Source organism: Falco peregrinus, chromosome 12 (assembly GCF_023634155.1).
Source record: "Falco peregrinus isolate bFalPer1 chromosome 12, bFalPer1.pri, whole genome shotgun sequence".
NCBI lineage: Eukaryota > Metazoa > Chordata > Aves > Falconiformes > Falconidae > Falco > Falco peregrinus.
Window position 1 is genome coordinate 27,421,573 of NC_073732.1, and position 288,358 is coordinate 27,709,930.

General features: G+C 43.6%; 8 protein-coding genes and 2 long non-coding RNA genes across 22 annotated transcripts in view; 3 read left to right on the forward strand and 7 right to left on the reverse strand.

Moving 5' to 3' along the window:
- Nucleotides 1–47,218: 47,218 nt before the first annotated feature.
- Nucleotides 47,219–101,165, reverse strand: IQCJ (IQ motif containing J). Its single transcript, XM_027778111.2, is given in 5 exon segments — nt 47,219–47,242; nt 47,244–47,535; nt 50,594–50,674; nt 51,555–51,619; nt 101,063–101,165. Coding segments are annotated over 5 exon segments (471 nt in total). The 5' UTR covers nt 101,072–101,165.
- Nucleotides 101,166–103,567: 2,402 nt separating this feature from the next.
- Nucleotides 103,568–122,095, reverse strand: LOC106112079 (uncharacterized). The gene is made up of 7 exons (XR_008749323.1): nt 120,016–122,095; nt 118,923–119,617; nt 112,420–112,497; nt 111,582–111,877; nt 111,139–111,335; nt 109,423–109,483; nt 103,568–108,543 (listed from the first exon to the last, which is right to left on the reverse strand). It is a non-coding gene; the product is annotated as an uncharacterized LOC106112079 (long non-coding RNA).
- A 473-nt stretch (nt 122,096–122,568) lies between these two features.
- Nucleotides 122,569–171,818, reverse strand: MFSD1 (major facilitator superfamily domain containing 1). Of its 9 annotated transcripts, XR_008749321.1 has the most exons (26): nt 171,630–171,818; nt 171,501–171,553; nt 170,741–170,853; nt 170,325–170,367; nt 169,724–169,791; nt 168,786–168,894; nt 167,554–167,656; nt 166,496–166,594; nt 165,526–165,637; nt 164,491–164,547; nt 163,637–163,793; nt 162,226–162,323; nt 161,793–161,905; nt 161,272–161,319; nt 160,472–160,532; nt 156,847–156,961; nt 156,407–156,585; nt 149,017–149,105; nt 148,810–148,928; nt 143,315–143,449; nt 137,675–137,900; nt 134,383–134,571; nt 130,795–130,933; nt 129,056–130,045; nt 123,755–127,297; nt 122,569–123,639 (listed from the first exon to the last, which is right to left on the reverse strand). XR_008749321.1 is itself a non-coding variant. In XM_055816766.1 (17 exons), exons 1-17 carry the CDS (start codon nt 171,784–171,786, stop codon nt 156,526–156,528), a joined length of 1,566 nt encoding a protein of 521 aa, XP_055672741.1. In that variant the 5' UTR covers nt 171,787–171,818; the 3' UTR covers nt 155,105–156,525. The 9 variants fall into 9 exon arrangements, 3 of the variants coding, with proteins under 3 accessions (XP_055672741.1, XP_055672743.1, XP_055672744.1); XR_008749320.1 differs by having other exon boundaries at nt 122,569–127,297; XR_008749318.1 differs by lacking the exons at nt 122,569–123,639; nt 123,755–127,297; nt 148,810–148,928 and having other exon boundaries at nt 129,295–130,045.
- LOC101915124 (P2Y purinoceptor 3-like) lies at nt 149,584–154,027 on the forward strand. The gene has a single exon (XM_055816770.1). The coding sequence runs from the start codon at nt 149,946–149,948 to the stop codon at nt 150,969–150,971; it is 1,026 nt and encodes a 341-aa protein (XP_055672745.1). The 5' UTR covers nt 149,584–149,945; the 3' UTR covers nt 150,972–154,027.
- A 13,451-nt stretch (nt 171,819–185,269) lies between the features above and the next one.
- On the reverse strand, nt 185,270–197,857 carry LOC114010457 (uncharacterized). 2 transcript variants are annotated; one of them, XR_008749335.1, is made up of 3 exons: nt 195,459–197,857; nt 186,280–186,526; nt 185,270–186,155 (listed from the first exon to the last, which is right to left on the reverse strand). It is a non-coding gene; the product is annotated as an uncharacterized LOC114010457 (long non-coding RNA). The 2 variants fall into 2 exon arrangements; XR_008749334.1 differs by having other exon boundaries at nt 185,270–186,526.
- A 125-nt stretch (nt 197,858–197,982) lies between these two features.
- LOC101914954 (ovocalyxin-32-like) lies at nt 197,983–209,776 on the forward strand. Its single transcript, XM_027778310.2, has 6 exons — nt 197,983–198,290; nt 205,273–205,335; nt 206,230–206,404; nt 207,096–207,232; nt 208,067–208,129; nt 208,219–209,776. The coding sequence occupies exons 1-6, from the start codon at nt 198,057–198,059 to the stop codon at nt 208,375–208,377; spliced, it is 831 nt and encodes a 276-aa protein (XP_027634111.2). The 5' UTR covers nt 197,983–198,056; the 3' UTR covers nt 208,378–209,776.
- A 2,031-nt stretch (nt 209,777–211,807) lies between these two features.
- On the reverse strand, nt 211,808–235,738 carry GFM1 (G elongation factor mitochondrial 1). Its single transcript, XM_055816846.1, has 18 exons — nt 235,634–235,738; nt 234,890–235,030; nt 234,095–234,227; nt 233,671–233,875; nt 232,833–232,949; nt 232,098–232,248; nt 227,793–227,947; nt 226,780–226,864; nt 225,922–226,059; nt 225,137–225,238; nt 224,411–224,467; nt 223,867–224,004; nt 222,820–222,902; nt 215,820–215,982; nt 214,591–214,735; nt 213,926–214,086; nt 213,033–213,086; nt 211,808–212,222 (listed from the first exon to the last, which is right to left on the reverse strand). Exons 1-18 carry the CDS (start codon nt 235,694–235,696, stop codon nt 212,091–212,093), a joined length of 2,223 nt encoding a protein of 740 aa, XP_055672821.1. The 5' UTR covers nt 235,697–235,738; the 3' UTR covers nt 211,808–212,090.
- LXN (latexin) lies at nt 215,989–223,299 on the forward strand. 2 transcript variants are annotated; one of them, XM_005228904.4, is made up of 6 exons: nt 215,989–216,722; nt 217,669–217,731; nt 218,336–218,510; nt 219,101–219,237; nt 221,286–221,348; nt 222,478–223,299. In XM_005228904.4, the coding sequence occupies exons 1-6, from the start codon at nt 216,357–216,359 to the stop codon at nt 222,571–222,573; spliced, it is 900 nt and encodes a 299-aa protein (XP_005228961.3). In that variant the 5' UTR covers nt 215,989–216,356; the 3' UTR covers nt 222,574–223,299. The 2 variants fall into 2 exon arrangements, with proteins under 2 accessions (XP_005228961.3, XP_055672822.1); XM_055816847.1 differs by lacking the exons at nt 221,286–221,348; nt 222,478–223,299 and adding an exon at nt 219,607–220,032.
- Nucleotides 235,739–236,572: 834 nt separating the features above from the next.
- MLF1 (myeloid leukemia factor 1) lies at nt 236,573–253,497 on the reverse strand. 3 transcript variants are annotated; one of them, XM_055817355.1, is made up of 7 exons: nt 253,369–253,497; nt 247,989–248,151; nt 242,615–242,704; nt 241,596–241,724; nt 240,360–240,519; nt 239,634–239,766; nt 236,573–238,685 (listed from the first exon to the last, which is right to left on the reverse strand). In XM_055817355.1, the coding sequence occupies exons 1-7, from the start codon at nt 253,413–253,415 to the stop codon at nt 238,583–238,585; spliced, it is 825 nt and encodes a 274-aa protein (XP_055673330.1). In that variant the 5' UTR covers nt 253,416–253,497; the 3' UTR covers nt 236,573–238,582. The 3 variants fall into 3 exon arrangements, with proteins under 3 accessions (XP_055673330.1, XP_055673331.1, XP_013161209.1); XM_055817356.1 differs by lacking the exon at nt 253,369–253,497 and adding an exon at nt 252,650–252,674; XM_013305755.3 differs by lacking the exon at nt 253,369–253,497 and having other exon boundaries at nt 242,615–242,701.
- Nucleotides 253,498–265,489: 11,992 nt separating this feature from the next.
- The window catches only part of RSRC1 (arginine and serine rich coiled-coil 1), a 167,609-nt gene continuing 144,740 nt past the window's right edge, over nt 265,490–288,358 (reverse strand). Inside the window, exons 8-10 of the mRNA XM_055817206.1 lie at nt 267,636–267,742; nt 266,560–266,706; nt 265,490–265,741 (exon numbers count right to left, since the gene is read on the reverse strand). Coding sequence (XP_055673181.1) covers nt 265,649–265,741; nt 266,560–266,706; nt 267,636–267,742 — 347 coding nt within the window. The 3' untranslated portion in view covers nt 265,490–265,648. The remainder of the gene's footprint in view (nt 265,742–266,559; nt 266,707–267,635; nt 267,743–288,358) is intronic.

The window sequence follows — 288,358 nt, forward strand, 5'->3', positions numbered from 1 at the left end:
TGGAGCCACCACTGAACTGGCTGTCCTTCTTGGTTTCTCATTCCCAGTCCTACAACAGTATTTTGTCCTCTCCATGTGCTATCCCCCACAATACACCCGAGAGCAAGCTAATTGCCTCTGGTTTGCTTTCCCTGTTACTTTGGAATAATTACCCGAGGCAAATTTTGAGATGCAAGTGAGAAAATGCCAGTGTCGGAGAAGCTGCAGACAGAGCTAATTGCTTGATCTGCTTATGTAGATCTAATTTAAAACAAGTTGAACTTCTGGAACCATTCTTTTTTTTCCTTTAAAGGCATATCCATCAGTGTGATGTCAGCAATTTCAACATGTAGAGACATTTTTACCCCTCTCTGCAGGCATAATTCTGTTAGTGCAGGTGAGCGGGCACTTCTGGGCATGCAGGAGAGACTGCAGCCATCCCCACCTGAATGGTGAATAAGCAAACCTGTAGCATGCCCTTCCCCTGCTGCAAAAATGCTTTAGCAGGATTTTTCAGAGATATTAAAAATCCTGTTGAAACTGTTGTGTGACAGCCCCAGAGCTGGGGCTTATAGCTCCCCCACCTTGCTGATCCTCATAGCAGAGCATCACTTCACACAGCTATAGCTGTGTTTTAAACAAAAAGAGGAAAATGGTTAAAAATGTGCTTTTCAAGTAGGTTCCTTAATTGCTATGGGTTCTGCAAACCTGATGTGCAGACACCTAACTCCTCAGCTTGGGGTTTCTCATCCGAGGGAGCTATGCCTGCTCCCAGCCAGTGCCCCAAATCCTCAAAGGCTTGAGCTGATCCTGGTGCTGCTCAGAAGCAAGATGCAAGGAGCTGGCCACATCCCATGGCACGCAGCTCGCCTCAGTGCACACTACCCAATGCCCATGGTATGAATTATAACACATATTCTTTGGTGAACTATCAGTAATGACAATCTTATGACACTTTTGACTTTCAGCTACATCTCTACACCATCACCTCCTTTTTAAGCCTCTTTAATCACAAATATGAAGCCTCAAAAGCCATTCTCTTGTTGGATTTTTACTGAAATCCTACTGCAAGGTCCAAAGGAATGTATGTAAATATATGTGCAGCATGATTAAAATAAAAATGTTGCATTTTCACAGTTTAATCAAACTGTAAAATTAATCAGTGGTATGGCTTATTCTACACTCCTTACAGAGAAGTGAATGCAATTAAAATGTTGCCCAAATTCATAATTGTTGAGCTAGTGTAATAAGCATGTACAAAAAGGCACCCTTGAGACACACAGTTGAGCCCCAAATTGCTTTTTTATTCAAGATGAGCCCTAGCATCGTGGGAGCACCGAGAACAGCAGCGGAGCCTATCACAGGCATGCTAATTACTTCAGCAAGACCTGCTCTATTATTTTTTTTTTATTTTAAAGAAAGCCAAAAAAAAGCAGGTACTAAGATCAGACCTTGTGGCAATGTTTATCCTTGTCCTGGCAGTCCCTCACCAAGAGCTGTGCAGAGGACTGCTGTGTTACATGGCCCCGTGAAAGGTGCAGGGACAGGGCTTTGCCCTAATAAAATCTCAGTGCAACTGAGGTATAAAAATTATAATTTGCTGCAATCATTATTTTTCTTCTAGAGGTATTAGTAATAAAGAACGGCAAAAATAAGCCAAGTGTGCCATTGATAAGACTGAACAGCTATAGAGAGATTTCAGCTCTGGGTTGAGTTACCAGCTGTGGGCAGCACGGGTACCTGGTGGCACTGAGTGCAACCCTCCCTTGTGCATACTTCCCCTAAACACGGAGGGCTCTGAAGAATGGCAATAAGCAAGCTTTAATCCCTGGGAGGTACCTAAAACTCCCACGTTCAAGGGGAAAGAAAAAAAAATAACAGTACAAAAAGCTAGGTGAGCTAATACCGAGTACGTGCAGACTTCAAGAACTGGAATCCTGCAGCCATCAAAGGGTATAAAGTACGTTTTCTAGGCTCAATCCATAATACACATGTGCAAGTTATGGATCAGACTTCCCAAAGAATCCATGAAAGCTCCCAAATCCAAATTGCTGTGTTGAAAGGGCAGATGTAGCCCAGTGTGGCTAAAGTTTCTTTTATTCAATTTCCACCTTTCAACAGCCTTTTACTGCAGGGAAATGTAGCCTCCAAATCACATGCTCACTGTGTAATTACACCCCACAATAAGAGCACAGGGAGGGAAAGGCCAGTTTTCCCAGTGTCTTCTGCCAAGTGTGCTTTGGCCGGCACTGCCCATGGCTGGTGATCCAGCCCAGCCTGTGGTGCCAGGTGTGATGCCAGCGGTTCCCTGCCACACTCTCGGGCAGGGACAGACATAGACCTGGCAGAAAAGCATTTTAGCAGGTTTATAGCTTGCATGAGCCCCACTGCCCACATTACACGTGAAATCTCTTTGTTAAAACTACCTGAAATAAGTGGTTATTTCAATGATCTAAGCCAGGTACTTTCCCCAACTTTCCCTCCCCAGCAGATATTTTAGACACGATACACTTGGATGTCTTCCTCCAGACTGCAGGGGTGACCCCAAATGAGGCCAGGGTTCAACCTAAGCAGGGTTTTTCCTACAAGGATCACCCACAACAGGTCAGACCTCACTGCCTGATGCTCTCCCGGCTTTTCCAACTGGCTTGCCAGGCTCTGGCATTTGCCCAATGCCCCTGCATCCTGACCCCAAGATGAAGGGCAGGAGCAACATAACTGCCTGCTCAACAGGATCCCACAAGACCTCCTCACCCTGCGGAGATGGGCAGAAGTTACTAAAACATCTGATGGAGAATTTATCCTGTCTGACCTCCATTTACTTGCTCCAGAACCTTTTGCATGGCAAGCTACTTGCACCTATGGCCACTAACTCTCTCCTAGCATCAGAAAAGTCTTTTTGGGGAGGGAGAACTTGCCCAGCACTGAGCAGAGGCTGTGGTCCCCCATGGTGGTTTGAATCCAGAGTAATCTAGACCCAAGAAACCCAGGTTGGTGCCCCTGAAAGTCAAATGGCGTTCGATACTTTGGAGGAAAAAGCATCATGGTGCATTTAAAAGAAGAGACCCCACACTGTTACAGACCTGTCCAGCTTCCCCAGACAGGCTAACACAATCTGGGTCCCCTGATGAGGTCCCTAACCCCATCAACGCAACATTAACAACAGACTTCAGTGGAACAGATACTGTGAATAAATACTGGGCAGCTGCAAAGTGGCAGAAGGCCACAGCTAGCTCTCCGAGTTTGATTGCTTTGCATGATGGTTGTGGGCTGGAGGTCACCAGATGCTCTTTCTGCTTTTAGAGGGACCCGATTTCATTTCCTCCCTTGCAGAGATGCCAGACACTTACACCAAATCTGAGTTTATATTATGACCAGAGATACATACTACTAGCTTTTCAAGGATATAAAAAAAATACCCCAATCAAACAACCAAGCCCCATATAATAAATACATCTGTATCGAAGGGGAGCTGAACCAAGTAATTACAGAAATACCACCTCACGGGAGAGGAGTTTGGTCTGGTTTGGTAGCCATGGTTCAAGTGCTCCTTATCAGACACACAAACCGCACAGCCAGCCAGAGGGCTCCCACTTGCCCTGACGTGCACAGACAGCTCTTCACGGCCCCAGATGACACCAGGTTCAGCATCATCCCTGCTCCCCTGTAAAGCAGCTTTCAAATGAGGTGGGAGAGCAACTGCCTGCACACCAGGGAGCTCCTGGACTATGCACATCATCTCCCCAAAAAAGGGTCCAACACCCTGTACTGGAGAAGCTGTCCTGCGTTTCCTGAGGGACATCGCAGCACCCAGAAAGTCACTTTGCTCTACAACAGAGGGCCAGTCCTGGTCTCAAAGTGCTTCTGCCCAAGGACAGATGCAACCCAGCTGAAAGAAAACAATACCCTCCTTTGACAATGGTGGGTTTGGTCAGGTTTTTTTTTTTGTTTTTTTTTTTTTTTTAAGCAACAATAACTGCTTTGTGATTGGGTTATTGCCTGCATTTCAGGTCACCAAGCTGAAGTGCTGAGCAAGGTGGTGGAGACCAGGGCTGCAGAGCACACAGCTTTGGTGCCAGCCACATCAGACTAACCCGCAGCATGAAGAGATCCAAACCGAACCCTCAAGTTCTTAATTGGGGTAACCCTGATTATTTTTTACTTTCTTTTTTTAAGAAGAACCCAAACAAACTCTATGGGCTTTTATTTTCCATCACATATACATTGCTAGTACCTGGTCACAGTAGCAAGCCTATAGCATGGACACCTTGAACATGTGCTAGTCCCATACCTGGCCACAGAGTAAACAGATGGGCTTGGATAAATGAAAGTCAATGGGCTAGCGAAGGCTGCTCTCATTTGATTGATCCAAGCCCCTGGGCAGCAGGCAGAATGGTGTTAACGTAGCACAAGTATAAATTTCACTCACAGGAAACACTAACAAAAACTAATAGCAGCACAAATGCAGTTCAGAATACAATTGATCCCAAAACATTAGATGACAGCATCGGATAATTTAATGAACAGTAAAGATCTTTTAAGAGCAGCAGCAGACTGTTTAGCATCGCTTATTTCATCTCTGTACCGTTCCAAGCTGCACAATGCTGTACATCTTGTTCAGTGTGTACGTAACAACCATTGTTTAAACACTGATCTTCAAACTATAAGAATTTATAAGCCCGAATATGGTATTTTACTAGTAAAGTTTTTACATTATTTCCCCCACTAGATATATTGCTGGGACTTCTTTACAGCAGACACTTCCTGCACAGTCACATCTACATATGTTGTCATTGAGAATTCTCTTAAATAACATCTGTTGTGGTCTAAAACTGATGATCCGTAGGTAAGAGTGCATATGCTTTTCTCCAGTTCGAGAGGCCTGGGGCACTGGGGGTGTCAGGACAGGGCACAGCGTGTGTTGATTCTTCAGGTTCAGACACAGGTAATTAGGCTGTGCTTAATGAACCTCCACATACCTGCCCACAGTTGCCATGTGTGGGTAAATAACTATTCAAGGTTTCTTTCATATGTATATAAAATATTAGACATCTACTATAACACAGAAATAAGGAGATTTCCCCCCCAGAATGTCTGCTTTTCTAGGGACTGTATCTTTCACCACTGCAACCAACAGGTCATTTTTCATCAACTTCAATAAGAGCAACACGCTTAGATACGCCGGTGCATTAGTATTGTAAGGAACATCCATGCCATCACACAGCGATACATCAAAGACACCAGATTTCAAAATAACATTGACCTGCTCCAGAGATTTACAGTCATTGTTAAAATACATCTTCAAGGTATACACAGTAAAAGCACTAACAACTTAATGCATTAGAAAATTTATAGAAGTGTCATAGCCAACAACAAGGTTTTCAAAAGTTTTCTGAAGTTTTCATTTGCATCCCCGCGAGAAATGGCTGGTACAGAGGACCATGAACTTGAAGCCGTGATAAAGTCAGGCAAAGAAAGGTACAGACAAGCTCCTTGCAGTTCTGCTTGAGGCCAAATGCTGACAATAGGTTAAAAAAATATCCCTGCAGTCAGTTTTTCCAAAGTCTGTTAAGTCACAGAAGAACCTGCTCAACAGCCACTTGCAGATGGACCCCTTTGCCCATCAAAGTGCATAGCCACCAGCTTTGCCACCATGGGCCGGGGGAGCAGAGTCACATGGACCCCCAGGGAAGGCACAGGGATGGTGTTCAGCCTGGTGGGACACAGCGCTAGGTCAGATGGGAAGGTCTGACTGCAGATCTCCATCTTTAGCCCCCAAACCCCACATATGCTTTTCTCTGCCCCATCTTTCCCCATGCATCACCACCCATCTCCACCCACCATGCTATGCTGTTTGCCTGTTTTAAGTCCCCAGCTAATGGTGGTAATTAACTCACTGAGCTCTAATACAAGCATCATAAAGCCCTTGATGCACGTTAGAGACTCAACATGCAGGGCAGCCGCATTGCTACACAGCTGCGAGTTTTAAGATGTTGTAAAGAATGTCAAGGAACAATAAACATGATTGAAGAGCTTGTTTGCAGGAGCCGCTCAAATGCTCTCACCACACTGTGAGCAACAACAACAACAACAAAAAAAGGAGAAAACAGGCTTAATTGTCTTCATTACGCCTATCAGAAAGACAAGCTACTCAAGAAAGCAACATGCAGGTTCGCATCACACAAGACTTCACTAAAATACTGAAGCTCGTTCTGCCTTAGCTTCCAGTTGTCACTGTGAGAAAAGACATTTTGAGAGTATAGACAAAGAGGGAGTTTGGTATAACTGTTGTTTTGTGCCTCTTTGAGGCACAAATATAGTCCTTGTGTTATCAGTTCCACTTGTGCTAGTATAATCTCTTCCCCAAGGACTTAATCTTTCAGGTTAAAGACAGGTTTGGCACTTGTCACTACTTCTTTTACCCCCAAATTGCAGGACTTGTGCTGTTACATTTGAAGTTTTAAAGCCTTTGAGAGAGATCTTCTTAAAAAAAAAAAAAAGCAATACAGATATGAACTGCTGTGCCAGAGGGAACTTTTAGGGCTTCCTCAGAAGGCTTCCATATCGTTACCGGGAGAGTATTTGCTTAACATCAGAGTGTTGTACACATGAAAATAGAAAAATTCAGTAGAGTTACCATTTCTCCCCCTACTCCCAGTGCATCAGATCCCAAGAGCCCACACCGGGGCTGGAGGGTAATCACATGGTTCGGCCCCATTGCATGCCAGTTACTAGCACAGATTTCAAAGGCACTTTCACATTTAATCTCTCACGAGATGCGCTGCCTGTGAAGTTACAAACTGTTTCAACTAAGCACTTCAGGCAAGGCTGGACAGGCAGGATCCTGCCCACACACGGGCACATGGCAGAGCCATGACCCCCAGCAGGGTGGTCCTGTGGGTGCCCTGCACATCTCTCCTGCCAGGAGCCCCAGGGAAAGCCAGTTCCACAGCTCCTGGCAGGGTCTTTTCTTTACCAAGGGGGAAGGGCGCAAGCAAGGTGGTATTTTTTCTAAAGCCTTTTCTGGGGCTTCTTCACAAGGGGAGCTCTGTAGGGGTTACAGATACTCCACCACTTCCTTCCCCAGCATCCCGTCTCCGACCACACAACATGGTGTGTCCGCTGCTATCAGTACCTTCTGGACCGTTCAGTATTTGTCTTCCTAGGCGAGATCCCATTCCCAGAGGCTGGGGGATTTCCTCAGCTGCTGCACTATCAAAAGCTCCCACCCGCTGCTACAGAGGCGGGGACCTTCCTCCCTTTGCCTTGATTCCTTCTCACTGGGCACAAAAGGCAGAGCCCTGCAGAGGAAGGATAATTTACACACAGAAACATAAAGCCATACCTGAGATTTCCCGAGGCACGCTCTTATTCTGCAAGCTGAAGCCTGCAATCGTCCCCAGCCATGCCAGCGCTCGGCGGCAGCCTCTCCCCCCCGAACTGCTGAATCACAGCCCCCCGTGAGGAGCACTTTTCATCAAGCCTGCAGGCTCCTGCTGCAGCACTTGTACCATCACAGCACCAATCAGCACCTGCACCTCCATCACCCACACCGCTAAGCAGGTGGAGATGCCTCTGCTCCAGCTGAGGAGCAGCTCATTAAACCCCCACCCCTACCCTGCCAGAAAACAATTGCTTTTAAATGCCTTATAAATCCAGCAGGCATCCCTATTAAAGCTGGTGCTCCACTAAATCATTTCACCACTTAATAGCTCAAGGTTCAATCTGCACTTGACTTCTCTATTTACTGTTTTCATGCTTTCTATTACTGAAGGCAGTGGTCTTAATTAAATGCAGTTACACATCTCCTGATTAAAACCTGCATGTATCACCATGTATCGCATAAAAGACCAGCATCTGAGTAGCAGAAACCAGCCCCGCAGGGGGACTGCAGCCAGGGCATGGTGTCTCCTCTCCCTCCACACCTTGCGTGCCCTGTTGTGCCCTCACCGTAACCAGGACACGTGCATCTGATGATCTGAACAGTCTTTCTTCAACATCTCAGAAAGATCTGATGTTTGCTCCTCGGATGTAGGCACAACAGAGCTTCTCCTCCACCGATCCTGCACCCCAAGAATCCAGCTAGCATCTCCATCCACCGCTTTTATCTCCAGTTTCTGTGAGAGTAGTGCTTCATCCAAGCAGCTAGAAACATCGGCTGCAAATCTCGAATGAGTTAATCTTGTCCAGGAAAAAACATATCCCATGAAATATGTACTCAAAAGGAAGGTTTCTGAAGGCATTGCAATCAGTAAAGCAAAAATCTGTGCAAAATTCAACTGTCAGCTCCCAGGCAGGGTCTCCGGGTCCTGTGGCTCTGTGACGCAGCAGCCTGGAAACTCAGCAGCTGCTTCATTTAATTTGAAATTGGAGAGTTTTGAGGAGTAAGGAAAGGAGCAGCTTCAAAGTAGCTGTGCGCTGTTTTGACATGCAGTTCTTCCCCGGGGAAGGCTGGCAGGGATGCACGTATTGCCTCTCTGAGGCTGCTAAAATGATCAACAGGAAAGCAGCAGCTCTAAGAAAAGTGGTATTTCTAGTCTAGAAGGGACTCTGATGGGAAAGGAAACCTCCAAGAAATACCAGTGAAAAGTTAAACCTACCAGCCACCATGCCGAAGTGAAAATATGGTATTGATTTGCTTTTTCAGTGACTAATACCATAGGAATGGAGCAGTCTAATTTTATTTAATCTACATTACAGTAAAGCAGTCTATAACTTTTTAATTGACCCACTGGTTCAGTCAAATGTAAAATGGCTGAGTAAATACCAACAGAGTGACATGCAGTCGCATGGAGGTGGCAGAGAGGAGTAGCACCACAGGGTGAACACGTCAGCCCTTCATCCACCTCCCCCTTCCCCCGCCCAGCCTGGGAGGTACTCGTGAGCATGTCCTACCTGCCACTGGCTACATGCCACCTCCCCACTCGTGGGGGCCTGGAAGCTTAATATAATAAATATTTTTTATTAATCAGGAGCCTTTTTTATTCCAGACACGACACACGGCTCATTAATGGTGTGCATATGTGCAGAGTATGTAAATTTATAGCTTATTCCATTAAGGAGAGTTAGTATTGCACTCAGAGTGCCTCCAGCTCTTGTTTAGGTTGTGGGGAACATCTCACATGAATGGTATTGATACACCCCAGCATCAGCATGAGCTGACTGCAGGAGGAATTCCCTGGAAAAATTCTTAACGGCCAATTTTATGGTCAACCATTAAAAGCATTGACCAAAAACATTGTCCTGGGCCATGGTAATCTAATAATACATGGTAAACACAAAAGTTGTGGCTTGAAAATACCTTTAATTTAATTTTATTTTTTTAAATTAAGATCTCTTTTTAACAGCTTAAGCACAAGTCTTGAAAATAAATAAGTAACACTATCTGCTGAAACTACGCAATGCAATTTACAGTTTTTGAGCTACTTCACAGCTATTCAGCCGACAGGACTCGGGCTTTGGAGGCGTTTGGTAATATCGTCATATTTCCATGTCCTCTCTGCAGAAACCCTGCTGACCACTGTCCCTCCGCAGGGACCAAGAGGAAATTAAATTTCAGTCACTTCTGTGCCTTCTCTGTCAGAACAGAGGTAGATTTGGAGATTTGGAGAAGAGGTAGATTTGGAGAAGTTGCAAAAGCCACTGCAAACTTGCTTATGGCCAGGATAAGGAAGATTCACTGTCTTTACAATTTGCAATGCTTATGCTTGCGTGCTCTACTCAAAATACATCTTAATGCACTTGAGCAACTAAAAAGAAGTAATATGGAGATGGCCCAATGTTTTTTAAATTTTCCCAGGAAGGCTACACTCCATCAAAATCTTCTCTTAGCACTCCTTTCCACACATCAAGTTATTTTTCTTAGTGAACTGCAGCCATAGCCCTTGCCCAGGTATTTTAGTGCAGCTGCATATGGGCAACACATCTGTGTTAATAAATATTCCTTTGGCAGATACTAGAAATCACTTGCATGATACAATGGATGAAGTGTTAAGAGGAGAAAAAGGAAAGCAATTCACTGATACCATGTAAAAACCTAATTACACGGACTCTGCAGCATCCCTCACCTAGCTGTGTTGGGCCACCTTGCCAGAACAGGCTTTGGGGACAGGCTGTTTAGTAGGGCCTGTAGTGACAGGACAAGGGGTAATGGTTTTAAATGAAAAGAGGGTAGATTTAGAGTAGATATTAGGAACAGATTTTTCACTTGGGGGTGGGAGGCGCTGGCCCAGGCCGCCCAGAGCAGCTGTGGGTGCCCCGTCCCTGGCAGGGCTCAAGGCCAGGCTGGACGGGGCTCTGGGCAACCTGGGCTGGGGGGAGGTGGCCCTGCCCGGGGCAGGGGGCTGGAGCTAGGTGGGCTTTAAGGGCCCTGCCGACACAAACCAGTCTATGGTTCTATGATTAATTCCATGAGTCCGTGAACATATGAATAAGTCTGGGCTCAGGGACCGGTATCTGTGCTCCCTGGAGCTTGTGCTTATAGCTAACACACATTCCTTGCACTACAGCATCTAAAAAGATGTCCAAGATCACTGCTAGATCACTTTAGGGTGCCCAGAAACACCAGGTGGTATCTTCAGAATAATGGTGGACCTGATCAGCAACTTACTTGACTTACCGTCTTTTTCGCATCCACAGGATTACTTTTTTCCTTTTTTTTTTTTTCTCTCTTTGTTTTTCTTAATGCTAACAACACCAAGCCTTAGTTGCCTCACTGAAAATAAGCATCTTCCTCAGGGAAGCTTCTAGTGCTCCATCAGACTCTACTATCAGAGTTATGCAATTCACAGGGCAAATGCAAAATGCAAGGGGATCTGGCCAAACAACACATAATATCTGTTTTTCTCTCCTGGCGAGTTGGAGCACAGCATCTCTGGTGGGCAGCATCCTCCCAGCTGCCCACAGCAGGCAGGACTGGCACACAAACTGGCAATTTAATGGCGATTTTACAGCTTTTCTGTGTGGTACCCTGTCATTAAAATAAGGAGAAGTCAGCTGGATGAGTGGGATGCTCCAGTGTCACTTTATTATTCAAGCTTTCCATAGAGGAAACCCATTTCAGGTCTGCGCTGAATGGCTTCAGTAAAATGATTGCTATCATCTAAGCGATAAATAAAACCAGACAGCAGTGTATCTGAAGGCATCTCTGAGTGCCACAGCCTTACCTGGGAAACCTCTGTGAAAAGAAACACAACAAACAACACCATATCTGTTCAGGAAGATAAGTCGCCTTCATGGTAATGGCTTTTTCATCACCGGGGTGGGGGCGAAGAACAATTTACTTGGCTGGTTTCTATTTCTCCATCTACTGTCAGACAAAAGAGCAGGTGGACACAGAACCTTTTCAAATAAGAGCTGGCAGGTTCACGGGAAAATACATATCTTTGAGTTCAACACTTTCTACTTGATATTATCCATGGTAAGCATGATTTGCAGCTCCTTGCAATGTCAATTTTTTCTATTAATTGTTAATGAAACAGCCAGCTCTCCTGGGGGCAGAGGGAGGTGTTGTTTTCTAATTTCTCAAATCAAGAATATTGTAATAATACCTCATTAATGCAATCATCTTTCTGTCAGATAACTGCCGTATAATTTAAGGGGTAAGGTTTTAAATAAAGATCCTGGCAAAACCATTAGATTGTTTTAATACATATCCCCCATCTAAGTGAAACTCATAACCCTTGGAAACAAATTAGTTAAGGAAACAAATTAATCCAAAAAGTAAAGGTAGATGGCAATGGAAACGTCATAAATCTTCATATATGCCTTCTTTCCTCTCCCTGCACCCTTTTTTTTTTCTTTTTTCTCAATCTTTTTTTCTGTTTTTATTTTTTACCATTTGGAAAAACACACTGATCATGCCGCACGTCTGCTTGCACAGTCCCTCGGGCTCCCTGGGAGCCACCTCTTCCATCCTTGATGTTCTCAAGGGGAAGCAGCAGCACCTGTCCGATTTCAGCCCTGGGCGGCTCCCCAGCCCTCACTCCTGCCTGAGGAGCAGGCTGGCAGAGACAGCACCAAATTCTGCTCCATCCTTGGCAAAATACCGTATCAACAGGGCTGACTGAATGCTTGTCTCCTCTTCACCGGCTCTTCCCAGTGTTACTTGCTGAGTTGCACAAGTGTTTATTGGTCCAAACGTTGAAAAAATTGAATGGCACTGAAATGCAGTAAATGTCCAGATTGCCTGTTTTGGGGGGACACATCCTAAGCCATGTCAGTACCGAACACAGTGCTAACATTGCTAACCTCTCTAAAAACATTACCTCATTTCTTGAAATGAGTGCAACACCTAGTTCCCTCGTTTTCCTGACTGTCAGGTTTTATCACTTACGGAACACACTTAGGAACCCTTATGCAAACGGGAGCCATCTGCTTTGCCTGACTGGCTGGCCACGTCCTGCCGAAGCCAAAACGCGAGAGGGTGCTACCCGACAGGTTTTGTTGAGGTATCTTTGAGTCAAGGTGAGCAAGGACGTTTGCACTGTCTGTTTTTAAATGGTGCCATGGTAAACCAAAGCATCCCTCTATAAACTGTTATTGAGGAAGTTCCTCAAGCCCAAGAGAGAATTTCTGGTCAGAGCACACCACAGCAAATGCTGCGCTGACGTCTGTGCATCGTGCGCCCCACAAGCCTGTCCCCAGCCCCCAGCTGCACCTGCCTCCTGACGGCGCTCAGTCTCTCACCCGCTTCTTACTTGTGGAAGGTTTTGAATGGTCCCATTTCCATGCTGGTGCAGACCGACAGCAACACTTCTGAAACTAGACAGTTTATGCTGATCAGTTCCTGTTTTCAAATCATCCCAAATTATTGCCATGTGACCAAATTTCTAGCTTGTCTGTATCATCCCTGACAAACAAGACCACATCTTACTTTGCAGATTAACCAATCAACCCATAATCAAAGCTGTCCTGCCTTAATCCTTCTTATTCAAAGGTCAGCACATCTCCTTGCACCACATCTCAAAAGAGCATGCCTTTCTAAAAAAAAAAATTTAAAAAAAAAAAAATCATTCAGTGCTTTAGGCTGATGTTGGACCAGGTTAAATCACGGGGAAAACATCCACAGTGAAATGTGCTCTATTTGCCATGAAGACGTTCATTGGGAGAATGCAGAGGTTGCCACCACATGTCTCACAGCGATGGAAATGATCACTTATTGCAATTCTACATCTGTTTTTCCTAAAACTGCTGCAGGTGGTAAGACAGAGCTCTTGGCTGTTTGAACCTTGCAATTCACTCACCAGGATGATCATTGTAACTTGCCTCATCAAATCATGATTCATAATTAGAACCACAAGTCAAGAGATCTACTTAAAATAAATAAATATGTTAAAATAAAATAAGTTTACTTTCCAAATAGCTTCTTAGGTAGAAAGAGAAAATTAGGATAATTTGAAAAGTAATAATGCTAATAGGCTACAGTGGAAACCAGGAAAGATGAATGTTATGTTTAAAACAGGTGGAGACAAAAAGAAGAGAGCAGGACACCTTTGCTGGGACAGCCTGTCACCTAACGCCAGTCAGAACAGCTGGCCATGGTCAGAAGAGCCAGATATTTGACCTGTTGGTCAAAATACTCTAAATTAATTCAGCTAGGTGAGCAGCAGTGGAGGCCAGGAGAAGTGCCAGCCCTCTCCTCCAGCTCCTGGTGAAGGACCTCCACCCATGCCCCACACCTTACCTAGGAAATGCTGCTTTGCTTCAACTTCTACAAACAGCAGCTCTCCAAAAAACCCTCTGTTGAATCTGGGAGGAACCCCCCGGGAAGCACCACAAGCAGCGGCACGCGGGTTCACCTTCACTTGGCTTCAAGACAAGCTGTCCCAAGCACAAAGTGCAGCGATTGTAACAAGATACCTGTCTGAAAGCTAATGTTACCAGGCACGGAGGGAAAATGAGCTTCGAAATGGGACTTACAATTAGATCATTTTCTGGATGCACAATAATTAGCATTCCCTGAGTTGCCAGGGCCCCAAAGTCTAACGAATCGGGCACTCTTTCCCTTGGCTTTGCAGAAATACGCTTCCTCATGGCATGGATACTTTCCAACACCTAGTTTTTAACACACTTCTGGCTGATCCAGCACAAACTCCTCCATGTGCATTGAGAGTTTTAAAGGACTTTAAAATTTCCCTGAAAACTGAGAGGTAAAAGAAATTGTTAGGGAGATTGGGGGGGGTGTGAGTGTGTATATACATGCCTGTGCACACGGGTACATGTGTCCTGAAGCTGCCACCGTGTTATACATGACGTTGGGTTGGACAAGTGAGCTCCCAACCACCCGTTACCATTTGAGCTAAATTCCAATGAAAAGAACATAACGAAAAACAGTATTTGCCCCTATTTTACTAAATCTGACTTTAATATCTTCCTTAATTTTGAAGTTTACCCATGGAGTTTTACATTAGCGATTTATTTTTGAGATGTCATCAGGCTTTGTACACTGCTTTCACACTAATCGTCGTCAGCAACATAAAGGCAACGCAGTGGTAACATCAAAGCCTGGGAAGGGCTCCTGGATTCTGGGGTGTTCTATATGATTCACCCAACTGACTTGAACTATTCTGTCAGTCTCTTGCCATCGTTGAACAAATGCTATTTATGCAGGTTTGAGGGTTTTTTTTGAATGCTGGATTCTGTCAGCAACTGCTTTAATCTGTTTTCACATCTTAATAAGTGGTAATTTAAAATATCAACTGTTTTTCTCTCTCAGTCTTTTCTATTGAAATAAGTGTTGCAATGGTGGGTTCAAAGAGGCTCCATAGCTATTTCCCAGCTGTCATTTAATAAGCAATCTTCCAGATTTTAGGTCCTCTGGAGAACATGGTGAATATGGTCAGTCTCTGGCATCAGCCATGCTTCAAAGTCCTACATGTTTTATCTCGTCATGCATCTTGCTTTAGAATTTCTTAGAGATATTTTTCAGGTATTCATATTTTTGGGGATCATATAACTTAGCGTAAGAGGTTTTTAATGTTTCAACTTATACTTAAATTGCTCTTAAATCCTTTAGAAGCAGAAGCAGGACTGAATACTACCAGCATTACACATCCTGCCTTTTCCTGTTTCAGCTTTTGTTATTATCATATGCGGACAAAAGCCACGGCAGAAAAATGTTGCGTACCCCACCTCTGTTTTTCAATGCTCACAACAGTTACTTGGCCCCTTGTGACGGCTGCTGGCTGGTAGAGAGCAGCGAAAGGCAGGTAATCGAGTCTGGATCCATACGGTGCCTTGAGGGCCCGATCAGGTTGCTGCTAACTCATTTATTCAGTAAATCCACAACAATAGATACCAACATCCCGGGGCATTTGCAGGAAATAAAGATATGGCTACAAAGGTTAATCTGAAGGCTGCTTTATTTGTACAAAACCATTGTTTTCATAAAATGAGCAGCCAATTAAACTTTGAAATAGGAAAAATAATTCCTTGAAGAGCCTACATTGCTCTCCTAAGACTGATCTTTATTGGTAAAGAGGAGAACATGTCCACTCTAATGGAACAATTTAAATGCATAACGGTTAAAATAAACTCCTTAAAGTCTGTCTCCACATTCCTTATGTTGACTAGCGAGACATTGCTTTTTCATAAAATGCTGTGTAACAGAGAGACATTTAAAGCAGGGGTGGGGGAGGAAATTACACCGTCTATCTTGGGGTGGTCTATAACAATTTCTACACTTAAGTACATGATTGATTGTGTGAAAGGTAAGGCTAAAATGCACTTCACATAGATTTGCAGATGTAAGCCTCCTTTCCAGTTTTTCCTGTGCATATGTAACACCCTGTGGGAATCTACTGTGGGGAAGAATAAAGCAGCAGGGAGCATGACAGAAGAGCAAAAATTATAAATACACACACACACCCCACACCACCCCAAATCCTAATCCCAAAAAATCCCCACCAAGCTACACCAAACCTCAGTACTGTACGTGCCCCCCACACAAGCCCCTGCCTTGCCCAGCCCCGGCTGGTGGAAGGAGGCTCAGGATGGTAAGCACAACCCTTCCCTTACAACTGGATGAGACCCTGGGCCCCAGAGGGCTGGCCCTGCCACTCGGCGGGTGTGCTTGTGTCACCGCTGCCCCAGCACAATGTCACCTCCCCAGGGCTCCCCGACAAGCAGAGCTTGGTGACTTGCGCTTTTCCTCCTTAGGGTTATCAGCAAGCTCAGAGTTGATGATTCATGGCAGAATAAATCAATTCTGAGTACTTTTCCTTGGATTTCATTTTAAGAAGGTTAAATAAATAAATCTACATTTAAGCAAATTTATTATCTGGCTAATGCATTGCAATTTTACTCAGATGGAAAGCCAGAGCGATGAAATCAAAGTCACAGATAGGCTGGAAACAAATCAATGAATTAGAATGATCAGATCTTCTTCATCAGCCATAAAACAGACCTAAGGATGAGTTTGCGATGACAAAGAATTACCTTCTGTCAGGAGAATTGATGGAGGCTTCACCTTTCTTCCAGTGTAGGGCCCTAACTTAAATTGGGAGGGTGTCAGGTTGAAAAAATCTCAAATACTTCAAACATAAGGCAGGGAGGCTTCCTAGGGAAGGCTGGAGATGAAAGCATGTGGCCATCGGAAGAAGGAAGAGCGAGGTCCTTGTCCATCCCGGCAGGCAGGAGAGCCAGAACCTGCCTGCGAGGAAGAGGGCCAGCTTGCTGCCAGCCCTTCCACAAAGGAAGGGACATTTCCCCACTCTGTGATGTTTTTGGTGCAGTGAGACCCCAGTAAGGGCACTGCTGTCCCTGTCACCGTGCACAGACACAGGAAAGCTGACAACAACCACGGGTTCATTTACACGCGTGACTTTTCTTTAAAAAGCCAACAACCACATCCTGAATTTTCAACAGAAAGTGGAAAATATGCATAGAAACCAGCTTGCTTGGTGGAAAACCTATTTTTGATTAAAAATCAATGCCTTCACCCCTTTTCCAAGGACAGCTAGTAAATCCTGAGCACTCAGCTTCAGCTCTCATGTGCAACCAGACGCAACCGCTCCTCCCCAGGACAGTTCTGTAAACGTGAGTAATGCCCTGAGCACAGCCATCTCCATCTCCCTTTGCATTTTGCAATGCCACCAGCTTCCCCATTACATACATCCATTGACATTATGAATAGCTAGCCATCGCTGTGCCACCGGGTGACCCAGCCTCTGCTTCTCCCCTGCACCGTGCCCTGGCAGCCTGCTGCAGTGCTGCTCTCCCATCCCTGCCGCAGTGGCATGAGCATCCTCCCATGTTTGCGTGCTCTTTCTTCTTACAGCTGCATGGGCTCAGTGCAGCAGGCAAGATCTCGCTGCTGGGAGGGCATGTACCTCCTCCTCAGCCGTTCTCACACTCGAGATCGTGCCCGGGTTAGTGCAGCACCAAGCAGTGGTGTCAGAGCCCATTGGGATCCCAGATAAAGCTTTAAATATCAGTCAGAAGAATTAAGAGTAGTTATTTCCAGTAATTACGAGTGGTATCAGTCAATTTTATGCATGGGTGGTTAAGACACCGAAGGCTATAAAGTCATATGATAATGAAAAGAACAATCCTAACAGTTTTTATTTACTGCTTTTCCTATCGCTGGAGACCACAACCACTGCTGTAAATGTGCAAACAGTACCACCAAAGGCTTTAACGCATTTTATCACCGATTTCCATTGTCTGGAGGCTGACAAGACAAGGCTTTGTGCTCCATGTATTGTGTATTTAAGATCCTTTTAATGAAAAATTTGCTTTAATGAAAAGCAAAGTTAAGACAGTTATTACACAATTTATGTAGGAGATGGGACGTATCAAGCACAAAAACACACAGCCTGGAGTAAGGCTTCTGTAGATATTAGACATCTGATTGTACCTATTAGATACTTAATTGCTCCAGGGGTGTGCAGGCAGGGCCTACCCTGGGCTGCTGCTCACACTTGTGGTCAGAGCAAATCCCCTTAAAAAACCCAGCAAAAATAATGGGGTTTGGGCTGGGTAGGTGGGAAATGCCCATAAACCACATGGCACAAATGGGGCCAGCCTCCTCCTTTTCCTCCAGCACACAATAAAATACACAGCAAAGTATTTCTGGGTGGTGCCCCATTCCCCTGGGCTTTCTTGGGGGGTGTCTGGGGCACCCTGGGAACTTGGGGGGAGGGTAGGTTGTTCTGCTCAGATTAGTCAAGTTACAAAAAGCCTTCATGCTAAAATGTTACCCAAAGAAAACACATTTCACACATTTTCTAAATAGTCAGATGCCTTCAGGCTAAACATTCTTGAATTAATTCTGTTACATCTTTCCTGGCTGAACTATAATTATTGCAGCAGTGGGGGTGAGTCATCGCTAGCTGTAGTTTATCTTCTGGAATATGGTGTGTACTGTGCCTAATACCGTCTGTGCTGGAACTAAATCAGCTACTTACTCCAATATCTTTATTATGGAAAAAAAGCCAAAGACAGGATCTATCTGTCATTCATATGCAACGCACAGCACAAGCCCTTAATTTGCACCTTTCCTACCAGAATCATAATAAGAGATTTGATCTTATGTTTAACTGTCTCTGTGCACCACGTGTACAAATAAAGAGCAACAATCTCAGGAGAAGACACTCAGAAGCCAGTGAGAAAAAGGCAGGAGTAAAGGAGGAAACCCTGAGGTGGGTATTTGCCCTTTTCCTTTGGGGTGGGTCGGTGCTGGGTGGCCTCGCACCAAGCCCTGCCCCTGGGGTGACCAACCCCACAGCCTTCTAGAGGACACCCCTGGGAACTGGACGCTTATGAGCCAGCACAGCCTCAGCAATGACAAGCGGTTTGCACGCTATCAGTTCAGATTTCCTTATTTCATCCCTAGTTGAAACACCTTAATTTAAGCTTCCCCCATCTTGCCAAATTTGCTTCCACATCCTAATTAACAGCTTCTGCATTGGAGATATGGAGCCTCCTGTTTTAAGAGTAATGACTCTTTCCTATTCTAGGTTCCCACCTAATTTGTTCTTTGCCAAAGACTTTAGAGATAGCAGCTTTTAATTACACAAAAAGGTAAGTCATCAATTTGTCTGTACCACCCCTGTTAAAAATTTCCTTCACAAAAGTTACTGCTGTGGCTTATTGCAGCAGAGCTTTCAGGGGTAACCAAGGGGCTGGGTCTACCTGTAGCTTTCATTTTCTCGCTAAAAGCATCTTTAAATCGGATCAAAAAAATATCTTTTCTTCAACAGCAGGCCTGCTAAAAAGTCCCTGTCATATGTGAACATGTCCCTCCCCCCCAAATCAAGAATATTTCTGTGACCACAGCAGCTTCCCCCAAAATAAATAGTCAGATGCCAAAAATGAAGTGACAGCTTACAAGTCAAGCACCATGACGATGGGCAAAAACGCACAGCTCGAGAGAGCATCTATGCGAGCTTAACGCTAGGAAAAGGCAGGGGGTTCCTATTTTCAGAGACAAATCCCCCAAGAACCACTCATATTTACATGGTGGTTTGAAGGGCACCCAAAAGCACACACAACGGGGGCACCCAGGCTCCCCTGAACAGCAGCTGCTGGGGCCGACTCATCAGGTTACAGGGTAGGTAACATTTGGCCGCCCTCGCCGTGGGGCTGGTGCCACCGGGAAGATGCTGCGAGGTTCATCACGGTGCTGTGAAACCACTTGATGCACACGGATTGCTGGGTGCTTTGCTTCTCCGGCGTGGTCTTGGTGGAATATATTTTAAAGGAACCATTTTTTCCTGATCAGGTTGTACAAAAAAAATAAATACCCGAGTGGTGTAATTCTCCAGTTATATCTGTCAGGTTGCTTAAGCAGTTCACCTTGTGGTCTACAGGGCTCTGGGGTTATTTTGGCTTTTTTCCTCCCTCCGCTGTCTGTGTTTAGGTAACACTTATTTTAGATAGAGAAGCACCTTCCAGTATTTGGCCACTCGCAGTTAAATTCATCTTTTCATGCTCAGATTTTGCTGCTCTTCTCCTTACAAACACGGGCAGTTAGAAAGCCAGGGCTGAAACTATCAGTTTGCTCCTCTAAAATTAAAAAGTAGGCTCTGGCTTTCAGCAGCAGCATGACTTGAGGTAAATTAACTTTCACTTTGGCTTTTGATGGATGTATAATGAACTCTGCATTGTTCAGCTGGAAATCTTGGAGCTATTTTTCATTCCAAATGTCTTCTGAGCAGCACGTTTGACAGGTTATTAAGATTTTAGTATCACTGTGGAAACATTTTTCTAGGCTTCTTGGCTGGGATCAGAAGAGGTTCACTGCACCTTCTCCATCTCCACACCACTCTGCTGATCCCCTAAACCAGCTGGTTTTCCAAATTCAGCCTTTTTAGATTTACTGTGCATGGGAAATATTTAATAAGCACTGATTTCCAATTCTGGTTTCTTTGTCCTAGCCACCAAGCTGCACTGAGCAAGGCTTTCACATCATTTAATTTAGCTACTTAAGTGTAGGAAGTTTAGCTATTAGTTGTTGGGAAGAGTCAGGTTTCTCTGAAGGATCACTGGATTATGGAGCCAGGGAGATGCTGGCTGGGGATCACCTCTGGGAGCCCATTTAGAGACCCGGACCCCACAGCATCCCCCTGCCAGGGCTGCGCGGGAGCCGGCGGGCAGCAGCGAGGGAGCAGATGGGGACTGGATGCTCCTGGCTGCTGCTGTCTGGCCTATAAGGAGATATTTTTTTATTATCTGAATTACTCAAACCTCATCTGCTTGTGTGCTATTTCCATTAATCTAACTTTTATAAAGGTTTTCATGATTTGCAATTTTCCAAGCAATTTACAGAACACATTTCAGCTTTCCACTGAAAGGGCAACACAAGCAGATGATTTGGTTTTTTCACATACTATTTTTAGTGCTTATGTACTAAAGACAATACCTTTCCACTTCAAAATAATCAATCACAATGAAAATGGAGAAATATTCTGTGGGCAGAAGCTAAAGAAAAGGTTAAAATCTTCATATAGTGAGCATATTTGAGTAGAGGAAGATTGAGCCTTCCTGAAGTCCATGCAACCATCAATTTCTGCTTCTCCTACATACTTTAATTTTGGCTACCAAACTGACCTTCTGGTAACTGAAAGTAGGTGGGGGAAGACGTACCTATGGAGAGGTGTAGGACAAGGTGAGCCCTGAGGGAGGCGGGGAGAGAGGGGCAGGTGTTGGGATGAGAAATGGGCTCCGAAGGCAGTTCCTGAGTTTCCAAAGCCTGCACCTGCCAAGCGCATTTCGGAGTTCTTCAGAAAGCACAATCTGAGGACACAGAATATCACTTTCCTGAGGAAAAATGGCAAGGCGAACGCCTCTGCCTCGCTCTGTTCAGATACAACCATTTCTTGCTTTCTGAGTCATCTCATCAGCCTGCTCAACTGCAGAGATTTCAGTGGCGTACAATGCCACTGACTCATGCCCTGTGTTTCAGAACTTTATGAAAGACAGAAAAAAGCGGTCCAGTATCTTTTATGAAAAAGCAGCGTTTGGCTTAATTACAAATTATCAGCCAGCATCAGCCACCATGCTACCATTAAATTGGTGCTGAACATAGGGCTTTCTTACCGTCTGAGCTCCAACCCCAGCCCGCCTCACCTCACAGCGGCCGCTGCTCTCTGTCCTTTCTGAAGTCAGCAGCTTGGATTTAACTGGTATGGCTGGCTGGGCTCCTAAAGCTCCGGGGGGGGACGACACGGGACAAGTATGAAGAGCCATAGATGAAGAAAGTTAACTCTTCATCTCTGTCTTGCAAAATCTTCACTATGAAAGGCCACATAGAACTTTCCATTCCAGGGTCACATTTTTTTAAAATTGCTTTTCTATAAGCACTGATAAAATGCCTTCAGAACAGAAATTATGAAGTAAGTTGAATAACTTTCAAATTTAGTGTTTGAATACCTTGGTAGTTTGAAAGTCCAAAGTTATTAAATAGAAAGTATTTCCAAACAGAGAATATTTCTAAAATTATCCCTGGTTTTTGTTAGTTTTTACCTCCTGAAATGGGAACAAGAAATACTAGTTACACAAGAACAGGAAAGGTCTTGGAGATCTGAGGGTCATTTGAAGTCATATAACTCCACATTCAAACCTTGCCAGCTACAGCAATAAATGTTAAACTATAATAGCTTTGCTTTTAACAACGCTCATTCCTCTCTCACCAGTAGATCTGTTGTTTGCACCAGGATACTTGATGGACGAATTGGATTTTCATATTTTCTGACATTTTTTTCCTCAAATGCTATAAATCCGCATTTTATGAATGAATAAATCCCATCTGCCAGCTGTTAAAGATCTGCTTCAAGGCTATATCTAGCTCATTTTATTTCACGACTCTGGTGCTACCAACAATCAATAAGGTTGTTACCGCACAACTAAGGATATTTTAGTCTTTCTCAAACGAAATGTTAAGATAAGCTGGTAACTGTTTAAAGCACTTGCGTTAAAAATGTATGCTGCCCTGACAGCAAGTGGGCAGCCTCCCTTCCCCATCAGCCTCGGCCTGCCTTTTGAGCTGTACATCATTAATTAACCCTGTGACGACCACAGCCAGCAAGCTTGGGAAACGAGCAACTGGCCAACTGAGCTAAACGATGGCATGCTTGACTGCTTGAGCCGTTACCGAAGCTCAGAGGGCAACGCTCCGTGAGCCTTGGTGTGTCCTAGAGCCTCTTGGAGCGTCAGTCACAAAACACGTGTCCAGTCATATTTGGATGAGATGAGGTCAGCTTTTATGGCTTGCTGAAGAATAATTTACACACAAGTGACAGGGTATATTTCTAGTGTACGTTTAAAAACAGAGGCACACACTGAAGTGCTTCCCCTACAACTGATGGTGAACAGCCTGTGCCAGCCTGAGAAGGGCACTTTGTTGCAAAGCTTCAGATCTAAGAGAATTAATTTTCTGAAAATGGTGCACACCAGAACACACATTTATCTCTCTGCCTAATTTACATGTACTGTTATTATTTGTGTGGGCAGCAGCAGCCACTGTGCATGTGGATGATTAATGAAATGTGTAAAAAAACCCACATTTGGTTGCGATGAATGTCGCACAATCTTAATGATTTTGTACATAATTTGTGTCCAAAGCACATTTCCCACCCCACCCCCATAGCTACACCCTTCAAAAGCCAGTTTGAGTACTGGAAATCCATTCCCGTTGCTTTTAGCCCCGTGCAATCTTGAGATCAAGATTGCAAAACAGAAAAGTACAATTTCTTACTAATAATATTCCTAATGTTCTGTTTAGGTCGGGTTCTGGCAAACAGTCACCGATTATACTACATATAATGCTGATGAAGTGTAAGATGCTGCCCGCATGCTTGTCCTGAGCTGGCACAATATCACCCCAGAGAAAAGGCAGAGGTCCTTTCCTGGTGCATATGACCCTCCAAAACTGGAAATTGTTGTCACTAAAATAATTGACGCACAACACTTCTTGATGCGTCTGTTTTTAATTAAAGCACGATTTGATTAAAAAGAGAGAACCATTTTAAAGGAATCTTTCTGCCAGATGGTGATCCCTAATTTACCTCAAACGCGTTAGATGCAGCATGAGTCATTCCTGATTAGCTGAGGTTGATCAGATGTGTAAAATAACAATTTTTCTATGAAAAATGAGTCAAAATGACCAAGTGGGTGTTTCCTTCCATTGATATCTAACCTATTTAAAAATTAATCGGAAATCTGACTTTGTTGTAAGATTGTGAGTGTGGAAAACAACCACTATGGATTTAGCAACTGTGAGTACTGTGGCTGCAGGTAGCTGTTGAGTCCCTGAACCAGCTTCCTTTCTTCTTCTCATCTGCACATTGGCAAAGAGTATGCTCATTATCTTCCATTAGAAAAAAAAATATTTTCAATGAACCAAGTTAAACGTGACTTCAGCTTTTTCCACTATTAAGAAAAATCAGATACAGAATATACTTTCTCACACAGCGTGTTTCTACCTTGAAGAAATCTGTACAAATTCTGTGCCTGGCCCGTGGAGTTCACAACTTCAGATCCAGCAAAACAATTTTCAAGACCTAGTTGGAAAACCTGTGCTGCAATACGAGTGAATATTGCAATACGAGGATGTCTCCTTGCACTTCTACACACTTTCATTTCTGCCAGCTCTTGTTTGGCACGCTCATTGATGGTGAATGAATTGACTGCGCCATGCTGAAACAGCAAATAACGCACACAATGAACATTAATATTTCCAGTGTGTAAAATACCCCTTACACATCAGTGAAATACATGTTCTATAAATTAAACCAAGAATACAGCCATGATTTGGCACTATATTGGCAGATTATGAATTGCCGTTTATTGCAGTGGCTGAATGCCAGTGCAAAAACCCCCAAGTCTTGGATCGCCTTCAGCACCCTTCAGGCTTGCATTCTGCTCTGCTGGGTGCTATGTGTAGATTTCTACTTTTTAGATTACAATAATTTTCTTTTAAACACTGGGAATTTAAGCTTATTCTAGTGCCAGGACTGGTGGCGGTGCTGCGGCAAGGAGCCAGGATGCTATGACTGCTGGAGAGGCTACAAATCCCTCAGCTGCTCTGGTAAATCTGCACCTAAAAACTGGGCAGGATTAAGGACCACTAGGCTGCATAGGAGCTCATTGCAGTCACTGCATGAACTCCTGTTAATCTGACAAGTTTTTGTGTTAGGGTGTAAAAAACTCTACAGCAGACCTGACCACATTAGTATTTTGCAAGAGGAGGAGGAGAACGGAGCAGCGTGGAAACAGGACTGAGCTGTGAGTGGATAAACTGTTGTTGCCTTTTAGCTTTCCTGCAGTTGTTATTTCCTGTTGTGGCTATCAATAAAACTTTACCTTAGCAGTAACTCACAGGAGATGTAACTGGTAGGAAATTAGATTCTCTGGAATCTTGACATTTGCCTCTGCGATATTATATGAAAGGTTAGTCGGTGTCCGAGATCCCAATCCTATCTGCTGGGTTGGTGGGAGCAGACCCGTGGAGGCAGTTTTATGATCAGGGTGTTGCTAACTACCTGACACATTAATTCCATGGTATTTACAATGACCCTTGGAGCCTTAATATTTCACCAGCCCCACTGGAAAGAGATGACTTTTTTCAAAAGCATGACTCAATGGCACTTGCCCGGCAAAGCAGAAAGTCCCTGCAGGACAGGCGGCATTTTAAGATTTCCAGTTCACGTTTTGTAATGTAAAGATCATCCTGTTACACACCAGCCACGGCAATACTTGGGCGCTAACGTAGCTAAATACCTCTTTGCATACTACTGTATTTCTCAGAGGGCAAGGTTTTCCATTTCAAAACCTTTTTTAATTTGCATTTCAAAGTAGCTATAAAATATGAATTCCAGCGCAAAGCATTAGCATAAAGCCATTCAGTATTACATATTCTGTCAAAAGTGCCAGGAAAAATTCCACAACTATTGCATTTCCATCTGGCAACATCTTCCTACCCTGAATATTTGCATAAAATATTTCCGCAATAAAGAAAAATTATGAAACATAAACTCTTTACATTATTTCCAAATAGATAACTTCTTCACAATTGTATAAGCGAAGGAACCCTGCTACTGCAAACAAACCATTTCCCTCTTTTCCCACTATTTCAGAACAGTTTCAGAAGAACACTCCCTGCTCTGTCTTTCACTTAAATACCTAGGTGGTTTTTCAAATTTATAAGATTTTTGGCTTTTAAACCGATAAGAAATTACTGAAGAGAGGCTGAATGAGGTGCTCCTGTTCACTGCTGTTTGTGCACTCAGTTCTACCTCCCTTCGCAGTTTAGGCTTGCCAAATTATTGGAGTAAGTTGGTGCACAGCATCGTTCTCTTCCCCCATGGTACTTAATCTATTGAATCAGCCCTAAATTTTCACAGGTACATCTCTGCAAGTTAACATTTAACCTGGCGTTAGCCTATTTCACAGAACTAGCCTTTAAATGCTGTATTGCCAGCGTTCCTCCAGACCTTGGGCAGCAGACCAGAAAGTTACCGTGCAGTTGCACCAAAATGTAGAGTGAAAAAAAAGAATGAAAATAGACAGGACTAACGTAGATCTTTGATCAAACAGGGAATTAAAGTTGGACACTGAGCTAAATTCTACGTCTGGACTGCACTGAGGCTCACTGGGAGCTGGCTGCCTGAGGCACTGGGCGAGGAGAGCCGCATACGTTAGATGGTGCATTTGTCACCATGGCTTTCGCATGGATTTGGGTACATCTGTGAAACCCTTCTCCACACAATAGATCAGTTTATAAAGATGCACTGCTGAAAGGAGAAGGTGCTCCAGGCATTTGAGACGTAAAACTCTTGACCCAGAATTTCACATGGAGAAGACTGTATAGCTCTGTTTGCCACCATCGTCTATTAAAATAATTTGTTAAAGATACCACCAGATTATACTCTGCAATAACTCTTTAGCTCAAAAGTGATGTGAGTATGATGTTTATAATAGTGAAGATGAAACTCACATTAAAACAAGGTAAATAACTCAGGCATGCTATTTTTCCTTTCCACTTCACTGTCTGGGAATGTTATTCACACCAGTCCTGGTGAGAGCTTATTTCAGCAAGAAGGTCACATGCATTTCAGTTGCAGAAAGAAGGAACCATAATGCAAACCATATTTTCTTTCTATAAACACACACATTTCTCTAATCCTTTTCCATGATTACATGACAGCCTCCTAAGAAAGGGAGGAGGAAACAGAAGTATGTTTGTGTTTTGCACATGTCCAAGCAGGTTATATGGAATAGGTGAGTATCTTGCCCATGTGGTTAGAAATTACTTCGCAGTTACAGATACTTCTATTAAAATACAGCTACATTTCCCAATCATTTACATCAAGGTTAATTCTCAAAGACTCATGCACTTTTCATGCTTTTACATGAAGTTCAACAGAAATTAAACTTATCTCGGGCACAAGCTGTTATTTAACCAATAACGGGTGCACTAGTTCATACCAAGCGCCTGAACTCAGAACAGCGCAGCAGCCTGCGACTGCAGGGGACAGTATACGTTTAAAACACACGTAAGGAGCAATAGAGCCAGTGCAGCAAGGGTTCACTTACAGACAGTGATCCATCCATGCTACACAGGGTCAACAGCACTGCACCAAAAAACACTGGGGGAATTGGAAACACAGCTTGTCCCCACTGGTTTTGCTGCTCAGTGACAAGGGGACACACTAAACTAGACCATATGCAGGGTAAAACACTGGCTACAACATCAAACCCAAGTTCTATCTTAATCCTAATTAAGGGGGAAAAGGAACAACACTAACTTACGCTAAAAATGACTTAACTGTATATAGTCTAGACTTACACAAAATCATATATAAAAAAAATCCCTCTATGAAGAACCACGGTTTGAGAATAAACCAATATGCACAGTCTGAAATAAACCCGCCCAGGCGTGATTCACTGTGGCATGTTTTAAGCAAGTGCTCTCTACAACCCTACCTCTCTCTTAATAGAGCTTTATGCTCAAGTTGATGTAATAAAGCATTATTTAGAGTGAGGCTCATGTGTCCAGAAAGAAATTCTACAAATTCTCAGGACCTTTTACATTGCTGGCATCAACCATTCAAGCACACAAGAGTTACACTGTACGGCAAAGGCTTACAACAAACGACAGTGACGCTGTAGAAGACCCAAATAATGCCCTTCAGTGATGCTGGAAAATACATTCATTGAAAGCCGGGGCACTGGCATTCTTTTTTCATAGTGAGAGGGATTCGGTAACAGCCTCTAATTTCTTTGGCATGCTTATACAGAATCTCATGTTGTGCATGCCCTCTAATGCATGAAATAATGCGTTTCTGTCTAAGAGCGTCAGGTCTAAAACGGGGCATGGCAGAAATAGACTCCCAAAGACAAGGACAGATGAAAGGACATCTATACCACACACAGTGTTCAGGAGAAAAGGTCTATGCTGACACAAAAGGCTCCAAGGGAAATTAAGTATGAACATTTAAAATTAAAATGTCTCTTCATTGACAAAATGTGAATATTCTTGATTTTCTGGATCATTAAACCACCTCCCAGAAAGTGAGTTAAGAAACTTGGGGATATTTTTACAGCATCAAGTTGGGTTTGGGGATGTCTAATGATGTGGTGATTCAAGCTCGCATCTGCCGGAGATCAGAGCCCTCACAAAGCCTTCTCCAGGAGGGAGCGAGAGTCTCTCCTGAAAGGTCACAATTCGTGCACAAAGCGCCAGTTGTCCAATTCCCTTTCATTTGGGTCAGGGATCAGCAAAGGGTCTGTTTCATTAGAAGAGAATGAAGGAGTTCTTGCAGATATACTTAACTAAGTATATCAGGATTAAACGTATTGGATGGAAATAGAGAAATGGAAAATACAAACTGGGATTTGTACGTGCAAAATCTAAGCTCTTCTGAGCCACACTGATTCCTACCATGCCGTCTTAGAGAAGATTTATATCTCAATCAAGTGGTTTGGTTTTTTTGCAGAGATTCAGAAAGCTCAGAAATGGGAAGGGACAGACAGATGTCCAGAGCTGCCCAACAACAACCGATGTAACTCCACCTCATGAAGTTAATTTTAAAATTATTTCAGAAGAAAATCTAGAAATATCTTACCAACAGGAAAAGAAACATCAAAATGGGGACCAACTGGGCAAGAAGCCACGCCAGGATTCCCAGGGGTGTTTTCTACAGCACGTTGCCAGTCTTTGCTAGAGAACCCACCATCATAATTTTAACTGCTTTCCATGCCAGCAAATACAGCTCTGGACTAAAGCCGCTGAACTCTCCATAGCACCTCCATGTTGCATTTCAATTTCCTTTGAGGTAGGAAGTCTGTTTCTGAAATTTGGCTTCGAGATTTAATCTTTGGATTTTCATTCCAAGTTTGCAAAATTAAACACAAGAGACAACATAAATCGCAAGCACTCCGGGCTGCTCAGGAATGTGTGCAGTAGGATTTTACAGGTTAGGGTAAACAGCACTGTGGTGTTCATAAATACCATGAATTTAGCATGTAAAATGTTATGACACACTATTTATATTTCATCATTGCACTTACTTTGCATGAAAATAAAATTACAGGGAAGGATTTTATTCCTGCATGCAAAACCTTCTCTTCCTTTCCATCCCTGAACTGCTCTTTAGAACAAGAACCTCCCTTTGTTCCTCACAAATATTTTATCCATAGGCAGTACAATATCTAAGACTTCTGGACACTACCATCATCAAATCTAATAGTAATATGGTATTCTTCTTAGCTCCTCAGAGTATCAAAATCATTTTATTATTTTGAAGGTGGTTTGAAAGCATCCTAACTAAAGCTTTATTGAAGCAACATAAATGTCTTTAAAGCTATCTCGGAGCAAATGGATCAAGAATACTCTTGAAATTCCTTGTTATACCTTGTACCTGAAAATCTATTTGAAAAATATTCTACTGTATCGAGTTCCTGTCTGAAATAGCTGATTTAGGCAGCTGATAGAGTATGGCAGGTGCCCCATTCATTGCCTTATCATTTTATACAGTCTGTCCATAAAACCCCCAAGAGAAGGATGTACTGTCTGTCCATGAAAAATAATCCACTGTCTGTGGCTTATGGGAACAGCAATAGAATTTTAAATACCTTGGAAAGACCATAGCTTGACCATTTACATTATTCTAGCAGCATTTTTCTAGCTGAATGGCCATATTCAATCTCACAATGAGAGCAGTAATGCAATTAAACCAGCATCATAATGAGGAACTGGAAACATGGGTTTTAGTTTGAAAAACAAAAGCTTCTAGATTTTGAAATAATGAAGCAACATGACTGTTGCACACGATGTGAAGAATGCATTATTAGACACAGCAGTAAAATGTCAAATATAATATAGTACAGCAGTATTCTACAGTTCACCTATGGCTCTTGTGATACCCTGTATTCGTGTATTTCTTGATGGTAACTGCTCAGGCCCCCATCATTTTTGCTCCCCCTGTCCATCAGGAGGACAAACATTTAATTAAATATCTGCTAAGAAGGGACAATTAGAGAAAGCCAGGCGTGCCCTAAGTGAGGCGTCTCACAAGCCGGTGGTCTGGAAGCCAGCACGGCTAGCTCAGAGGGCAGGAGTGCGCTCTGCCAACGGGATGGGATGCAAGTGAGACAGTATGATATTAAAAAGAATAAAACTATCCCGAATGGGCAAAAGCAAGTCTAAAATTTCAGAAGCCGCCACTGAAGAAAAGTTTAAACTGCAGCCAGGTGGCATAAGGAGCCGAGTGGTGCTTTGGCAAGGCTCTGGCCACAGCTCAGCTCCTCTGGGCGTGTGTGTGTGTGGAACCGCAGCAGTTTGGTGCCACCAGGCTGAGTGTGATTCTAGGGACCCTGGGAATGACAAACAAAATACTACCATATAAAACCATGAGATGAGAACAAAGAAATGGAAAACCCATCCAACATTTACTGCTACATGGGTAGGACATGGAAGTTTTGGAATATCAGGTGGAGGAGGCTCATAGCGGCTGGCACTTTAGAAGCAAGGGAGAAAGAGTCACAAGTGGAAAAGAAGGGATTTTTATTTCCCCCCCTCCCCATAGTATAAGCTGCTCCCACTCCACACTCAGTAAACATCTGTTTGTAGTCCTGACCATAGAAAAAGCATCAAAGGAAAATGGTCCAAAGGAATTGGTGTCAACACAAAAAATCCCAAGGGGTTTTTAAAGTTGTAAAAGAAGAGTGGTTATCCCTGCGAAGAAACAAAAAAGAACGCAGCCAGAACCTGCTCCTATTGCAGTCATGGTTCAGGCAAAACTGGATGCAATAGATAATATAATATAGCAGATAATAAATTTGCACAGCTTTAAGAAATTAGGTTCTTAGGAGGGCCAAACCCCCCTCTACATGTGAAAATATTTTCAAAGACTTTTACCCTGGGAGAAGCAGCAACCTTACCTCAGCTCTAAGCACTGACCAAATGGGTTTCACATGCAGTAGGCAACCAAGTGGGACAAACAAATCAGGGAAGTAATTCATCATATAGAATAAAACCCAAAGGACAACAGCTATCCTCAGATCTCATGCAGGCCTTTGACAAAGCAGGGTGGCCTTGCTAAAACGTGCTGTTACTGGAGACAAGTTTTGGAGAAAATATGAAGACCCGAGGAAATATAACACATGAATTGCCATCCATTAGAATAAAAGTTATTAAGACACACTCCAAAAGATTTCAACTACAAGAAAAGGTTATTCTTTACGTCCTGGGTTGTTCTTTTCTTACTGAAGTCCTGAAACAGTTGCATCAATGCAGCTAAGCGAAAAAAGTCCCAACAGCTTACTAAAATAGTAATGAGTTCTATCCATAAATAAAAAGTAAAAGTGCTGTCTCTGGATAGTGCAATGCTACTGGCTGCCACCTCACCCATATCTTAAAAGAAATCCAGTGAATTCAAACATTAATTACCTTAAATCCACCCAAGAATCCACAACTGGAAAAACACATACCCAGCCCAAACAAATGAGATCACTGGGAACAAGACCTCTTCAGCTGCCCAGGGTTAGCTCCTGTCCGTTAGTTCAAGATGCAGAATTCCCCAATCTGTTTTCCCTTCCATGCAGCCGACTTCCCTGGGGCTGCCACATCCCTCCCGGACCCCATGCGCCAGGGCTGCCCCGCTGGCTTCCACAAAGCTGCATCATATAGAGGGTATATGCATGGGGCAGGAGGCGAGGTGCAAGGCTGCGCTTTAATTTATGCTATTTAAACCAAAGTTGCCTGTGACAATGTATCCATGACAAGTGTTACCAAATGTGGGAAATTAGGTGATAATTTCCTCTCCAATATTCACAGTATCACTTCTCAAACAAAACAATGGCCAAACACATCAGAAAATAACGTCTTAATCCGTTTAAATAAAAAAATTATTACCTCAGAGAAGGATCTGCTCGCAAAAATATTACTATTAGCACCCAGTTGTGCAAGAACTCATTTTGGAAATTCTTCTCTCCTGCACATTAGTGGCACAGAGAAATAATATATGACCATTTTTAATGGAAAAAATGACAGTCAGTCTGGATCAAGCTGATTTTATAGTGTCATTTGTACTTGGAATTTGACCAAAGGAAAAATGCATAGATAACATTAAGAGATCAACCGACCAAATACTAATTTATACTTAATGAGTTCATGTTATGACTAAGATTTGATAATTCCTGTATGGAAAGTTCATGTATCACCTTAATATTAAAATTAAAACCTTTTCCAAAGTACTCAAGGCTTCTAAAATACTGTTCGTAGAAAGTCAGTTTGGGTTTAGCTCCACTGTGCTGGGGACAGCTGATCACATCAGCTCCCTCGTTCTGCTGCTCTGCGCGGTGTTTATTCTGCTTACTGGGGAGTGGTGCTGGAGGGATGCTGAGCTGCCGGGCAGCAGGCAGAGCTGCCAAACCTTCCTCTCAACAAGCAGTGCCCAGGTGCCCTGGGCTCTCCTCCGCCACGCGCAGAGCAGATGGGACATGAATCACTGCCAGCAAGGCACCTCTCTGTGCGCCAGCTTGGGGTCTTTGCTAAAATTATAACGGCTTTTTCTTCCCATGTGAAATAATTCACTACTTTGAGAGGAATTGCCTAAGAAAATAGGGGCTTTTGCCTTAAATGTATTGCTTTGGCAGAACTGTTCAGCACATTCTCCCTCCTAAAATGTCATATATGTCTCACTAATGAACTTTAGCTGACCCTAAGAAGTCATTTCATATGCGTGAGCAGTAAAGCTGGCTCAAATACTATAGTTATTGAAATAGATTTAGAATCTCCTGAAGGCCGGGACAATGTTTGCCATTTGCTTGCTTAAATTCATGGCAGTGACAGAAATACTAGAATAGTTAGTATTTATTCAGGTAAAAATATACTTTTCCAGTATATTTAATCTAAAAATTTATTTTATGAGCAGAAATAAGTACTTTCTACTTTGGGAGGATATAAACTGAATATATTTGGAAAGATACACTGTTCTGTAATAGACACCATTAAAGTGACGCTGTCACATTTCAGTGTCAATACAGCCACTAATATAATTTAATGGATCGGGCTCTGGCTATTTCAGTAGTTTTCCCTACATAATAATAAGTTTCTATTACATATATTTCATATATTTAATTCCTTCTGGACCTACTAATCATGACTGTATTGTCTGTTACTTAGATTTTTTTCATTTCCCCCCCTTTTTGGTAACATCAGAATGTAATTAATTCCAGTGAGTGAAGTTCATTACCTCAGGGAAAACCTGCAGCTGAAAATCTCCCAGTCTCAAATAATTTAGAGTTGAAGACATACCACCATGTTCTCTTCCCACACAACTGATAGATGGAAAAATTAAACAGTGACAGCAGTTGCTGGAAAGAAAAACAATTCTGCAACCTTATCTTCTCTGTAGTAATTTGTACCTGGCACTGGAAGGGTACCATAACATATCCCGTCTTGGAGCCGTGCACGAGATGAGAAAAGCAGTCGTGGCCAAGGGGGTGGTAGGGATAAGTGCACGTGTTATCTGCAAGATGCTGCCAGGTCAAAGCAAACCACAGAGAACCTCTGCTCTGCTTTTAGTTTCCCCCTCTCTTTCCCATTCAAAAGCCATTCTCATTTTCTGCACTGCTCAAGTATTTGTCTCTGAATTTACCTATCTGGCCTCTGTCTTCTGCAGCACTGTCCCCTCACATGGGGAGGGATGATGACAACAGATCTCTACATTTTGGATTTGCTGATGCCTGTTCTTCCCCAACACATCCTAGGAACAGAGATTCGTGTGCTCTGCTGCATTCTCTCTTCATCCATGCCCAGCCCCCTAACTGTCACCAACACCCAGGGTGCAAAGCTGGGATCCCAGAGTCTCATTAGTAACTCTACAAATTTCAGTGTATTTTAGCTGCACACCCTAAAGAGCAGGAAAAGACCCAGTCTTTTCAGGCCAAAAGAAAAACATCAAACCATTTTCAACTGGGGAGGGAGCACTCCCCAAAGAGGTTGCAAATACCTTCACCAAGACTCACTGGGCAGAGCATACAGCGTTTGTCAGTGCTTGTGGTGTGTCACCCCAGCTGCCAGCACACGCGCTTGCTGGCAAAGAACTGCAGAGCAATGCAGCCCCCCCACCCCCACCTCTAGCCCTGTTCTAGATGAGAAGAATAACACTGAGAAATAATAGAACAGTTGTATAGAACACCTGATAAAATAGTAAAATGTGATTTTGGGGGCTGTTCCTCAAACAAATTAAATTCTGGATTTTCAAGATGTTGCCACAGGGCTGGAGGAAAACTCTCCAAGAACTTTCTATAATGGTCTGGTTCTGCTCTGCACCCACTTGCTTGATTAACCATTAAAAGTCTTCATTACTATTATTTCCATTTATGGGGCCTGGCTTTGTAAAAAGCAGGGTGTGGAATTTCTATGCTGTAGGAATAAATGAGGTAGTGTAGATAAAATTGTCTTAGAAAAAAATTAAGAAGTATTCAGCCTAATTTTCTGAAGTGGAACACGTGAAGTTCCAAAATAAACCTACTCTATTTAAGACCTATCATCAGTACCGAGCAGGGTAATCCCACTGCGAGCCATCACACCAAAGCCAGCCCCCATCCATTCCAGAAGTACAACAAAATTGTTTTCAATTAGAATCATGTAGGTTGGAAAAGATCATCAAGGCCAATTGTTAACCCAGCACTGCCAAGGACACTAATCCATGCCCCTGCACACCAAATCTACATGTTTTTTAAAAAATCTCCAGGGGTGGTGACTCCACCATGTCCCCAGGCAGCCTGTCCCAGTGCTTGACCACCCTTTTGGTGAAGGAATTTTTCCTAATATCCCACCTAAACCTCCCCTGGAGTTCCCCAAGGAAACTTGAGGCCATTTCCTCTTGCCTAAGCAGCGTGTCCTCACTGAATATTCCTGCAGAATCATAGTTCAGAAATGTTTTGTTAGACATTTTGCCATCAACTGAGATAGTTTTTAGATTGATTTTTCTGTTACTGAACTGCAACGTATCAAATTGACTAATCATATCAATAGTCAACATTCAATATACACAACACAAAGAAATCTATTGGCATTCTGCTATGCCAGCAGAAAGGAATTGTGACGGCCCTTTTGTCACTCAACATGTAAAATCCCCGTAGGACACTACTTGTAAGAGAGTTATACATAGTCATTCCGGATTATTATGTGTATGTACACACATACACACAAACTCGCCACAAGAGCTTTTTCTACATAAAATCCCTATTCAAAAGATAAATGTCATATTAGGCCAGAAGCATTGTGTATTCTCTGCTTACACTTGGAGCTGAAACTATCTGAAGCAAATTAAAGGGACTGAAAATAACATTTGTTTCCATGTTCGCTTAATTTCAAATGTTATCTTAGAGCCCACACCAGCATTAATGCTTCTTACAAAATCATCAAATGCTTGATTTCTAATTAAGTCCTTTTCATCCCAAAGCTGGATTTGTCTTCCTCATCTTTAATTATGTTTCCATCTACATTATGCAATAACAAATGCAAAGATTTGCATTTTTACATTATATAGAAATCACATTGTAAATATTTATCAGGCAGCTCCCTCTCTCCTTTGCTGCTCACAGATCCATGAAGCCTGCCTTATGGAAAAGAGGGAGCACGCCCACACCAGCGCTCCACGTCCTTCCAGGTATAGCTCTGGAAACACAAGACTGCTTATTGGGATTGTATTGCCTTCAATAATTTGGTACCCCCTTCCCCTCAGCTTCTTCTCATCGCTCCTGCAGGCACAAAACATGCCTGAGGAAAGTCACGGATATCTGCACAAGCCCAGGTGTGGGGACCTGTAAACACACGAAAGCTGCAGATAGATTTTGTTCTACTTTTAGAAGCAAATCTTAATAGACCCCTGAGCAAAATGAGTGGAGCTTTGAAGGTATCACACGGCGGGAGGAAGGAGAGCCGAGCAACCAGGCTTTTGGTGGCAAATCTAGTTCAAGACTCGGTCTTTTCCCAACTGGATATTTCTTTCCCATCCTCCTACCTTTATATTACATAAAGTCTGCTCTTATTTCTGAATCCAAAACTAAAAGGTTTATTTTTCCTACAACTGCTCTACTAATCCATTCCAGACAATCAAAAGTAGTAGTAACAATTCTTCCTTTGACCTTCCAAAACAAAATGACATTTCTCTGGCACAGACATCAGTATTTTGCTAGAGAGAGGTTTAGTTTGCAAATATGTAACATGTTATTGTCGTTAAGAACATTAATACATTTATCACAATTAACGTCTCTGAGATTCTTTGCAACATTGAGCCACAGATTCATAAGTGGCGAATCAAGTCACGCTTTCTATTTGGCACTGAAGCTCATTCTGCCAATCATCACAAATTACATTAGCTGGTAGACTGTCCACCTAAACAAGCTACACCCTCCTGCTAATACTGCCTGCTTACTGCCAGAGGTAACAACCTATTTTATAGCCTCAGCTTGTACCGTGTACTACCTTAACACTCATCTGTTTAAAGCTGCACAGGATTACTGGTGCATGTTTGAACAACTCCTGTTAGTAGTTTAATATTTACTCTTGGTAACAAACCAGCCATAGAGAAAACCAAGGGAAGTAATATTTAGCTTGAACGAGGGCAAAACAACAGGACTTAGCATTACTAATCATTACAAAATCACGCTTACAGTTCCTATTGTACTTTTTGGAAGAATATTGTTTTTCTCAACACGTCCTTCCTGCCAGAGCTGTCCTGTGCTCAGTCTCAGACAAGGTAAGAATTCTGTTTGGAAAGTTGGACCTATTTTTGGTTACTCAAATAGGGAACCCTACTTTTACAAATGTTTTGTGGGTTGGTTTTTTTACTGCGTTAGAGTGTACTCTCATTTATTTTAAGCAGGGCATAAAGGCAGGATTGGCGTGTAGTGCTGAAGCAGATGGAACTGAGGAACAGAACAGGAAAGATTCTACAGGAAGAAAAAACACCCAGAATTAGGGGGAAAGCGTTAGATGAGGGCTATCATTTCAGCCAAGAGGGATAACTTGCAGAGGCAGGACTGTTTACTGTACCTACACTGTACTCAAAGTAAGACAGATTTGCAGTTTGACACAGCGGGAGGGTGCGAGCAGGGGCTTACCGCAAGGATGTAGAAGCAGAAGGGAAGGTAGGAAATAATAGAAAGAGAGAAAAAATAGGGGGTGGGGGAATGCACAAGTGCTGTGGTGAAGGAAAAGGAGTCGCTTTCTATCAGTGCAGAGAAATGTCCCAAGGACCAGCAACCTGGCCTCCCTCTCAGGTGCACCAGCCTCAGTCAGTTATTAGGGCTGAGCCAGGGAGTGCCCAAGGGAAGCCAGGCTCAGGGGTGGGCACCGATGCCCACTTTAGTAAGAACTAAAAAGCTCCATGTTTTGTATCATTATGCACAAGTCTGCATCAAAGCAGCAATTACAGCTCTGGATGGCACTAAGGAGCAGAGTACCACAGCCACAGTTTGACTGGATAACTGAAGGAGTCCGTGCTGGGGATGGGAGGAGAGCAAACCTTCCCTTCAGTTTGTGCACTCTCTGGCATGGGCTTTGGGCAGGAAGACATTGGTGATGGCACCTGGCTTTCCCTTCTACCCCTGCCCATTTTTATACCAGTGTTTTAACTACAGTATGTGGCAAAATCCTTTGAGACAAGATGTAGGAAGAAACACCAAATTCTCATGCAATACACAGAATTATTTCCAGCCTCCAAAATGAACGAAATGAACACTTATACAACTCACTACAAATGGGGACAATCTGCCTACAAGCCAGAGGGTCCAAGCCCCGTCAGAATGTTTAGGGTGGAGATATCACTATCACAAGTCCTCTCTATCAAATCTTGTAGGCACTATTTTGATTGAAGGCACGTTTCTTTTGGAAATGCCTTACTGAAAATTATGTCAGGCAGGATGATGTATGACTTTCCATCAGTGGGAGGAAAAAAAAAAAAGGATGAATTAACAGACTGAAAGAATCTCTTCAATCTTGCATGTTAAATTTCACATTTTTATTTTTACTTTTAAAAAAAAATTATTGATGATAATGCAAAAAATCCCAATGCTCAGCCCCCAGATACAGGCCCTGGAGGGCTGGGCTCTGTCTGCATTAAGTCAAGAGAAGGTTTAAGCTGCCCTGATGGAGCCTAGGTTTTACCCTAGGTGTTTGTCTTGCTGCTAAATAGCACTGCATTGCAGTATACAAAGCCAAGACCACTTTAGCTAAAGGTGACTAGATTTATAAATATATGATGTTAGAAAACATTCAGGACATTTTCTTCCTAAGCCATAAGGGTGACAACTCCTGGTAGAGTAAATCAAGTATGAAAACATATGACATTGCCCAAAACACTTTTTTAGAAAACTCCAAGTTTCTAAACTCTCAGGCTACACTGCAGTCCCAGATAAGCAGAGGTAACCAGCACTGAAACAACGGAATATACTTCATCCAAACAAGGCAGTCTTTAAAAATAACACCTATTAAAAAGCTGCTAATAGCTAAAAAGGAAAGCAACTGTTACCAAAGAGTTAAATACTCTTCAGCAAGCAGCATGTGGTAACAGTGTGGCTGTATTTTTTTCCTTTGTTCCATCTACAGAAGTTTGCAAGTTATGAAGAAAATGTTCTGAATTGTTGATTTTCTGGAGAGATACTCGCCCACGTGTTATGAATGCTTGCACATTGTAAATCTTATGATTTAATGAAAAATAGTCACTTAAATTCTGCCTGCAGTAAGTGCTTATGGATTTTAGTAGTAAATCTGCACAAAAAAGTTACTATTTCAAATTTGCAGTATAGAAAATTATATACACACAGGATAAGTGGTGGAAGCTAGCAAAGCCACATATGCAGCACTACTAAAGTATGTATATATAAAAAAACTTTTATAAAGAAATCAAACCCTTTGCATCTTTTTATTTTGCTACTCTACAAATAATCCTTTCCTCCCCAACAGCAAACTTCGTAAATGATGTGCTAAGTCTTACGAAGTAGAAAAGGTTTTTTTTATTGCAGCCCAAATTCCCCAAGCTACAAGATAAGGAATCCAGCCAGATAAGAGGCTTAATTATGAATAGAACAAGCTGCAAACGTTTCTTTGCAGCTGTCTGCATTATCTTTGATTCATTATTATGCTCCACATCCAACTATTTCATTCCAATTCCTACTTGTTATTTTACAGAATCACAGAATGTATGAGGTTGGAAGGCCCCTCTGGAGGTCACCCGGTCCAACACCACCCCCACCCGCCCCCCCCCCACTCAAGCAGGGCCACCTACAGCAGTTTGCCCAGGACCATGTCCAGACGGTGTTTGAATGTCCAGGGACTGAGACTCCACAGTCTCCCTGGGCAACCTGTGGCAGTACTTGGTCACTCTCTTAGCGAAAAAAGTGTTTCTCTAATGTTCAGGCAGAACCTCCTGTCTTTCAGTTTGTGCTCATTGCTTCTGTCCTGAATATTAGGGAGTGAATATCAGGTACTTACGCTGTAATTAGCTTGAAATAAATTAATTTTATTGTCAATAACATCCTTGTGAGACAAAGTAGGAATCTGGTTTTTAATGTGGATTTGGTTTATGTTGCACTTGCAGCTAATCCAGCCTGCAAAGAGAGGGGAAGACCCTGGAAATTACTTTCTGCGACAACAGCCAATGAAGAAAGGTGTCACGGTTTAACCCCAGCCAGCAGCTCCCTGCCGCCCCCAGCAGGGTGGGGAGGAGAATCGGGAAAAAAGGTATAACTGGTGGGTTGAGAGAACAATTGAATAATTGAAGTAAAATAAAATATAGTAATACTAATAGTACTATTAAGCATAAGGAGAGAGAGAGAAGAATAACCTCCAAGAAAAACACGTGATGCACAATTCCGTTGCTCACCCCGTGCTCAGCAATGCCCAGCCAGTCCCTGAGCAGCAATCAGGCACCTCCCAGCCAGCTCCCCCCGGTTTATATACTGAGCTTGATGTTCTATGGTACAGAATAGCTGTTTGACTATTTTGGGTCAGGCTCCTGGCTCTGCTCCCTCCCAGCTTCTTGTACCCCTCCTCTTTGGCAGAGCATGGGAAACCTGAAAAGTCCTTAATTTAGAATAAGTACTACTTAGCAACAACAAAACCACTGGTGTGTTATTAACATGATTCTCATCCTAAATCCAAAACACCAGCTAAGAAGAAAATTAATTGTGTCCCAGCTGAAACAAGGACAAAAGGGTAGAAAAAGAACCATATGGCCACATTCAGAAAAGCATGTTTCACATGTTTGTAGCTCTAACAGGAATTTCTTAGTAGAAAGCAGTCTGTTTAAGCACTCCACTCAAGCAAAACAAAATGATTATTCTACAGAATCAGCTATTACCATTCTCGTGAACACCAGAATGAACATTATTAGCAGAAAAAAGGACGTGCCCTGACAGTAGGCCTGGGCAGGAGCGAAAGGGCTGGACGGACAAACGCGTCCGCGGGCGGTGTGCCCAGCCCCGGCGCGGAACCGGGGCCGCTGTCCGCGGTGCTGAACGCGGCCCCGACTGAGAGCGGCCCCCGGGGCGGCGGGGGGCTCCGGCCTGTCTCCTCCGAAGCTATAGCAGGGTGGGAGCTGGCTGCTGGGGGACTACATCCTCCTGACAAGTAGTGTCAAATCACAGCGAAAGTCGCTTCTGCTCAGAGCAGAACAAATTAATTTTGTTTTCATGCCAATGTTTCAGATTTAAGTAAAAAAAGAAAATGTATATATCAGGAGCCCACAGCAATGCTTTAAGAACTCTGGATGCAGGTGTGTCTCACACCAGCTTTTGCTTGTCTGTTGAGGATTATCAGGTTTTCTGTGGCTTTCACAGATAATGTCTTTGTGACTGAACTATTTTAAAAGATACAATGATGTCATCACGAAAACAGGTCACAATCACATCTGCATGCTAGTGAGACACATCTGTATCATCTTTTTTTTCTTACTTAGACACAGTTGTTCATTTTTTGGGGAAAAAAATCCAGAAACTCAGCTACATGCCACATAGGAAGGTAAGTTTTGGCACCTTTCTACACAATAACAAGAAATAAAGTGTTTATAAGGAAGAACATTGTTCTCAAACCCTATTTTTTTGATTAAAAATTAAAATGGTAAAAGGAAACAAAAGCAGCTAAGGATGGTACAGATACTGCTTGTGTGCTGCTAATACAATAATCTGACAAGTGAATGACAACAGATCTTTTCCAACTGTTCAGAAACTAACTGTACTACACACACGCAGCTGGCAAATCCTTTCTTTGCTAGCCTACAAAGCAGTTGCCAAACAAGAGAAGCCGGTTTCCCATCTCATCTCTCAAGCTATGTCCTTTCTCTATCATTCTGCCCATTATATCAATTTTCTACTAGGAGGCAGGCCCAAGGGAACACTGTATACTATAGCACAAACATTTTGAGATAGCCTCATCACTTTTTTTCCCCCAATGTCAGGGATGATTTACCTGTTTGTAAACAGAAAGCATGACTCATTATCTGATAATCTGATCTACCTGAAAGGTTCTTGGATTAAGAAGCTTGTAAGCACTCTGGCAGGAGCCTAGTGAACTAACAGTGCTTTCACTCAGCACACGTACATGTCCTAAGACCTGGATAGTGGCAGCCTTTGAGAGTCTGTCTAGGATTGGCCAGTGTATGACAAAGAAGAAAGGCAAATGAAAAGAAAGGGGGATCATTTCCTGTTTCATGTGGGACATTACTAATATGTAACTGCTATAAATTCTGGGTGAAATCAGTAGAGTCAAATCCACATAAGAGCAGTGCAGGAGAGTAGACAGTCTGGCCTGACATTTTAAAAGAAAATCAATTTATTTAAAACATGAGATGAAATCTTGTTGTGAATGTTCACAGATCATAATACTCTTAAGTTTACCTTCAAAATACTAGAGTGAAATTCTGGACTTCATCAACTCTACAATGTATATAATACTTCAGGGTTAGCAGGTTAGCATCATTTTTTTTTTTTCTGGTTGTGAATTTCTGGTTAGTGCACTGCTTTATTCCTTCCTTCTACATATCTGATAGGGGATTTTTATTGCTTTCCATTGTGCCCTATTTTATTCTGTGCCTTCTGTTATTTCTCAGTCATGGCTGTTTTAACAGAAATATATGTTGAGCGGATGCTAATCTCAAAGAAGAATATTTTCAGTGACAAATATTCAGATCAAATTGAGTGTATTTTATTAGGCATTAAAGTATGTCTAAAAATGAGAAGAATTTTCCAAGAGATGCATATGTTACTCCCCAAGTAATTTTCCAGAACAGTAATCATTCATCTTGCCATTTCAGTCACTGCATCCCAGAAAAGGCTTACTAATCTTTCTGTTTTTCTTAAACTATATTATCTGCAAATATTTTTATTTTAAAAGTTTAGTAACAGAGCAACTGATTTCCAGCTACCTAGAACCATTCAGGTTACTTGTGATCAATCATTATGAGTTTGCATTAAATTATCCGTTTTCCTCAGTTGCCATTCTGACCAACCCTTAAACCAGAAGAAGGACGACAAAGGTGGTGCTAGTCACAAAGAAATTAATTGTGGACTTGTTTACCACCTGGTACCCTTAAGCCAGCTAATGAAAGGACATGCACAACTGTAATGAAATGCTATTGAGATGAGATGCTGAGGCTTCAAGGGCAGAAGGTATATAAATAAAGCGTGAAGAGTCTTTTCCCTTTAGTACCCACAAGGATTCAATGTCTCACATTCCAGAAGAAACTGTTCCTCTGCCATAAAATCCAGACAAAACTTCACACAGGAGAGATGCTGTAAATTATCAAGACCTGGAGGCAGCAGCAAAAATAAGGAATTGTTTCAATTGTGGGGTGCTTTTTGTCTCCTTAATCTAGTAGTTACTTCTCTACGTGACAAGTTTCTCATCAGTATTTCGTTTTGAGCGCAACAGTTTTCTGCAGTCATGAAGGCAGCTAGCTGAGGCAAAACAAGTTCAGTCAACTCAAAGGTATCCTTATTAATGATTTATCAAGCTTCTGAATGTTAGAATCACACAATCAGGTTGTCTCTCTGAACAGAAATATGGTAACCACAGCCAGCAGAGCTAAGCCACAGCTTTTTGAAGACATAGAAGACATGCGTGATCTTCAGGAAGTCGAGGAGAGCTCACATCACCCTCTATCAATGAACCAGTACTGACCAGCTGCACAGCCAGTGTGAGACACTGGCCAGAGGCAAAGCCCATTTGCCTAGCTATCCCCATCTCATGGGAACCAAATGGCTTGTAAAAAGTTGCATGCAAACTGCTAACCATGAAAGTTGTGGTACGGCTGACCAGAACACATCCCTCTGCTGTCAAGCAGAGTAACAACTGTTCCTGGTTCCTCCTCTTCTCACTTCTTTAAAGTTACTCTAAAATTGTTGCTTTGTGTTTCTGTAGTTATTTTATTGGCTAGGACAACAAGAAAATGTCCTATTTGATGAATTCACAAAGTTTTAATGATTACAAATGAGTAGGTGTCTGCATATTGGGAACACACAGCTCCCCTGCCCTACACCCAGCAGGGCTCAGGCCATCACTGCTGACTTGTCCCAGGACTAGTGCTCATGCTGGTGCCCTGCACACAAGCTGTGCACCTGCTGACAAAAGGCCCCACCTTTGTTTCAGGGCATTTTTTACTTTGTATGGGTTTTTCTACTGGATTTCAGTTTCCCATGGGTTTAATTACTTATTCTACTTCTTGTTTGCACATTTTGTCTAATTTTTTAAAAACAGGGAAGTTTCAAGGGCAAGAGAGGATAAATGCTTTTGAAACTGACTTCTCTCAGTCCTAGTAATTCCTCATCTTCTCTTACAAATGCCTCGGGAGGTTTGCAGTAATAGTGGAAACTAGCTCAAAGATCTTCTCTTTCAACTGCAAATGACCAAATGCAATTATTGACTCTCCAGCTGCAGACCTGCACACGCTGATACTCTCTGTAGTGCCTCAATAGTCTGAATAAACCTTGGCTTTAGGTATTACTCATCCAGCTCAGAGTTTCAAAATTCTACCTCACCACAGCTGCTGGTCCCATGTACTGTTATAAATAGACATTTGGTGTGCACGGTTTCAATACCCATCCTGCTGCAGTGACATGCATTTGTTAGCTCACTGGCTCTCATTTATTTCTGGGGCATGAGATCTGTTCTGTTTTTCATTATTCAAGTAGTCAACTACTTCTTTGCCTCCAGGAGTGCTTAAGATCCAGACGAGGATCCAGCAAAGCTGAACACTGGGAGGCTTGTGCTGAGAAAGGAAATTGAAAACCAGGATTAGATTTCAGCTGAATTAAGTGGCTGTGTTGTGACAGTGGTTTCTCAAAATACTTCATAAATTTCTCTCTCCCATCTGCATCAATGCTTATTGCTAACATATTTTGACACGCTGGTTGCTTTCTACCTCTTTGAAATAGAAATGGGAAAACCCCTGAAGAGTCCAAATTTCAAGCTTTCTCCCTCCTCCAAATTTTTCAGAGGAAGATTGCCAGACAGCAAGAGAAATTTGGGAGACTCCATATTGCTCAGCACAGCATACTGCTATACAAAGACTAGCAACAGGCATATTAGGGCACCAGCAGCACTGCTAATGCAAAAGAAATGGCATGATAATTAATTTGCACCATTTTGCAAAGATGTAGTTCTGGAACGTCGGCCAAACTGAGGACATTTAAGGCAAACAGACGAGATGGCGCGTTTGACTGCTTGGTTATTCCCCAACTTCCAGCTTGGGTCTTGTAAACACAAAACTTCCAGAGAGTGTAAAATTACAGAGGGGTCCAACAGTGGTTTCTCTGCTCAGGTGTTTTTTTCTCCTTCTTTACATTTACCTTATACTTGAGCAGAAAATGTGGCTCAGTCCAAATGGTGCATTTAATTCTGCCCAAGTCTCTATTTGGTTAAGACAATTACTCTCCCATTCACATGTCAACAGTTCAAGGTTAATTGTCCCTGCTTTGTTCTGGCCTTATCCCTGTCCTGCCCTGAACCTGACAGTATGAATTCCAAAATAAAAATATGTGACATTTGCCATCAGGAAAGCACATGTATATCAGACAGAAACAGCCTTGCTACTGCATTAGATCAGAGACTACCTTCAGCATAGGTGCCCAGGGAGTCGCAAGGATGAGCCAGCGCAGCTCCGCGAGGCACACGCACTGGTGGCATTTCTGCCCACACACATGCCTGCCCCCACGTGCTGCAGAAGCTGAGACCATGACCCACACAGGGCCAGCGCTGTTTTACTTCACCAGAAGCAATCAGGAAACAAAACTACCGCAAGCAGTGCTGCTGCCTTTTTGCTCTGTGGCACCAGCTGTTCTCAGACCATACCCACGTGGTGCCGTGCCACGAGATCTCACACCTTCAGCCACCTCCCTCCCTCCCAGGGCACCTGCTGAGCTCCCACACTAAAGGCTTCTCCCTCCTCACCTCCTTCATCTGCTCTCTGCTTTCGTGATGCCCCACAGAACTCTCTGATGCAAACAGAAAAACATCTGAAATTAGTAGGTCTGGGTTTAAGTAGATTGTGGGGACCTTGAAAAGTACACTGATGTTTGCCTGGAGTCCCAGTGCTTCAGCCCAGAACTGAGTACCATCCTGCACATAGGAGCGTGGGTCCACCACAGCCTCAGGTATTGCAGCAGTCAAGGACACATTAAATAGACAGGCGTTCCTTTGCCTTCAGAAATGTTCCCTGGTTTCTCAAAGGTTATTGACAGGCTTGGCACTAGAAACGTGTAAGAAAATATTCCCATCTTCTTTTGTGTGAACCAAGGAGGATGCAGAAGCGAGATGAGCAGGTGTTGCGTTAATACAAACTAAGCAGCAATTCTGGTGGCTGAGCTTCATTTTCCCACAAATACACAACTCCCAGACATACTCATTTTACCCTGAAAGACCTGAAAGCATTGAAAATGCGTCGTTTTCCAAATTAGGTTACGGCTGGAGAACCTCTGAGAGCATCCAGGAGCCTCCCTGCGCAGGGTACGAGGGGCCTCTTGTGGTGGCCGAGTGGCTGGCTCAGCACTCCGGCACAGCACCGGGCTCCAACAAATGCCAGCGGCAGATAAAAATTTATATCCAAATTTATCTCTCTCATTAGAGGAACCTAAGTCATTTCATACGTAAGACATTAGTGTATAACCCAATATTGCAACCTAGTTTACCATCCTGGTCTCCAGCTACGAGAGACAAGGCATCTAAAAATAAAACAGTGCACTCCCAGTAAGATTTTATTACATGCTGTCAAATCTAATGCAGGCTGCCTAAGTATGGTGTCACAAAAATAATAGCTGCTGGAAACAGCTCACCTAGCTTCAGTTTGAGCCTGGTTCAATGGAGGAAAGAGTCAAAGTGTCCCTGTAAAATCAAGACCAGAATTCTTAGCCCAGAAATTCTCTGTTGGATCTGTGAGCCTGCCTCGTGCTTTTCGTGAGGTGCCATCGCTCCAACTTTGCAATGAAGGCAGAGTTAAACTAACAACCACCGCTTCCTCACACAGAGGCTGCATCTACTTCAAGAACCCCACTAGCAATGATTTCTAGATTTTTGCAGTGAATTCAGAAGCCACCAAATGCTGTCCTGTGGCTGGTGACAGAGCTTGCTGTAGCTGACCAGCCTACGCGGCCAGCAAGGGTCCAAACCGCCTGCTCACACCTCGGCCGCCCCAGGGGAGACATCCCGCTTGTATTTATCAGGTCTAACACACACCGTGGCAACTTCTGTCTCCTGTATTTTCTTTAAACGACTGAATTATGTCATGCACTCTAGTCTACAGTTGCTTCAAATCTGATGCATTCTCTCACAAAGCTGAAAACAATATTTATAGGCTCTATACCTGTCTGCTGCTTTATCGACCTAAAAGATCCCACTCCAGAGACAGTCACAGAGCCACTTCTTTTCAAAAAATGGGCTCTAGATTTGGGTTTCTAGTTTAGAGTCGCTGTAAAAAGAGTACGGCCTCCAGCCTCTAGTCACCAGTCTGCAAGGTGGCATGAATATTTGTTCCAAAATCAAATTTAATTTTTAATCACTAGGTCAACTTCTCTAAGTCTCTTTTAGAAAAAAAAAAACACCTAGAAACCACATCTAGTTGTAGGAAAAGCACCACACTTTTTTGGGGGGGAAGACAAAGTACTAAACGTGAAGATCCCTGTTTTCTGCAGAACGCTCTGCCATTTGGTTTCCTTTTTCCCATCGAGAGCACTGCTAACCCCTGCTGACGTCCAGGTCTAACACTCAGAGTCACATGCTCAGCTGTACCTACAAGGGGCACATCTGCTCGCAGGTTCATTTGAGACACTTCTACTCCCCTAAAAGTCCATCTTCCATGATTAGCCCATAATTTAACTTTCATTTATCCCAAGTCCTAGAAAGGAACCCTACAAAAAGCATCACATATGAAAATGAGCCCACCGGCTCTGCTCACCGGCGTGCTGCTGTCGGAGAAGGTGTTCATGCTGATGGACCTGCTCATCTTGTCAGAGGAGAGGGATGGCGGGGAGGGGCTGCGCTTGTCCAGCTGCTCCTGGTGTGACAGATCCTGGCGCTGCAGGTACTCACGCCATGCTCGCTGGATGCTGAGGCAAACACCAAGGCACAGGGTTGGGGAGGAATGCAGCAACAGAAAGTATTTAAAATATATATTCTTGACTGAAGAGGTGGGGGTTAGTGGGTTTCTCTTTTTTTGTGCACTTTGTTTTCCAACTTGGATAATGATCACACGCAACTCTAGGTCTTATATTAGTCACTACTAGTATAACTGGAGGTGTGGTAAACTAAGGTTAAGTAGAAGCAATTCTTGATTTCAGATCCCTAAGCCTACAGAAGTGATTTAAATTTGAGACTGTTCAGAACCCTGCAATTGTCTTACATCTTGCAAACAAAATTAAGATATGCATTTATCTGCTTAAAAGAATAACAGCCTTCAACATCTTATATTTATACCAGCTTTCAGACTGGAATGCAGATATGGTTGGAAGTTCAGAGCCAGACCACTATCCTTCAAAATCTCCTCTGTCTTCAGTAGCTGGGGACTGAAAGCCTCCTCCAAAGCAACGCGTGGGGATTGCAGCAGGAGCTCTGCTGCCAAACTCTAAACTTTGACCAGGTTTCTAAAATGTGATGCAAAATTCTGTAGAGACATTCCATTTTCAGTGCTGGCCCACGGCTGGGGAGCTGGCAGCCAGGGCGGCTCTCACCAGGTGGCAGTGCCGGACCGCCTGCGCCTTGCCGAAGGTGCCCGGGAGACCAGTGAGAGATGCTGGGAATTAAAACTTGACGATAGCAATGGCATTGACACAAAGTATGTGGGTGTTTGCACACAGGATGATCTGCGAACTCTGCAGAAAGGTGGAGCTAAATTCTGACCAGAGACTCGGCAGCAGTGCTGCAGTGCAATGAGCTAGAAAGAGCTCCTTTTAGGATTTTTAACCAGTTGAGTTTATTCCCTGGGATATCAAGTCAAGTCAGTAAAACCTTCAGCACACTGTTAATCAGGTAGAGTACCCCAACCTTTGCTGAAGTTGTTCTCAGACTAGCAGGTGGTGCAAAGCTCTTGTGCTTGTGTCCTCTACCCTCCCTGCTCCCAAAGGGCCGGCAGGCTCAGCACCCAGCCTGGCCGCTGAGGGGCTCCCCAGGAGGGGTCCCATGCCCAAACCCCTCTTGGCCCTGCTCCCACTCGGGGTGCCTGTACCCCGCAGCAGTGCAGACAGCAGTTCTCCTTCCCGAAGGAACCTCACTATCTGCTTTGTAGTTCAAACCAAAGGGTACAACCTTCATGGATTTACTTTGCCCTAGGAATACCTTTTCTTTTTTTATGTCGCCTTTTTAGCAGTTAAGATGTCATTTGTGCTCCCATCTCCTTAAGCCAGAAGAACATTTAGCACGCAGACACCGCTGAAAAGGCATTTGATTGCACACTGGCATGTCCAGCCTCTTGACTTCACAGGAGGAGGACGAAGCTCAATGCCAGAACACCTACAACGTCTCACTGACAGCCTACAGCGCTGGGAACTCCAGAGAGGGGGAAGTGCCTCTTGGTGAGTAATTGTTCCTGGTCAGAGAACAACGTTCCCAACACACAGGGCATTTTTAACATCTCGAGGTTGAGGGCATCAAATATATGTATTTTGTTATTTTTTAGAAGAATAACAGATTAGAAACAAACCCACATCTATGACAGCCTCACCAGGATAGAGCACTTCAGAGCCAGTCAGGCAGGTTAAGACCTGTGGTGTTTTCACACAACAGCTTTAAAATGGTCTGAAGTATCTACCAAAGCTCCCCAATGCAAGTGCCACTGGAGGAGCTTTCAGTAAATGCATTTCAATTTAAAAATTCCCACATCTTCACACCTCAAGCATTTACACTTTGCATTGTTTCAGTTTCAAGCTTTACAGCATAATACGGACAAGTAGCATGTACGTATTTATATTTACACGTACTTTCTGTTTTTAATCTTGAGAATATACCATGGTTAAGTCATAACTACCCTTCTAGAATTCTCTCTGAAAATTTATTCTTTCATCTGGCTTATATTTGCATGACTAAAAGACACTGGCTGGATTTTAATTTGAAACGTCATGTTCTTTTAATATTTTAATATAGCATTAATATTTTAATATCCTGTATAGCGAGTTAGCTGTAGCTTTTCAACTGAAATTCAGAATGTAACGCAGCGATGCATACAGCTCTGTGTAAAGCTGTGCCTGACATTGCAAAATTTTTCCATGAAGTAATTGAAGGCTTCAGCATAAAGCTGATCATATTTTTTGATGCAAGTGGAGCCACGTTAAACTTTTGCTGTCTGCTGGGAAGTCCAGGGGCACCGTGTCAGCGCAGTTAGTGACTGCTGAAAACAGCTAATGCCTGCACCAGGGCTGGGGGAGTCCTCTGCCCCGACAGACATGCAGTAAGTTGTAAGTTACATTCCCAGTGTTACCACGTGTCCCGATACAGCACAGTCAAAAGTTTTAAAATAGCTGACCTCATGATAAACTATACAGCAGGTGGGAAATGTATTACAAAGGCTGAAAATACTGCATTTGGAAGCTGGGGAGCTCATTACCAGAACAGTGATACTTGTCTCTTCCTTCCAGGTGGTGCAGCTAGGTGTCATGCAAGTACCTTGGCTGAGGGCTGGCAACTGCCTCCCTTCCCAGTAAGAACCAGCTTTCCAAGTGCCACCCAGCTGTGCCGCACGTCCCAGCCCAGGAGCCCCGTGCCCCTCAGACTCGCACCTCCATCCTCACCCAAAGCCCCGGCTGCTCCTGCAGAGCCCCCCAGGAGCTGCACCCAGCTTCGTGTTAAATGTGAAAAATACCACTGAGTAGTTCTGCTTGCTCTGTGCTACACTTCCCCCTCCCTGTACATATGAAAAATCTAGTGGATTCTCAAATATTCTTTAGTTGCACAGAGAAAACTACAAAATTAGTGCAACACTGAAGTTTAACATTTGAAACTCAAAGAGAATCTTCACGTGCTTAAAAAAGTGTTCAGTTAACTAACTTTAAATATAAAAACCCCTCGATTTAGCAAAACAGAAATCCACAATGGATACAGTTTGGGTTCTGTGGTTCAGGAATCAGAAAAACTCAACTGTGTTTGAAGGCAGAAACGACATTCTTTGTTACTTACATTTTCACTTTTGATTCCAAAGGCTGTAAATTGATATGATATTTTTTGATATTATTTTCTTCATCCATGGCAAGCTGATGGCTATGGAAAAGAAAAGAAAATGGGTTTAATGCGTCTCAGCATGACATTTTTGCAATCATCGTGAATTAATTCTGAATTTTTGACAAGAACATACAAGAGCCGATTATTATAAGGTGGTGCTGTCTTTGGAGGAAGGCATCTGGGTCCCTGTGTCCGGCTCCATTTGACTGTTAACAAAAAGTATGAATTTAGATCTAGTTTCCAGATCAGAGCTTGCCTGAGTTCTTGCACTAAACCTTCCAGATGCCACAGCTCCACAGACAGGCACACCCAGCAAAGAAGCCGCTGCAAATAAAAAAACCACTGGCAAATATAATAGATATTCTTGCTAAATTAACTTTCATCCCTGGGGCTACGTTTGAAAAGCTGGAGAGTAAAATGAAAAGTAACAATGGTAATGCTGGTAGCAAATGAATTACATCAGCAGAAGCCATACAGGAATATGAAGAAAAAATTCTTTGTAATAAATGATGACCAAGGAATTGGTGCTGCAAACGGATTGCTTTCAGAAAGCAATTTTAAAATGTTAGAAGATAAAAATCAAACATCTTGGGACACTGCTTTGGATGGGACTAGCAGCATGAATGAAAGGTCTTCACATGAAAATTTGTAAGATTAGGCCCCAACCTGTGGAGTTATTTTGAGACTTTACTGGACACTTAATTACATCATTCAATCAGCAGCAGTTTTCAGAAATTATCCTCCTGTAACTAAAAATAAGAATTGTTTATGGGAGAGATGCAAAGTCTTGGATAGTTAGTATATTACCAAGTGAAAAACATAGTTGACAACAGAGACTGTCCCTCAGAAAGGGCTTGTTGCCTTATCAAAGCCATTTCCCTTTATCACGTGTGAGGTACTACAGAAATCACACATTTACCTTTGAAGCAAGTCTGTGCCATCGTTGACCTGTTCCAATGTGTGCTGAAGCCTTTTGAGTTCTTCCTACAAGGAGAGAAAAAACATTTCAATGTGCTAATGGGAAGCCCTTGGTTGACATTGGAGATTCCTGCTCGACCTCCAACGTTGTGAACCAACCGTGAAACAAAACGGCCCCTCAGGTAATGTCTATGGGATTGATTTCAAATTTAGATACCCAAAATAACTACAAAGAAACCAATATATTTATCAATATGTCCAGCACACACTTGAAAGAAAATATCAGGCCTACAAAAAATAACAGGTAGAGCAAAAAAGAAAAGTATTCTTTCGTGTCTTAGGTGTGTGGATGCCTTGATTCAAGAGGAGATGGTCTTGGTAAGAGGCAAGTGAGCGTCAGCTCATATTTTCAGGCACTTCTCTTTGTTCTGCAATCAAACAGTGTTCAGTCTCATAATTAAGAGAGTAACTAGTTGAGATTTGCAGCCTGAGCCTTTACTGGGGTATTTGCATTAGCTCCTCCTTCAATAGCAGAGATGTCACAAATTTAACTGTAGATGCTTAGCTGGGGTTCCCTGCATCCATGCTACTGTCCCAGGAAAAATCTACCTGTGATGTTCAGCACAGAGATTTGACTTAAAAACCTAAATTGTATCTGGGTGGCAGGGTTTTATTGTTTGGAAGGGGTGGGAGTTGAGGGGTGGAGGAGAATTCAATGAAGTGCGTGCTTCAGGGGATGCAATTAGCAGGCTGAGCTTTCCATCCCCTCACAGGGCACAGTCGCACGGAGTGCCCTGGCATTGCTGGGGCATGCATGCACAGAGCACACATGCCCATTCTCCTTAAAAGCTGGGTGATGAGCAAACACCGAACCCTCGGGAGCGCATCCCTATGATGCAATGCAAAGAGCATCACCCCGAGATGCAGGGATGCGCCTGCAGGTTTGTGTTTAAACATCAACTGTTTGATAATAAAATAATAAAATAATAAAAGCAGCACTGGAATATGAGAAGTCTGTGCAAAACACGAAGATGTTAACTCATGACTTCTTTCAGCTCATTAAGTTGGGAATCAAATGCAAAAGCTGCTGAAAGTTAGGAAGGAGGGTAATTTACTTCACACTTACCTTGTGTATAGACACAGGGTTCCTGGGAAGGCTAAGAACATTAAAAAAGCAAAACAAGGATATTTTCATCATGTATATCTTATCTGACCTGGAGATGAATCAAAGGGGTTTTTTTCCAAGAAGACTGCTGCAATCTCCAGGAGCACAACAGATCAGCCACCTCTACTTTCTGCTTTCCCAATTAAAGCTGATTATGTGAAACAGAAATTTCATGTGATGCTTTTTAATCCTAATCAAGATTCTACCCTATTCAACCCGAAATAAGATCACAGTTGGTAGCTGGTTTACTCCTAACACAGCTTTCATTTCCTCCCAGCCTTGGAAGGCCTATTACTGCAAAATGCATTTTATACACAGACTAGATTTGTCATGACGACAAGTTAGACGATTCCCCAGTCTTTGTCCCTCTAATTGTAGCACCATTTTGTGGACATGCTGCAGTTGATAAGCCACTGCACGTCATTTGGGAGGACTGGCTGCTGTCTACGGCTCATCAGCCATTGGAAACGATCCAGCCATGAAACTTTGTTTTATTTTTGCCTTCCTTTTTTTACGCTGGCTCTGAGGAACATCCTCTTCTGGCATATTAAAAGCGAGCAACTTTCAAAATTGTTTTCCTTGAAGCACAGTTCAGTTCAGAAGATAACCTTCTCTTCTCCCATATTATTCCGCTGGTCATTTTTTCAGTGTACCCCAGAGCTATGTACGGTAATTTAGAATGTGAAAACAATTTGCAATTGACTTTATATATAGCTCTGGGTGACAAAACCTGCATGACTTAAATAAATCATTTCTTGTGTTTGACATCATTTTCTATTAACCTCAGGGTGAAGACTGAACAAAAAAAAGTAAAACACAAAATTGGTTGTGACATTTTTGACTATTCAGTCTTTCAATTAAACATCACCGGACGGTCTTTATAAAAGCCATAATATAAGGGAAGTACAGAAGGGGCATAGCAATGTTTGCATAATTGGGAAGAGAAGGAGACATAAAATCTATACTAATTTCAGTTTTGCGTCATTAACCATGAAGTATTGATTATTGCTCCTTGCAACAAAATTTATGAAGCTAGCTATGCTGCTGCGCCCACAGAAAGCGATTCGGATGCTCTGGCCTCAGCCCCCGGCATGGTAACTGATGGGTGGCAGTGACAGCCAGGATGCTGCTCTTCCAACCCACAGCCTTAGGAGATGCATCTCCCAGATTACACCAGGAGTGACCCAGCTGCCAGCTCGAACTTCAGAAAATTAAATTGGAAGAGATCCATACTTCTGTTGGGATACACAATGAATTACAATGCCTCTATGGACCTGGGTATAATGTAAACATATCGTAAAATTTACTGCAGTTCTTGTTTTCCTACTTGAGTTGAATACAGACGTTAATAGCAGTTGGGTGGCTACAGACACATATAGATACCTAAGGAGCACAAAGCAATGAAAGTCAGACATGCAAGACTGGTGTTAAAAGCAAACTGAAGTGTCTTTTTCTGGACTTCAACATGTACGCTCTGTTATGCATTAATTATTTTTCGGCCTTTAGATCTGTACTTTTAGGAAATCAGGCTATCGCAACATCTTCATTATTGCCAGGAAAGCCTGTAACCCTGTGGGACAGAGAAGACCAAGGGGCTCAAGACTTGCCAGGGGGAAGCCTGTGTAAAAGAGCTGTCTGAAGCTGCACTGAGCTGGCTCCCAAAGCAGTCTGCACATCAAAAAAGCGCCTGGTTTAGCTTTGCTGTCAGTATTTAGTTAAAGCAATAAGATTCCAGGTCCCTCTGCCTTTTTCCCTGCAAATTGGCTGTGTTTGGCTCCATGCAGCCCAAGGACACGTGCACATCCAGTGTGATGATTTAGCAACCTCATTCAGCTGTCTTCAGCAGTTTTCAGGGTCTTTTTTTTAATGGAGGGACCCAGAGGTTGCTGTAGACTTTGGTCCTCGTTTGGGCTTGGACTGAAATGTCACCTCTCATTTGACCGGCCGTGGAGATGACGGCAGCTGGCAGATACAGGGGCATCGAGGCAGGCTCAGATGCAGAGGAGCAGAAACCTAAAGCAATCTAAACACACTGGTCCCTTAATTCCCTTTGAGGAAGTCCATTTTAAAGAACAGTTATTAGTACATATTCTATATGTTAAACCATACCTAAATAAATATTTACTTCCAGTAGCAGGCAATGATTCTTTTTTGTTGCTATACCCAAAAGTATCTTATTCAGGTCAGTAGAGCTATTTATACCCGTGGGTTTAGACTAACACACAGAAATCAGGGCAGAGGCCACATATTAAAAATTAATTTTCAAAACCCTTTTTGGACATGCATGCTATTGTTTGAGTATCTCTGCCTAAGAGGTCTGTCATTTCCTGCTGAATGAATATACAACAGCATTTCCCAAGAGGTCAGAGAGATGGAGATGGGAAGAGAAAGCTCCAATTTCAGTGGAACTACAGCCCAAAAATAGCAGTAAAGGCGGTGGTTTTTTCCATTTTATGAGTAAGTATAGCAGTTATTAAGATGTATCAGCTTTGGGTAGTACTCTATTTCATTGATGTTCTTCCAGATTTTAATTGAAATTTTGTTGAATGGTGATTTTGTATTATGCAGGAAAACTTCCACTGATGCACGTTTCCTCCTCTCCTTACTTGCAAGTCACTTGACGCAACACCACAGTGCCCGTTTGATATCTTCCTGACACAGAAAGGCCACAGCAACTGGAGAAACCCTGCGCTGGAGCGGGACGGTTGCTCTCACCTCGGAGTGTGAGGTGCACGCCCCTCGAGTTGGGCTGTGGGGGTGTGGGGGGCTGGGGAGCACAGGGAGGATGCTGGAAAGGGGCTGGAGGGTCAGTGCTGCCTGAGGGCACCTGGGTGAGCAGAGCCCAGCCCAGCCGCTGCCTTGAAAGAGAGCTATGTCTCATCAGCCTGGCAGTGCTATGCAGGGTGGGAGCTAGTGCCGAGAGCTTTAATTTGGAAATATCAATAAAGATCACTGGAGCTTTCACAGCCACTCCTGCCAGCAAATGCGTTATAGCCCATCTTATATTTCCAGAGCTGCTGCATTTAAGGACCCCATGAGTTCTTCTCCTTAGCACCAACACAGACATGTGCAAAATCGATCATCCCTTTCCCAGCGAAACCTCTGAAGGGGTGGCAGAGCTAGGGCAAGCACAGCTGAAGGCAGTCTGAAGCCAGAAACACTACAATGACTGCTGCTGTTAAGACCAGAAGCCGTGCAGGATCCATCTCAGATCAAAGCCACCTGATGCCACTTTCTGTTACCTATTAGGAAGCCAATTTACAGGCTTTAACATTCTCACCTCCTGCCATTTTCCAATCCTGTGGTCATCAGAGGTGGATACAAGATAATGAAGCTCTCCCTGCTGCTGCTCACCTCTCCTGGTCCATCTCATGTGTCTGGGGATAGCACACGCAGCACTAAACCACCTTTAGCACGAGCTCTGATCCATGTGTCAGTCAGGCTCCAGCACAGAAGAAGCAGCAGCCTCAGCTGCTTTTCAAACACCCCAGCTGCTTTTGGTTACTGAAAACGGTCCATTGCCAACGATGTTCTGAGCTCTTTACACCCATGTCTAATATTACCCGTTTATTTTAAGACTTTGTTTCCCTTTTAACAAAGAATTCCTCCCTTCCTATGGACACCTTTTGTGTCCATGAAGCATCTTGGGGTTTATTCATTTTATATTTTTTTCATTTTATTCATTTTCATCTATATTTTACCCTGTTTTCCCAGGGAAGACCATGCCCCCTGTATTAAAATGATGTAGAGTCCATGTTTCAGCCTGACAAGGCCTGTCAATCTGCATGTTAATTAAGCCTCTTAGCAGAATACAATGAGTCTAAAAAGGACAGAAAGATTGGGATCCTTTGCGGTGAAGGCTTTTACTCACTACTATTTTGGGCACCCATTCATGCCAGCCTGGAGATGCTGCTTCCATGGGAAACCTGCTGGGTTACACGAGCAGCCCCCTAAAGCTCCTGCTGCCTCTTGGTACACACCTGGGGGGTTGTCCCCAGGCAGTATCTCAGGTGGCACCTGTGTGCCCGGTATAGGGGCACATCAGAGGCCCAAGGAGCCCCAGTTTGGGCAGACACAAGACCATCTACATTAATTCCCAGGGATGCATAATGTTCTGCATGCCATTCTGGGGGCTGGAACATAAAAGCTAATGCTGTGCCCCAAATACACTGAGCATTCTGTAAAGTTGGTAATCAAATGTATGATGGTGGCAAATGCTTCGTATCCTGGAACAAAAAGACATGTCAGATGATAGTGGCTTTTGTATATCGGGGGTGGGAGGGGAAAGGTCCTATTTTATTTGCTCTGGCAACCCAACAGGGACCTTGAACACTTCAGCTGCGAGCGTTCAAGAAAACTACATTAACTGCACAAGATGAATAGCGCTACAGGGCCTCTGCGATCCACAGCTGTCAGAGCAATTTGCCAGATCACTTTACAGAAACTGTACCATCAACAGAGTTAGCTAAACCTACTTAAACAAGTTTCACATTCAGATTTAAAAACCAAATATGAGTTAGCCTCGTTGAAATGAGTTAGCTACTGCAGGGAAAGGCAGCATGGACACTTGGGTCAGATCCTGTACCCTAGCCTGCCACCGACCTCCCATGGCACCTTCGTCCTTCCACCTCCTTGCTTGTGTGCATCTTGCCCATTCGGGTCATGACATCTTCAAGGAGGGGAACGCCTTTTATTTTTTTCTGCTTGTGCATCAGGGCTGTGATCTTGACTAGGTAAAATAGAACACATTTTTTATCTGCTAATTAAGAGCAAATAGCTTCAGGCTCTTCCATCAAATACTGCCTGTATTTGCCCTCCATGGCGCACCTTCACTGCAGGGGGGCACAGTCCCTCTGGTACAAACGTTGCTCCTAGTGAGCACAAGGTAAGCACGTGCAGGCTCAGTCCATGCACTCATCTTTCCAAACAAGACAAATAGTCTGGTTTCAGCTGGGAGAGAGTTAATTCCTTCTCTATAGCTGGTGCAGCGCTGTGGTTTGGGTTTGGTGTGACAGCGGTGTTGACAGCGTGCTGATGTTTCTGGTTGTTGCTGGGTGATGTTTATACTGAGTCAAGGACCTTTCAGTTTCTGGGGCCCTGCCAGTGAGAGGGCTGGGGGGCACCGGGAGCTGGGGGGACCCGGCCGGGACAGCTGACCCCCCTGACCCCAGGGTACCCCAGACCCTATGGCGTCACGCTCAGCACGTACAGCTGGGGGAGAAGGAGGAAGGGGGGACGCTGGGAGCGATGGCCTTTGCCTTCCCAGCGCCCGTTACACGCAGAGCCCGGCTCTGCTGGGGCTGTACATAAAGACCTGCCCACCCGTGGGAAGCGGCGACAGAATTCCTTGGGTTGCTTTGCTTGCGCACTCGGCCTTTAGCTATTGAACTCCTGATTCTCTCCCCCATCCCACTGGGGGGGAGCGAGTAAGCGGCTGAGCTGGGCTTGGTAGCCAGCCGGGGTTGCACCACGATACCAAAGAAGGTGTCAATCAAGACCTGAGGGCTGTGCAAGGAAAGAGCATATCACACTGAACAGAAAACGAGGCCAGAAGTAGGAAACAAAGGGCAGGCATCACTGAAATGTTTCAGGCTGGAAAAAGGTTACCACTAATTAGAGTGCCACTGGGATGAGCGGTAAGTATCACGGCTGTTCAGCACAAATGAGCACGAGCCAATGCTGCAGCAAGATTTCCAAGGATTTAGCTGGTAAATGGAGCACATATGGGAACAGTAGCCATTATGCAATTAACTCCCACAGTTTATTGCTCATGTATCCATTATTCTGGATTCTTAAAAGATAGTTCACTCAATGTGCATTTTCTTAGTTTATTGAAAATCAAAGTTATGCCTGTTGAGCCCAGTTGCTACAATTTAGGTTATTCTCCAACAAGAAGGACCACAGTGCTTTCCACTGTTCTCCAGCACAGGCCAACTCGCAGGGTATTTTCAAGAAGAAGATTTCCTGTAAGTTTACTAGATAATATCTTTACAAAATATGGTCTGATTTTCCAAAGGTCCCCTTAGGTCCTCCTCACAAAGTGACTCAGTTGGCAAGCCTTTTGTGGCTTCTTACTTGCTTGGTTTGGTGTGTTTACAAATTTGTTGTACTCTTTTTTTTCTGTTGTACCATCAGGTTTTTTCCCACCCTTCACATGTAGGGCATATCTATAATGTCCACACACACAGAGCAGTGGTGCATCACCCACAGTGCTAGCACTGAGGTGTCCCTTCTGGCTCAGGGACTTCTTGTCCAAGTACTCTGAAACCTCCACACTGGTTTGGGCTGCTTTCAGATTGAATTTTGAGATTTTCCCTGGGAGTTCAGGATGGAGCTAGGCGTGCGAGTTTGGGATCATTTGGATCACACTTTCCTGTAACACTGTCCCACAGAGGGGAAAAAAAAAAAATAATTGCAACACATTCTCCAGTGCTTCTGCTAGTTTCTAGATTCCTTCTGCCTTTTGCACCCTGTGCTGTTAGCGGGCAGTTGACCCAGCACAGCTGGGACCTGAGCCCCCGTGGCCCCTGCTAAACCAGCAGCAGTACCGCCCCACTGCTGGCCCCAGTCTGCCTTGGCTTTCAGAACCTGGAACACAGTGGTGGGTTGTAGGTACGTCCCTTGGTCCTTTCACTGAAAACCTAATGAGGCAGGAAAGGAAAAGCTTTATTAGAACAGCAAGTTTACTGTTCTGCCAAAGGTAAACTCCCCACTGCATCATTTCTCAGTTTTACTCATTACCATTTAAAATTCCCAGGGGATGCATTTGCCTCTTATTTCACAGCACACTTTCATCACTTAATAGATGAATTGGTAGTATTTCCATTTTCTTCATGTAAAGCCCTTCTTCCCTTTTTATACCCTATAGACATAATATCTAATTGTTTCTCTTCCCTATCTTGTAAATCATGACATTGCTCTCTCCTTGCTCATTTAATCAAAATAGGGCTCAGCACAAAACTTCATTGACTAAGTGTAAGCCCAGCATGGAGAACAAAAGCAGAAAGTCTCGGCCTTCCTAGATCTGAACTGAGCTCGTGCCTAATCCCTTAGCTACAATCCCGGGTACGTAAGGATGCCCAGGACAGCCGATGTATTAATTCTCAGAGGTGGGCGTCAATGGCCGGAAGGGAAAGGCAGCAATGCCGGGGTTATCTCCCAGGGGATGGGAGCACTCGCAGGATGACCTGTTGAATCCCTCTCCACTTTCTGTGATATCAATACATTGTTTTCTTTTCCTTTCTTCATCTTTGCCCTCAGGAAGAGTAATCTATGGCACTATGGCTACAGAACATTATTTCACAGTTACAGCAGCTCTGGAAACCTCGCACAAGGATGAATGCCATTAAAAAGCCAAGTTAGATTCCTTTTAAAAAGCCTCTTCTTTCTGATGCTGTCACTGCGGTCAGAGCTTTCAACAGCACCACCTCTGCCTCAAAATACACAAGCTTTTAACTTTTGCCAGGGGAACCAGCTAGAAAGAATGGAGCCTCTTGACATCTTGGCTTCTCTGCCGCCAGAGTGCTTCTGAAACTACAGCCAGTCTGAACGCCGAGGAGAAGGTCTGGGACAACACAAGTGCTATGGGGACTCAGCAAAGAAAGTGTTGCGTAGGTTATAGTTCAAGTGTGTGTGGGGGGGCACGTGGGAATAAACATACACACACATATATATCTGTACATACACACATATATACACGCTGAGATTCAAGTCCATGGCAAGAAAGCCAATTTCTCACTGCAATCCAGAGTTACTATTTTTGGGGGTGGCAGGGTGGTGTCGGATATGACAGCTACCCTACAAGTGGCAGCAGGGGTTAACTGAGTCACTTACAGGAGAAGGAGATGCTATAATCAAGTCTAGGATTTTAATGCCGTTTGTACGGGACTTCATGTGACAGTGCAAAGCCTGGTGTAAATGACCACAGCTTCCCCGGAGCAGAGACTGTGCGGCAGGGTGGCCCATCCTGCCGTGCCTTTGCTGCAGCGACTGCCCACACCACACTGCAGCTGGTCAAGGCCATGGCCAGCGTGCTGTAGGAAATGCTGATTTTTTCAAAAGCAAGTTTCCCTTTTGGAACAAAAGCCAACAATTTTGACACACCAAATGCCACCACGCACACTGTTAGAGCAACCAACTTTCTTCTGAAAGCCCTGGATAGCAAAAGGCATCCCCAAAATCCCAACAGGGCATTCCCAGCGCTGGAAAAGCCATGGAGGCAATGGGGCCAAAGCCTACCAGGGCTGACCACCCGTGAACCCTGCACCACGGAGAGGGCAGCAAAGCCTGGTAGAAATAAATTTCAGAAGAAAGGAAGCTTCCAACCAAGTGTTGGTTTACAGGAGTAGTACTCTAATCTTCCAGACACAAAAGGAAATGGCAACCCTAGCGTTGTCTTTTATTTTATGGCACAAAGTCTGCACCTTGGAGAGAACAGCGCTGGCCAAATTACACGGGGAACGGTAGGTGAATGTCTTTTATGGAGAACAGACATGTCTGTCCTTAAGTGTCACCAACAGTCTAAGTTTCCTTTACCATTTACCCTTCCTCTGAAGGGCTGCAGAACTATGCCTGCTAAAAAGACACCAGTCTGTTTTGGTCTAACGGTTACTTTACAAAGAACACAAATCTGCACCCAGCCCACTCTGCTGGAAGAAACCCACATCTTCCATCTCTAAGGTTTTAATTGCAAATTACAGTTGAGTCCAGCTTAATTTTGAGAGAAACATGATGAGATTGCAACCAAGCCAGTGTGAATTTCAGCATGCCAGGACGGGGAATGCAGGGGGAAAATCTGACATGACAGATCCATCTTCTGAACTCCCAGTGGAGGTTTTTTTCCCCCCAGAAAAAGTAAGCAGCTCTTTTTATAGCTCATGAGCCTATTACTTCTAATGACAACAACAGATGACTGTTTTAAAACTGAAAAGAAATATATTAATCCAATTTTCAGCTTTTCAGCACGTGGTACTGTCTATTAATTTTCACAAAAGAGAAGACTGATGAACTAGCTTAGGAATCAGAAGGTTACAGTAAAAAAAAAATAATCACACATCTATTTTAGAAGCACTTCTCTACACTTCTCACCTTTCTGAAAGTTCCATTTAGGCCAAGCAGCACATGTTTGGGCCATAACCAAAGGAGCTGCTTTTCAGAAAGCATGCACGAATATCTATTACACTGCACTGTAGTGGTACTTAGAAAACAGTCCCCAAGCCACCAACTTCACAGCGACTGCCTTTGCTCGGACAGTGCCCCTGCAGGATTTAATGCTGGGAGACTTTGCCCTCCCGCACTGCACATATGGGAATACCCAACCCTGGGCAGGACAGGTGTCCCCGTGTCAACCGCAGCTTTGACCTTGGCCACGGCATCAGGGAGCAATGCTGGCTGCCAGGAGGTGCCACCAGCTCCCAGCCAGCCTGAACACACAGGCCACCCTGCCTTGATCCTGTTTCCAGTGGTTGGAGACACCATCACCAATGTTTCTCTTGCAAAGCACACAAGCGAGAGGTGCCAGCACAGTCAGCAGCCACATGAAATCTCTGGTTGAGGACCCTAAAGAAGAGCAGCTGCCTTTAAAGATTTTAGGTTCACAGAAGGATATGAGCATTCACAGAAACAGTTTCCTCTGTTATGATGAACTACACACTGAGCAGTTTTGATTATGGTCTTAATCTTTACGTATATTGTAATTGCCACCAAACACGCTTGTGTTTGTCTTCAACATGAGAAACAGTATCTCCATGCTGATAATAATGAAACTACTCACTCATTCTGATGCTTATATCTATGCAAGCACACCAAGAAACCAGCAATCCACTTATTAATGTGCCAGCTGAGCTGTGCTTGCCGGAGACAGTGAGCACTAGTTATGTCAGTCTCCATCCCTGCAATACCTTCCTTTCCATCCCCACCATCTCTTGATCATACAATACAATGTTTTCTAACATAAGTGGAAAATATTTTATATTAGCAGGCAGCAACTGCTCAGCCATAAAGATCATTACAGCTGCAGAAGCAGAGAAATAGTCCTCAGAGGCCAAATCCCTCCAGTGGGACAGCACGCTGCATCTAGCCTCGTCAACATCCATCATCATCCACTCCAGACATTACAACCCAGAAGTTTGGCAGTAACAAGAGACTTGCATTTTTCTGTGCAGACCTAACTTCCATAAAGCTTCCTTAGCACTCTCAAGAAATAAATCTGCATTGTGTCCATTTTAAGGATGGCACAGTTATGCTAAGAGGCACCAATAGGCCAATTAAATCAGTAAAGAGATTAGCAAAAGTGCTACCTAGGGTAAAGCAAACACCATGGTCCTTGCTTGGATCCCAACACTGTGAGCATTTTCAGGCTGAGGCAAGAGCACCCTACACCCATATATCATTACCACCTTGCCAGAGCAGAGCTGTAAGCTTTGGAGCAACATGGGCTCCCCATCAGCTACTGTTCGTGTATGAGCCAACAGCTTCAACCAATAACATCTCACAAAACTCATCAATTTAATTTCAAGGGATTTCCCCCCCCCCCCCCTTTTTTTTATTCTTTTCAGTCTCCACCTTGCTATACACAAACTGGAGAGCAAATTGCCAAGGCAGGGGCCCCATGCTGGCAGACGGTCACCACGTGTATGAAGATTCATGTACACAGAGCACCTTGCTAAGCGATTATTATTTTTTTTTTTAAACTCCTTCAAAAAGGGATTGTCTGTGACCTGGCATTTCACTCCAATTCAATTGGAAACAGCCACAGTGCAACTTAGGAGGGGGATCACAGCAGAAATTTCTCTAACTTTTGTAGTACTGCTGGGGACCACTATAAAAGGGCACTGAGTTAATTAGACAAGTCATAAAAATGTTCCCATGGCAATCTCACAGGTGAAATAATCTAATCTACACCCTGCCTTCCTAGTTAATCTCTTGATAAGAGTCATTAACACAATTGTTCAGTCTACTGTAGTCCCTTCATAAAGTGCATATAATTTACAATCCCATTAAAAAGATGGCCACAGATTAGTCTCAGAGGCAAATTACAAAACTATTCAGTTGTGTTTTTAGCACATTAGCTATAGCTATATGAATCCTGGAGAGAAAAAAAAAACAACCCACAATCACAGAACATATCAGGTTTCAGAGCAAGTGTACACATCCAAACCCACCTACTTAATTTCCTGCATAAAAATTAAATATAATTATAAATTGTGCAGTACTCTGTTCAGCAGCTGAGCAGCCATGTGGACCTTCTTGTTTTGTGAATAGCAAAACCAAAACCTAAGCACTGAAAGAGCACAAAAGGTATACAAAGTTCATTCATTTAAAAAGTTAGGATGTAGTTACTTCACAGCTTATGCTAGATTTCCGCTGCTATTCAGCATTCAAGTTATTTCTGTTATGCAATTTGAGGTGCTGGAGGATACTAAGCATTGGGTGTTCCAATAGAGCAGAAAGAGTGGAGGCCCTGGACCTTATAAAAATATAATGAAACAGATGTTTGCTGCTTTTCTTTATTTATGCTTCTTCATGTCAACTTCTAAAATCCAGCACGCAGAAGCTTCCAATACTATCTACTTCTTCCAGTGCTTCCCAGCTACCTTCAGGAGGCTCACTTTCATCCAGGAAAGCGATTAGGAGATTGTTTCAAAAAAGCAACAGAGTTTTCTGGCTTTGTCTGCACTTCCCCAAAGGCTACAGATCCTAAACGCATAAATACCACAAAACATCTCCCACAACAGAGCCTGGGATCTTGGGACAGAAACAGCTCAGATGTGATTTTTCACAGGATACAAGAAAAAGCACACAGATCCTGTAAGTTTTCAACAAAATTTAGTTATTTGAGCACTTTGGAGACTAGAAAACAGGATTTTCAGAGTTTAACATCATTGAACTTCCCCAACATAAAACACCTCTCATTCTTGCGTTGCCAGTCCCTCTTCATCCTTTACCCAAGTGTTTTTAATTTGGTTTTGTACCTTTCATAAACAATAAAACAGTCCGGGAATCTAGGACATGACAAAATCAGGCAGTAAATATTTCTAAGTTGTAAAAGCAGCTCCCTCATATTTATACTCCAGGTCTAAGGAAGCTTGAAAAAAGTACGCTAAAAATGATAACGCTTCCCAATAAACATCTTTCTGTCACTTTTAGGAGGAAACTCAAGGAGTACGTGGTGCGTAGGAAGAAAGCTTGTGTTTGCAAGCTTTTATGTGAAGGCATGCATCACAGAGTCAGAGCATGACAATCTCCCGGCCATGCTGGAGTCCTCTGGAGCAAGAGGAAAGGACCAGCTATGACCACCACGGACCAGGGTAGATGGAGCAGAGGCAGGTGATGGTGATGGGCAGGGGCAGCAAAAACCTTTCAAAATCTGGGCTTTTTGAATGTTCATCTATTTTGAATCTATTTTGAATGTTCATCTACCCAGAGCTTAAATGACAACTCTTCCAGCACTTAGATCTAAGATCTTAGTCCTAAGTTTGGAGGCAAAGGTTAAGCATTTTTAATTTCTATGCTTCCCAGGCCAGAAGTCCAAAAATCCTGAGCTCAGAGGTTGGTTCAAATCTCTCTCCCTTCTTAGAGTTGTCTGACATTCACAAGATGCCTGTAACTCTGAAAATATTTAGTGACAAGCACGTGCAGGAGTCACATCACTAACCTGGAGAGAAATAAAATCACACTCCCAAGCTTTATATTCTAGGCAAAGTGACACCGATTGCTGATGTAAAGGAAGAGGGATCTATGGCACTGTTTGCTAGGTTCAGAGGTTGCTCTTGTTTGAGCTCCTGAGGAGTTAAATCTAATTTCTCATATGCTGCAGATATCTAAGAAGATGTTTTAATTGAAGGCAGTTGCTTAGCAACTGCATCCCGTGTGGTGCAGCGATGCTTTTCACCTGGAGCAGATAAACATCAGGATGGCACTTTACAAATCTGATTAGCAGCAATGAAATAGCTGGCTACAACAAGCTGCAAGTGTTTTTCCAGAAGTTATGCTTCTAACCTGATACCCATCAGCAGGAAAACCCAATGAAACTCATTTGCAGGTTAGAAGAGCTCTCTTCTCCTCCTCTTGCCCAGCAAAAATTTCGGTCTGCTTCTAGCAACCAGAGCTTATCGAGAGGGAGATAGCATTGGCAAGATTTTTCTTTCTTGAAAGATTTCACTGCAGTTGAACACATAATGATAGAATACTAGAGCGCTTGCAACCATGCACAGATGTTTTTCTGAACAGGCCTGTGAATCTTTGAAAAGCATCAGAAAAAGCACATTTCCAGACCACAGAGAAAAAGATTTCCTCGTAACTTTTCTACCTGGACATTACCATTCAAAGACTGGTATTATACTGGCCTTTACAAGCTGTTTTAAGAGCTTGTTATTTGTTATTGGTGCTATTACTGCATTTCTAACAAAGACTGTTAAGCACTTGAGTAGGTCACTTTCAGCATCTTTGCGTTATAAAGTTAGTACAAATGTTCATATTTACACCTGACTTCTGTCATGTCAGTGATCTGCTGTGTCAGGGTCTAACACATGGTGACCAATTAAGCATTTAAGATTCAGAAAAGATTCACATGCATTTTCCTATCCATTGCAGGTCAGCTAACGTGTCCCAGCCACGACCAGAATACAATTTGCCAAGTAAAGGCTATTCTCGATGCCTTTATTATGTTCCAATATTCCCTAATACCAAATGCAGAGTAACAGGCTACAAGCTCCCAGAGAACTGGCTGCTGGAACGCGCAGAGATGTGCATGAGACTCATCCCCTGGGTCTCCAGGTACCTGCAGGGGGCTGTTCACCAGCAGCACTCCAGCTTACGCAGCAGGGAGCAGCCTGACTGGGTACCACGGGGCCAAGAGGTGGCAAGGGGGGCTGGGGGGAGTGCAAGCTCATCATCCAGATGGCTGTATTGAGGAGCAGGAGACACTTTTCATCAGCCTCGTCAAATATAAAATCAATTGCAAAAAGAGTTCCCAGGAAGGTCAGTGGTTTCTGGGAAGATACAGAAGAACTATGCCTTGAGCAAGCCCTAGAAGAGGATATACTGGAAGGGTTTTCACGGCAAATTTAACTTACCCAGCTTTGGTTTGAACACCTAATCACCACAAAGGTCCTAGTTCAAACAGACTCGTTCTGCTCCAGAGAAAACAAAGATAGGCAAAGGAAATTCTTTCCCTTCTTAAAACTAAGATCCCATAGAGCTGCCTTGGTTTTGACCGGGATATTGATAGCAAAAAACCTAGAAAAACTAGTCCTCCAACTAAGATGTGGCCCAGAAGCAAAATTTAAAGTCCTGCGTAGTCATCCAGCCCAGACAGATACATCCAAAATATGTCCTTCTAATTATAAACAACACAATCAATACCTGTACTTCAGGACCTAAGGAGCTCCAATAGGGCCAGGAAGACGTTCCCTTCCCTCTTTGCCATCTTCAGACTGGATAAGCCATGGGCAGGGGTAGGAAAGTTAAACCCCTGCACTTCCCTGTAGCATCACAAGTTTCTTGTGGGGAAGGTGAATGGCTGGTGCGATGCCCTTGTTGAGCCCACAGAAACATTACGTTAACAAGTGGTGGGATGTACAGGAGCAGATCTGCATGGCCAAACCAACAGCCTGATAAGCAATCAGGGATATCAACAACCTGGTCCTATGGGCAAACACCCACCGGTGGCTCTCAGCTTAGCTTCAGCTACGGCAAATACCGTTTCTGTAGTACGAGATGTTCTGAGTCCAAGTACAGTAAGGGAGGGCAGCGGGAACATTTGTTTCAAAGACACTCTCCTGATCCAAATGAAAATGCTAATATAGAGGCTCTAGTGTCAATCTAATATCCTGTTAGTCTTATGCAGGTTTGGGGCACTGGGATGCAGAAGATTCTCAAAATCAACACATACATTTGGAGCTAAAATAATAAATACTTTCTCCTGAGTGGTAGCACTCCAAAGTCAGAGCAGAACCACAGCATTATTTCCAAGGTTTATTAGCTCTTCAGTTATTACATTCCCTTGTTTCCTTGGCTCACCCTCCCACCAGCTGCCTTATTTGCTGTGTGAAACCCTCAGCATTAACCACAATACAGGTTCTTAATGTTTAATGTGTGGCTGATAGAATCCTGCAGCATCCAGCAGAGCCTTTGAATAACGGGCACCCTATAAAAAACTTAAATGCAAACAAAAAAGCAGCATGTGAAACCATAGGATAGAAGCTGGTCACATTCAATCTCTGAAAGCAAAGAGCTACAGTTTATATGAATAATTCAAAAACAGCCTCAGACAAATGATCCCAGGTCTATAAGGAAATGGTAAAGCCTCTGGAGTCTGCAGCTCTTTTTATTACAGCCTGGTTCATTCTGAATGCTGTTTTCTCTGGTTTTTTTACTCTTTTTGAAAAAAAAAAAAAAAGGAAAAAATATATATAAACGAACAGTCAGATAGGATGTTCAGATAACATGTACAGCAGACCCCAGAGAAATATTTCAGTTTTATATTCATTTCTGACTTGTAAATTATTCATTAACACGAATCATGCAATTAGGTAAAAATTAAAAATTGGCAAATTAGTTTTCATTTGTTTATGTTAATTATTTAGTGTTCTTCCTTTTTATAGAAAAAACGCAGAGAGAGATTAGTCTTGTTCTGATGATCTGTTTGCTCCCTAGACAACACACAAATTAGCATTGCTATGGCTACTTTCATGCAACATCTATAGAAATATGACTCCACTGCCCAGATCTGTTGCTGAGGCATTGTGGCATATGCTGGATTTCTAAACTGCAGATATGCCTTTGGATATTTTTCAACACATTTTGAAAAAAAGGCTGTTGGGTCTTTATTTACAGATTGAGTCAACAATTGTTCCATGACCCTTCCGTGAATTCCACCAAGGCTCCCCAGTCCTCGCCAGCACCCGTAGCCTCCTCCACCACCCCGAGGAATCTCCAGCCAGCGGGAGTTTTACCCCTAAATTACAATTCATTCCACTTTGATGCTAGGTTTCAAAGGTAGGGGGTCATCTCCATTTTAATATCGGTTGCTGCATTTAACTACATAGAGAAAAACCTGAGCACTAAAATGCCACCACAGCACACATAGCAAGAACCCACTGGATGAACTGCTGTGGGTTTCCTAGGCAATGCACATCAACGGAGTTTGTGTATTCAGAAACACTTATCCATTACATTTTTTAAAGTGTTTGTTATTTTTTTCCTTAAGATCTCTCTCCCTAGAAAATGAGGACTGTGTCTACCCTTTATGCAAGAGCAGTGGGACTGAAGTTTTGCAGCTCGCTATGGGTCTGACCCTGCCCAGATTCAAGTCCAGGTATCGCTGTGACAAGGGGCTTGGTTTGCTCACCTCATCCCTCCACGTCTGCACCGCTGTGGCTTGGGTTACCCATTGGGTGTATTCAGCTTACTGAGCCGCACTTGCCATCAATCCCAGATCCTGGAGGAGAGAGCCAAACATACTCTGCCCACAAAATTTTTCCACAATATGTTATCTACTCACAATATGTTCACCCTGTCCTAGGTTATTTGGCTAGACACCAACTAGAGAGAGCCCATTTCTTGGGTGCCGAGGTGCATCGTGTTCAGTCACCACCTCCTCTTGCTCAAAGGCTTGCCACCCAACCCACAGAGCTCTCTTCCACTGAACCCACTGGCGGCTGCCAACCCAACCGCCCCGCTCGGCACAGAGGGGGAGCACCAAGAAGCAGCACATCTGCTTCAAAATGCTTCTGGACACCGAGAAACACAGCCTTCTCGGTCAGTCTTCAGCTTTGCTATTTGCTACATAGTGAGATTTTAACACAATAACAGAGTCAAGCACAGAAAATATTTAAAAACTATATTGTCTGTCAAGGACAGTGAGTAACCGTGAGCATGGTGCATTTCTGGTAGCTAAAGGGTCGCCTTAAGTTACAGAAGGAATCCAAAACGTTCCCACACAAAATCCTAATTACATTGGATGTCAGAAATCAGTGCTGTAGGCTGCGTAACTGCTATAGAGGACTACAGATCAATTAATGATATCAGTAAGTTAAAAAGAAAAAACAGGAAATGGAAACCCTAACATGTTTGTAACGACAGTGTATTCTCTACCCAAATATTCATGGCTTATGCAAGATAGCTTTTCCTAAGGAATTAGGGTGAGAACAAAGAAAGAAAAGAAAATCCCAAAGCCCAAATCACAACAGAGAAAGTCATGTCAAAAAGCATTTCTACTATTTAATTTGAACATGACATGTAAGAATATAGATTAAAAACATTCTTCTGAGCCTTTAATTCCATTATTTCGAGGAATTGTCCCTGACATCTGTACAAGTTCTGTCTTAATCCAGTTACTGTGGGTGGATCCTCAAGGTAAACAGCATTGCCGCTGCTTTTCAGAAGAAATAGAGAATATTCCTTCCTCCGCCTGCATTGGCTAGGCTGGATTTGGAGAAAGGAAGAGCAGTGAGGACTACCTAAGTCATGGCAACAGCCTCTGCCACCTGCAGGCACAGGTACCCCGGAGGAGACTGCTCCGTGCGGCACGCATCATTGGAGCTGAGATCCACTCCCTCCCACAAGGTGAAAGAATTGGCCCTCTGTACAGGATACCTATGAGAAAATAAGACATTCTAATTTTGTCCATTTATCCAAGTTAGTTTTGCTGCATAACAAGTATTAATATAAATAGCCCTGCTAAACACACTGCAATTCAGAATTAAGATTTTCTGCATGGTGAAAAGCAGAAGCCCATTTTTATTAAGTGATGCGTTAAAAACAAGTTTCCTCCCTTGACCTACACCTTACAAACATACAGCAGATTTAAATTATCATCAGAAACAACACCCAAGAGTGAGTTTAAACCAATGATTTATGCGTCACTTTACGCAGAGAGTCACAGTGATTAAGTGATGCCTGTCCATGGGACTCCAGGGCCCTCCTTGCTGTGTTAAAAACCAGGGCTGCTCATGCGTGCTCTCCCAAGAAGCTGGCAGGGCTCTGCCCAGAAGTAAATCCTGAATTTCATGTTATGCTTTTTATGACAAATTGTGAATTCTCCTCTGAACCCTTAATAACGTGGAAAGAGAGAGGAAAGGAAAAAAATATATAGGCACTCTTTTTCAAGCCCGATTTTGTAGATAGTGTGTGTTTATGTACGTGGAAGTTCCATGTACTTGCAATTATGTATGAAAAGCAACTGCTGAGCAATCATTTTAGAGGAAACGTTAGCACCTCGTCCAGGTCCTTAATCCTGGTAGGATGAGAAAAGCAGTTGTTGCAGAGGAATTGGGATTTACATCAACCAGACAGTAACAGGGTCCTTCTCTGCAGCTCTGCTGTCCTGGAGCAGCGAGCTCTGCAGATCCTTGCAAATACTGCAAACCCCTGTCCCTCTCCTGCTGCAAGTACGCCATCAGGGTTTCCACCCACATGTGCTTGTCCACAGGTTGGAGGCTTTCAAACTTGTCACAGAAGGTTTTGCACCAGGATAGCTATCAACAGAGAAGCTCTCAGAGTAGCAAAGTCACTTTCATTATTCCAGTGATGTTCCTTAAAAATATATATATATATCCCACTGACTATGCTCATGCATCCATGCATCAGCCCACCCCACAGCCCCACAGCTCCTGAACACCTTGGCCAAACACTAAGTGACAGACCTGCATATCCAGCAAAGCCAGGGCAACCCAGCCACCAGCCAAAGAGCCCGCAAACACCCTTCCAGCTGGAATCTGATGGCACTTTCAGATATACCCTGTCTCTGTCCTCTGTGAAACCAACCAAGCTCCAAAACACTTCTAATGGAAAAAAGAATTTCTCACACACAGCAAAAACAAACCCAAGAACATTTACAGCCAGGACACTGTGAAGGTCTTCAGAACAGATATGAAAAACAATTTTTCCTCCCCATCTTTCCCCCACACACACCATAATGAGGAAGGTGAACTTCCATCTAACTAGAAATATCTTTATACAAATTAAGTTTTGTGCTAATTTAGATTTCTCCACCAGGAAGCAGATACATTCAGAAGACAGATGTAATTTATGAACTCTAGCAGCTGTCGTTGCAAAGTGAAAAAAATACAGATTTAAATAGTTACAAGCATCATTTTGGCTGCACATGGCTTGCTTTCATTCTGGACCTGTGTGAATACAATAGCTTAATGAAAATTAATGGGGAAAGGCTGTTTTCATGGACAAGAGTCCCAAACACAGGTAACTTTTTAACAGAACTTCACCCTTAGAGAAATTAGGTATCAAGCTCTGTTCTCTTTAATACCATGGAAAAGGGAAGATTCCCGAACTTAATTGCTTTGTGGTTCTTGGATGAGACCTTTGCAAGTAAAATTTCTATCAATTACAACAGCAATTTACCCTGCAAGAAGTGACACTTGGGCAATGCCAGCAGAAACCCTTCACTTCTTTTAGGTGGTGTAACTGGTATTTTGTAGGAAGAGACCAATATCTTTAGCATCCTAATTCTGTAGAAATTATTTACATATTTGGGCCCCCATACTCAAATTATTATAATCAAGACTAATTCCCAAAATGAATTCACAGTTTCTTGTAACTCTGGAAACTGGGTTGTCATGGTGAATATTTATGAGATTGATAAAACAACCTTATGGGGTGTGTTATTCAGACGCATACGATGCACAACAGGAATTCCTGGTTTTTCACGCAGGCTGGTCTGTTGAAAAGAAAGGTTTCCACAGGCCCAACTGTTCCTGCACAGGTCCACACCCTCTACATGTCCACAGCAACAATTCACCATAGTTTCACGTCTTCTTTCCTGGGCTTTGGCACCTTTCCCAGGAGTCAGCCCAGCTACTAGCCCAGCTGCTTCCTTTAGGCTTTTGCTGGAGGACCGCAGGCACTTTGGGGGGAAATAAAATTATTCCCAGGTAGCTGCATACCTCCCAACAGTTCAGTTCACCAATTGGGACAAGTGTCATCAGAGGTGACAGTTGCTTGCACCATGGCTTGTGAACTTGAAGGACCTTCGCTGACTTTCCTTTACGTAGCATATACCTGAGGCAGAAAGACTGCAACGAAGGAGGTTTTACTGATGCGTTTCCCCAGCACACTAGTATAACACCAAATATTAGCTCCATGTTTTTAATAGGAATTTTAATAATTTATCATTTGCATTACCAGAGCTGCCTTATCTATGCCTCCACGTTAATCAGTCTTAATGCTGAGCAAATTGACACTGAACAAGTCATCTAAACAATTTAATTCTTTATATTTACAATTATAATTGCCAATGGAAAAAGCTCGTTCTTGTTCTTGGAATGCTCTGTTGAGTGATTTAACTTATTTAAATTAAAACTTTCACATAGACCCAAAGTGTCTCACCTCTAAAAATCTGAACCTTACTCCTTGCCTACAGAAAGAGTCATGTTCTGGTTATGGAACTCACTGCCTCAGGTTTTTTTAATTTCTGTGATACTGTCCTTAAAAAAAAAAGTGATTGGCATGCATACAAATCTTGGTTGAAAACTGTTCTTTATTAATTTGGAGGAAGATTAATATACTCACCTTCATATTTTAAACATTAACCTAGCTGCATACATTATGGTTTAATAACTTTATTTCTGACACTTACTGGTTTCTCTTCGCTAAGCGAGATGCCAGACTAACAACCGGATTTCAGAACAGAAAAATACACAGTTAAAAACCTTCTGAGCTGAGGGGCGGTGGGCATGGCCTGTTCACATGATTTGAAACCCCACCAGAAGCTGCTTGAGCCCAGTTTTATCAGAACGGGAGAGGGGCAGCTACCCCTCACAATCGATAGGCAAGGGCACACCAGAGGAAGAGGCATTTCCCAGCACTCCCGCTCAGCTGGGCACCTGCCACCCACTGGGTGTGCCTTGGGTCTGCCAGCAGGAGAGGCAGCGAATAACTGACCCTGCCCACCCTTTCCCTTGTAATCACGATTATAAATCGCCTGCCAGGCCCAGCCTCAGGTTTTTCTTTTGCAGACTGAAGAGCCCCCTCGCTTATTCAGCCACATGCAGAGGCTCCCCTACAACCGATTTTGTTTGCTGCCTTCCTTCAGAGTGTTTCCAGCTCTGCTGTGTCCTGTTGGGATGCAGGGGCACCACTGCACGCAGTAACATCAGGATAACATCATGACATTCTCCTCTTATTTTCCTAATAATGACTAGGATTGTACTTCCTTTACTCCTCCCCCAAGCATTGAGTTGACATTTTCATCAGGACACCTATTACAGCACTAACGTCTCATTCCCCTTTGGTAACAATCAGCTCAGGGCCCGTCATTCTATATGTGAAGTACAGATTTTTCCCCCAATATATACCACTTTACATTCTCCATAGTGAATTTCCTCTGCAAAGGTAACACTTGGTCAGAGACCCATTTAGCTCCTCTTCACAACCATCCACCTTCGCTAACCTCAGTAACGTAGCATCCTCAGGAAACTCTCCCACTGCCCTAGTCACCCCTTTTTTCAGAAAGCCATGGAAGGACAAAGGTTTCACATCAAATAGGTAGCACATTGACCAATGGTTTGGTAGTAAATGAATCTTCAAATAACAGCAGCTATATTTTCAAAGCTTTCTTCCACTGCATCTTCCAAAGATGAAACTTTGAAGTGGTAATTAGATGTACTTATTGACCTAATCTGAAAATAAAAGTCCATTTCTCAGGATAGGTTTGCAGAAATTAGATTCTAGTAAGACACCTACATTTTTATGCACATTGTTCAAAGCAAAGTAGAATGGCTAGTTTGTCACCTAGTGCCATTTCATACACGGGTACTTTCTAATAGCAAGTTTACAACTAGATAACCAAGCTTTTCCTAATTTGGAACTCCCAAGGGAGAAAGGGTATCTTTCTTCGTTATTCATCAACCCAAGCAGAGGTACCTGTTACACTTAATATTGAAACATTTTTCTTCAATGCTAACAGAAACACAGACTTCAAACACCTGGCAAAACGTATTTCTTAATCATTCAGACATTAAATAGTAAACATATTCCAGTTTTCTATATTCCACTTCAAGCCTGATAGAAAAAAAAAAAGCAAAAAAAAAAGTAGAAAGCCTCCCACAACCTTCCCTGTTTAAGAGTGGAGAGAATTTGATTTTGCTTATGAAAATGGAAATTCTATACAGTCAGAAGACGAGAGCTATGTAAAGCAAATGGAAGTGAAAACTACATGCCAGATCCTAGAGACATAAGTCAAGATTCAAGACCAGTTTAAACATAATGGGAAAATGCAGCCTGTCATTTATTGCCAGATGTGTATCAGTCTGGTTGACCCACTCTCACAATAACGTTCCTACTGCTACTATCACGTAGTACCACAGGGTTAGTTTTCTCCCTCAGAGAGAGAAAGAGTCCAATAAGAAACATCTTGTAATTGGCTTTTGATCCTTGGACTTTATGTCCAAGCACAACAGATATTTTTACCTCATCCGTGTATGTACTATGCATCTACCCATATGTGCACACACATAGAAGCCAAAAAGCTCACCAAAAAATTCTTTGTTCAGGTCTGAATTCTCCCCTTCCTCTCCCCCCATGAATTATTCTTTTTCATGTTGCAATAAACTGTTCTAGAAATTTCAAAAGCTGTCTAAGGATGTACATTTTTTCTTCTAGTTCTACCATCAGGAAACAGATTCACACCAACAGATCAGAAAGAAAATAAAAACAAATATTTTTAAACAAATTTTAAGCTTAATCTTGCAGCTTGCTTGAGGCAGAAGTTGAAGCAGTATCTCACAGCGTGATTCTTCACTTCAGTCTTGAGCTTGTATCCTGATTTATTAGGCCAACAATGACTTTTTGTTGCACATTCTTTCTAATACCCTGCTTTATTACAGTGATTACAGAGAAAAGTGCAGTAATAATATTGTAATATCCTGAATATCCCCAGAACAGCAGGGCCCGACCTCCCTGGGACCATGCAAGCGTGGAGGTCCGGTGCGGCTCAGCTGGAGAGGGACCGGCAAGTGGCAGCACGGGGCAGTGCGGGGAGAGACCTCGGGCACGGTGGGACAGGCCGAGGTGGGCACGGGCTGAAGGCTCAGCTCCGTGGTCACATGGGGGGATAAATCCTGCCCGAAGGGGGCTGCAGGTGTACTCGTCCTTCGGGCTCAAACAAATTCAAGGCCACATGGCAATATTCAGACTTTTTTTTTTTTTTTTCTTTTTTCCTACAGATATCTTATGTTGTGCATTCCTACATGGCAGCCTGGACAAGGGTATCAAGGTTTAAATCACCTAAGGCCCTGCATCGCTAAGTCATGGTATGCTATTCATGCTAATGTACGTGTTCACGCCGTATCAAATTGCAAGGTGCTATAATAGGGCATTTTACTCACTAAAACAGACACCATTTATTTGTCAACACACACACATATTTGCAAATAACATCAGGAGAGAAAGAAGTGGCTCAAAAAAGACTATTTGTAGTGCTGTTGCTTTTCTAGCTATTCAGGTACAGAGTACCAAGAAAATCAAAGTGAAAATTTCAACGCATCTTGCATAAATCAGCATGCTTAGCAGATGAACCAGTAGCAGGAAGGAAAAAAATTAAATAATTACTTCTGTGATCTTCAAGTACACCCACCCATACAGACTGCATTCAAGGTGAGAGCAACAGGAGGGAGGGAAAAAACCCTCCAGGACAAAGCAAGCCTGCAAGCCCCCGCCTGGCTGGTGCAAGGCTTAGCACTCCTGCAGTGCTGAAATGTAGCCTGGGGCCAGAAAAGCACCTACTGAAAAGCTGCAGGTGATGGAGCTGTAGATGTTTATGGTTTTAGACAATGTCAATCAGATAGAGCCACAGGGGGGTTGTGGGTTTTGCTTTCCTTGATTAAAAAGAAGAAGAAAAAAAAGCCACCTTGCTTTCTATTGTACATTGTGCTAAGACTTTTTTGCCATTTCACTTCAGAGCTTCAAGTCTAAAAAGAGAAATAAAGAAAGGCTCACTAGGGCTGACAAGACACCAAATCCTTTCTCAGAAGCCCTGAGGTAGGACAGGGCACCAGCAGCTCCAGACACCCCCTGCCCTCCCCATTCCCTGTGTACCCCGGTGTGTTGCAGTGTTCCTCCCACAGCCTCCCTCCTTGCAGACACCTCCATCGATACTTTTTTTTTTTGGGGGGTTGTTTGGGCAGGATTCACAGAGACTTCGAAATGACAGGAGTAGATGTACTGTGGATCAACAGGGTTTGGAGAAGCCCCAGAACATCTCTCAAAGTTGCACCAGTCACGGCATTAGTGCAAAGCAGATCCCTCTCAGGGGTGCAGAGCTCTAAGTCCCAGCCACGTGCATTAAATGCTCACACCAACATACAACTGTTAATGTGCTTTCAAGTAATAAGAAAATGCACATGTGCTGATGTTTAATGGGCAGCGGAAATACGATTGTCTCCAGAGCAATTTTGTTTTGATTTTGCAGACTTGCCGCTCTAAAGAACAAGAGTCAGGATAAGATCATCACAAATGTTGGAGGCAGACTAAAACTAATCTTTTCCTCAAAAGTCTCTAGGTGTCCCCAGCCCTGCTCCCCAGCTTGCAATAATTTTATCCAGCTTCAGTGAGCTGACCCAGAGCTGGCAGGGAAGCTTGTTCAACATCTCATAAAATTCTTATTGCTTATAATTTCTGTGGCTGCCTCACCCTGAAAAGCTTGAAAAGCTCTTCTTCCTCAAAGCTTTCCTACCAAAGCACACACACAACTGCCAGCCTCAACACCTCTACAATATCGTATAAGTGAAACCTGCTGTGGGGCCATGCAGATATATACACACACACACACGTATTTGAGATGCCAGTGAAAAGTAATAAAAAAAATAAACCACCACCGTGACTTTGTGGGAGTCCCCAGTCTGATGCGAATATAACAACCTGAAGTTCTTAAACAGGTTACAGCTTTCCCTAAGAGATAAAACTTCACTTGCTAATGTTCTGCCAACAAACTAATAGCAAATAATCCCAGCTGAGACATACTAGGGAAGTTTGATTCTGCAATCACAGAGCAAAAAACCTGTCCTTCGGACCTGCTGGCTTTCTGCAGCATCCTGTCTTGGTCCACTGAATTTTCTTGCTGTGAAACCTGAAGGTGACTTCATGAACCACAGTATCTTCAGCTAATTCACTCAGATACAGCCAGTTTATAATGGTCGCATTACACAATATTGACTTGATTTGGTTTGTTAATTCTGCCCTCCTCATTTGAGATTTGTGACTGCATTGCTGCAGATTGAATGTGCAGAAGGGGCCTTTTCATAGTCCTGGTTTCCTGAAAACATACATTCTTAGGAAGCTTTAAAAGACAGATCCAACAGGACAGGAAATTAAGGCTCCCATCTCCCAAACATCACAAGATCAGATTAAAAAAAAAAAAAAAAGAAAAATAAATCAAATCACGGTGTTCACAAACAAAAGAACTACACATACTAAGCAGCCCCAGATAGTGTCAGTCATGGAAGGTAAAAACAGCCCGTTCATTTTAACACCAAGGTCTGTTGCCATTTCAAGGATGTGGTTTTGGACCCAACCCATAGGTCCCATTCAGATTTTGAGCAATGGCATGGGAGCTGGTCTGGAAATAAAACTGCCCCGATGCACCTCCTGGAGCTGCTGGCGGACGCTGAGGCCTCCCTCCTCTTTTCCCAAGACCCACCAGCACTCCAAGCAATGTTTCCCTGATGGCAAGCAGAAGACCACAGTGGATGTACTCTCTGAGCAACGGCCAGGGCAAAGACAAAAGATATGCCCAAAGTTTAATATATTCTTGTCAATACTTTCCACCTCTTTCACTACATGATGGGGATCAGCAGAAAGACACCTGAGAATCATTAGAAAATCAGGCAGGCAGAACACATAGCCCCTGTTTGCACTAATGAGCCTATTAATTTGTGCTCTAGGAGAAGCCTGGCTGGTCAAGGAGCAGAGACACAGAAGTCTTTGATACAGCATGCAAAACCAGGTAGTCTGGGGGACATTTACGTGGGCTTGCTTTGAGTTAGCCTACACAGCTGGGACTGTCATTTCATTTGCTGCACAAGATGCAATACAGCTGTGGTTTGCACAATGTGATAACAGTAATTGGATTTTTTGGACAGCTTCAGGAAAAAAAAACAAAACACACAACAACAAAGAAAAAACAAAACCACACGAACAAAACCAAACCCACACGACTTCACTCACTGAAAACCCCCAGGCATAGCATCACCAGTGCTGGCTCTTACTTAGCTCTACTAGAAAACACTAACACAGCCTTGTTCTGGAGCTCCATATCCACCCTTTCTCCAAACTGAACAAAAAATGCTGCACAACTATTCTGAGTAAAAGAAAATCCAAGTACATAGTGACAAGAAATCCCCTTTCCTCACTATCTAGTATCACCGCACATGTCCCTGCCATGAAGGACACTGTAGCCTCTACATTGGGTTCTGAAAAGCAAAACTGAGCACGGCTGAACTCACAAGTGTGAAATGCCAGAAGGAGCACAGCAAGAAACCTTCCTTTTGAATGCCTGCATCCTTCCTCTGCCTAAGTGGCAGAAAGGACAAAAGCTCAATTCACCAGAAGTTTTAAATTTTCTGTCATCAAAAAGCAAGATAGAGCCCTTAGGTTCACACATGAAAGAACCTGCCTGATTATATCTCTTCTTTTCAAGGTGCTTTTATAGTGCCTTCAGTTTTTCAAGTTGGCCCATTAGACCAAAGATCTTTCACAGCTGAGCCTACCAGTGAAACATCCCATTTTTGCCAAGTTTAATACTACAAGAAGGTAAGAAATACCACTATCATAACACAGAACCACTGCCAAGCTACAATAAGGTCACAGGAGTGAACTTTATTGACTGAAAAGCTGAAGAAAAGGTCGAACGGTCAAAGAGTCACATCCCTACAGATTCAGTTTGTGTGTGGGTATGGTGGGGTGAGGGTGGAAGCTATAGCGAAATGTTATATAAATGTTAAGTTGAAGACGCTGCCTTAATGCTATGGTTATACCTCTGGAAACTGCAGTATTAACAGGATATCTCTGTCAAAATCTGGAGATTCAGGTTTTTAAAAAAGCGAATGTTGGCACGGGGTATTCACCTGCTCCGTTTCTCATGGATTGCTGAAAGCAGTAAAGGTCAAGTCACTACTTCTGCAGAAAACCCTTTACAAGTGCATTAACTTTGGCCACGGGAAGGAAAGGTCAGATCGATAATGCCAGGTAATCTCTCAGAACCAGCCAACACTCACCATTTGAAAGATTACAAAGATAGTTTTATTACTGGGACAGATTGGGCATATCAGTGGATAGGGGCCCCACAAAGGAAAACCATCCCTTCCACCCACCGTGCTGGGCTCTCAGGTGTGAAAGGGAGGGATGGGTTAATTTTAAGCACATAGTTCTCCATCAGACTCTTTGCAAAGCTTTACAAGCTGCCAAAAACATAAGCCCTAGGCTTAGGACCTCAGCCTAGAAGCACCGAGTGGCTGTCACAGGCAAGGGGCTCCCCTGGCTCCCCGAGCACTCCCTTCTGGGCAGTCCCTTTCCACGGGCAGGGGAAGCCAGCACCGCACCCCCGGAGTACTGCCATTGCAACCCAAGTAACTTCTGCCAAGCCGCAAGCCTTGCCAGCACCTTCTCCTGCTGGAGAAGGGCCTGGGGAGATGCCTCCAGCCCAGCAGCATCGCCTGAGCAGCCAGGATCAACCAAAAAGCCAAGGTGCTCTTATGATGCTCCTTACAAGAGGACTTGTGGTTTCACCAGAGTTGAATAAGGACCACTGTGCTCCTCTACAAGCACAGCCAAGCTCATCCCTCTCCCCAAAAAAGCCAACCACAACTGGGATGAAGTATTTTTCTAAAGTTTACTCAGTGTTGAAATACAATTTTAAGAGCAAAATACCAAAAGGAAGCCTGGCTCTCATCCATCAAGGTTCCTGTCCAAATTGGTATGGATTCTTTACAATTTATTGCTTTCATAACAGAACATGAAGAGCTACACATTTGAATCTATTATAAACACTATTCCCAGAAGTATTTCCTGTTGGGTGCTTAGAGGAAAACCAAGGTATTTTTCAAGGAGGATTCCTTGCCTACTCAAGCAACCGTTTTACTCAGATGGTTTGTTTCGGACGGTCTCCATACCACAGGATAACATGACCTGTTGCTTGTTACAATGCTACTTGACACTGGGAAGCACTTGTGCTTCTGCAGAAGGACTGACCACTGGGAAAGAGCTACCGGGAGAAAGAAACACATTGTTACAAGCACAGAGAACTTAATTATCACTAAATTTAGCACAGAGGCAGTAAAAGCTATTGAAAAAGTAAATGGATTTCTATTTAAATCTTATGTTTTCCCTTTCTAATTTCACCAGGCAGAAGCAGCACAATACATTCAATCAATACTTATTGTATCTACGGTAGAGTCATTACTTTTCTTGCCATCACATGTTAGGTTGTTGCACATTTTCAAAACCTGAATATCAGTAGCGTGGGCTTTGTGAGACACCCTGGAGTGACAGCCCTGTCTGCAAGTGCAGATGGTGGAACTCTGTCCTGGGCCCAATTCTTCTCACTGGTAGAACAAGCTTTTCTACTCTTATCCCATCAGATCCTTCTATTTAAATATTATAAGGTTTGAAAAAATATCTCAAGCACATTTGAGACCATCAGCTGGCCAGAACCCACAGACTGACCCAGCCAGAAAAACAGGTTGCTCTTTCTTACACCAAAGAACCAAGCCATTCATTCACAGCAGTTTCATATAATGGATTTTTAAGGACGCAAAGCCATTTTAATTGCTTGGCCTCTTTTGCTGTTTGACACAGCACACAGAATTTCACCCATCCATTCCAGCACTGAAGAACATAAACCCTGGCTGACCAAAGACACCTCCAATAGAAACCAGACCCCTAAACCTTAATGGGAGGTGCTTAAGAAAATAGCACCCACCACACCCATAGGCAAATCTGGTCCCTGATTATTGCTACAGCTGTCATTATTTTGGCCTCATTTTCTACTTGTATTCATCTTTCTGGCAGCTGAGCTCAGGGCTGCCCCACTGAGCCTGACCTGATGCCCTGTGCAGAGGCAGTGCAGAACACAGGGGTTGGTGAGCTGGGCTCAGGCACCCTGCAAAGGGCATGTGCTGCAGCAATTCCTCCCAGGTGGAGTTTCCTAAAGGAGCCTAGTGGCATCAAGCACAGGCATAGTCATCCTTCCTCTAGGACTGTCTGCAAGGACTACAGATTTGTCTTCATGAAGAAAGTTGAATGGCTTTTTTTTTTTTTAATTAAAAAAAACCACCAACAAACACCACCACAAAACCCAATAATGGTGGAGGAAGAGGAGAGCAGAATGCATGCCCTGTGCTGCATGCAGCAGCCCTAGTTGAGAAGAGCAGCCCTAGGACAGGATCCAGTAGGAAACACCACTAAGAGCACGAGCTATGGAGGCAACTAATGAGCAGTGGAGTGCAACGCTGCTGGTCTTCCTAAAGGATCAAAGATGATGAACCAGGGATTCTAAGCTTAGTTACTGCACAGACTTTGGACTCCACTGCAAGCACAGATTTATCCCTTTAGTCCTTTCCCGCATGACTCCCACTGACCAGCTACGCTTCGCCCAGGCTCTCTGAGAAGGTGGGAGTGCCTCGCAGCATGCTGCACGCAGGGACGCGTTTCCTCACTTGTTATCCCTGCCACAACAGACTTCACCTATACACTCTTCAAAGCTTGCCACGCATAGCTTGTCTCAAAAGAAAGACTAACTTTGCCAGTCTGTTAGCTCAGCAATGAACAACCTAATCCTCAAAGAAGTGAGTGTACGCTGTGAAAACCAGCCCTGAAAACACACCAAGCTGCAGAGGCTCTCCTCTTCAGAGCCCTGTAATCTTCAATTTAACCAGCATTATTGTCTGAAGAAACGATGCTGTTTCTCCACTGTCCAGTAACCCACTCTCTAAAGCTATTAACACAGACTTTTCAGTCCAAGGTAAAAGCTCAGTGGCTCCCAATATTACTGACCCATTTCATTAAAGAGCCGTTTAATAAACAGTAATGGAAAGAGGCATGGCTCTCAGAGCTGCTTTGCAAGTTATGGGAACGGTAAGCAAAAAATAGCACTGAAGTGTTTATCCCTTCATCTCACAAATAATTAGAAATACATGAGATCATGTTATGCTTTTTAAATAGGCTGTAGTTATGGCTTGTGGGAATACAATTCAATGACAATAGTTTATCATGATAAGTCAGCTCTGTAGGGTTACAGTATGCCAAGTCTAAATGGGAACCATTTGTTTCCCTTCTGCATTGCAGCAGAAGCTGGCATACTTTTTATGGGAGCATCATTGACAGTCTCCAACTGTTATTTTTTTAAATTAAACGCCGTGCCTACCGAGTTAATAGGCGTGCAGTCAGTAAGGTTTCTCTATAAGTTCCTGTAATAGTGCACACAATACTTTGTAGTAACAGATAATAAAATTTGACAAAGCATTCTGTAATTACTGCTCTGCTTTATAGAATATTACTAATACACGTACTGTGCTGCTCTTGTAATGAATGACACATCGCCGAGAGCCTGCTGCTTCCTTAAACTGAAGGCACACAAAAGTAGCTGAGTTGAAACACGTAAGTGGGTTTGTCAAGGCTTTACTCTTTGTGAGCATGTGAAGAACAGAACTCTGCCTTTCTAGGCAGCCCTACAAGTCTTTATCCCCTCGTCAGCGTTGATTTCTGCAACAGGCTCCGCAGAAGCCTTACCTTAGGAGCTCTAGGGAGCAGAAGGTAAGGCAATACCTGCCCATAAAGGGAGGCATTGCCCAGAACACATAGGTCATTAGAAGATACAGCTCCGAGATGCACACTGCTCCAGTTCATGGGAGCTCTCGCTTGGGTAGAGAAGAAACTGGACAAGCCTGCTCTGACCTAAGAGACACCAGGATGGCTGACATGCTAGAGAGGCAGTAAATGCTGTAGCTTTTTACCCTTCCAATTCTCATTTACTGCAAGAAATGTTACATGCAGGATGGTGGCAGAACCTATCCTCTGCCCAAAAGTTTTCAAGCCAGATCTCACCCCCTCTGCACCTCCCCGTACATTGCTGACCGGCCCCCCACACCTGTGGCTCTGGCTGCACCCACTGTTCCTCCCACTCCCTCCTTGCATCCTAACCTGCATTTACCGGGGCCCAGTAACAAGGAAGTCTTCAAACTCCAAAGTAGCTCTAAACATTTGTTTCAGTCCCACCAAATTAAACGGGCTATTACAGAAGAATAGCTTTACCACTGGACTGTAGCAGGCAAATAAATCTTCACAGAGCAGGCTGGTTTGATTCCATCAGCCCCTCTCCCTTTTCAATGATACCCTGTCCCTCGCATTGCCCCGACAGATTTTTGTATGCATAACTTTTTCCAGATGGCAGATTCAGTGCAGACAGTAATTTACATAATTTAAATCTGCTTACTAGCATAAATTATACCACAACACACTGTGGGTTTCTCTTTCAGCTCCCTGTGCTGCTAGCACCGAGGTCTCACAGCGGATGGCAGGTGGCCCCGGGGAGCCGCGCTGGGCTGGGGGCTCAGTGACTGCACAGGGCAGCTCTGCAGGTGGAACAGCTGAGTCGGAAAAGGATTTCTGCATGGCCATAATTCATATCTGAATGTGCTCCAAAGAGTAACATTGCTGCATTAAAGTGAACTCCATCAACAGACTTAGCTGGACAGCTATTCTGGAGCAAGAAGGTCAAGGAAAGCTGCTGGTTACATGTTGTATTTTTCCCTGGGGGAAAAGCCAAAAGCAGGTTGAAACAAATCCACTGCCAGGGAACATCATCTTCCTTACCATCCTTACATAAAGTATGTGTTCAATTCTTCATTATTTAAAGAAAACTGTTTTAATGCTTTTCACTCAACTTATCTTCAAAAAAAAACATAATATACCTCCCTGCAAATACTTTGTCATTTAAACCAACTGATATCAAGTTTTGATTAGCTTACTGGTCTTTTATTTGGCAAACCATATTGCTACAGCTCAAAATAAACACTAAGGAAAATCTCAGAGAGCCACTGGGATCTTTGGGAGAGCCCCACATTGCCAGTGCCGAAGGGGTTTGAAGGGGGATCCGTACCAAGACCAAGGTATTTGCTCAGACTTGCACAATGCACCTGTACACACAGGCGTGGGCACAGATAGGAAAATGCCCACGTGATCCGCAAGTCAATGTCATGAGAAAATCCTGGCACCTTCCCACCTCTCCCCGTGCTTCTCCGCCACACGATGCATTACAGGATGGCCTAAAAGCAGAACAACTGAAACAGATCTATGTTTTGCTGAACCATAATGAAATCTGGCTCCAGGAACGCTCAGTTGCTGGCTCTCCAAGAAATTTTGGACAAAGGCAATGCAATCATTCCCACTGAGCCTAAAATGGGCAGAAAAGAAGCACTAAACACGTAATTTAAGACTTTCAGTAAGAGCAACCTGAGCCTCACAAAAGTGATATTAATCCAGGGCAGAGCAAAGTGGCAATGCTCTCACATCAGTCTGCTCTCCCTAAACCATGGGTAGCTAAGAGTAGGAAACATTTTGCGATAGCAGAGGCAGGTCTATTCATAAGAAAATAAAAACACCCAGCTTTCTACTGCTTTTACAAGGGAGGACTTCCATGTCATACAGTGGTCCGTACAAAGAATTCTTTTTGTGGATGGATATAGAAGAATTTCTCATCATCTTTGCAAATTGATAGAGAAACTACTTAGAGTACGCAGCTCTGCTGGCCCCCAAAATCTGTCAGGTGCAATGCTTTCTTGGCCCAACAAGTAGATTAGGAGTAGCAGAGAACATGCTCAGCCTGGAAAGCTGAGATGAGTGGAAAGGTCTCAGACCTTACACAAATAGCTCAAAAACTGGTATCACACTAAATGTCAGCATTTAAGCTGTCAGAATTGAAGTGGTCCAACTCAAACACCCAGCACCCTCATGCATTCCTGCTACCTTTTCTAACGACACAACCCAACTGTGCCCCACCTCCACCCTTTCCACAGAGTCCATCAAAGTTAAAACCATTCCACAAGAAGCTGGTTTATTCTATAATAGTATTCTATTCTATAGGGCTTTTCTTCTCTGTTTGGTGAGGGAACCAGCAATTTTACACACACATTTCAAACCTCAGTCTGCATCGCTGCTTTTCTTTCTGATCTCTCTTATATGCTCATCACAGTATCATCAGGGCATTTCATTATCTAGTCTAGGGAAGAAATGGAAGCAATTTCCATTTCACAGGGTGAATCAGAGGGGCAGAGAAACCAAGAGCAAAGCTTTTCCTTCATCTTGGATACACAGTCTGGAGTGGGGAGCAGGGAGGGAGAGCTGGAGAATACTTGGATGTACTTACAGATTTCATATGTGACTGCTCAGAGCCCAAGGTCGTTAGCTGAGCATCCAGAAGAGCAAAGATCACAGCAGGATCTCCAAAATATGACCCCAGTGACACCCACACAAATGCTGTCATTGGGACAAGCTGAGAGGACAAGATCCTCCCACCCACCCCCCAGCACACAAATCCATTAGCTAGGATAATGCACTTCATCTACCCGCGGTCCCTCATCTCGCCCTACAGACTTTCCAAAAATCTACAACAGGTGGCAGAGGGCTCGGCCAGCTGTAACCCCCTGCACGCTGCAGCCCTGCTTCATCTCCAGGCCCTGGTCGCAGCCCACCTCTCCCGTCACCAGCAGCCAGGCTGAGAGCAGGGCAATCGCCTCTTTAAAATTCAGAGCAACACATTGATCAGAAATGTGTGTCTGCGTGGCCAGTTGGGATGCAATCACTCAAAACAGAAACCCACTGCCAAATATGAAGTTATTCACCTTCCAGAGATCTCCAGTTTATACCAAACATAAGTTTCTGTCCTGAAATATACCCAGTAGCAACTGAAACATGAAAGCACTCAAAACAGAAATGTGCTGGCAAACATGAAATGCAAATGTATTCATCTTCCAGAGAGCCCCACTATGTGCAGAACATAAGTCTGAATCCCAAAATAATACCCAGTACCAACTAAAACACACACATTTCCCCACATCTTGTCTTGCTTCCATCAATTTAGCAGCACAATGAAGCAATTTCCATCGTTAACATATGCACCGTATTAAGGCTAGCCAAGATTTAACATTCTTTTGTTAATTTGGCAGAGGGGAAAGACACAATAGAAGAGAGCCCTACAATTTGCAGCCATCTGCGATACTGAAAACAGTAATAAACTTGAAAAGTGCTGTTATTATACGTTATCACTCCTAGCAAGCTAATGTCTTCAAACATTTATGCCTTTTATGTCTAAATTAATGCCTCTTAATTTCTGTGTGCAGAAACTGTTTTCAGACTTCTCTTCCCATTATATGATCATTAATCTTGCCCACCGGTTTGAGCTCCCCTAGTACAATAGAGTTTACACTGTCAGAGATCACTGGATAAGTCACACTCAATTTTAAATGTGAGATGCTGAAATACTTGATGCTGTTATTTTTAGGCTTGCAGCAGGCACCACCAGTACTCGGTGTCTTAGGCCAGTTCATCTTCACACAGAGAAGAACGCCTCCCAGTCCGATGGGCCACATCCATCATCAAACTCATTGCTTTGCTTATGAAGTGAACATGAAGTTCCCCAGCAGACAATTAAACCAATATTTTAATTTAAAATTTGCATAAGAATATTCATAGGCTTCTCCTAGTGACAGGTCTCCATGTAATTGCTTCCCCCGCCCCTGCCTGGGTATGTTTGCTGTCCTGATGATGAATCTCCCATCTACCTTCTGCTGGGGAAAAATTACACCGGCTCCTCAGCATGCGAGCACTGCAGGTCACATTGATCATCCTCAGGCCTCTGTTTTACTTTGTAATTACAACACTTCACTCAGGAACGTTACTCCAAATCATAAACCTAAGGAGAAAGTAGCTTTTAATTTGCAGAACAGCCATTAAATTCTCTGCTTCAGTGATATTAATTTGCTGTTCTTTGCACTAGGAGATGATGTTACCTTGCTCGCAGACTTTTCATGAAAAGGTAAGTTTGCCCGAAGTCACAATCACTTTAAAATTAGTTGCATTTTGTGTGCACATGCTTCCTCTGATACTGATTTAACTAAGGTCTCCACTGAGAACCATTTTCAATTAGCACCGGTGTTTTAAAATGGATAATTTCAAGATCAAACATTTTCCCTGGGACATACACTTCAGTTTTAACACCCTGGCTTAATTTTACCCAGTTTGGGACTTTATTTTTACATATGAGCAGATCCCATTTTTGCGAGACCATTGGGATGAGGAGTTTGACACCGGTCTAATAGGTTGCTGAAACCTGGACCAAAAAACGGCCCCGAGAGTGGCTTACACACACGTACACCCATCCCTCGGCTCCCTGCTGAGCCCAAACCCCACCGGCACTCTCAGCCCACTTTGGCATCTCCTCCTTTGCGAGTGGACATTTCCAGCACGATTTTGAAGGGATCACTCTGCTGCCCACGTTTCAGATCGATCACCACCACAGCAGCGTTGCTGTTCAATGGAAAATGCCCCATCAGTCACTGCTGGCTCCATCGGGTTGCCTCCCAGGTTTCCCATAGAAAGAAGGAAACAGAGGCACTGGTAGCTCAGGATGTTTCAGGGAGAGGAAAACGAAGAAGGTAGACTATTTAAATATTACCCTAAAATTTAGGTGCCGAGCCAAGTACTAACTTAGAAAACCTGAATGCTACGCTCTCTAAGCTCCTGGTAGAATAGGAAGTTATAGCCTCAAGGATCTTTCGTGGATTTAAAATAAAATAGGAAAAAAAGGCACAAACCCACCAAAAAAGGCAATCATTACCGTAGCACCCAACAGACAGCACCCTCACCCTGTAGCTGAAACAGTCCTGACGACAGCACTTGCCCTGCCCAGCAATTTTCATCCAAGGCAAGAGAACAAAAATGGACAAACTGACTGGAATTGTCACATTGCTCTCTCCCAAGCAAAACTGGGGAGACAACAGAACAAGGTGGGGAGACCACAGAAGTCACGGGTGCCTGGAAGCCTTCCCCAGCCCCAGTGAGGGCTCCAGCAGGTGCCCACCGACTCTGGAGGGACGAGCCGCAAGGAACACCCATCGCTCACCCAGCCAGGAGTTCCTGTCCATCACACCAAGAAATGAAAAACCACACCAGGCTAGCATCTGAAGTAACACAGAAGATGACTATTTTTAACTACGTTTTTGGATCACATTTGAAAAACTACCCACAGAACTTACAGAGCAACAATGCCACTCAGTCTGCCAAACCCGTAAGGCTTTCATATTTGAAAGACAGCCTCGCCATACAAAGCACCTTCTACCTCTTCTCGGTGGTACGAAAACAGGTAGAACATGCCAGACTGGCCCGATGTTGATATATGTCTCATAGAAAGTGAGAAGATAACTCAGCTGCTGTGTTATTTATGACAATTTTCATAGTAAGCCTGAAATCATAAGACCAAAAAAAAAAAAAGTACACACTTTAATGTGACGCTAAGCTCTTTCTTAGCATTATTTTAAATATACAGAAGGGAATTCTAAATGCTCTCAGCATTTGCCTCAGCCTGTTCCTGGTAAGGTTAACAGACAAATCAGCGTTACTGCTAATGAGAACATTACTTTCAATGAGAAGAGAGGGAAAACCCTTTGGGTGTCTGTTGCTTGTTTGAGTTTTGAGGATTATTTTTTTCCCTTTTCACACAGTGAAGAGACTGTGATATTCCACATACCTTGTGCATCGCGTGCACGTACATGGAATGCAGGTGAGCACTGTATGGCCCGGGCAGCAACAACATGCGTTTCCCACGTGAAGCAAACCCTGCACCAGCTCTGGCAAGGGCAGCGTCCAAGTTCAGCACAGACGCAGATACCGCAGGGCTCGCGACACTAAATGCTTTGAGCATTTCAGTTTATGCAGCGAGACGCAGCAGGAGTGGCCTCGTTCAGAATGACACGAGAACGGCAGGGAAGATGCTTCCTAAGGTAGGAAACAGTATTGCTCTGCCACTTTTATTTCCATATAAATCAAAAGTTGACCACCTAGGAACACTGCTGGTACCCAATTACCTTTGTGCAATGAGCTTTTGCTCAAGGAAAATAAATTCCTTAAGATTAGGCCTAAAATCCAGTAACCTTTTACCAGAATCAAGACTATTTGCCACGGTGCAGAAACACAGAATCACCAAAAATGACTCTCACTCTACAACCATGTATTTCTATAGCAGATGCACAAGTTGCAAGGATAGTCTTAAACAAAAACTTGCTTCAAGAACTGCTCATTTATTCAGTTATGAGCACGTAAAACGCTTTAAATTCTTTAAAACTAGGTTAATTGAAGCTGTTTAAAATATTAACAGGAAACTCATCGGAAGTGCCTGTGTGTTTCTGAACACACCTGCTTTACAGTGAGTTTTTTAAAATAAACTTGGACAAATATTGTTCAATTGTTTTTTACATAAATGTAAATAATGCTATGAAACAGGGACAAAATGGTAGTAGTTGAGGGATCCTGAACTATACACAGCGCGTAAATAATTCTCTGCTTGACTATCAGGATGCATGTCTGCAGCATTCAGGAATAAAACGAGCAAACACTTTCACAGCTTGCAAAGAGCTTCACTGAGCTCCATAGCATTACTTTTATTAATGATACAGAAAAACAGATGAGCAGCAAGGGTGGAAGATTTGCAGATGGCACTAGTATTCAGCCAAACCTAGCAAACACCACAAAGAACCCAGGAGTTTGGTGAATTGAGGGCGGATCAAACTTACTATTAACCAGTGAAATGCAGTGGACACTGGAGGATAGAATTAGATTTACATGCAAACCAAACGGCAATGCTCCTGCAGCTGGGCTGCTAGAACCAGGTTCCATGGCTGAGAAGCAACAGCCGGCAGAGAAGTCAGCAGACTGGCCAGGCTGTGGAGAAAGCTTCTCACCCCCAGGGAAGACACCAGAGCTTCTCCCATTGGAAAGGGGATGGAGAGAAGCACTCCTTGTAAGCTCTCCTACATGTTACAGGGACCGTACATTAACAGTTTTCCAAACTGGATATTGGCATTCATTAGAAAATAAGCAGCAAATTCAAATACAAGCAGAAGAAAAGCTCTCACACAGCGTGCCCCGAGTTTAGGTGCCCCACGTCAGGAGAAGGTACAGCTCAGCAGCGCACCGAGGGTGAGGCACGTCTAGGCGTATAAGGAGAAAGGATAACATGATGCATAGGTTACCCCAGAAGGATGTAAGCCCACCTAAGTCTCCGGACGGCGAGGTGGGTGATTCCACCTAGGAGGATGTCAGCCACCACGGCTCGGCACTCAGGCTACTGCTGCGGTGGGGGCACTTCTGCGCGACGGCCAGCACAGCGCCCCAAGCCTGTGGCTTCAGTAAAAGATAGATACTTCTTTTTAAATAACAAAAGGAAAATAAGAACAGAAAGATTTCTAATTTTTTTTCCTCCTTGAGACTGCACATTGTCAGTATAACGTGCATACTGGCTGGTAAATCTAGATGGTCAGACAATATAGCAACAGTTACAAATAAGCCGAGTGCCCATGACATTTTATACAAAGGACAAGGGACACTGTCCGCAGTCACGGCATCAAAGACTTGGAACGGGAAAGAGATAAAAAGTGAGAAGAAAGATAAAAACGGAGAAAAACTAACATCAAAGCTTTCCATTTTGCTTTCTATTTCTTCTTTCCTTTAGTAATTTCCAAGTAATTTACAAGATGGGAGGAAATCTCTCACAACAGGATTCACAACACATTCTATTTTTTTTTTTTAAATAATGTTTTCACATGGCAGTTTATACCATTTACGATTAACTTATGAAATCTGATAGTGTTAGTAATTTGCAAGATACTTGAAAGACAGTGTATTATCATTCAAAATGCATAAACCAAAACACCAAATGCCATGAAATTCAATTAAAAAAAGAGTTACTCTAAACAACTGTAAATATTGGTGCTTTATTTGCCTTTGGGGTTTTGAGCCTTTGGGCTTTGCACTTGTAAGCTATCCTCTACAAACACAGAAGGCTAGAAATACACTTTTTTCCATTAAAAATGTGAAGCTAGAATATTTCTGTGAAACACGGACCAGGAAAACAAACAGCAAGCTCCTCTTAATACTGATGCATCAACAATATCTCATCCACCCCTGCCAGCAGATCTGATGCAAAAAGCTCTGCAAATCTCCAAAGTATGATTTTTAGCCAATCTTCCCTCTTCAGGTTTTGCTCTTTCAGTACTTTTTTTTGATGGTATAAAGCTACAGTAAAGCCTGCCTTTGGGATTCAGGCTAGAGACTCAGAGACAACCTACTGGCTTGAGAAATAAGAGCTGGGCTCACGTCTTTGACCACAACATTTCCAAATTCATCCACTTGCATCAATTAAAGCTTTATTTTTATTGCTAAAGGATGTTCTAACAGGAAGTGTCACAGGAAAGAAAAGGGATAAATAAAGAATTTTGCATCTGGCTTTAAAATATCCTGAAGGTACTCAGAAACAAGACCAAACCTTTGCTGGGTTGTACCACTGCTGTGAACATCCAGGCTTATGCAAGAATTTATCCCCAGTGAGATATGAACTGCTGAGGACATACAAAAGGGGAATGATCCATTCACTCATCCTCTTACAGAAAAGAAAGAAAAAAAAAAAAAAAAAGTAGTAACAAAGCAGCCAAAACCCACAAAACCTGCTCTGCCTGTCACACTCTCCAACAGGTACCTACAGACCAGGCAAAGATGTGCCCTAAAGATTTTAATTCCACTGCTTCCCACGAAGCTGATAAATCGAAGGGAGGATGCTTTGGCCAGCAGCTCACAGGTGCTAACCCTTCTGCAGCCCAAATGAAATCAAGAGCGGAGAGGAGCTCACCCTCCCAGGGATTGCCTTTGGTAACCCTTTGAGCACTAACTGCGTGCTAGCCGCTGTGCAAACCTTCTTAGTGAAATACCAAACGCACAAGGACTAGGTTTTTAAGGAAAGGTCATTCCTGTACAGCTGTTATTCAGCTACACTTAATTGTGCTTTGGGAAGTAGGTTAACTAAATTGCATCACTCAAAAAGCCTTAGAAATTACTTTGCTTTCAGAGCTGTGTGCTCTGTGTTCCTAGAGAGCCCAGGTATGTAATTTTTCAGCGGAGAAATGCCATTTGGTAATTAGCTTAAGTGATGCAATTTTCTTTCAGGGATAACAACGTTGACTTGCGGCATCTGATGTCTGGTGACCTTTGCAGCTGCAGCTTCATCCTGGAGAAGGATGTGAAAAGGAAAACAGAAGTTCTACAGCTGGTAGCATAGGCATGTCCACTGTGACCCACTGCTGTTGGCAGCAGGTACCAACAGACCAGTGATGGGAACAGCCCACCAAGAACATCATTATCCTTCAGTGTTTTACAGGTTGTGATGCCCTGTTAACCTCCACATCGCTCAAGCTTGTATCCAAGATATATTTTTTCCTTCTGCTTTCACAGAAGTCATTTATTTCCTGGTTTAATTATGAAAGCCTGCAGTACCTTGCACTACGCAAGATGGGCAGTGGGCAGAGCTGGCCACATCACATCATACCAGTGGAGACAGGGCAGCTGGGGACCTAGCAAAGGCCATCGGCCATCAGCCCTCGAGCTTCTCCTGCGTCACCACTGTCTGACTGGTACTCCAGCATCAACAGAGGTAGCCGCTTATCGAAAACTGGTCTACCAAGAGGAAGAAAACAGAATGTTAAGGGTCTAAAAGGAAATTCAAGAGCTGCTGTGTTTGCTTTGCACTCCTGAATAACCTGTTTCCAAAGGGATGTGGATTCAGCTCGTTAGGGCATTGGTTGAGGTGTGGCCCTTATTCCTGCCGCTTCCTGGCGAGGGATGCCCTGGCAGGCAGCTAGCATAATCGCCAGACATTTCTGCCAAAAGATTTCCAAACCTAATGTTTCTGGGATTATGCCCAGGATGGCAAAACAAAGATCAAGCTCAGCTACCTCCAATGCTGCAGAAACTGATGCGAGGGGATCTGCCAAGAGGCAATCCGAGGCAGGGCTGCAGGAGATGTTAACATGCCCTAATTTGTTTCACGCTTATCAAGAGTAAGCAAGATGCTCTAAATTAACACACCAGAGTTAGGACTCACTAATGTGGATGAACGTATGGTAGAAATTGTGGAAGGAGGGGAAAAGTCACTCCAAAAGGTTTTTCCTCATTTCTGAGCAGAGTGAGCGGAGTTGCAAGGTGTAGCAAACTGTTTTGTTGTTGTTCTTTTATTTTTTAAATGTATTCTAGTCTTGTATAAAGATGTTTCTGCTCCTTAAACAAAGCTAGTACAGAAAAGGGTACCAAGCAGTCTGTTACATTTTCTTCTTAAAAAAAAAAAGAAAGGTATCTTTTCGTTTCTTGCAAATTGATTTACCTTTCCCTTAGAAGCATCTCAAAACAGTCCTGTTGGACTAGGAACAACTTATATTTTCTATAAGCCAAAGCTTCTGTCCCGAGCACTGAGCAGTTGCAACCAGACATGCCTCTGGACAGGAGACACGCCACCACTTCTGAGCAAGTGCACATTGATTGCGAGCCCCTGGAAATAGATATTTGCTGCTGTACAATTTATCCAGCAGGAAAGCTGGAGCTTTGAAGGGCAGAGACTAATATTCTATGGAGGGCATCCCTCCAAAGGCTATCCAAAGATTATTAAAAATTAATATCAAGCTTTACAGTGCCATACAATATCACATCCTGCTCAAACATTACTGTGGAGTGGCTTGCAAAGAGTATTTGTTTATCTGCAATTAAATTGGCTGCAGGTAGCCCCTGCAACTCTTCCACAAGGCACGGTGCTGCCCAGCATATCTTCAGGACAGCAAACAAAAAACATTTCACCCTGAAACTGCAGGAAGAACAAAATCACCCGTTTCAGCTTCCCAGTTTGTTTGGCTTTTTCCCCGATGTGGCAGAGGGCAGCTCTGTCCAACACCTTCCCCGACACTGGCTGGTGCTGCTAGAGATGGTAGCCAAGCTCCCAGACTTGGGAGCCACCTCCAGCACCAAGCGAGCAGCGGGCAACAGCACGAGGCGCGAGGTAGGAGATACTGCTCGCACTCTGTGTACGCAAAGCAAGATGACCGGGGCTTTGAGCAGAACGTGGCCCCAGAGGACACCACGATGCTGCCACCGCCCGAGGCCCTTGGCAGGAGGGTTGCATGGGAGCTGCCACCATTCACCACCGTGAACTTTCTAGCGCCAGCCCTGCCCACGTGAAAAGATTCATCAGGATTATAGATGATGGTTCACACCTGCACCCTATCCCAGCCATCTGTAACACCGTGTTCTGTACCAACGTCGGAAAATCTCTGACTTCACCCATGGTTCACACACAGCGGTACCGCGGGTCTGGCACTGTAACAGCGCCAAACAGGTATCGGGATGGCTCCAGGTACCAAAACGCCACATAGCTTCAGGACACAAAGTTGGGAGCTTTCTGCCCCTTCCCTCGCTGAACAGCTGGCCCCTTCCAGACCTGATCACAGCCCCTCCCTGGTGGAGGAGGACCTGTGGTGGGTCCTTCCTTGGTCCCACCTGCGCCCAGGAGGCCCTGGCAGCACCCGCTTGTGCTGCAGCAGGTGGAGAGCAGGGTCTGGAGCAGCACTCCCCACACAGCACAGCTCACAGAATGGCTCCGTGTGTTTGCCACAGTTAACAACAAAGGGCATTTTTAAAATGTATCTTTTTTTTTTCCTCAGTTCACCATCAGGGGAAACTTCTTGCTCTCAAATCTGGAGTTCAGCAAATACCTGTTCCCCAGGAGATACTACCTTTTGCTCCTCAGGGAGACAAACATACCACACGAGTGTTACAAAGTACTGTCCATTCCCTCACATAAAAATTTGATCAAACACAGTCATTAATTTTGGAAGCAGCAACGCACCAGAGGCCAGGCGTGTCCTACCAACACCTGACCAAAGGGAACGCAGCAGGGACAGGGCCCGCGGAGGCAACGCGGCTGTAGGTGACGGTCACACAACCCGGTTCGAGGAGGCACAGCAGCTTTGCACAGACAACGTGGTTGTAACCTAGTTGCTCAGCAAAGCAGGTTCTGCACAACCGTATCTCACCAGACTTTCCCATTCCCACCTCCCCACAGCCTGGGGAGCAAGGCTGCTTTCCAGGGAGCACACCAGAGCCCCTGGGACCCGCGCAGGCAGGGAGAGCCTGAGAACAGCGGCCAGCTCTCCCCAGAGCCCACAGGTTATTTCTATACGTCAAGTTACACATTTCCCCTCCACGACATGCTTTAATATTCCTTCTTTTAAGATGCAAATGCAAAAGATAAATAACCACAGGAGATCCCTCTCCTGCAAGCTGGTGTAACACTCACATCCCCAGCCCTTCCAAGATGAACAATGCTCTCTTACCTGCTTTTTCCCCACCACCACTCAAGCGCAACAGTGGAAGAGAAGGTAGAGGACGGCTCAGGCATCTGGCAATGGAACAGCAAACCAGCCCTGCTCCAGGAGGCACGGGCTCTCACCCCAAGGGGCAGGCAGGGAAGGGAGCAGTGCTGACTCCCACCCCGTAGATCTGCTGGCACCTGGGTAATTGGCTTCCTACACCCTCAGCCAGTCAGGCTGGGGCTAATTACAGGTATTTCAGGTGCAGCAAATAAGAGTAATTAAAACAGAAAACCCTACAGCAGAAGCCTCTCGGTTTTATCTTGCTGCACCAAGGTAGTGCTCAGCGCACTAGATGTTTCATAAAACCTCAGAATCGCTGCAAAAACTAAACCTCCCAGAGGGAAACATGCTCGGAGACCACCAACAGATTTCATTTCTTCTTGCTCCTGTGCTCTTCATCTGAGTGGGAAGGGGGGCTTTGGGCAGTGAAAATTCAGCAAAATCCCTTGCTGGCAGAAGCAGTGGATTTGTGCCACTGCGAGTTGTACTGATGCTACCCAGTGTTTTTACAAGTCCTTTCGGGTAATTCCATAACGAGACCAGCACACGTGCTGCCACCCCTCAGCAAGGCCGAGGGCTCGGGAGCGCTTCCCTGCAAACACCTTCACATGTCAGTAGCTGAGCTGGTTCCAGGTACATCAGTTAGGATCGGGCATGGTGGGCTGATTACACCAATCTCCACGTCCAGCTGGCTCGCGCAGAGCGTCAGGTACAATATTCTCAGTCCTGTGCAAGGATTTATTGGAAAAGTTTACCATGTTCTCCTGGTTTTGTTGTTCTAATTTCTTGCAGAAAGGTTGAATGGCATTGCTGATGCTGAAATGCACCTCAGCTGTGCTTTTCATTTAGTAGTCCTGTTGAACACCTACATTTTATAGGTGTTTTAAGCACTTATAATTTAATAGTCCTATTTAAACACCTCATTGAATTCTGAAAACAACTTTGAGTTTTACTACAAATTTCTTTTGCACAGAATGGTAATAGGGAGTTTAAAAAAATGAATCCACTTGCCTGATCCAATATGTGCCATATTCATTTGGGCACAGAGCTTGTCACAGCTCTTTTTCAGTGCTTAAGTAGTAAAATTTCATTTGGATCCCTGCAGAGGTTATTTTGCATACTATAAAAAAGACCCTACAACAGGAAAATTTTCCAATATTCAGCATAACTACGTGTCCTGGTTTTAGCTGGGACAGCGTTAATTTTCTGCCCAGCAGCCGGTACGGGCTGTGGTTTGGGTGCAGGGTGAGAATCCTGTTGATGACACACCGATGGGTTAGCTGGGGCTGAGCTGGGCTCACTCGAAGCCAAGGGCTTCCCAGTTTCCCCAGCACGAGGAGCTGGGAGGGGACACAGCCGGGACAGCTGACCCCAGCTAGCCCAGGGGCTGTTCCATACCATAGGGCGTCACGCTCGGTATATAGGCGGGGGGAGGTGGCCGGGAGGGGCCGATCGCTGCTGGGGGCTGGCTGGGCATCGCTCAGCGGGGGGAGCAGCTGGTGGTGCATCGCTGGTCGGTCTTGGGTTTTATTCCTCTCTCTCTTGTTGTTGTCTCCCTTATCATAATAACAATAATTTTTTTTTTATTTATTTCAATTATTAACCCGTTCTTATCTTAACCCACGTGTTCTACCTCCTTTCCAAATCTCCCCCCCATCCCACCCAGGGGACTGGGGGGAGTGAGTGAGCAGCTGCACGGTACTTAGTTGCTGGCTGGGGTTAAACTGCACCACTGTGCCTTTATCACCTTATTCCTTGCATCTCTTCCTACCACAAGAAATAATTCCCTGCAGTTCCCTTCCTTGAAAACTACAGTTTCAGACAGGTGAGTGGTTTATGTCCCCAGTCCTTTCCTATTTAGCCAAATTATATGTATTTCACTTTTAGCATCTTCCCAGGAACCAGTTCGCCTGAGCCATCATGGCTGGCAGAGGACTGACCACAGCTGAAGTGCATCATTACAGTGGATGCTCGAGGTCAAATGCCATCTCCAAAGGCAGCTGCCTCCACTTCGAAGCCTCTTGCTTCAAGGTGTTTTTACATCCATCATGCAGACTGCCAGGGAAATGCACCCAGACGTATGGGCTGGGAGCTTCTTCCCACTTTGTCTCCCAGCAGCTCAGTCTGGGTCTGGTCCAGTTTAATGGCCTATCTCAGTGTCTACATACATGCCACGTTAGCCCGACTACCAACACCCGTTCATCGTCATGCACAGTTTTCCTGAGGACAATTTTAGGCAGTGTCTATCTTCACCTATTTGACGTACTTTAAATGAATTATTGCCTACCTTCGATTGACTCTCCCGTTCTTGCAGAGACGTTGAAGAACAGACCTATTTTCCCAAGCACTATTTTTCCCCAAAACCACATTATATACTCTCTGATAGATCCAGCCTTGCTAAATGAAAATGTCTCCACATGTAGCTTCTGCCAAATCCAGGGAGAGCAAAGCTTCATCTGTCTCATGACCAAACTTCAATTAAACCCCTCACGACAACATTATTTCACGATAAATTTTCACGTTACCTCTGGTGTTGCTGCAGGTGATTTTACACACTGTATTTACCCATCCAACCTGTTGTAGAAGAGTGTATTTGAAGTCAGGTAACAGCCCCTGATGCTCAGTGGGCAGCACAGGGACCTGGGACAACACCTGTCTGCCTGAACTACTGCCTTTCTAATGCTACAATGCAGGCTTTTCAGATGGAAACACCATTAAACACTGGTTTCACTGTGAAGCTGCAAGTCTGTGTAACAGTTACAGGTATTCTGAAACCATAAGACTTCACCTTCAGAGAGCACACTACAAACAACACGTCATTTATTACTGTCTTTTCTTTGCCATCCAGGGAAATTGCTGTAAGTACAAACATTTTCCTTGCATTTGATCTCATTTCTGTATTTCAGGTCTATACAAGCTTTTAAATACAAAACAGATGATCTAGCTCTTGAGCATATAAATAGTCTCCTTGGTTTTATTGAGATGACACGAGTCCACAAACTGCAAGAGAAAGAACCTGCAGGACCCTTAAGTAACATAAAATCAGAGTTTTAAGAGGCCAGAGATTTAAAGCAAGCGAAGGTCTCATATAGTATCTGTACTTTGAAATGCAGAGTGCAAACAGGTGAGAAAAGTATTTGAGACAATGCACGAGGCTTTACAGTGCTGCATTGTGAACATTAAGTGAATCCCAGCATCTTACCACTAAGGCAAATTCTTTATGTATTTCTTTTATTTCTAAAACTACCCATAGACCTTACCTAGCCTATTGCAGAGCTGAAAAGCATGAAACAGGCAATATAGGGAATCAAAATATATTCAGCTCTAGGTAAATTAGATATTCCTAATGCATTCTTTTTTCCTGTTCAATTTAGCAAATTAGTTTACATTGTCTGACAAGTTGTCCTAGAAAACATAAAAGCGCAGATTAATTTTAGCTTTGTAGAAATGATAATTCAATATTTGCTTATTTACATCCACCCACACTAGAGCTAAGAGCCACATCTTCTATGCCATGTCAGATATATCGATACCCACATGTTAAACCTCCTCCTCCTTTCCCACTGAATTAAGAGAAGCAGCGGATGCCACGCGGTGAGGAATTGCCTGTGCAGGATGTATCCTCACCGGCTGCGTCAGAACCTGTGCCATGAAATGCCTGAGCTACCACTCACAATTAGCTCGAACTCCCATGTGCTGTCTCAGAAGCATGCTAGCTTGCTCCGTCTCTTCAGAGCTAAGAGCACCTAGTTTTATTTTTTCACTCTGTGGTGTTCACATCTAGTCATTTCAATACATCACCTTCTGATGGATAGCTTTGTAATGATGCATACAACGGTTAAGCGCTCTGGTTGTAAGCAGGAGAAAATGAAAAAGCCTCGTGGGCTATTTCTGCACTGTACTGAGATGATGTACAGTTTAGCATCAGGTGTAAAGATAACACACTGCGTAAGCCAGTCTTGAGGGAAGTACTGCTAAAAGAAGGCAGAATTTCCTCTGAAAAGAGCTTTGATGCTGAATACATACAACTAGCCCCTCCAAACTAAACCTTTGCCTAGCACTACTACTGTTTTAGGAATGAAAAAAAAAAAAAAATCAATCTCAGATTAATTACTTCAGTCTTTTGACCATGGCCGGAGCCAGGATTGGTCTCCGCAGCATTTCCTGGATGACTTCATAAGAATCAAGCATGCTGCCTGCGCTGCACCGGAGGGAAGCTGTGAGATTTTACATGTTGACAAACAGCTGAACTCTTGGCTACAGGAGCCCTACATTGATCTGCTTACTATTCAAGGGCTTGCATTTAGAGGAGCTGAAATGCCTGTTAAATACCACAGCTGAAAAGCCCTGTAGGGTTACCCCATGAACCGTAGCCACGTTTTTTTCCAATAATTGCAGAGCAAAAAGAAAAGGGCAGTTAAACCTAGAGAAATCCTGCCACAGCAGCATGACCACTGCTCAGCAGAGCCCTCCGAATCCTCAGGCATCTTTTTCAAACGCTGTTTTAAATTGTTAGCACATGAAGACGATTCTCTCCTTCCTGAGCCTACAACATAACACAGCCTTAAATTTAGGTTTCCCTGATAAACTTACTGCAGCTCTGTGCTCATTACAGATTAGCAGATGCAATTCCTATTTGTTCAAGCCTCCTTATCAAAAGGAAAAAGTGCTGCTTGATTTAAGATTCCTTGAGGAAATCTGCCTGTACATCTCTGGCTGGCGAGTAAAACAAACAGCATCCATGTCCCAGTAGGCATCCACCCCCCCCAACATCTCCTCATTTAATTAGTTCTAAGAAAGCTGGTCTATCCAAAAGCTGACAAAGCTGCACAAGAGGAACGCTTAAGTATTTATTTAGAAAATTAAATACATTACCAGCCGCATTGTGAAGTTTCTGAGTCACCTGCAGGGAAACACGGCAGAAATCCGGTGTTCACACACTACTCCTGACTGTACCGGCGCCCAGGCTGGCTCTCACAGAATAGCAGACGAGAGCGAAGCTGCAAACCTTTGAGTTGAGCTCACTCTATAGGCATCAGAAAAACCTCAAAGAAAAAAAAAAAAAAAGCCAGAGCTGGAGTGAGCAGCCCACAGACAGCAAGATGAGAAACTTCTGGCAAGTCTCCAGCGCAGGAATGAATTCGCTGTCATTCAGAGATGTATAGCGATGGAAATGAAGGGAAACTTGAATTTACAGGCGGATTTGGATCCTGCTCTAATCGTTCTGCAAAGATGTGCAGGTTGCAGCTCAGCTCATTTTACAAGGCTCATCTAGGAACAAAGCTGGATCAAAAATTAAACAGTATGGTAGGTATGTATACACACACACACATATAGATATATATAAGTGCCAAGGTGCCAGCACAAACTTCAAATTGCTCATCCCATCAGCTATTTGATGTGAATTTTATTAAACCCAGCACAGAGGTACAGGGGCAGCTCCAATTTCTGTAATGAATTAAAGTGGATTCACAGGGGTTTATAATGGTCTTTAGGCACATAAACATATTTGTTTAAGGGTTTTTTTTTCAGTATTGCCAGGAAGGTAAAATACATTTTATAGAGATAATTCAGATGTTTTTGAGCCTGTGGCAAAAGTGTCAGCACACAGAGACTAAACTTGTCCAAACATTTATGCATTTTCAGCCATGGAATGAAAATAAACAAGTCTAGAGTTGAAATAATAATCTAGAGTTGAAATAATAAGCAAGAAATATTACTAGTTGCAAATCCTTCATTGGTCAAAAGACTCCAAGTCATAAATTACCATGATCACTAAGAAAGTGTTGAAATCTGAATTTGTGGAAAAATGCAGAAATTGCTATTTTTAAATGCTGGCGGTGAATATGTTTAATTTCAGTGTTTCGCACTGAACCCTGGCTCCAGCACGTCTCAGGGATGTGCAGTCTCCTGTGTTTATAGATATTTTGCAGTTGTGTATGCAAAGTGAATGTCAACTCATGAAAAATTGGTAAATAAACACTTTCTTGGCATGAAAAGGGAAAAGAGGCTCCACACAGTGTGGGTTAAACTGCGTAACTGAATTCAGCTTCTTTTATTCCCTGCCCTGATAATGCACTCATTTAAAATCTGGTTACAAGTTCAGACAGTGTCTTGGTAAATATAGCTGCTAATAATTACAGCTCCCCGTATTAGAAGTAAGGTTCCCGTAGATTTGGATTGTTTTTAATTTAGCTAACAAAGAAGAGTAAGAAGTCAAGCTAAGTTAAATAGCTGGAGGGATTCTTTATTGCTTGTTTTCTTCCTATTAATAAATCAGTCCTCTGTGGGAAGAAAATCAAACAGTAACAAACAAACAAGAATTCATTAGTGACACAGGAGGCGATGCCGAGGAAGGCAGAATCGCTCTGTGACAAAGAGCAAAATATTTGCCACGTATTTTTGGCTCTATAGAAGCTGGAATGTCCTTATCGTCAGAGATGCTACAACATTTGGTCCATCTCCCGCGTTCAGTTCCAGCCCTGCAGACAGAGCGGCCAAGAGGTGCCAGCTGTGCCCAGCTGTGTCAATGTCAAGTTCAGCAAGGCACATATGGCCGCCGGGGCCAGGCTGTCCCCACCACCCAGCGCTGGGAATGTGGCTGCGTTTGGTAATCACTGGCCACCTCCATCTGCCATCTGGATAAGCACAAAGGCGGGGTTTTTTTAATAATTCCTTTTCTCTTCTCCTGTACCCACCTCCTTTTGTCTCCGAAGGCGGCGGCACGCTGCAGCGGGGTGGCAGCGCTGGGCAAACACAGCCTGGTCCACGGCCACCCCCAGCCCCGCTGCAGGGTGCAGGTCCTGGGCCCGGCTGGGTGTCCTGCTCAGCATCTCGGATCATTTTTTCCCCAGGGACACGCACACTGCAGCCAAGCCAATGCCATGGGTGGGCTGGGAAGCAGGAGATTTGCCAGTGTTGGCTGAGCCACCAACTTGCCATGGCAGGGCTCCCAAATGTCAGCTGAAAGCTCTGCCCAAAGCTTACTCTCCACTTTGCATTGCACATCTGCATTTCTTACCAGGCATTTACACTGGCAGATAACCCAGCTTTTAATAGCACCGTTAGTACAAGCTAAAGGCAGTACTTCTAACAAAGCCGGGGAGATCAGGACATGAAGAAACTGGCCTGGGCACTGTTGCTGTTGAAGGCAAATCTGGTGATTTGGAGCCCGTGTGTACCATCGCGTTCCGGCTGGTTCTGGACACTTTTGCTGAACCTGCTAGCAAACTCCACCTCGATCGCGGGGCTGATGGCTTCTTCGGCCTCTGACCTGGACTGACATTACCGAGCAAAGCACAGCCTGGCACCACGAACGCAGGGAACTGAAGACTGATGCAGAGGCAGACAGGTTTCAGCCGTCCTGCCGATGCTCTGGGAACCTGGTTAAAAAATGTGCTTTGCTTCCCAGCAGGATCCCGCGGTGAGGCTGGGATGCTGTGGTGGGGCCAGCTGCCTCCTTGGCTGCCTCACCCACCAGCACAGACACCCGCCAGCTTCTCGGCCAGGGATCTCATTGCTGGCGCAAGTGGATGCAGAACAAAGTTTGCATTCCCAAGGCCAGGCTGAGCTGGCAGGGTTTGAATTTACAGCAAGCCTGCTTTGACGTGCACACAGAGCAGCAGCAAAGCCCCACTCCCTTATTTATTAATAAAGCGGTAACGAAGAGGAAGGTGCCGGCGGCAGCCACCCCGGGAGCGTGGCCCTGAGCTGGGGAGGGCAGGGGGGAGCCGGGCAGGTGAGGACAGCACCTGGCTGCTCACCCCTCCTTGGGTTTGTGTTTCTTCATATGAATCCAGTGACTTGCTAACAATTCCTCCATGTTCTCATGTATACCCACTTTCTTATCCATTTCCCTAAGTTTCACCCCAAATTATCTTTTTTTTTTTTTTTCCTTCTTTTCAATTTGGAATCCTCTGCGTTTAACCCATCTTTTGCTGGAATATTTTTTGTGGCAAGTTTGCTTTTCCATGCATCTTTGCTCACCTCTGCCGATCACCCGAGAAATACTTTCACTGGCAGATTGCATCACATTTCCTGCATCCTATTTTAATTTTCCTACCCTGAGCATAAGCGATAGCTGCTCTTGCTTGCTCACACTCTCTCCAATTTTCCACATGTAGCACCAGCAGCTTCCCCAGCTCTTCTTGCTGTCATGGCAGGAATGGTCCTGAAGACTGAGGCAGCCAGTTTGAACATCCAGCAAGCAACCACCCCAAAAATTAAGAAAACACATCAGGGCTGTAAAAATTAATGAAATCTCTGATTGTACAAAGTGAAACCCGGGAGACTCAGGACAGGTAGGATCATGTATCCTATTTCCCCTGCTCCCTGCCTGTACGGGTGCCTCACACTCCGGCGGCACAGAGTTTCCCAAGGACTGTAATACTCGGGTCTAACTGATGTCTGTGGGCTTACAACAGAGGCACCCGTGTGAGGCTTAATGGCCTGGGATGAAGAAAGGTCAGACCGGATGATCAATGGTCCTTCCTAAGGATCGAGATTAAATAAAAAAATCTCCTACTACTTGCAGGATTTAACCTGAGGAGTAATTGCACTGCAGGAAAATACTCCTGGGTTTTGGGCAAGAGTCCATCAATTTTAAAGCATGCCCCCAAAACAACAGCTCCACACCGGGGGGAGAGCCGGGGACAGCTTTCATCCCAGTGCAAACAACCCTGGATTTCACCAAATTAACTCGCAAAATTACTTCTTTGCACCACAAGACCTTTCCACGTGCAGTTCCTGACGTCCACCATCCCACCACGCAGAACCAGCATCGCCTCGCAGTGATCACAAGTAAATATTGGGAAAGATTCTTGTCCTGTTGCTACATTTGTGCTTTTCGAATCCGCATTTATGTCAAATATTTTGGCATATGAAAAGAAACACGCACTTTTTTGACTGGGAAGATGCTGAAGCTGCCATAATCTGTTAGAGTTACACGCTCCGAGGGGCTGGGCAGAGGAGCGAGTGGTCGCAGAGAGCCAGCGTGTGGATATTAGCTGTACAAGGGATATTTCTGAGCCGGATTCTGCCTAAATTACATACCGCACTCAATGTCTGAAATGTATAACATGCTCAGTAATTTTTATATTTTAATTTGTCCTCTGTCTCCCTGTGACTGAAGAGAGATCATTACCAATAGGTAATGAAAGTTGCTGAGCTGATGAAGCATGTTTTGCTTGGAGCTAATGTCACGTGAGGTTGGGGTTTGGGATTTTTTGCTGGTTTTGTATTTGCTGTCTGACAGCCTGCTGTGCACATCACTTCTCATCGCCAGGGCATCCCAAGCACCACGCCAGCACAGCTGTAACTTCCAGCTCCAGCACTTCCTCATGTAGCTTGACATGCAACTGTTTTTCTCACGGCAAAGACAGAACTCAAAACACTTTGGCCTGAAGCGCCTTTAAGGTCTCTGTTACACATCCATTTTGTGCACTCGAGGTTTCCCTTGTCAGAGCATTAGATTTCTGCCTTTAGACACTTCACAAAGTTCCCTTCAATTTATAACAGCAGATGATTGACTAAAAAACACCCTCTCCCTTTTTTGAGCAGCTTTGCAGGGAGTGATATGATTTATATAAATTTGTATAATAACAAATTAAAATGAGTCATTTGCACTCCTCCCATGATGTCAAAACCCAGTTCCAGTGCCAAAAATTTACAGGCAGTGCACACACACACACAGCTTCCTTAGCAGCATTCCCGAGTTCAGTCTTTGGTTTACATTTCGATTTCCAGGCATGCTCATCTTTTATAACAACTCTGAAGTTATGTCCATAAAAAGGTGCGTATCTAATCTGAATAATATTGGTTAGAGAAAAATTCAATTTCTCCCTCAAATAACAAGATCACTAGAAAGCTGCTCTTTGAGCCAAGTGCTTTAGCAAGATCCCAAATCTCATTTCCATCATTTGCTTATGGAAAAAAGAGAAGAAAGGAGGTCTGTGGCAGAGCTGCCACTGCCCTGACCCAGGCATGCCCTGTGCCTGCCGCACCGCTCAGCTCGGCTCTACGCACTCTGATAGAAGGATTTGGGGGTTAACCTGGTTTTTTTCGTCATGACTTGCTCACATACTAAAATAAAAACAATTCAGAAGAAGAAAGAAATAGCAGAGTAAACAGCAATCTTGCGACCATCTGCCTACCATGGATGAGCCATCTCGTGCACGAATCCATGTGCAGAGAGGGAAAAGGATTTTCCTCTGGTCTCACCATCTAAGACCGGGTGGCTCCTCATGGAAGTGAATTTCTGCCTGGACATCAGCCCCAAAATTTTTTATGCAGCTGATGATGCTTGCTGCGCCTTCCTCCAGACATAGGACCTGAACTGGGTGCATTGGCACCTGCCTAAGGCTGGGACCAGTGGGGCTGTGGGTTCTCCCCGTCCCCGGCATGGGCTGTCATGGTCCCACCGCAGCAACACCCCGCGGCCACAGGCTGCTGCCCCCTCCAAGGGATCCCAAATGAGACTTCGCAGCAAAATACAGTTACACAAGACCTACAGTAGCAACTTTTACTAATCTGTCCTAGACAAGATTATGGAAAAAAAAAAGAAATGTGGATTTTCTTCTTAAAAAAAGGAAGCTCTGGGTATCTTGGAATAATTAATAAGCCGAATTACCCTATCTGTAAGATAATAATGCACCATTAAAAAAAGACCAAATTTTTATTATCCAATTTTTATCAGAAATTAAAATAACTGTGGTTTAATATAATTCAGTCGGCTAATTATAGCTCAGGTAAGGACGATCTATTTTCTATTAACATCTCAGCGCCATCAGATGCAGAGCGCAGTGCCTCCCCTCCCCATGCCCTCCCTTCAGCCCTGCCGGGGGTCCCAGGGGACTTCGGCACACTCTGAGCCCCTCACGGGTAAGGTGACCACCATCCATGCAGAGCAGTGATAGCTCTCCCTCCTACTTACAGCAGACCTAGTTTTTAAAAGCCTTTTTGATTTCATAATTAACTGTTAATTAGGAAATAAATATTCACCTATTCCTGCAAATGAAGCCTGAGTGCTGCTGTTTGACAACCACTGCAAAGACACCGATTTTTTTTAACCATCAGTTTGTTTAAAGGAGGAATGAACGGAATTACTGGGAAACTTGGATTTTCCAAAGGTTGCATGTTGCCCTGCCCTGCAGCTGCCACGAGTCAGACATTGTACAGATCCTGCAGATAATGCCTTGCAAGAGTTAAACTTGCCACATTCTACCCCGAGTGAAGAAAAAAAAAAAAAAGAGAAAATCCATCTCAAATATTACATCTCTAAGCCTTTTTCAAGAAAGTTTGCAAGGCACCGTGAAACACTCCCCAGCAGGCTGCATGACTGCCTCCCACCGTGCCACACCAGAGGCACACGTGCATCTGCTCTCTGCCAGAAACCCTGATTTCTGAGCACAAAATGAAATTGGAAAGCTTGACAGTTCCTGCACTGGGCAGTACATTCCTCAGTTGGTTCCCAAGTCCAATACCAAGAGGAGAAAACCAACCCTCGGTGCTTCTCCACGCCTCCAAAACCCATTTCTCCATGATGTTATTTGGTCTGCTGTGCTCCGGCCGCCCTCCCTCCCCTCTCCGCACAGGCAACCCCCCCTGCGCTCCCCAGGAGCCGTGCCTGCCCTTCCCCGCGCTCCCACCAGCTGATGGCCCAGCAGCACGACCATGGCAAGGGTTTGATGGATGACCTCAGGACAGCAGATGGAAAGGAAGAAGAGCTGGTTCCTGCTTGGTGCCTGGTAGAGCAGGAAGGATGCTACAGCTATAACTGTGAAAGCGAGGGTCTGTGCAAGTTGCCTGTATCCAATCTGCTTAATTCCTACTTGCTTCTTTAAATAATGAGGGCTCTCTGCCCAGCTAGCAGATTTTAAGGCAGCCAGGCAGCCAAAACCCAGGAGCTCCTGTGTTCCCATGCCTCACCCAAAATGCCTGTGAACCCTCTTGTCAATAGCCTGAAAACCAGGAATTAAATCAACAAAGTTAAAGGAGTATTTTTCTCACCCAACTAATTAGTTGGATAAGAGATACGCAATGTGGTCTACTAAATATATATCCAGCCATACATGTATAGACATAGAATTTAACTAGGGACAATATGGTTTAACCAGCTTTTTCCGAAGAAGCAGTTCCCATCTGCTGAAGCCAACTGTATTTCTGCTGTGTTTTACGAGCTGTGGTGCTTTGGCCCTGGCTGCCCAGGCAGGGCAGCAGTGGGGTGGTCCAGCTGGAGCAGGATGCTCCCCAGCACCCCCAGCTCTCCGGACAGGAGGCAGGCACATCTCACGCCTCTTCTCCAGGGTGTATCTGTGGTACAGGCAACTCCTCCCGAGCCACAGCTGGGGCAATGTCACCTGTCAAAGAGAAGGGACGGGTAAGGTCTGTCCTTGACATCATCAGACAGGATGCATGCTGTATAGCTGTGTCAACACATCGTCGCTGTAAGGCTACGTGTTGAACTGGTTTAGGCTTTTGACCAGCACCAGACCTAACAAGCAGCCTCTCACTGTAATCTAGTTTGAAGAGCCTTGAAAGGCTGACTAAAATGCACCTATTGTATACTGAAGAAATTTTATCCTATAAATAGCATATTAATCATTTATGGCAATCAGCTATGGCTCGAGATTTTAAGCTCGACACTCCCTGAATGCCAATGGAAAAGAAGAGCAAAGCTGGCTCCCTCTGCTCAAATCTCATACCTCTGGGGAGCTAATTAGCGTGGAAACGCTTGCTGGAAATTTTCAGCAGTCTCTTAGTACTGTATGTGTTTGGGATTTCAACTCTTAAGATACTACAGCCAAACAAAAGCTACTGGACGGCTCCAACAGCCTTCACCAAATTTCAAGAAACAGACTTTAATATATTTAAGGATGCAATTATTGAACTGTCTAATTCAAATATTGTACTAAGCAGAAGTTGTCTCATCCCGCCCGCGCTGATTTGCTTCCAGGCGTATTTATCCAACAGGAAACGAATCCTGGATGCGGCTCACTGCAGCGCTATCACACGAGGGTATCTGTGCAGAGCAATAACTCTGAAAATGGCTGGGTTTATTTTAAGCCTGGAAAATGCAGTATCCTAGCACCCATGAAGGTGCTGGTATCATCTCCTGTTTTGCCAGGGGAAGGGGATGGGGGGCCAAGTGGTACACACACACACAAAACCCCACCTTTTCCGCTAGGATGTGATGTACCCAGGCTGCAGAGCCCAGCCCCAGCTCCCCCAGCACTCACCGCTTTCAGGCCTCAGATTTCGCTTCAGATTTCCTTGTCTGGATGAAAACAGGGAATTCACCTATTGCATGCATGAGAGAGAAGCATCTGTGCATTCAGATAAAATTATATGATTAAAAAATTATTTTAAAAGAAAATGATTCCACATAGAAACGCCTGGCAAATAGCAAATACTGGATTTTGGCGTGAAAGCACCTGGAGATGGCTTTGGATGCTCCCATCTACATCAGCAGGTAACTTCAGTGCCTGCACATTGGTGGTGTGAAATCACCCTTTCGGTCCTACCTGGTAGATGACCAAAACCCAATGTTCAAAAAACAGCTGATGCCTTCAATGGGAACTGGTTTTATTTTCTCAGAAGCCACAGAGCCAGAACTTCCCATACAGAACCGGAGGTAAGTGGCTTCGACCGTAACTCGCAGCTCCCCACTGGCTCTGTTTGGGAGCTCAGGCTGATTGCTGTGCATGTAAAGATTTACAATGCAAAGTAAAGAATAACTGATTAAAGTGGAATACACAGCATTTCAGGACCTTAATGAGTTGGTTAGAGAAAATTAATTTCCATGTTTAATATATGCAGAGAGTATGAGGAAATCTTAGAATTTAATTAATCACAACATAAAAAAAGTTATTGGCTATAATTTTAAGTAAATACTGTTTAATTATTCTTCTAATATCATGGCTAATTTAGAAGTCATTTCCCCCGATACTGTTCCTGGTTCAGTCTGTTATATATTTATTGGTCCAACTCTAGCCTCCACATTTTTTAAAATAACGGTACATTTTCACCATCTCTCTTCTAAAACCAACAAATTTGTAGCACAAACCCCCTTCACAGTCCCAGAGCAGAGGCGTATGGTGCCAAGCCCAGCCTGCCTAGAAAAAGCAGCAGAAATCATGCAGATTCACATTAATTTCTCTTTAAAAGCGGTGCTGTCATTCCTCTCCCTTTTATTCACTGTCATTTTTAATTAATGGCTCTGCCCAAGCCCGATCTCAGCTATACTTCCCTTTCTGATTTTATTCTGAATCCTGCTTTATTTAAAGCTTTGCAGTGCTTGTTTTTTTCATTCAAGAGGCTTCCCAGAGTAATGATCAACAGTAATTTGAGTGATACATTTAAGAAACTCGTTTATCTCAAAAATGTTTATTTTGAACATCCTTGCGCTGTGCAAGACAAGCAGAAGCCCCGGCAAAGCGCGGCGCTTGTCTCTCCGTAGGCTGCACGGCAAGATGCCTTTGCTCTTTTAAAGCGCAATCCCGACTGACTCCTGTAGAGCTCAGATCAAATCCAGACAGCACATCTGTCGCTGTGAAGTAGGAATGAATGGAAAAATGTCAAAATAGCGTCCTGTTTCCTACCGACACGATTTAGGTTCTTTAAACCACCCTTTCCAGCCTGTACCTTCAGGAGTCCCGGGATTACAGCCAGCTGAGACACCAAAGCCTTGCAAGGGAACATCAAGTCTTGCGCGTGGGTAAATGCTCGTGTTGCATCAATGAAAGGTTTGGGGGGTTTGGCTGCTGTTGAGAGACAAAGCCCTTGAATAACTGAGTATATACATCATTGTATATAGGCGTAGGTACCCCTTGCTGTTCAGGGCGGCTCTGCTCCTTGGCTCTACTGCTTTAGTAATACCAACCGAAGCATCCTTCTTTCTGAATTTTGAGCTAAAATTAATCTAGAAAAATGAAACATCTTATTTATATACTAACCCTTTATGTTGGAGAGCAAACAGCAACAAAAAGCCATGATGTTGCCTGTGTCAGCCCCCTTCTCAGGCCAGCCCGCAGGGTGCAAGTGTGGGGGGAGATGCTCTTCCAGGTGGCTGGGAGCTGCGTTTCTGCTGCCTTGCAATTTCTCATGGGTTTGCTCCAGTTAATTACGGTTTTTAATTGGTCATTAGTGGTGCCTGGGGAATAAGATAAATGGTCTCTTCTGATTTATAAAATTTAAAAGATTGCATCAGTCTAAACAAAGTAAAACCTTGGATTATCACTAATTGCGCCTGGACCTGACTGATGCGCTGTGGCAGGAGCCTGGATGGCATCGATGGGGAGCCTCCTCCGAAAGGCTCACCACGACAAGCAGCTCCGCTGCCAGCAGGGTATTCAAGACATACAGGAAACCCCAAAAATAAGGAGCAGGGGAGATTTACCTGCATTCCCTGGAGCACATGGCAAGTGGCAGAGCATGTACACTGCAGGAAAGATCTCAACAGCAGCACAGCATCGTCCTGGTGGCAATGTGTAACTGAACCATAAAGGGCCACCGGAGGCTGCCGGAGAAGTCCCCTGGGCAGAAAAGCCAACACCACCAAAGTCCCTCTTTGAAGCAGGCTGTGGCTGTATTTTCTCTTTTTTATATAGACATCAGCATCTGCCAAAGCCAATTTAACATGGATCACGAGAACTCTGTGATCAATACCAGCACTTGACATACAGGATGGTTGCACTAGAAATAAAACAAATTGGAATAGTAAAAAATAAAATCAAATTAATTTTTTTCTCTGAAATATCAAAACGAAATTTTTTGTGTAGATTTTTTCCCAACCAGAAGTATTTAACCAAAATTCATAGGAATTCATAAAATATTTCCCCTGACCCATACCCTCCCTTTTTTCTGGGCCAGGAGCAGCAGCCAAAACATTTGCTGCAGCTCTACCGTCTGCCTGAGAGGTTTTGACGTTACAGGGACAACTTAAGCATTTTCTCCTCGGGAGACTGCTCAGGTGACACTGAGGTACAAGGGGACATGACACTGCCCATCTATGTGAAATATGGCATTCATGCCATGAATAAAATAAACAGAAACCCCCCATTTCCACCCACACTTTGCCTTCATTTGCATTTTTCAAGTAATGAAGGACTTGGCCACTACTTCCCACAACTGATGCGAGGCTCCCACTTCAAGGATTTTGTGCAAAGAACATCCATGGGGTGACGATGGGACTCAGGCTTGTCTGCTGCCCAGCCCCATGCATCCCAGTTACTTACCAGCATCTCTCGTCAATCCACCTCTGGCAACCCATCCGACGTGCAGCAGCAGCACAGCTTTCGGGGCAAGAGAAACCCCTAAAATTGCAAATGTTACAGAACAGAGAGCCTTGCCTTAAACGAGAGCTTTGCAAACAAGTCTGCAAATATCAATAGCACAGATGTTGTAGTCACAAGTAAGAAAATCACGTCACTAACATAAATTTATTTTTTTATTAACTAAATTCAGTGTAAGCTGCTTCAGACAGAAAATTTTAAAAACCTGCCACTTTTAGATCATTTTGTCTCTGCCAAGGACCATCTCAAAAGAAGTAAGTCCCACAAGGATGCAAAGCCCCTCTTGCAAACAGGCGACCGCCCTACTATTTTTTCTTCACGTATCGAAGGCAAATTCCTCTGCACATTTCTACAGACAGCTGCAGGTGACACAAGGCCTGCGCCTGAGCAGTTAGAACCAAAACATGTTCTTGTTGCTCACCCTAAGGGCAGAGAATTAAGCACATCGCAGTAAAGGCTGGTTCTTGCAGCACACTGCACTGCACTCACAGAAAATACTGCATCCCGCAACGCACAGAATCCAGATTAAACTGCCGTGGGTAGGAACCACTAGAGAAAAGCTAGGGATTTTTTTCCTCCCAGCACCAAAAAGCAGCTGCAGAGTTCCACCGGCCAGGCAGGAGTAAGAGGAGTATTTTAACTGACTTACAACTTTTGCTACTAAAGCAGTCCCAGGGCTGCTGCAGCCCAAGGGCCCTGCAGAGCAGATGCTCCTCTGACACATAAGATGGTGCAAAACCCTTCAGAGGACTTTGTGGCTCCGGCCCCTTATCCCAGCTGGCCCCCACCTACCGCCCTGCCCAGAGAACCAACACATCCACCCGCCGTGCTCCCACGGCTTTTCCCCTCCAGCCAGAACTGCACAGGAGTCACACTGAGGCTGGGGGGGAGAGAACCCCTGCATCATCCCCGTATTTTCACCAGCTGAAGTATTTTGTGCACCAGCAGCAGGATTTCACAGGACTACATAACAGGCTGGCAACAGCAAGCCCAAAATTAAAACAATTTAACTTTCAAAGGCTTCAGCCTGAAGAAAAAACATAATCTTACCTGTATTGAATTAATTTATTTTTTTAAATTAACTTTGTTGAAAGAAGCTTTTTTTACAAGGCTTCTCGGATAAAGGATACCGACCACTATATAAATATAAATTATCCAATTTAAAAAGCCTGTCTTTCAGCTCAAAGCAGCGCCATGCCTACTCGGTAATTCCCCAAGGTGAGGCCAGGAATATAATGCACCGGCTGATATATAATAGCTGTCTCGCATGTGAGGAGTAAAGAGCCATTTATGGAATTTTAGCATGCAGGAAGACTAACATGTCTATTAAAAGAAAAATGTGAACTCTGGGTCTCTCATCAGGGACTCATTTAAATGCAATTTTGCTAAATTAGCTGCACTAAGGAGCCAATGGAGGAAGGCTAACTGCAAACCCAGATAAAATAGTACTTCTTTGGTAATAGTAATTCATATTAAAGGACTCCAGTGGATAATAAGTCATTAATAGGTAAATATTTTTTTTTAATCCAATAAATCCTAAAACAAGCTTGGAACTCAGCATCTCATGCTGTTATCTGGTAAACCGAGGTTTTACATATTTCACTGAAGAATTCCAAATGCATCATTTATATCTAAGCCACAAAGGGAAAGAGATTGGGACCTCTTAGTCTGACTCAGATATATGTGAGACATCAAAAGAGATTTTTAAAAGGCACGAACAGCCGGAAAACGGGATATAAGGCAACATGGGTTTAACAAATGATACTAGGTTAGTGCAGTACTTTCCTTTGATAAATTATTGCTTACACAGAAGTGTCTGTCCTCATAAGTGTAAGTGGGATGGAAAACTTTTTCCTTACAGCGCTTAATAAATTGCCAGAATCCACCCGTTTGTGGAAGAGCCAATGTAAAAACTTCCCCTATCGCCCAGCCGGCCCCGGGTTATCAGCGATGGCCATCAGCTGCCTCGTATCGATATGCCTCCAAAGCGACGAGCAGCGAGAAGGTGCGTGCTAAGAAACAACCAGCGGTGGAAATAACCCTTTCAAAGAGCCACGACGGGAAGCTCTCCGTGCAAGAGAAAATCCCCGGGGAGGAAGGAGCTGTCGCCCGCTGACAAGCGCTGCGAGATGCTTCAGGGAAATGAAAGCGATATGCCCTAATGCCCACCTGAATGTAATTTATTTTAATTGGTTTACACTCAAGAATATTGGCATGCTATCCATAATTAATAGTGAGATGATGGAGGAACTCTTTACGGGATGCAAGGGCAGGATGGAAAATCATCAGAGCCAAAGGAGCGAGAGGGGGGATGGAGCTTTCCAGAGGGTGTCCCAGCAAGGAAACGCCGTCTCCTCGTGACTGGTGGGGATGGGTTGGACTCGGCCTGCCCAAAGCCAAAACACCCTGGACTGACCCAGCAATGCTGCCTAGATGGGATGCGTGGGATGGGCAGGGAGATTGACGCCTGGGTTCTCCAGCTCTGGGACCTGAGTGGGGTTTCACCCTCCTTGGGCAGGCTGCGATACACCCTTAGGCTACAACCCAAAGGCATGCTTGAAGCTCCCACAGGCATAAACCAGACCAGGGAGCAGAAGCAGCATGGTGGCACGTTCCTCCAGCATCCCTGGCTGTTGCTCCAGCAGAACAGGCAGACTGAGCACTTCCCCAGCCATCACCTAAAATTCAAAATAACATGGATTTCCATTCCTACTTCACATGTAGATTCATTATTCCCAAGGAAGGCTTCATCAAGCTGATCTGACCATGCTCATATAGCTGGTGCTGCTCAGTGGGTCAGGAGCTCAGCAGCTACAGGGAAGCACCAGCAACGTGCAGACATGAAACAAAATCAAGATGAAAACCACAGGCCAACAATATTCTTCCCAAAATTGCTGGTCTGTAAGTTTGCTTTCATTTCTAGCCTGCAGGTGCCTGCACAAAGAAGGGATGCCAAGAGGTGAAGCACATGGAAGGACACGGGACATTCCTGTCTGCCAGAGCACAGAAAGTACTAACCCCAAATCCTGTGCTCTCAAGATATTTTTATGGGAAAGGACATGCGTATTCAAGCCCTTTCAAGTGTTTTCTGAATTAGGGCTCTAAATACAAGCTTCCACATTTCCTGACTACTGTTTATTTCGGTTACATTTATAATATATTGGAATTCACTCTTAAGAGAACATTTCCTCTAGTGCTATAAAAACATTCCCCTCATTACTTTCTGAAATTTAAAGATGGCAACACTTGGAGACAAAAGTTTTTTTCAAAGCACTGGGCAGTTACTAATGATAATCATAAAAGATTAAATTTTCAACGTAATTAGCCTGTAACAGGTCAATAAAATCCCTAGGCCAGATGGCTTCTTAATTGAGTTTTCAAAGAAATTTGGTAATTATAGGGACCACCCTTAGATATACTCAACTTTTCTTTTTAATGAAATTGCATAATACCAGATTATGCAAGAAAGACCATAATGAGTTTTAACAAACTGAACAAAGACCTTTGCATCACCAGCTTCTGTACATCTCTTCATAATACCCATCACCTCTGCAAGAAACTTTCCTGTTATCTAAGGCAAAAATCAATACATTAATCCATATAGATCAGTCTGGATTAATGCGGGAGACTGCTTTCACATCTCAACACTGATGGTTTTTCCTAGAGGCAATCTGTTACTACATAGTATGTGATGGGCTGAAAAAAAAAAAAATCATTTCAACTGGGTGAAAATAAGGTATTTTGATTTGTGCATAAACCTATAAAAACCATACCACCTCTGTATAGGGGTTCACTCTTTTAGCCGGGAACGTGTCATTTTGAATCCCCATTCCATGCAAACTCTCCTGCCCCAGGGCTGCACGTGGGGCGGGAGGTTTCTGACCCCTCTGAACGTGTCTGCACTACACTGGCAACAAGTTTGTTAGCAAAATCAGAGCAAAGCCAAACGTGAGCAACACACCGCACCTCGTTTTACAAAATAATAGATGAGTGAACTTTGAATTTATTGGGTTTTATGCAAATTAAATGTCACCTGGGAAACATTTGCAATTTCTGCTCTAATTTAGACAAATACTGATAAGTCACTTTTTGAGCTGGGGTAAAATCTTTTCTAATTCAAGCCTTGCTCGATGTTCATCAGCTTGTAATAATCTCACATTAGGACATCCCCCTGAGCCTCTTTTGATTTCTTGAGCTGCAATCCAGATCCCAAGTTGTAACCCGCCACTAAGCAGCTTCCACCAAGCAGAGCAGCAGGCTGAAAAATGCACGCACTCCTGCATGGTCCAACGTTGAGCACAACGCTGAGCTGAAACCCACCACGTTTCATTAGGATATATCACCTCTGCGGGCGTCAGCCGCACACTAGCCCCGCACACAGTACGACCAGTGACCATGACAAGGAACCCCAGCAGGCACGCTGCCTCCGCCTCCCAGCACCAGGCGCTCAGCTGGGCGTGCTGGGGAAAACAGAGGAGGATAAGCCACATGCAGAAATTCACACACACCCACAAATTAATGTGAGTTCAGGTCCAGTCTCTCTAATTGTCTTTCCTGCCCACCTTAACTGAAATTCCTCCTCCTCTCCCTTTGCCAGCGAATTTCCACGAGGCGGGCACCAGGGAGGACAGGCGTTGGGCAGTGTCTCATGGCACCCCATGGACGCCCTGGGACAAAAGCCATCGCGCAGCCCTGCTGCTGCACTGCACCAAGGTGCGTCTCCATCCATGGTAGCGTATAGCCACCAGCTCCCAGGGACACTCTTTATTCATCCTGTTGCCATTGTCAATGGTAACACACCTCCACGTGCAAGTCACGGCAGCAGCCCAAAAGGCAAGTGTGGCTCCACTGCAGGCACTGCACGTTACCGCAGCCGGTACGAGCCATGCAGCCCGCTCAGCTTCCCAACTGCAGAGACACACATGGCAACTTGCTACCAGTGAGGCCAATGCTATTAACACAGACGCGGATCCGCAGCTGAGCTTTCGGCAGGCTCATCCTGACCAGGACTTTAGCCATTTTATTGAACAAATTCTCTACTCAATAGCAGTTTGAATTAAACATACCCCTAGAGCCTAACTAAAGTTAAAGCCACTGACTTGCACACTTATTCTAAAATGCTAACTTTTGACTTCACACTCCCCTGCGACTATCCCAAAAATTATTTTCTGAGCAGGAGGGAACCTTCATGGCTCTCTGGCTTGGCCCCCTGGCACTGGCCTGGCAGGGACGGGCCCCCTGCTGTGCTCCTCAGCATCACCTTCAGCATCCACCACCCCCTTGGCATGGAGCAGCAACCAGCACAGAGTGCCCAGTAGTTAAACCCTGTTTAAAATTAACAATTGGCCCATTACCTACTCTACTCTTGACTTTCTACCAGCTCCAGTATTTACAGTGGAGAGTCTGCCCTTTCTCTGCACAACCACCTCTTCTTTATAGAGTCCTGGATTTATTTCTTTTTATTATTATTTTCATTCTGAGAACTACTTTATCATTTCACCATCAGACCGAGCTGCTGTGCCTGTGTTGTTGAACAATCCCTCACAAAATTATATATGAAATCTTCTGTTGTAAGGGTCTGGATGAGAGCCACAGATAATGCCCCAGAGGCTCTCCAAAGTGACGCCCAGAAGACCAATGCCCTCTGACAGCTATGGCAATGCTTAATTGTTCTCAAAATTTACTACGTGATTACTACCATAGACAACAGACTGAAGATTATACACCAAATCAGGGGCAACCTGTAGTTGCATGAGATATTAACAGACTTTAAATGGCTGACTATATTTAAAAATAGACACTTCATTCTGTAGAAAGAGACCGTTGGGGACTGGGTAGCATTAAAATGCTTGTGGATGCTTCCAAACAGGAATTGCCATGGATGATAATGTATAGAAGCAATGTTAAATAACAGGTTAATTCATGTATCAAAGAAAATTGTGATAGCTTCTGTATTACCTTTATATCTTTATTCATTAAGGAAACGAGTTCTCCTCCAGCACAAAGCAAGCGCTGTATTTATCGTTACTGACACTTCATCAATGCCAAGGTGAACTAGACCTCACTTTTGCAAATCTCCACAACTCTCATTAGCGAACGATAAAGATTCCGATACAAACTCAGAAGAGTCTAGGAAGAAATAAGATACGTGATGAACTGTGGTTTGAACAATAACTCTCTGGCTGACCGCTGACAGTTTGACTGTTGCGTGTTAAATAGGACTTTATAAACAGAAACGCAAAAGACCTGTAACGACAGCATGTATCACTAATAGATTGAGGTATCATCAAATTTGTTTAGATTCACATGATTTGCAAGCCAGCGGTGAAGATCAAAAGAGAGTTATGTTCATACTACAACATCCTGTCACATCATTTATTAACTTTTTCCCGTGAACAGAGGCGACCTGCCTCCAGTCTCCTTATTCTGTTCTTAGTGCCACTTACCATCTCCCAGAAAATTATCTGCTTTCCAGGCACGAAGACGCAAGGAACAAGAGCAAAACATGCAAATGGCCTCCTGCTGTCAGCTGAGGATGCCGGAACCGCACACGCCAGCTGGGGCTCCCAGGCCAGCCTGAGCCAAGCCCAGCACCGAAACATTGGGTCGGAAACCCATTTTGATCCCAAAAAGTGAATTGATGCCCAGTTAAAAATACATATGCATGTGACAATATTTTTCCTCATCTTTAAATGACTGTAGTGCAGCCCTGGTCTTGCTGCCGCGCAGGAATTAAACCCAAAGGCGCGGGGGCAGGTGTGCGTGCCCTGTGAACACCGAGGTGTGCAGCACAGCTATGGCAGCGCCTCACCCCGAGCGCTGTCTCCCCTCCAGGACAGGGAGGTCTGGGGGTGGTCACCTGGGAGGGGCCCAAAGCCCCAACCACCCAGGGGCTGAGCACCACCTGGTCCATTCTGCCACAGCAGGGGAAATGCTGGTGAGGTCTGGGAAAACGTGCAATAAATTATTAAGCTGTACGGGTTTTTTGAGAAGGTGCAAGCTGGAGCTCCGAAAAGTGGGTGATACAGCTTTTTATTAGTCATCTTGTGCCTTATCCTCAGGAGAAGGGAACGGGTGTGGATTCAGCCATGACCTTCTGTCTGCACCAGCACTGCAGACAAGCAGCACTTCTGTTATAACACTAAAAAAAAAGATAAAATAAGCACCCAAAGTCATGATCTCAAATACCGCCATCATACCCAATCTACTGATCTGCCTTTGTCTTCTGAACAATGTGCATAATTTTTTTCCCAGGGAAATAAAAAGCTGCATATTCCTTTGATTTTCACCTCCAGAAGGAGTTCTGCGTAAGTCGCTTATCACCCTCCCACCCAGCCCAAAGCTCAACGCTCATCTTTGAAAGCACTTACAGCTTGGTGGGTGCTGTGGGAAAAAGGGGGAACAGAATCTCTGCTAGGGGGGAACACAATTTTCTAGGATGATATATATTTGTGTAATATATAGACATATACATACACATATATATACACACAAGGGCTTTGTCTCTATTTCTGTGTGTAGGTGTAAGTATATACATACACACACGTATACAGGACGCAGGACATATCTCATCAACTTTCTCACTCGTTGCTGTTAGAAAATTGCTTAGTTAACCCTCCGTGCAGACCTGTGAGACAGTGACGGCAGGAGGTTGGGTGCTCTGGTGCCATCTCCACTCCTCAGCATGCAGAAATACGAGTGCAGCTCACAGTGGTCCAGACCTACAGAGATGAAGATGTGCCATCAGCTGGGAGGACATGGCAAAGCCAAAGACTTCAAAGGCAGCAAGTTCTTACACTGCAGAGGGAAAAATGTCTACAGCGATCTAACTTCAAATGAGACCTTCCCAGAAAAAGACGATAAGCACTGGAAAATCTTTATGTTGCCTCCAGCTGGGGGAAAAGCTGATGGCACCTTGGGAAGCATCTGTCCACCCAGGTAAAGCTCCGGTGACAGGATCAGAACTTCTCTGGGGAAAGGGGGAAGGCAAATGTTACAATGATGAAATGCTGTGCTCCTGCTCCACAAGAGATTCTAGAGGTTGTAAAACCCTCAAACGCTGAACTGACGATCTAGGAAATGAATAAAATTAGGAAATTGCCAAGCAGAGAAGCAGCAAAGAAACCACAATTTCCTTTTTGGAAAATTAGTAATAGACTTGGGACTGGCAAGTTTAATGTGCATTACATATTGACTGTTCAATGTGTAATATCCAAAAACGACTTTCAATCTCCCCTTTAATAAGAAATTATTCCCTTCTGAAGAGTTCCCCTGAGACTAGCAGCTCTTCACACACAAATCATGATATGATCGGAGCCTCCAGAGTAGCAATGCAACACTAGGTAGAGGAAAAGGAATAGCTCTGACACAGGGCAGTAGCCAAATGCACTTTTAACATACTTAGCCACCTACAATATCAGTGTCTCTCAAAGGCCCTTGGATTTTTTGGCCGATGTCACGGCAACATCTGAATAAAACAATTATTGGGAGGGAGTGTGTATGTTTTGGGCAGGGGAGAGTTGTAGGACAGTCCTGCTGAGCTCAGGGGGCAGCTCGGGCTGCCTGTCCTCAGGCACATGCACGTGGGCTATCCCACCGGACCATCTCCAAGTCCCTTGTAAATGAGGTTGTTAAACAACGCCACTAACTGGAACACCACTGTATTCTTTCCCATGAGCTGATCTTAGCTGTTTGGGGCTTGGAACATAAATTAAGACTTCAAAAGCTGCAGGCACGCTGATGGACGGTGCCTGGGCTAACCTGTATGACACTGAATTGACATTTTCACTAGCCTTGGTGATGGCGTGTTTATCCTTTCAGGCAAAACCCTCTCCTCCCTGTGGAGCAGCACGCTTGCCCTGTGACATGCTGTAGGGGCTCACGGGAGCCTCTTGCTAGTTTGGCTCCTGACTTGGAAGGGAAGGACAGCATCACTTGCCACCCCAGCGCATCTCTGGGTGCAACTACATCACACCTGCACAAGGGAAGTCCCACAGATCATCACCCACCTTTGTTTTTCAGTTGCTTTGTATGTGTTCTGAAAGTCCTTTACACACAGCCTTTATTTCAGATCAGGCTTGAGACCCTCCAGTCATAAGGAAAATCTTTAAGTCTTCCTGCCTGTCACACACCCCGTACAGTCACAGGGCTTTTACAACGTTTGGACAGCTAGTGTGAAACCGTTACTTTGCAAGCTTCTGAACAGCCATTTGTCTTACAAGGGAGTCAATGATAGATTTTGCCCACATGAAAACAAATGCTTAAACCTCCTTACAGTTATAAGTAACACTGAAGTCACTGGTAAAGGACAGAAACCCAATACTTTGAGACCACCTGAATTTACATAAACAGCCTTGCTGTCTTCTGATACCGCTGCTCCTCGTGTTAAGCAGGATTACTCCTCAATTGATTCACTGAAACCAGGCATTTCAAGTACCTCAAGGAGTAAAATAGCATGAGCGCGCATCAGTACACTAAAATCAACGGGATCAAAGCGCTTACTCAACATAAGCAAGCATGTCACTCTAGCCTTTCATTTAGCACATGCTACTCTCACGGGGCAGTTCCACTGCTTGAAAACATCGATGAGAGGTTTTCTCCCCCTGCATGCCTCTTCCTGAACTTTCCCTCCACCCCCACCCCCCCACCCCCTTTTGTAACACTGTTTTTCAGCCTTCAAAACTACCCAATTCTATAATTTTGGGTACAAATGATAATTTAGTGGTTACATGTACTTTGATATGGCCTTCCGTAAGCTGATGCACCACGACGCGTGGTTTGCTCCCCTGCCACAGCGCAAGCAGCCAGGGCGTCCTGCACCAAATCCGCACACATGGCTGCAGGGATGATGGATTACCTTTCCCTAGGATAAAGAGTAGGTGGTCTTTGGACCAGCAAAAGGTCTAAATGACTTCTTCCAGCTACAGAACAGATGGATATTTTTTTCCCCTTTAATTAATTTACTTTTCCTTAAGTCTCTTTGTAATTCCCCCCACTGTTTTAAGTCAAGCATTCGTGTCAAGTTCTTTTGATCTTCCTCTTCAATTATAGTGAGCAATTACCCCCTCCACCAGGCTTCTCAGCCACCTAATCTTTCTTATCTCTTTTTTTTTTTTTTTCTTTCTGAATCTAACACTTCTAGCTTTTTTGGAAGCTCACTATTAAGATGGTGCCACATGTTTCCCAGGAATTCAGCAACAATATGTCACACCAAGGACTCCACAGACATTAGCCTTCCCTCTCATTTGACCTTCAATTAATTTTAGAGATGAGGTGCACCTATCATGACTTGGATCTCTCGCCTCTCAGGGGTCTTAAAGCCTCTGTCATCAAAAATGTGTTTGCTCCGATATCTGTATTTATAATTTTCCCTCCCAGCTGAAGAGTAGTCAATCTTGCCTCCCGAAGCGATTAGTGCCGCGCTGCAAAGCCTTCATTCTGAGCACCCCCCGCAGAGCCGAGGCATCTTTAGCCGGCTGCTTGACACACAGCAAAACCACCCCTCCCCTTCCCCACGGCAGCTCAACAGCAGCTGACAGGGTGATGAAGCAGGAATCTAAAAGCGTGCATTTTTAATGGACATTAAAGCTTTCAGAGTCCTGGGGAGCCTCAAAAGGAAACTCATGTCCTTACTGGTGAAGGAGAAAATGCCAGGGAATGTTTGCACAGGGTTTGATCTCCTGAAACTGATGCCAAAATACGTGCACAACTCTTCCTAAAAGCATCACACCGACCAGCATGATAGCCCGTGTGACATTCGCAGCTCCATTGCACAGAGACACCCCTTCAAACACGTCTTTTTTACGGCCAACGGCAGGCAAACGGCGGCCTACAGCACACTGCCACGAGCGCTGACTGCAGCCGGGGCCAAGCGTGGCACTGCTTGGCGTGAAGAGCACGGCTGGCACGTCCCACCACGCCTGCCCCGCACACCCACCAGCCTCCCTCACGCGCAGCACCATGGCCTGGCTGAAGCCCATGCCCTGGAGGAACCACTGGTGTTTCCAGTGCCTTCCCAGGAGCCCGGCACAACCTGCGGGAGCCACAGCCATGCCTCTCTGCAGGCCAGGCAGCTGCACCCTTCCTCACCGCCGGCTGCGACGAAGTGGGAACACGGCTGTGCGGGGCAGGGCCCGCCGTGCCAGCGCGGTGCAATGGCGGCAGCTCCTGCCGTGCCAGCGCGGTGCAATGGCGGCAGCTCCCGCCGTGCCAGCGCGGTGCAATGGCGGCAGCTCCCGCCGTGCCAGCGCGGTGCAATGGCGGCAGGGCCCAGCTCCACACAGAGCCCACAGCTGGCTGCACGCTCCATAGCAAAGGGCACCCTCCGTCTTCTGGTGACAAAAAGCAAGTCTTTCATGAAGCATTAAAGCTGTGGTGGAAATTAAAACCACTACTTCCAAGCTTCTCCGTTCCCAGAAATTTCTTCTTTAATGGCAGGACATGTAATGGGACTTTTTAATGTAATTAATGACCTAATCTTTCTAACAAGAAATTTTGCGTACAGGTCAAGAATTACTGAGGGAAACAGAATAATATTTATTCAAAAACAGTACTGTTCATCCATCATTTCTTGTTTTCAACTACTAAATGAGTAACTATCTAAAAAAAAAATCAAAACATTCTGCCTCATTGCACACATCAAGTTCATCACTTTCACTATCCACAAAATTCTGGTTTATTTCTGCTGGAAAAAATAGTTGCAAGCATGTTAGCTTCTTCAGATTGCTATTATGCAGAAGAACAGTTACTACTGGGACTGTATTTAATACACTTGAATTGAGATGACTGGAAAAAACATTACTTACAGAAAAAAGTATGCAATATCTAAAAAGGGGATTTTTTAATTTAAATATTTAGTGTATGTGTGTACAGAAAAAAATGTATTCCACTGTTTTCTGTTCAGCCGTTTACTGCTGGGCTGATTTTTTTCCCCTCCATTTTCACCGAACATGAAGACTAGCAAAGGCAAAGACACAGGATCAACCCCAAGAAAAGATCACTGCCAGGATGATCATGGCTAGCTCTCTGCCAGCGGTCACCGCTTTCCATTGGCACCTGCCTATGAGCTCTGATGGGCCAGAAGACGCGAAGGCATGATTCTGGTCTCTAACCCCACAGGGCACAACCACGCCAACCACCGTGCCACAAAGCCTTTCACGCCAAGGGCATTGCTGTTCCTCTAGGCACACAATTCAGAAGGCAGCAGCTTTGACATTTCCCAAGCAAACATTTTTGATTCCAAATACCCAAGTTCTGGCATTGTGATCAGCAAAAAAATCATTTATGTTCTCCATCAGACAATAATTCTTCATTCAAAATAATAATTTGTTGAATTGTTTTAAGTACAGTTGCTGGATCCAGCAATGTAAGAACTAACAGTCACAGTCAATACCTCAGTTGATTTCAGAGAATCATAGAATCATTTAGGTTGGAAAAGACCCTTAAGATTGAGTCCAACCACAAACCTAACACTGCCAAGTCAACCACTAAGCCATGTCCCTTACTGTAAGAAGAATTTCTGCTGAACAGAACATGCAAGGGCAATAAAATGCATCTCATTCAAACACAGACTAGTTAATAATCCATTCTGTTTCTCTGTCCTATATCCCACTAGTAGTATTGTTTGCTGTATTCATCTGTTAATTCCTGGGGCTCGGCCACCCTGCTTCAGTGCTGGCCCCCCTCTCGTGGCTGCGAGCATCCTGCCCTGGGCAGAGGCAGCGCCACGGTGATGGCTTTCTGTAGCAGGGCTATATTTCTGCATGTCCCAGCAGCAGGAAAAACCGCCTTACACCAATTCTGCAATTCCTGAGCCAGTTCCCAGGGGTGCGAGGGTGAACAGGAGGCAGAGCTGGGGACCTGGTCGCTCACCAGAGGAGGAATTGCTGTAGTGACCTTCATCATTCCAGCTTTGCACTGAGAAGGGGGTTTATTTAATACTGTTTCTATATATTTCCTTCCCACCCCCCCCACCCCCCTTTTTTTTTTAAACCTACAAACCGGGCAGTCAGCTGATCCAAGTGTTCCATACTCAAATAAAGATTTGATTTCACATTGCACAGATGTACTCCAATTGAGTCACTGCCAGATTTTAATGATAATCTCTCTTAAGAGCTATTTAGCAAGGTAGAGGCGAAGTCTCGTGCTGCAGCAAAAAGCAAACCAGATGCTCTGTTGGCCTTATTTTTCAATTACACAGTTCCAACCTTCACCTCTTACTTGATGTGCCCCTTCTGAAGCAGGCTGTGACAGCCCTGGGGTTAGCCAGAAAGCCATTTACGAACACCTGAGTGACCTCCATCATTTGCATCTTAAATAAACTAAAACCCTCCTGGTGCTGCTCCACATCCTAGCCATCGGAGGAGAGGCAGACCCCGCAGAAGCAGCTAAACAAACCAGGCGGTGGATACGCACGCACAGATGTATGTTCTGCGACACCCTACGGATGAAGTCTAGGTTTTCAGGGAAACCATGGAAGGAAAAATTAACTTTATCTAAAGCAAATCCATTTCTGCTGTAACGTCTCCTCTTGCCATCAGTCAACAGTCCCACAACTGCACCCTGAATTAGGTCCTTTCCTCGAGCTACTCACCTACTGCAGGAACAAGGCTCCCCAGGAGGAGATCAAGTTCAGATAAGGTTGTGTTTACCGTTTTTCTTGGCACACAAATATCTTCTGCTTCTTAGAACCTCATGCCGCCAAATTAATTTAATACTTACAAACCCTTGCAGTGAAATAACACAGCAAACACAGAAATTTACAGAAGATGTAAAAGGCAGCTATAATCAGAGATATCTCAGCAGTAACACCACATAATTTTTATGCCATCTTTCAATCACAGCTCCCCTTAATGCATCCTTGAAAAATAAGGATCACATCAGTCATGGCAGAGTTAATAGCCAGGTAGGTTTATACTGGAACAAAGCCAGAGGCAACTTCACATATAAAACAGCAGTGTTTGGATTATTTTAAATACTATTACCCAGCTCAGTTGTGTTTTTAAACTGTATTAACCCCAGGAGATTCTGCAGTATCATGGACCCTTATAAGAAAAAAAAAAAAATAATATATATATATATGTATGTCAGCGTTACCAAAAGCACTTAAAGGCATTCATTAAAATAAAGCTAGCATTTTCCATCTTGCATGTGCTTAGTTAACAGCAGTGAGCTAATCGATAGTTCTTGCCTGCAGGCAGGAGACAGGCAGGAGCTGGGGGCTGTGCCGGGCTGACAGGCAGTGTGGCACAGGCGATACCCACCAGTTTGGGGAGAGTTTATGTTATTGAGCCTCTTCTCCAACGGTTCTGAGGAGTGGAAGGGGAGCGGGTGGTAGAAGAAGGTGCCATTAAGTAAGCCCCTGTTACAAGTGACGGTCAGATTTACTGCTGCCGAGCGTGCACACCAAGCAAAAGAACAGTTTTTCCATCATAAACGTTTCTCACTGCACAAAACCGATGTTTGCTTCCCCGCATGTCAAAACGTCTCTTTATTAGGTTGTGGCTAATTAGGCCAGGCCAGTGGCTTGCACTGAAAGACGTCAGTGCCCTCTGCAGCCAGCAAAGCCAAGCACGGGGCTGGCTTGCGTGTGGCCACCACACCGGCCGGGGGGAGAGCAGAAACCCACACGTCCCTCAGAAAGAAAGGGCAAGTAAATCAAACTTAGCTTGCAGGTGTATTCTGGTCAGGAGGGGAGGCCTCACAGGCTCCGCTGTGATCCCCGGCTCCAGGGTTTCGGTAGCTTCTTGCAGAATTCACCTTGCATGTTTCATGTCCCTTCCCCACATACTCATAACCAAGAGGTGTGGGTTGTAATCCAGTCCTAGAAAGTTAAAACTTGTTAGCCTAACTTTTTACCCAGTTTTCAAATCAACATGCACAAACAGAAGAATGTTATCCCCAGAAAAGCAACATTCGGCTGGCCCCTCACCGGCAGGGGTGGGGAAAATGGGGCGGTGGGTGCAGGAGCAGTGGGCTGGTACCACCCCTCCCGCATCACAGGGACAAGCTGCAAAACCATCTCCCCAGCCAGCAGCAGACAGGACCCAGCAGCTCAGTAAACTGTCTCAGATATTCCGTTTGATGAGCTGCGTAGATGCGGTGCAGGTGGATCTGCAGGGGAGGAGATTTGCATACCAGCACATTCAGCTCGTTTGTTGCTCAGGAAAACTCAAAAACCAGCCCCTCACCTGAGCCTGACCCCCCGCAAGCTTGCAATCTACTTGCATGCTTTAGGGGGACATGATGGTGCCTGTTAATTCAAGGGCAAATTGTATCTGGATAGTCTTTTAACAGAGTTAAGTAGTAGAATTCAAGTCCCATAAGAAAAAAAAAAAAAAAAAAATCAGTTGCAGAGAAATACACGTAGCAGCAGCCAAGGCAAAAATTTTGCTTACAAGCTCAGTTCTTTTACTGTAACTTCCTGGACTGAGATTTTAATACTTTGACATTTGAGATGAGAAGCTTAAATGAACAAAAAAAAGTCAGTCACAACATCTGTTCCCTTTTCCACTACAGTCTCCCTAAAAGCACCGATATGACGAGCCTGCATCCACTTCCAGTCTTTGCACCGGGGGAACCACACACGCCACGCTGCTGCTGCCAACAGGCGTGGCAGAGAAATTAACGACTTTCACTGATGCCTTCTCATTAAAAGCAGGTTATGCTCCAGGGCTCCCCACCCCCACAGTCAGCCCATCAGCTTCACCGCACACTATTGCCAGCTTGGCAGATGTGGGGTAGGCTATGTCCACCTTCAAACCATCGTTTGCAATGGTGGGGCAAGAAGAATCACTATTTTCCACTGCTCCTGTGGTCATAGTAACACGCACATCGACTCTGCTCTCCAAGGAGGGCAGGGAACAAGCAAGTCCATTATCCCATTGACAGCTAAGCAACAGAATTATCCACAGCCTGCCGAAGGTGCAATTACAGGACACTTGCCTCATACATGCAACTCAAGTACCTACTATACCACAAATTTCCTCTATAACCCAGGACCAATTAGTTAGCTGTGGTGTCCCAACTTGCCCTTCACCCTAGGAAGCAGGGAAGCATTTAATCACCTTTAATTTATCTTACATTGCCATGGTTTCCAGCCTGGGGTTGCATGCAGACCTAGCTGATCTGCTAGAGCAACGAAAAGAAAGGGTTAACGTCAGAGCAGGCTTTTGAAATATTCTCTCCAGCTTTGGGAAGTGTTACTGGAGATGCAGATTGAGTAGGGTTCAGCGCAACCTCGGCAGGCACATAAAAAGCCCACGGCTCTTGCAGATCTGAAGATCATTTGGCATAAAAACGTATGAAAAATTTTGTTCACAGTATTCATGAGTGGCTAAATGACTAAAATACTGGGGGGGGGGGGGGGGGGGCGGAAATAAATTAAAGAAACCACCAGGAGCTGTAGGCAGCCCTATATTCTAGTGCAAGATCCAGGCCCAAACTGAGTACCTGCTCTCAGCTGGAAAGCAATCCGGCACCCAAGAGGAACCTGAACAAAATCTCTTGCTCATCTCAGACACTGACTTGCTTGCAAAAGTCTCTCAAGACCACTGGGGGATAAACTTAAGTGGCAACTCACCTGCTGAGTCAAAACGCATCAGGGGTTTTGGAAAAAAAATGTGTTGAGTCGAGAAGAATCCTTCTTCATGACTGTCCTCGATGGGAACCCATTGAAGGGGATTCATATTTCGTGACCTCTGGGGACATACCAGGTTGTCACAAATAATAAAAGTGATCAGCAGACGTACAGAGGAACATTCCTCTGCACCTGGCTTTGCAGACCTCCAGCTCCATAGGTAAAGCCGTAAGTCTAAAACGTGCACATCAATACTGCTTTAATAAATGGTTTTCAGCTGCTCTGCACATGTCATTTCAAATCTGAAGTTCCCAAAAGCCTCAAGTACCTTCCTATTGAAATAAAGTCTGATGAGGACACTTCCACTTAACCAGCGATGTTTCCAGATGGAAGGTTAAAATTAGCATGCATTCACTGTATGTCACTGAAGCTACTAATATGAGCACAGTTGCAATGAATTTCAACCACCAGCATGGAAGGAACCCAACTATTTCATTCTCTCTAACGGTTTGTAAAATTTCTTCCAGCATTTTAGCTGCGTTGGGTATTTTCAGATTCAGTACATGGTTTCTGCGATAGCGTGACAGCTGTCATTTGTATGTTTGGGGTTCTTTTAGCTGGAGTGGGGTTTTATTGGAAGCCACAGATTCCTCTGCCCTCTCCACACACTCTGCTTCGGGGAACACAACCGTTACAAGACCAACGTGCAAAGGCGCCCCGGGTCCTTTCATGCACCGCCTCCTTCATTTCACTTACAACAGGTTTATCTTGCTGAACAGAGTGAACTGCAAGCGTGTCGGAGCCATGAGAAACGCAGAGGCAGCAACTTATCTTCAGACTGATGAGCCTCCCAGACACCGGTGGGGTTTTGGGATGACGAATGAGATGTGGTCAGGAGCTCATTCCCACTCGGACAAAGATCAGTGTGCAGCCCATTTGTACTGTTCCCACTTCAAACAAATGATGGCTATACGCTCTTCCAAAAAAAGATCCCTACCAAATAAAACACACGTCACCTGCAATCCTAAAGTTGACAGCTACTACATTTATTATTCCCTTCTGATTTATATCCCTTTAAATCAATAGCCTGAAATTATGCCCTACCCACAGGCGCGCAGATCCTGTAAATTTCTGACTTTTAATACTTCTGTATTTCAGGACTGACAAACAGTAAGCCTTGTCAGGGAGGGTAATTAAAAAAAAAATTATGCTCGGTGTCACTGGATGGTGCAGAAAAGTGCTTTCCTGGTGCCCCTGCCCACCTCCACGCCAGGCACGGGTCTCCACGGCAGGCCAGGCTGGATCTGGGACCCCCCTAAAGCCATGTCAGAGATGACGCTGAGCCGGACCACAGCCCCCACAGCCCCCCCCACCCCCTGCTGCTGCCCCTGCACAAGACCCCCGGCTGGGTACCACCCTGTGCCCAGACCCACCCTCCCTCCCCATCCTCCTCTTCGCATTTAGGTCTGTTGTAGAATTTAATAGTACAGTACAAAGGTAATTTTGAAAAATCAACAGTATCTGTCCGGCTATTTAATTCTGATTACAAGGGAGCCAAGGGCTGCATGTGCACTGGATTTTTATTACATATAGAAAGACTTTGTATTCGGGTAAGGCGCCTTCTCCCTGAGTTATTACTCCGCAACTTCTCTCCTCGTGAAAGTCCTGACCTCTAGAAGTCAAACCCTGGGCAGAAGAGCTTTAGTCTTTATTACTGTGCTCCTTGTAGGGGAATGAATTACCTTGTGATACCTGAAGCAAGTAGGCTGTTTTAAGGTTTCTCCTTAAATCTGCTTCATTTTCTGTACCGTTTAAATGGACCGTCGTAATTGTTCCATATATATTTTCTTCAGGAATTTCATGCCAGTTGTTGGAGAGATGCTATGTGGAATAAAGATTGAATTTACCAAGCACTTTATAACATACTGATCCCACTGCCCAGCCCGGTACAACCACCCCCCCCACGGGAGCAGTGCCTCCATCCCTGCCCTCAGTGAGGTAGAACCTTCTGAGAGAGGACGCTCGGCCAGCCCGGCACCTCCCTGCCCGACAGCCAGCACATGCCGCAGGGGAAAGCATGTCTGCTGCGGGTTTGGGGTGCTTTGGCTCTGGTTTGCTCTTCGGAAACTCACTAGTAAATCTGCTGCCCAACAGCATGCTCGCGTCAGGGCTCACAGGCAGGAGAAACCCCCTGCAAACTGATAGTAACATAGGGTCAATCCTGCCCCCTCTTGGAGTCACCAAAGCCGTTCCCATCACCAGGGCTGCCCTCGGGACCTGAGAGTTTTTTATTTCTTCTCTGTGATGCTGGAAATTTTTGGCCAGATGCTGGCTGAGCAAGGGAGAGGTAAGAAGATATTGAAGCTCAGGCCCTGCTGCTCTTGTCCTGGGGACACAGAGGGCCCCGACACCCACCTGTAACCCCCAGGTGGGATTTCCTTAGGGGGAGTCTTGCTTTTTTCGCAGCAACAAGCATCAGTGGCCAGATGCAAAGCTCGGCTATCAGCCTGCACTTTGCCAAAAGCTGTGAAAGCTCAATGCACACGCTAACTGGGGCTTTCTTTAAATGCCATTTTTAATATTTAATCACCCTGGATGGCCTCAATATTTACAGCATAAGCCATTTCATTGGGAAGTTAAATATATAGCCCAGATACTTAAGGAAACTGATTCAGAGTCACATAAACGTAATTGCACTTAACGTGACCTGGGAGTGAAACTGCATGTGGTACATTTTGTCTGCAGGATGTTTAAACCCCATTTTGAACACATTATGGTAAGGGGATCTCTTCCAGCATGCTGCCTGGGTAGATTTCACTAATGCTGAGTTGTGCAAGCAACCCAAAAAGTACCCAAAAGGGAACCAATGACAAGTAGGTATACTTTACTACATATATATACTTCATTATTTTGTATGTATAGGTAAATAGTGGAGCATTTGTAAATTGACACCTGTTTGCTGAAGCAGCCTATTAAAAATCTATTTCCCAAAAAACAAAACACGTGAAGGCAGGCAATAAAGAGGAGTAATATGAAACAGCGTTTTGTAACAGCAAAGATGCATGAATATTCTGACGGTAAGCAGTTATGAGTTGAGTGCTTTCCTATTATTTACCTATATATCTAACTATTGCAACCCAAACTGCGTACTCCTCACACAGATATTTGCTTTGACGGGAGCTGCTTCTGCCCTGCCTTCAGCACCCAGCCCCGTCCCATGCTTATACTCCTGACCTTGGTCACACCACCAAGCAACCTGCTCCAGGAGAAGAGGTTTTGCTTCAAGTGCCAAAACAAGCTTTACTGCTCTCTATGGAACAGTTTCTCTTCATAAGGAGCAGGCAAACACACACTTCTGTCTTTGATTAATCAAGAACTGAAGCAAAACGCCCATCTGTGCCAGCGCACGGTCTGCAGATGGGTTTGTTAATGATTTGGGGCCCGTGTCCTCCAGTAGCATTTTTTTTTTTGTACAGGACAGGAAAAATTCAAGCCAAAAGTAGTCCAGAGTGGCCCATTTTTTTCGCCTCTCTAAATTTCTACAAGGAATATCCCAGCTGACATTCTGGCCTTCTTCCTCAAACATTTGGGTTCCGCTTTCTCCCATAAATACCTCAAAAATGGCAGGCAAGCCACTGGAAGAGTCCAGCTTTCACCTTCCACGTCACCATAAGTGAAACCACCACTTGCAGAAGTGTGTAGGAGGGGAGCAGAGATCCCAGCGCGCAGCCACCCTCCCCGCGCACTTCGGGCTTGCACATCATGATGGATCAAGACAAGAGCGAGAAGAGCAACGGGGGCCCTTTTCCCAGGCATAATAAATGAAAGCACAGGGGTATTTTTTTTCTTCCAAGTTGACAACCCAATAACACAGCAACACAGCCACAAATCATCATGCCAAAGAGGGATTTCTAACCCCTGCCAAAGCTCTGCTCTGTTTGTGGAAGCTGTACGTATGACACCTCTCAGCATATACCCCTGACGGTAATTATTTATTTTTTTTCTGGATCAGAAAAAAAATACCATCAACATTTTTGACCCACTATTCTGCCATAGTTCAAGGAACATATTTAGCTTATTCCTCTCCATATCAAAGCAAAATAACTCAAGTAGAACAGCTGATTTCTATTTGCCAGGGGGGTAGGGAAGGAATTAAGGTTTGCAGAGGAGCTTCCCGCTGCAGCTCAGACATGCTGGGCTGGCTGCCCACACAGCAGGACTTCCCTGGAAAAATCACTGCAGGTGGATCCCCTGCTCTTAGGAGCTGCAACAGCAACTGTAAGGGCTTCCGAAACCGTCCCCAGCATTTCTGAGGGAGGCGGCAGCGCTGCACGGGGCGGGCAAGCACGCCCTATCACCTCTCACATCTCAGAGAGGTTCAGGCTGAAAAACAACGTGCTTGGTACCCAGCCAAGGGACGCTGCTCCAGGTGATTTACCATTACAGGGTTTTATTTAACGGGGATGTGGAAACCTGTCAAATGTTTTATCACCCGTGGCAGTTAGGGCATGATACATGCTGATATCAGCCGAAGATTATAACGCAATAGTATAAAGTCTTATTGGAAAGAGAATGGAGGCTGGAAATCTTGGCTCGCGATCACTCCTACCTTTGTAATGAGTTTCTGGACCAGTAGGGGTGAAATTGCATGCCAAAACCCACGTATAATTTATCCCTTGTTTAAACACATACTGGCAACCCAATTATTATTTTCAGAATCACAAAGTTTAACTCACCAATGTACTATTGCACAAGAGCTTTCTCTCATTTCATGTAAGGCAGTAGAGCCCACTTTAACGAGCAGGGAAACCCCCAGGCAAGCCCCCCGCTGGGTGAGGGGCAACAGGCATGCAGTTGCAGCACTGGGACCAGTCGCCTGATCCCGGATCCCGCTCCTCCCCGGGACAAGGATGCTCCTGGTCACCCTGTGCCACACTGGGTGCAAGACCATAGTTTGTGCTCCTTATGCTTTTGCACCTGAAGGTAACAGAGCTCAGCAATCGCTGCCATCAAAATCACAGTCATATCCCCCTCAAAATGCACAGATCTGCTTGGGGAACTAATTTCCTTAGCCTTCTTGAAAGAAAGGGGGAAAATCAGTTTACCTGCAAAGCCACCCATCTAAACAGACAAATGCTTATTGAACAGAAGATTAATTAATGAGAATGACAAGGGAGCCAAAGAGCAGAGACCTTCTGCAGGGAGCAAACCCCCAGGGCGGCACAACCCAAGCCCGATACTCTCTACACAACACCCTGAAATAACTTTACTCTTCCATTTCTCAATTGCCTGTGCATAAAACAGGGCTTGGGTTTGAGCCATTTAATTACCAGTTGTTTGAAGCAAGGACTATCTTTCGTCTTGCTTGCAGCGGTCAGCACAAGGGATCAAGAGCAGCGTGGTGTACAGAGCGGCTGCAGAACGCGCTCCCCCTCTCCATGAGCATCACTGGGTCTTGCACACATCCACAGGAGAAACTGCAATCATCTGGAAGCCGAAAGTACAACCTCCTCCGGCCTCTGCAAGCGGTAATAGATGAGAGGTGGACAAAAGTAAGAAAAATATTAGCCAGCCCTGGTATTTCAGCACAGGATAAAAATACAAGGCACACTATTTTCCCCGCAATGTTACTATGGTGATTTTACTAAGGACAAAATAGCACGATGTTTAGTAGAGCTGTGGTTATGAACCAAAGCTCACAAGCAAGATACTAATCTGCACATTAAACAATACCAGGGTTGGTGAATAATAATCAGAAGGCAATTACACAACAGATAGACTATCAGAACTCACCCCGCTAAGTGTGAAGGTCAAACGCATTACATTAACTAGGGATCTGCTCACTGAAACCTGCAACTTGGTATACAAAATCATTACTTCTAGCAGTATTAATAATGAAAAGGATTGCCAGCACTACTTCATTTACTTAGACCAACATGACATGCTTGGCATAAATATTGCACTAAATCACATGCAAACTGCCTGTATGCAGTAGATCGAACCATATGAAACTACTGCGCTGTAGAAAATACAGAGATAGATACAGATATATATACTTCAAGTATACTTTCCACACTTTATAAAGATGTGGTGAATTTTGCTAACTGTTTAGCTCCACATTACTGAGAGTTTATGATCCAGGCATACACATTTTGCCAGTTATTGCTATATTGCAAATCGCTCTTCCAAGTAAAAGGCATTCATTGCATGCGAAGACATTGTGACTGCTGAGCTTTTGCAATGGTTTCCCTTTTGGGCTGTATATGAGTCTTATTTTTGTGCTAGAATCTTCTTTGCTTGCTTTCTGCCGAAGCATAAATATCACTACAATACTCTCGGACACACTCGCGGGTGTCACTAATTCGTTTCTCCCTAGGAGCAGTGCACTCGCACACAGACAGGGCTGGAGCCCAGGCTGCGCACCAGCCCAAAGCACTTCATGTGTATTTGAAAATGCAAAGAAAGAAAAAAGAAACTAAGCTCCCAAAGCTCTGGCAAAGCAAGGGTTTACTTTGCTGAGCTGGGATGATCTGCTTCTTATGCTTGAACTCGGACCTTTGGTTCATAAACTGCTCTTTTCCCACCTTACAAATTCTGGTGGCTGCTTGAAATTGAGGCATGAAAACCTCTGTGAACAACAGATCATCATGGGAGGAGCACGAAGCGGTCTGTGCTCGCTCACAAAAGGGACCGCGAAGGCAGGGAAGAGAAAGGTGCTGCTGACTTTTTCTGATGGAAACCCATCCAATTTGCATACGATCATCTGAGAAGTACCCTGAGGTGGAGAGCAGCTACTCGGTAGAAGGGGAAATCACACTGGGTGTTAATAGAGGAGCCCAGACAAAGAGAAACCACGAGACATTCTGTGGGAATTACAGCCTACAATGCAACCCATTATTTTCTTGTCTAACAGAAGCAACTGCTCTGATACCTAAAGGAATTTATTTCCCCACACTTCTGCCCTCCCCTCATCTTTCCTCCTCATGTGTTTCTCCTGGGGCACGCAGGCTCATGCTGCCCAGGCTCAGAGCAAGGAGCTTCCTCATCCCAGGGAGGCAACACTAGCTGCAGGATAAATTCTTCCAGGGCAAAAATATATGTAATTTCATTACTTAAGCGACAGAAGCCTAGTTACTGTTTACACCGGGACTGCTATTAAAGCAATTATTCGGGATCAATGCAATACGACAGCAGGATTTAAATCCTGCCTAGCAGCAAGGCAAAGGAACAGCTTCTCCAGACAGGTCAAACTCGTACACTTTGTTCCCTTTGCAGCAAAGACCAAAGCACAATCTCTTTGAAATCCTTGGCAATGGATCTACATAAAAACACTTTTAAAATTCCCCAGTTAGACCATACTGCTGCTGCTAACTCCTTGCCGGTGCCATACCACAGGTTACACGCAGCTTTCAGGGTGATGCCCTGTAAATGCCGGGTTCACTCGCTGCAGGCTGTGCTCAGCAGCCTCCCCTGGGGAACAGCCCCGGCGCCCAGCCCGGCGCAGGGCAGCAGGCATGGCTCGGCCACAGCCGCCCGCTCCAGCGGGGGCCGAAACCAGCAGGCAGCGATCGCTCGCACCACTACGCACCAGGGTGAAAAAACCTGCCCAGGAGAGACTTCTGTCCCCGTGACATCAAGCCATGTCCCTCTGCTGTAAAAAGTGGCTGGTGGTCTCCACATCAGCATGGAGGACAACAACAGATATATACATATTTCTAATGGGAATTGTCAGATTTAAGGCATTTCCAGAAAACCCTGGACAACACCAAGCTACATTATAATTATGCTTAAAATTCACTGTATTTTGTACATGCTTCGGCTGGTTTGCCTCCTGTCCTCAAGCAGTGCAGATGCTGTGACATCCACATGAGCTGCTGCAACTCAGTCCTCGCTCCAGCACTCCCCACCTTAAGAAAAACCCCGATGCCATACATTTAACTAATGCTTTCAGCTGCAACAAAGCATCCACTAAAGACACTTGTAAAGCTATAAGCTTTCAGTCTGACAAATCCCCTTTTTGTGCACTCTCCCTGCTTCTTCCTTGTTTTTATATCGCTGGCTATCACCAATGCGATCGATCGCGCTTTGCTTTTGGGAGCACACAGTTGCTGTGGAGCTGCTGCAAGGGTGCAAGGTTCAGCGTTACCGCAGCCTCCTGTGCCACAGGGTCTTCAAAATATGCACAAAACATTGCAGCCAGAGCAACGGGAACGAACCTGCTGGGAACCAGCAGCCAGCTGGCAATTCCACTGCCACGGGCATTCTGGATATGAAAGCACATCTGGGTTCACCAAGGCAAGACTGCGGTGGTATCAGCTATCAGTTAAGTACCCAGGGGGAGCGCCCACCCTGTAAGCCACCGCCTGCTCTCCCCCCGGAACCTGTCCCTCCGATTCCCAGTGCAGGGGCTGGGAAACCTTCCCCTGGGGAGGGGCGTGCAGAGACAGCACGCGCCGGGCTTGCTCCAAAGCTCAGCGAACCTTTGTCTCTGCCTGGACTCCACAGATGTTCATACTGACGTGGGCTTTTCTCCCCTCCTTTCCCAACAAATACAGTATCTGCCGGTTGGAGAAACATATTAAATGAAATGGAAAAAAAGTCAGGATTGGCAAAAATGCGTACCTGTCAATGCTAGAGTTTGTCCTTAGGGTGATGAATGGTAAACGACACCACTGCACGCTCTACGCAGAAGGGAAACCGGGCCATAGATCATCTGCTCCTTTTGTCATCTTTTTATGTGGTGCTTTCACTCAGCAAGCCCGTTTGTGTACCAAAAGGGCATATTCCCAGGCTCTTCACAACCCCTGCAAAAGGAACTAACCCAAAGAATCTGCAATCTCAGTAAGACCTGTCAGGAAATTCAGAAAATAACCATAAGTAGAAATACACAAACTCATCAGATGCATACAAATATTAAAGCAACCTCCATATTTTCAAATTCTTCAAAATATCTGTTATTCTCATACTAAGTCTAATCCCCGGCCTGCTGATGATACCAGGGTAGTTCTCACTTTATGCCGAAATTTGGGTCTCACATTTCCATTTGAAAATTCTTTTCTCATGTAAAGGGTTTCTGAAAACTTTTATTAAGTATATTCCAAAAAGATGCACACACAGGTCCAGTTCACAAACCAGAGCAAACATTGCTGTATTTGCCCATCATCCCTAACATTCAAGGCAGCATGGAAAGCTGATTACTAATGCTTCTCAAATATTGCTGCAAGTAGGGAAGATACTTCTTTGGTATTTAAGCTGTAGGTGAAAGCAAGACAGACATCTGCTAATTGCTGCTTTCTGGGGAAATGGGAACTATCTAGATTTGGGGGCTGATGGGTTTTTTTTAATTAGCTCGTAACACTTCTTACATGCAGTAGATCGTGAAGACCTTTCTACTTACCCAAGAGTGAAAACAGAGGCAGAGGAAAAACATAAATATTTCTGTGCAATTCACAGCCAGCGTGTTGTTACCCTGTACAAGAAAACTCACCCACCCCTCGCACACATAGTGTCACCCCATCTCCCTGCGGGGCTGGACAGTCACGTAATTACGGGTATCAGACGGAACCAGCGGGAGGTTTAGGTTGGATATCAGGAAAAATTCCTTCGCTGGAAGGGTGGCCAAGCATCGGAACAGGCTGCCCAGGGATGCGGTGGAGTCATCGCTCCTGGACATGTTTAAAAAACGCACAGCTGCCATGCCTAGGACACGGTTCAGTGGTGGGCTGGGCAGTGCTGCATTAATGATTGGACTTGATGATCTTAAAGGTCTTTTTCCAACCTAAAGAATTCTGGGATTCTATGGTTCTGGACTCCCAGGTCACAGAAAATTCTGCAGCGGAACAAACCCCAGGGAGACATCCCCCCGGGCTCTTCAACAGTCCCCTTCCCACGCGCCCTCCCGGACGCCCTTTACCTTCACACTCTAGACCATGAGCCCGACGTACACCTGAAGCAAGCCCCGGCCCGGCTCAGGGAGACACAAGGATGCGTATCTCCTTTCCTCCTCCCCTTCCCCCCTATCTTTAAACCCCAAAGACACCAGCAGCCTCCAGACACTTTTGAGCACCGTATCTGCAGATCTCAGCCACGGTACAATGGCAGCGAATCGCTTCCATGTTAAAAGATCAAGGCAGCTTTTAAAATGGAGGCCAAAGCCTGCCGCAGATGCCATCGTAAGCTTTTTTCTAGGCTACATTTTATTTTCTGATACGTTTTAAAACGTCCTTGTCATGTTTTACAGCCGGCGACCTTCATTTAACTCTGCCAGGCTTTAGGATTTAAACCAAGATGCAAAACACCATCCCTGCCTCGCCGGGAGCACACCAGCCCAGCATCACCCAGCGACTGCCCGCAGCAGCATCACTCCTGCCATCCCCAGCATCCCCCGCCTCGGCCCCAGTGCATCTCCAAACACCCCAGTTATCCCTCCCAGCTCATTTTACACTCTGGCACGCAGCGTACGCTCACTGAAAACAAGATCCTGGTGCCCACTTGTACAGGCAATGCGTACAGGCAAAATATATTTGCCCAAGCCAGGCTCAGGAAAAGGCAGCAGAAGAAATTTCCACGTAGGAGCTCCCGGTGCAGCCTACTGCTAAGCAAAGCATTTTGCTGAAGACAGACGTGGCCTTAGGAGAACGGCGATAATGGGAGGGAATGAAGGATGTCATCCAAACACAACAGCAATGCAGTGAGGTGGAAGGATGAAGGATAGAGCTCTTCTACAGCAGATGGTGCAGATGTTCCCTCTCATCCATCTTCCATATGTTCCCACTCAAAACGGAGCAGGTCTTCAGCTCTGCTCCGGTTAAAATCCCCTCTCTCTGCACACACCATGCATCACCTAACCAGCACCATCGCCTGGGACAGCATCGTACCCTACCCAGTTCGACAGCACGGCCCGAGGGGTCATTTTGCCACGCAAGAAAGTTTTTCTGCAGTATTTATCTCTGCAGAAATCAGGAGGCGAGGCTCCCAATTCCCAGCTCCATGGATCTGCACGCAGGCAGGACGGAGGACACACCGTGGCACGGGGGGACACCGGCTTCCAGCACCAGACAGCTCTCTGATGGCCAAGCATCACCTGTGGTTTCCTTCTTTCTCACAGGGACACTAGATAATTCCTGGCCCATCCCACCCAGCAGTAAGCCAGCCAGCCAAGGCTGCCAGGAAACAAGGGATACAAAATCGAATACGAACCACAACAGCACAGCCCCCGTTTTAAAGCCGGCTTCTCATCGCCAGGCAGCCAGTGACGGAGTCGAGCGGCAGTGTAATCCGACTTTAATTGATGATGAGAATATTCATCTAGGCTCTGTCCAATTTCGTATACTTAATATCTTGTGCCTTCTCCACATGGATCGATTTTTGCATTGGGTTTATGAGGATTAATTAATATTCATTCAGAAATAAGCAGAATAAGATTCCCAATGCATGAAGATGTTTATTATTTATTCATATTTAAGGCTTGTTAGATTAATCTCTTTTAAATTACCACATGCCACCAGGCACAATTATTATAATTTATTAGGATAATTTCGCTGGTTTATTTCCCTCTGATGCAACCTTGCAGAAGGTGTACGCTGCTTCTCGAATGCTCCCACAACGCAGCTTGTGCTGCTGCTAACGGAGCTGCAGCCCAGAGACAAGCATCCCCGCCTCTGAAGGGGCCAACCTCCACGCTAGGCATGTAGCCCACCCTAATTTATTTTTTAAGCAGCTACCCCGAGGTACAGAAACCCTTTCATCTCAGCTGAGCGTGGGGCGGGAGGTGCGCTCATTTGCGGCGAGACACTGGAAAAAAAAATCTACTGGTGACTTGTTCCTAAACGTGCCAGATGGCGAATGGCAATAGCCGGCTCAGGTGGCTGAACGGTTAATACCCCAGTTAAACACCACAAAATCGTGGGCACTGCTGGGACCTGCCTTTGGCCACCAAAGAAACCCCTGAACATCCTCCTGCCTCTGTTCCTTGGGTGGAAACGGCTCCCTCTGAGACCTCTGAGTTGTACTTACAGCCAGGGGAACCTGGAAATAAAGTCTTCAGCTCCATGCTGTGCAAAAGACTTCACCTCATTTCTTTCAAAAACCCTATATATTTGCTTAAAAGCTGCAGTTACCATTATTACATTTAATTGATACCCTCAGGGGCTCAAAATGAGAGAGGCTTTTATGAAATTTAATTATTTTCCACCAGGGCTTGCAAGGTAAAGGTGCAATTACAGCAGCAAGGGCTGCTACTCGCAGCAAGGGAGGGCCAGCAGCCCCTCGGCCGTGCAGATTCTGCTACGCACCGGGCTTTGCTTCCACCGCAGCGCTCGCAGGTTGCCTTTGCTTATTTTAGCCTTTAAAAGTAATAATTAAAAAAAAAGAAAACAACAAAAAAACACCCCCAAAAAAACCCCCAAACCAAGCAACCACAATTTGACTCAAGAACAGACCAGATCGCTCCATGTATGAACCAGTCACAACTACAGCAAGCACCAGCTCGTTCAGCTCGCCCAAGCGGGGCTCCCCCGCGCCCCAGGTGGGCTTTGGGCAAGTCCTTCGCACACCAGTAAAATGAAGGAAATAACACCTGCACGGCTGGCTGCAAAATCAATCTGTTGATACTTGTACATCACTTTAAATAATATTTTCTCACCTTTGAAAAAGCCCCTCGTTTATCCCGACACCCAGGGATGAGTGTCGATGTGCTGATGCAGGAGAAATGGAAGCAGAGAGTCGGCTTTGAAACTCCCCCCAGCTGAGCGGCTGCAATACCCACGGAACGCCTAATGATTTCTTCCCCCCAAAAAATGACTGTACAGTGCAAACTCTTTTGAACCGAGCTGCTTAATCAGAATCTCCTGAGAGTAAATGCAGCCACAAGGCAAAAAAGACCAACTTTTTTAATACAGAAGGAAAAAGGACCTCCTTTGAGTAAAACAAATGATTTTTTAACAAAGGAAGTCCTGGGGACAGGAAGATAATGTCATGCTTTTGATGCTACAATACTGTACTGGAGATTAATGCTTTCACGGTTAAGATTTTACCCCAATTATAAGTCTCCCATAACAAGTAACAAAATATGATTTAGTCTTCTCTAATGGCAGACTAAATTTTAGCTGTTCTTCAACTGCCAGCTTTCAGATACAGAGCTTAAGAGCAATCTAACAAAATTATTTCAGTATTCCTTTCATCAAATGTCTATTGTTTGGATATTGAGGTTTTGATATTCAGGGCATGCCCTGTCAGCTATACACAAATAGCATTACGGTGTTTTCATTTTTCTCCCATTTGGGGAAATCTCCATTTCCTCCACTTTGATGAGCAGGGGGGGGAAATGCTGGTGTAACCAGAGCCAGTCTCCCAGCAGGGAAGAAGCTGACCATGAAACTTTGATCTGACTGATACTACACTAAACGCCGTAGTTTCTTCCACAACACTCGGGAATGAAAACATTTGATTTCCATGACCAACCAGGTGATGGTTCCCCCTTGCAGCATGCTGGGGAGGCAGACCAAGGGAGAGCCCAAGAGCATCTGCATTGGCTGCAAAACGACCAAAAACCAGAAGCAGCAAAAAAATTACACCTGTGTAGAGCCAGAGGATGGCATCCCTCGTGCTCCTTAAGTCCTCAGACTTTGCTTGGGCATCAAAACCTCCACGTTTAACTCATGCTTTTTTTCCCTCTGGGACATTTCACCAAGCACATACAAAACATATCCAATATTTCTGACGCCCAGTAAGCTGTTATTTTAAACACAGTTTCAATAAACTACAAAAGTTGATACTGTTAGAGGCTCGAAAATATACGACCTCATTAAAAAACGCTGGCACTCAGAAAGATCTCTGGTGGCCAATCACAGCTTGGGGAGGGCTGTAATTTATAACTTTGATCCCCACAGCTAAACCATTTAATCTGATAATAAACATCAATCACTGATTTTTATTGCACCATTTTGCAGCCCGAGCAGAAAACCTTGCTCTCGCGGACAAATTAGGCACCCCAAAGTGACTCTTGCAAATAAATACCGACTTTAATATTCAGCAATATAATTCCATGGGATCAATTTTTTATTTAAGCACTGCTGGAGCCAGGAAAAAGTTTGTAATTACAGAAATATCTACAAAGGCAACTCTGTGCAGTGTAACAGCTCTGGCGAGCAGGAGCCTGCCTCTCTTGCAGCTCAGTGACAACACATACCTTTACATCTGGTAACAGTTGTCACCAGAAAGTTAAGTGTGTCCAGATATCCTGCGTGACAGTCCATAACTCACCATTAAAAATGATGCGAGATCCCATTACGTTCCCACGCAGCCTCTCTTGTTGGCTGAAGGTTCTAATCCACCATCTACCACTCAATAGCAGGGGAAATGGAACAGTCAGGCATAATACATCGTGCAAGTGGATAACTGCCAGGAAGAATAAATCAGATGGAGCCTGTTAATATATAATGATGCCAAACTACCATTAATTCAGATAGTCTTTGCAATCCAGGGAGCTATTTAAGAAGTAACTGAAATAATGATTTTCCTTTGGACACATTGGACACCAGCGTCGCTTCATGCTGGCTTTTTGTACTCAGTAGAACGAGGCAGTTCATCAGTATGCTTTCTGATATGTTCTCCTCTAAACTGATATTTTCCGCTAAAGATATATGATAATTAAGTTAAAATATTTATAAAAGTTCCAGCCCAAGTAAAGACGGAAGATTAAGAACACAAAGACTGCCTCCATCTTCCTCACGAATACCTGGCAGAATCAGGCAGGTAGGCAGCAGGGAGAACACTGAAGTCTGCTGGTTACGCTCTTTTTACCAGGATTAGCTGGGTTTCTGCTTCAGCGAAGGCAAGCTAAATCCAAATTTTTTGTCCAAGAATTCACTTAATAGTATGATGACCTTCATGGGGGAAAATGGTCTTTTTTGTCTTCACTGACCACTTCTGTTTCTCCCCAAACACAAATGGAAGAGTAGAGCAAGGAATATTTGTCTTGAGACAAGTACCAGGCTTTTCTAAGAGAGGTTTTTAAACCAACATTGACCCGAAAGCCAGAGAAGTGTGACCAAACGTAAACCATTCCCCACGCCAGCCCAGCGCTAGGATCTTACACGAGGACGGCGGCGGCGATGCCAGCCCAGGGAGCACGCCACCGGCCGCATGCCCCACGGCCCGGCCAGCGCGGGTGCTCAGGTCACAGCTCCATCCATCGGTGCATATCGACCTTTCTTAATTATCTCCCCGGAGCATACTCAACTCCAAGGAGCTTTGCTTACATGAAAAATGTATCACCTTTGTTCCAGGCAAGGAAAATATATGAAGGCACTTAAATGTGTGCCTTTTAGTCTTGCCACTCCATGAATATATTTTAGTTACTGATTACAAGTATTGGAGCTACTCAAAGTGAACTTTCCAGTTGTCTCCAGTAAACCCTCCAGTATGTATATAAAATAGCTTTAACAGAGACTCACATCAGCAGTTTTGTAAGTGTTGCATTAAATCCAGACGGTGTTTTTCATCTCAAGACAGAAAAATGCATATTAATCCACCAGCAAAGCAATGCTTTGAGAATTTTAAACATTTCTGTCAGTATCGGTAAAACTATAATACATTCTTTGCTAGATGAGATACTGAATCACTTTGGTTCATTTGGAGGCCATTTGCTAACTTTATTAGGCAATATTCAGATGATGGATATCAAAAGGATATTCACTGTAGAAACAGGCTTTGTTTCTGAAGACAGTAATTAGGTTAACCTCATGAATAAACCCTTTATATCAGCAGCAGCACAAAGCGAAAGTAAAAAAATGCAGGAGAAAAGGAGAAAGAAAAAAGGAATTTCATGCAAAGGGACAAACTTACATCCATGTATAGCACTCTCCACCTGACACTTTTAAAACAATTCATACGTGAATAGAAGTGTCACGGTACCTGATGTACCAAAATGTATAGGTATGGCAGTATGGTCACTTCCAAAATGCCATTATGGTATGTGCTGTAACGCGTATGTGCGATCACTAACATGCCGTTCAGCGGCTGAGGCAGATCCATCGGCAGGTGGAAGCATGGCTCCCCAGCATCCCCAGGCAGCCCGCGGTGCCCGGCCCTGCTGCGAGGGCTTCCCACGCCGCCAGGGAGCCACTGGGACTGCCAGCAGGCTGAAGCCAGCCCAAACCCAACGAAGACATGAGTTGTGTGTGCTGGGATGAAGCCACCTAGCAGCGATCTGCAGATGTGATAACCAGCTGGAGCTTCGACTGACCACCGCTGGAGCTGCAGGTGCTCAGCACGCCTGCACCTGGAGGCCACCCGCGTCGGGATACTCAGCACCGCCAGCCTAAGGGCTTTTCCCAAGCGGTACACCAACAGCGGGCTCCGAGCAAAGCTGCAGGCAGAGCCTTGCCCCTTAGCTACAACACCGAGCAACGAGCCACAGCCACTTCCACACTTTACACACTCAGAATAAGTTACTAGAAAGATGCAAAGGATAAAAAGGGATGAAAGCTCATAAAAATTGCAAAGGTAGACAAGCTAAACTGGTACACTTTGCCATAATTGAAGCAGACTAAAAGCAAGCTAAGAAACAATATATTCAATAGAAGCAAAGCTTTCCGTTAAGCCAGCCGCCGGCCCTGTGCGGTGCATATGCAAGTTCAGGATGTGTAAGTCAGAGGGCAGAGGCAGGAGCCGCAGCGCTGGGCTGTCCCAAGCACAGCCACAGCACCGCAGAACGTGCTCCTATTCAGGCTGCTACTGCCAGGCAAGTCCCAAAACAATTTCAGAGTGCCCTGAGACAGGTCACCTCTACTGTTACCCACTCGTTTTAAGAGCTATTACAAAAGGTCTTAAGAAAGAGATTATTTGATCATAGGCTTTCCCTCTCAGCAGAACAAAGCACTGTATTTCAGGACTAACAACCCGATATTTTTCCTCGAGTCAGCTTTAAAATAATGTTGACATTATAGTCAATACATGATATATCACTATATTTATGTCAGAATCTATTGGCATAAAACTAAATCAATCTAAATGCATAGCTCTTGTATTTAAATGAAGCCTGGCAATGCCATCTCTTTCCTTCAGTTTTCGCTCAGCTTCTCATATGCGTATCAATCATTTCTGACAGATTTCATACACTGGGATATCACCTCTAGGCTCACTAAAAACTATTTTAAGTGAATTTCATATACAAAGACTAGGAAAACCTGCCTTGGGGAGCTCCTCTTACAAGCATTATGGTTTCAGATAGCCTAAGCGTCGCAAGTGAAGTTTCACTCTTAACCTCCTATTTGAGGTAAGTCTGAAATGCAGGGCAGTAAATGAGGGTCACCCCTGCTCACATTACAGCAATGGCAAGGCCACAAGATGGTTTTAAGCTCAGGTTAATAGGTGGATTTACCCAGAAATACTGACTGTACAAGAACACCCAACAGCCATGCAAAACCACCCAGCAGGGAAGAGGCCAATGGGGAACACCACCAAGGCATTCTAAGAGACAACTCCCCGACAGACCTCACCTTCGCCAACAGACCTCAGCTGATCTGTGCCCACCGCTATGCTATAAAATAAACCCTGGAACATGCGTATCTAAAAATAACGCAGACATTCACTAGCTCTGTGAATACAGTAGAATTTTTTTAAAAGTCCGTAAGTCTTTAGCATTAAGTAGGTTAACCGATTTCCCGTACGTATTTAAGAGACGTCTGAGACTTCTCCATCCATTTGCAGCAGCCACAAGTGAGCCATTCCACCCCAGCTGCTATAAGGCCGTTCCTTCACTTACCTTAATTTGAAGGGGCCAGTTACGCTCCATCATCATTTCAGCTGACAAGGATGCCAGCTCCACTATTTCAGAATTACTGACATTAACAGCTGTTTTATATTCACAGACAGAGCTTTGTAAACATGTAAACAAGTCAATTAATTAAGATACCACAGTAACATAGATTTTAATAATCTGAGGAACAGCCTGATGTTTACAGATCCACAGATGCTATAAAAAAATACCAGAAACAGTAGAATTTGCTTGTTCAGAGGAAACAGAAGGGAAACTACTTCCTTCCTTCTGCTTGCTGGTATGTCCCACCTTTTGCTTGCAGAACAAAGAGATTCCAGCCCTAAATCCATGGATACCCTAAGGTGGACACGCAGGTTTTCCTCCAAAGGTCAGGTCCAGCTACAGAACCCAACTGAAACCTCTCCAGCGGCACCTTTCCAGCCAGATCGGGCAAAGCTGCCCCACACACGCACCGCACCCCAAAACCGCTCAGTAACACCGAACAACACGCCTGTCTCCAACGCCAACTATTCCCCCGCCAGCAGCCCAAATGACGTGGCCCAAATCACTCCCAAGGAAATGGAGAAGACCAGGAATCTGGAAACAAGTTCAAATTTAAGAGAACTGAGGGTTTCAAGGACCTGGATAGACCAAGACTTCATGCAGCAGAAAATTCTCTATCCTGCTGCAACCCACCAAGACTGTACCAGCAGAATGAGCTCTTGATAGAAGTGACATTACAGAAAACAAGAGGGTTTTGTGGTGGGACCCCCAAAGTCTGATCACAAAAGGGGTCAGCAGCACGCCTTATGCCTGAACACAAACAGAGCTATATAAGAAACCACTGAGCAGACACAACGTTTCTCTGCGGAGGTCACAAGTTAGCTCTTAGGCTGTAAAATGTGAGGACTTTGTTGACCACTCCTTCCTTTTGCATCCAGTCCAGAGGGTTGGAATTTTTTTTAAGAGTTGTTTTAAATAACTTTGCCTATATAACGGATCACAGCAGGGATCACTCCAGCCCGAATTTAAACCCACACCATTTTCTGCAACTTCATGCTTCACAAAACACATCCAATTGGGGTCAAAAGTATTTTTGCTGAGGATGCCAACGCTACCAGTTGACAGCTCCAGCCTGGGGAGGGGGCTGCCGTGCCACCCACCCCGTGGGAATCAGGGGCCACGGTTTGCTGCGTGCCCAGCGAAGAGATGGCACAACGGCCTTAGGTGGGGTAGCAGCAGCTTCAGTTGGTCCTGCCCGGGGCTGGATCGGAGTTAGCCAGTATCTCCACCAGACTATCCAACAGAGTTGTGGGGAATAGGTGCTTTTTCCAAAAACTAGACCGAAGGCAACTCTAGGAGAGCCTGAGCAGCAAGCCACGGCACCTCAGGCAGCCGGCAGGGAACACAGACGGGCCAGGATTTCAGTGTCCGAAACATTTACCGCTTCTCGAGCAGCACTAGGTGACTGATCTCCTTCCAACCTCAACCATTCAGCTTTAAAAAAAGGCAAGTTTGGTCATTTAATTACCTTACCCTGTTTTATTTGCATGAGAGGAAACAAAAGCGACCTCTTCCTGCTGAAGTCTGCCAGCATTAATATCTGCCTTTGGAAAGCAGCCTCCAAAGTCATGTAAATAAGTGACAGAAATGAGTGACAGCACTTGCAGCCTTGAAATAAGGCTTTTTGCCCTAACACAGAAAACATTTCTTGTCTATCAGCGTTGCAGTGCTGACCTCTAGTGACAGCTAACCCAGAAAACGGGAGCATTCGTGGGGACAACCCTCACCTCACCCTCCTGATCTCACCCACCAGCCCCGACTCATGTCCCCTGCCTTCGGAGGGTGAGCAGCCCCCAGTAACCCTGAGCACTGCTCCCAGTTAATACCACGGAAGTGTACCCTTATTGCAGATTATGAAGAAATCGGTACAGTACTTTAAAAGCCAAGCAGTAACTAACTGATTGTGAGATATTTAAGTTATTTACGTCGTTACCTAGTGAGGGCTAAACCCCTTTTCCACACTCAGGGGCCAGTGGGTGCCTGGAGGGGGTTTGCAGTAAGGGACACAGGAGCCCGCAGCTCAGACCAAGATGCTCCGAGGGGGTCGTGTTGCTGAAATACAACAGAAGATAAACCCAAATAGGGCCCGACATAGAGTGTAAAACAAGCATGGCAGGTAGATAAAATCAGAGATGCTCACCAGAACATGGACATCATGGTTCTGCCAGGAGAAAACTCTTCAGCAGTTCTGGCTCAGGTGGCCACACACAGAATTTACCTGGCTTTCCCCTAAATTAAAAACAAAAAGACATTCAGTCATTTCTCGGATGGTTTTGATCCTTGCCTTCTTTAGAATGGGATGCCTGCTAGTGAACCTCTCCTGGCTCCCTCGCTTTACTGGGAAATTCAGGAGGTATACTGGGTACAAACTTCAAAAGAAAATTTAGTCTATACAAACTGCATTAGTGTTTTCTGAACGGGACTAAAGGACACCAGAAAGCAGGAAAGCATCTCTTCCCCACCCCTTTGAGAAGAGGGAAATGACGTCCTATTCCCTCTGACTGCAACAAACACACATTTTGAGCAAACCCCTGCCCAGGCCAGCTCTGCCCCAGCTCCACTTGCTGCTATCCGTCAAGTTTGTTTCCCTGTTGCTGCTATGGGCAAGCTGTAAATTCACCTCTTCCCAACCTGCCTGTGATGCCAAACCAGCAGCAGTCCCAGGCACTGCCTCTCACAAAAAGCGTGCTCGCTTGAGCCCTTCCCTCAACTGCCCCCCTGAAGTAACCAAAGCTCAGAGGAATCTGAAAGCCTGCAACTGCAATAAGCTTCATTTAACTGCCCTTGCGACACAGCGCCGCTGCCCAGGGGCATACCACCAAGCATCTGCAGCGGCCGCTGCTTTGGCTGAATTCAAGTGGTAACAGTGACGCGCCATTTCCATTGCAGTTTCATCTCTCCAGAGGGCTGTGTGTGCTTTAATTAGGATTGTCCAGATTTCTTTGAGGTGGCGAGAGGCAAGGGCCAGGGGTGACAAATGACTGTCGGGTGTTGCTGTTTCTATTTCTGGCAGGGAGAGCTTTAAAGCAACAGAACAACAGTGCACAGTGCCTCAAGCTGCGCCCAGGGATGGAGGGGCTGAAGGAAACGGAGAACAGCACCTCTGGGAAGGCTCTGTGCCCTCTAGAAGAAAGCTATAAATACATCTTGTTACCCCTCACTTACAGCTCCGTCTTCGTGCTGGGGCTGCTCCTCAACGGAGCCATGCTGTGGCTCAGCTGCTGCCGTGCCAAGGGCTGGACCTGCACCACCATCTACCTGGTGAACCTGGCCGTGGCGGACCTGCTCTACCTCTTCTCTTTGCCCTTGCTCATTGTCAACTACATCCTGCAGGACACGTGGCCTTTCGGAGAGCTGCTCTGCAAACTGGTACGTTTCTTGTTTTACGCCAACCTGTACGGCAGCATCCTGCTGCTGACCTGCATCAGCGTCCACCGCTTCCTGGGTGTTTGCTATCCCATCCGCTCCATACCCTACCGGACCCGGCACCTGGCTGCCACCGGCACAGCCACGTCCTGGGCGCTGGTGTTCCTGCAGCTCCTGCCCACCTCAATCTACGCTCGCACCGGCGTTATCAATAACCACACCGTCTGCTACGATATGACAAGCCCCGAGAACCTCAGCAGCTATTTCCCCTATGGCATGGCTCTCACCGCATCTGGTTTCCTCTTTCCTTTCCTCATCATTTTAGCCTGCTATTGCCTGATGATCCGAAGCCTCACCCGGCACTCCAGAGATGCCAGCCCCACCAGCAGTGCCGCCCGAGCCAAGTCGATCCGAACCATTTTCCTAGTCTGTGGGCTTTTCTCTGTCTGCTTGCTGCCGTTTCACATTACCCGCAGCATTTACCTCTTCATTCGCGTGTACCGCGTCGCTGACTGCCAACTCCTACAGCGCTGGAGTTTGCTTTACAAGATCTGGAGGCCACTGGTGAGCCTCAACAGCTGCATCAATCCCCTTCTCTACTTTCTTTCTGGTCAGACTACCAGAGCCAGGCTTGCTTTGGAGCTGGGACTGCTCAAGGCAGGTCCTCTTGCCAGCAGTGACGTGAATGCAGAGGGGATGGATGCTCCAGCAAGACTCACCCCTTGCTGAGGAAGCACATCCCTGCTGCCATCTCACAGCGCTCCAGATTTGTTCCACTTTGCTGAGTAGGAGACTTGGAGAAGAGCCATAAAACTCACCCACACAACAACAGCAAGAAGTTTAAATAAGATTCCTCCAGAGTGAGGGCAAACTGTAGTGAGGACAAATTTGGGTGAAGAACACAGGAGGCATTTTTATGAAAGACTGAGAGGCAAGTTGTCCTCCTTTCCTGAGCCACCCATGCCCAAATAAAGCCAAAAAGCACCCTTTCCAAAAGGCTTCTGGCGTTTGGGGTTTTTTACAACTTTTTTTTTTTTTTTTTTACAATTTTTACAACTACTGCTTCTAGTAGTAAAGAGGGCTGCATAGAAAAATTGTAGTGAATAACTGAGGAAGGCACCAGAGCAGAAGAAAGCAATCATCTCCTGCCATTAGTTAGGTAACGAATTTTTAAAACGCTGTTAGCGTATTTCAAAAAGCTACCCTCAAGGACGATTACCACCTATCTACTATTTCCTTGGCAGGGTCCGCCACACCAGCACCTTCGCTAAAGGGTAGCAACTCCTTCTGTTCACATTAAATGCATGATGAAGAGAGGCTTTTAGCTTACACATTTCAGAAAGGTAACAGAATTATTCTCCAGAGAATCTTCACATGCAGCTTAGCTGCCCTGCAGATCGTAGCAGCGGGAGCCAAAGGTTTCAGGGAGCTCACTGGCCAAGAAGCGACCATTTGCCTAACCCAAGGCAATTAGAAATGTTAACACACCGTTCGCATGCAGTTACAGTCCGGCCCCGAAACCTTCTGTTCCCTCTGCACAGGCAGCTCAGTGGAACAGCTCACCCAGTGCTCAGGGGAATCGGGAGCTTCAGCCTCTCCCCTCCCACAGTGTCAAACCCTGTCACATTTTGCTTAAACGCTGTGGGCACCACGGGACAGGAACAAGCTCCGACTACCTGTGCAAAACTTCACGTGCAAGAACACGATAAAAACCTTGGCAGGTACTGTAACAAAAATATAGTTTGAATTGTTGTTCCCAGAAAGCGCTAATGACTTTCAACCCCATGTTTGAGCTACAGGCAACTGTAGAGCCACCAGTGCCCACAACAGCTGAGCACACGCCTGTGTTCAAGCCAGCTGGGAGCAGGGGTTATTCAGAGAGGATGCAAGGTAAGGTAACAGGGGCTGCCAGCCATACGGGAACTAGAAAACACTACAAGAGTAAGAGGAATTGTCTTAGAGGCTGACAACAAATGGTCTAGCTGGGACGCTGCGTGGCCACAACCACACAAGCATCAGAATCAAAACACCAAAAAGGCAGAAAACCAGCCACGCTGCACACCCAAGAAGTGCAGAGACACAGCAGCAGAAAGCAAACTTCAGAAAAACCAAGAAACTGGGTCCCATTTGCTAATAACCTCTGCATAATACTCAACATTAAGGAAGTTGGCAAAAAAAGCCCCAAAATTAAAAAAAAAATAAAAAATGTTTTCCAAGACATCTCTGCAACAACAGTAACTGCTTCTCTCCAAAGGGGAAGGGCAGACCAGATGGCCAGGACATGGTAACTGCTTCAGCTATCCAATTTTACATATGCTGACACAAGCCAGAGCCCAGACTAAACAGACAGAACGACTTTGATTTATTTTACCAACATTTTCTCCTTATTTAAATAAAAAAAAAAAGCCAAAACCTTTCCTTCAGATGTTCTAGATCAGCTCCATGGGAACTCTAGGCAGAAGTGCATTCGCTTTCTTCCCAACCGAAGCATGGTTGGTGTAACCACAGTAACACGGGCAAACTCAACCAGGGGATCCAGATTCCGCCACCCAGTCAGCCAAGGCTGCTTCTATTTCTTCCTCTAACATTCAGCAGACGGAGGCTTGGCACTGAGACACAGCAGCCTGAATTTCCAATCTGTTGATTCAAATTCAACTGAGGTAGGTAACAACTGAAATCCACCACTTCTGACAACTGTTTAGGCGGCCACGCAAGCTGGTCTCAGCACCGTTCCTCGTGGCTAGGAACAAACAAAACCGCTCCTGCTGCCTTGCTCTGGGGCCACCTCAAACACAGGCTCCTTGGGAGGGTCTGGATGAAGAAGAGCTCCCTACCATTGCTGCCAGAAAACTTCCAAGGTCCCGGAGGATAAGCAGCTTGTTCATAAGCACCATCTCTATGGCACAAATGCTTTTGTTGTTCTTAGTAACCAGTATTTATGAAAAAACCTCAAATACGGGAAAACATTTGCATGCTCTGAGAACACCACAAGATCTGAAGCACTGCAGTGTCACGCGGGCAGCTACTCCGTTACTGAATGTTTGAAAGAGATTATTTCATGATTCATACGCACTGAAGTTTAAATATTTACAGAGCATTTCTGTGCTTTAACCACTTCCTTTTGAAGAGGTCTGCATGAAACAGCACACTGTGTGACTAGGGCTGTCCGGCTTCCCATTCACGCCAAGGTACATCTGCCCCATTCAACAGAACACAGTGTGAATGTATTAGGAAGAGAGATTTTCACATTATTCAGAAATGCAGCTCACCTGAACAGCTCTGCTTTGCCTCCTTGTTTGGCTATCTGCAGAACAGAAGCAGTGAGAGAGCACCGACAGCGGTAAGGTATGCAACAGAATATTAACCAATTTTTTAAATAAGAAAGGCTATCGAAACATCCAGCAATAATCCCTAAAGAGGGGAAAAAAAAAAAACCAACCACCATAAAAAACACCAAAAAAAACCCACCACATCCAATGGAAAGGAACAGAACCACCCAAAAGGCACAGCACCTCTGGAAGTGCCCCGTGCCTGGGTGTACCCCATGCGAGCAGAGGCAACAGCAGAGATGATAACATCATTCATATTCTTCATAAGTTACACACCCCTCAGAAACTTGCCCAGATAAATATAGTAGTAAACAGTAGTTCAGCACAGTATTTTGTTAAATTTATTAACTCCTCTATAAACATCTCCAAACAAGTGTACACATCCACCAGCAGAATTTACTCAGACCATCACAATCCAATAGCAGAGCCCAACCCGTAAACTCTGTACTGAGGGGGGGGGGGGGGGGGGGGGAAGTCAGGAAAGCCATACCATACCAACAATTTCTCAGGCTGGTGGGGATAGAAGCCATTAAGGGAAACTTTGCAGGGAACAAAGGACATCTTAAAAAGGTAAGCAGCTTTCAGCTCAAGCCATTCAAAATTCATTGCAAACAGGACTCCCGCAGCACGTGCCCGACCAGCCCCCCCCTAGCCAAGGCAGGCAGCCTGCTCCCGGCTGTAGCTGCTGCCTTATCCCTCCCACAATGATCACAACCAGATTTTCTCTACCAAGAAGAAACTGTATTCCAGAATTCAAAAATCCCTTTTCCTCTTGAGAATCAACCTGAAACTATGAAGTATGTATTGAAAGGCTGAAGCACACACACAGCATCACAACTCTGATGCTGGGCTGGAAGCAGAAGGGCTGGCAATAGAGAGGGGAAGGCTCCACCCTACCAGAAATTTATTAGAGGAATAGGGGATAAGGGAATAAAAGCCAGATGGCTCTCATCCTCCACAGCCACCACTGAAAAAGCAAGGTAAAAGGAAATCAGCGGGCTGAAATCCCTCAGAAAGCAAAGGCAAGGGCATTTGGAGTTGAGCTGACACGGCAAGTTACACCATTTGCAGAAGTCCACCACAGGACTTTAGCAAGATGCTCAAGGGTACAGAGAATTTAAGAACTGAAAATAAAATTTCAACAAGGCATTAAGTTCACAGTTACGGTCTGTCACATCACACACGAAATGCCAACCAACAGGCAATGGCAGATGAGTTACCTACAACCACAGCATGTCAGAACTGGAGAAGCAGGTAGCTGAGGGAATGAAGAGCAAGAGAAGAACAAGAATCCAACTCCTTTCCTCCCCAAGAAAGAAAAATGCATCAACTCCTCAGTGGGGGGGAACTAAGGGGAACTTCGCCTTCAGACCCTCAAAAATAAACTTCTCCAAAACTCTACATATTTCTCAGGGGAAAGCAGAAGTCATGCCTGTTTAAAAAAAAAAAAAAAAGTGTGTGTAAGTCTCAATAACCACCAAGGGCAACAATGCATCACTAAACAGTCAGGAAAGAAAAATACAGGTGCCAATATCCATTTAAAGCTTTTATTAAAAAAGACTCAGAATTCACAAGTCTACATGGAAACGCAAACCAGCTTGCATCACCCAGCCTCAGAGCTAACAGCGTGCTTCTCAAAGGGAGCACAGAAAGCACCCATAAAATCATCACGGGTCAGCGTGCTCCCCTTGGGCAGTAAGCTCGGCACGGTTCACAACCTGCTACTTCACTTCCCTGGATAGTTCTTCAGAATACAGAACTATTAACCAAAACAGTCCTGGCCTAGTCCTTCAGGAATGTGAAAGCAATCTCCACTGAAGAGTATCATTTAAAAAAAAAAAAAACCTTAAGACCACAAGTTCCAGAAGGTCTGCTTAAATTACTGTAGGCAAAAAAAGTATTACAGGTATGTAACATTTTTATTACAACAAACTACCTTGTCTGCAGTCAAGCAACTAGTCCAAGGCTCTTCAGCACTCTGCAGCACACAGGGGCTCCCTGAAGCCAGCCAAGGAAAGCTCACTGCCCCTCTGCACGTCACCCCCTGCCTCCATGGCAGCTCTTCACTTAGCGTACCTTGCGCTCAAGAAAGCCAGCTGCTCTTACCTCTTAAAGTAAGGTTAGCTTAGTTTAGGAATAGTTTGTCCAATTACATAAATAAGCCTTTATGAGTAACAAAAATAAAGAAAAAATGCACTTTGCAGGAGTTATTAGGAACCAGCTATTCAGCAACAATCCTTCCACTGAAATTACATCAGGTTTCATTATGACACTGAACACTTTCCCCACTGAAAGCCAAAACTCAGTTCTCGCATTTAACCATCTTTGTATTTTTTAGTCACAACCTCTTAAGAATACATGAATTTTCACATTAATCAGGACTTACATGAGGTTATCGCTAAGCTTGTGATCTAGTATTTACTATTAAATTCCAGAGCTAGCACTTTTTGAACTGTAATACTGAAATTGTAGAGTTTTCTCTGAAATACTTGACAGTCCTTCCTCACATTTTTCTCTTAAGAAAAATGAAACAGAGCACGTCCAATACGGTAACAAAGTTGTCCGGCCTGGGAGGCTAAATAACCCACTCCTACATCCAGGTTCCTTTCACAGCAATTTGATTAGTGAAACAAAGTTCTCCCATTTCAGCCAACATTGTGCAGTGAGAAGAGATCAAGACTGGAGCTACTCGTTGAGCATTTTAGGAGGGTGTAGTACATAGCTCATGGGTTCAAATAAACGGCCAGATGATTCTTCATCAGTATCGGTGCTATTTACCCAGAGTGCAGAGGAGGAGCTTAAGGCAAGTATTTTAAAAATAGGATCTACACGTACAGAAAAGTATGGTGCATCATTCTGCTTTTGTTTTGCTGTGGTAGTTGTCAGTACTGGAAACAGAGCTTTGTGTACCAGGAACTTCAGCGTATTTCTGCTTTTGCAAGTGGGGCAAGATGCTATTTCAACATGCTTCTGTGTGTCATTGTCGATAAACAGGAAGAGTAATTATCTGGTAGCTGCAAAAAAATAAAATTTAAAAAATCATGCATCACAATAAGCCTGCTCCTCAACTTACTTGGTTCGCCAGCCATTGATTCTTTCTCTTCATTTGATTTCTAATTACTATTGGTAAGACTTCATTTCTGAGAACAAGCATACATTCAGCATTTCAATCAGAGGTTGATTTGCTGGCTATTCAAGACAATAAGCCAAGTTCTTAAAATAAACAGCTCATTGTTCTATTCTTAGTTATTAAACCCCCTCTTAGTTACTAATACCTGAGCGCCTAGTTTGGAGAGGTATTTATTCCTTAAACTAAAGTCATCAGCTTTTGGCCGTAATTTAGCCAAGTCATCTTCATTTTGACGTCTGAGCCTCTCTTGTTCTTCTGCTCTGGAAAAGAAAATTGGTTTAAGATATTTGCACTGAGGCATGCAAACCCAAGCAACCTTCTTTCTCGTGTATGCAGTTTTGATTTTAATAACTAGAAAATGTTTTTAATCTTTATAGATGAACACTTGGTATCAGATTCAGAAAGACTTAGAGGTGTATGGAATACTCTAGTTCAGTGTAAAGAAAGAGAGAGGCAGTTTTCTGCAGTTTCCTTTTATTTAGATTGCAAGACTTCAGTAGAAAGATAAACTTTTTGGTTTTCACAGATTACAACAGGCTCAGTGAGCTTTTGTAACAATATTTACTATCTCTTTATTAAACAAGCTTTTGCTCCTTAAAATAAAGATCACAATACAAAGAGAATCAACTCCCAAAAATGCAAATAAAAGACTGCTCAGCAGTCTTCAGAATTAATAGTAATCTCCTACAAAAGAGTCAGTAATTGACCAGAGCACGGTCGCTCCTTTTCCATGTGAGGCTTACAGAGAAACAGAAGCAAACAAAGCTGTTTTTAAGACAGTGGTTTGGATTAAGACAGTACCAAAGGCATTAACAGTGACCCGTTCCTAAGCTCCATAAGGCAAAGTGCCATTATGTTAAGAAATCTCCACCCTCACCAAGATGGTAGTGCTGCACATGAGATAAAGACTAGTATAAAGTGTCTCCTAAGATGAACACATTTATCTTGGGTTGCAGAGTACCCTCTCACACAGCATAGCTTAAACACGGTGCAAAATGCTATAAACCCATTCCATTCAAATTCGGAGATGATTTGGCATTAGTTAAAAGTGGTTACAAAACAGGAAATTCAGCCATTTACTGTTAAAACTCCAGCATGTTAGTTTCTTTTCCAAAGAGCTACTGTGCAGAGTGACCAAACTAAACAACATTATAATTCTTGGAGTTGACATGATGCTGATCAAATGCTCCCCACTTCTGGATGATATTTGCTATTCAAATTTCTTTTCTGAAAAAAACATTGTAATAAAAATTACTGAAAATATTGTTCTAAGGCACTATATCCCCCAGCATACACTAATACAAAGCCATCTTTCACAGTAAATACTGGAAGCGTTACACACATCCCACGTGGGCCAGGAGGACTGAAAAGCAGCTCTATTTGGACAGAGAATTCCTTTGCTTCTGGATACAAGGTTTTGGGGGGGTTTTGTTGCATTTGTGTAAAAAACTGGCTGTGACCTTTCGGCTTGAGGATGATACCCATCACAACTAAGCTAGCTAGCAGGTCTGGTGAGGTTTTCATTTCCTTGGGCTTTCCTCAAGATTGATGTGTAAAAAGCCCACAAATTAGGACAAGAAACAAGACCATGTTAAACATGGGATGTTAAATCCCACAAGTCACCTGGCTAGACCTTGTTGACAGGTGTTTTGGGGGTTTGAGACTAATTTAAATACTATCATATGGACAGTTACACAGTCCAGTTTCAGATAAGTCAATGAAGTCCATTTATAAGAGATGCCTTGTTAGCAAAGTATTTATCTGGAACAAACTTCTATATAAGCTGTGAGACATAATATCTGCAGGTGAAATGCAGTTACCTATTAAAAAGTAAAGAATTCCAACAACATTACAGGCAAACGAACTTCAAGATCTTAAGAGACTCACTGAGCTGAATTCAGTCAGAACAGAGAACATTTCAAAAGATAAATTCTGTGTTGTTCATATATAAGCAGCTTGAATTCTACAGTTCTCAATCACAATCTCAGCAAAACAAGTTCAGATTGGAGGAGCAGAACCTCAGATTTCTTAGGCTTGTTCTACCCATAAGCCAAATTAAACATTTCCTTTAAATATATTTAAAAAAAAATAAAAATCCAGAAATTAACCAAGGTTTCATGCCATTGACATTACATTCTCCAATGCACACATTTTTAATCCTCCCAGCACTAGTCAGAACTAGGAAAAGATAACACAATTTTTGGGTACTGAGACACTACTAGATGAAGCATCTTCAGCAAGATCATCAGCATAAACTAAGCTGCACAGGCTCAGTCTGATGGGCAGACCTTACATTACCACTAAAAAAAGCAAATTTTCTAGACAGTTAAGTAGGTTAACAGAGAAGCTGGAGTGGAATGGTCTTTTGTCTTGCCTTTAAGGTGACATCTCTTAATGGACTTTGCCATACAATGTTTTTTCTCTCCTCCTCCCCCAATACAAGGCAATTATTTTGGAAGTTTAAGACTAACCCAGTGTTTGAAACCCTTGTACAGCACTGCGCATCCACTGCGAGCCTTACCCCTCATTTAGTGTTCTCAGGCAGCAAACAAAAAAGCAGTAAACTTTCTGCTGTGCAGAGGGAATAAATCCAGTGCCCTAGAACTCACAGGATATCCCAACAGCAGATGACTAGTACCTTCATGTTTGATCACGCAACGATCTTAAACAATAATACCCGATTCCAGCACAGCAATGGACCCTTAACATGTCACCAATTTTCTTGTCAAGACCAAGGAAGCGAATTTTTTAAGTCACTACTCTGAAAAGCATCACTGTCCTTATTTTCTGTAGAAAGGAAAGGAGGACATACAAGTCCCCCCAGAATAAAACTTGCTTAATTGGATAAGCTCTCAAAATTTGCTTGTGACAATTTCTGCCCTAAGCCTACCTCAAGCGCTCCATTTCCTTTTAAAGGAAGTGGATTCCACTTTAATAAAATACCCCTGCCTCATTTTCTTTCTAAAAATGGAAACTTTTCACTGTACTCAGTAACATTTATGAGACAGATCAGACCACAAACTGAGTTTCACATTAGTGCTGCAATTTAGACTCAAGCCACAGTTTTTTGAGATAAGCAGAATTAAGATTTCTAAATAAAATAGCAAGCACAGCAAGCTGAAACTGAAGGGGAAGTGACTGGAGTGTAGTTTCTTCTGAAGAGAGATTAAGCTTTTAAGGACACTTAAAAAAAAAAATGGTCCATGCATTACCCGACATTTAAACCCAGGTAGTGTTTGCTGCTGACTGGGTCAGGGATGCACCATATAAATGAAGCACATTATTAAAAAAGCAATACAACATTTTTTTTTAAACACACATCAGCTCCACTTAGTTGGAAGGCCACTGAAAGAAAAATAAAAAGGAAGAGTGCCAGGGAAGGGCACCTTGTTAACTGCCACTTCCTCTAATTATTCATTCACAGGAGACAGGAATATGAAATCCTACTACTAACTGGTAAGAAGGAAAACAGCATTTAATACAAATGCTATTTTATATATATATACACCTACAAAAGAAATCGACTTCAGACAGTAATCTTCAGGTTAAACATTTCATAGCAACATTGTTCTTTATTATTCTTTATGCCAGGGGTCCTCAAACGTTTTAACCAGGGGGCCAGCATGCGGATGAAGTGGCAGGCAGTCATCTGTGGCTGCTTGGTTTCCCCCCCCAACCCCCGGTGGGGGGTGGGGGTGTCTGTAAATACTGGGGGCTGGATTGAGGACCCTGGGGGGCCGTAGTTTGAAGGACCCCTGCTTTATACTTACTCAGTTTCAGCTGCTTTCTGCAGTTTTTCACGTTTCTTTGCAGACCAGTTGAGATCACCACCTGCAACAGAAATAATAATATATTTTCAAGCTTTTAAAACTGGTCTTTTTGTATCATATCTTTGATACCATACCTCACTACAGAAGTTCTCAGAGCACTTGACAAAAGTAGTCAGCAGATTAATTTTACAAAAGTAAAAACTAAGGTAAAGAGCAGCATGTTCATAATCATCTGAACAAGCAAAGTCAGGACACAAACTAAGCTCTCACGCTTGACCCCGTTTTCTGTTGAGTAGCAATGAAGTTTCTCTACAACTCGCAATACCCCATAAAACTAAAGAAAACAGAAGCAACTTTGAAAGAAACAAATTAATATCCCTTCCAGATCTTTCACTAGTTCACTGCTTCAAAAAGAACAGCTGAGAAGGAACACTGCTATCTGAGGGAAAGTCTCCAGAATTAACTTTTTTGTATTTGCAGATACATATACAGCCAAGTTTGATACACAGTTTAGAAAGAGCTGCAGAATATCCTACATATTTGTTCAAGTCAGGGGGATAGGTACCGCTGCCCTGCTGATGAGACTTAACATCACAGCAAGGTTCAGGGAATTACACACTACAGCACCTAGGAAGACGATGCTACAAGGACTGGCCTCATCAAGAGATGCTCCTGGTACCAAAGCCATGAGCTATAGCACCTGACACAGGACCATACAATACCACCTGTAAGCAGTTCAGCTTGATAACTTCCAAGAATTATGATAAAAACAAGTATCAAGAGAAGCTGAAAACACTTACCTGTGAGGTGATTCACAAAATACAGCATGACTACAGCTATTAGTGACACTAAAAAAAAAAAAGCCATTTTAGCTGACAATAAATTTACAAGGACAAAGGAACAGCTTTAACATACAACCAAGGAACAACCGAGATTTTTCATGATAATTGTAACCAATTCATGATAATTGTAATTGCTTTTGAAAATTCCACTATGCTGATAAGTAGCACAGTAACTCAGAAAAGGTTATTTTAGTTTTAGCTCTGTTAACAGCCCTCATAAACATAGCCTTTAAGAGTATCATTCACCTACCCTTGTACTCACTCTTCATTTTGTTCAAAACACTGAAACTACTTACACAAAATCACTTCAAGAAAACCACAAAACTCTTCACTAGGTCTGAGCTACTTTCAACATTGCCCAGTTGAAACCTCTAACTGTAAGAAAGTAGTTATCACTGTTTTACAGGGAAGAGTAAGAAAAAAGCCTAAGAAAGCTTCCTGAATGTACAGAATCCATTTTCCATGTTTTTAATACTTACAGCAAACACAAGCACTGAAGAAGACTTCAAGAAACAAGTAACCTCTTGTGTCCAAAATCATCCCAGCAGCTATAGCAATAATTGCCAGACCGAGATTCTGGATAGACTGCATACTAACACATTAACAAAGGATTACCACTGTGCAGAAATTTATTTTTAAAGAAAATATCATTACTGCCACTGAACAAACAATGAGATTATTAACTTCTCCCCATTTGTTACAGCATACGACAGAGTCATGACTCCACATTTTTGCAGAAGTTTCCGTGCATCTACCACACACAGACATCCCAAAACTAGACGAGACTTCCTGCTCGGCTGAACTTGGAGGAACCAGTAACCATTAACATGGCAGAACCACTTGATATTCAGTGGCTCAATAGCATCAGGACACGGGCACTGTACAGCAGCACAGACAGATTTAAGTACTTACAAGCCATAAGCAGTTCCCAGCTGGTGTTCTGGAACCACAAAGGCCACCATGGGCCACAGGGCACAGGCAAGCAATGAGTAGGCCAATCCTAGCAAACACTAGTAAAATAAGAACAAGCAAACAGATGTTAGATGAGATGCTCTTTTGCTGTAAAGTTCTAGTAAATTTAGATACTGCTTTTCCCCTTCTCCCAAAAGAGGAAAAAAGAGCTAAAGCAGCACTTTTTGCAATAGCGTCCAAAATAAATATTCACGTTTAGGAGAGCAAACTTTTTTCCAGGAGCGACCCACAAACTAAACCCTACCTAATTAAGAGCCTCACTAGGATAACTCAGAGGAAAAGATCAATGCTGCAACTCACTAGAAAAATATCTGAAAAAAAGAACCCTATTTTTAAACCACAATACACTGGAGAAAATCGTATTTAATTTAGAGTAGATACAAGGAAGAAATTCTGTGCTGTGAGGGTGAGGTACTGGCCCAGGCTGCCCAGAGCAGCTGTGGGTGCCCCGTCCCTGGCAGGGCTCAAGGCCAGGCTGGACGGGGCTCTGGGCAACCTGGGCTGGGGGGAGGTGGCCCTGCCCGGGGCAGGGGGCTGGAGCTAGGTGGGCTTTAAGGGCCCTTCCAAACCAAACAATTTAGGAAAAATTCTATGAAAAAAAATTTAAGGTTTACAAACCTTAACTCAAAAGCAATTTCTCAGGGAATCTGCCCCAGGAAATCAGTAATGAAGACTCTTACTGAGGTTTACCACTATCCAATACAGCACGTTAGAGACAGTTTAAGTAATAAGCTTCAGCACTACACCAAAAGAACAAGTTTTAGGAAAGAAGCAAGCACTTAGCACAGTAATCTAGTAACAGCTAGTGTAAGGGGTGTCCATGAAGCACGACAGCAGACCTCTGCAACACAGCACCACTGAACCACGGATGCTGTGACAAACTGAGCATTTTCTGAAGGGACTAGTAATTGCCACTCCATACAGCCCTTCGGTCTAACCCCAGCCTTCCCAAGAAGCTGAACACCCTTTTGCACTAAACTATCGAATTACTGCTACAGACAGCAGCAGCCAGACTTTTCCACCTCAAAACACATAAGAAGAACTACTGCCTTCCTCCACAAAATACCAAAACCTGAAATGTTGCCTTCATGTTAGTTTTTATGACTTCGTAACTCTTCCTGAGTTAGTTCATGTTAGTTTTGCCTGTCTTAAGCATTCTTTGCTTTTTCACCACTTTAGTTTTAAACTCAGTTTCACATAGTATATCCTTCTTAAAGTCAGGGATATCAAAGTAGGTTTTGAGGACTACCTGAATAGTCAGAAAACAGTGGCAACTTACGCAGAATAGTTCAGCATCAACTCCATTTCTTATTTTATCATATTTAGCTATAAGTCTCAGAGAACTAGTTACCATTGCTATCCAGGGGTTCCAGAAGGTAAAAGCCAACATAATATGAGAGGCAAGTGTAGTCACTACAGCACATAGAACCCAGATGATATTCTTTCCAAGTTTATCCACCAGGAGTCCAAAGACTGGGGACATGGGTGCTGATATGATATACACAATACTACAAAACAATAAAAATAAAGAGAACTGAACACTATCTAGCCATGGATAATTTTAGGTATTACACAATACAAGTGTCTGCAGATTAAAAAAAAAAAAAACAAGAAACACACCAAACAAAACCATATTCCCTTGTTACCTGTGAGGCTGTAAGAAAAAACACACACAAACACACACCATTCCCCCACCCTGAATAACAGACTCCAGAACTCAAAGTTCCCAAAAGGTCTGAGGACATGAAAATACTCAACATCCCAGGGAACAGTGACATAGTCAGAGCTCAGAAATCATATACTAGCAAGCATTTTCTTGTTGGGGTTTTAATTGTTTGGGTTTTTGCCACATCACAAATTCATCTTCAGACTAGGAAAATTGAGTCTGTTTAGTGTTGCTATTAACCTGCTTCTATCACTCCGAAGAGAATCACTGAATACCAAAATAATACCCTTCAGATAGAGTCTTTTCTTTCAGATTCCTCAATGTGAGCATCTAAGACATTTTTATTCTAAAAAAAAAAAATACCCATACCTTCCAATTATTCCTTGTGCCATGCAAAAATCTATCTACCTACTTAAATGCAAGTCACCAGCTGCAACAGTAGATCCCAAACCTCCTCCCACGTGGTCAGAGCCCAAAGATACATACACCCCTGGAACATGGCAGCAGCACATTTACTTGTTAAATCAACCACAATATACCTGTTAATTGCACTTGCTTCTTGGGACGAGAATTTGAATTTCTCAATAAAGAAAACCCTAAATAAAAAGAAAAACTAGATTTAGAAAAATGCGCACTTGTAAGACATGAAGGAAAAATTAAGCTAGACAAAGTAAAGACACAAGAGTCTAGTTGACAGGAAAGCTTTAAATATAGCTATATAGCTTTGACATAAACATCCATCACAGATCCTCATTTATAATGCCTTTTAGGAGCTTATTAGCAGACCCCACAAATTTTTGTCTAAGGACTGTCCAAAGTGCATAACCAATATGTAACCCAATAATGGGACACTAGCAATGAGCATACTGTAAGAGACCAAAGTGAGAATCCACAAGCAAAGAATAGCCATCTACACTGCTGACTGTAAGGCGTCTCCAAATCATCTCCGATTTTTCCACCTCACTCAGCATAAAGCATTCACTGAGCTAAAGGGACACGTTTCTAATCATAAGCATATTCAAAACCCATTTGAGCTATCAGATCAAGTCATACAGTGCAAAAGGGAAACCTACATATGAATGCTTCAAGTTTCAACTTGACATATATATACCGAAGCCAGCACAGCAAAGAGAACTTCAGTCCAAAGTTGTAACTACATTTAAACCCCACCTCGTACTCAAGTCAATAGCTCATGAGTGTGGAAGGAATTTTACATGACAGCTGCCCACAGCTTTCCACACCAAAACTCATGCCATGCTTTAAAACTCTATCAAGTTTTAATCAGGAAACGGAACATGCATTATGCTTTTGAGTTCTGACAACTCAGCCATAAAGCAGCAGTATTCCCTACAAAGCTCAGCAGATAAGGAAACCATAAGAGTTGTGTTTATTTGTATCGCAAGAATAGCAAACAATGCCACAGAAGAACTGACAAACCACAGCACAGACTTGCTGGAAGACCAGTGGTTCTGTAGCCATCTGGGATTCTTAAGCACCAGCCGTGCCTCTCAAGTTACCAGTTAAAACACTAGCCAGACTCAGGGGGAATAGCTACAGAAGCAAGAGACACTTACTTTCCAAGTCCAATGAAAGGAAAAACTGCTGCATAGTAACAGACACAGATTACAAATATAAGCCACAAGGACAAAGAGAAGTCCTTCACATCTGTTAGTTTAATCACTTCACCTGGAGTGGGGCAAGAGACAATATTGTTTCAGTCAGCATAAGCATATCTGATATTCATCCCCACTGAATAAACATTAAGGTGATCACAAGTCACTACTAAAGCATATATTCCCACCACTTTCTGCTCTCTTGTTGAAAGTTTACACGGTGAGAGTCAGTTAAGAACATACAAGCGCTAAATCAACAGTGCCAAAGTCAAGAACAAATTGTCTCTCCCACATTAAGCAGGATGAACAAGTTCTCTAAAGCTTCTGAAAGTCTTCTGCAGCAGAATTAAATACAAACCACTTTTTCAAGGAAATGTTTAATCAACTAGCAAAATTCATGTCTGAAGCCTCGTGTTACATGCTCTTACTTGGATGTCAAATTTAGTTAATTTTTAATTGGCCTAAATTCTCCCACAAGGAAAACTCAAACCACATACACTGAAGGAGACGAGATGCACATTTCGCCAGACCTATTAAAGGAAGTAAGACCAACTCCAACAAAACAAAGTACCAGTGGCAATGGCACAGGTCACAGTGGTGTGAACTGGAAGGCTCTCCACATGAAACGCAGAATGCTTTGGGTTGGAAAGGACCTTAAAGATCATCCAGTTCCAACGCTCCCACCACGGGGCACTTACAAAGCAGATGACAGTGCATCTGCCTGCAAACTGGTGTTTAAAACTGTAAAACTTCCTACTGATACAAATATGAACTAGAAATTATGATTAAAGCTGTAACTGTGAAGATGATGTTAAGCAGCAACCACTGAACTACCTACAATTCAAACCTGCACACAGTAACTGGAAAGGTCTGTTCCAGACTAAAAGAATGAAGCCCAAGGTGGGTTCAGACACAGCACCCACACACTCACCCGTTTTCCCTTGCTCTTTACAACGGAGCTTCTCTGCTCTCTTGTCCAGGTAAGCAAGGATTAGCGCACAGGTCAGTGAGAAGAGACATGTTACACCACCTGCAAGAAGGCAATGTAACATGTTTAGTTGTTGACTCAAGTAGCAATTTGGCTTTTAAGCACAACTAACATAGTGTACCTTTACATGTCTAATAAAAGCTAAGTTTAACACCAGCTTGTCTTATGTATAAGGCTCAATAGCTGTACAAGTGAAAGAATAAGGTGTGAATCACAGAACGGTTTGGGTTGGCAGGGCCCTTAAAGCCCACCTAGCTCCAGCCCCCTGCCCCGGGCAGGGCCACCTCCCCCCAGCCCAGGTTGCCCAGAGCCCCGTCCAGCCTGGCCTTGAGCCCTGCCAGGGACGGGGCACCCACAGCTGCTCTGGGCAGCCTGGGCCAGCGCCTCCCACCCTCATGGTAAAGAATTTCTTCCTTGTATCTAATCTAAACCTAGCTTCTTGAAGCCTGCCACATGAGACACATCTGCCTTGAACTGGAGTACAAACATGTAGCTATGTTTATTTTATTTAAAAGATTACCTCCACTCCCACACAGCACCGCCTTATCTGTACCTCATAACAACAGGAACAAGGCCTGGGCCTCGTTACCAATATCAGGGCCTTAATACCCATGGCCTTGAAGGAAAGGAACACAGATCCAAAGGTAGCTGCAATTACACTTTTACACATCAGACAACTCCACACAAGCTTTGACATGATACCCTTCAAAAAATTTTTGCACTCTCTCCGTTACTCCAAGCAGGTTTAATGTTTCATCTCCACGAGATACAAATCTGAATCTGGCAACCATAAAAACCACACAGCATTTTATCAGACACAGTAATCATACGCTCCACATAAGACTATTAGCCATTGATACAAATACTATTTGAATTGCCCTTCCTAGTCTCAAATCCCTTGCCCTACTTTCAAGTTAGCAAGAATTCATTAACATGTACACATACTGTTCAAATTCAGAAGCCTAAAATAGCAGGTGACATCAATTCAAAATGTTACTGACCTATCATGAGAGTTAACCCAAGAGTACTGGGACCAGTATACCCCAGAAGATCTTGAACTCTTGAGTATATCCATCCCATGATATTCATGTTCACTGTGCTCCCCTAGGTAGAACAGACTCATGTGAAGAATAATGTATTTCACAATGATACAAATTCAAAAGGAACATTAGGCAGACTGCTTATTGAACAGTGTTTAAAGCAAACGGGTAAAACGCTACAGAGGAAACATAAACCACCAGCAGCAAACATGATAAAATTATTCCCTGTTGGTTTGGCCAGTGTTCGTAACAATAACATACCATCACAAACTGAAATTTTCTACAACTCTTGACAGTGTTTCAACAGAGACATTATAAGTGCCATGAAATCCACATCATACGCTGCATTGCCCCATAAACAGAGCTGAATTTAATGCCACGTGTTAAAGCTAAGAGGATTCCCACCTGACAGGCACCAGGAAGAAGCACTTTTTTTTCCCTCACCCACTTCTGCCCCTTAAAAAGGGATCCATGGCTGCAATCCCAAAGCTAACAACAGACAGTTAAATACAGTTCAGATGACATGAGGCAATTGCTAACCAGCAACAGCCTGAACCGTCAACCCCAACCCAGCTGTGAGCAGCTAACTTTCTTTTACAGAGGTAAATACCTACAGCTGCTGAAAAGGACCTCTAACAGAAGAGGCCTGTCTCTATTCTTCATTCACAGACTGGTATATTAGTATAAAACCACCTCTAGCAGCAGTTGAAGTGATTGCACCAAACCAAAAGGACACAGCTGAGGTGCAGTCACACAGTTCCCATCAGAACCAGCAAAACAGACAAAAAAAACCCAAAACTCTTACAACAACAGGTAAGGATAGGAGCTTCTGAAAGCAGTCATCCCAACTCATTTATCAGAGCCTGCACTTAGTCCCTGAGCCACAAGCTACACTCAGTTAAGCCAAGAATCAATTAGTCTGATGAACTGCAGCACTGTGACTGTCCCACACAGTAACCTACCCTAGTAACACCACCAGGTTTCTTTAGAAGCCTGACAGGTTCTAAGAAATCACATTAACCCACTTCTACCCTTTGTCTATTTACTACAAATTTAAATTAAAAGTGTTAAAAATTTTACATCCATTTTTAACTAGAACTCCCTAGGGAGCATCAGAAATGCTGTTTTCTGCTGCCAAGACAAGCCCCACACCTCAGCGCCTACAAATTAAAGCTATACAGTTTTACACTTACAATTCTGGCCATGCTTAGCTGTAATCCAAACACAAGATTTAACTCCTTGCCTTTAAACCAACTGACCGCATAGGTGTTCTGTGCCACTGCTAAGGACTCTCCACCTATTCTAAAAAAAGAAGGTAAGTAAAAAAAGAAAACATGTTAATAGCAAAGGCAAAGCAACAAGGAAGTAGTCCACCAGTTGCTGGCAATACCAGGATGACAGTATTTCTGCAGAAATTTACCTGTGTAGATCTAAGCCATATGGCAAGATAACATACAAGGCAACAGAAGTCTTAAAGACAGTTCAAAAGCAGAATTGCAGAGTCTTAATTAAGAGTGTGAAAAATTAAGTAGTCTAGGAGCGATTATATTTGCCTTTGGTCATTTACAGAAATTAAATCACTGGGCAGCAGCTTCTCACTTCTCTTCTGCATTGAAGAACCATGTGGTATAGATCCTGGCCCAAATGAAACCAAAAGCAAGCATCTTACCTGGAATCAGAATTTAATGGAGTCATCTGCCCACCCCACAACACCACTGGTCAGATCTTCTAACATTTTTATTATGCTATGGCACATTCACAGCCTGCAGGTATTTCCTCTGACATTTACTCCTTTTTTTGCCCCTGTAGGAGCCCTGTTGTATTTGTTGTTGCTAAGCATTCTTTTTACTCAGGAAAGTAAGGATTAATAGAAAAGGAGGACTAGCACAGTTTTTAATCAGCTTACTGAACATCTTTATTTGGGTAGCTTCGTAACTTCTGAATTCAGTAAGACCTTCAAAGTCCTATTGCTCTTTTCTAACTTTAAGTTAGACTGGGAATGCGACTGAAGATCTTAACATGCCTCAACATCCAACAATTTGTTGTGTGTGTAAACATGGTAGCGGTTTTCTAGGACACAGGAAAATGGTCCTTACCTCAGGGAGCACATACTATACTCTTCTAGACTTACCCAAATATGAATCTGCCCACATCCATCAGCCAGAAAGTATTAAGTATTGCTCCCAAAGCAAAAATTACCTGCCAAATAAACATTTAAGGAAAAACGATGATTTTATATTTGAAATATGGAACAAACCAGAGCCATTTGGGAGCAGAAACAAAAAAGCTTTTCCCTTCCCAGATGGGCAGAAATACTTCCCACCCACTTCCTACTCGTAGCTTTTTGCCTCCCTCTGCCTTATTCATCATCCTGCTGGCTACACAATATCCAACCTGGCCCACCCTGAAAACACACTCAGAAAACACCTCTTGAGGCTCAAGTCACACTTCACTTTTACCACCACACTCTACGCAAATGCACCTACATAACAGTTTCACATCAAATTGCTATAACATTTGGTTCCTTCACATTCTTATTTCACTCATCTTTCAAGGTCCTCTACTCCCAGCTACTTCACCTGTTCCCAGTAAAATTCAGGGTTCTCCCATTTCAGTTCTCTTCAACACCTGAAATACACACTACTACACAAGAAGCCACTTGGGTTTTTTCCCCAGCCCCAGCAGAGCAGCTTTGGACAGATATCATCCTTCATCCTCTCATTTGCACTTACCTGCCCAACACAAACAAAGATACTAAATATTATAGTGCCCAACCTGTAAGAAAAATAAAATCACTTAATGCATAGCTAGAATCTTTTTTCCTATAAAGTACTATATTAGGCCTACAGCAAGGAAAGAAGGGGAGGCTGATATGCAATAAAAGGTCACTGTAATAAATGCTACAACTTGACAGCTTCCTTAAAAAAAAAATAGTAGTACAGACCGGCACTTTTGAAGCCACTTTATTTAAGTTATAAGGGAAGGAAGGTCACTTATACCAGTGGAAATTTCTAGATCACGTGGAGAAATGAAAAAAGTGAAAAAGACTATCAGAATTTGAAAAAACTTTATATTATAAAGCCTATAATTCACACGTACTTTACATCTACCATCTGCTGAATGTGAGTGACACTAAGGCCACACTTACCGTATTCCAAAAACTCTGTCTATCAGAAAACCTCCGAAGAAGCAAAGCACCACGTTGGGCCAGGAATACCAAGCATAGAGTGCCATGAACTGAGCTGTGTTCACCTTCATGTCCTACACAAAGAAGGGGGGAATTAAAAAATGTAATTACTCCTCACATTGTCCTGTGTGTGGGGCCGATTCGCACACAGAATGGAGGCATTTCTGTTCCTTTATTTGAGTTTGCACAAGGCAGGGAGCGAGGTGGTCACCACCACCACCACCACCTCGCCACCTCCCCCGCCGGAACTACGCCAGTTGTATGGTGCAGCAAGACATCGGCCTTTACCAGTGACGAGATATGTGCTCCCCTTAATATTTGGTGCTTTCCTATGTGTAAAGCAATTCTCTCGCTTATGTTAGTCCGTCCACACACTCAGCCTCTACTTCTCTTTGGGCCAGGGGGGTTCCTGAGTGGGTAGCTGCCTTCTCCCCGTCTCCCCGTCGGAATTACCTCCCCACTAGCTGGTGCTACCTGTGGTGACCTTCCAGTCAGCTCGTCCATCCTGTGGCGGGCTGCCCTCGCCTGAGCACAGAACTTACCGGTGCTTGACGAAGCGCTGGGCTTCAAAACCACGCACAGCACCGGTCAGCGCACCGGGCGCCTCACCGCGCCGGAGGCCGGCGGCATTGCCAGGGCCTGGCACCGCGCGGGGCGGCAGGGCCAGGGGGGCGGCAGGCAGCGCCCCCGGCCCACCCAGCCCGGCCCGGCCGCCACTCACCCGCTGCACCTGCGTCTGCAGCGCCGCCGGGTTGTCGTAGCAGAAGTAGCTGCCTGCAAGGAGAAGGGGCCGCCTCAGCGCGCTGCCCGCCGCCCCGGCAGCCCAGCGCGCCCGCCCGCCGCCACCCACCGAAGCCCAGGAAGCACATGAGCGAGAGGACGAGCAGGCGGTGCGCCAAGCGCCGCGGGTCGCAGGCGGCGGGCAGGACGCTGGGGGCTGCCGCCGAGCCACCGCCATCTTCCTGGCGGCCGGCGGGGCCCAGCAGCGCCCGCTCCTCCTCCGCCATGGCGGCCGCGGCAGCGCAGGGCAGGACGTCATCGCGCCGCGCGCGGCCGCGCCCGGTTGCCATGGCAGCGCGCGGCTGGGCGCCGTGGCGGCGGGTCGGGCCGGGCCCAGGGGCTCCCGGGCAGGGCCCGTGCGGGGCGCAGCGGGGCGCGCTGCCGCTAGCCGCCAGCCCAGCGAAACCAGCGATGTAGCAGCGGCAAAAGCGCCCTCAAATACCCCAGACCTTGTGTACCGCGGCATTTCAGTATCATTCCTACGGGCTGTTCGCGACAGTGTAATCGCTGTGGGTGATTGCCATCGAACGGTGGTTGTGCAACACGGCATTGTAAGGGGAGGGTAACCAGTAATTCCAAGAAGGAACTAAACCAAAGGATCTCCCTGCCAGGCCGGATCTGAACCCAAACCTGCCAAACAACCGTGGCCGAGACAGGCCCGCGCTGGGGCAGTAACAGGCTCGGTTCTACACCAGCTGTGACTACAGACAGGGTCGACTTGTTTGGGACTCCCAGAAGTTTTCTAAAACACCTGTAAGGAGCATACACGATGCTTAATTAATACAGTACCACCTATTGAATGAATATGTATGCTTTTTTGTGAGGAATGTATTGCACAAACGTAGGTATGATCTGTATAACCCTGCACGGATGTCATAACGGCAGGCACGTTAGGCAGAGCAACCCCCACGCATCCAGCGCTGCCATAACGGAATGCCTGCTCCTTCAGGCCACACTGGTGTTCAGGAGTTTTCTTATTCCCGATTTCAGTGACAAACTGACCTCCTGGCAGGCTATCTACAGTGCTGGATACGTGGGGGATCGCTCCGCCTGACGTGCACACCGGGTTGCTCCATGGTACACGTTACACGAGCCAAGCACTTGCACGTCATCCTCAGATAGCACCACTGAAGGTCTTTACTAACTCCACGTGCTCCCCCGCGGGGTTTGCTCTCTCTCAGGGTGGGTGAGGGGGCTATTTGAGTCAGAGGTCACAATCTCCCACTGCCACAATTACTCTTGTCCTACTTTCAACTAATTTTCCGTAGACAGCAACACCTTATCAGCTTGCCTCCTCCTGCGGCCAGAGCTTCCTCACCTGGAGGCCTCTTTCTGCATAACTTAGATATCTGCATTCTTTTCATCATCTGTTCTTTGTTTCCAATCCTTCCCAAGGCTGACTCCCGTGGTTAGAAATCCTTTAATTCATCACTTTAAACAATTTTAGTGAGTCAGCTTGAACTAAACTTTGTACACAGATTTGTTTAACATACAGCTAAAGACTAAATCAGAGCTTGGTAGTTCAGGAGTTCAGACAACGGGATGGGGAGGGCATTAGCTACACCAAGCATGCCCTGCAGTGACAGAACTGTGTGTAGGCACGTGGCTGGCAGGACCTCACTTCAGCTTTTAGCACCTAGAGCCTCCTTTTCTATTAAAAGGGTCTTAAAGGCAGGCCTGTCGTGGTCAAAAAGCAAGTGAGGTCCTTGGAGGAAGGGTGACTCTCTGGCCTCCAGTTGATTGGAAACATAAAGCTCAGGAGGTACTTTTGGTTTTCCTGCAGGCAGGTTTGCCCTGGCCACATGCTCCCTGTCTGTCAAGAATCATAGTCATAGAATTGTTTAGGTTGGAAAAGATCTTTGAGATTGTAAGTCCAACTATTAATCCAGCACTGCCAAGCCCATCACTAAAACATGTTCCTAAGCACCACATTTATGTGTTTTTTAAACACCACCAGGGATGGTGATTCCACCACCTCCCTGGGCAGCCTGTTCTGATAAAGGAACAAGGAGCAACCGCAGCCAGCACTTCGGCCCTGGTGGCCTCCTCCACAGCTTTGCCAGACTTCCTCCTCACCCAGCTAAGCTTTGGGGTTTTATATTACTATTTTGCTTGACACATTCAAGAGGAATAAATCTCTCATAACAAGTAGCAAACTGGAAAAAGAAAAAAAAAAAAAAAGGAAAGCTTAAGGGGTAGACTGCAATAAGCCTGTAATAAACATATGGGGAAATGCAAAAGCTTGTAAAATGTCTCCATTATCCTCCTTTTGGATATTAAACTCATTTTACTTGAGTTATTTGGTCCAAAAAGGTCTTCCAATATTAGACAAACCCTTCAAAAAACTACTTATTCACAGGGAAAAGGTCCAGCCTTCTGTCAAATTTCATCTTTTTACACCAAAATACGTAACCTGAATCCTTTGTGCACATCATCAAGTGACATATGGTGCTTTTTGATCAAAATATGCTCTTAATGAGGGCAGAAATACTTGTTGTTTAAGCCAAAGGATTTATTTACCTTTTCAGGATGACAAAAAGAAAAGCATTGCATTTTACCTGATGTGCTGTGAACCAAGATGCCCACTTTCCAGCTACTCTGTCATTACTTTGATCAGTAACCATTCAAGAAAGCCAAAACAAGTTTTCAAAACACACTGGTATTGCATCCGTGTAGTGCATCTGCTGTAAACTACTCTTGGGCATAAAATGCTTACTTTTCAATTGATATGTGTCTTTAACAGATCTGTCAAAAGGGAATTGTGTCATGAAATTGTGGGATCACATTTTCACCTGCCCTAGACTAGTCTAGAATCCTTGAAACCACAGCGGCTCGTTCAGTTGCTATAGTTGCTCTTAAAAACAGGGGCTTAAACTGCAAGGCTTTGTCGTGAGAGCACCCGTGCGACAAACTTGAGGGTTTCATTGCCGCTTGAGGGAGCTCAAAGGTAACGCGTGGCCATGCAGAGCACCTTGCGTTTCATAGGGGGCATAATTAAAGGCAGATCCTTTATATACACAGATAAAAGGGATAACTTTGGAAAGCAAAGGTGTCTCTAGCAAAAGCTTGTGTACGGCAGAAAAGTGTAGCCTTTTATCCTGGCTAACTAGCCCCATTATTCCAGGAAACCATTGTCATATCACCCAGTACTTTCCTAATCTCTGTGATCCATAGAAAATGGGTTTTGTTCATGCACACACTCTAGTTTCCCTCCAGGACACAAATACAGCTGTTGCAAAAGGTCAGAGTCCCCAGACTACTCTCTCACCGTCATTCTCAGAAAGAAAATGTTGAGAAACCTCAGGACACTGCTGGATCCATCGCTGGTGAGGGTGAAGGCAGAAGCCCCAGCCTGCTCTGATCATGAAGTACAGAGCCAGAGTCAACAGAACAGTGTTCTCTGTGGCTCACAGCTGCTTCCCCAAGGCTCTGCTGCTCCATTTCACAGATAATCTTAACCACAGGAACTTCAGACACATTATCTTGTGGGTCAGGGAAGATAACCCTCACCAACAAGAAACGAACAGCACAGCCTGTTCAATAAAACGATAGGTACCAGTTCCAGGCTGTTGTACCCAGCAAAGTTCAGCTTAACAAATCTGCAGAGTGCCAGAATAGTATCACCCAACAGATGTCCCTGTAACAAGTTTTAAATGTCAGTTCAGAAGGCACAAGTAAATTACGGAGAAGTGGTAGTTAAAGCTGAAAGAGAGGTAATTGGCACACACTCAGAGGTGCTGGTTTAGTGCTTTGTTATTGCCTTATGCAGTAGTCCTTTGACTCTGTTCTTTATAATATTCTCATAACAATTTCAAATTAACCTCACATTTAACTGATATGGGCACTGACACAATGCCAGCACTCTGACAAAAGAATCCCAGTCTCCTCTAACTTTTGATCAATTTTATTGGTGAGAATATTTAAAGGAAGATCTAGAAAACCAGATTTTATTTCCTAAGTCTCAAAAAGGCTTTCTAGCCCCATAATCAAAGTGAGAGGCGAAAACATATAGCAAGTAAACATATTAAACTGCACTTTCTGATGTGGGATGCTCGTATCATGGCCCAGATTCAGCTGTATATGCCGATGGGAAGAATGGAAGTGAACAGCTTTCAGAGGCTCTAGGAATATTGTCACCAAAGCTCTAGTTTGGGTGACTTCAGTTAATCAATTAACAACCACAAAAAATTCTGCAATATTTCAAGCTGACTTGTGGATCAGGATTTCATCCTGGGTACTTTTGTGGCAGTGTTTTGTACACTAAGGACCAAAAAAATGCTCTCTGCAAAAGTATTTTTGAGAGCTTCTGACAAGCGTGGCAGATTGTCTCTGCCAAGTATGGTGACAAAGGATTCCTGGAAAAATAAATATTCAGCAAAGAATATCATCTTGACTCTCTGCAAACTTAGCAGTGAGATTTTAAGCACCAGTTTGCCACCTTCTTGTCCCATTTTAGTTTATGTAAATCTCTGTAGCACTACAGTCCAGGTGTTCCTTACTGTAAGAAACTCAGTGTGCCAATGTTCCATAAATATGTAACAAACATGAAAAGACAGTGTCTCCTCCGTATTCCTGTAAAATCAGTGAGACAAGGCTAGGTCACCACATACGACCTCAGAGGTTGAATACTGTTTAGTAATCTCTCTCTAATTTTTTTATTTAAACTAAAGAATCCTTTTCTTTAGTTTAAATATTTTAAAAATATATTTTTATTTAATTTATATAATATATATAATTAATAATTAATCTATTTAAATAGTAAATATAAATGTCTTTTCTATTTAAGTCCTTACCCAAATGAGCTGTGTTACCCTGAAAACTTCAAGACTTTGTAATGTGTTTTGCTTTTTCTTGTCCTCTCTACTGCCTGCTCTTGGGAGACCAGAGATCCATCTGAATTCACTTATTCTATGATTTTCTGAGAAATAAAGACATGACTGTTAACGTCTCACTCTGCCAATGAAGCTTTGTCATTCTTTCCTGATAGTATCAATTACATGATTGCCGCTTTCCAACACTCTATTACTATCATACAAATATATGCAAAGATGGAAGCTGTTTAAGCTAAAAGATACCTAAATCATTTTAAAATTAGTACTTTATGTTACTTTCAAGCAGGTTCCACTGAGCATAATCTATTCAATACCAAAACAGCAAATGTAATGTTGGGAGGAGTCCTCACATGGAGCACAGCCTTGGCAGGTTCCTGTACAACAAAGGGTTTCTGTGCTCTCTTTCATACATGGGGGAGTTTTCAAAAACCTGAAACACATGCAGTTTTATTATACTTAATTTCAAAGATGTCAGTGGGGTTTTCATTTTATTTTCATGGCTGTGTGCTTAAATATTTCATATTAAAAAGACTGGATTTGTACTTTATCTAGATCGGTATAACATAGGACTCTCTATAGTAAAGTAAGAAATTACTGCCACGTATCTGGAATATTTAACAGGAGAAAAAGAATATTTTTCCATTTGCTATTTCAAAATATTTGCCATGCCACCTCTTTCTTCCCAGCCACTTCCGTCTTCACCTTGGATATGACCTTGCTGTGCCTGAAACTTAATGGCTGTAATGTGCAGTGTGAGTTAAGTCTAAGATGATTCTCAAATGCATTGCAGGTGAGTGTTTATGTCACAAATAAATACAGTAGATGGCTCTTAAACTCATACTTTAGAATGTTTATTACAGATGCAATTTCTGTCTTAGCATAAATCAAAGTACTTAAAGTGCCATATGATACCAAATGCTTAGTTTAACAGCATAAAATTGAGCAAAAACTGTATACAGTACTTTATAGGTGCTATAAAATTCGTGTGCTTGTGGCCTCACCTTTTTGCATTGCCCAGATCAATCAAGTCCACTGAACACTGGATAGTAAATACTCACGTGAAACAACGATTAGCTTTCAGAGTTTAGTTCTTCTAAGTTATTACTGTCTTCAATGAAGATGCTTCAAAATATGACAAAATTGCAAAGAAGCAGGAACCGCATTTAACATGATTAAATTTACTTCACCATCATTAGACTATTATCTATTCTTTGAAAGAAAAATCTTGTGCTTTGCCTCCAAGATGCATTAGCAACCTATTATGAAAATCTGTCACACACAGGCATGCAAACATGTGTTTTAATCACCTCATGTGGTGAGGAATGTGTTATTATAAAGCTCTCTGTGTCCTGTATCACACATTCCCTGTCTCACTCAAATATTATTGGACTTGTGTACAATCTCCCTAAGACACGTCTGATTTCTGTAAACAGCTGGGAAAAGGCTAAGGAAGCATTTTTGCACCATAAATCTATCTGACACCAAAGATCTTGGCCTAAGGAGCCTCTTGAGGTTTGAAAGGATACTCCGCCAAAGCAAACACCTCCTCCCCTCTCAGCTGAGTCAGACAACAGACCATGGCACTGAGCGTTGTGTGTTTATTGCTTTCTTTTCCAAGTGCTCTCATCAAGAAAGATTGCTCCTCTTCGTATTTCCCAAAATTACTTAAAGCCCCTAGCTGTTCCCTAAGGCAAGTGGGCACCAGGCTGTATCTCTGATAGTTGAATCTGCTCAGGTAATTACAAAAAAATACCTGCAGTGAGAGTGTAAGAGCATCATTAACGATGTGTAGCTTCTCAGCCAAACCAGTACTTACAGGAGGCTTTCTTTTAGTATTACTGTCTGGGTACTTTGACACAGCAGGATGTAAAAAAAAAAAAAAGAAAAAAAAAGGAATTGGAGCACATTGCTGAAATACTTACTAATTTACTTTAACTTCCTGTGAACAGGCTGTCATTTGAAATAATACAATGCAGGAGACCTCTAAACCTTCACGTGCCGTTTCCTTTCTGGACCACGTTGCCCTAAGTGCTCACTTTCGACCCCTGGGGACCCGCTCCTCTTGTTGCCCACACTGCCCCTTCATAAAGAGGTGGGTGCTCAGTGCCTGCACTTCTGCAGGTGCTAATGTACCAAAGCGAGAGGCACTGACCGTGGGACTGCCTCACTGCCTGAGCCCCAGGGGCCAGCAGAAACCCCAGCAGATGCTGGTACCTGACTTCCAGCGAGGACACATGGGCCAAAGCATTGCTGAGTGGTGTAACTCTGAGTGTGGTGGCCACAGCACACATATGTAATAACTTCTCCCTATAAAAGGATCATGGAATCACAAAACAGTTTGTGTCGGCAGGGCCCTTAAAGCCCACCTAGCTCCAGCCCCCTGCCCCGGGCAGGGCCACCTCCCCCCAGCCCAGGTTGCCCAGAGCCCCGTCCAGCCTGGCCTTGAGCCCTGCCAGGGACGGGGCACCCACAGCTGCTCTGGGCGGCCTGGGCCAGCGCCTCCCACCCCAACAGCACAGAATTTCTTCCTTTAACCTGAATTTCTTGCTACCCTCAATGTAAAAATTTCTTCCTAATATCTAGTTTAAATGTCCCCTCCTTCAGCTGAAAGCCATTCCCCTTTGTCCTGTCACTCACACCCCTGTACGCAGCCCCCCTCCAGCTTTCTTGTCAGCCCCTTCAGGCACTGGAAGCTGCTCTAAGGTGTCCCCGGAGCCTTCCCTTCTCCAGGCTGGACAACCCCAACCCTCAGCCTGTCGCACAGCAGAGGGGCTCCAGCCCTCCGAGCATCTTCCTGGGCTCCTCTGGGCTCGCCCCAGCAGCTCCGTGTCCTCCTTATGCTGGGGGCAGAGCTGGACGCAGGGCTGCAGGGGGTCTCACCAGAGCAGAGCAGAGGGGAAGAATCACCAAATCACCTCCCTCTACCTGCTGGCCACGCTACTTTTAATGTAGCCCACGATGTGTTTGGCTTTCTGGGCTAAAAGCGCACATTGCCAGGTCATGTTGAGGCCTCTGGAACTATCACCTTCCCTCAGAAATCACCATTTCTGCATAGTTTTTCTGCTGTTTTCCACAAGTTCATCTGCACAGGTGTAATTTTTGAAGCCAGCCCATTTCTCAGCTGCTGGGTCTGGTTGCTTTATTGCATTGCTCTGATAGATCATTTCCCGGTTTCCCTGTGCATCCCGGTGGAGCCAGGAGTCAGCAGAGCTGTGCCATTTCAAGCAGCCTGCGGGAGGGCACTGCATGTGTACTCCATAGCTTAATTCAGCTCTCTCATCTTGTTGCTTTTCTAAACATAACCTAGAGAAATTCAAAATATTTTTCACTTTGGAACCAGCTATTATGTCTAACAAGCCTTCTAAGGGGAAAAAAAAATTATCAGAGGCTGCTCAGCACATACGTATGGGTCTAGAGCCAAATAATAAAGTGTCTAGAGCTGGGTGAGAGGGGAATTCAGAACTTTTGGCTTTTGGGCAATAGTTGAATTACTAGATAACGCTTCTGCCTCACTCAATGTACAATTTTCCCTTTGTGCCTACAAATGTTTTCCTCAGCATACACATATTCCTGTCTCTCACCACAGTAGCATCATACGTTAACAGTGCTAAGTTTTTAAAATCTCCAGGTTACTTGATTGAAATACTGAACCACAGATGCCTGAGCGACACTGAACTGAAGCATTTACTGGAGAGTTCATCATTGGAAGGACGCGTTCTCGTAACATTTTTTAAAACTCTACTGTTCCTTTCAGTGGGATGGACATGAAGCATTTTATAACAAAGACCAGCAGTTTCAGAAGGAAGCTTTGATTCTGAATCAAATGCTCAACAGTTGGTGCGACACGCTGGCCCAGCTGCCCGGGGAATGAAGGAAGTTCACACCCTTGACAAGGGCTTTGTTTCCCTCCCTCTGTCTGAAGACCAAGTGAAAGCGGTGCAAAGGCACCGTCACTAGGGCTGGACTTTTCATTCTTTTGAAATGAAAGCATATAGAAACACAGAAACAGATGGGAGAAAAATCAGTTCCCACCAACTCCATTGCAGCCCTTGCAGTGTACCAGAACGTGCATAGTTCACCGCATAGGTATCATTCTGTTCTTAAATTGTTGTGTATTACTACCACCCAAAAATTTGGCTAACAGGCTGTCATACATTCTAAGTATCTGACAAGAACCTCCTCTTTCAAACTGCAGCATAAAGCCTCATGGTGTCCCCACCTAGCTCTGTATTTATCTCCCTTAGCTACTTGTATTCCAAAAGCAGATCTCCTGTCAAGCTCACCCCCCGGCCTGCCCCACCCCCCCCAAGGCTGAGTATTTTATGCACATCAAGCAGTTCCTCATCAGGCATTTCCTCCGCCCTCAAGTCATTGAACTTTTCTGGAGAGTTTCCAAGGCATGGGTAAGGTGGGCGGTTTTTCTTTCCTTCTCTCTCTCGGCTGCAGCCCAGACTTGAGCAGAACTTTCCAAGCAAACAGATTTTATTCAGTGGCACCATCATTCCCTGAACTTTGTGATTAATTCCTTTGCCAATACACCTGATCACCCACTTTCCTTTCCTTGCAAATGAACCTCCTCACCTTTGTGCAATTCGCTTCTTGCCATCTCTCCTAGGCCCCGAATTGAGGAACTGCTTTCCACTTTTCACCTGTATGAGTGTTTGTTTAAAACATCTCTCCCATTTCTGCTTGAGGTCCCGTTTGTCTCCGTACAACCTGCTTCAGAGCATGAGCTCTTTCCTGACAACGCCCTGATAACTATTGCCCCGCTTTACACACAGTCTTATCCAGCAATTGTTATTCCAGGAGACACCCTGCCATCAGTTTTCAGTTTTCTGATTTATGGTCACTTCCTCTTTGTTCCATTGCTCCAGCATTTACATGAATTCTTATCCTAGCTGCAGCACTTTTAGCAGGTGGCACAGCACCAGTGGATATTTCATCCACTGCAGGAATTCTCAAGATTCAGTGGTCTTGCATGATTGTCCACAAAAAGCAGCAACTAATCAAGATGGCATGACGTAGTTTTACCTATTAGTTTCTAAATATATATATATATATTCTATACCCGTAGTTGACATGGTTATGTTAAATGTTCTTACTTGATTGAGACATTTCAAAATAAAACCAAGAAATGCCAAATCAGTACCATTCCAATAATTTGGAGTCATCTCCACATACCTAGCTTTATCTCTGAGAATATGAGGCTCTGCCCTGTTTCACGACCCCAAGAACGTGACACCATGGGGAAAAAAAAATATCACTAAAAGCTCTCATTTAGAAGAAAAAAAAGAGAAGGTGGGGGTTAAGCATAATGCTTTCCTCATTGGCAAAGAACTGGAAACTAGCAGTTTATCTGTCTGGAGAAGAGAGGAAAAAATTTCACAAACCAATAATCAAAAATAAAATGAGGACAAGGTATTCTGCCTAAGCATTTGTAAAGTAAGGGGCTGGAGATGGGGATGAAATGCATGATTTTCTTTTTTACTTTCCTTCAAAGAGTGAATGAAAAATTATTGTGCATAGCAAGAAAATAACTTGTAATATAATTCAGAAAATATATTGTTTCCTTTAGAAGCATCTTGCTCAACACTTGATTTCACATTTTCATTCCTTAGAGATTACAATTCTTTGCATTTTTATATCTCTGAGTTCACCACCTTGTGGTTTTGAAGTACAAACAACTTCATAAATATTATTCATAGCATCAGAAAAAAAATCAAGTAGATTCATGTTCTTCCACATAAATGACAAGTGAATAAATACAAGTTATATGGGTGACTAACTGAAATATTACACTAAAATTTCCTGCACTAGAGGCATATCATGAGTGCTGTACACAGAGATAATCAATACTGAGTAAATGTGTATTAAAGTTAACATTGTCCCTAGGCCAGAGTTTCAGTGAAAGGTCATTCTAGCTTTTTCAGTTTGGAAAATTTTACCTTGTGTTAAGACCTTTTGTTTCTTATGAGGCCTACAGGATTCCTTTCTATGGCACAGGGACAGATAGAGAGGATGATTTAGTGGCATGCATGCATCCCTTCATTGCATATACTGTATGCTTTGCATATATTGCTATCTTGTTATGTGCATGTCCATAGATGGTAAGTAAAATCTGTATATCTTTCTGTCTGAAGTTTTTAAATACTCTTGTTCTACACTGGAGACGTGAGTTCATATGCATATAACTGTCTGAAGAAGCAAACGCCACAGCCCCAAAGCCAAGCAAACACCATAGCTCCTGTACACCCGCTGGCGGAAAGTCACGGTCCCTCTCTCCCTCCTGCCTGGCTGGAGCTTGGGAACTGCCAACTGGCACCCAGAGCCAGGGAACATCCCCGGCACTGTCCGAGCTCGGGGCTGAGCTGGGAGGGCACACGCTCCTCACCCCGCAGCCAAGCAAGGTTTCCTTCCTTGACTTGGGCAGGGAGGAAGAACCATGCTGTACCTGTCGGCTGGTTGCAGCCTGAGTCAGAGCTACCCACAGCAAAGCACACGTGTTCTGGGCTCTGGGTGGTTCTTTTTGGAAAGGAGGAAAAGAACGACTTCTTTGAAAATAACCTTATTTGAGCATAAGCAAATGGGTGAAGCAAAGTTCTGGGATGGTTCTTATTGGAAATTATGCTATGCTTGTGTAACCTTTCACTTACAACTTTTTTTTATTTATATATTAAATTCTTCCACTAATCCTAAATTACATCCATATCTTAACCCCAGCAGTAGGGCAACACAACAAGAAACAGATCCCAGTGACCTTGGAAGGCTGCAACCTTGCTTCTCCCTGCTTCTACCAGGAACAAAATTCCCAATAATTGTAATTTCTATGTTACTGTAACTGGACATATAAACCATGATTTCACTTGAATGAGTAACACTAAGCTGAACTGGCTGTGGACATCTCCTGCAGACTCTGTTTTGGTTACACACTGTTCAGACATTGCGGATACTCTTCCAAGCTGTAACAAGTTGTTTGCTTTTTTTAAACAGCGCACAGGGATGAAAAGAAAGCTAACCTTCAGAGAAGAGATGACACCGCACAGCCTGGATGGGAAGCTTCTGGGCACTCTTCTTGGTCCTTTGAACATCCTCAGTGGTCCCCATCGGCCTAGGAGGGAAGGCTCAGAAGGGCCTTGTACTGGCTTCACCTATCCCGAGCTGCTGGAATTCCTTCAGTCTCAGGCACTCCGTGTGTAAGTGGCTGCATGTTCCATGAGTAACAGCTTCAGCTTCCTCTCCTGCCCTGCCTGCATGCTCTGCACCTGCACAGAGCTTGGATGGGCACCAGCTCTCTGTTCAGAGAGTTCCCTCGCACATCCAGCGCCTTGCTCACACAGATCTAGCCCAGGGTCTGCATGGTAACCATTAGATGAAGTCTTAGTCTAGAAGAAATTGAAGAGAAGGAAAAAAAAAAAAAAAAAAGAAGTTTTCTTCTTTTATCTGGAAAGAAAATGCAAATTTTTTTTCTGGAAACTTGAGCAGTCAGTTCATGCGATATACCTACAATGAGATCCACAACCACAAAGCATTCAAATAAAATACAAGACAGTGAACTGCTGCAACACTTTTATTTCAAATATCTAACATCTAACAACAAATGCCAAGTGTACTGCTTTGTAAAATTATAGGGAATGTAAAATGGAAAGAGAAAACTGAATTCAGGAAAGGGATCAGATAAAAATCCTGCTTTTGCGAGTGATGCCAAGTAATAACATCCCATCCTGGCCCCCACACAAGATCTGGAGTGTTTGCTTCCCTTGGCAAACTGCATGAAATCACACTCCTTCCAGCTTATAGTTACACTCCAAACAATAAGTGCTTTGGGGCAGACTTAGACTCCAAGATCTCCAATTAAATGCCCTGCTGTCCAATTTACATATAACCCGCTGGTGAACAAGGACTGACTCTTAATTTCTTTGGGGAATGCGTCCCTTGGAGTCTTTCCAAGCACTGATAACGACTGTTATTTTGGATGGCTTTTCTGTGCTGCATGGGAGTCAGGATCATATAGGTGGGGTTTTTTGCAAAAAAAAAAAAAAAAAGGAACATTTTGCAATGATGTTTTTGATGTCATTAGATTTCATAAGAGGTGACATTGTCCTTGGTCATTTCTCAGCCCAAAGTAGCGTGTATATACTTCCCAAAGATTACATTTTTCTCCAACAATTCAGTCCTGGACCCTGAAAGGCACCTCAGTGTGACTGCAAGTCTGAGTAAGATATTTGATTAGATTAAGATGATTTAATGAACAAACATCACAACTATTCACACTGAGCAAAAACATAGCTATGACAGTCAGGTGTCCAAAATCTGCAGCACTTCGGAGTCAAAAATCTCATTTTCTGAAGTCAGTTCACATGTACCAAAGTCACACTGCAAGCTAATCATAGTTCTTCATCTTCATATAAATTTTTGCCTAGAATCTACATTTCCAAATTTTCTCTTTCTTTAAAGGCTGCCTATTACTATGCCCAGCTCTGCTTTTCTTGCTAGGCATTGATCAAATTCTTGTCGATATATTAGTATGCTCGAACAGATCCATTAAAGTCATTAAAAGTATTACACATGCCAAAATATTTTGTCTGACAAAGTGAAAAACATTTCCAGCACTCTGAGATCCCTGTCTGCGGTAAGCCTTGTGAATAACTGGCCCAAAATAAAATTACGTTGGTGGTTATTACCACTACGAGACTGCTAATTTGGTAATTACTAGGAAGCACATCAGCCTGGGCAGAGCTACAGCATAAAAAATCCCCAGCGTGAGGGGTGGGATGCAATACCAATCCCTGGGCAGCAGCAGTGCTTTAGGCAAGACATGCATGACACACAGCACTTGGGTACAGCCTGGATGCAGGTGACATGAACATTACTTACTGGCTGCTGAAAACTACTTTGCCCCACAGAAAAAGAAAGCAAAGCCAGGAACCCTGCACTCATAACAATAACCCGAGGAGGACTCTACAAAAGAGGCTCTAGCAGAAAACAGAGCCTCTGAGTTTAGGCTTCCACGCTTTCCAGACTTTGCTTTTTCATGAATGCAAATAACAGCAAAACAAAGCACTTCAATATAAGCTCTCACTCAAGTGTGACTTCTTACATGGATCTTTCATAAAGGACCCTCCTGCCTCCATCCCTAGCTGTCCCAACATCGCTGCAGCTTCTACTCCAGTTTTCCCTAGCCCTGGCTCCCATTTTACTGCACTTTCTGCTCAACAAGCAAGAACAAAATTTTATGTTTTTTTATTCTGACACGTGAAAGAGCAATGCTGCTCTCAGTACACTCCCAGCCTTTATTCCCTGGGAATACTTCCCACAGCCAGCCTCACACCCTGTGTCCTCCATAGGAAAGGTAATTTTCCTACAAAACTGAAAGGCTGGGATTTTCAGGGGGATTGTCATGGACGTTACACCCAGCAGATAACATTTTGATAGTGGCTGTGGAAGGCGTCCAGCAGTGCCTTGTAGCCCAGCAACCTGTCCCCAACAGCGAGTGCTTCACAGGAAATGGAAAAGAAACACAGCAATTTTAACAATGCTTTCACAGGTCCCACGGGACTTGGAAGAACTGGTGGATGAATCACTGCTCATAACACATCTTCAAGGAAGTCAACAGAAAAATAAACGGACTCCAAATGTCATAATTGGCTCTCCAGGGGCTAACGGGGACCTTTCGCTGAAGTCTCCAACACGTTTCAGCCTCCAACCATACCACCCCAAGCTTGATGTACGCAGCAGCTGGCATAGTCAGAGTTTGGGCAGGGGCTCTGTAAGAAAAGAAACAGCGCCCGGCAGTAAACAGACAACCATGCTGATGCAACACAATGTGTTGAATCTGTGAGAATATCTGGGTGCTGTTGCAATGCTTGCCTCACTTATGTGTACATTTACCCAGTACTCAGCAAATAGATTTAGCAACCAGGCATTGTTAGACTAAGATATGCTCCTCCTTCAAGATTTATTTTGTATTCTTACTATTAACATCTGCCACAGCAATCTTTTGTCTTAGGACAAGCCACGGAGCTCAACAATGGTTCATCAGAAGTCCAGCTCTCAAACAGCAGCTCACTCCTAGGGCTTGTCAGATGCTCCTGTGCTCTTATCTGAGGCGCTGCTGGTTGTTCTCATCATCTCTCAGCTAAGGGATAAGCAAGAAAAAACAGGGGTAAAACCAAAGAGTTAAGGACTGCAATTCCTTTCCTGATCAACACCTGCAAAGCTGCTTCAGACCCTGGATGTATGCTGGCTTCATAAACAGAACTTTGTTTTAGTCTGAGAAAATTCTACCACAGCCTGCTTCAGAAAAATGCAAAAACATCCAACATCTTTTTCAAGTCTCTGTTTTTATTTAATAAAACAGGTTGATTGGGGAAACCTGAATTGCTTAAAGCATCAGCAAGACTGTCCAAAATTCATGCTCCCTCTTCACTTTGCTGGCAGAGGGAAACACAGCAAAAATAACTGAAGGGAAAACAATTTGTTTCCCTAATATTTCAAAAACTAGTGGAAAGTATTATCAGCTAATATTGAAGATGGATTCTAAATATCTCGACAGGTTAGATTGTACCTTTGTTTTCACTGCTTTGCATTCCCTTCTCAAGCTCTCTGATGACCCCATGGTTGAAAGTGAGCTTTTAGAACAGGACATTGTCACACAAAATCCTCACATCACAAACCTCATGAACAAAGCAGGGAGGAATCGTATTGGCAGGTATAATTGTACAGTGTCTAACAAAGATTATAAACAGCCATGGCTGCCTACAGACTTGACAGTACCTGTAGTATCTGGTATATCCATATATATATGTCTACAAACATGCACAAACACCCATATGCAGATCACGCCAGAATCACACAAACTGTGGGCCAAGGTCAGGTGCTGTATCATGAGTGAAGGTTTTTATAACTTTTAACTTGACAAAACCATGGCTTTTCCTGTGATAAACAGTAAACTTTATTCTCAGGAGAGTCAGTCAGTGAGAGATTGACTACATGACTTCTCCAGGTGCATTCCCATCCCAATGGCTGTGATTCTTGGCATTGATCTTCCACCATTTCTTTTTATATATATATATATATATATATAAGAGCAGATTTCTGTTACCTTCTGTAGCTTATGTAAACTTTAATTTCAGTGATGTCATTTCATGATATGATATTCTATTTTCAGGTACCTTTGTTATTTGTATAAGAAAATGTTTTCTACAACCTACCATGAGCAGTTAGACCATTCCTGCCAAAAATCTGTTTGAGTTAAGAGCAGGTGCTTGTGACTTTTTCAGTGGGATTGCCAAGCATTTCCTCGTTCAATCAATAAGCTGCCTTCATAAGGGAAATATTAATATCAAACCCCCTTCCATGTTAAGAAATGAGTTTTTATGCCTAAGTCAAATTTGCTCTGCTCCTTCTAAAATTCTGCATTCACTACAAATATGCAGAGTTGCTTATTAGCATCCAGAAGGTTAAAAAAAAAAAAAAAATCATTAAAGGTAAATACCTAAATCATAACATCTCTATAATCTCAGCAAAAACTAACCTATTCCAGTAGATCTTGTTTCTCTTTATAATTTCAAGGTTGCATACAGAAAAATATTTTTTGTCTACACCAAAGTTAGTAAGGGCACCTAGTTTGTAACGTCACTTGTGAAAACTGGCTAGAGGTGTTTACTTCCACCTTTGTATGTAGTGTGTTTCTTTGTGCCTTTTTGTTCCTAATTCCTCAGTTATGGTAAAACACATGCAGGTTTGAGAATCCACCCTGCCACTACAACCAGGCCCCTGAGCAGTGCCAGCATTCACAAGGCACTTGCACAACTGAGCCTTTGGGGTTTTTTTATCCAGGTCACACACTTCACCGATTTAATACTACAAAACCACATAATTACACTGGACTCCACCTAGAAGGCTGAATGAAAGCTCTGCATGAGCAATATGAGGTTAAATCTGTAGTCTTCTGCACTGACAAATGTTCAGAGTGCAAAATAGGGATTGCATTTATGCCCATGAGGAAAACATGGGTTAAAAGTACCGTCCTCCCTGCTTTTGCTGTCTCCAGTGATGCATTACCAAGCAAAACTACATCACTCTTGCAAGTGCTTTATAAAATCCCCTGCCTTCTCCTCTGTCCATTAACGCATTTTGCCTTGCCCATGCTTTATCTGTGCAAACTTGCAATCTGCACAGGGTCAAGCACCGACTGCTGAAAATGCTCAGCTGCTATGAAAGTACTTTATTTTCTCCATCTCCGTCTGCAGTTTGTGCATTATGGCAAAGTTATAACAGTTAAAAATATATGTTTAACCTTCTGAAGAAAGCCTCTAGCCTATGGTGTAGCAGAACACACAGAATCCAGAGCAATAAAAGCACTTGTATTCAGCTTCTCAATTTAAATCATGACTGTGCTACATCAAGTTACTTTGGAAAACACTTTCACTTTAACTCAGGACAGTACAAAAGACCAGTTATTAAAATTAAAATTGATCTAGTATCATATAGAAGCCAATATATAGCAGACTTCTTGAACCTGATCTCATTTCCCAAAAACATGAGGAAAAATCCAAGAACTATACTATCAGCAGTGGTTTTATTCAAAGTGAGCATTAGCAGTATTTAACCAAGCTTTCATTAGAAATTAGACTGGAAGATGCTGCTGAGAGAAACCTGCCGTTAAAAATGAGTGCACCTGCGTCATAAGCAGTGACCTATGAATGCATTAAGAAAGCCTATCTTAGCCTTGCTGTTGTGAGATTCCATTGTGTCCTTAAAATGTTACCACTAGAATATATGTGGTTTTAATACAGATAACAGTTATTGTAGAGGCTCACGGAACCAGAGGCCAGTAGTGCAGTGGTGGGGACAAGCCATAGGTTTTCCCAGGGGAAGGAAAAGGACCCAGTGGCAACAGGAGCATTTCCCATTATTGTGCTTTAAATATGCTCAGCATTCACCCCCCTGCTATTGTTTTTCACATTTGCATTTGGAAGCAAGGTCAGCCAGGACTATTTTTAAAAAGTCAAAACAAAATGTCAATATAGGTTTGAGCTATCTGCATAGGAAACTTCAATAATCATCATATCTTACACAGAAAAAAAAAAGTAAAATTTCTCCTTTTTCCTTCATGCAGTAATTTCCCTTAAATCTAGATTTTTTTGGACAAGACCATGACTGGAATACTACCCCCAGTTAAGAAGTCTTTCAAAAGGAAAGGGTGGATGTGATCAGGGATTCAGGAAGGAAATCTTAGCCGCAATATTCACAGCAATACTTCAATCATGTGTTACACCTCTGTCAATACATACATTTTTTTGCTTCAAATACATCTAGCAATATGTTTCATTTGTGAACATATTACAGATCTGAAACTCAGTGCTGCCTAATAGAAGATTATAGCATCAAGTTTTTAAACTGCCAGTAAATAATTTCATCCGAGACGTTGATACAAATACTTCAGCTCGTTATAACAATGCCTAAACCACTGATATCGGGAAGAATAAAATTCCACAACTGTAAATGTAGGTTTTTTCCTTTAAAAAAAATTAGCCAAACCATCCTGAACATAGTTTTATATTGTAACCCAAGCTCCACATCTCCTTCTAACCTTGATTCAGTACAGACAGTCTGACATTAAAAAGCAACTCCCCCAAAAGAGGAAAATGGCATACAGTTTTGTTTGATGCATCACATACAACTTCCGATCAGAACTTGCCCTATCCCAGGCTTTCATTGCTAATGTATTAGTGTCAACAGGAGAACCAGAGATCTTCCAACAGAAAATGTCAAATTTGCATCTGTAAAATAGAAAATATTAATCTGGGTTCTGCCATAAATTGCATTTTCTTAAATACTGGGGAGGGTATCAAACCAAATCCCTGACATTTCAGTTTCATTTAGCGAAAAGGCAGAACAATTTCCCAGATCACATTGTCCCTGTCAGAAGAAGCTTAGCTAATGAGTTAGATGTTTTTTTCTGGTGATAACAGTGCTGGAAAGGCTGGTCACCAGGTAAACAATATTATGTTCTACAAATTGCAGGAGAAAGCTGGTGAGTGCTCAGTGCCTTTATGTGTGGATCTAGATATGAAAAAACCCAAACCCAACAACAACCAAACAAAAAAACTCGGGTCTGTGGTTTGTGCTGGAGCTGCACATAAATATCTCCTGATCTGTACTAATATGCCAGTCAGTTCCACCGAAACTGATTTAATATCACATTCCCCATTATTAAAACATCAGTAAAAATCCGTAACATTCTTAGGTCTTGCTCTATCAACCTGCTGATGTGTAAAAGTTGAGACCAGGGTGTAAATTAAAAAAAAAAAATAATCTGATAAAACATATTGAATGTTTGAATATACCAAAGGCTTATTTTCCCAGACCAAAACTACTGTTTAGACTATACATGACACTAAACGTTTCCCATTTTCATTTGCTCTGTTTCTTATAGAAACTTTTAACATAAAAGAAAACCACCAAATGGTAATGCCCATTTATGCCAGCATTTTTGACCAAATGCATAAAATCCATTTTTACGATGTCATAAAGCCCTTTTTTACAATGGCATGTAGTGAGAGCTGATGGCACAAGTGGTGAGTTCACCAGCCCCACCCACCCCTTGTAGCACGATGCAGTTGTGCAGCATTCAGCTTGTGGCAGTGGAGGTTTGCCAGATTACACAAATTCACTTAGATTTAATGGCAATGAAAGTTGAAGAACTTTCTCCTTGTAGTCTCTCCAACTGGAATTAATGTCACTGAAAATTACTGTTTAGTGCTCCTCTACTGTTCTTCACAAACTGTTTTTTCCTTGAGCTTTGAACGGCTGAAAGTCTTTTAGTCAGTCATTACAGGATCAAAGCCACCGCTGAGATCATAGCTTTCGGTTGTCACTTGGATTTTTTTCAGTATAAACAGTTTTTCAGTGACTATAATGCTCATGAGGAGTACCACGTTGGCCACACTAAAGTCTGTGCTTTGTAAGCAATGTTATTTCTCCATTTTTCCTTTAATCCTTTAACCTAACAGAGAGATTTTCATTTTGACTCCACCATCATCCTGCTGATTAAGCCCTCTACACAATATGAAGAAATAAACGCAATAGTTCTTATTCATTTACGTGAGGAAACAAGTACGTATTTGTCAAAACAGTATGACTAAGCAAGAAAAAAAAATCGTTTTCTCAGAAGTTCTGGGAACATACGGTGATGCAGAAAAGGAAGAAGAAGGAATTCTTCCTAATCAGAACTGAGAAAATGAGATTATCATGAGATGGAGCAATGATAAGAAAACTGTCATTGACCAATGAGAGACATGCTGAGAAAACAAACCATCCGTTGGTATATAAAGGAGATAATAAATATATGAATTACTTAAAGAACTGGAGACAGTTGCTCTATCAATTTTAGTCCACATTCATCTAATGCTCAGGGTAAAAACCTAACTCCGGTTTGTTAAGGCACATAAGTAATATCTGCAATAACCAAATATGAACCTCGCAATGGGGGAGTGGGAATCATAATATGGATTTTGATTTGTTCTCTGAGGTAGTTTAGAAGCTACGGTAAAGTAACCTGCCTTTGTTGCTATCAAGGTGGTCAGTCTGCCTTGGGACTGTGTCATCTGGTGTTACAGGAAACCCTGCAGAAGGCTAAAATCAGTGACCTGCAATTTGTTACCATACTGACTTATCAGTGTAAGCTGCAAACTGGGTAATATATCTACTAACATAAAAACAGATTATAATATTTAACTTCGAGCAAATCTTAAGAAAAAGCAAGTACAAAATTCAGTAGGTGAAGATAAAATGCCACACATAAATCAATTTAATCTCTGAACTGTGTCCCTGCGACAAAACTTTGTCTTACCAAAGAATTAACAATAAATTCTACCTATTTTCCAGCCTAAATAACATCCCTAGCTAATCAAGAAAACCCTTCAACAAGGAATACTTTTTGAGTGTGTATCATCTTTTGTCTGAGAGGTGTCAGAAATTGGGGGGGGGGGGGGGGGGGAGCAGAAAAAAATATCAGGATCATCTTTTAGGTCTGTCTGCTCAGAATGGTCTGTTCAGCAGTGACAGCGTGGGACCGGCCCTAGCTGTGCTTCTACCAGTGTTTTCCCTGTTATGGCTTTCAATCATAGGAGCCAGGGACCTTAGAGCTCAGCATCCATGGCCCCTGGGGAGAGCAGAACCTTGGAAACGGTCTCTGCAAAGGACAGAGAGAACAGCGGTCACAAAAGAGAGGGTAAATGAGAGGACACAGTGAGCAAGCCATGGAAAATGTTTCCTCTCAATTGCTGCTTCTGATGGATCCTTTCAAACATGTCACCTTGCAAGGAAGATAGTTTGTGATACAATGTTGTGGAATTTATATAAGAATTCACTCATTTGTCCTCACCTTACTTAAAGCACTAACTGAGCCGTCCTTCCCTTAGTGTGCAAATATTTAATGCCTTGTTTAAACATTGTGCAACTAAACACTTCAAAAATTATTGTTCTGTTGCAATAGTTATTCAACAGTGACATACACTGAATCTTTATGAAACCAGTATCCAAAAAAAAAAAAAGCTGGTATTTCAAGGGGATTTCTATTGCTATCAGCTTGAGTAAACTTTACCCTCAAACAAGTTAAGATGGTTTATGTGGGTTGAGGGGTGATGACTTAGATCCACGTGGGATGCAATTAATATAAACAGTGCTTTAGAGGCTTCATTTTAGACCCCATCTTTTGGAGACCTGGAGCACTGTCCAAACACCTCTGGAGAGTCAGCATGGCTGTAAGAGCTGTACAAAGGAAGGGAAGACTCTAATAGGGTTACTCCTGTACTGACCCAAATAACTTGCATTTAAGTGATGGCTTTCAAGTCCTTTCACTGTTCTCCATTTCCTCCATCCCATAAGTTTAACAGGAGACCACGTCAAAGGCCTTGAAGGTAATTCACCTCACAGTGGATATTTATTGGCTTCAACTGCTTTCTCTCTTTTGTTTATTTTTCTGTTAGTTCCTTATGGAACTATTACAGCTAAACAGCAGACTTCCCCATAGGCCAACTGACACATAGGATACACAGGTTTTTAGAAAACTCACCTACTGTACACTCACTCAAAATGTTAAGAGACTTCATTTTGGCTTTAATGTAGCCTGCTCTTTTGTAAAAATGCATCATACCATGCATTTTGAGTACTAACACCTGCAGGAAACACAGTCTGTGTTGGGTCACATCTATAAAATCCATTGGGAAAATCCTGTCACCTAAGTGTGCAAGAACAGCATCTGTTGCCACTGGTGCTGAACATATAAGTTTGCCTTTTAAAAAGAACCCTGTCCATAACCAGAAAGATTTAAGAGTAGCCAGAAGCTTTCAAAACCAAATTTCCCTGAAAAAAAGCGAGCCACACTAAAACAACATACATATTTTTATGCCTATGCTTAACGGCAGGCAAGGTCAGCCCAGCAATGCATTAAAAGATCACCTATCCAAAGCTTGATTTATCCAGCAAAAAAATTTGGAGACCAATTACACAGAAAATAAACTCTTGTGAGTAATTATCTGGAATAAAATCAAGCCATAATTATTGATAGCAGGGGGGAAAAGCCATAAACAATTCACTTAAAATCAAGTAACACAGCTTGTTTTTAACTGCAGCAAGATGCTGAGGTTAGAACGGGAAAAGTTGCAAAACAATGTAAACTGAAGTTTGTCCAAATTCATTGTATTATATTACAGTCATCTGTTAGTGATTATGAGCCAGTGAGGTCTGCTGTATACAAAGGATATAGAAATAGTCTTCAAATATAAAACAAATTAGGAATAACTGGCCTCTAAGCAAGCATTTGATGTATGAAAAAAGATGGTAAGAAAATGAAAAGATCAGAATGCTGTTTAGACCAGCTGCCTGAAACAACCCTCATTTCCATCTCTAAAGGGTCCAAGTCAGATGTGACGTTAGTGTGATGCAAACTGCCACACAGTCTTAAAGTTGGGAAATTTGCCATAAAGTACAATTTGCTAAAGTAGAACAGAGAAGGGAAGAGTGAGAGAGGTTTATTAACATGTAACTTACATCACCACCATCTTCTTTGAATCTGGACCAAGTTAACTAGGATCAGAGGTAGACAGATACAGAAGGACGAAACCTACATGCACCACACTCAAACTAACTAGAATATATACAACACACTCAAGCTAGATCACTCACTGTTGTTCATTTTGTTCAGATGTTACATGCTGTAGAGTTTTGGTTTTACTATCACTAGAAAGTCTGAAGCAAATAAGCAGAGCCTATCTTGAAGCCCAGCTGTTAGAGGATGCACTTTTAAGGGCCCCATAAAATCAGGGCTTAAAAGAAATACATTTTCTAAATACTGTGGAAGCAGCAAATGCCTGTGTTTGAACGTATTTGAGAACATCCCCGCAGCCCTGACCTGGACCAGTTCAGCATTTGAGCTTTTACTTTCCCCAAGTCAAAATGCTTTGTAAATTCAGAGTCATGTTTGATCAACAGCAAATTACAGCAACATAATCTCTGCAGCAATTTAGGAAATCTCCATGGAATGGTCCCTGCTTTGTGATACAGGTTCTCTGCCCTTGCCGTACTGACCCTTGGGGTCTTGCCTACTCACAGCCTCTTTGTTGCACTTGGGAGGAAGGAAACAACCGTATCACTCACAGCAATGCTGACCGAGAAAGCAGGAAAAGGAGGAGAACATAAGAGGGAAAAGGAAGTACATAGAAAGTCAAGGATAGGGTCGGAGCCTCACAGCTCAGTACCGAGGCATCAGGGGATTACAGGCTTTTCCAGCACAAGTGACAAAGATCCAGATTTATCTCTTTTACCAGCTTTTACCTCTTTTTAAGCACTTACCTCTCAACTAAGCTGCTGAACGCCCACAAAACCTAAGGTACCCAAACAGTAAGCGTGAAAGCTCTGTGCAGGGTGGTTTTACCTTCTCTCCTTGAACAGGGATAGCTGCAGCACATGAGTAACACTAATGCCATGAGTTGGAGAAGCCGGCCCCTAGCCTCCTCCCTCCCCACCCTCTGTTACACAGCCTGCACCAAAGCTTTTCTCACCAGCAATCCCTGCTTCATCTTGCTGCTTGCCCTTCCACAGCCTGCGCTTCCTCCACTCCCATCATGTCCTCAGCCACTCGTTCTACCTCCAGAGTGCTGCTGTGAGAAATGAAGTGCGTGCAGCAAACTGATAGCATCAGGAAACAATTGGCACTGCTCAGACCCCTCCAGTGTCAGCTAAGGGGAATCATGCTTTGTATTTCATTTGAAAAGTAACACTGGAGCTGTCATCACGGTAAGGGTAAATGAGGAAAGACTGGATCTTGGTTTCTTCCAGCTAAACAGAAAATACTGCAGACAAACATGGCAAGTGTCCCAGTAAGGAAAAAATTAGCCTGCTCCCTCTGCAAAAATTTATAAACACTTTCCCCTTTAAAATATATGAAAAATGCCATTACCCTCTAATAAGCAGCTGTGTGACTGCAGATATGATGTTAAGTAAAGCAGTGCATTGTAAAACTAGGAGAGATGTCAAATTAATCTCAAGTTAACCTTTCTGTATAGAATATAACCCAGGTGCAGAGGAGCAGCTTGGTCTCTAAATTAGATAAAAGAAACTTAATTTGCTGCATAAGTTATTGACAGTTTCAATTAAAACTGAAGTAAAAAAAAAAAGCAAACTGCATAGCTGCACACTTTCTCTTGGATGGTGAACTTACTGAAATTGAATTTACTAAAACTTTACCATCTTCTAGTATGAATGGTATCTACCATCTTCTAGTATGAATGAGAACAAACTTTTATTTTTTTCCTAATACAAGTCCTGGATGAAACTGCCACACAAGTTACACAGACTCTCTGAGGATGAAGACAGAAAGCTAAATAACATCAAAAGAAGGGATGGGAAAAGAACATGTTTGTACTTCTGTCTGGAACAAAACATAGTGTATCACAGGAAAACAATCATTAGACTAGGGTAGGAGTACAGTCACAAAAAAATATATAAAAATTAAGTAGTGTTCAGAGCCTTGCCTGTGCCTGACATGGGCTTATGGGGAAACTGCGGAACAGAAATCTACTGAAAGTTTACTAACAACCCAGAAAGTACCTCTGCCGTCTCAGGAAATCAGGGAGCTGTACATGGCGGGAAGCTGTGAGAGCACTCCTGAGAAGCATCACTTATTCTTGCCTTGTTCTCATAGTCTTTGCAAAGCAAAGGCACTGTCAAAGGATACTGGGCTAGATGAGCTCTTGGCTTGACCCAATACGGCTGTCTTTGTCTTACATTTTCACTCAAAACACGGCCCATTTCTCTTGAGGTACTTCAGTATTTGTAATAAAGAATTTGTTAACAAGCAACATAAAGGAATAAAGCAAGCTGCAGAAGGGACAAAACAGAAACCGCACAGAGTTTCTGGGAAGGAAAGGAAAAAAGAAAAGAACTACATTTGCATCGGCTACCCCAATGGAAAGAAAGAAAACAGCACACCACAGAACGTGAAGATACAAACTATTATTTATTGAAAATATTTCAGGTAGGAAAATCATAATCACCAACAGAGTCAGGGCAATTAAATGCATTGGGTAGCACAGAAAACAGCGTAGTAAAGAATGTTACTATGCCTTTTTCGTAATAATTCTTTCCCTCACTTAGGAAAGCATCAAAGATACTGAATTTCAAGCTCTATGAAAAAGCGTTACAGTAATAAAGGTAACCTAATGCTCCATGAGAGACAGTTTGAGTCTCTAACTGGAGTTCTGATTTACCTCTCTCCCAGCCCAGAAGCGTGCCCCAAAACACATGCAGAAGTGTAAAAACAGATCCCCAGCTGCGCATACTAATACCCATCTGCTCGAATGGTAATGGAGTAGGTCATTAAAAAAACCAATGCTTTAACCCAGGAAACATTGCTGCCTTTTATGTTGTACCACATTCAGTCTCTCCGAAAGAGATGCTTCCAGGAGCAGCAAGGCAGCAAGCCCATTTCTGTTCTAAAAATCACCTTAAGGGAATCAGGCTACCGGGCTGCTGTCTGGGTTCATTTTCTTCACCGTATGAGAGATGTGACCATACCGGTCCCAAAAAACTTCACTTTGTGAGACTTACTGAATGGAGGGATGCTTCCTTCTGCTTTTCATGCATCGTTTTTGGAATATTTCAGCTGCATCTCAGGGAAAGCATGTCTCTCTCTAAGCAGGTCTTTAGTTGTGGGAGGTGTTGAGTTGTCAAAACGCTAAGCAGATAATTAGGGGTTTTCCCACATAATTACCTGTATCTGTGCTGATATGTGGTGTTGAGATGGTACATCTCCCTCGGAGCAGCCGTCTCACCTCACACGGCACCTCTCCTGGCTGAGGGGGCCGGGGGTTGTCTGAGGGGAGCCGGGGGGCCTGAGGCTCCCCTCAGACAACCCCCGGCCCCCCTCAGCCCCCCTCAGACAACCCCCCCGGTCCCTCTCAAGCCCCCAGCCAGGCTGCAGCAGGTGGGAGGGATGGGGAAGGGGAGCAGCCGACACGCCCGGAGTTTCCCCGAGCGCTTCCCGGCACTGACAGCAGGCGGAGGGAGGGCGGGAGGTAGCGGGCCGGGCCCCCCCTGCTATTAGTACCGGCCCTCAGCGGAGCCCGCCTCAGTGCGGTCACTCACCGCTTCTCAGCACCATGCAGGGGCTCAGCGCCGCGCCGCCCGCCGCCTTCCTCAACCTCCTCCTCCTCCTCCCCCTCGGCGCCCTGCTGCTGCCGGCGGCCGCGGCGCCCGGCGCCGAGCGGGAGCTGAACCCCAGCAGCCGGCTGGCCGCGGGCACGGCGCGGCTGGCGCTGCACTACCTCAACTCCCGGGAGGCGTCCCCCGGCGCGCTGCAGGCGCTGGGGCAGGTCCGCAAGGCCACGCTGAAGGTAAGGGGGAGCCGGAGGGGAAACGGGGCGGCTGCAGCTCCGTGGGAGGGGGTGGCTCCCCAGGTGGGGTCTTTAAAGTCACCCTGGGAAAAGGACAATTAGCAATAATTATTATAATAAATCAGTGGGACGGTGAGTTAAGCCGCCCTGAGGTTAGTGCGGCCCCGCGCTGGGCACCGGGCGCCTTCCCTCTTCCCTCAGGGGGCTGCTGTCCCGCTGCCACTTCCCTCAGCGGGTCCCTGGCTCCCCTCAGGGGGCTTGGTGTCCGGCCGCCCCTTCCCTCGGGCGGCTCGGGGTCCCCTCGGCGGGGTGCTGCTCCCCTGCCCCTTCCCTCAGCGGGCACCAGGCACCCGGGTCCCCTCAGAGGGGAGTGGGGACCCACCTCTAAAAGCCATGGTTTAAATGTCCCCCAAGTCCTGCGCCATGCATGTTGGTGCGCTGTCCTGCAACCAAAAGCAGCACGGCACAGATGAGGGACGGAAGAAACTGACACATGTGCCAGGCATATGATGGAAAACCAGTTTCATAAGGAAACATTTCCAGCAAAATCACTTCTGGAGTGACCATCTGCTTTGTGTGAATAGGGACGGAGAGGACTTGGCTTTCTGGAGTCTCTGGAGCCTGAGAGCTTCAACGAAAGGCAGTGCAGTTCCCATCAGAAAACATGCCTTTCTTTATCTTCTAAAACACATGTCAAACTAAGGTGACAGAAAGGAGTGGGAGCCCCAGATAGGAGCAGCTATCTAGGCAGGCAGGCTTGCACCTCACAGAGAGCTTGCCAGGGATGCTCGAGGCAGTGCTCAGGGCACGTCCATCACCCCGCACCCCGACAGGCAGGGCTGCTGCCTGCAAGCACTGTCCCAGTCCCATGCAGCACTTTTTTCCTCCCTATGGGTTTGGGTTTTGGTTTGTTTTGGGGGGTGTTGCAGTTGTGGTTTTGTGTTTTGGGGTGGTTTTTTTTTTTTACAACTTAGTTTCTGAAAGAGAACAGGTAAACATTTCTGGGGAATGCTTCCCCAGGGCTGTAGATCCTGGAAAGAAAGCACTACTATCCTGGAGAGCTGAGGAGGATCTAAGCTATCCCAGTGGATGGGACTTAAAAGCAGCTCTCTCATCCTAGCCTTTCCCGCTAGGTTAGTGCGGGGCAGCTCCCTGAAGTGAGGGCTGGTTGTTTTGGATTCCCTGTCCGAAGCGCCAAATCCAGCACTGGATTCCATGGGATCCTTTTCATGGTTCTGGCATCTGAGAAGGAGATCTTACAAGACTTGTCCTTCAGCATCTGCACGGCATGTTCAATTCGGGCCTTCACTCCTAAAATTGAGAATAAGATGGTTTAGTGTCAAGTCTTCACTTTCAAGAAAGAAGTTCCAAGCCAGCCTAAAACATTTAGGATGTACTATTGCAGTCCTTACAACACTGAACTTGAGCCTCAATCTTTCACATATATCCCAGTTGCCAGTGGTTCCAAACCAATCTGAAGCCTGTTTGAGTTGCACACAGTATTTAACAGACCACCAGAATAATTTCCAATTAAATGTGACAAGGCACAACCTACTGCATAACAATTCAGGATCTGCATATTACTTTGTGTAATGCAAGGCCCGAAGATAGTGTTAGTTGTGCTGCCTGTCTGGGAATGTGGGGAACATGATGTTCTGCTATAGATTTATCTGAGACCATACCCTTAGGTAGCTCTTTGTTTTCATCATCATTGCCAAAAACGTCAATTAACCATGTTGTTTAATAGGTGCTGAACATGGACATGCTAGTGTGGCATTTCAGTCCTCCTATGAAATTGCTGCAGACACCTATGACAGAAATTACTATGCTATTTGATACTTCTTTCAAAACATACAAGTTCTCCTTCTATAGTTACTGGGCACTTTACTGGGTGGTGTGCTTACGTCTATATTTACATACACAAAAGCTTGTGCATCTTCTAAGGGCCACAACATGGCCTCTGGCAGCAGTGTGTGCTGCTGGAAGCACTGCACTTGTCTAGTAAAGAGACATATCAGAAGTAAGGGGTTGGTGCAAATCCTCCTTCCAACCCCAGTGTAACTGAGTATTTTGCAAGGTAGTTTTGGCTGTAGGGAGGGAAAGGAATTTTTTTCCACTGTCAGCAACCTGCCTTTTAATATACGAAAGAAAAAAATTGGTTCATTACAGAGAAGTGAAATGCCTCATTACTTCCTCCCAGTACTAGATGCTGTAGGAACTCCCTGGAACCACTTTCTGCAGTTTATTTCCCCTTTTCCTTAGCACACACTGAAAACAAGAGGAGAAATGCACTAGACATGGTCACTTTCTCCTTTCCTGTCCTCCACTGTAAAAAAAAAAAAACCAAAAACATCCCGGAAGGAATGTGCTATATTATGTGAATGCAAAATACAGAAATGTTGGGGGATTGGGGGTGTTTTGCTTTTTTTTTTTTAATTATTTTTTAAAGAAAGCTAGTTTCCTGTTGGTTAGTAATTTAGTGAATCTAGTAAAAATAGGACAATTTTATCGTGGAATTTAATCATAACCACTGTATTTTAAAGCTAACATTATTAGCCCACTAGCCAGTGAAACTGCAGTAATTAGAAACAGGACTGGAGACAGCCACCAGCACGGTAACTCTGTTAGATGCAAAAGAATTTTCAAGTTCAGGTAAAATGAGACTTCAGTGCTTTTCTCTCCTAGCAACAAATAGCAGAGATATGCCAATCACATTAATGCCTGCCTTGCCATTGGCTGCAGTTTTCTTTTTGTTGTCCCTTCTCATTCACGTGTTTTTTTTCCTTAAGTGAATATCTTCTAGGAAACAACAGTGTGCATCTCATGGAATAGTTGACAGCTGCACTTTGAGATACATTTTTGATAAGAGAAGCTTTAGTGTGTGCCAATTGAGATCCTAGAATTCAAGAGAGAAACTTCCAAAACGCTGATGTAGCAGTCTCCCATACCAAGCTGTCCTGGAAATCATAACTGAGCAGTGGGTAGGTGAAGTGTGAAGGTAAAGCTAGGTAATCTCTTGGCTAAACTGTAACATTTGCTTAAATTGGACTACAAAATAAAATTTTACAGATGGGTATTTCTCTTCACAAGCTCACCTTGGCACAAAACAGTGTAACACCAGAACTATGGTCCTAATATTAGAGGTCAATTAGAAGATTTCTACTTATTTCCAACAGTCAGGACCCCATGTTAGGATGGGAAAGGTAGAATCAGGGGCAGGGTAGGTAAATTGTCTGGGGAAATCTAGACACAGAGACGTCAAGAAAATAGCCATCTCTGCTGGCTTTTCCCTCTGGTCTGGGCAGCCCGAGAGCTCACCTGGCTGTCTGTGGATGAGACCTCTCCAGCACATCCAGAAGCCACCAGCCACCTGAGCTGGACAGTGGCAGGGCGGCGAGGTGGGAATGGCAGAAGGCAAGCCCCCAAAGGACACCTCTCCCTCCCCTCTCCGCAGTGCCAGCTTCTCCATGCTTAGTGATCAGGTCAGCAGTCTGATCTGGCGACCAAAAGCTGGTACCAGGGGAGAAATGCTGGTGGGGAAACACACGAGAAGAGAAGGAAATCTGCAGCAATGAGAGAGGTGATCATCCCTTTCCACCCCAGCAGGGAGTTAGAGCCCTGTAAACCGATTGCAAAACCACCTCCTTTGGGACCTGGAATGAAACTGCTCTTAAATTGCTGGTTTGGCCTTTATAGTACTAAAAATCTGTCGTGAAAGTTACATTAATTTTGAGCCCGGAAATAAAACAATCCTGTGACCCAGATATTCAGTGGAAAAATGAATTACTCACTTGTTTTCTTCTCTTTTGGACACTTTTATCTCTGGCTGCTTTCAGCCAGTCATCATTGTGCCATGTCAAATATTCCCGAGCTCCGATTTAACTCTCACTATGTGATGGTTTACACTGATGCACTTTAGACTGATAGTGGAAAATAATAGTGGAAATAAAAGTGGTGTTTTTCTTTGAAACAAGGAATACTTTTGTAAAAGTTAAAATTATTTCATGCCAAATGTACCTTCTCCCTGGCAAGATGAAAGCAGCCCTCCGGTATGAATACCCAGATTGAATATGTATTTTAGCTGCATAGCTCCACTTGAAAGTAGGTGAGCAGTTCTGCTGTGGTGGAGTTGTTGTGAATGAAGAGAGAATATCTACTACTTCAAAAATCATGTCAGCACAGAATTATGTATTTTTTTTTAAAGAGAGTATTTATCAGGTCACTAGTCCCAAAGCTTTCTAGCCTTCCACTGAGAAGAATCAGAGACTGATAATTAGTTTATAAAAAGTTCTGATTGCTTTTTTCTTCGTTAGTGCTCAATAAGCAAATGCAATGATACTGCTGAAAGGTTGTGTCAAAATCTGATTACTATTCTCAAAATTACCACAGCTATAAAAATGATTTTTTTTCTTTAACAGAGAGAACAGGTGACACCAATGCAAGAACAAATAATTTTGGAAGAATAGTTGAACATATTTTAAATGACTGAATATGCTGGACAGAAAAGATCCAGCTAAACTATAAAAGAATTTCTACTAGAGAGTTTAAGACCCTGGGTTGTAACTGGGAGTGTCCAGTCAGGCTGCTGTACTGTGCCCCTTGAGGAGAAGTTTCAGCAGGAAACAGCATCCGCTATCATCAGTTAAATCGGAGCTAAGTTTCTCCTGCTTCGGGTTCTGTTTCAGGTTCTCTCATCTGCAGTACTAATAACAAGAAAAGGAATAAGCTTAGATCACTGTGCTTAAAACATACCCCTACTTGATCAAACAAAGCATGTTAGAAACAATAGCAATAACATCTCTTGGGTAGCTTTGCAATAATTAGAAACTTAGACTTAACTGCTGTGACTATTGTGAGAGATTAGACCCTTCCTTCAGCGCCATAAATTAGTTATCCTTTTGTAAATCTGCGTTTCAGAAAGCTACTTTTTAATATTTTTCTACGCTAAGAGCATCTCCTCATGTCACGTTCTCTGTCATTTTGAGGACAACATTTTAGCCAATACACAAACCGGGGGCAGGAAAAGGGGAGAATAAGGAGGTGGAGAAAAAAGATTACAAAAGTTTGAATTTATCCTCCCTCTGTATCCTCTGTTCCCTTCATGGTCTGATCTGGGTCCAGCTCCAGACTTGTCTCATCGTAAAGCTTCAAGAAGGGATTTTATAAAAGTAGAGCAAATGACTAAACCAATTTGTCCTCTTACCTGCAGTGTGTAACTCCGTGTATGTACTAAAACCAGGTGCTGGGCTGATACCCTTGCCCTGGGAATTAAACTTCTTTGCTGACATTATGCTATTAATGGCTTCCTGGAAGCACGTATGATGGGAACACAAAGGCCCAAGTTTAGATAAATAAAACACACACATTTGCTTTGGGTTCTAATCTTTAAAATCATGCGAACAGCCAGAATTCTCCTCCTGTTTATCTTAAAAGTATTGCATTTAAAAAGCAAATAAGACTTAATAAATCGGTGCTGTGCTGGAATACGGTAATTTGATGTAAACGTACACTTTAGAAGGCAGCTTGCACTCTCCAGTAAAATGCATTTTCTAGGTATTATCTCACACAGGCCGTGCAAAGGAAAGCCTGTGTAACAATATACCCTACACCAGTAGCAAACCGAAGCAAGAGGAGGTTTAAGGCAAAGGAGAATACCTTTTCTCAAACCAGGTAATATATGCAAAAGGAATAAACTTCCAGACACAGAAGTGACCTGGCTTGCGTATCAGAAAGCTTGTCTAATAAATCACAGTATAGCATATAAAAAGACTTATTTTCTTTCATTTCTTTCTGGCTGACTTAATCAAAGGAGAGGCTTGGAAATGTATCAAACAGTTTGACGACACGTAGTGTCATTTTACAAGGAATTAGTTGAATAAAGTTTCCCACACTATTTGTTACTTGGACTCCCCACTCAAAAATACAGAAATTTCAAAAACGAATATAACAGTTGGTAGGAAATGAAAGACTGACTTCTTTACTTACTTCATGAAGTAAAGAGCAGATAACGCAAATACTTTTTATTAGGCTCTGCGCTTACACTATTGAATAACACATTGATCCTGTTCCAGAATAATTAATATTTTTCATGGCCGACATTAAAAGCTAGTTTCCTTTTCACTATGGGGCCAGGACAGTCTGTGATATCCCATGCCAAAAATCCTATTGGTTAACCAAACCCTTTCTGTCAGCAGCAGGGGGAAAAAACCAAAAACTAAACAAAGCAACACACACCCCACACACACCCCCCTCAATTCCAAGAAAATGACATATTTCAAAGGTGTACATTTCTAAGGCTTTTCTGATGTTTTGTGCTACAAGAGGCACTACTGGCTGCTTCCCATCAGCAAGGAGTATTCTTTTATTTTTCTTTAACTAGTCGAATCTCAGATAGTTGATTGGGCAACTTAATGACTGGTATTTTCAGGACAAAACGAGAGCAGACAGACCACAACCCTGCTCTGACACGCTGTGTAGCGAAATCAGTCTCTTTCCAGTCACAACAGAAAAAAACCTAGAAAGGTTAGCATCCCCAAGCTTAAATTAGCCTGTGTAATTCCTGTTCAGCTGTGAATCAGTCAGCAAGACTTGATTCATTTAAACATTCAAGGGCACTCTGATAGCTTGTGCAAAAAATACCTCAGAAGCTGAACGCTGATGTGTAATTTTATTATTTTTAAAGTTACTCAGTATCAATCTGTCCTGTGAAGGACTGTGAGCAGCATTTTTCTTCTTGGCTATCTCTGTGAGGAAATGATCTAAAACATCCCTTAACATAAGGGTTATTTACTGTTGTTAAGACCCTTTGTGTGTGCTGCTGGCACCATCTCAGCACATCTCATCCCACCAATTTCCTGATGCCACAAGGCCATGAGGCAGCCGTGGCATCCTGTTTCCCTCCCCAGCGCCCACGGCAGCTCCTCAGCAAGTCACAGTCCGTGAGCTATAGTTACACTGATGGCTGAATCCTTCTCTCTTCCAGAGCATCCCAGACTCGGGTCACAAGTATTACCTGCAGTTCACTACTGAAGACTACAAAAGTGGGGTGAGTTTATGGTCCTCTACATTTTTTCTGACAGCGTGTGTTACAGGAACTTCAACATCTCCAAAGCAGGATATATTTACGCACTGTCGTAAATAGATCTTTCATACGCTTCTTCTCCCTGCCTGTCCAGAATGGGGTATGGTTTGCTCTTAGGGTCACCCGAGTACCCCATCTAATAGCTCCTCTGCTGGGGTTCGAGCGGTCAGAGCACTGTGGTTACCCGCTTCGCTCGGTGCCTGACAAGATCATCTTGTCACAAGTCACATCAGGCAACCGAGCACCTGAATGGAACTTGGCAATCTCAGTGTGGCAGCACGGCCCTCATTAGCCAGTTGTAGCTCCTGCTGTGTCTGCACACCAGAATGAGACGAAAGAGTTGACAGTTGTGTGTTCTTTTTAATTCTAACTCCCCCCTCTGCATTCATTCTGTCAGACAATTGTCATTAGCAATGTTACTGTAAACATCTGCTTTTCCATTACACACGTTTTATGAAATTCAAGTTATTTTCAGAGTTTAATATAAAGCATGAGATTATTTTTGTTTCAAGGCTGAAATATCATACAGTGAAAGTCCTTGTTATCAATTAGTGTTGTTTCTTGAGGATACTCAAACGTATTTCCAAGATGACTTAGTGCATTTCTGCTACAGTTTAAGATCTTCTGCTAAATCACTTTAGCCTTATAGTTTTAACCTATTTACTTTTCTAGAAAAAAATTACATCCTTCTAAAGACTTTCTTGACCCCTGTACAGCTTCATACAAAGTGTCTCATGAAGGCATATACGTGATCCATACATACAATTCACATGTTAACACCAAAAGCTTTTTTAAGAATGCGTTGCTAGCAAATAAAATCTTGGTTAAGGATAACAGTTTTAAATTCTACCTTGACAGGAAAATACTGGGAGCTGCCTTGCTACGGTGTTGTATCTGAAGACAAAGTCCCTGCCTGTTGTCAACATCAAGTGCACACGTACCAAAGACCAGAATCAAATCCAAGAAGAGGACAACAGACTTTACCAAAAACTTAGGCACCAAACCAAACCAATAATTGGAAATAATATTCCAGGTATATTGCTCCAAATAATCGACTATTCCATTTTATCTTAAAGAGCCTAGGCACTTTTAAGGACACGTGCATTTCAAAAATGAGACACGTGTTTACAGTAGCACCCTAAAACTATAGAGCTCACTATCAAAACAATTCCACCGATTCAAAACTATTTTGGGGGAGAAAAAAAACCTGCTTCATTTAGCAACAGTGGTTATCGACACAACATTGTGAAGGCATTTTGCATTTGAAAGCAAGCCTATGCAATTTTATATTCAAGTAAATGCTAAATGTCCTCAAGTAATAACAACTGCCTCAGCCCACACACCTTCCCCAGCTGCAGGTGGAAATTCACAGGGGATGACTAACAGAGCTTTTCCACCCTGGAAACAGAGCACCCCAGTCCCTCTCTTTTCCTCCCAGCTAGGTAAGGATTGCTGTTACCAAGGATATCGGGCTTCTCCCCTCCTTGTGGGGACCCGGTGACTAGTGTCTCTTGGTAACTGCAGTTCTCTCATGCTTTCATACTTCTACTGTGACCGCAGGTTTAGCATCATTCTCCTCCCTGTTCAAGATTTTAACATACTGGAGGGATAAGTCGCTTCCCAGGAACAGTACTATGCCAGGCAAAAAAGCTCTGTGGTTTATCCTTTTTCTGCCGAACAGCCAGAACTAATAACTTTTATACTGCTCTCTTTCTGCCTTGCAGACAGCTATGGCAATATTGAACCTGCGCTGGAGCCAGTGTGGGCTCTGGCTGTTGTTGGCAGCAGTTACATCATGTGGGAAAAGTCAACCGAGAACACGGGTTACTTCATGGCACAAGTCAAGTCTGCGAAGCAGTGGGTAAGTAAAGTGGAAATTACACGTCTGCCTTACAGAAGCTAACAGCGTCTACCAAGCAGCAGAGAATAAAACACTCACCAACAGCTCCTGCTCTGTCACGGCTGTGATTCTCCCAAAATCCCAGTGCCTTCTCCAGACAAGCGTCTCCACCTTCGGACAAGTATTTTGTCTGGGTTTCAGTGGAATAATTTTACTCATTTGGACAAAATCTGGGTTTCCTTGTTTGCAGGAGTAGATCTGTTGGCTTCTGCAGGTTTGATCAGGAGATTGAACAGGTGGCCCTGCCGTTCCTCAGCCCTACTAGGGGCTAAGCCGCCCCTAGGACCCTGCTCTCCCAGCCAAGCCCACGGGCAGCACCAGTCCAGCCCCTGGCAGAGGAGCACGCCTCACGCCCGCAGCCTGCGCCTTCCCAAAGCTTTGTTTCCCTCAGTCATCTGCCATCAACAGACAGTGTTCGGTTTTTACTCCCTACTTACTTCAAATGAGATTTCTCTGGAGAGATTAGTCAAGTAAGATTCTCAAATTTATTTGAGAGTTAAACTCAATTAACGAGCACCCGAGTCAGCCCCGTTTCATGTCAGAGAACAGTCAGCCTGCAGAGCCACGCTGCAGTTGGCACCTTCAAAGCTTTTATGCAGGAAACACTCCCAGTTCCCTCTCTCTCCACATACAAAACCTGTCTCGCTGCAGCCAACGACCACAGCCACCTCGAGCCCTAGCCATCTCGTCCCCTAAGCAAGCTAAATACAGATAGGTAAATCAGAGTAGATTCTGAACTTCAACAACATACCTTATGTTCTTGATCCTTTTTTCTTCTTTTTTATACATGCTCAGATAAGGAAAGATGATTTTATTGAATTTGACTACACTGTCCTACTCCATGAAATTCCAACACAGGTAAGAAAACATGTACAACAACTCCTTTTATCAACAGAGGAACGGTATAAAGTTCATAAAAGATGTGTATTTTTAAATCTGTTCTCCAGGAAATTATTTCATGTCACATGCGCCTCACTTGGCTTCCTGGTCACCCTCTGAAAGTGAAATACTTCTGTGCTTCAGAGAATCAGAAGGTCGAAGACGGATCTGGAGTGGAATCTGGATCAGCTGCTGGGATTTTACACGAAGGGGGAGCAAATTTTTAGAAAAGAGATGTCAGCTTTATGTATTAAATGAGAAAATCCTTGTGTTAATAGACCTGGAGTTGTGATCATTCTTCTGTACAAGTTGAACTGAATGCTTTCAGTAGGCTGGTTTGTTGCAGAATTATTAATTCTTGTATTTCTTAAACTGCAAGACTCATCTTCTAGGGTTGTACCTAAAAACTTTGCTACTACATATATACACAGATAAACATACACAATTTGATTGTCACTAACCGTTACTTAGAGTAACATACTTTGTAAACAAAGTTGGTATATTTGGATAAAAATCTTGAGAAAAGGATTAATCTGTCACTAAGAAATACTTGTCTACTGATTTTTTTCTCTTTTTTTTGGGATAGATACATGCTGATTCTTAACTTGTACCTCCAATAAAACAAATACCATTACGCAGGGTTGAGATTGGGTTTTCCTTCACAATGCTGCTGTTGGACCCCAACCTTCCATCTTCTCCCAGTGTCTGGCCTTTAGGAGGATGTGGACAAGAGTAGGCAGCGAAAACATCTCCCCACAAGGCCCTGCAGAGGCCAGTAACCAACGTCTGCATGGCCCTAGTCCTGCCAGCGCGCCACCGCTCCCTGCCTGCGCTGCCAGCTGACATCAAAAGCAAGTTTCTCCTCTCGTATTTATAAAGGCCACTCCGAAAATACTGATGCAAGGAAACCACGTTTTGTTGTCTCCCCGCACCTGTCACCCGTCCAGAACACTGCAAGGCAGCGTCTGTCAGAGGGAAACTGCGGATGTCTGTTTGCAGTTCTCGCACTCACCTCAAACAGAAACAGAGCTGCTGAGAAAGGAGGGCCCTGCACAGCCAAGCTCACCTTGGGCCTGGTGGGGACCAGCCCGCTGCCGGAACGCCCCCAGACAGCCCTTACAGCAGCGACCACCATGTCCTGTACCGTCCGACACACAGCAAAGCCCTGCGGCAAGCGCACGTGGTCATCCTTCCGCACCGAATTCTTCACCTGGGCTACAGCAGACCTGCCATCCTGCCACCGTGCGCTGAGATTGTGCCAAACTGGCTCCAGTTTGCCATCAATTTTTTTCCCCGTTCGCAAGACTTCAGCCAGGTTAAATTAACTCCTTAGCAACACGTACCCCTCCCTCAGGAAAAGAGGCGATGGTCTCTGCCTTCCGGAAGGGTGACTCCCTTTATAATTGTGGTATATTGTGCTATCATTGGTCTGCAATCAGTAACAATGATTAAGGTATTTAACATGAAAGCTTTAACTGGGGGATATTTAGGCCGGGTGATCTGCTAACCCCCCAAATTCAGGCACATTACACCAGTGCATTAGACTCTGATGCACTTTTACTGGCTGAAGCTTTTTATACCAGCACCGAATAGGCATTGCAATAAATTCAGTGAAGCAGCGTTTCACTCTTGGTGTTTTCTTTTGTTGCTGGTAACATTTCTCATCGTCAAAAGCATGAAATCAGAGCTCAGGATGGCAACATTTCTTAAAAGAAATTGGTGACGAAAGTATTTTTTAGAATTAAAACAAAGAAATAGTATGGATTTAGCACTTTGGGGTTCTACTTTAGCAGCGCACTTAAACCACAGGTTTCGTTTCCTTACCTTGCTTTTGCCACTGCTCTCCAGACCTAGAACACAGGGTCAGGTACTTCCAGCTTGCCAGGTCGGTGTAACTTTGACTACTAATAAGCAACACAAACTTACCCAGTTAGGAAACTGCACAATAACTTCTGGACAAGTAGCAAACCTGCTGGAATTCAAAGGCAACATTTCCACCAGCTTCTTTAGGGCCAAGATCTCAGCCAGTGGATCAGAACCCGAAACGGGGGGGTCTTCACGCAAGCCCGAGTGCTGGGTGCAGCACTGCAGATGTTATTAGAGTCGAGGCTCAGGCGGGTTCACAGCGAATTCTTGATGTGAAAAACCCCACGCGGAGCCTGCTCGTAAGAGGTACAGACCAGAGACAAGGAATAGCTCTCTTCCAACTCTGCTGCTGGGAGGAGTTCCAGAGTCAAATACACTATGACCGCAACCTAAAATTTAATTAACGAGAAATACCCCCATCTCACGCACAAGGAAACAAAACCCAGGGCACCCCAAACCCAGGCCCTTGCTAGTGCATCCGTCCTTCCTCTGCCACCCCCCCGCAGGTTTTCTCCCTGGCGTTGCAGTTCAGCAGGTGCCGCAGCTGTCCCCACACCGCGCTCCCATCGCCTGCGCAAGGTTGGTGGAGAGCCAGCACACACCTGGCAGAACCAATTCGCCAGGACTGGCCTCCACTGAGCATAATATAAAAGCCGTAAATAAAAATAAAATCATAACCACCCCATTTCATTTCTGCATTCATACTGCTTTTGTAAGACACGTAAATATGCTGTATTTGCTTAAGAAAATCTCCAAATGTCTGAGAACCTGCAGGGCTTTGAAACAAGGTCCAGCCAAGTATTTTCACAAAAACAAAGCTACAAAAGCAAGGGAATCAAGACAGCTTGGCACAAAGCATCATCATACTCCTATACAGCATCACGCCTGTGCTCAGCTAGCATTTGCATGCCCCTGACAAATCTCCTGACACTGGACTTTTTTTAAGCTTAAAATAAATAATTTCCAGCATCTTTCTGGGAAGGCTGAGGAGAAGCCCGGCCATGACAGTTCTGGCTGCGGCTGGTAGCCATCGAGCACAGCCCTGTGCCAGGAATGTAGATGGTTTTGAACTGGAACCTCATTCTCTGTTTACTGCCAAGTCTGCAAAACCACTGTTAAGCTGAGTAGGTCATGAAGAGAGAGCACGCAAAGAAAACACAGCGTGGATCTTCTGGTAGTAATTTAAAAAAAATAATAAATAATATCTTCTCCTTAATTGTAAACGCCCTTGTTTTGTCTCTCTTCCATGAGTCAGCAAGATCTATTCACTGATTCCCGAGCTAAGCAGCAGCAGCAGCACACCCTCTTGATTGTAAGACTCTGGGAAAAGGAATCTTTTGTTTGGTTTTCTAACAAGAAAGCAAGCCCATAAAATAAATCCATGTTGTTCATAGTTTTGGGAAGAGTTAACTTCTACTTACATTCCCATCAACTCTTTTCAAACGCCTTGTACCCCCAACAAGAAGCAGGTTTGGTGACCAGCAAACAGCACCAGCGGATGACTCTGCCCAGCTCGCTGGGACTTCGGAGGCGCCGGCACCGTTTCCGAAGGACGCGGAAGGCAAAGTGACATTCACTCTCTGGGCTGGATGCGCTACGTGCCGGTGCTAAAGGACCCGTGCTTGTAGCACGCCTGTGAAAAATGCGCAGTACTGGATGATGACTCATCCCCCCATGCCTGACCAGCAGTCAATAGTTAGCAGAGTCTACCGAGTTAAACTTTTTAAACTTTGAAAACCAGAGAAACAGTAACTAGCCTAATTATAAAATAATGATGTAGAAAATATAAAGTCAAAAAATAAATTATTTTAATACAAATGGATTAAGACAAATTTCAAGACAAATTATCATCAGTTTTAACACGTATGTATTTTGATAACAAGTAGCATTTGCATGTGAACAATTCCATTGTAATCTCCTGGTGTCTTCTGAGAACACCACAAGGAAGGATACTGTAACGAAATTACCAAGCCCCCCTTATCCAGCCAGCCTCGACTGCTTCCATGGCTTGGGGAAAATTAACTTTTTGAGAAGACTGTGAAAAACTATTCAGCGTTCTCAAGAGGAAGAAAACTCAGGTCTTGGCTTTGCCCTTTTTTGCAGGAAGTCGCCCTGTTGCTTCAAGGTATTTGTTAATTATTTCTTCTTGAGTGCTGGGCAAACATGGCTGGTATTTACAGTATTCCATTGTGTATTCACCCTTTCCCTGTAGGGTTGGAAAAAAAATCGTCAAAGTGAGGATGCTGAATACGTAAACCTATTCAGCAGCAGCCCACACCCTAACCTTGAAATAACAAGCAATAATCATTTACAACGAAGTATATGAACACCGCGTGCCGGGGCACGTAGGTATGAGATGCACACCCATACGAACAGTATCTGAACGTTGTTTCTTTGACACAAGACTGTAAGATTGCCCGTGGCTGCCACCTCATCAGTGTGACAGTTCTACTTAAAAACTGGAAATGATCACAGTATTAGTAACAACCCATTCAAGTGCTCACAGAATACTGGCACCTGTGCATCACGAGATGCAGAATAGCAAACTGTATGTACCACACAAAACTCACCCAATTAAAATGCATTCAATAAGCATGTACATACAGGCACATATATTATTAAAGGACATCTTCGTAACGTGAGCACTGCTGTCAAAAATTCTGTCTGCTTGCAGACATTTGTAACTGAAGGAGCATACCTAAACTTTTCCTGCCTGTGAATTTAACACTTTTACTGATACCCACCGCCTTCTATTACTTATGACCCTGAATCTCTTCCCTCCTCAAAGTATGAAAGAATCTTTTGGCCAGAAATGGCACGGTTAATGATACCCATGTTCATTAAAAAGCAGCTGAAGTAACAGTAAAGACTCCAAGGTTATTTTCCTATTCTGCATTTGTTTTGATTTCTATTGCTTTTACTGCTGCATACACTAATATGATGACGATGATGCAAATTAGCACACTTTATTTACAGAAATAAACACGTTGTAGCAAAAAGCACCGAGAGTACTTACCTCTGTGCAAGACCTCAGCTCCGTGGCATATCCAAACATATCATTCAGTGGCACCTAAAATCCAAGCATACTGGTCTTGTAAAAACAAGGTATTTTTCCATCAGCTTTGGGTTATCACCCAGTTAATTACGATATAAAGGGGCAGTAAAATCCAGTGCTCTTTGTAAGCAGTGCTGATCTAATTATCTATTTTTGTAAAGTACCTCTTACTTGAACTAATTTATATTCACAATGTGTTTTCAGCAAGAAACCCCCAAAATCTCAGAGTCTGCATGCATCAGGTACTGGAATAACCCAAATTCAGAAATCTGTGTCACCCAGCGAGGGATCATAATGTCTGAAATATCTCAAGACTGCAACTCTAATGAAGCCGAAGTGACAAAGTGTGTAGTTTGTCCTTGGCTAAGGCTTTGCTGAGATGATTTACCCTACCACCACCTAACATGAGAACATGTAGGTTTTTAGAAGGCGCATAAAAGAAGGAACACTGAAGACAAGTCATTTGCATTTACCTGCAATTACTACAGTTAATGCAGCTAACAGCTGAAGGAAGATCTTCCCCTGCGCTCCGTGTACCTGTACTGCTGTGCAGGTTTGTGTCACTCAGAGGCAGAACAGTTTGCCCAGCTCAAAAAATCTGAGTTCTGCTCCCTTCTCTGCCACCGTATGATTTTAGGTTAGTAAGCCAGATTTCTAATAGGCTTACCAATCCTGCAGCACAATACACTGCCACGAGCTGAAAATTAGTGTAATGCTTGTCCACTGAAAAACTAATGTGATGTTTATCCACTGAAAAACCTGGCTACAATTACACATATTAGTCAAGAAGCACAACAGTAACAGAGTCAAAGGGCAATGCAAGAAGAAGTCAGGAACCAGTGAATGCCACAAACCTCAGCATAGAGAGTAAAGTAACCCTCGGTGCCGTCCTGTCCTGTGATTACTCCGTGACGGCGATTAATTCCAGCTATCACCACTCCTTGGAATTCAGTGGGTGCCACCACCTCCACTGCCATAACGGGTTCAAGTATACGCACAGTGGCATTTTCCATAGCTGGAGGAAAAAATACAAACAAAAAAACCCCAAACAAACAAACATCAAAGAACAGGCCTGGTATAATTCACGATACCCCTATGCATAGCAAAGAAGCGTTCGATGGTTAATGCCAAGTGTTTCTCGCATCACTGGGGGAAAACAACAATCGACCATGTGGAATTCCAGCTCCCCTGCCTTTTATTCCCAAGCCTGTAATGCTGGGAGGCACACAGTTTCATAAAATGTTCTCTCCATACCTGTGTAAGGATGAAGCTGTTGGGTTTTCTGTACTATATTCCAGGCAAAAAGGCTTTCCTTCATACAATTAAAGGAATTGTTGTGCCTCCCCAAGCATTTCTATAAACTCTTGCATTTATTCTGCTCTACACAACTGGCCAAACTTTGAACGTATGTACGGATACACCAGGATAACAAATGAACCTATGGAGATGAGGCTGTTAAATTCAGCTCCAACAATAAGGAAGGCAGCAGGACTACACATTCAAATTACTTGCTTTATACCTTGCTTTAGGGCTCCTTCTCCTGCTCTGATGAAAGCAATTTCATTAGAGTCCACCATATGATGTGCACCGTCATCCAGGACAAACCGGACTCCAGATATCCTGTGCCCCGACACTGGTCCTTTTTCACATGCTCCTCGGAATCCCTGTCAAATAACATCTCAAAGTTAGCAATCTGTAGACCAAAATGAAGCTTAAAAAAAAGCAGCATTAAAAACAGCCTATAAAAGACATTGCACTTAAAACCCAAAACAACAATAACAAAAAAATTAACCCCAAAACCATTCACAATTTTTAACAGCAATCCCTAATCTACGCAATGGGCCTTCTTGCTTGATGAGAGGATGGGAGAAGGTAACAGCAGGGAAAATGTTTCATTCCAAAGCCTTTGAAAACTGTGTACTATCATTCTGTGGCACCTCAGTCTGATACTGTTATTTTTATCAAAAACAGAAACCTTGTAACAAGCTCAGCACAAGAAATGTACCCAGGATTTTGCTTTGTTAAGGGGACTGTATGATCGAAAACCAAAAGAATGCTCTGTGGAAAGAACTGCTCTAACCACCTGACCAAAGAACAAGATTCTTTTAAGACTGCATGCCGCTTCTAGGATTTGGCAAAAATCTCTAGGTATTGCATCATGGAATAATGAAGTAATTGTTTTAGGTTGATCCATTATTACAGGAATTCAAAGATCAAGGTAGCTATTAATTAAAGTAGTACGTAGTAACTTAGTTACAGAGAGACAGACACAGAGGAAGCCCACAGATGAGATGACAAAGAACGAACAGTTGGTAATTCACACAGGAAATCTAACTTAATTACAGTTTCCTACATAACTGGCCTCAGAGAAGTCACAAAAAAGTTACGCATCTCAGGGTTAGAGATGAGAATTCTGCGGCCACAATCAAAAGCAGAAGAGGGCCATTAAAAAGCGGATTCAACAGGAGGCTTGTTTGGAAGAAAGGAAAACCGACTTTCTGCACTGCTATGGAAACGGAGCAAGCAGACACCACCAAAGAAAACAAACAGCAGCTTCTAAATTAAGTGGAAAACCTAGGAATGTAAGATATGAAGGAAAGCCACGCAAATTTGGTTCTGCCTCCACTGAAGTAATGGGAAAAGCCTCTGTGCCTGGAGCAAGACAATCACAGTAAATGTGGACAGTATAGCAGGGAAACAAGAATCAGCATTTTTTTATATTATACACACAAACAAAAGGCTTTGTACCTTTTCAATTGCAGGCACAAACTGTTTTGGAATATTTGTGCCAACAGTTCTGTCTTCAAATTCTAATTTTGTGTAGTCCTCTGGCTCCAGGGGCTCAAGCACACCTATAACTTTGCCGTATTGGCCTGCTCCTCCCGTCTGCTTCTTGTGCGTGTATTCAAACCTAAAACCAAACAAATGCCCCCAGAACATCAGTTTGTGTTACTCGTTACACAAACCATACTCTAATCACGGTTTTCTAAGGACAAAGTTCCCGTTCTGCATTTTTCTTGGCTGTGTGTAAAACCAGCCACACGCCGTGACAGCCGAGTACCTGCGATGCCCAAAGAGGGCGCACGGCGGTTCTTCATCTTGCAAGCGGGAAGCAAGGAGTTAAACCTCTCAAAACACTGCAAACCCCCAGCTGCTTCCGTGTGCAGCAAGGCACGCCAATAAAGCCAATAAAGCCTGCTCACTCCCCCAGTAACGCCGTTTTTCTGCTGCTCCTGCACATACCTACTGTTCCACCCACAAAGTGCTTCGCTGTGAAGCACAGGCATGGAGCGAGGGGGTAACGGGGGGCAACGCTTGAAGACAAACTGTGAAATACTTTTTGAGCGAACCCGGAGGGGTGCGAGGTCCCTCCGAGCCAAGAGCCCCCATGCCACGCGGCGGGGGCAGCCAGGCTCTGCCCGGGCGTGGGAGCTGGCGGGGCGCCCCGCTCCGCCCCGGCTGCTTCCTGCGGGACAAGGAAGCGGGACCGGCGCCATGGAGCTGCCGCGGGGACCGGCCGCCACCGAGCTGCCACCGAGCCACTACTCGGCCACCCGGGCAGCAGCGCTGGCCGCCTGCTACATCTGCCACCGGCTGGGGAGCCCCGGGCACGGGCTGGCGCCGAGGACTGTCCGTCGCGCCCACAGGCAGGTGAGGGCTGCAGGGACAGGGCTGCCGGCCAGCCGCATCCCCCACGGGCAGCGCCTTCGCCTCTCACAGGGCCACAGCCGTGGGCAGCCTCAAGCGGGCAACGGAGCGTCCCACACATGGGTTTCTCACCTTCCCTCTTTGCTGCGACAGGTCGTCTCACGGCTGAAAAACCAGCTCTGTCCACCCATGCAGCTCCCTCTGCCATGCCGCGGCGGCAAGGTGTGCCAGGGGCACGTGGTCCTGGTGAGGGCCGTGGGCAGTCACCCTCGGGTGGGTGGGTAACGGCGGGGCAGCCCTCGCCGCTGCGTGCTTCGTGCTTCCTGGTCTCGCCAGCCGCGACAGCACCGCCGCAGGAGCTGCGCCCTGCCCGTGGCATTTAACCGAGGGTCGGTCCCTACCGAACCGCCCACGCAAACTCAGGAGGATGTTCTTGTCACAGCTACCCACACAGACTGACCTGTTCTGGATTTGCTAGTAAATCTGCTAGAAGAGGGGTTACAGCAAAACTAAGCTGCTTGCTGCAGTCATTCGTGAAGATATCCAAAGTATCTGGGACATGATACAATCCGTAACAAAGGGCTAAATGGACTTAAGACAAGGAACCCAGTTAAGACGCTTCCCTCGGTATTTAACCAAGCAGCACACTACCAGACAGAATTGTATGGGAAGCCCCAAATCAGCAATTAAATATTTTAAAATGTTCTAAAAAAATTTAAAAATACAAGATTAAAAATGGACGAGGAGGTACTAATCAGATGCTACACCAGGTGCACATCAAATGAGCTATCTTAACACAGCAGGAAGAAATAACAAAGAGTACCCTAGCTCTGTACGGGCCCTGCAGAGTGTGACACTGCTGCAGCATCTCACAAGAACTAGAATCTTTTCTACAGTGCAAAGTAATTCAACGTTTTACAAAATAAGTCTTCATGTTTTCCTTATTTAGGACATCGATGGTGTTGGGCATAAGTACTATCTGGAATTGGTGTTAGAAGACATCACTGACAATGTGAGTTCAGATTTATTTAATTCACACATTCTGTGGGCACATAATTCTGTGGGCATAAGTTGGCACTGGTGATGTGTAATAAAAAGCCATCACTTTATGCTGCTGATCCTAGCTGAGGCCAGTGTACACACCAGTTAATAATACTTGGTATTGTTTCAGATTTTTCTATACTGCAACTCAGAGAAAAAAAAAAAAAAAAAGCTTAATCTTACCAAAAGGGAACCCCCATTTCTTACACCATAAAAGCCCTGAACACCTGGTACTGACCACAATGACACAGGAAAATGCATGAGGGATGACAAGGACATTTCAGTGTCATTCAATTTCAAGTGGAATTTATTTCAACCTATTACTCCACCTGAATACCACAAATGACATTCAGCACCACAAACATTGCCCTTTCTGTCACTGTAGAAAGATAACTGCCCTTATGGTATACTCACAGAAATACTTTGAATTTAACCTTGTCTTAAATAATCACAAATCTCTATGGGCCAGACCCAGAGAAAAATGCAACTACATTAAAAAAAATTAGAAGTGCAAATTACCAATATCATACATGTGTTTAATTGAATATTAATATGCATAATTTACTCTGTAATAGGACAGGACTGTTAACTGCACTGCTGAGGTTCTTTATCATCTGGGCAACAAAAACATTGCACCAGATGTGCAATTCACAACTGAGGGAGAACTTCAGAACACAGATGAAGCAGATAACATATTCTACAACCGAATCAAGAGCCTGGAAAAAGAGCTTGTGGCAGAAAACATACCAGGTACAAAGAAAGGGTTTGGGCAAGAAGGAAGTTTTTGAGACAGTGTCCTCCATGGCCAGAAGCAAACCTGAGCTCAGCTGGTGGTGGTCCACAATCCATATGGCAGCCCTTCCTATAGAAACAAGGACCATGGGGGATCAGGCCATTAGACCTGCTCTGACACATGCCGCTTTGCTTTCCTGACTCCAGGCGGTGTGTCAATCACAAGACTCCTAAACTTATTATTTCTGAAATCCAGAACCGATACATGATTTGCACGTGACTGTTCCAGAAAACCACCTGCTACTGTCACCTCTTCCTTAACCAGCATCCTGCTCACTGTTTGTGGCTCAGACACCCCAACTGTAGCACTAGGGTCTGCTCCTAATTTAGAGCAACCCCTGCCTTGAAGACCTTATAGAACACGTGTTAGGAGAAAGCAGTGGAAGGAAAACACAGTGCTGATGTAGCAGCTCCTCCAAGATTATATGGAAGATCTGTGACACAGCAAAGAATGCAAACGAGTGACTTTAGCGCTGAACCCTACTATTAGCTGGTAAGGTTTTGCAACTCCATATTGTTTAATGTGCATTATTTATTTTGTTTGTCAGACAGCCACGGCAACGTGTCCCCAGAAATGCAGCCCATCCAACTGTTGGCGTGGGTTGCCTCTGGCTTTGTGATATGGCAGAACTCAACCGAAAACACCAAGTTCCAACTTGCCCAAATTAAACACGTGAAGCAAGTGGTAAGTTACCATCAATGCCCTGCAAGAAAATTAGCATTTAAGAGCCTGGCAGTTGTGGCAGGTACTGGAGTATGGCTGAAGCTGAGCTCTCAAGCAAGAAACCTCAGTTGTGTCTGAACTCCCTGGTCTGGTTCGTTCTTAACCCAGTGTCTGGTTTTTGTTCCACCTATCCCTTTCCTCTAGCAAATCATGAATGCTTGAGTGTTTATTCAGATCACTTCTGCTCTTCATAAATTCTGCTTATAGAAGCCATGCCTTCTTAGCAAGAGCAGTATCCCATGCTTATTTAGTTAAGAAAATTGACTCTTCCACTTGGAGGTCATCACACGGATTACAGTTTTGTATTACTTCCCTGCCTTTCATCTGTAGCGTAGGCCCAGCTGACAGAAGTCTTTCATCTGCGTAACATGCACTGGAATATCGTCCTTTATCTCTTCATCTACACCATGATCTAGCCATCAGTCACGGTGATACTGCTTGACATCTCTGCAATAGCCATGTCTAGACAAATAGCAATGGGCTGCACCTCAAATTCAATAAAACACAAACTACATTGCTTTTGTTTGCAGTATGGCAGTCTCCATCCATTTTCTAGTTCACCTCAAAATGCTAATCAAGAAAGAAAACCCTGATGTAATTCTACCCTCATTATCAGCTTTTTTACTCTGTTCTTCCCAAACTTACTTTTACTAATTTTTAATTACACTGGCGGATGGGGAACTTAAAATTAATTTTTAGTTGAGCTCTTAGACTTATATTAGCATGATGAGCATCATTTAAGTTATGGTAAGAAAACTGAATTCAGGAAGACTTGTCACAAGACAGAAAGGGAACAGAATACTTCAGGACGAAGTATTTTCTATTTCTGCTTAGTTCTGAGCGGTTACAAGCGATGTGTTTATTTTGAGCAGATCTGGGTCTGCCCTAAGCTAAAAAATAAAAATTACTGGCAAATCTCACTATAGTTATTCAAACTGAGTCATCAGCTGCCACTGTCAACAAGCCTTGCTGACTTCTTACCTGGAACAGGCTTAACTGATAAAGCAACTTGCTTTCAGAAAAGTTATTTTCAAAACCAAAAGCTTTGCTCTGATTTAATAGAATTGTATAGATTCTCCCAGTTCTTCTCTGTTCTATTTGCAGAAAATACACTGTAAGGTAAGAATAATTCCTAAAGGGATGATCAACTTGAAATTCAAGGAAATTTGGTATGTAAACTAGGATAAAGAAGCAGGACTTCGTATTTAGAAACCCCAATGTATCAGGAGTCTTCAGAACAGACTGTCACCATTGCTGGAATGTTTTGCCACTCAGAACAGCTGGTTAATTCCCATGGAGCTCTGGGTATGAAGGAAAGGCAGAAACTCATTCTGAGCACACCATTTGTTAACGTTTTGCTCCCTCTGATGGCTATCTTAAAGCAATTCACAGATGCTGCAGGGCTGTGCACAAGCAAGATTTCAAAACCCTCTTTTAGGAACAGATGACTTTCAAGGATAAGGCAAACAGAAGACTATGAAGCTAAACCAGTTGCCATCTCTCTTTAGTACTAATTTTGTTCCTTTTCTTTTCCTTGAAGAATAGATACATAAAGAGTATGTTCCAAAGGCCAGTGTATATTCTGTCCCTTACACAATCACTGATAACCTGTTACCTGCTGTAAGGCCTCTGGAGTGTGTTCCAAGTCTTATCCTATTGATGATTTTATTTAGGATGATTTAGGTTAAATTGACACCTTGTAGAATCAGGTATTCCCTTTTCAGATGAGTTCCTGAAAGTTGAGATGTATCTAGCTCCTTTAAGGGAGGAATTAGCACAGTTTAATTTTCATTCCATCTCTCCAATGCAATTTTGGCATTCACAGAAATATAAAACGGTATCTTTCTGTTTTGTTATAGTGACTAAGCTCCACCTATTAGTTAACACAAGTTGTCAGTTTCATCTGAAGTATCTCTGAGAACGTTTATGATAAAAGAAGTGAATCCATTCTCTTTGGTTAAGGCAGGGGGAAGGCCCACATTCAGCCCTTTTCAATCTTGTCTTTCCAGAAAAGAGGTGATGAGTATCTTGAATTTGACTACAAGATTCTACTCCACGAAATGGTATCCCAGGTAAAGTCTGTATTTCTAAAAAGCCTTTTTTTTCTGTTTTAAGACTTCTGTGTCACCTCTAACTGGGACATGCAGATGGTTGGGCGGTCAGATCTGACGCCTGCAGGTCAGTTAGCAAATAGGGTGAGGTTAGGGCAACAATCACTATCTGTCTCAGCACTGTCAGCTTCTGCCCCAACGCAGGCAGCAGACAACCTCTCTAACTTGTCAGCAGACAGTGATTTTCAGCTATTTCTGGGCCTCCTTGGGCCTGGCAGAGGTTCCATATACTGGTCATATACAGTTCTCTCCACTCAGGAGATACTATTGCCAGACTGGCCAGGGATAAAGGCAAGATGCAGCTATCAGCATCCTGGCTTGCTTAGCTGCATTCCAGCTGGAGCTGCAGGGTGCTTCTGCGTGAGAGGACAGCAGTGGTGGACCACTACATAGAGGCACTGTCTACCCCAGCAGCTCACAGAAGCAAGCAGCAGAAACTTTGGTTCCCAAAACAGTACTTACATTGTGTGCTATTATCCATCAAGATTTTGCCATCTAGGCAAGTGTTTTCATCAGAAAAATGCAGAAAATTTGAAGTAGTTCTTAATTGTGCAACCTCCTGTAATAGATCATTCACCGGTAACAGAGATCTTACCCCCACATCTAGGTCCACTGCTTTCCACTCCGCTGCGCTCTGTTAAGTTGGGGCATCTATAGTGGGTTTAGTTCCTAAATTTTCTATGAAGAAAAGCTTCTGATAAGTAGTAGCTACATAACTGCAGAACAAAAGCATAGGTTCTTCATTGTGCTATTTGGTGAAGGGCACCGTCCCAAAATATCAATAGCACTAACAGTAAGAGGGTAACCCAACAAAGACGTGCTTGAGCTGCAAAACTTGCCCAAATCAAAGAAATTTGTAATTGCAGCAGCATGGAGCACAACACAGGCTGAAAAACGCTTGCAGAACTTCAGATATTCGGACAGGTCATAGGACTGTGTGTTGCAGTGCCTACCCTGCACTGTTACTGGTGCTTCATCAACCTACTTATCATCAGCCCACCTATGGCTGTATTACAGCAGTCAATTCCCCTTCAGCATCGTTCAACAAAAACACCTTCTGACTTTCTACGGTTTTGTTTTCTACCCACAGGAGATCATTCCCTGGCAAATGACAGTTCTCTGGCACCCACAGCATGGTGTTCAAGTAACACAGGACAGCCGTCAGCCAAAACATGCATCGGAATGACGGACCACCTGATACCGCAACGGAAGAAGCTCAAATGCTGCAATAAGCATTTGAAGGGAGGGCAGATAAATTGATAAGGGTGGATAGACAATCGAGGTATGAAGAAAAAAAGTTCTTCCTCAATTAAAACTTCTCCTGTATGATGTGCTTTGATCTGATAATCCAAAAGGCACTTTCTCTGCTATGTAATCAAACTCTGCATCAAAATACATTTAAAAAACCTCTGTTACCAGAAAGAATACTTACGGCACAGGTGCAGAGATGTTCTCCCTAAAGGCAACTTTTGGCTTTCCCATGGTGCAAGGGCAACCGTATTCCCTTTCCATTCGCTGCAGGAAAAGGAAACCAGAATGAAATACAGAGTTGTTCCGCTGGAACAATACATTGGAAATGATTTTATTTATAGATCTTTCTGAAAAGAGAAACTTAATCAGGGTTAACCAGTTTTTTTGTTTGGGGTTGGAGCTGAGTTTTGGGGTCTTGGTGGCGGGGTGGCTGGTTTTTTAAAATGTTATAATTACTCATTCTGCAGTCAACCTTGTTTAGGGCCTATAGCTTTAGATACAGGAAAAGGGAGCAGCATTAATAATTTTATTCAAGCTTAAGTTTTTCAAGACAAAAGCCATCTTTTCCTCATTCTGTCAACATTTCAGATACATCTATTGTGTTAAGACTAAAATACAGGCATCAACTTGAAAGAAACAAATAAATCACTGTAAGTAACTATTCCTGCCTGCATCATCTCTTGTTATGGGAATGATACATCTAAGAACACAGAAACAAGAGTATTTCTCTCTCCTGTAGGAAATGGCTCATGGTAAAATTAATTACAAGCAAAGGCTGCTGAAGTGTAGTGCTTAATAATTTTTTTTTATGGATTTGAACCAAAAAGTAAAAATAATCCAGGCAGAAATTTCATTTAAATAGTTTACAAACCTTCAAAACAGAACCGCTGGAGACAAAGAATCTTCAGAAGTTGACTAAGAAGTTAAGCTCTTCCCTAAGCTGCTACCATGGCTCACATTAATGCCACGGTGCCTTCTGCTGGGAAGACCTCAAAATAGTTGTCCCATGATAACCCTGATTTACAGTAAAGCAAGTGGAGTTGTACACCTCCAAACACCTTGTAAACCTGACATGTGCTTAGGCACCCAGTGACAAAACCAGGCGTAAAGGCTGGCATCAGTTAGCCCATCCACAGACAGATTTTGGTCTCAGCCAGGAAGGAAGGAGAATTCTTGGTTGGGAAAACAGTCTAGAAGCAAAGTCCATGGCATCTGTTCTCCAAATTACCTGGGAGTAGATTTCCAGGTGCAGCTCCCCCATTCCGGAAACAATGGTCTCTTTGCTCTCATCGTCAAAATGGATTCTAAAAGTGGGATCTTCCCTTGTAAAGCGGCTCAGGCCTTTTGAAAATTTATCGAAGTCATTCTGAAAAACAATTACAGGCACAAGAAAACATCAAGTCAACATCCAGAAGTCACACAACAAAAAGACCTCAAATTTTCCTATCAACTGCTTAGCACTTCTGTTCTCATGAGGTTATTTCCTGGAACACAGCCATACATTTATAGCTGTATTTATCCCTCCAGTTACTTCAAGTCCACGTTTACCCAGGTCAAAGACATGCATCATCTTTACGGCTAAGTAATACCACCTAATGCAGTCACATGCTGCGTTCCAAATGATATATTCTTAAGTAGTTCAGAGAGAACATTTTAGAACACTGCTCATTTTAGTCTGTGGTTCCATATTTCACTGCTAACCTGCATAAAATTATAAAAGCAGCAAAGGAAAGGTAACTCAGTCAGGAAAAGGCTGATTCATAGGTTCCTACCTTGTTGGAAGGCTTCATAGCTACTGAAACGACAGGATCAGGGATGTGAATCGATTCCTGCAATGGCCATAAAGGAAAAGATCATACAATCGAGTGCCACTACGCCGGGTGATGTTAATTTCTCAAACAGCAGTCTGGTCACAAGGACTCGGGGTTACAAACAGGGATGACTGTTTTACTTATCTAGCTTGTATCTGATATAACAAACTTTTATATATATATATGTATATGTAACTCTGCTGACAATTACTACAAGGTGGTAACATAATGCATACCGTACTGCCAACCACAGTATATCCAACACTCTTTCCTAGATGCAAAATGATACTTGGATATCACACTAGTTAGAAGACTGCTTCCTATCAGTTTCTGTGTGTGTATATATATATGTTCAAAAAAGTAAAAATGATGTATTTAAGTACACACACAAATGCACAGCAAAGTACTTTTGGGTAACAGCATCTACTTCTCACAGCCCAGAACAGATTTTTAACACTCACGTAATACTTGATGTCAAGCATAGTAAACAGGTGTGTATCTCTTGCACACACCATACTTCTATATATTCAAGCTCCTTGAGGTATAACAAACAAATAATCACAAAAAATATCTGCGGTTGCATATACATCAAAAAATATTTACACTGAACAAATGATTACAAACTTATACAACGAAATCCCGGTGAATTCCAATGGACGAGGCCTATAGATGAAAAGGTGTACTCACCATGGAAACGTCAGTATTAGTTTTATCAGTGAACGTATCCCCGCTTGCACAATCAATTCCAAAGAGTGCACATATGTCTCCGGCGTAAACTTCATCTACATCCTTAAGAAAGAAAAGTTTACTATTTATGTAACACTGAAAGATCTATTACAAACTACACCTGGCTTGAAGAAGACATAAATACTGTGTTTAAAAGCTTGAAGTTCAGCTCCTTTGAAAATTTCAGCCTTGATAAAATGCTCTGTAAATCTTCTATCTCTTTATTCAAAGCACAAAAAGGAAACCTCAGCTTGGGTGCTAATTTATTCTAGTTTAAGAATGTGAAGCAAGCAACATGCTATACTTCAGGCAGCCCTGACCCAACTATAGAGTTCAGGAATCTTAAATGGGAAAGGGTTTGCAGCAGTTCAAGTCAGTTTTTAGTTTAAGAATTGTATTCAATAATCACACGGAGGAAAACTTTTTGTGTGTATTTTGCCAATCCAATTTCCCTCTCCAAGAAGTATGGACTATGGGGTTAATCCCACAACTGGCTTTCTTTAGCTATCACCTCAAAGACGTTTTATAATGCTTCTTGGGCAAAGACTTCCACTTCAGGGGAAATAATACACCAGAGATCATTCCAGTTTCTTGTAGAGCTCTACTAAGCGCTACAGGCAAGTATGAATTAACAACAAAAGCAGCAATCTGACATATCACATCGTTCAGAGATAGTTGAAAAGTGAGAAGCTTACAGTAAGAGCGGCTCAAAAGGCAACTGTGTGGATGGTATCTCTCACACTCACCTCCATGTTGTCTGAATGCATACGGACAAGTCTTTGTACACGCACTTTCTTCCCAGTCCTAGTGTTATATATATAATCAGATTTCATCAGCATCCCCTGATAAACTCGAACATAGGTTAATTGCCCAAAACGGCCCGCCTGGAATCAAGATTCATTAAAAAATCAGATACAATCATGCTGGGAGTCAAGACCACTACTATTCAAAGCATCATCTGCAGTGACTGACTAAATGTTTCTGTTTCGAATTTACATGGTGGTCATGTAAACAAAACTTTTTTTTAATATAGCCTCAGCTTTCCCTTGGCTCTGGAATGGAACTTGGCATCTCCTGGCAATTTTCCTTATTTCACCAATTCGACCACTCCTAAACCTTCTCCACAGGCATACATTAACTAGCAATTTGGCCAGCCACTTCCCAAGTGAAATCTGAACTGCTGCTCTCTAGGTAGCTGACATCTTGTTTGGTTAAAACTGTGCATTTTTTTTTTCCTCTCTTGTATGCCACTGTTTTCAACTTCAAACAAAACCATGATTTTTCTCCGAAAGTATTTGAAGTAAGACCACAAAACCCCCCAAAGTTCAGGTCTTAACTAAGCAAATAATGAAGTATTTGAGGCACATAAAACCATTTTAAAGCTTCCAAATTGGCAGCATTTCATACATTTGTGAATTTTATGGTTGAAACCAGTTTTTTAAAAGAAATTAAATTTAAATTAAATTTAAACATCAACTGATTTTAAAATTTGTTCTACCTAAGTTCTGGTAGTACCATCTGTTTGGACTTGCTTTGTTTTCTACTCAAATCATAAATAATAAATCTGGACAGATGCATTAGAAAGGAAAACAGTAACGGCTTACCTCCAGTTTAAAAGCAAGGCCTACAAAAGGTTGGGAATTGTCTCGAGCAGAGTTCAATAGGAACTTGGTTTTGTCCTCAGAATCCCTTAAAAACAGGGATGGAGAGGGAGTTTATATTATGAAGCAAACATGGCAGCATCCTCTAAACAGGAGCCCAACCTCAGAAAGCCCCAAGGGCCTTCAGTTTCACAGGTTTATAACAGCAACTTAAAGATGCTCAGATACGTAGCTCCTGTGTGCTCAGAAAGTATCTCGGAGAAACCGCAGCCAATCCCAAAAAGGTCAAAACTATGACAAACATCATTAGTCCTTCATATCATCCAACTGTGTTGCCACGAAAGCAATTACATACACTCAGACACAACTCATGAGTTTTAGAGTGAAGAAAAAGACACTGCAGCGACTCCTCTGACAACGCTCATAAGCCACATGAGAAGTTTTAGTCTATCGTAGTGAGCAGGCATTAGGACAGCAAGAAGCACAGCAGCAGTGAGGCGTCAAAGCGTCAGGTAGCCACTGGGAGAAAAAGCCATAAACTGTATTTATTAGCATCATTTCTGTTTAGCTACGATTATAGAGCCTGAACAATTCAAGTACATCAGGAAGACCTGAGAGCCACCCCTAAGCCATGGCTGGAACGTTAAGGGCTACTTACGGGCCCTAATGCTGGGTTTCATGCTTCTTAATTGTGAAGGCACATCTACTTTAACAAATACATCCAATGAATAAAATGTTGTTTATGTATTTCAGATGCGCTCTCTCCTTTACCGTAGGCATGGTTTTAAGGGTTGCCATTAATTTCTAAAGAGCTATCTCACCAGATAACAGTTTTTCAAATTTAACATTTAATGTGTGTTAAAAATGCTGGTGTAAACAGTAACCCTCAAATAACATGTGTGCTTCTTAGTTTTGGAAGTTTGTGAAAAATTATGATGTCATTATTTAATACAAATGGTAAATGATTGTGTATTCTGTTAGTAATGTTTTCTGCTACATATTACAAATATACCTACTCCTGGTTAAGGATAGCGTAGTTCTCCACCTCAGAAGGATTGGGGAGGTATTCCAGGACGGCATCCAGCAATGGCTGTACTCCTTTGTTCTTTAAAGCACTTCCCAGAAGTACTGGGGTAAAGGACTTCTTCAGCGTTGCTCTTCTGATAGCAAGCTGAAAAATACCAGGGCATTACTCTCCTCCTGCAACAACTGCAGAGCCTTGACGCAGTACCAACCAAGCAGCGGTCTAGGTTCTCACTCTCCCTGCTGGTCATCTCCACTCGTGGAATGAGGTTCCCACAGAGTCTCCAGTACAACGCCCTACACAAGAGCTTCCCATAAAATTTGCTCACCAGAATTCCAGAGAAGTGTGAGATATTTTCCTTCTCCCCCTATCTTAAATCCAACTTAAAAATGAAAATGTCCAAGATAAACATAATGAGACTCCCAAAATACACAGAAAAAGGTATCAGCTCTCTGCTGATAGAGTCAGGATTCTTCATTTCTGTTTCAGATGTCTCATTCCCCCTATGTAGTTACGTTGGGAAACAATACCTGTTTAAATTTGTGAAAGTAAGATGAGATGCTTCAGTATCTTTAAACTACGGAAAACTTCTGAAAGGGAAGTTAGGTAGGGAAGGGATATTTGGGTAAGTGCCATCCTCCATGAATCATCATTTTTTGATGAAACATGTTTTTAAAAGCACAACAGAAGAACCTATTCACATTCATTGACAGACCTGCTGAAGTTGCACTGTCTTGGGAATCTTTCCAGGATGTCCCAGCAAACTGAGCAAGATAAACTAACAACTTTGTGCCTTTCACCCAAGCATCACACGATGCTGCAAAGACAACTGGGCACCAAAAGCTTCCCTAACAGTGATCTTAGCCATCTTCCGTAAAGGTGGATGGAAGTTATCTGCCCCCCTCCCACCATGCAATTAATTACCGAAGCCAAGATTGCCACCTCAGTCCCACCTCTCCCCGCCACTAGAGGATGCCATCTCCCTATGCTTACTGAGGCCATCACTCCAATCAAAAGCAACTCCTGTCTTCTTTGATAAGCTAAAAGAAATGAATTCTCCTTGATAGAGCCAGATAGCTAACCACATCATTTACTCTGAGAGTTATTTAGAGTACCCAGAGACAGACGGTTAAGCTATCTTTCTAATTAACAGAGCTATCTTTCTAATTAACAGAGAGAACAGTGGTTCCTTAAATTTGTTGATGTAGTGACTTCACAAAAATGATGCAAGGGAAAAATCCTACATCAACAATTCTGCTCATCTAGCCCGTGTCTGTTCTCATATAGCAGAGCGCTGGAAATACGGCTGTGCTGATGCCCGGCATTTTTATTTGGCCACATGTTTTCAAACGAAGCAACATGCCTGCAATTCATCCTCACCAACAGTTACCTTGGGGAAAAAGTAATTTTATTTTCACTTAAAATTCACTGTAACTGAGTGCCCCACTGAGTACCGGGGGCACATCCGTTCCACGATGTGTAGCATTATGGAGAGCAGCAGATTAGGTGATGTTTAAGCAGCTGATCTTCAGCAAACATCATATGCTACAATTGTGGCATCCAGGAGTGATACTTAGCATCATTTCCACAAAAAGATATTTTCAGTGGAAACTTGGCTGCTGGCCAATGAAACAAAATCCATCTTCAGGGACATATTAGTACAAATTAACCTGCATCTGCAATACTATAGCCATTAGAGCTGTAATTAATTGGCTTTCAGAAGTGGGAAGAAGAGGCATGCTGAGTAGACAAATTTATCTTGGTAACAGATTTCCCTCTCAGCAGGAACTATCAAAAATAGCTTCCTGCTAAAAATCTCTCACCTCTTACAGCAATACAATGTATTCACACGGGTACCACTCCCTCTGTCAGGTGAAGGACAGATCCTGCCAGGTCTCTAAAACTGCTATAACATTTCTGTCTTACCAGAGCAAGAAGGGCTGCTTTGTAACAGGAATAGCTCAGGCTTCATCAAATAATGTTTAATTACTGAAATAACTAAATGCCTGGTTGCCAGTAAGATACACACGAGCTGGTGCTTTCAAACAAAAAATCTCGTGCTTTTGTCTTGAGCCAAGCTGGGATACACAGATTCTTGTGTATTCTTCCCCAAGACATTAAATCACCAGTAAATCACCTGCACAGCTGAGCCAATGTAAAAAACCAAACAAACAAATGAACACCTCCAAACCCAAGGTTTGCAGCAAAGTCAGAAGCAATCAAAATTTACGGGTCAGGAAGATTCAAATAAATAAACCTTAAAGGGACTTGCAACACCCATTGCTTTGAGAGTCTGCCAGTCCTCTACATCCCGACAGCGGGCAACTTCAGGAAAGCAAGCAGTGCAGAGCCTAACAGGGCAAGGGCTACTGCAGGGGCAACCAGGTGCTGCTAATGAGCCAAATCCTTCGAACAGGACTTAAACATCAAAGCTATGTTTAAAGCAGCAACCTCAGTGACCATGTCTCACTAACTCAGCTGGCCTAGCCGGCTCCACTCAGAGGAACAGCTCCTGCTTATAACGTTTATGTCTCAGCCTGTCTTCTCCAGCTGCCAACTGAAGCACCCAGCTGCCAGCAAAGAAAAGTAAAAGCAGGCAGCAACTGTCGTGTCAGGCAGGCTCCAGGCCCCAGGGAGACTCAGTGCACCACCACCGCTCAAAGACAAGCTGTTCTAGCTCCAACAGCAGCTCTCTTAGAAAATACAAGGCTTCTCCCACTGCAACACACTCTTCAGGCGTCATTTTTGTATTTAACCTCAATAAGCAACTGATCTCCTGTACCAGAATCAATTTTTGACTAATTACTAACTATTAACAGTGGGCACTAGAAGATTACTGCTCAAGGTAACTTCCAACACAGCGAGAGGTGGTGGCAAACAGTGAGAAGCATCACACAAATCCTTACACGCAGCATGCATTAAGGACAAAACCCAGCCACGCCGAGATCAGGCTTGCCAGCCACAGAGCCCTCAGTACGGTTCCCTTCACTGTCACCTGCCATGACACAAAGCCCAGCAGACTGCTGTATGTCAACAGCCACATGTCGTCTTGAGTTATACACCTACCCCGTGGGGCTGTGCGGTAAATGCAAACCAGCTTAGAGCTTCTTCTCTAAGGGTACGTGTCCTCAGATCGCCTTTATGCTCACGGCACAGCAGGCGCGGGTCCACGTGCAGGACAGGCTCCCTTATGCTCCCACAGGAGGGCCAAGCTTTTGCACCTGTCCTGACTAAAGCTAATACCACAGTAACTCAAGAGGCACCATTAGTCAACTACGAACCTCAAAGAAGGGATTGCCACCCCATGTAACAACCTGCCGTAGTACATGCAGCTTGCCAAGTCTGACACAGAACACTCTAAAACAAGGAATTACAGAACCACAGAAGGGTTTGGGCTGGAATGGACCTTAAAGTTCATCTAGTTCCAACCCCCCTGCCACGGGCACTGAACACACGTGTCTGCTGTCCAGCCAGACAAGCAGATCTCATTCTGGAGTAAACAGTGGCAGGATATCCGTACTGACAGAACAACTGCAGCTGATCTTTCCAGGCCTCCCTATCACCTTGTATCATGTGGACATGCACTTGAAGAAACGGTGACATCAAACCGCCACGAAAAGAAGTAACTTACAGTCTATGGCCATCTGATGTTGGGAAAATGGAGTTATTCATTCCTTCTGTGAGCATCCCTTTCTGTTGGCATGTTTGCCATTTGATATCTGAAGTACTCAATAAAACTAATGACATATCATTTCCCCCCCTATTTCAAGAAATGCAACTCTTGAAAATGGTATTTTGACCTAGATTCATTTCCTCTGGACTCTCCAAGTCAACTCATTCCAGTTCCCTTCTAGTGTTCTGCTCTTTTCACCTCAGATGGATGCGATCAATGCAAATACAAAACAAGGCAGGGTTTCCTAGGCACAGAGAGGACCTACAGCATCTCAACAACTGACTTGCTGTGGGACGTGAAGCAAGTCACAACCATCAAGCTGTAACACAGCAAGGCAACAAAATGACAGAAATGACTAGATGTACCTTTGAGCCATTTGCTGGCCTCTACAAGGGCACACGCAAGCTCAAACTTTCCAATGCAAATAAAAAAACCAAATTTGGAATGGGGCCTCAACAGGGAGTGAAGTGGGAGTGCACCCGCAGCCAGTGACACTCATACCAGAGAACTCAAGCAAACAAAATTTCTTCAAGACATCAAGAAATTTTTATTGGGCCTTGAAGGAGAGGGACACGAAAGAGCAAGATAACAGTGCTACAGGAAGAAGAACTGCAATGAAGTTACCTTTAACTCAGTAGCTGTAGGAATCTGTTCTTCCAAAAACAGCTCCCCCAGTTGATCATCCGAGTTAGCAACACATTCGATCAACTCCCGACGTCTCTCTGAAGCCTCAGCTCTAAACTCAGCTGGAATTTCATCATAACGAAGAGTCTGGCTACACATACATAAATAACATGACCACCCTAGGTTGAATACCACATGAATCAACATTTCAATCACTGATCATGGTGATGACCAGCCTAATCAAGAAAAATTCACCGCTGACACAGATAGGGAAAAAAAATCATGTTAAGAATATCAACACGTTATCTCTGATGCTTTAGCAGGAGAGGGTTTCTTCCCACTCACGGCAGGAGTTTGCACAGATGCGGGATAACCTGTTCAACAGCCTTACCCATATCGTATCTTCATCCCAGTACGCTCAAACCAAACGTACACTATCAGATCCCGTTATGAAGCAAGTCTCCTCTTTCTCAGGGTGGCAAGTGTGGCTACCACCCCTTCACACTACTGCAGTTGCCAAACAATTCATGCTGTGGCTACCCACCGCTAAACCTGACCCTGCAGAATCATTTTGTTGTCATTTGGGAGAGCTGAAGGGCAACACCTCAGCCCTAGCACAAGCCACATCCCTAACCTTCCGAACAGCAAGCTTTTTCATCTCTGAAGAGAAACAACAGGTAGTACCTCATACCAAGACTATCTGCAGCAAAGAAATATGCAAGTTTCAAAACTTACCCAAATGCACCATCAAAATATATAGCCTTTTCTTCAATAAGATCTATAACTCCTTTGAAGTTTCCCTCCAGCCCAATTGGAATCTGAACAAAAGCTGCATTGTGGTTTAACTTGGATCTGAAAAAGTGAACAAATATAAATTAGTTCAAGAAAAGACTCATTTCTATATGTGTGCTCCAGATAGTCTTTGAACAACATCCCACCCCTACAAAATCACCACCTTTTGTTCTTTGGACAGTGCCAAAAATCTACCAATACTGATGAAAAACACCCTGCTGCATTTTAACCTGATGTGACTGCCAGCCCTCTATATCCCAACAGATACAGTGAGCAACTTCATGGGAAAGAAGGCAGTGCAAACTGGTTTCAGATTAATTACTTGATTATGGGAGTTGCTTCTCCCTTAACGTGTATTAATGCATGTATCTCACAGATCAAATTACACACAAGAAAGAGCAAGGAGGATTGCTGGTATCCAAGCTAGAAACTGCCCAACCCTATGTCATTTCCCTGCTGTAAGCTACAGCAGCTTTGCTACCAGGATCCACAAAAAATTAAAAGGATGTTTCCAAAGTGGCCCCAAATATAGTTCCATCAGCCAACTAAGTATCAACCCCCCAACTCAGTCACTGCAAGCCTGGGTTGACACTAACGCTTGGGGGTTTTGAGAAAATGGAAACTTGTTATAGGTCAGGTTCAGATTTAACCTCATGTCAGGTATTATCCTCCAACCTGCAACTACAGACCCTACAGAAGAACCCCTTTCAATATTCTTAGTCTTAACCTCCTATGTGCATATTTCAGAATTATTTCACAAATAACTTTAAATGACAAATACCTCAATTGCTGTACTGCTCTGACTGGACTAGAGCCCTGTCTGTCCAGTTTATTGATGAATGTTAAAAATGGCACACCATAACGTTTCATTTGCCTGTTCACAGTTATTGTTTGGCACTGAACTCCTCCAACAGCACAGAGAACCAGAATAGCTCCATCAAGAACTCTCAAAGATCTCTCCACTTCAATTGTGAAGTCCACGTGTCCTGAGTAACAAAAAAACCCACCATTATTCATCATGACACAAGGTAATGTGACACTGTTTTCTCATACATGCAGAAAAGAGCAACCGCCAACAGAATCAGTCTCCAGCTGTACAGAGTCACATTAGCTCAGCTTGAGCAACTAATGAACACGAAGATGGCACCATGTCCTTTGCGTACACGAAGGAACAGGAATCTTAATGCATTCAGAACCACTGTTACCTGGTGTGTCTATGATGTTGATGTTGGTGTCTTTCCATATGGTGTATGTTGCTGCAGACTGAATTGTGATTCCACGCTGTCTCTCTAGCTCCATTGAATCCATGACAGCTCCAACTCCATCCTTACCTTTCACCTTAGGAAGAAAGAAAGAAAAAAAAGAAAAAATACTTAGCCTAAGGGAGTTTACTAAGAATTTTGCATGTGCAGGAGGGATGCTTTATATACTGAGCATCACCTTTCATGCAGTGAAGAAAAACAGACATGGCAGAATCGCTTGTAATTCTTGAACTACAAACAAGTGTGATTTATTTTTTACAGTTTCATCTGCAACTATAATGTATTTTGCTCTCCTGAGAATCATTCCGGGAAAAGGTTATCAGAAATCTGTGGGAAATTGTGCCTCACCGTGAATTTAACAAGATAACGTACCTGAAGCTAAAAGTGACATCCCTGTGTTCTGTTTCTCAGAGTCATCTTTACACATCTTCCATTGTATGTTTACCACGGAGATGGTAAGGGCGTAGTAAGTCTTGAAATAAGATTTGAAGTGTTCTGAAAGTGGGAGAACACTGCAGCAAAGGAGGGACTGCTTCCTATTCCCCTGCTCTCCACTTATTTTTAAACAGGTATCAGGGAAACTAGTGTATTTTTAGGATTCCTTCTCCAGCTTGGCCAAAAGAGCCTCACTGGGCCCACCAGGGGCAACTCCCTCACCCCATGCACTACCATGTGGACAAACAAGTCCCCGCAGCGCCGCAGTGGCACCCAGCACGCCCAGCCCTCTGGAAAACCAACCTCGTGCATTTGCGCTATCCTGCCCGTATAGAAGAGGATTCGCTCCGTTAATGTCGTCTTCCCCGAGTCAATGTGGGCCGAGATGCCAATGTTGCGGATCCTCTCATTGGGAAAGGCTTCCGAAGAGCAGCAGCGCAGGCCCTGGAAGGCAAGGGAAGGCTGGTTTTAGCTGGGAGCGGCTCACAGGCAGCTCACGGTGCTGCCAAACCTCCAGCCAAGCTGCTTTGCTGTGGCTTCCAGTCACTGCGCCAAACTGGTCATTTAAGGCACAATGGCCTTTCCATGCTCCCACGGGGTCACCTCAAAGCTCTGCCCCGTCCCCCGGGGAAACCGGGCAGCCCCTCCACGCCGAGTCCCACGTTCCCATCCCGCTGCACATTCCCGGGTTTGCCGGGTTTGCCTCCCGTTCACCTCAGCCGGCGGTTGCACGTTTCCTAGCAGCTGACGCGGTGCCTTCGGCCAGGTCTGCATTTCCCTGCCACCGTGCCCTCCCCCCCGGCCTCACCGCCCGGCCTCGCCCCCGCCCGCCGCCTGGACAGCGGGGAGGCCGGCACCGCCACCGCCCGGGCCGCCTCAGCCGCCCCGGTAAGGGGAGATCGGCACCGCCGCCTCGGTAAAGGGGGGGGGGCCGCCATCCCGCGCCGGGGCTGCCTGCGACCAGCTCCCCCAGCGGCCGCGGCCGGCCCCCCCGGGCCCCCTCCGTCGGGCGGCCGGCCCCCCTCCAGGCGAGGGCGCGGGCGGTACCTGGTGTCGCCGTCCCCGCTGCAGCCACGCGGCCCACAGGCCGCGCCGCAGCGCCCGCTGCATGGCCGCCGCCCTCCGCCCGCGCCGCTTCCGGGGCGCCGCGCATGCGGGCCGGGCCGCACCGCCCCGGGGCAGCGGGCGGGGCCGGGGGCGCGCTGGGCCCAGCCCCGGGGGCACCTCGGCCGGCCCTGGCCCTGCCGAAGCGCGGGGGTGGGTGGCGGGAGGCACTGCCTCGCCAAAGCACTGCTGTAACTGCGGATAAACCAGCTCTGCATTAAAATAATAATAATAAAACCGCCTGGAAATCTGGCGTCGAGAACAGGGCCGCTCCTCGCAGTTTACTAACTGGGCTCCTGCCCCGCAGACCCGTAGGAAGAAGGGCAATTCCAGCCTCTCGCTGCCCGGGCGCGTGGGGCACAGGCAGCGGCCCTCGGGGCGCACACAGCGCACCCAGCTCGGGGCAGGGCGACGGGGGCACCCGCAGGACCCCCCGCAGCACCCAGCGGGCCCGGGCGCTCTGATACTTGGGGTCAAGCAAGGGCACACGTGCCCCGGCTGCTCGTGTGCCACCTACGGTCCCGGCCACAGCTCAGGGAAGCTGTGGTGTGTGTACCTATACTCTCATTTATACATTAAAAAAAAAAATCAAAAAAAAAATCCCTTGCTTTTATGCTTACACCAGGCACAGCGACCCTGCATACACAAGAAGCCTCCAGGAGAGCTCTGAAGCAGAGGAAGGCCAGCCATCCCCATGCTCAAGTCCCATCTCATCTGTTTCCTTCTAGCAAACTTACGGTAAATGCTCGTTTTCCTTCTGGAAAGAGGCACACTTTCCCTCATTGCCTTGTTACTGGTGTAACATATTACAGTGTTTCAAAGTGGCCCAAAATAAACAATGCACAGGGCATGTTGTGGTGAGAGTAAGCCAAACAAAATCCATAAATAATAAATAACTTTATTAAAGAATTACAGTTTCAGATGTTTCTACACAGAACAGCTTCTTCTGGATGACATTTTAGAATATTGTTTTGCATAATCTAATGAATATTAGCCTCTTCCCACTATAATTTTAAAACCAAAGTATTGGATTACTGATTACATGCATGTATCTTTTTAACCTTTGTAAAGCATAGACAAGAATTTAAGTTGTCAGATGAATACTATTTTCTGTTAAATAGCATTCCTCAGATTTATCTGAAGTTACAACATGAAAAACTTTTCTGCCATTTATTACTGGGAAATTTAAGTGACATTCCTGGAAAATACCTTATATGCTTAATGACATTAACTGCAAAAATCAAAGTTGCCTTCAGTGTATGGAAGATCAGGCTTGTTCTTTTTTTGTTGTACTTTTGCTTTTTAAGGAGAGTAAAAGCATCCCTCACAGCCAGGGTTCTGGCAAGCACAACTCCAGTATCACGGTTTCAGCCTGTTCCCCCTGTCAGAGGTTGCCAACCCCCTACCAGACACTTACACTTACTGCCATTAGTATTTGCTCTAATAATAGGAAGAGACCATTGCATTAAAGAAGCAAATAAACAATTGCCTTCCCCTTGTGAGTCAGAGTTCAACAAAAGTATTTCTGATTATTTCTGCACATCAATAAACATAGAATTAAATAATCTGGGGAATTTGCAGAGAGCTTAAATATGATTTAAAGGCCATTTTCTTTTTGGCAAAACAAATATTAATCTTACTAAACCTATTCTTTTATCATATAAATAGTGCCTTTTTTAGGGCTATGCTATAATGTTTTAGCCGTGAAATATATGCTAATGCTGTAATGTTATAGCCTACAGAAGTTATTTACGCTACAACATAGGGATCAAGTCTGTGTAACAAAACAGCATAGGCGCAGCTGTAGTACAAAGAGCTCTCCTGTTTTCAGCCGCACAGTTGGCTTTTCTCTAGAACATAAGACTCTTTAACCAAACTAACAACAACATCAAGGGAGATCAAGTGTTAGATTTAGGATCATTCTACATTCACTAAAACAGGACACTAAAGAATAGAAACACCATCTCGTCTCATCTCAGCTGACGGGGAAGTGTTCTCCTGTATGCAGGGCTCTTTTAGCTTTTTAGAGCAGAAATGGTGTAATCATTCATTATCCAGTTAACTACTGCCTACTCAACCCATTTCTCCCACATATTTTTCTGATTAATAACTAATAGTTACAGCTGAGTTTTAGGACACTGGTATTACTACAGAATAATTAAGAGCTACGACAGAGGACCTCCAAGAATGAAAAATAACGGGCCACCTCCAAAGAAAATACACAAAGGATGAAAAATACAAAGTTGACAGTTGAGGCACAGAAAATAAGAGATGCAAGCACAGCCTATGAACATAAGAACACTGGTAAACTAAAACTAAAAATATTTTTCATTTTAGTATTTCCTCTCACTTTTCCTCATGTTAAATCAAGGTGAATCTGGGGTTTCTGTAACAATTTACAGCATGGTTTTAAAGAAAAAGATATAGAGTGTCTACAGTGTATTCAAATAGCTATTAATTCCTGTATCACCTAGAAAATTAATAATATTTCAGCCACACAAAATAAAAAAGAGAATTTATTTTCTGTGCAAGTTTTCGAGTGTGGGAAAAATTAGTTCCATTACCAGGCTTAATAAAGTGGGACTGGTGCAGCTGTAGCAGAAAAATCTTGCAAATCAAACCTTTTTTTTTTTTTAAAACAGAATCAGTGATAATCGATTAAAGTGCTTTTAAGTGGAAAGTTGTGGGGTTTTTAATTTACTGAAACTAGTAAAACTAGTAGTTTTAAAGAACATTCAGTTGTCAAACAATCAGAGTAGCAAGGCACACTAATGCTTACTAAAACAAAAAACAGAAATTGGTCATATATACGTGTATACTTATATGAACATAAGCAATGCAGCACCATTATCTTCCTGAAGAAACTCCATTCAGATGGAGAATGGAATAAATTTATTTTTTGCTGCTTTTGATGGGGACATGCGTTCCTTTCACATTGAGATTCTCAAAAGAAACTCTGGGCTCCCTGGAACTTGTAATTGCAAGTGGTTTCTCTCTGAAATAAAACAGCAACAAAAAAGTCACAACCACCATATGATATGGGTAATATACATTCTGTTAATTACTTATGCAAAGGTACAGTTTATTTGTAAGACAGATTGGACTCTCCCTCCAGAACTACTTCCACTGTTACCACCACAGAGTTGGACTGTTTCCTCATCTTGCACACTGAATGAGTAAAAAGAAAATCGCATAGCCTGAAAACTGAAATTGAAGGTAAAGTAGCCTCTGTAACTAGCCTCTAGAACTGAAGAGGTGCTGGAGGGGAAGTGCTCCATGTAGTTTACAGAAGAGGTTTCCGTTCCGTAGCATTCTCTACCAAACATGCAACTGATAAAGGCATCACAACTTACCCTGTGACACCATGTCAAATGGAAGAGGTAGAAAACCTGTAGCTTGGCAGAATGCAGCCTATGGAGGGGAGCTCCTCTATTTACGGATAAAGTCCTCATTCCTACACAGACTTCCTGATTTTAAGATTAGGTGAGGTCTCATTTGAAATCTAACCCTCAAGTGAGGGGTGTTTCCATCTCCAACTATATGGATGGAGTCTTTTGTTTGTTCACCCAAGAGAACGGATCAACCTAGCCCTCAATAAGGATTACACCTTAATACAACTAACAGTTTCATGGCTGGGGGGGCAGCTACAACATTTGTACATAGCTGAGCTAAGAGCACTGGCATATTTCTCTAGAAAAAACACTCACTGTTTTAGCCTATTAATTCACTATTTTCAGAGTCAAAATACCAAACCTCTTCAAAACTTGGTTAACAAAATACTGCCTTACACTGTTTATTGTGGCATCATGAGAAACGGGGGAATAAAACATACTATTTCTACGCAGATTGCCAATAAGCATTGTTGGTTTATGAACAGATTGCTTCAGAATTGAGTTTTCATTCTGCTGCTAGTATTTTGTTATGCTGATAGGAAACTTTTTACCTTCTTAATCCATCCTCTTTGGGTATGTGGTGAATACTTCTGTATTTTGGAGCTTCTAAAGTATACCTAGCTCTAGATGGCTTGAACTTCATAATCTGTTTCTGCCACTCTTCATCAAAGGTCTGGGCCTCAGCTGAAAGGCAGTTAAAGTTTACTTTTTACTTTTAATAAATGCAAACAAGATAGGAGAAAACATGTAACGAAAATCAGGGGGGGGGTTAGAACAGTGGTTTTTTAAATTTGTGGTCCATTATTCTCCGCATGGCCTGCAAACTACTTCTAGGGGATCTGTAAAAGACAACTGCCAGTAAGATTGTGTTTGGAAGATAAAAGTAAAAAACCCTGAAAGTCACTGGTTTGTAAAAGTATACACACATTTTAACCACACATCCCTTAAATATGTATATTAGCCACAAACACACACAACAAATAGTACAATTCTGTAAAGAGCTTGCTTGAAACCATAAAATATCATTAAAAGTATTTTCAAATATGAACAGCTGTTGTGCAAGCAAACAATACCAGCTGCACTAGAATACAACATTTTCAAGTTGTAACCGGTTAATTTAGGTTGTCCAAATTTCTATCAACTAAGGAAACCTGATTTGCAGACTTTCAGACTGTCTGAAAGACAGTCCCTTTTAAGAAGTCTCAAGCTGGAAATTCAAAATTGGTGTATGAAAGAACAGCGTAAAGCCCATTAGAGAACTGCATAAAAAGACATACTTTCATCCAGGTTGATGAATTCTTGGTTCATTTCTTCATCACCGGTCTTGCTGTTCTTTGACTTTTTAATGACATGAGCACGATCATGAATATGATGACCAATAGCCATTTTTTCCAGTCCACTTTCAGAATCCTTGAGTGCTTTTCTTGTCTCCTTAACCTGTACAACGAAGAGAAATAAGTGTCCTAACCAAAAAAAAAGTTTTTAAAAAATCCAACTTCCTTCCAAAGGTTTTATATCTTTCTTTTGAAAAAGTTAGGTTTTACAGGCTTTTCCAATTGTCTCCTTTACTGTGTTGGCTGAAAATACATCAGCAAAGCACAAATCAAGTCTATTTTTTTTTCCTTAACAGACAGGAAGATTAAGCAAGAACACCTAAAGTTTCTTAAGTAACATACATGCTGGATATTAATTGTTGTTGGGGGGTGGGGGAGCTTAGTCTAAATATACTACACACAGACAAGTCTTTAACATTCTCCTTGACAACAGAATGAGTAACAGCCGATGCCAATATTCTCAGCATGAAGGGACAACTAATTACTAAGTTGTCATGTTGACTGGCTTGAAACCCAGGCAACCACTTATCACTGTGTTCATAGGTATATTATTAGAATCTTTTTGATAACTAAGTGTCTGCTTGAGCTTGAACACATCCCACAGCCAATCATGCTCAACGGCCTTTACTGCTCACATATAGTCTTTCATGAACCTTGCTTCAGGGTTCAAATTCAAATTCAAATTTCTTAGCAGAATTAGATGCAACAGCTGCAAGGAAGTCAATGAAAGGGCATCTTCATCTGAAACGTTACGTAAGCATTTAAAAGTGCTTGAGTAAAGGGGACTATCTGAACCCATGTTTTGCATAAACAGACTACCTCTTGCTATCTTATATTTTAGACAGAATTTTAAATGTACAAGAGGATTAATTATAGCCAAGCCATTGGAGACTGCCTTGAAGAATCACCTGTTCCAGCACTCAGTTTTTCAGTGTTTGATAGGCGTACAATTCATTTAGATGTTTACTTAGAAACATACAAATTACAAGGAAGAAAACTGCGCTTAGCTAAAGAAGCCTTTAATCTAGAACAGTATTTAAACAGGCATATATTTTACAAAATTATAAGAGTTAACTGTCTCTAGTAAAAAGAACCTGAAGAAAACTGTGGTTTGGTATAGATGAACTTCAATTCTGATAATTACATACCACCTTTTTGCTGCGTCTCAGGACTACTTACACCTCCTGGAGCTGTGCGTGTCTGAGCTGAAGCTTGGAAAACTTTTGGTGGTTCATCCCCTATTTTGGAGTATGTCATCACAGAGGAGGAGCTGAATGTGTGTGCACCTGGATGGATGGTCAGGTCATCCTACAAACAATGTAAACTTCTTTTGTTACTAAAAGTTAAAACTTGTGGATAATAGGTAAGCACATTCTGAAACCATCTTATTACAAAAAAGAATACCCCCCTGAAAAACTAACCCACAGTCCCAGCACCATAAGTATGGCCTGTTGGAAAGGGACCTTGGCATTTGATAAGCACTCGCTCTTGTCCTAGCCTTGTCTGGCCACAGGCCTCCCCATGCCAGGGAACGTGACAACAAATAAAAAGCATGGGCAGCAATAAGTAAACTGTTCAAAGGTTTTCCCTGGCACAGTTTGGTTCAGTAATGAAGATACAACCTGTAACAGCAGTCCTGTCTTGCCACATATGGTATATAATAAGGTGTGTAAAGAGTTCAGGTGAACTAGGACTTGAGCAACAATGGTTACAAGCCATTTTACAAGGCCAGTAAAACACAGTAAATACCTATTGAGTGTTGCTGAGTGTATCGGTTTTATCTTCAAAGACTGTGAAGAAAGAAGCAGGACTGAAAATAAAATCAGAAGAAAGCCTATATGCAGGGTGCCATTTAGGTGTTTGTGGTTTTGTTGTTTTAAAGTGTACAGTAACACTTTAAACTGCTCCTTCACTTAAGGTGTCAGCTCTGGCAAGAGCCAGAGACCAGATAAGTTACAGCAGTTCTAACCCCTAGAGAATCAAGCATGTATTTAAAGCACGGTTGTTAGCAAATAATCAGTGACAGCACAGAGAATTATAACCATCATACAGTCTGAGGAAAAAAGCCAAAAAAGTTCTTGCTATCTGCTTGAGACTAGTAACCTTTTCCTTGGCAGGACTTTCCGAGTAGTATTTTAAACAACTGTAATTCTCCAATACAGTTAATTTTAGAACAAATTTTTAACAACTTCACTTACAAATTTTCTTTGCATTTCCAGCATACTGTTTCTCATATTTGACATCATCCTGTCCATTGCAAAAAAAGGCTCCCCAAAATCTGCATCCTGCTAAAAGAAAAGACATCAAAATTAAGACAGTCTTCTGACTCCTCAGGTTCTGAAGCTTTTTTTCTACATGCATTTTTTAATGCAAACCAGACCATCAAAAAGGTTTTCTTCCACAGATTGCAATTCATAGACATAGACAAGCCAAAACGCATCTTTTCAAACGGAAAATTGCAAGCTAGCATGGGGAGCTTGGTTAAGTTGGAGAGACTAGAAGGACAGAAGTGAAAGATTTTACTCTCACATGTCAAAATAAGCTCATATTGTGGCCAGTTTACAAGAAATATTTTCATATACCTTCTAACCTAACCAGCTTCTTCTGTAAAATAGTGTGTGACCCTCCATGCCTTGTAATCTACTGAAGATAACTTATCTCTCTTACGCAAATCCCTTAATGCATAAGGAATCACACTGAAAATGCATCCCAGCAGACACAGGTGTTCCTCTGCAAAAGTAGTGTACATTACTCATAAAAAGACAGTGTAGAAAAATCAGAAAACCATAACTTGGTATTTTAACAGCAGCTTAATTACTTGACACTATAGAGGTATTAAACAAAACATTCATTTGTTATTTCTACATGAAAGCAGGAGATCCAGTGGTGTTGCACAAAAGACAGATACTGATGGCATACTGATGAAAGCTAACTTTGGAAGAAAAAACCCCAAAGAAATAATAAAAAAAAAATACAGGGAGATGAAGTAGAGAAAGGGTGAACTCAGGATCCTAAGTGACCATCTGGGAAGATAGCAATGCTGTCCCAAATGAGCATCCTTCTCTGGGCTCCTCTCCAGTGCAGCAGGTGGTGATGATAAAGATGATTTTCACCATGCTTTTCCTCTCTTGCTAAGAGCTTTTCCTTAGGACCTCTTCAAACTCCCTATGGGGCTGCCTGGTTTCCAAGACAAGCAGCTCTGGCTGGAGTATGATGGTTGAGAGCAAACTTGGTGGCTGGTGGGCTTCTGGACACAGGCATGCCTAGCTGCTTCCCAGGAGAGCCACTGTGCCAGCACCACACTCTGGTCCACGTGAGGCCTTAAGAAAAGAAAGGAAAACAGCTCCCAGGGGCTCTGCAAAACCCAGCAGCTTTGGCAAGAGGCAGGCTGCCAGGCTGCACAGAGTAGCCCTTCACACAACTGAGGTGCGATGAAACACCAGGATGCTAGTTAGAATAGCAAACAACCCATGTTCCTCCAACTATGGGAAATATATAGAATTAAATTTAAGTAAATTCATTTAAATAGCTATGTATTTACAAGTTTAAAAATAAAATCTGCAGTTTAAGCACAAAAAACAGTAAAATTCAGGTATAGAAGATCTTCAGCTTCTTTCTTGAGTAGCAAGAAATCTGAATCCTTAAGGGATATCAAAATCTCTGGGCAACAACTACAGACAATTTAGAGGATCAAATGATTTAAAGTGTCAGTAACTCCAGAAAACTGCCTTCAGCTTGAATCTGGGCAATGACCTATGCCATTACATAGTAATCAGCTGTACCTATGGAATTACATACCATACACTGGGGTGGGGGGAGTAAAACCATAGCCTGTGCAGTTAATAGCAAAAGAACTTTGATTAGCTAAAACACTTTCTGCATACAGCAAGTTGCCAACTCATGCAACTGCAAAAGATGATTAAATAAGTAACACTTTTAGACCTGAAAATTCAAGACGACCCATGCTTATTTTTATCTGCTCTGTGAGAGCCACTCTCTTAAGCTACTGGTTTTCGATCTGAGGACTCTCTAAAGCCTTCCAAAGGAAGCAAAAAGCTCCACGAGGGTCATAACAATAAGTTTTGTTTCCCTCGGGCACTTTTTACCATTTTTTACAAGATATTCCAGACACCACCCCCGAACTATTCCAAGTTCCAGTGGAAACTGTCTCCAGAAGTTGGCCTGTCTCAGCTGTGACCAGCGTTACAGGTCTTGCTGGTATTACACCCACAAACACTCCAAGCCGGTAGTGTCCATCTGCAGGGAGCACCCAAATTTGGATTCTCTCTCCAGGTATTATTTCATTCATTTCCATCAGAGATCAAGCACCAATAGATACTTTGCCAAGTAGAAAAGCCAGCTGCTCAGTAGTAACTTCTCCAATCTTGAGATCAGCATACTTAGTCTATCCCAGCATTTTTGTTTATTAAAGGGGGGGATATCTTTCTTGAATAATATTGTTCCATATGTCTAAACACCAACAAAAGCAGTTTGCAGGCACACTGAGACTAGACTTTGTCCATGCGTTAGTTATGCAGACAGTATACACATACTAGCAAGAGCTACACGGTTATTGCTCCTGGGATACTAACCACTATACCAAAGCCTGCAAAGGGCATAAGGGAGCAGCTTGTTGCCTGGAAGAAAAAGTACCAGCATCTTTTAGTTGTTATACTCGTTATCAGACACAGCAGAAGTAACTTGCATATACAGCACTTACACAGTGTGCTTTCATATACAGCAGGTGATATTAAATATTTCCGATCAAATAAAAACAGTCACTCAAGAGGACCTTGGTAATTTATAGCGTGCTATGACCGTATAATATGAAGTAGTCTCTGGGTATATAGAAGCAATATATTTATACTAACGATATTGGAAAATGATAGCTGTCATCACATTTAATAAGTCATATTCATATGTATGTACTAGAAGCACTTAAAGCTAGAAGTTGAGAAACATTTGTATACCATAGCAACCTTTGTACTAAAATCATGTAAAACATGACAGTGCTTCAGACATCACCCACTTCTCTGAAAACACTTCATTCTAGTCATGCAATAGAAGCCCATCACCGAAAGTTGATTAAAATCAACAAATCAATAGTCCCCTTAAGGTAAATTTATGTAATTAAATTTCAGAAGGTTGGCATCCAATTTTAGAGCTTAAAAAATTAAGTGATGCAGCTGACCTGTTCACAAGCACTCTTTATGTATTACAAGTATAAAGGTATTTCTTTAAAATATCCACACATCCCTCACGACAAAAAAATCAAGTCTAACTTGTCAGCAGTTTTAGAGGTCACTGCAAAGAAGTTCTAGGTAAATCTATCATCATATACAGAATCACCCGAAGACAAATCCCCATGAGCAAATTATATTCTTCTGCAGTCATATAAATAGATGTGGCTATAAACACCACAAATACAGTTCCTGTTAGACCAACTGATATTGAATATCCCTATAAGACAGGGCAATGAGATGCTAGAAAACACATTGATGTTTCCAGGAAACTAAGATTGGAGAGTTATATAAAAGCCTACCTAAAGAAAGACTGGTTAGACAGAATTACCAAACACTTTTCAGTAATTTTAAGTACAAAAGGAAAGAATTAGCCAATTCTTGAATACTTTCATGAACTCTTTCAGATTGCAGTTCTAATATGTAGTGACAGAAAAGAGCTTAATATATTTTTTCTGTATATACCAAGCGCAAAAGGATATCCTCAGAAATACCAGATACCCAAACAAAACCAAATGACAGTATCCCTTAAGATGTTTTACTCCATTCCTCCTGCTCATACTCTTTCCTCCTCCTCCCCTCCCTCCAAGAGGCTAAAACCTGATGCTGCAAACCTGCTTGAGAAAGGAAAAGCATTTCCAAATTTGAACGCTATTATTGACACATTCTGCTCCTCCTAAAGCAGTTTTAGGCATGCTAGTTTGCTTAAACATAGAATTACAGTATCAGTAATCAGTATGGGTCATTTTAAGAAAGTATATTTTACATGGCAGTGAAGACAATTATATTTTTATGTAGGAAAAGATGATTATTTCAAGTGTTTGAATCATTTCTGGAGGGAAACCAGTCAACACAGTTTGAGACCACAACAAGGCTCAAGTACTCAGTGCCAAGTCTTCTGTGACATCTGACAACTCTTAGGTGAAACATGAGGAACATGAAAAGATACTGGAAAGTTTTTAGCATGTGTGGAATTCTTTTGTGCTTATCAAAATAACACAGCACTCTTGTGCCTTTAACTTCTTTCTGTAACCACAGATAAATGTTTTCCATGCCTCACATTTATCCCCCACTGCCAACAACAAGGGACATAAACCCCTAAGCTATTAGGATAAGGTTTGACATTCTTTTTTTTAAAGGAAAAAGTCTGATCTGGTTTTAGGCATCTACTGAACCAAGGCCTAAGAATCTGCTTCAGCAGAGGAAAGATCAAGCCCTAATTAGATCCAGCAGCATCTATATTTGAAACTAACTGGCAATGTATGAGCACAGAGGAAAGAATCTGACAGTTACCCTTTTGACTTGTAGGTGATAGTCTGTGTTTCAGCTGTGTTTATTAAGCTCTAACTATCTAGGTTTGAACAACCACCACCAAATTTGGCTGAGTTCCACAAGCCCCTGTAATCTGTCTTGTCTTTCAACTGTTTTTAAAATCAAATGTGATTCATTAAAGTAAGAAATCATTCAGCTGCAAAATATTTAGCCTGGTGGAAGGAAAGGAACAAACCTGAAATGTATATCCTTTCTAAATACAGCAATTAGATAAGGCTTAGCTACAGAAGTATAAGATATAATCGTCCCACAGGCCGAGAAAGTTGGAAAGATACTTTACGTAAAACATAGATCACTGTCAACTTCTCAGTTTCAGGTGGTAATTTACAGAAATACTAGGTTTCCTATCAACTTCCCTGATCTTTAATTCTTAGTCTTATATCTAGAGGAAACATTAAGAATCAGACCAAATAAAGAATATTAAGCATTTATTCACAGTTGCCAAGTTGAAGCAGGGTTTAAAATACCTGTGTAGATACTGCTTAGGTGGCTGAACCACAAGTTTGTGTTAAATCAAGCTAATAACTAGACACAAGATACTAAAATGCAGAGTGAAGGCATAAATACATCAAGGTCCCTTTTTAAGTTAAGTTGGCATGAAAGGGAAATAAGCATTCAGAGAAGGCTGTCATTGGGCATTTTTAATGCCTTTCTGCAACAGAAACATTTAATACATAATATTTATTAAACCAAACATTTGATAAATATGTTTAGTTTGTTTCATTAAATATTGCATATTCAATGTTCAATAACATACAGGTTTTGTTATTAGTCCTAACAGAAGCTTGTCAGTGTTAAGTCATAGGCCATTAAGGAACCAAGAGAGACATTATTTACATTTAGCTCAGCAACAAAACAATCTGCCCAAGGTTGCAATAACCCAGCCAGACCTGCGTTTCCGCTGGACCAAATCTAACAGAAATGGAAATGTGAAGCCAACTGTATTACCAGTAAATGTAAATTCCATGTAGCAATCCCTAGAGATTAAGAAAATACTTACTCTGCGATTTCCTCTTAGAGCAACCTGAGAGTCCTGGCGTGCTCTTCGATCTACTGTTCTCTCCCCACCATCTGTTATACTGAGAAATGGATCTCGTCCAAAAGGATCAGAAAAGCCTCTCATCATCTGCCGCATATATTCATGGTGTGCAACAAAAGGATCACTGAAAAAGAGATATTTTGCATAGGAAGTCATTGGTGTTTATTCCAAGCTATGCAAAATGGCTCTGAAATTTTTAAAACTCAATTTTTAAATCATTCCATACAGTTCTTTATTAATATTATTTAATAGCACCCAACTGGGCAATCTTCTGTTCCTCACAAACTCTCACTTCTTTCACTTTTCTTCCCACCTCTCAAGTTGGTTGGGTGTTTAGGGTCTTTTGTCTTCTCAGCTACCTTCATCGCTTTCCTCTGGTCTTGGGTGCCTGTATTGCTTTTTCTCTTTCCTCATCTTTTCCAAAAAGATTCCGTCCTTTACAGCCACCTTTCACTCCAGCCTGCATTTACTATCTGCCAGAAACTATAAAATTGACCTTTTTTTTTTTTGTCACTACTTCTACCTCCAACCCCTGATGTTAAAGGAATTCTTTCTTTTTCCTCTCCTTTTTTCACTTTCATCTTCCACAGCTTAGCATGGTACCACTCACAGAATGTCATCATGTCCTACTATGTTCCCCCCCTCATCCCTCAAATTTGAGTGGGAGCAGCCAGCAAGATAACTTTTCATCCTCCTTGACCCACATGCTCAATAATGCACACTGTCCTCTGAACTCAAGCCAGCTCCATTGCCTTTACTTTAGTGACTCGCTATTGCATCTTTGCCTTCCTTTTCCTTCCCCTCCACAAATCATGTTCCCACATTCCTTTTCTCTGCTTAGGAAGAAATATTCCTACTGGCTTTTTCCTTTCCTGTTAAGTTTTCCCCCTCTTTCTTCCCAAAGCTTGGCTTGCAGGTAAAACATTGCTCAAGGTGCTCTCCATTACTACTCACTTCATTCTTTGCATTCTCTAATTTAAACAAGAATTAAGTATTTGTAACTGAGGCCAGAGGAGGAGCAAAACAGGATTTTGTCAGAAGCACAATATATGATCAGTACTGTTGCCTGTGGTCCAAGGCTACAAATTACTACTTCATACAAAAAACATGCTTCATTTCCTCCTCCCTTCATCTCCATTCTAATTTCCCCTTTGCTATTGCGCTGGAAGTCACTTTATTAACATTTAACAGTCATTTCCAAGGTATGTTTACTTAGAAGCACCTCATCTTCCTTCCTATCAATTTCCTGGCACTCCCCAGACACCTCACACCCTCATTCTCTCCAGAACGCCACAACCTTTCCTGTCACATCTCATGCCTCTATGAAGAGAAGCCTCAGATCGTTCCTCTGACTTCTTCAAAGCCCAATCATCTCTTTAAGGCCTCCTGAACAGTTTTTTTATTCTTCCCACCTCGTCTCTCCAGTCCCATGAAAACTAGTTTCCATGCCACATAGCCGCTTTCATCTCTTCACTTTGTACTCTCTTCTTGTGCCAAAGTTACATATAGGTTGTTGGTTTGGTTGGTTTTTTTCCTTTTCAATTCAAAAAAATAAGGTTCCAAATATAACACTGGATTAATTTTCAGACAAGGCTTTTTGTTTAGCACATTATCCTTTTAAGTTACATACATACTTAACTCTTCCAGTGCAAATAGACCCTTATAGTTTAGAATTAGTTTTACCATTGTCATTAAGCAGACACTAATCTGCCCCACTCACATGACTGCTAGCTTTAACTTCAGTCCTAATGTGATAAGCAGCTCGCACAGCAAGTGTCCCCTCACTTTTCACAGGATGAAGAACAGACGGAAAAAATGCTGCTGAATCCAAGATGAGGGAAGCACGCAAACACTACCACAGTGTATACATACTTCCATCAAATCTATTTTGGCACCACACACTTCAGTTAGATTTGGTTTTCAAAACACAAAAAAATATGAACTTCATTCCACCAGTAACTTAGACATAAAAAAATTTCTCCCTGCTACCTTCCAGTTCAAAAGAAGAAGGACAGTCGTAAAATAAGCTCTCAACAACACATCATAAGCAAAACAAGATTCCATATATTTAATGTTGGTAAGAAAAATTGGTTTAGTGTGCATAACACATTGTAGTACATCTCATCTGATATAAAACAATGCTTTATACCTTCTGAAATTGTCCTTTTTGCCTTATTTCAATTTCTCTGGCAACTCCTCTTGGCTGCTTACCCTCTGCTACATCTGTTTGACACACTCATACCTGCATCTAAAACTGTGAGGTTTTGTTGTTTGTTTGGGTTTTTTTAATGAAAAATCTATGACACAATGTAGAAATACAGCTTCTTACTGTCAGTGACAGGGAAGCAAGATATATGCTGTGGAGTGACAGATTTAGGAACAGAAGTCTCCCAGTTCCCTAGGGACATTTTAGAGAACCATTCATGAAAAGATCTAGCTTTGTCAAGCCTTGAAAAAAATACTACAATTTTTGTATACTCTGGAGTAGGGCAAAACCAATGGAAAATCAACAGAGAATCTGTCTGGAAGAAAAGGCTTCCAAGGAATTAAACCTACCACTTTGACAGCTCTGATGACTGAAACTCAAACTATAACTACAAAAGGGAGCATGTCACCCTTACAAACAAACAAAAAAATAATCATATATATGTGGGGTTTTTTTAAAAAAAGTCAAACCTTTTCCCATAGAGGATGCAAGATCTTAAGTTCTTTGCTCCTATCATAGTTTTTATAGGATAGCAGTAAGTGTAGAACCCTAGTTTAATTACCATTGATTACATCTGACTTAAAATATGACCTTTTTTAGGGGGGAAAGATAGATACATTTGATGAGAAGGACAAGATTTTTGCACACTTTTCACTATTACAGCATAATAGTGATGAGGAAAAAGAAAGGAGGTTCTAGAAGGGTTTTGCACAAAGAATTTGTGCCCCTCACATGTTAAGCACCATAAGTTATTTTCCAGACTAAGTTCTGAATGGAGACAAACAATTTATGCGTTTGTTGTTCCACTACTCTGCAGTAACAAAATTTTGTGTAATAAGTAGGTAATCTGATGATCACCTGACATCCAGGTGTTTACAGAGATCAATAAAGAAAATAAAAATGTTCAGCCTCCGAGACTGTTACAGTCACAAACAAGTATGTCTACTGTATGGAGAAAGAGACATTAAAAAGGCTGATGCTGCTAATGCACTTGCAAGTGAGAATTTTCACTGAGATGCATCTCACTTGGAAAGTTCTTGCACAATTCAGGCTTAAACTCCAAAGTTTAAGGCTCTATGGTCCAGGTTGAAATACAATGTTACTCCTTCGATGTATGTTTCTGGTCAGTTGAAAAATCAGTGTCTTAGAATAATCAAATAAGTTTATTATGTTTGCAAATTGTACTTCATGTTAGTTTTTGTTTGGTTTGGTTTTTTTTTTTCTTAGGAAGTTATGTAAGCCTGAAGTTGCAGAACCACACTGGAGATAACACCTGGAACAATAAAACAAAAGCTGTGTATTGGTGAATTAAAAACAGAGGCCAACTGCACTTGGCAGTGAAGACACAACTTCTGCACCTGTCCAGGCTATTAGGGATGAAACTCAGCTGGGCCTGAGCAGCACTTTGGCTGGCTGGCTGACTGACTGGTGCTTCCCCAGGACAGCTGCTCACAGATGGAGACCTTTCTTCTAAACCAGGCACTATTTCCAGTTCAGCAGTCAAAAATCTCTCCTTAAGAGGCAACAGAAGCCTATTACTACACTATTTTGGAAGCTAATCTTATCTGAAGTAATAAGCTCATTTCCTTAACTATACGCAAAACAGATTTACAAGGGCAGTGCCAAGAAAATTAATCTCAACATCAGTCTCTCTCATCTATTTCACATACACTGCCTCCCTCCCTCTATCTTCCACAATCTTTTTCCCCCAACAATTTTAAACTGCATCGGTGGCTACAATAAAAAATTAATAAATCAAATTGATAAGTAAGAGGAAAGCAACCAAGACTTCAAAAGCATGCTACAAATAACTACAAACAAAACTTAATTTCCATTATTATTCTACTTTCACACAGAGGATTTGCGTAGTGAATTTTTCTACATAGCGTATCCTGCATGTAACTGATGAGTTGTTACAATAGCATGCATATTCCTAGAAACCAAGGGTACTAATCCATCTTGCACAGCTTTAAAAACTAGAAACTGTCCCACTGCTAGGAACATGCTTTTGCAACTAAGCAATCGATTCTTCTTTAAGAGCTACAAACACAACCCCAACCAGAAAACCCTGTAACTAAGAGAGACAGTCAACAAACCTGTATCACAAGGCCTGATGCCTTACTGTTCCTCAGCCACCCACCAGCACTACCCCTTATCTTTCCTTGTAATTAAACCCCACATAGTTTTTTCTAAAGATGCGGTCTTACTAAAATCATTTAGGCTCCTCCGAGTTCTCAGATCCCACTCTCACGCACTACAGGTTACAGTTTCTGGCAAAAGCCGTGAAATGGGGCCAGGCTAGATCCTGCAGCAGTTTCAGCTATCCCAGCACGCCAGGGGAGCACCTGCACAGCGCACTACTTTGGTTTAGGTTCCAGTGGTAGAAGAGAAATTTATTTCAGAGCTAAGTACATACACATGATCTACTCCAAGCACTATCATTGTGCTCAACATATGGAAAACGCCTCCGCTGCGCTAGTGTCACCATCGGCTCAGGAAATCGGCACGAGGAGACAGCTTGCCTTTATTGATCTCATCCATGCGTTTGCAAAGTTTTAATGCAAGAACACCTGGCGTTAGCTTTAGTGCACTGACATGAATTCAGAACAGTCTGTGGCCAAAGGAAAAAAAGTATCCAGAAAAGCTGTAACATTCAGCACCTATCCGCTTTTTAAGAAACAAGAAAAAACAAACTGAAGACACTCAGACCAGGGGAGGTGAAGGTTTCCTCTCGGTAGACCACTATGACATTACGATTAAGCTCCCCACCGCGCTATGGGCGGTAAGGATCGAAGCGTTACTGAGGAGGGGGGTAAGAGACAAGACCGCGGCATTTAACACCCACGGGCAGTTTCACCCCCTGCACAGCTCTAGAGGGCACTGCGGACGGCCACGGCCCTGGGGTCCCTAGCGGAGCGCGGCGGCCCGCCCCGGCGCTGCCCCCCCGGACACGCGCGCTCCGTCCGGGCCGGCACCCGCTGAGGCGACAGCCGGGGAGCGCGGCGGCCCCCCCCGCCGCCTCAGACCCGCCCGGGCCGACCCCCCGCACCCCCCCGGCGCTGGGGCCCCAGGGCCGCCGCCCGCCAGCCCGACCCGGCGCGCCGGGGCTGCGGAGGGCCTGGCCCGGCCCCTCACCGAAAGAAGGGGTCCTCCTCGAAGCAGCGCCCCAGCCCGCCGAACATGGCTGCGGTCCGCGGCGGAGTGAGCGCCCCAGCCCCGCCGGCCCCTCGCGGCGGCTCCCGCGCCCCCGCATGACACCTCGCAGCGCCGCCACTGGCCGCCGCCGCTCTGACGTAAGCGAGAGGGGCGGGGCTCGCCGCGAGCCACCGTTGCCGTGGCAACTGGCGCCGCCGCGCGGTCCCGCTCGGGAAGGCTCGGGCCGGGGCCCAGCGCGGGGACCGGCGCGGAGCGGGGGCGGCCCCGGTCGTGCGGCCCCGCGGCGCCCCTCGGGCCCGCTCCCTCCGCACCCCTTTGCCCGGGCAGGCCGCGGGGTCTGGCCCGGCGCGGCTCGGAGCGGTGCTGTCCGCGGCAGGGAGCCGGCCCAGCCGTCGCCTCAGCTCCTGGCGGGTGGGCGCCGCCGCACGGCTCGGGCCGCCGGCCCGGCCTGAGCGGTTTTTACAATAATTGCGGTTTTTCCGGTAGGTGGCAGCAAAATAAAGCGCCCGTGCGTGTGCGGGGCGGGCGGCGTCCCTTCCCCCGCGGCTGAGCCGGCCTCTGCCCCGGCAGGACGGGAGCCTCCGGCCGAGCGGCGGCCCCCAGCGGCCAGCGCCCGGGCAGCCGCGGGCGGTGTCAGCGGGACGGGGAGGCGGCGACAAACCGCGGCCGGGGAGGGTGTCCGGCCGCAGTGCTGCCCTGCCTGCGGGCGGCCGCCGCGGCCGCTGGCGTCCCAGGGTCACCTTTCCCTCCGCACCGGCTGAGCACTGGCGCGGCACAGCCCGTTGCTGAGGCTTCGCGGTAGTTGCCCTCCATTCGGTACCGCTTAACTGTGCCGGCTTGGGGAGCGGGGACTGTTAGCGTTACTGGTTAAACAGAAAGGGAAAATGAGCTCTTTGCCTTCTTGGTGGGCAGCGGCAGTCCCACGGCCGGCTGTCACGGAGGAACCCCTCAGCAAACCCTGTGGCTGGGCACGGCCCCCAAAGGAAGGTTTCAGTATCAGAACGGAGCTGCGGTTGTTGTCTAGGTTTCCTGCAGAGCAGCGCGGTTGGGAACGTGTGGGGGTGTGCGTAAGAACAGCGGCCACCTATAAACTCGCTCCTGAAGGAGGACAGCTTGAAAGAACCAGAGGTATAAGAGTCTTCCCTTCATTCTTCATAAAAGGGGAGAATTGTGGAGAAAAGCATTTATGTGTTTGGAAAAAATTCCCCTGGTTTAGAGGGCAAAGCTTCTCAGAGCTGTGAGCCGGAGGGCTGTTTCCTCTCCAGCACCTCCTGTCGAGAGACAGGTGAAGGCTCTTCCCCCCTCTCCTCACATCTCTTTCAATATCCCAGTTTTTAGGGGAAATATAGAAAGTGTGCCCTGGATAACCAGGTGGGATTAGAGAGCATCGGAGTATTTATATGGTAGTCATGAAAGTAGATCCTTTGTTCCACTAAGATCCATCATCATGCTGCAGAAGCAGCTCTGCTGGTATTTGGCCCAAAGTGGAAAACTGACATAAAAGATGAATGAACGGAGCCTGCAATATTTTTGAAAAATATCTGTAATCGGGTGAGCATTGATTTTGCTGTCTACTGATGTAGACTTCTCTTTAGACCTTAGCAAGTGGTGATATTGCAGCCTTAAGATGCACTCCCAAGTTCGAGCACTTGTTACAGTGAAAACGTTTATACTGACTGACTGGTGGGCAGGGAAGCATGACAGAAAAAGGGTTACCCATTGATTATCCAGGTGAAGTCTGTGAACTGTTTGTACATTTCTGATGAAAGATTAGCAAATAAAACAAATCAGGCGGTAGTCATGGAAGTGAACTCTGCCGCTTTGGGGTTTTTTATAACAAAATCTTGTGCCAGTTATGATGTTATCAAAGAACTTTTTTATTGCTCAGAGACAGAATTCAAGCTTTGTTTCAAACCGCACACAAAAGTATTGCAAATGTTGTAGTAATATCATCCTCTGCACTGTAGTTAGTCTTTCAATCCACAGATTTTAAAGCTCTTTAAAACTCCTCTGAAGCTAGTGTTTTCGTACTAGAAATGCAATAAACAGTAGCTTTACCATAGTGATTAGGTCACGTACAGTGCTCATTTATTAATTACTTGCCATTATATTTTGATTAATAGACAGATGCCCTGGATCAATTTGGGTTTGCTATTACAGCAGTTCATTAATATCCATGACATGGTATACCAGAACATTCACTTATTACTTGCTACAAACCAGCAAGGTGAATTTTCTTTAACATAATCAGCATGCCAAATACAAAATCCTGCAAATTCATATCCTCCTGGAGCTTCATCTTCTCAAAATATTTGTTTTGGTGTGGTTAACTTGTTTGCAGTCTTCTATCAGTACCTACGTAGTTTTGGTGTTTTGTTTTTTTAAACAATATTTATTTAACAGTTTCTGCACACGGATACCAAACAGACTACAAGTTCAGTTAGCACCATGCAGCCTTTGTACGAATTCAGCCTTGCAAAACCAAACCTTCTATACAACGATGAAACTGAAACGTAGAGCTTTCCAACAGCCATTCAGAGTACATCACATCATCTGCAGTTTGCTGTTTAATTTTATGCAGACCCCAACTCCAAACGATTAAATTTCTTTCCAAGTAAGAGCAGATCCAGAGCTGGATTACTGTGCAGAGAACTAAGCAATATGAGTTCCAGTTATTGTTAATTTTTTAGCTTCTAGTGGGAAGATGGGCCCTGTTAGAAGTGAGCTCATTATGAGAGGCTCACTAACACGATAAAGTCAGTACTCTATTTGCACAGAGTGATATCTCTAATTGCTCAGGCCTTCTTATGGTTTGTGTCTGCTTCAGTTAGATTTCTTTTGTGTAGATAAAAAGACTTCTGTAAGAAATCACCTCTGTGCTACAGCACTGTCAGTCTGGAGGGCATCTCCAATGAGATTAATGATGTCTGCCTTAATATAAGAAAACTTTGCATAAATGAGATTATGGTTTCTGTTGAAACCTGCCAACTCTTATTCATTTGCAGTAAATATTATCTTTAATTAAAAGTTTTAAGGTATCTTGTTCCTGAAATAATGAGATCTACAGTGATTTCCCTTAGGAATTAATTTACCTTCTTAATTCTTATTCATTTCGGTGATATGACTATTTAAATCTGATTCAGACTTCAGAGCTTTGTTGAACATATTCATCTAGAACAAAAGGTCATTTTGCCATACTGACGTTTTGTTAGTATTTATAATTCTCTGTTCTCTCTTGATTCCAAAGATACGGGTTTAGATTCCTGCCCCAAACATTTTCTACTAACACTTCTGTTCATCTTAACTCTTTATGCTGAGTGGCTCTTTTCCACAGCTGTTTCCCTTTGGCTTATGTTTTCTGTTATGTCCAGAGTACAAATCAATTATAGTGACACTGCAAAAAGATCCTGATTGTGATCGACTTATTTAGAATAGCACAGCTATGTAAAATATTCTAAAACACATGGAAAACATTTGGTGCAATTGCTGAGAAATGCAGGAATATTTCTGCCTTGATATCTGGGTAGTCATCAGCTATACTTTCTCTACAAGGATTATTTTTAACCAGTAGGGATGCTTAACACTTGGAAGTGAAAATTGCATTCCTGCATCCCTGTTGAAATAGGCAAAGTGCCAGCCAGCAACTGGTTTGTGAGAATGAGAGCCAGAGTCCATTTTAAGATTGTACACCAAGGGCCAATATTTTGCAAGATTTTAAAATATGTAATCATTATAACTAAATTGCAAGGTTCCCTTGTTTTAAAAATAAATATATACCAAGATTAAAAAGTAATATTATAAAGAAATAGTCAGTTTGCATACACAAAGGTGGCACCAAGAAAAAAGAAAGCATAAATACTCGTTAGTTCATTATCAGGAGACTTTTCTATGAAATCTAATCAGAATCATGAGGCATCCTCTCCGTCCCTTCATTGGTGCTCGAAGATGCTGGGTCTGACACTGATGAAACATCAGATGGTTTAAAAGTGGGGTAATTATAGTAATGAAGTAAATGGAGCAAGACAGAAGAAGAAATGTCTCTTGGTGTTGACCAGAGCTGGTTTTGTTCTTGTCTCTGATGTATTTTGTCAGTGTTAAGCAGATAAGTTGAACCATGTTTTCTGTAAGATGCAGACTGGGAAAGATTAATTCCTGCTTTTTATAGGAAGAGATTTCTGTCTTTTGCTGTTATTGCAAAATTTTCCATTTTCCTCCCAAGAATTTGTTATAGAGAATATTTCTCTGTTCACTCTGAGACTCCCTTTGGACTCTGTATATAATTAAAAAATATCCTTAAAATCTTCTGTTCTGTCTTTGAAGTTGATTTAAAAAAAAAAAAAGAAAAAAAAGAAGACTGTTATACATAGGCAGCAGTAGCAACTCATGGCTGCAGGAGATTCCTAACCCTGTACTGGCACCACTGGCAGGTAAGAAACATGTTTTGTGGCATCAGCGGAGCGTGCGCTGGGACTAGCTATATATAGAATTGTCACCGACTTCTACAAGTTGTTGATAACCTTCCATTTATAACTTATTTGCAGACCAACTTCCTCCCATCACACACAAATTAGAGGATTATCAATAATGTATGAACTAATAAATAATGCTTGCGTGCCGTTGTCAGGGCAACAAATATCATTTAGACTGCAAGAGAGATCCTCGTGTTGTGTCAAGTATATTTGAAGTCTTCTGTATCTGTGAGGCTTCAGCAAAGTAAAAGAATGAGATTTTTTTTGTGTGTTTCTTTGAGGCAGCTGAAAGAACTGGTGACATGTATTCTGTTAGATTCACAGAAACATGAGAGATCCGCTCCCTTTTAAAAATCAATATATTATTTCATTTACTTATTTAATAGCTGTTTACAAAATACCAATAGAAACAATGTGGCAATTGCCAGATGGGATTACCTGGTAAACCTGCATGGTGTCTGGTGTCTTATTTACGCGTTACCTGGGTAGATGTTTTCTAAGATACAGCTCTTGGGCAGGCTTTAGTAGTATGTGACACAGCCTGCCTGGGGCCTCTCGCATCTTTGTAATACAAACTCATTTCCAAGGCCTGCACAATCAGCTTCTGTTTCTTTTACAAGAAGTATTTGCATGTTACTTTTCAAATCCTCTACACACAAGAAAAATCCATTAGAGAGTTTCTAAGTTTTTGGCTTTAATTACATCTTGCAGCAACGAATCCCCAAGTTTAATTTTTCATCACGTGAAACAGCATTTCTTTTAATCAGCCCTAATTTTGCGACCTTTCCCTTTATCTTCTGTTCTTGTTCTTGTTTTTGTTTAGCAGAGTGAAAACTGAGACATATGAATATACATATTGTCATTCTCAAAAAAACATCATAACCAAAAAAGACTCAAGACTAGCCCCAGTGGCAGCTTTTATCATTGATTCCAGGATTTGATCCAAAACTAATATTGGTTTAAATGGTCTCCATTGCCATCATGTACAGTAACTATTGATTTATAAAACTTTGGCAGAACACGTTAAATTATTAGGGAGCAGAGGGAGTTTTGTTCCTGAGTCACTTGAGTAATTTGCAGCTATCTCATTTTGCCATTCCCAATGGCCAAGCAACCAAAAAATACATGTTGAAGATGCTGAATTTGAACAGCTTTCCTCGAGATGATCTATTTATTTCTTAAATCCTGGCAACTTCTCTCTGGCAGTGGAAGGGAGACAAAAAAATTCACACTCTAAGTCTCAGCATGGCATTCACAAGTTGTTTTTCCTGATGCTTCCTTCAGCAGTGCACGGGGCTAACAGCAACATGTGCAGGGGAGGGCTGACTCCTTCCCAAACCCGTACACCGAGAGGTGAGACCCTGTTCTACTGGGCTGCGTGTTGGGGCATTTCTCTTGAAATCAGGGAGAGATAATAGCAAACCGCTGGCACCAGGAGTAAATGCAGCAAATGTATTTATGGGGCAAAATCTTTATCAGGTTAACAGTGAAGACTGCCAAAAGTGAGCTCAGAATTTGGCTATGGCCTCAAGCTGTAAAATCAGACAAAGAAAAATGCAAAATGTATAGCAACACACATCCAGGGCTATAAATCAGCTAGGCAGTGAGAGCTGCTTGATTTACCCAGTGCCTGCAAGAACGAATTTCCATAGGAACTCAAAAACAAGCTTTCCTGCTTCAGGTGATTTGCACCAGGTGAAGCCAAATTTCTCTGCTATTTAAAATTTGCGACCACAGTTCGGACAGTACTGTGTTTGTTCAAGTAATTGAACTAATCTGAAAGGTCTTGCCTGCCTTAGGCTGTTCGTCTCTAAACCTAAAAATTAATCTTTCTAGTTGAGGCAGACATTATTAAAGCCATATTTAAATCAGTCCTGTAGAAAACAAGTATATTAAATGCATGACTTATCACAACATCAAGTTTATAGAGCCCAGAATATGACAAGTTTCAGAGGTAAGGCAAGAAATAATTGTTGGTTTTAATTGTCAAGAAAAATTTTCACTGTTTACCTAAAAAAATAACAACCCAGCTTTTACTACACAATTACTTTTTCATCACATTTGTTGCAGCCCCTGACTTTCAAAAGCGCACGAAAATGTTTAGCTCTGTTTACCCAACTACTGAGAAAACCAGCACAGTACATAAAAATAGGTCCTTTTCCTGAACTATTTTGGAAAAATACTGGTAACAGAGCACTTGCGGGCTCGGCTCAGTTGCGCGCTGTGTATTTCCATGTACTGCCGAGCAATGTCAGAAGCAAGGTTGAAGGTAATTTGAGAGGACTCAGACAATCAGTGCTCAATCCCCAGTCGGTTCTGTAAGGATCAGCAGTTACTATTTAAATTTAAAATATATTGGCATAAATGAGGTATCCTTACTTCTTACAGTTAAGTTCTTTTACAGGTAGACTTAAAGATGCAGTGCAATTTCCAGAAGCTTAAGCGTATTTTTAGTGGAAGTGGCCTTTTGACAGTGTTGTTACAAAGCTGATTACATTCCATCTGTAACGTCAGCCCAGTGCAGTCTTTCGCAAAGGCAGTTTGTTATAGATTGTTCGTAAATGTCAGATAAAAGCATCGTTCTACTGCAAGCAACTAGAGGTAGACATGTAATAACATTTACGGTAATATTTTATTTAAATATATATTCAATTCACATAGCTGCCCAGCTCTGTAACTTGTACGAATGCTGGAATAAGACGACAATATATTTTTTAAAAAAATACTCTGAAATTCACTGAAGAGGAATCGAAAAATGCAATTCGACATTTTTACAAATGTTAGCTGTATTTAGTATCCATTAGTAATAATTAATGAGACTTGTTTATGCCTTCCTTTCAGAACTGTAACATGGAAATCCAGCTGCTCACTCCAGGGATGTGGAGAGCTGCAGTGCCCAGGGAAGGTGCCAGTCCCCCCGCAAACGGCTGGGCTCTGAGCGAGGGGCAGCATGCCCTCAGGCAGCTGATTTTGCTGATGAGGGAGGGCAAGAGTCCACTTTTCCTTCCTACAAACTCCCCCAGAGACAGTGCCACATAGTAAATATTTGGACCTTACCTTTTTGAGTGCTATCTTTTATTTGAAAAGATGCAGATTGGAGGGCACCAGAAAACTATGAGACAAACGGCTCCATCTTGTTACCCTAACTCCAACTCTGGTTAGGGTGTAAAAAGGCAAATTTGTTTTATCTGCATCCCATCCATGCGGCCTCCCTAAGCAGCACCGAGGTTCAGAGCAACAACTGCTCTGGGACAGCAGAGACACCTAGTGGGAATGACATTTTTACTGTGGCAGCTCAGCAGAGGTGACAGCTTTTAAATGACAGCCTTTTCAAAACAGCGCATTCAAAAATGATGCCCCTAGGGCTGAAAAGTTTCTCATATCATTACTGTCCCTACACCCATGCAGCCCTGGTCTATATTGTGTTTCTGAAGAAGCAAAACGATAGCCAAATAGCGATTTTCACTTTCACCTGGGTTTCAATCATGGCATAGCCATGTCCAGCTCACCTTGATGAGGGCAGCCCAGCTGAAGTGCAGCACAGCGCTGGTGTTAGCACTGAGCTCCCTCCTCCCCTCTCCGGGCTAGGCTTCAGCTCCCGCTTCCTTCCAGAAAGAGCAGCCGTATCGTGTCACATCTCACCCCGGAGTGACAATTCCAGAATGACTCAGTGTCTAAGTCTTGCTCACCAGTGTCACAGAATCTGGCCCAGCCACTGCTACTCTTTTTTTCCTAGGTCTTAGCAATGGAGAGAGACAAGGAAGGGAGAAAACAGGAAAAAAGAAATCAGGCAATGCTGCATTAAGTCAAAATTACAAGTGGTGAACATTTTAAAGTCTGGAGTAATAATACTTTTAGCATTGCTTTTCTTTACTGCTGGAAGCTGAAGAGCTGCCGCAGCTCTGTGTCATATGTGGATTAAGTCATAGGTTCAAGCTGCTCTCTCCTGAAACAGGTTTCTAGAGTTCAAGGATCTCCACTAAAAATAACTTCCTTCTTGTAACTTGACAAATGGAAAACTAATCATCGAGAAGGTTGGTTTTGGGTTACTGATGGAAAAATGGCCTTCGGATCATCCAGTCCTGCTCATATCAGAGTGCCTGAAGCAGAAGTAGCAAAATTTGATCTGGCTGGTAGTCTTGTCTTAGATACCGTTACTTTAGCAGCAAAAATCTTTCTAAAATATTACAACGGTAATAATTATTTAAAAACTAGCAACAGCTCCTTTACAAGTAATTATCATAATAAAAAATAGTTGTGGAGATGCTTAGATGGCTCAAGAAATCAGAAAGGGCTAGTGAACATGTTACCTAAAAGTTATCAAATAAAAATCAGCCTGGTTTGACTTTAATTGATGGTGGCTGTTCAGCAGGCTAAGTGAAATGAGTTTGCTAATGTAATTTCTAGGGGTAGAGGTCTTTGCTGACTACCAGAAGACTGAATGGCTCAAGTTACAGCATTATCTTTTCACTCCTACACACCATTTGTCTGCATCAGATTTAAGGTAGTTTGACTTTAGGAGGAACTTTGTGTTAGAGCCGATTGTATCAGAGACACCCTGTCACTAGTCCCGAATGATAAAACCTTGTCACTGCTGTCTCTACAGACTGCAAAACACAGCTAAAAGTCCTGTGTTTTCCTTGGATAACTAACAAACAGCTGTTTCTTTCCCCTTCTTAATCAGGAATCCATTCCCTTTCACCACGAGCACAGAGCAAAGTGGGAAATACAACAACAAAAAGCTTTCCACAGGGAAGAGTCCCACATGCTAAATGTGAGCATATCAGAAGACCTTAAAGCAAAAAAACTAAGCAAGTAGGATTATTGTTGAAAGATGCCACTTTTTTTTGGATCAGGAGATGCATGGGTTGAGAGTCAGCAGTGCGTTTTTCCCAGTTAGTGGCAACTGATTTGTACACATTGATAGGGGTTTCATGTCCATGTTATGACATGGGTAATTAAATCTGTCTCTGGCTGATTAGGTAACACATGCTATCTTTTCCTTAAGCAGAGAGGCCCCACACGTGGAATGGTGGACTGCAGGTGTATTTGGATACAATCCATTTATAATGCATCCAAGTCTTGTAAAATAATTTTAAGCAGTAAGTTTGTCAAAATTCTCCTTAGTCGTGCATAGCTGGTTAAAGAGTGCAGTTCATTTCTGATGTTGCTGCCTTCATCTGTATTTCATTTCTCATACTCAAATATCTGCCTACCTTTGACAGGAAAATGAATAATTTATCACAGGATGCTATTCAAGTAAAAGCAAAATAGTTTACATAACATGAATCAAGAGCGCTGCAGTCTAAACATTTACACTTAGAACCCTATGGCTGGCCTTATACAACCTTTATTTTACTCTACAGGAGCAAACGCAGTTGAACAGCATCTGTCTTTGCTGAAGGTTTAAGCTGTGGAATCAGTAAGATTACAACTCGCAAGACAACGTCTGGCATCACTAAGGTCGCTAGTCAGCTCCACATGAGCTCTCACCTCCAGGACACACACATGAGCATCACTGACTTGCTTTGGGCATCTTTAGAAACCTGTACTCATGAAATGGCAGGTTTGTAACAACAAGGACAGTACATTGTCTGATTTGTAACAGATGGCATCTAGGTAAAGACTCCATCCTGACAATGCCTTCATAATGAATGTTCCAAGTAGGAACTGAGACAGGGTGACAGAATATAGGGCCGACACCAGAAAACCCTCCTCTTACATGACCTGTCTCCAAACAGACACCCGGGCAATAAACAAGTCAGATATTTCCAGAAAACTACATAGTTCTGAGTAATTATTTCTTGGTTATTCTGATCACTAATCTGCAACAGAAACTATAAAAATAAACTTTATAATTATTTGCTTCATGTTTCAAATTATGTTTGGCACGTTTCATTACATATTTCTATTCAGTTCAGATTACCTAAATGCTGTTTCCATTTTCTTTCCAGATCCTGCTTCTCTAGCACGGACTTGCTGGACAAATTTTATTGTTAACTGATAAACAAAAGTAGACACACCCTATTATTACCACCAAGTCTTACTTACTTATAACAGACCAGTTTGTAGCACTTTTTACTATCCAATAGGGTTTTGAATTATCTAAAAGGAACCGCTCTGCATCCAATAAAAATACCAAAATTATCCAACATAATGTGTGAGAAGAGGAATTTACACCTGTACCTTACATGGAGATCAAATAGTTTTTATTTACAATGAAAGAAACACAGATGGAGATTAGAAAACAGAACAATGACAAATATTTACCATTTGAAAATGCTGAAATGAAACAAGGGAAACAATTTTTTTTCCCACTCCATTGCAGACAAGGTAGTCTTGAAACACAGATAGTAATTTTAATGCAGGACCAAGTAAAACTAACACTGTTCATAAAGAAAAAGTAAAAATGTGTTAGAATGCAAATTTAATAACATTTTCCTTTTATAGCAGCGATCTAAAAAACGTAAGACAACCAAAGCACGGTTCCAAATCATCCTCCATTTTTTTTTCCACCACAGATCTGAGAACCAGGAAAAATAACACTAAAAAAAAGCCTTATGAATTTCTTCACTCACATGGTAAAGCTGATGCAGGTAAGTTCCAATGAGGTATGTCCAGAGGTGGGGGGGGCTCTGTTTAATCTTCTGCTGATGTAATCGTTTTCTCACAGCCTTGCTAGATACCCCAGAATAAGTACTTTTGTATTTCATTCAGTTGATCTCCGGCATTTGGTTGGATGATGGACAGATTTTTTTTTTTTTTGTAAGTCTACTCAGGCTAAATTTAGTATGTTCAAACAGTACTAATCTTTCATTATTTTAAAGTCACACCTAGACAAACAGAAGCTTCATAGACTGAAAACAGTTGTTCTATACAGAAATAGGTAGCCCATTAGTCTTGTTCGAAAAGGTACCATTACACACAATAATATTTACATTATTTCCCATTAAAAGTTCATAGAAAGCTGTCTTTTACAGATTATCGAACATTTTAATGTGCTTAAAATTGCTCAGAAAAGGGTATTTCTTGAAACCTGCTGAAAACATTACAATTTTGTTTAAAAGGGTAACATACTATTTCCTTATATCTACTCCTGGCTGCTAACCGTAGTGGGTAGATGTTCAAGGAAATGTAAAACATTGTTTTCCACTGAAGCCCACCAGAAGGGGGGAACCAGGCTAAGGCTGGGGCCGGCAGGCAAACACGTCAAGTGAGAAAAGCCCCAAAGCCCCTCAGCAAGGAGACCGTCCACAGATGTTTGGGATTCAAAAGCTGCCACCGCAGCACAGAACGGAAGGAAGAGATAACAGTGATACCGCCTGCCCTGAATCCTCCTCTGGCTGCAGAAGATGTAGTGGCCCAGGGTGGTGTCGCTCGTACTCCTACCGTCTGAGCACTGGTAAATCTGAACTCTGGCAGTCTTGTTTTTTCATTTATCTTTAAACTGCTACATGGTTATACATATTTTTTTGATTGGGAGGTATAAAATTACATCTCCTTGGGCTGTCAGCCTTTTTGTGCCCCAAGAGGAAAAGGAAAAAAGGGGAAATTACACTGCTGTGATAGCCTCCTCATCTACAGCAGCGCAGCGATACAAGTCACCCAGCAATGAGCTCAGGAGAAAAACGGAGGATAGAACATTCTTGTTTATTCAGATGAAATATTTATTCTCTGTACAATTCATATGGAGTATTAAAATCCCCTCAAAAGAGAAAAATAAAACAATTTCATGGTAGGATTTCTTAGCATTCGTGGAGAACTGGTATCTGATGGTCGCAGCAGTTCGCTCAGGCCACTGGGCTGCCCATCAGCCTTTCCTGGCGAAGAGCAATCAGCCTCTGAAACCACTTCTCTTCTGCTTCTGCCTTCTCGATAAACAGCTGAGAGACAAGTGGGAGAGGAAGAAGAGTAGGCACAACTCATTAACTTCATTTCTTATAATCTGTTGAAATATATGTTGACTATTTCAGCACCCAAAGAAAAAGCCTAGCTGCACAGGGGTGTTAAAATACAAAGGTGATAAAAATACATTAGTAAAGGTGGAGACTTTTAATAACTGGAAAACCAAGACATTCCAATTTCAGCCTCCTCCTGAAACGGCAAATGCCTCATACTGTACAGGTCCTGGCCTTTGTTAGCCATGTTTGTCATACAGAATTCACATTAGTTTATTTACTGCAAATAATTTCTAATTTGCTAATTCTTATAAAACCTCTACTGTAAGCACTCCTATTTCCAATTACAAGTGCTCACAGAGGAATTTGTGTACGTTTAGCCATGATGATTTAAAATTATCTTAAGTTTGTCAGGTATTTAAAGCTTTACAATTTGGCAAGGTGGGCATGTCTTACTACAGAAACCAAAAGCAATTTTTCCTGAATTTTTATTGAACGGGAATTTTTACATGAACAGGATCTTAAATTCCCCTCCAGTAAATTAGTATGCTAATTCATTATAAAATTTGTTTGTAACTCTAAAACCACATCACTGGTGAACTACTTCTTTTGTAATTATTCTCTGTGGGCTGATGCAGGGAGTGTGATTCTTTCTGAGCCCGCGGAGCGGCCCGTTAGCTAACTGTCTTCAGCCTGCAGGGTCTGATGAGCAGCACAGCCAAATGTTTGTTGGGTCACGTGAAGCTGCTCTCATTCAATAGGCTGCCTTGTTCTAAAGATAAAGTAAATATCAGCGCGCTTACGTTTGGATGTGCTAGAGAATTATCATCTTGATATTTGATAGCAGTAGGAATATTGGCAGGCGGTGGTTCTTTTTCAGGAGCAGATGCCTCAACAGTTCCGATGTCGATAGTTACAGGTTCGTATTGCAGTTCAGTAGGCTCTATTGACTGCAAAGAAAGAAACACATCTGAGTGTTTGTTTTATCCTCAAACTCCCAAAGGTGGCACTACCTTAACCAAGCACTCTTTCTTCCCACTGCAACATGTGCCTAGGAAAGGATCCTCATGCAAATACTTCTCAGCGTGCTTAGCAGGACACACTGGACATGGACTAAGGTCCAGACTGAACTCATGAAGTGGAAAAAAAATAAAAAAGGTATTGCCAAAGGCAATGAGAGAGCTTGCAGAACTGTAGCTTTGCGTTTTTGGATTGCTTTCTGAAGAAGCTGCATGCGTTTCTCAAAGACTTCTGAAAAGGCAAGAAAATGCATGTTCCTGGGGAAACAAACAATGCTAATTCAAAACACCTCACCGTCACATGGAAAAACTGAGCAAAGCCTTTGTTTGCATACTTCCAAAGACAAAAGCATCTGAGTTCCCTAGGAGACTTGGCAGCCAAAATGCAGGTAGAATTCTGAAACCTGGATGTCTCCTGTTAGTTTTTTGTAAAACTGTCTGAAAAGAACGCCGTTTCGTTTCAGGGAGTAAATATGGTCTTAAAGTCTGGCTTCAGTTAAGCTTTATTCAATATACCGATCGCTACCTTTAATTACCATGTAAATGACTACTTTTGGATTTTAATTCTTCTGCTTTTCCTAAAAAGAATCTTCATGGGTTTATATAATTAAAAATATTTTTTACAAAATTGGAGTTGATCAGCATAGATAGAATATACTGTCAAACCAGCTGATTTCATTGAAATTCTAACACATTTAAATGTATTACTCTTTGAACACTACACCAAGAACATAGGAGAGTCGGTGGGATTTAAGATTGTCAACACTGATGCTCTTTCGTCAATGGGAACTGTATTAATAGTGCAGCTTCCACCTGACTTTGAAAGGATTATGCACCAAGAAAGGATATTGAAAACTTACCTTTTTGACTTCTTTACTTGATCTGAATGTCTGTGGAACAAAGGAGTCACTTTCAATAGCTTCAATTTCTTTTACTCGTTTCACTTGCTCTACTAGGGTGGCTTGGTCTACAAAGAGAAGGTGTAATGTCAGTATACATTAGTGTAAGCCTATGATAAATGCCGCATCTAAGCAATGCCTTGAATATATTTTACAACAGTACATACTAGAAAAAAAAACCCAAACCCAACATGTAATGCAGCCTAAACCACTCTGTTACAAAGAAAAACTTTCTCCTTTAGTAAAAATAAAAACAGTGAGCTGGCCATTATTGTTCAACATACATCCTTCAAGATACTAACGTAAGAATTTGCTAGAGATGTCCTCGCAGGATAACTGCTAGATTTATGGCACGAGGATTTCCTGGAGAAGTTCAGGATTTGAGGTCAGTGCAGACAACTCAGTGGAGTACCATCTGTATGTAGCAGCATACTACAGAACTACTGCTGCTGGTATGGAGGCAAATTTGGCTTCAGCTGCAGATGTCCCAAGAGATGTGCCATCAGCTGTGTTCTCATGACAAGCTAAGTGCTTACTGTGGCATGAGAGGTTACATCTTCAGGTGAATTTCACAAACAAATATCTTAGAGTCTGGTAATAAAATAGTCTTAACATACACAGTAAATATTGTGTGCTCATACAATTCTCAGGTGACAAAATTGCAGCTGTTTAATCAAACGAGCAAAACTGCTTCTCTACTATACTCTGAGGTCTTACAGCGCACATAGATTTCACATGATATTTTTGAATCCCAGGCTGAGATTTTATTTTGGTGAAGCGAATAAAGCTCCCACTTGATGTTACGGGGAAGAACAGCAGCTCCTGCCAACCGTGGTATGAACTATGCTGAACACGTAACGGAGGTGCTGTCAGGTAGGTTTTGCAAGTTCTTTCAGTGCTCAGTCAGAAAATCTTCTGGATAGATTAGACTGGTAGGAAGCTGAGAGCATTCGTAATGCAAGATATACTTCGTTTTAAAAATCAAACTACTGATGGATGACAGTGAAGTTTCATATTACAGCTATGTTGATCTAGTTGCCAAAGGGATGGTCTGACTTCTCTCTCCTCCAAGCCCCTTGTGCAGCCTGGCATTACTCCTTTTGTCAAAACCTAAGTGATTAAATCAGCTGACTTGTAAGGTGAAAGCTCACGCTCATGCCACCGTCCACCAAAACGGGACATCATCCCCGAAACTGCTGCCAGACCCAGCACACGGCAGCGACGTCACACACAGGCTGATGTGCTGTGAACTCCCTTGTAGCTCAGATTTGTTTTCAAAAGGTTCTGTGGTGGTAGGCTTGACGTCAGAGCAGGTGCATCCGCACCAGCCGAAGTTCAGAGGCCGGTCTGCTAACACCACCAGTACAAACCCCGGTTTTTTTTCTGGTCAGCTTGAAAGCGCAACTGTGTCTGCCCATGCCTCTGTGTGGCTGAGCAGTCTGCTACTCAGGAGGTGAGCTTAAGGGTCGCAGAATTGTGGTCTCGAGTGACAAAGTAAAAAGGAGATTGCCAAAAAGATGAGAAAGCAACCTGGGATAAAACAGTGTTGTCTTTTCAGGTATTTGAAGTTTGATCAAATATTTCATGAATACACAAGAGCATGTTAATCATTATATAAACCACAAATTTAAATAGAAGAGCAATTGTAATTATATTTGTAGACATACATATGCATATATAAAATATTATTTTTCTTGTTCTAAAGAAGCCAAAGTATATTTAAATTCAGGAAAAGTGCTTGCAGACGGAAGGAACTTGCAGAATTATTCAGAAACTCAGAAGTACCAAATTCTTTCCCTCTATAGAAAATTCTAAATCCAAATCCATCTAGATACACACCTACACTGCAAAATATTTTCTATTTTGTGCAAGAAAAAATAAATGTAACTTACATCCTTTTGCAATGACTAACCACTGAAAACTCAGTCTACTAATGACAATTAAGTGGAGCTTCAGATGAGCAAATAAACCAATGGCAGCTCAGAAAGACTCCTGGAACGGACGTGTGCACGCTAAATTAACAACCTCATTTTTTACCAACAGGTTGTACCGCAAAACCTTTTCTTCTCAGCACTGGGTAGCACGGCTTGTTCATTACAGTACATCTGGCACAGAAGTATTTCCTTTACCGTCTGTTTCATTCTCTGCTTCTTCAGAGTCACAGCTCAGCTCATCTTCCTCACCTCCCTCCACATACTAACTGCAGTGACAAGCAAACCTTGCATTCATTCTGCTAACTGCATGCTTTTGTTTATAATTTTAAGCAATTTATCTCCATCTTATTTACTTCGGAAAACCATTTGCTTTTACCTAGTACACACTGGGGCCAGCCCAAAATTGTCGAGGCACGGTATGAGGGAGTAGCGGGCAGCTTTCGCTGAGAGAGGCATTTATAAAATAGGTAAGGCAGACAGAAGATAGGAAGAGATGTAACTTCAAGCAAACAAGAAGCTGCCTCATTGCTTAAAAATTATTTGGGAATATTTTTTAGTCTCTATGGATATGATGAACGGAAAAATCAGGAACACACTACCTGTTTCTGTGTATGTGGAATGTGCAGAAAGTCAAATACTGCTGAGGCTGGGGAACTGCTCTCAGCACTGCGACTGCTCCAGACAGGGGACCCGTACTGACATCTTAATCCCCCCACTGAAGCCAAGCGCGAGGTTGGCAGTGCTGTGGGGAACGTGCAGGGAGCAGCGAGCTAAACCTCGCGGGGCAGCTGGGTCGGAGAGAGGTGGGAACAGGGACGGTCCCTGTGCGGGTTCCTCGCACGCCCCTGGAGGGGTTTGTGGGAGCCTCAGTAAAGCTCTGGCTTCGGCAAAGCTTCGGAGAAGCATTGCACTACGGCAAAGCACACAAGTACCTCTTTAAGCCTGATGCTTTTGAATGTAGAAGGAAAAAAAATCACTTGCTTACACTTAAGCTTGTGTTTAAAAGTTCTATTGCCTTGCTGCTAAAGTCTTCTTTTTAAAAAAAAAAATTCCTAAGGATCCCATAGGAAGTCTAAACCCAAACATACTATTGTCCTACTAGGGAGAGGAAATCGTAATTCGTCAGGCACCTGGGTACATCTGCTCCGAGGGTAAGCAAAGGAATGGGAAGGGTCCCTGGTAGTCACAGCATCAAACCAGGTATCAGAGAAAGGCAGGTGAATGTGGATGAAAATCAGTTGCTCAACTCTTATTTCACAAAACCTCTGGTCAGTTCCCAGCCTGTTACAGTATCTCACATGAATCTTACGCAAACCTATGGGAATGACAAATTATTAAGGGGGTAAAAATCACTAGATGTTTAGAATTACATCAGTGACATTAACTTGGGGAAAATGGACTGGAGGAAGCATAACCCATTAGCGTATGATTTTTTTGACAAACACATTATTGGTAGATAAAACTACTTCCATATGTTGTTTGTCAGATGTCAGTAGAAAGGATATGTATTTCATAGTAAAATCAAAAATAATGGAGTCAGAAAGCTAAAAGGCTACAGACAAAAAAAAAAATCAATGCTAACTCATTGCACAGCAAGTCTTTTTACTGTGTTACAGTGGAAAAAATAAACTAAATATTGTATTAGGGCTTGTTGAGGCAATTTTTTATGAAAAGGTGATTCCAGCAGCAGTCACAATTGCCATTCCTGTTGCCAGCTCTGTCCGGCCGTGGCGATGCCCTCCCTGCGGGGAGCTGTGGGGTGCTGAGCCAGGCCCCAGCACCCCCCCTGGCAAGCATCCCCAGCGATGCCTCGTGCCATAAACCAGATCCTATTAGGCAAACGTTCAGTCAATGTAATTTTATAGTAACCTAAGGCTTTTTGCCCCAGATACCCCAGCCATAGAGGATTATTTACACCTATTTACATCTTCCCATGTACACACACATATATATAAGCATATATATACATGCACGCACATCTTTTATAGCTGCTGTTTTCATATTGAAATAGTCTGTATTAGCAATAACTTGAAATGTCACTTTAGAAATAAAAATGTGTATTAATCCTTTAGATGCCATCCAAAAATTTCACACGCACAATAATTAGAAACACCAGAGAATCAGCTAAAAGAAAAAGTAACTTGCCGCCAAGCTCTGTGTAGAATATTCCCATTTCTTTGCTTATTTCTGAAGAGGTGATGAAGCCCACTAAGAATTTAACAAGCATTGAAACTGAAGCATTATATAACTAATAATAACTTGTGAATGACCTGTGAAATACAAACATATTTTAAATATTCTTGTATAATATTTAGGTGTAAATTTGTCATGCTGACTGGATTCATTGCTAATCTATAATCCTGACCATGGAAACCAACCCATGCCTTTACCTAAAGAGTTTTCTTTCAAGTGGATCTAACTTAAGAAACAAAGCAATGACATAATAAACCTCAAATAGTCCTCAGAATATGTTTCTTCATATTTTACTAATTATATTTAAAAAGCTATAGCTGGCTAATATCCTTTAGAAATATAACACATTCTAAGTAACATGCTTTGAAATACAGAAAAAAGTTGCTATTTTTTCTGTTCTTTTGCTTATGAGTTGAGGATTAAAAGAAGAAAACACAAACAGATACCAGACTAAACAAACCAGCTGAAGAGGGAAGTATTTTCCCTTTCATCCCATTTTATTTAGGGTTTGCTTCAGTAATACTGTGTAATTTTTATACAGCTGCATATGCATAGAGCTGTACGGACACAGTAACAACTGCATTACAGAACTGTGTGGGTTTTTTCAACAGAACTGTGGGGTTTTCACATGCCCAGTGCTTTTTAATTGCTGCCTATTTTTACTTAAGCTGCGCAAACTGACATACTCAAAGAAAAATGAAGTTTTAATCGAGACAATTTGCAGCAGAAGAGACCAAAAACCTACATGGCTTTGAGGCACATTGTCTTCTATAGTGCACTACACTGAAATATTTATATCAAACAAAATGAAAGCACTGGGAGGAGGAGGGAAAATCCAGCAGGATAGGTGGGATTCGCTTCATTTTTGTCACTTCTAGACTTTACAAAACTTGGAGCTCTGTTTTTTAGGGGTTTGCCCCCCTCCTCAAATCTTCTCTCTGTGCAGGAGACCACGAGCCCGTGGGTACCTGCAGAGCCTTCCCCCCAGCCCGAGCACCTTCCCCAGCATCCGAGGGATGCTGGGCTCACCAGCCGAGCTGCGCGGGGGATCTCGTGGGTGCCTCCACCAGCCACCTCGGCCACCTGAGGCGGGACCCCTGCACCAGCCAGCCAGGTACAATCATTTTACAGAAAACCAGAGCAAATCCGCCAAGAAACGAACCGCAAACCGCTCCTGAGAGCTTTTGTGTTCAGGCAACGCTCCCCCCTCACCCCACGTCCCCTCTCCTCCCGCCTGGCTCGAGGCAGGGGGAGCCCTGGGGGTGGTGGGGGTCCCCGGGGACGATGGGCAGCTCCCCCCGTTTTCCCACCCGGGGAGGCGAGCAGCCAGCCGTTAGAGGGAGGCACCGCCACACACAACACCAGCCGCATCCTGCCTTTGTCCGAGGCGCTGGAACGCTGCGGACCCGAGCCCCAGAGATGCTGCCGGCCGAGCATCCCTGCGGGGGCACGGGCAGCCGGAGGGGAATTCGGGATTAGTTCCAAACCCACCTCTTCCCTCTCACAACTCCGAACCTGCTCGACGCCGCGAACGGCTTCAGAGCCCCTTAGCTGTGTCAAAGCCCCGTTTCAACACTTGGCCACACTGTTTCCCAGCTGTTGAGATTTCCAAAGACCGAACTTTTTCCAGCCCAAGTCACAGGAACAATAAAACATACTCCAAAACGAGCAACTGTAGCCACAGAAAGTTTTCATTGTTAATTTGTACTCTTCAAACTTAATTGTAAGTACTCTAGTACTGCAATTATAATGTATTAAAGTAGCGTGGTGCACATACTCCAGTACTTACTAGAGAAAGAACTACAGCACAATTTGCTCTTTTAATCCATTATAATTATAACTTAGCATTCATAGTATTTTTAAAACATGACTGGACACTAATAGCTTTTTCTTTAAAAATAATGGAAGTATTTGGTATAAAATCAAGCAGAAGACACAACGGGAAACTTTAGCAATTGAGTTCTGAATTTAAGAACATTTAAGGAATTTAACAACACTCGGATTTCTGCTTTAGCCATGCATTTAACCTGCATGCAGGTTACCGTCACCATTGCACTTTCCACACGCATGCTAGTGCCCAATTCACTCACATTTTGAGCCATTTTTGAAAATATTCTGGGAAAAAGTCAAACTTGGCTAATAAACTGGTAGGAAACAGCCTGAATACACTTAAAATTGCCCTTCCCTTAACAACAGGAGCAAAAGAAACGACGGCCGGGGCAGACGGGACGCAGGCTGAGGGAGGGGGGGTGTGTGTGTGTGAGCCGGCTGGTCGCCCCCACCACCCCAGAACCACGCACCGGGAGAGCCAGCGCAGCCGGAGCAGGGCACACCGCGTTTGTCACCGTGGCTAATATCAGAGATATGCCACTCTTTTTTCTCAGCACACAAAAGCAAGATACGTAATTCAATGCTCAATTTACCCTTGTCTCGTAGGAGATTTTTCCCCGCTAATTGATAGAAATTAAGCCATTAATCAAGCCACTAGCCATCATTCAAACCAGGGAAGATGAATACAAACTTTCATCATAACCACCTTCCCCATTTTAGTGTTCATTAGCATTAATTTTTAATGCAATTATGCTATTCTTTTACGCTGAGCTCATAAATTACTGCTCTTTTGTTGCTCGCTGGCCTTGTAAAATCCAAGGTAATGCTTTGTGCTCTGATCTTAAAGGCAATTACTGGGTTCTTCTATCTTTTATATATCTCTATCTCAAATAAACTCTATATTGTATGTACAAACTAACGAGTGTATATATTACATAAACGTATAATATATAACAATTTGTCAGTGTTAAACCTATACACATATCTATTATACACATTCAAATAAATAAAAGTATTTCTGCATCTAGCCACACCCCGCCGTATACAGGGATCCAACTGCAGAGAAGTAACAGTAAAACATTATCGCACACTGGATGTACAGGAAAAACATGCTGTAGCGTGGGCTGCAATGGAAATCAGATCAGCAGCTGAACTGGGGCTGTGGACAAGGCACACTACAGCGTGCAGGACAGCAGGGCTGAAACTTTGCAGGTGTTCAGGCTTTTGCACAGGCTGTTTTTTATTTACACTTCAAAAAATGATTCTGAAAGCTGAAGATGGGCGATTGCATGTGCCCAGCGATACATTTTTTTTTTCCTATTGCATGTTAAAATGTGTGGTAACACCCGCAGAGTCTTTCCAAGATATGGTATTTAACAGTTCCATAGCATCCCATGCTGACACACGGTGCCACTGTGATGCTCGGTGTTGGTAACAGTAAGTTCCATGCTTTTATTCCAGTCCATATATTGATTCTCAGTAACACAACAGGGGAAATGCACAGCAGCTACAACCACCTCTGGTTGCCCTCAAACACTGAATACAATCTAAGTGGCTAAAGGGAAAATGAAATGTAGATTAGCAAATTGCTGTTTGTTTGTTTTTAATTATTTTTCCGCTTCTTTCCTGGGCCAGGCCTTTAGCTGGTACATGAAATAATGCCATTCACACCAGCTAAACATCTGTCTAGCACCAATAAAATATGATACATGTATTTAAAATCCCATTTCATCTAGGCCTTAGCCAGCATAAACAAGACAATTCGCAGTTAAGTCCCACGCTTATCCCACAGATTCACTCCGGTCCCTCAGATAAATACCCATTTGACATGCAGTAAGAGCACGTGTAATGTGGCACAGCCACCGAGATCAACAAAAATCCGTTTTTTTAACAGAAAATAAAAGACTTCACACAAAGGATTGTGCTTTAAGCAAACGGATATGATTTCTGTTGTATTTAATCAAAGGACCAGTCTCCCCTAGCTTCACAGGCTCCTCAATTCATCCCTTTTTTTTTGGGTGAGCGCGGACACGGGCTCCACACCAGGATGTTCTGACTTGCTCCTTCGCAATGCAGGCAGCCAGCAAAGCACTGAGCAGTCGCGGTGCTGGCACAAATGCTGCCCGAAGCAGCGTGGGCAGCAAAACACACATAATCCAGTAAAACCTTCAACACGATGCTCTTTCTACATAGCTCCTCACTTTGCGGCAGGCAGCGCAGAGGCAGGGGTGTGAATATGGATGTGGCTGTCACATGGAAACTGCAGCCGGCTGAATAAATGAACGCATTTTGCAATTTAGACTCTCTCCCTTATCCCCAGTCTATCAATCTGCCTCCGATGGAGCTTGTAACGCTACATATCCTGAGATGGTTTTCAGAGACTCACTTCATGAAAAAAAAAAAAAAAAAGAACATTCCCCCCCCAAAGCAAACCCAACCCAAACCAAAGGCAGGCAGCAAGGCAGGCTGCTTCCAGAACGCGAATCCTGCCACTCGGGCTGATTACCTTGGCCTACCACGATACCCACAATCCCAAACATTTTTCTAGCATTCCTATTTTTTTCTAACATTCCTATTTTTCTCCTCTGTTTTGCAGAAAACAAAATTTGAGAGCCCAAAAATACACCAGCCAAAGTTTTTGAGAGGTCTTGCAAAGCCCACTTGCAAAAGATTCTTTTAAATCCATATTGATAACCCTGTCGGGCCAGTGCTTAAGATTTCTTTTTTAAACATATATGCTCTACATTGCCTGGGTAACAATACTTCTGGTGAGGACTGCCTAACCCATGCTGCTGTAGGAGCCTGCTCTGAGTTGCCTGCAAGTCTGTTGAACCTGAGATGTTTTGAGACAGTCTCCCGTGCTCCTTGCGGAATGTTTCGGTCCTTCTGTTTCCACAGCCATTGGGACCAGGCTGATTCACCAGTTACAGGCAAACTTGGCTTCTAAAGATTCAGTTACTGCTTTTGCCCTCCTAGTCAAAACCCATCTTCATTTAGTCAAATCATAACGCCTGGAAGTCCCGTCTGCTCTAGCTTTACCAAGGTTCCTTCTCTCCCAGCCCCTAAAGACAGGCCTCACACACACCGTGCTGCACGGGTTTGTTATAGCGAACATGTACATGCAAGCTTAAAAACCGCAGACTTTAAACGCTGCCGCTGCTCCAGAGGATGGTGAAGACAGATGGTTTCCCAGAGCCAGGTGTCGGTTCTGCTGGAGCTCTGCATGGCTCCCGAAGCAGGGGTGGCACCGTACCACAGGGAAGCAAAAAAGCCAGGAGGGACCAGGCGTATCGGACAAGCAGGAAAATGCAAGGCAAAGGAGCTCAGGGTAGGAGAGCTGGTAGCGTTAATTGCACTTAATGTGCCCTGACGAACTGCATCCGATACCAGACTTTTCCTCCATCTCATGGGAAGAGTTGCAGCGTGGCCATTAACCACCCATTTTCTGCAGGAAATACCGGGCTCTGACCCGGCTGATGCACCAGCCAAATCACATGTGGAACAGGAGTAAAGGGGAGCTGGCTCTGGGTACACAAAATGCAAAACTAAGTACGCTGAAGGCAATATTCTGTCTCAAAAGTTCTCCAAAGTTGGAACCCTGTTGTACTTCTGCCCCTGCTCTCTTCTTAAAACCCCAGAATTAATAATACTTGCTCACCTCACGAGGGTGTTGTGAGGATAACAGCATTAACGTTCGTCACACGTCCAGATCCTGTAGTGATAAGCCCCCAGAACAGCCCGTGAAGAAATTCATAATGCTCCTTTTAAGACGAGGTTTGAATAGCTACAGTCAAATAAAACACAGATCTGCATATTGAATAATGAGAATATAAAATAATTCATAGTTCCTATTAACGGAAGTCTGTCCAAAATGAAACAACGCTGGCTGAGGCAGAGACCCTGCGGAAAATTTGCAACTATGCACTTAAAAGTCACAATGCTCAATTCTGGCTTTTTCCTCAATTTCCAAGGGTTTGATTTGTTTCACTGCAGAGGCGCAGTTTCGGGGAGTGAATGTACGTGTATGTACACGCACGCACGGATGCACTTCCTTCTAGAACCAGCTCAGAACAGGGCCACAGAGCTAACCCATGGGCTCAAACCTCCCCGCTCATGCGTACATTGCTGAACGAGATGCCAAAATGAAAAAAAAAAAGAGTAAGAAGGGATCTCACATTTGGTTAGCCTTTCTTTTTGTATTCTTTAAGACTATTTCTCCACTCCAAACCTCTAATTTAGCTAATCCCATTCACCCACTTGGAGGACCGAGCCTTCCCAAGACACAAAAAAAATAATCTTTTTTTTCCCTTGTGCCCTCCCTTTTTACACCACAGCCGATGCTGCTAGGGGAGCAGAGCCCCCAGCTCCCGCCCGCTGAGGTGCCGGCAGGGTCCTCTCACCCCACACGCACCCTGCACCAGCGCCGAGGCTGGAGAAGCCCAGGGAGGGATGCTGGCTAACTGGAACGGGCTGGAGGCAAGTCAAAGGCTAAAAAAAGAGAGGAAAAAGAAATTCATACAATTGTTACTGGAGAAAACAATTATAATAAATTCCTTCCCCAGGGAATATGTGTAGTGAAGTAATTTTCCGTACGTCCCAGTACCTGGAGCTCCTGAGGGCCCCTTTCCTGATGGAAAAAGGCCTTGGTACCGATGGAGATGGGGTGAAGCTCCCTCCCACTTTCTGTTGCTGTTGGCACGGGGACTTTCAGCCAGACTCAGTCCAAGACAACCTAAACCCGAAGCAGCTGACTGTCCCATTCAATTTTTTATTTTGTTTCTAAGCAGCACAAATGTTCAAAGGCAGGGCGTGTGGCCGGTGATTTCGGCGGGGGCGGGAGGTGTGGGGGTGGTGGGTGGGTGTTCATCCGCAGCTGGCCCTTCCCCAGCCCGTGTCAGGGCAGCCCCGCACCGGCCGCCCACCCAGCTCCGGCAGCGCTGGAGCCAGGGCAGGACGCAGCGCCAGACCGATGGCCGGCGGCTCAGCCTCCTGCTGCGGGGCACCAGGCTCCCCACGGGGCAGGACCAGCCCGGCCCCGCAGGACATCCCCTCTGACCGTTTGGTTTGCCCTTGGCTTTTTGTTGTTTTGTTTGTTTCTGTCGCATCCGTTGGCTTCTTTCATTTTTCACACATTTCTCACATTTCAGAAACAGCGTTCTGTTCATCCTCACCCCGAGAAAATTTATTTGCCCCGTATATTAAATATATTTCTGTTTAAATTTTAAAAGAAACTGATGATTTGGAGACAAATACAAAGTGGTATTTCATTGCTGGAAGAAGCCTGTGCATGATGTGGTTTTACTGTCAAAATGTAGATCTGGGAATTTTGCCATGTTAAATTATAGGAACGCAGGCCCAGGAATGGGGTAATACCTTAATGCTTCGACGTGAAGGAAAGAAAACATAACTCAATTAAAATATATACTTTGGGGATTTTTCTGACACTACATACTTGGGAAAGCTGCCATCTACCCTGACCTTTCTGTTATAATTATGTATGTCATCTTAAGTATCATTAATTTAGTCCGTATTTCACTCATCCTACATGTTTACCAAGTGTCTGGATTTTTCCCTTGACTTTAATGACCTATCTTTTTCCAGTGAAGAAAAACACCAAAATAAAATGAACAGCACAACTTTCTTGCAAGTTCTTTGGAGAATGGGAATATAGACTTAAAAACGAGCAAATATTTAGATGTTTGACGCTTTGAGCGTATTTCTTTTAGATTCAGTGTGATGAGTCCCACGTGAACTTAGAGGAAATGCATGTTTCCATGGGATGGTAGTCGGAACGAAAAAGATGACTGCAAATAATTAATTCATTTAAAGTCCATGGTGCCATTTCTCATTTACATTGAGCAACGTATTCGACTACTCCTCTGAGTATCCATTTTAACATAAATCAGGCCACAGTTCTGGTGTCCTGGCTGACACATTGGACTGTTCCCACTTTTCAACCCATCATTTGGTAACGTTTAATTACGAAGCGCGTGCCTTACCTTATCACTAAATGGCTAAACCAGCTAAACCATCTTAAACAATACACAACTTTTAAGAGGTATCCCTTTAACATACGGGTGATTTTCCATGCCGTTTTTCAGAAAGGCTGGCAGACACCAGGAGACAGCACCCCACGGCGAGCACAGCGCCAGAGCAGAAATCGCTCGGATCCGCTTCCACTGCGCTGTATCGACACAGAAAGAGACCGAGAGCAGCTGCTCGCACACTAATGATTAGTCCTTCGGTATATTCAATCAGCACATCAGACGTTACGTAGCATGCGCATAGTTCAGTTAAAATAATCATTAATTTTTTTGAACGGAGTCGTGGGCAGGTTGAGCGCTTGGGCGCCAGGCTGGTGGGGCAGGGCCAGCCCCACGCGCCGCGCCTGCAGCGCACCCTTTTCTGCCTTAACATACGGACCTGGGGACCAGAAGCCTTCATTTGTAGTTCACAAGGCAACTATTTGCAAAACCTCAGCACTGGCTAACCACGCGCTGACCCCCGAACACCGTGGTACAGACATATCCAAACCCGCCTCTCGGGTAAGTCAGGGCAGCCGCAGCTACACGACAGCCACGGCTTTTGAGAAGAGAAAAAGCAAACGAAGATTAAAATAAGCCTCTCCAAGTTTTGCCCACTATAAAGATGTACCAAATGGAAAAGAAACCCTCTCCCCAAAAACCCACTCGGCATTTAAAAGATTGCCTACCTTCTACTCAGGAATAGCTTTGCTTTAAATTTTCACAGCTGACAACCCAGAAAAGTGCCTGTGCTATTTAATAATTTTCCAGCTGGTAAATTGATTTATTTCTTTATTTCCTTCTAATGCACTGGGAGCGCCACTCCAAATTTCAGCATCAGAGACACAAACAATACTGCCAACGGCTCTAGGAAATTGTCCTTACTGCTAGAGCCAAAAAGCAGAGTTTCTACTTACCAGATTTGTTTATATAAAGCACTCTAAGTACTATAGCTATTTTTAGGTTATACTTTCTAGATACATTTAGATTTTGTAGCCATCTCAAAATTCTTCAACTGCGTGCAATTAATGACTTGACAAAGACTCTTAACCTGAAACTGTAAATACCGTATGCTTTTCCTGAGAAAAAGAAAGGAAACGTATGTATCCTCTCACACGTACCCAAGCCTGAAATCTCAGAGGTGCACCTCCTCTGCTTCACAATTCCCTTTTTAAGTACAAACCCAAGGAAGAACAACCACACACTCGGAGAATGAAAAGCAAATTATGGGACTATTTCAGGAAATCAAAGAATAGGCTCTGCTCTGGCTCACGTTGTGAAGGCGGTGCCTTCCCCCGGCCGGGAGCTGTGATGTAAAGGGATTTCTTTATTTCTTCATTTGCTTCTAATGCGATGGGAGCAGCGCTCTGGCTTCCAGGTTCTCAGCTTGCATCAGAGACACCAACAAGACGGCTCACAGCTTTAGGAAAGTTTTGTTACTGCTAGAAGCCAGGAAGCAGAGTCTTCACCTAACCCCCCTGTTCATCACCGAACACCACGCCAGGACTTGCCAGAGGCCAGCACGCCAGGAGCCACCAAGCCCTGCCGCCAGCGCCCCAGCTGCCCCCCCACCTCCCACTTGGAGCCTCCAGGACAAGAGACCCCAAAAAGTGTGATTTTGCTTCTAGAGCCACTGTGGCAGCTCAGGTCAGCTACCAGCACGCCAAAACATTATGAAACAGTTTCTGGCGGTGATGGTGTAATAGTTTTTGACTGAATTGATTGTTCCCTGACAATACGCGACTCAGCCTTGCAAATGCATCAACTCTGTAATGAGGAGCTATTAAGTCTATTGATTTTCTGATTTCAATTGATAGCTAACAGGCCAAAGCTACACATCAATATTTGCGTAACTAATACCCAAGAGCTAACAATTTTGACAAATGAAAACCTCAACAGAACAAACAGTGCAAATTAATGGAAATTTAAAGACTAAACCTCAGAATTTAAGTGAAATATTTAATGAATAGATAAATATGCCTTATATTTCTGGAGAATTCTGCGTTTTAGATGGGGAGGAATATGTAAACACATAGAGACTCACAGAAGGATGCTCTGCTCTTGGTACCTAAACCAGGGAAATCTGCAATACAGAACAGCAAACCCGAGATGTCAGCCTCTAAAAAAAAAGACAGTTTCAAAATGAATAATTGAAAATTGAATACTTTTGAATAATTTGCTGAGTCAGACCAAATGCATGCATATTGCAATGGTACAAACACATCTCCAGGCTGCACGTTTCTGTATATAGTTATTACCACAAGCTGAAGCCGATGTCTCACAATCCCCCCTGCCCCTGAGCTTTCTTCTGGGTTTGGGGTTTTCATTTGGATTTTTTTTCGATAAAGTTGGAATATCAAAAAGGAAACAGTAAAAATACACAGTAAAAATTACAGCTTTCTCCTAAGCAGGATAAATTCTCTTTTTTGTTTTGTTTTGTTTTTTGTTTTTCTTTTTAACAGAGAGAAGTCATGCCTCGGGTGGTGGGGGAGACACTTACGCTGGCGTGCCCAGGTGCCCCCTTCCCGAGCAGCCCCATACCCATGGCCACGCTGGGACACTTCGCTCCCCCTTCCATTTCCTTCGGACGACACAAACCCAGCCCACCACGGCTCTCCACAGCCCGTATTTTCCAGATCTCTGACCACCCTCCTCACACTCCATCTTTGCTCCTGGGGTTACTGAAGGGGCTGAAAATCGGATCTCTTCCCTTCCCAAGACCAGAGCTCCCATCCCCCTTGCTGCCCGCCCCTTTCATACATTGCGGTTTATTTTCCCTTTTAGAAGCAGCTTTTCAATGCGTAGCTATAAATTTTTTTTTTAAATGACTGAAGTCAGATAACTAATTACGTGATTGCTTTACAATCCCATTACCTTAACTGATGCTTGTCTCAGGATTATCCTTTAGCACAAATAAATGCCATGAAGACGACAGTAAAATACACAACATTAATGAAGTACAGGAGCCATTTTTGGTTTTCATCTGTCTTAAATTCAGAAGACAATTTCCAAGACTTTTAATTTGTAAAAAGTCACAAATTGCCCTGTGAGAGAGACTGTTAGTTTATCTGTATTTTCACTTTTAGAACAGTAGTTAAAACCTGAATATTTGATGGTCTTTTGCAATTCGCTTGTACAAGGGCGTCCCGCCTCAAACACCTTTCCAAAGGCAGCAATGAAACAGAACTAAGGTGCCAATTTTTCATCTAAAAATATGTCTCTGAAAGGAGTTGAACAAACGCACTGACTTACGGTACATACCCAGGAAAGGAAAATACCTTTTTATTTGTTAGTTGAGGGCACAGCTTGGAGCCAGCACTGCCTTAGGGATTGAGAACCTGCTAGCGCTTTACCTGCTTGGGTACCTTTGCAGATGTGAAAGTAAAACTTTAATTATACCTGCTGTATTTCCTCAAATAAAATTACCCCAATGCCAGCTTCAAAATTATACTCATATTTATGCACATCTTCATGGTGTTGCATCCCTCCTTAAAGGTTCCCATGTATTAATGTGCTTCCTTCCAGGAGAAAATTTATCTGATCTTTTCCCTTCACAAAAAGTGTAGGAAAAGAGACAAATGTTGCTTTGTATTTTAATACAGAGGCAAAGCAAGACACTTCCATAGATGATACAAAGGAAGTTACTATTTTTAATCTACTTTTCTTTTAATTTCCTTACAATTTCCCTGTAACCATCCGCAGGCTTCATGTGCTGCTTCAGCTAACGCATGAAATAAAGCCATATTTCAGACCATTCACATGCAAACGGAAGGATTAAAATAAAACTTCTTTCTTCTTTCCAGGTGAAGTATGCATGTTCGTGGCACTGCACAAGAGCAGCACTGTTCCACACAGCCCCGCTGGCTGCACAAAGTGCAGCTGGCTTCAAGGCAGACACGGGCCAGCGCGATGTGCAGGGGCTGTGCTTGTGTCACACAGCCAGTATCTCTGTCTCCATCATTTCCCAACACTGAATTGCAATTGTGGAATTTTTTTTTTTTTTCCAAGAGGCCACGATGTTGGGTGAAATCCTATCATCTCAAGAATTGTGAGAACAGCTTGCTAAAGTTCAGCATTTCCCCAGATTACGCCTTGTAAGCAGCCCGCACCCGCAGTTTCATCCCCAGGAGCCCTATTTTCCATCCATCCACAGCGACTCTGGTTCCTATGGATCAGGATCGCTGTCCCTGTGGGTCCGCACGCTGGTGCACCGATAGGGGCAAGCAACCTGAGAAAGACCATCCCAGCCCCCGCATTCATAATGCAGTGCTGGTGAGCCCCAAAATAGACCCCATTCACCATCAAAAATTTACGCTTTCTTGCCATTTCCTTTGCCATTTTTGAAACCACTGAGGATAAACTTCTTAAATTGAGAAAGAGATCTGCAAGTTGAACATCTTGCTGATGGTCAGATCACTTCTTATTAATTTAAATAAATCTAATCAAAGGAAATTACATCTTCTTTTCAAAGTCTTCCTCGAAAACTTAGTTCTGCAGAGTGCAAGAATGCATTAAAAATCTATCTAGAAGAGCCCGTCTCCTGCATGCATGAATCACAGCAAGCACTCAGGAAGCCTCTACAGTCAAAGGCTATTTCATACCAACACAACCCTATTTTCTACTCATGAAATTTCCATTCTGGCTCACATTTTTTACATAAACCCAGACAGCAAGTGGGTAAAAGGCATCCAAGACATTTTGAGGACAGATTGGCCATCTCGCGCAGGAACTCGCTGCAGTACATAATGTCTCCTAGTGGGAAACGCCAGGGACCTTTCCCGATCAATAGAGCCTTATATTAGCACACTTCTCATTTTTACAACACCTAAACTGGAAAACAGCATTTAATGGTTCGTGTAGGTTTCCTGACAAACAGCCACTCCATCTATTGTATTTGCTTTATTCCCTTTAGAACTTCATCTTCAAAACCGTATTTTGCACAGACAACCTGCAGCCAGAATCCAGTAAGCAAAATTTGAAAAGCACAATGCAAACGGCAGCCTCGGAAAGGCAGGACCACAGCGAGCTGCGCAAGCACGGGCTTTCTCCAGCAAACAGGTAATTTCTGCAACACGTAATATTTCAAGACCAGTTTTCTGCTCTCCAGTGATTCCTGCCCCCCCACCCCCGCAACCCCAAGGAACCCCCCGTCCTTGCAAGCATTTGATGCCTGCGATAAACCAGCCAGGTTCCAATGGTGATTTCATTGCATTAGGTTAATGCACACCACCCGTAACAACCTTTGTCTAATTAAATCACAGTGGTAATGTTTCTAACGGCTCCCAATCCTGCCTGATTGTGAATAATCAGGCTTGTTCAGCCTGCCAGCAGACGGAGATGCCACTCCAGGTGCCCTGGGGTGGACGTGGCACTTGCCCATCCCACTGCTCCCAGGACAGAGCTGGGGAAGCTTAGGGACACCCCAGCCCCAGGGTCACCCCACCAGCCCAGCCCACCTGCCGCAGCAAAAATTGACTGAAATTTTCTTAAAATTATGACAGGAAAAAAATCAATGTATCCCAGTTTTTTCCTAAAACCCTCATACTGTTCTTTTTACGGTTTATGCTTAATGTAGTTTAAATTTAAAATGGCTTTTTAGGACTGTAAGGGCACTGGCCGAGGGCTGCATGCTTACCCATGGCTTAGGGCTTAGGCTACAAATGTAACATCTTTAAGTTAAACACATACATTTTCCAATAACTTTGCCACTCTTCTAGCCCTGCTACCAACAGATGACTTTATTGATAAAGGGACATTTTTACCCAATGCACCGTGTGACCTTTGCAAGTTAACAACACTGAGCAGCCAAAGATCCCTGTCCTTCCCTGCATCCTTACCGTGTCCCCTGCTCTCCTCCCCCTGCCACTGGCATTCCCACTCCTGAAAGATGCCACAAAAATGACATTGCCACAGCCAAATGGGACAGAATTCCCCATATCGTGAACTTGCCGAATTACTCATGATTTGAAACTTCATTAATGTCAACTTTGGATTTAAATGAAGTCACACAACATAGATGATGTCCTGCATATAAAACTCGAGCATGATTTTGCCAGCGGGACTAGGCTCTGTCCTTTTAAATGCCTGAACCGAAATCTCAGCTCTGCTAGAGCCATCCACGGGCAATTTCCCTCTTTATTTATTCCCTCTGTATTTTCAAAATGATACAGGTTAGACAGACATTAGCTCCAAGGAGCATTACATTAGCAGTACAAAGTTTTTTTCCTCTAAATAATTTCTTTCTGCACAAACTGAAAAATGTTGGTATTTTCAAGTACTTTTACAGCACAGCCTCAGTGCTTACTGACAAATGCCTTACAGAAATGTCCTGCCCCATCACAGGGGTCTAAATGGCATGTGAAACCAACTCCAATTCCTTTTAACTCAGTACACAGAAAAAAAATACAAACTGTAGTATCATGTGAGCAGTGTTATAAAAACACACGTGCCTAAAATTAACCCTGGTGAAGACAAGAAGAATGTGCTGTTTCACTGCACTCATGGCCCCCAACTCAAAATTACAAAAGAAAACATATGTTTTAAGTGAAAGAGCATTTTTTTTTCCCTTCCTTGCCAAATCTTGCCAAGAAAGCATCACGCTGTTGCAGCAAACCTTCCTACCTACTCCTCTAGGAACATTGTTGGTGCTGTGAAAACATGGAGATATTTTTGAAGTGCTCAATTCAGACAAAGCTGAGTCAGAGCTTCCAACTCCGAGCTACCCTGGCACATGCCCAGGCTGAGGTGGGACCCCTTCAGCGCCCCCGAAAGCTGGGCATCCCACCCACTGTGCCCGACGGGGAGGCACCTGGAGGCCCCCGGCTCTGGCGCAGGGGGAAGTCATAGAATCATGGAACGGTTTGGGTGGGAAGGAACCTTTAAGGGCCAACTGCTCTAGCCCCCTGCCCTGGGCAGGGACATCTTCAACTACAGCAGCTTGCTCAGAGCCCCATTCAACTTGACCTCGAGTGTGTCCAGGGGTGGGGCATTGACCACCTCTCTGGGCAGCCTGGACCAGCGTCTCACCACCCTCAATGTTAAAAATTTCTTCCTAATATCTAGTCTCAATGTCCCCTCCTTCAGCTGAAAGCCGTTCCCCTTTGTCCTGTCACTCACACCCCTGACCACAGCCCCCCTCCAGCTTTCTGGCCGGCCCCTTCAGGCACTGGAAGCTGCTCTAAGGTGTCCCCGGAGCCTTCCCTTCTCCAGGCTGGACAACCCCAACCCTCAGCCTGTCGCACAGCAGAGGGGCTCCAGCCCTCCGAGCATCTTCGCAGCCTCCTCTGGGCTCGCCCCAGCAGCTCCGTGTCCTCCTTATGCTGGGGGCAGAGCTGGACGCAGGGCTGCAGGGGGTCTCACCAGAGCGGAGCAGAGGGGCAGAGCCCCCTCCCTGCACTGCCGGCCATGAGGGTGGGCTGCAGAGGGGCGGGAGCGAGCCCCTCAGCCGGGTTAGGCCAGCCGGGAGCACCAGCAGCACCAGTGAAACCGGACAGCAAACCCCAGGGACTGACCTGAAGTCTAAAATTCAAGGAACACATTTAAAAGTGATTATTAATTACGGAAGCTTTAATAAAAAGCCTGGAATTGATCAGTCCAATAGCCATTACCTATGGGGGTCTATCGATCCCCTTTTCTGATGATCAGCTCTGTTGAGGAAGAACACGGCTACAGCGGGTGGCCAGCAAAGATGCCATGTTTCATACTGCAATTCCATCCTTCACAATTTTTATTGTTATTTGGATGCTCTTCCTAATTTGCTGCACTATGCCACCGCAACTGTGCAAAACTTCACATTTTTATATTACCCTTGATTTGTTTCTGCTTACTTTTAATTATAAAACGTCAATAAAAAGATTAAACAGACATAAAAAAAGATCACAGTGTGTGCCAGATGCTGAAACATCCTCCAGAGACTGGAAGCGCAACACCAGGTGTTTGTGTCAGACTAATGAAGCAACATTCACACACAAGGGACACAAAGGGTGAGGCTGCAGAGACTTACACTTTGCTGAAAATCTGCCATTATGAAGGCAAAACTGGAAAATTTGAAATTACAATTTTAGTAAGAAATAAAAATTCATGCATCTATACTAAATATATTAGCTAGACTAAATAATTTGGAGATTTAACAGGCTGAGTTCAAGTCATTGCCGTAACAATGAACTTCAATAAAATTTACTGAACATAAACTATGACCTAAGGCAATAACTGATGAACTTAAGGGCATCCTGATATATTTCTATATCATTGAGTAAAGCACTTTAACTTATTACAGCTACATGGCCTGACCTCATGCAATCAAATCTTTTCTTAGCAGATTCAACCTGTGTTTTTAATACCAATTACCTCAAGGTGCAGTCTTTTAACTTTTACTAAAGGAAGCATTAAGTAAAACAGCTGCTTTCCCATGGACAAACTACTGGTTAGATCCCACGACGTGAGAACTCTTGCCCAACAGGTTAAAGATGAGTATAAAAAAATAGAGCTTATCAGCTGGGATATGTGCAGACTTTATAATTAAGGGATCTTCTATATGTTGAGCCCTCCAGGCTTTCTCATACGTACTAACTTTTCTTTTGTGACCCCCCCCCCATCACTCCAAATCCATGTGGGCTGTAAGTCCTCAGCCTTTCAGGCACCTGCGTTTGCCGAGGCGCTGGGATGCACTCATCCTGCTCGTGAAGCGGCGCGCGCAGGAGGCAGA

What these genes read in the sequence shown, in the direction of transcription:
- LOC101915124 (XM_055816770.1), top strand. Translation starts at nt 149,946, where the DNA reads ATGGAGGGGCTGAAGGAAACGGAGAACAGCACCTCTGGGAAGGCTCTG.
- MFSD1 (XM_055816766.1), bottom strand. Translation starts at nt 171,786, where the DNA reads ATGGCGGAGGAGGAGCGGGCGCTGCTGGGCCCCGCCGGCCGCCAGGAA. An exon ending in GTGGGCAGATTCATATTTGG is followed by an intron (nt 168,895 to 169,723) that starts GTAAGTCTAGAA and finishes TTCTTTTTTTAG; the next exon opens with AATAGGTGGAGAGTCCTTAG. An exon ending in CCTTTCATTGGACTTGGAAA is followed by an intron (nt 164,548 to 165,525) that starts GTAAGTGTCTCT and finishes CTTTTTATTTAG; the next exon opens with GGTTTTCTTTATTGAGAAAT.
- LOC101914954 (XM_027778310.2), top strand. Translation starts at nt 198,057, where the DNA reads ATGCAGGGGCTCAGCGCCGCGCCGCCCGCCGCCTTCCTCAACCTCCTC. An exon ending in CTGAAGACTACAAAAGTGGG is followed by an intron (nt 205,336 to 206,229) that starts GTGAGTTTATGG and finishes CTACCTTGACAG; the next exon opens with GAAAATACTGGGAGCTGCCT. An exon ending in AATTGGAAATAATATTCCAG is followed by an intron (nt 206,405 to 207,095) that starts GTATATTGCTCC and finishes TCTGCCTTGCAG; the next exon opens with ACAGCTATGGCAATATTGAA.
- LXN (XM_005228904.4), top strand. Translation starts at nt 216,357, where the DNA reads ATGGAGCGAGGGGGTAACGGGGGGCAACGCTTGAAGACAAACTGTGAA. An exon ending in TCCGTCGCGCCCACAGGCAG is followed by an intron (nt 216,723 to 217,668) that starts GTGAGGGCTGCA and finishes TTCCTTATTTAG; the next exon opens with GACATCGATGGTGTTGGGCA. An exon ending in TTAAACACGTGAAGCAAGTG is followed by an intron (nt 219,238 to 221,285) that starts GTAAGTTACCAT and finishes TTGTCTTTCCAG; the next exon opens with AAAAGAGGTGATGAGTATCT.
- GFM1 (XM_055816846.1), bottom strand. Translation starts at nt 235,696, where the DNA reads ATGCAGCGGGCGCTGCGGCGCGGCCTGTGGGCCGCGTGGCTGCAGCGG. An exon ending in TACGCTATCCTTAACCAGGA is followed by an intron (nt 226,865 to 227,792) that starts GTAGGTATATTT and finishes CCTGTTTTTAAG; the next exon opens with GGATTCTGAGGACAAAACCA. An exon ending in CTAATACTGACGTTTCCATG is followed by an intron (nt 224,468 to 225,136) that starts GTGAGTACACCT and finishes TGGCCATTGCAG; the next exon opens with GAATCGATTCACATCCCTGA.
- MLF1 (XM_055817355.1), bottom strand. Translation starts at nt 253,415, where the DNA reads ATGTTCGGCGGGCTGGGGCGCTGCTTCGAGGAGGACCCCTTCTTTCG. An exon ending in CACGCACAGCTCCAGGAGGT is followed by an intron (nt 240,520 to 241,595) that starts GTAAGTAGTCCT and finishes TTCGTTGTACAG; the next exon opens with GTTAAGGAGACAAGAAAAGC. An exon ending in ATTCATCAACCTGGATGAAA is followed by an intron (nt 239,767 to 240,359) that starts GTATGTCTTTTT and finishes ACTGCCTTTCAG; the next exon opens with CTGAGGCCCAGACCTTTGAT.